A 285,046-nucleotide genomic window follows, 5' to 3' on the forward strand; every position below is an offset into this window, starting at 1 on the left:
CTGTGGACCAGCTCTGCTGTGGACTCCAGCCACAAGGTGTGGGGGCATGGCCTCCAGCAAGCCTAGGACACAGGCAGTTTGATTCTACATCAAGGGGACATGGACTTGTGTTGTTGTCCCATCAAAGCCGAAGGATCTAGAGATTTCCACAAAAGACTGACAATGATGGAAGGTGTAGGTCCTACCCTGGATGGACAGTCCCATTAAATGCTCCCTCCTTCTCCATAGCTGAGGACCGGTGAGGGACAGTGGGCTCAGCAAGACTAGTAGACAGTAGGGGGCACTACCAACCAGATTCAAAAGCCTTGGCTTCTCTCATCCCCAAAGAGCCTACCTCATGGTCCCCAAGTCCCATGTGGAAGCTGACCCCTGTCCCCAGCCCTAGGAAGAGACCAGAGGAGGAGAGGCAGGTCCAAAGTCCTGTAGTGCCCCTATGTCTTCTCAGGCAGCCCTGCCTTCCAGCAGCCCAGCTTCCTCTGGAGTCTTCTGGTCTACACACCGCATGGAGAGGGGAAGAAACTAGCAAGGGTTGAAAGTCATGGCTTCAGCAACAGCAAGACCTGGGTTAAAATACCCACCCCCGACACACTGATATCCAGAATCTGGGTCATGTGTGCTCTCCACACCTCGGTCCCCAGGATGAGTGGGGATCACAGACCTACCTTTTAAGGGTTAAATGAGACAATACAAGGAAAGCACCTTAGCTGGTCCTGGCCCCCAATGTAGCAAGGGCTCAGCCATCCAGAATTGTGATTATTCTCTCCCTGCCATCCAGCCCACCCAGACCCCGTCTCCAGCCGGGAGTGGGAGGAAGGGGACAGGGCCAAAAGAAGGGTTCTGTCAGGGTCTGCTCTGGGCCTTGCCCCTTGGAGGCACCATCTGTCCCCAAGGACCCCAGGCTCCCAATGTCTCTCACAATTGTCCCTGCCTGATGCCCAGTCCCACATGGGGCGTCCAGGATGCAGCAGCTGTTGAGCCCCAGGGCTGGGCTTGTTCTGGGCAGAGGGACTCCTACTTCCCGTCACCAGCCTGGTCTGCACTCTTGTGTGCAGGGTCGGGGCCCAGCAGGGCAGCCAGGATGCCATCAGGTTGAGGGCCTCCTCGCTTCATCTTGAGATTGGCTCTCAGGGCCGCATCCTGCCCAGAGCCTCCTTCAGGGGAGGCCAGGGGATCTGGAAGGAGAGCAGAAGGGTTGCTCAAGACAGCCTCAGTGTACCCAATGGCCTCTACTACCAGAGCCCAGGCATGTCCAGTGAGAGGAGGCAAGTAGGCTCTGCCCCTCATTCATTCACTAAAACTAATGCACTCACTTCTTTGTTCATTCAGCCGCACACACATCCATTCACCTATTAATTTGCTCACCCATTCACACGTTCATGTCCCCGTTCAGTTTTCCCCATTCATTCATCTTCTTTTCCATTTATTCCCCCACATAGTCATGCCAAGATTCACTCACTCATTTCCCCCTCTTTGATTTGTTCATCCACTAGTGCATTCTTTCATCCACCTACTCATTCCCCTATCCATTCATCCCCTTATTCACCCATTCATCTACTTACTCATTATCCCATTCATTCATTCACATAGCCACCCCCACCCGTTTGTTCGCTCCTCCATTCACTACGTATACATGCACCTGCTCATTCCTTCTTAAACCATTATCAGGTGGCCTGAGCTCCAGACCCTGCAGAAGCACCAGCTACCCCCAGCTTATATACGGAGGAGTCCCCAGTGTGTTAGGAGTCCCTCCACGATGACAAGGAAGATAAGGACGGCTTCACCAAGGAGCACATTCTGATGCGGGTAGGAGTCCCCAGGTGAAGGAACTGGTCTGAGCAAGACAGAGGCGGGAGGCAGCCTGGCTTGTCTGGGTGTGGCTGGTCACCCCTGTGCTGCTGGGGAGTGGGGCTTTGACACTGAATGTCCTTGAGCAGACGAGGGGCAGAATCAGAGGGTTTAGTGTGGGCCATCTGACAACATGGTGCAGAGTCCCTGAAGCAGGGGACCACTCGGCTTTAGCAGCCCCCACGAGACCAAGAGGTCATGGGAAAGTGGGAGGCTTAGTCACTACTCACCGTGGACCCCAATCATGTGTTCCAGGATGAGGACCCTCTCTGCCAGGATCTTCAGGGCCTCTCGAAGCTGCTGCACACCCTCACCCTGGCGTGGATGAAAAACCAGTTCAGGGTCTCCATCAGGCTGGGGTGGGACAGGCGCATAGGCTGTGCAGACACAGAGGACATTCCCCACAGCCCCGCCTCTTCTGCAATGTCCACACCACTACAGACATCAGAGCCGAGCACTGGCGGTGTGCCCGGCCATGTTCCAAACAGGATTCACCAATGGGCAACTCAAAGCCCAGTCAGTCAGCATGCCCACAGTTAAAGCACGACTGTGCTGACCGGGGCTTCAACTCTAGACCTGATGGGCTCAAGCCTAAGTGTTTCTCCTACTACGGTCTTCCAAGGGCTCCTTCCCAGCATGCCCTAGGATGGTTTTTTGTTTGTTTGTCACTTTGACACAAAACAGAATTATCTGGAAAGAGTAACCTCAGGTGAGACAATGCCTCCATCAGACTGGCTTGTCGGCCAGTCCCTGGGACATTTTCTGGATTGATGACTGATATGGAAGGGCAGAGAGTCCCCTGAGGGCAGGGCTGTCCCCGGGCAGGGGGTCCTGGATTGTATCAGAAAGCCAGCTGAGCAATCCATGGGCAGCAAGCCAGTAAACAGCCTTCCTCCATGATTTCTGCCTGAGTCTCTCTCTGCCTTGACTTGCCCTGACAATGGACTGTACGCTGGAATAACCCTTTCCTCTCCATGTGGCTTTTGGTAGCAGTGTTTATCGAAGCAATAGAAAGCAAATGGAGACGAGCAGCCTGTATTAACCTCTGAACCGTCTCTCCAGCCCCGATTCCACATATATTCTTGAGAGACACGGCTCAAGCTCCAACAGACCCCTACTTCCCACCACACGGAATATTACCTCAGAAAGGTCATGCACCTAAATGTAAGAGCCAAAATCATCAAGCCTTTGGAAGGAAATGTAGGTGTCAGTAATTGTAATCCTGGATTAGGTGATGGTTTCTTTGATGTAGCATTTACGATTCAAGTAAAGACTGAGAACAAAGTAGACAAATCAGGGGCATCAAATGAGACTTTTTTTCACAATGAAGGGTGCTATTAGAATGAAAACTCACTCATAAAATGGGAGAAAACATTTGCAAGTATCGGACACACTATTTAACACAGGATATCCGAAGAAATCTTACAAGCTTTGGCTTCCCCGATGATGGACTCTAACCTGAACCCCAAACAAACCCTTTCCTCCCCCAAGCTACTCTGGCCACAGTGTTAATCAAAGCAATAGAACTCTGACTAGGACGCCCACCTTCCAGAAGATATCAAGAGGCCAGAGTACTCAACCCAGGGCCTGCGGGTAGATAAAGCAATCTGCACCTGCCTGAACTATCCACCAGAGGGCACCGGCCAATCATCTGTGTGGAGTTGGCTGAGCCAAGCCCGAAAAAGATTAGAGACAGCCAAGGTTCCCCAGAGTGCTAGTAGGGGCTAGCGCCAGGTACATTGCCAGAACCTTCATTCCACGTGTCTTCATGTGTGGAGGCACCTGACTGCACCAAGGTAAGCTGCTGACCTTTGAGAAGACGGACAGCAGGCAAAGGCAAACCAGGTGGCCTAGGGGAAAGGCTGCCAGCCCTGAGCTGGAGTCAGGACGGATGTGCGTCACTGCCTGTGGAACATGACGGATCTGCTGTTCCCCTCAGAGTCACAGGGGAGTCAGAGAGTTTGCTAATGATAAGAGTGAAGTCCCCATAGGAGACAGAAGGCAGCTGTGTGCAGAGTTCATGCCTCCCAGCTGGGAAAGGGCTCTGGGTGCAGAGCAGGGTCTTCAGGGTCTCTCTATCAGAGACACAGACAAGCTGTCCTCCCCTTCCCCTCTCTCCTCTCCTCCCTCCCTCCCTTCCCCTCTCTTCCCTCCCCTTCCTTTTCTCTCCATCCTGCTGCTCACCTCTCCCCCGGCCTCTCCCCCTCCTCCTCCTATCTTCCTGCCTTTTCCTCTCTCATCTGATTTCCTTTTCCCTTCCCTTCTTCATGTGTTTTGTTGTTGTTGTTGTTTTAGACAGAGTCTCATTATGTAGCCCAGGCTAGCCTTGAACCTGTGCTTTTCCCGTCTCAGCCACCCAACACCAGGATCTCCCTTTCCTTAAGTACAGCAAGATTTTCCCAAATCTCCTACCTGGCTATGCCCTGACTCAGCCTCACCTCTGCGGCCCAGGACTCCTTCCACACTGCTCCAAAACTCCCAGCTCACTCTTCCCACACATACAGGAAGCCCTTAGCAGGCACTTCTGTTCCCAGACTATTTTTGTTGTTGTCCTATGTTTGTTTTTTGATCTCCACCCCACCCCACTTTACCCCAACCTCCCAAGCTCTCAGGTCCCCCTTGCTGGGCTGAGGACAACCTTGAATTTCATGCATTGCTGGGCAAGTATTCTACCAACTGAGCCACACTCCCGGCTCTGCTTCCACAGCTTCCCCTGAGAGCCCCAACACCCTGGTTCCTGTTCCTCCACCTCCAAGCTCTTGTCCCAGCTTTCACTCACTCACCACAGTCTTTTCCTGTTCCCATCCTCCCGCACTGGGATTTGAACTTGAAGCCCCTTCCTCCCCCTGTTGTGCCTCGTATCCACCAGCCCATGTTTACCATGGCAGCTAGCTGCCGTGGGAGAGCCAGACTGAGAGAACGCAGGGGTGAAGAAGGGTGGAGTCGTGACGAGACATGGTGAGAGGAAAGATGAACATGCCATGCTGAAACACGGTACTGCCACATGGTAGAGTGTACATAAGAAACATGGATTAAGTTAAGCTGCAAGAGCAAGTTAGTAACAAGCCTGAGCTATCAGCCGAGCATTTAAAATTAGTAAGTCTCTGTGTGGTTATTTGGGAGTTGGCTGGTAGGACAGAAACGTCTGCTTTCATCAGGCGTAGTTACCTCTGCAGTGGTGGCTTTGTCTTCTTCGCCTCCCCTCACAGCAGGCTCACCCTAGGAAGCAAGTCTCATGGTCAAGATGCTGGGTGGGTGCAAGGGCACCTCTCCACCCACGGGGTCATGCAGAGACAGAACACAGACGGCTGGGGTGAGACAAGGGATGGAGGGCATACACCAAGACTTTGCTTGTGCAGTCCATCATAGAGAGGTGTACAGGTCACCCGAAGAGCTGCTGCCTCTGAAATGGGGGACTTGGGCTTGGGCTGTGATTTTAAGAGGGTGGTTTAACCTCTCTGTGCCTCCATTACTCATCTCTAAAAGGTGATTAACAATAATACCTACCTTGCTGCTATGAAGGAGATGGAGTAGATTAATACTGAGCAGGAGCTTAAACTAGCCTGGGTATTATCAAAACTGTTGGTGCCATTTTTTTTTTTACTAGGCACAGGAGGAGTCAAGCTTTGGAGGTTGACACTCCTGAGTTCAAAATTCCAGCTCTACTATTGTGTAGCTGTGTGATTTGGGGGAAATTATTTAATCTCTCTGAGGCTTGGCTGCCAGTTCCTATAAATCAGCATAATAAACATAGTCTGGCTAGGAGAAAGTGAGGCTTAAATACATGATGAAGACTTCCCACACTATATCAGCACACAGTAGGTATTCAGCAGAGATCCATCACCCCTCCTCCCCCATCCCGACCCTGATATCAGTCTTGATCATGACACATTGTCTTCTTTGGTCTTGGAGATTGGAGCCAAGACCCATAATTCTTGTGTAAAAGAAGGGTCATGGAGGCCAGATGTCTGAGCCTTTAGGAGATTCAAAGAACCAAAGAGACATTCCTGGTCATACAGATTATGAATATATGACCCTAGGCTACACAATATTAATAGAAATATCTAGACAACTTGGTATGTTAACCAAGGTAAGCTGTGACTAGCCTTCCCAGGACAAGCCCCAACTTGAGGTTATTTCCAATCTTGCCACACTCATTGGCAGGGACCCCAGGTGACCTCCAGGTCACCCCTTTTCTGTTGGGTCATCTCAGGCTGTACCCAATCTTTCTCTTAGTTGGGATAAACGAGCCTATGTTTGAGGACACTATGGGGCTGAGCACAGGCGTAGCTCCCAATTTCCCAGTGCCCAGCCCATTGGCTGAGCCCATACTTACAGAAGGCCTTGCCACAACCGGCTCATCCACCAGTCCCTGGAAAGAAAAAGGCCAGTGGGGCTCTCCTGCCTTTGATGCTTTCTGCCTCTGGTCCCACCTATGCCGGGGCCCAGCAGAAGAAGAAGCTGGAAGTTCAAACTTGGGACCTGACTGGGTCTGCAACTCCACCCACAGCAGAGGTCTGATGCTGAGCCTTGGACAAGACTTTGGTCTAATCTCTTGTCCAGTGAAGCAATGCCAAACCCGGGTGTCTTGCAGAGGAGGGGAAACAGGCGACTCAGCACTTGGGCAGAAAAACTGCAAGTGACTGAGGCAGGAGATAGATAGCCGTATATGTGCTGATCCAGGGTTTATATGCTCTAAGCCCAGGGCTTACATATGTAGCAGCTGTCTCCTGATGCCCTTTGCTTGCAAATCACTCCTCAAACCTTTCACCAAAGTGGGACCCTAGCTCCTGCCCTCACACATTGAGCCGGAGGGACCTTCTAGATCCCATAGATTCGACCCAGACAGCTCACCTAGCCTCACACCCCACTTTTCTTTCACAACCAGCCTTGTCCCTGGATCAAGGAACCAGTCCCTGCATGCCTGTCTCTGCAAGCTGATGGACCACACTGCTGGACAGGCAGAGCAATCCTAGAGCTTTGAACTTCCCAGTCAGGCTTAAGAGCTTGCTTCCTCTCCAACAGGTGATCCCCAGGGGAGAAACAGGGGTTCAGGTATCACTGGGTGACCCGTTGAGAATGTTTATGTGGCTTTCAGCAAAATCTAAGCTTTCTGTGACTCAGCTCATCAAAACACTTGCAGTGGTACCACACTGGGACAACTGACACCACAAACTACCCCTCCCTACACTACACTAGAAATGGCCAAGTCCTTACCTGGGATCCAGGTGCTCCTGGAGGTCCTGGAGGACCATGTGGTCCTGGGGGACCTGTGGGTAGAGTCATTGATGAACAATCAAGGCCAGAAAAGCTCACTACTCCCCCATCAGATCTGAGCAGGGACACTCCCAGCATCCCCCACTGGTAGCAAATGAAAGTTTGATGAATGAATATCAGAGAAGACTCAGATTCTCCAGGCCCTCCCACCCTCAGATCTCAGAGGCCCACCTCCACCCACCCATCTCCTCCCATTCCTAATCCACATGGTCACCCCAACCCTGAGACATGGAGACTGAGCAGGGAGCTAGTCCACAATGTCCCAGCCCAGCCCATTTGGAAACCTAGAACCAGGCCCTCTGATATCCCCCATCCATTTGCCTTGGTTACCATGAGCCCCTACTGTGTCCATTCAAATCACACATTTGAAACATTCTATTAGGGTCTCTGAAGGCCCCCCATTCAGGATAGACTTAATTGTTAACTTGACAGTCTAGAGTCATCTGAGAGGAGATGCCCCAGTTGAGTGACTGCCCAGGTTAGAATGATGTATGGTCATGCTTAGGAGATTGTCTCCATTGGTAATTGATGCAGGAGAGCCAAGCCCACCATGGGCAGCATCACCCCCTAGGTAGGTGGTCCTGGCTGTATAAGCCTGAACCTGTGAGTGAGCCAACAAGTAGCAATCCTCCATGGTTGCAGCCTCAGGTTCCGGCCCTGGCTTCCCTCAATGGCAGACTGTGACCTATAGGCTGAAATAAACCTTGTCCTCCCCTAAGGTGCTTTTGGCCAAGGTGTTTGTCATAGCAGCATTGCCAAGTCCCCAGTCAGACCCTCTTCATCCTCTCCCCACAGATACCTACCTCTGGAAAGTTCCACTGCTGCTGTTTCTTCCCATCAATTGATGAGCAAACCCCTATTATTCCCTCCTGGCTCTCTTAGGCAGCACTGGCCCATATATCTTTACGTGGACCAGTCCCCTGCTCATGGCCATCGTGTTCCATACCTGGTCCCCCCACCCCATCCAAGCTCAGCCCAGGGGATGGTCCAGAGGAGCAGGCTTTCAATCCACTTCCCTGCACAGACTTGCACTTCCCAAGCCTCATGGAGCCCTTACCAGAGTGTGCCAGCATGGCCACTCATCCCAGGCCACAGTCTAGTTATAAAACAAGCACCATCTCTGTATCCCAAGCATGCCAGGGATGTCCTTAACACCCCACGAATCAGCCACCTCGCGTCTCTCAAATGCAACCTTCTGTGTGAACCCCACTTAACTCCTTTCCAGATCTGTCTCTCATCATTGCTTTCCCTCCATTCCACAGAAGAGTGGGGAGGGAGCGTAGATCCTTGGGCATGCTAAGCAGTGACTACCACTGAGCCATAGCCCCTGCCCCCTGAACAGAGATGAAGAGTGAGCCAGTGGCCACCTGCATGGCTTGTCTGCTCACTTTTGGAATCCTTGGGGCATGACATATGGGCCCTGTGTACACAGAGGGTCTGTGAAGGATGGGAAATACCCAGTCTCTCTCTTCCCACAGGGATCTTGTTTTTGCTGCCTATTGTATATCTGTGCCATAGCCCTCTCGAAGATCCTCAGTTCCCTCTGCTGCCCTATCTGCCCCTGGTCTGGGCTTGCATGGGCCCTGATGTGCCCCCAAAGACAGCCTGCGGGCACTTCATTCAGATATCTGTCTTGTTTTTAGACTTTTTCAGGGCTGATGTGTCCAGTTGTCTGGGGGGTGGGGCACATCCAACTGGAGACCGTAGACTGCCCAGCTGGCCTCCTTTCCCTGAGACGAGACCTAGGTAAAGTCCTGGCATTGTATAAACCAGGTGTCGTGGTACTGCAATTCTGAGACTTGGGAGCTGGAGGCAGGAGGATCAGAAGTCAAAGGTTATCCTGGGCCATCCTGGGCTACACACTATCCTGCTGAAAGAGGGAGGGAGGGAGGAAAATAGGCCTTGGTGCTCAGGACAAGCCAAAGAAGAAATCTTCAATCCACTCACCGGGGGGACCAGGGGGACCCCGGGGACCTGGGACACCAGTTAGTACTGTGTCGACCACAGCAGGGTTCAGCTGGGTATCCCCATCTGCAAAGAGAGTCACACGATCAGTAATCAGGTGGGATGGAGGCGGCCAGTCTGGAGGCTGAGTCTGAGGGAGGGACCAGTGGGCTCCTCAGAGCCCAGCCCAGCCCCACCCTGTGTGGGATGCACACACTGCATTTACTGTTCAGAAGTAGTCAGGGTAAGGGGTGGTGAGGTGGATCAGTGGTTAGAGCACTTGTTACACAAACATGAAGACCTGAGTTTGAATCCCCAGCATCCTCATAAGAGTTGGGCGTGGTAGCCCCTGCCTGAAATTCCAACACTGGAGCCTGGAAACACCAGGTTTGCTGGCTACCCAATCAGCATGCTCCAGGTTCAGTGGGAGACCCTGTCTCAAATACTGAGGTGGAGAGCAACTGTGGAAGACACACAGGTCAACTGTGACCTTTACATACACAGGTACACACCTGCACAAACACATACATCACACACACACATACACACACACGCACATGCTTGTGTACAAACACATTCATACACACACATCACATACACACACACATACATCACACACGCACACACACACACACACACACACTTATGCTTGTGCCCAAACATGCTCACACACACACACGCACACGCACAGGCACACGCTTGTGCACAAACATGCTCATACATACACACACGTGTACACCAGGGTGGATCCTCTGTCAGGCTCCTCATGGCTTAGGGGCCTATTTCAGTGGACATTAAGGTCATTGCCCACTCCTCAGCACCATCTGCCTTCTCCCTAACTAGGGACATTTCTTCAAGGAAGCCCAGGCTACAGATGAAGTCAGAACTGGCCTCTGCCCCACCCAGAACCTTCTAAAGGCACCTAGACTCCCCAGCATTCAGGGATGGTGTGTTTCAGTTTCCAGAGTAGTTCCTCACAGAATATGGCCACATACCTGGCTTTACAACTGCAGGAACTGAGGCCTGGATTCAGGGACAGTAATCAGTGCCCAGGTGAGGTGTGTGCTATATGTATGTGTGTGTGTTGGTGGGGGGCATTGAACAGGGTTTTCCCTGACTCCATTCCTATAACTGCTAACAAGACCTCCATACCCATACTGTCAGTCACATCACCTGCCCATCCTCTTCTTCAAATTTCCATTCTGGGGGCTGGCAAGCTGGCTCAGAGGGTAAAGGCACTTGCCACCAAGCCTGGTGACCAGAGTTTGATCCCCAGAACCCACATGGTAGAAGGAGAAAACTGACTTCCACAAATTGTCCTCTGACCTCTACACATGAACTATGGTATGCCCCGACTGATAAATAAATAAATGAATATAATAAATTTATTTTAGTTTACTCCTCTTCTTTTGATGCAACTGTTTATTTATTTATGTGGTATTGGAGATTGAACCCCAAGCCTCATGCATACTACATAGGAGCGCTAGCACTGAGCCACGCCCCATCCCCTCACTGGGGGAATCTAGGCAGGTGCTCTACCACTGAGCCACACCCCAGCCCCTCACTGGGGGATTCTAGGCAGGGGCTCCACCACTGAGCCACACCCCCAGCCCCTCACTGGGGGATTCTAGGCAGGGGCTCTACCACTGAGCCACACCCCAGCCCCTCACTGGGGGATTCTAGGCAGGGGCTCTACCACTGAGCCACACCCCAGCCCCTCACTGGGGGATTCTAGGCAGGGGCTCTACCACTGAGCCACACCCCAGCCCCTCACTGGGGGATTCTAGGCAGGTGCTCTACCACTGAGCCACAGCCCAGCCCCTCACTGGGGGATTCTAGGCAGGTGCTCCACCACTGAGCCACGCCCCAGCCCCTCACTGGGGGATTCTAGGCAGGTGCTCTACCACTGAGCCACACCCCAGCCCCTCACTGGGGGATTCTAGGCAGGTGCTCTACCTCTGAGCCACACCCTAGCCCCTCACTGGGGGATTCTAGTCAGGAGCTCTACCTCTGAGCCACACCCCAGCCCCTCACTGGGGGATTCTAGGCAGGTGCTCTATCACTGAGCCATGTGCCCCAGCCTAATTATTTTAAAACACACTTTGATTTTGTTTTCTTTTGAGATATCTGTGAGCTCAGACAGGCCTTGAGTTTGCTATGTATCCAAGATTGACTTAAAGCTATCATTGATTCTCCTGCCTCGGCTTCCTGAGAGCTTGGGTTTAGGGTTGTGATACCAACCAGCTCTTCCAAGTTTTAAAAATAACCCCGGGGTTAGGGTTAGGGGTTAAAGGTTAGGGTTAGGCCTAAGTTAGATTTAGGGCACTTAGCCAAAATTGCCCCTCCTTTCAGAGTGTCAGGCTCTTTCTCCCTTAGACCCAGAATCTTTGACCCCTTGACCTGTGGTTCTCAGCCACACTGTGGTCCCTGAGTGACCAAGCAGGACTCTTTTGTCGCTTTTTGTGTTCAGAAAACACCTGTTGAATGTCTTACAGTGAGGAGACATCTGGAAGGAAGTGTGACAAGGTGACTTTGGTGACGTTGCCTTGCCAGCGAATAGAGCTGACTGCCTGTGGAGGTAGGCTGTGTCAGGCACGGCAAGCTGAGCCTCGAGGCCAAGAGCAGGCTTGGAGACCATTGCCGTTGTCTCTGGGGCCACTCCTTCAGGCCAAGCCTCGTTTCCTGGCCGATTCCTACCACCGGTGGGATCCCTAGGAGGAAGCTAGTCCACCCCCTCCAGACAGCGTGGCACCCCCGGGCCCTCCCATCCCAGGGCCCAGCACTCACTCTCCTTGTCTGTGGGTGGCTGCAGGGAATAGAGGACACCTTGGGGACTGTTTGGCAAGAGGCTGGGACTGCCTGCTGGTCCAGGAGGGCCTGGGGGACCAGGGCGCCCCATTTCTCCGGGAAGCCCTCGTGGCCCTGGTGGCCCCAAGAGACCTGCAATGGAGAGCAAAGGACTTAGTGAGACAGACAGCAGGGATCAGACGGGGAAGCTGAGGCCTGGAAGGGGAGAGGACTGGCCAGTGTCGTTTGGGCACTCGGTGATAGGCGTCTGGAGCCACGGAGGGTTTAGTGAGAGGGCTTAGTAATTAAACCTGGCAGGCTAGGTGAGAAGGCTTGCCATGCCTGGTGTAATACAGAGAGGGCTCGGGGACACAGAGGATGGACAAGATAGTAGCGTTAGAAGACGTGGAATCAGGACCAGGAGTTGAGCGCTGGAGCAAGGACTGAGGGTGGGCCGGTCCTGAGTGGGGCCTGATGCTCTGCAGCACAAAGGGGATCGTGGGATTCCTGAATGGTGTTTCAGGAGGTTGGAACAAACCCCTGGGCCTTAACAGCCCCACCCCACCCCTGCAGCACCCCTGAGATTGGGAAGGGGAGGAAGTCGAGAAGAAAGGGGCTAACAAGCAAGGTTGGGGTACATGGAATGTCACCCATGCTCAGGTACAAAGCAAACCACAGTCTCGTTAATCCAGAGGACAGAGGTTCCTTACCTGGAGGTCCCACTGGGCCCTTTTCTCCTGTCTGGCCCCGGTCACCTTTGGAACCTGGGGGCCCGGCAGGCCCTGGTGGTCCCATCTGTCCTGGAGGTCCTAGAGGAGAGAATAATGTGAGAACATTGTGGAATCGGACACCATGGAGGCTCCAATTCTGGTCATATAGACTGTGTGCTCAGACGAGTTGTTGGCAGGGGCTCTACCACTATCCACACCCCAGCCCCTCCCTGGGGGATTCTAGTCAGGAGCTCTACCACTGAGTCACACCCCAGCCCCTCACTGGGGGATTCTAGGCGGATGCTCTATCACTGAGCCACACCCCAGCCCCTCACTGGGGGATTCTAGGCGGATGCTCTATCACTGAGCCACACCCCAGCCCCTCACTGGGGGATTCTAGGCGGGTGCTCTGTCACCGAGCCACACCCCAGCCACCAGGTGTACCAGTCATTAGAGCTGACAAGCTATCGTTCCCTTCTGTGATCCCAATAACTGCGTTTGTTCTCCCCTTTTACGAACACGTGTGTAAACTGAGCAGCAGGGAGCATGGACTCCTGCCCCTGGCCACAGAGCCAGGCTGTAGCTTGTTCTCACTTCAAATCCATCCTTCCTGCTGTCTTCTTGCTTAAGGTCCAGTTCCTGTGGCAGCTGAGCCCAAGCTCAGGTCTGCAGGGGCAGTTCAGTTCAAGGATAGTCTGGTGACAAACTGGGACTTTGTCTCACAGTCACGTCAACTGAGGGCTGCGCTTGAAGCTCGGCATTTAAGTTGCAGATGAGGAAGAGTTGGACTTGGGGGTGGGGTGGGCGTGGGGGTGGGGGTGGGTATCCTGAAAAGTGCCTCTTGCTGGAGAATCCCCAGGTCAGGGAGGCAGGAAACCCAGGAGTCACCATTAGTGGTGTGTGCCTGCCACCTGCTGGCCATTGATGGAACTTCACTTTCTCCGATAAAGTTCCAGCCAAGAGCACCAATGATTTTTAGACAACCCAAGAAGTAGGTTGGAGCCTGTGTCCTTGGGGAGATGGGAAAAGGGCAGGTGTGGGCTCAGAGAAGAATCCTGGGTTTCTCTTGGAGAGGAGAAAGGGGGGCAAATTATGTCCCCAGGCTCTTGCAGGGCTATGGATCACCAGCAAGCTGGGTGACTCTGGGGCAGTCACCTAACTTCTCTGTAACTCTGCTGCTCACACACTTTGATAAAAAGGTTGGAAATGGCACTTGTCCAGGCATGGCCGTGTGCTGCCATGACCCCAGCACTATTGGAGTGGGGTGGCAAAGACCAGAGGATTGTGGGGGCTTGTGGGCCTCCAGCCTAGATCCAGGTTCAGTGAGAGAGCCTGTCTCAAGGGAATAAGGTGGAGAATGGCAGAGAAGGACACCTGACATCCTTCTCGGACCTTGTGTGGGTACTGGGGCACGCGCATATGCATGCACGCACGCGCGCACACACACACACACACACACACACACACACAAATATCTAGTGACTAATACAGTGGAGGCAAGGACCCTGCCAACCCTCTAGTTAATCAACCCCCCCCCCCCACACACACACACATCACCACCACCACAGTAAACAGCCTGCAGCCAGCATGAGCAGGTGTCCTAGTTAACCTTAATTGTCAACTTGACACAGCCTTGAGTCAACTGACAAGCCAGTTAAGATCGGCCTGGGGCGTGTCTGAGGGGGAGGCAGGGTTGTCTTGATGGTTAATTGTTGCAGAGGGCCCAGTGCACCACGAGGTAGCGCCATCCCAAGGTCCTGGTCTGTTTATGAAAGCTAGGTAAGCCGAGGCAGGGAGTGAGCCAGGAGTGAGCCGGCAAGCAAAAGTTCCTGCGTGGTTTTGCTTCTCCTTCCTTCCCTGACTTCCCTCAATGATGGACGGGTCTATAAGCGGAAGCAAACCCCTACATTTCCTAAGCTGCTTTCACTTCAAAGCAGTTCATCAAGCAGCAGGAATAACACTACAACAAGCAGGCGCTGACAACTGCACCACGGTGGCTACAAATGACAGTACTGTTTGGCAGTCCGGCTGCAAAGCCTGGGCCTCCAGGGAGAGGCTATAGAAAGGCCATTTTATTTTTGTTCTTGACAGGAAGCCAGGGATGGTGACCTACAATCCCAGCACACAATTCCAGACGGCTGAAGCAGGAGGATTAGGAGTTGGACAACAGAGCTTAGAATGGATCTATGGGGCTCTGTGTGTCTTTGGAGCATCTGAACGCTTGCAGATCTTCCTTCTTTCTTTTAATTTATTGCCATCCTGGGGGATGAACTCAGGACCTCACATATCGTGAGTAGGTGCTCTACCACTGAGCCACACCCCAGCCCCTCACTGGGGGATTCTAGGCAGGGGCTCCACCACTGAGCCACACCCTAGCCCCTCACTGGGGGATTCTAGGCAGGTGCTCCACCACTGAGCCACACCCCAGCCCCTCACTGGGGGATTCTAGGCAGGTGCTCTACCACTGAGCCACACCCCAGCTCCTCACTGGGGGATTCTAGGCAGGGGCTCTACCACTGAGCCACACTCCAGCCCCTCACTGGGGGATTATAGGCAGGGGCTCTACCACTGAGCCACACCCCAGCTCCTCACTGGGGGATTCTAGGCAGGGGCTCTACCACTGAGCCACACTCCAGCCCTTTCTGAGATGGGGCAGTGTTTTGCTAAGTTGCCCAGACTGGTCTTAAATTCACTCCATGGCTCAGGCAGACCTTAAACTTATAATCCTCCTGTTTTAGCCTCCCAGGTACCCAGGATCAAAGATCTATGTCCCTAGTCCTGGCCAGATCTTTCACTGTTCTAAAGAAGAATGTGAAATACTGTTGTTATGCTTAAGCCACCTTTTTTTTTTTTTTTTTAGTAATCAGTTCAAGTTTCAACGCACCACATGAGCAAATTAGACCCAGGAGGCCAGGGTGTGGCCTGTGTGAAGGTCCTAGGCACCCACTCTGACCTCCTTCCCTGGCCAGATCCCTCCCCTGTGGGCCCTGCTCACCAGCTGGACCTGAGGGCCTTCTCCTTCGGGGCCCTGGATGAGCAATGGGAATGGCATCTGGCAGGAAGTCCTCATTCCAGACTGGTGGGGTGCTCTGCGGGGGTGGCAGGTCATTGTCTGGACCTGAAGGCTGCTCAGCTGCTTCCAGCAAGAGGACCTAGCCAGAGAAGAGAGGAAGGTCAGGCCCTGGCCAGCAAGGACAGGGATAGAAACAAGCAGGAAGAATGGGGTCTAGATACACAATGGAGTATTATTTAGCCATCAAAAAGAGTGCCATTTGCAGAGAGATAATAAGGCTAAGCAAAGTAAAACAGACTCAGAAAGACAAATACTGTATATTTTCTCTCATACTCATGATCTCTCTCTCTCTCTCTCTCTCTCTCTCTCTCTCTCTCTCTCTCTGTGTGTGTGTGTGTATTTCTGTTTTTCTCTTTCTCTGAGTTGAATATAATTAAAAATACATGAAAAATATAGTACACACTTTTAGACAACTTGGTAAAAAGCAACGGGCTGGCAAGATGGCTCAGCAAGTCAGCAAGTGAATGTACTTGCCACTAAATCTGATGACCAGCATTCCATCCCTGGGACCCACATGGTGGAAGGAGAGAGCTGACTCCTGCTTGTCCTCTGGCCTTCTAATATGTACTGTGGCGTGTGCATGCCCATAACCACACATCCACAAAAATAAATAAAACGAAAAACTTAACAAAAATGAAAAGAAGACTGGGCATGGTGGGCACATCCATTTCCTCAGTATTTGGGAGGTGGTGACAGGAAGATCAAGAGTTCAAGGCCAGCCTGGGGTACATAGGAGTTGTTGGCTAACATGGGCTACATGAGCCGTGTGTGTGTGTGTGTGTGTGTGTGTTGTTGTTGTTGTTGTTGCTGCTATTGTTGTTAAAGCAGAACAGCAGGGACATGGGTGTGCAAGGACACATGACCACTAATGGTCCCTGAGACCCAGCTGTCCCTTGCTCATGGTGGGTTATGCATCTCAGCAGGAGCACCACCCTTTGGTACATACATCCCTGTCCTTCCTCTCTCCTTCCATATCAGAAGCTTTATAACTCTCAGGCAGCACTTTCTGGACCCTCTAGTTCATTCTATAGCCATTTGTCACCGTGACTAAGTGACAGCCAAGCTCCCCCTTGTGACATAGAGGGACTGTGAGCTGTATACTCTGTCCCCTCTCTTCGTGGCTTGGTGCTCAAGTCCCTTTACTGGGGAATAATTGTGGATGGATGAATGGACAGATAGGTGGGAGGATGGGTGGTTGGATAGATGAGTGGATGGATGAGAGGATGGATGAGTGGATGGGTGACGATGAGTGGATGGATGAGGAGATGGATGATGGATGATGATGGATGAGTGGATGGATAGATGAGTGGATAGATAAATGGATGGATAGATGATGGATGGATGAAGGGATGGATGGATGATGGATGGATGAGTAGATGGATGATGATAGATGAATGGATGGATAGATGATGGATGGATGAGGGGATGGATGGATGATGGATGGATGAGGGGATGGATGGATGATGGATGGATGAGGGGATGGATGCATAGATGGGGAGATGGATAAGGAAGTGGAAAGGCGGGTGAGTACATGGGAAGGTAGATGGATGGGTGAGTGGGTGGGTGGATAAATAAGAAAGTTTTGGTCTGTGGTCTTGGTACCCATCTAGGAAAACTAAAAGGAGACATTGGCTCCTCAGTACTCCCCCACCCTTCCCTCTTCCCTCAGTGGAGGCAGGGGTCAAAGATCGCAAAGACTGGGAGGTGTGCCTGGAACTTTTCCCCTTAATTCAACTTTTTCAAGTAATGTATGAAAATGCTGTAACAAAACACGTAACCTTATGCGCTGACTTTTAATTTGTTTTTATTTTATGTATGTAAGTATTTTGCCTGTGCGTATGTCTGTGCACCATATGTGTGTCTGGTGCCCACGGAGGTCACAACAGGGTATCAGATCCCCAAGAACTGGAATTATAGAAGTTATGTGAGTCATCACATGGGTGCTGGAATCCAAACCTGGGTCCTCAGAAAGAGCATCAAGTGCCCTTAACTGCTGAGCTATTTCTCCAGCCCTTTTGTGTGTATGTGCTGATTAAAATTAATAATAATAATAATAATAATAATAATAATAATAATAATAATAAATGTCCAAAACCCAGTGACTCCTAGCTGTTCCTGATATGTCCAGCAGAGGGCACTGTGTGCCTGAGCTGGACACAGGGTAACCACTGCTCTGGGCATCTAGTCTGGCGGGGGCCCTAGGGCAGAGTCTACACCTGGGAACCCTTTTACTCCCACTGATGCTGGCAATCAAAAGGACAAACAGCTCACTGGGGCCTCGGCTAGCCTGAGGTGTCATGGGAGGTGTGTCTTTCCTGTTCAGCTGCCTGGAACCCCTCTCCACCTGGTACCAGGGCCACTCTAATCTGCTCTCTTTGATCCTTGAGCCAGGAAGAGTCTGCATCCTCCTCACATGTGAACTGGAAACAGAGGCTCAGAGTCTGTGTTTAACTCTTTTGAGGTCACCCAGCAAGCAAGAGGTCAGACCAAGGCCTTGGATCTCCCCTCACTGCCCCGCCCCTCCCCCCTGTCACCCCCACCCCTCGACACAATCCCCACAACAAAGGGAAGGTTCTGAATCCTGCTCCAGCCTGTGGGCATCCCAGGACTCTGGCTACTGTAGGGGGCGCTGCAGAGGTAGAGGGGGGCAGTAATGGAAGGAATGTGTTGAGGGTGGCTTGCATGCGTGAGAGGTGTGGTTCAGAGCAGTGGAAGAGAACACGGTGTGACGGGACCCTCTAACCCTGAAGCCCCTGTGGGGGTGGTGAAAGGAGGCTGTTCCCCACTCCTGCCTGGCTGCCGAGAACATAAAGCTGTCCACTAAACAAAGGCGGGCTTGGGTGCAGTTGACAAGTAGTCGGGGTGCACTATATCCCAGCATCCCCCAGGGCCCCAGAGATGAGCAAGGGACAGTCCCAGGCACATGGAACCGCAGTAGGGCCATGAGAGAGGACAAGGATGTGTGAGGGACGGAGAGATATAAAACTGATGGGGCCTGAAAAGTTCCTGCACCCCGATAAGCCTCGCCGCCGACACAGCAACCCAAATCAGGCCAAATCAAACCGAATTAGAAAAAGGCCGTGTTTAATGGATACAACGCTCCCAGATGGCCTTCCAGCCCCCCCCCCCCCGAGAGGAAATGGGGAAAGGAGGCCGTTCTCTGGCGGACAGTGAGAGTGGCCTTGAGCATCTCTGGGGGACGGGTCATCATTTGATGGGCTTTGTGAGATGCAGCGGGGTTTGGAGGGAGATGGGGGAGGGGCTTGGGGTGGGACCTCCACCATAGCATCCCAGACTCTGAGTACATGGATGGATGCCAGGGGCTGGGGTGAAACTTCCACTAAAACAGAGAACAGGACATACCGCAAGGCAGAGGGATCCAGGAAAAAGTGTCCACTCTTTGTCACTGAGGATTGACCCTGATACTCTTTCCTGCTAAATTCTGGGCTTCTTCAACGGGATCTATCACCAGTTCTCTGCATTGGCACAGAGTGCTTGGCTGACTCCTGGATACTTCCACATGGCCACCAAGGCCCACAGAGCCGGTGAACAGAGGTGTCCTGGCCTCGGTCAAATTTGAGTCTGCCCCGGCCTGTGTCCCTGCACTCCTGGCTTGGCATGGCTGACCTCCCAAGGGGAAAAAATTCCATCTGTGCTCCGACTGGGCTTAACAGGGCTGATATGGAACACAGTCCAAGAAAGCCAGACTATGGGCTGGTGTGATGGCTCAGGGGGTAAAGGTGCTTGCTGCCAAGCCTGCAGAGTTGATGTGATCCCCAAAGTCCACACGGTGGAAGCAGAGAAGCGACTTCTGCAAGTTTTGCTCTGCTGCAGACACACAAGTCATGCGTACCTGCACTCAGGAGCATGCGCATGCGTACCCGCACTCACGAGCATGCGCATGAACATGTGTACGCCCAGCCCATCAAGGAAAAGATAATTTTAGAGAGAGAGAAAAAGAAAGAAAACCAGACTACAGATCTTCTGAGAAGTGGCCCAATGGCGTCATCACAGCCAGGTCCCCACTGTCCCCACCAGGGAACTGAATGTGTAACTTTCATTTCTTGGGTTCCCTCCCAGTCCTGTCGGCTGTGAAGTGGGAATTGAAAAGGGGGGGCAGAATACGGAAGGAGTCAGGTCCCTGCTGGTCTCTTGCCTGCCATCCTGCCCAGGACAAGAGGAAGCACACCCTAAAGGCCACCAGCCCAACTTCCCCTTCATACCTTGCTCTAGAACTTCCTATTGTGTTGTGTCTGTGTGTGTGCCCCAGAGAGGGGAAACACAATTAACTGTCCATTATAACATGAGGCATCGCACAGGAGCTCAGAAAACAGACTCACTGGGGAGGCAGAGGGGAAGGGTCAATGACAGACCACCAGTTCCTGGACTTTCATTTGAACAGACATACTTAGGGCGTGCGTTGGCTCATTCCTGTTGGCTGGGTCTGTCCCTTACAACTCGATGCACCACAGTGGTTTTATCTGAGGCAATAAAAGCCCCTGTCTCTAGGCCTCTGCATTGCCTCTTTTAGGCAGGCTGCTTCGTTTGACCTTTTTCTTTCCCTTTTGCTGTACCAGGGATTGAACCCCAGCCAGGAGACACATGGGCATAGAACAGGCAGCTGGAAAATGACACTGGATATGAGCCAGGAGACCTCAGCCCTTATCTAAGCACTCTGGGGTCCGTTTGAAGCAACCTGGGCCGAGCAGCTGGGCTTTGCCCCAGGGTGGGCTCCACGGTCCCCAGATTCAAGCTACCTTCCCGGAGTCCCACTCCTGAGCTGGATGCTCCACCCCATCTTGAAGCTGGCTCTTTCATGATGCCTGGAGTTCCCTCTGCCAGCCTGAAGGACGGAGGACAAGCCTTTAGCGGTGGCTGTTTACACTGCTGAGACCCTATATGTCAGGGGGTGTCAGGAGATGGGAGACAGGAGAAATCGCTCCCAGCCAGAGGGCATGCATGAGGCCAGGTGTAAGGGGAACAGCTGGCCCCCAAAAGCTGTGACTTTTAACACCCAGAATAGTGAACCAGAGCCAGGCCAAGCTGTCAGTTTTTTCTCTGTGCCAAACCCTACCACGGCTCTGGAAAATGCCCATCAGGCCGGCTCTCCTCTTCTGCTCTCAAGCCTCAGGGGCAGAAGTTTGTCCCAGCCTGGTCCTCAACATCCTGCCCACCCTTTTCAAGGTTGACCCGACCCTGGCCAGGGAAGCCTTCTACCCCCTCCCCCCAAGATCCTGACTCCAGAAGGAACACAGGGTCTCTGAGCGCTGACAGTGCACTGGGCCTTGGTTGGGAGGCCCTGCCTGCTCTCTAGGGTTTGATCACAGGAGGCTGTGCGTGTCCTGGGGCCTGGAATATCCTAGGTCCTGCATAATATCCCTCACAGTCTGGTGTACCTGTGGGCAGAGGACAACTTGCCAGAGTTGGGTCTTTCCCTTTGCCACGTGAATGCTGGGCATTGCACTCAGGTCGTGAGGTTTGGCAGTAATCACCCTTACCCACTGACGCAGCTCACTGGCTCCACCCCCTCCCCTTCTCTTCCCTCTCTCCTCCTCTTTAAAAAAAAAAAGTACAGTCTTGTAATGTAGCTCAGGCTAGCCTCAGATCTACAATCCTCCTGCCCCAGCCTCCTGAGTTCTGGGATGACAGGGTTAGGGCCAGGATCTTCTTCCATACTCTTGTTCCCCAAGTATGTGAAACATTTACTACTTGTGTGCACACATGTATGTGGGTGCATGTGGGGGTACACATGCATGAGTGTGCACGTTTGTGTGGAGGTCAGAGGATGATATCAGATGTTCCTCAGGCCCTGCACACCTTGCGTTTTGAGACCAGCTCTCTCACTGGGCCCTGGGATTCACCAAGTAGGCTAGGCTAGCTGGCCAGCCAGCCCCAAGGAGCTTCCTGTCTCCACCTCCCAGTACTGGGGTTATAAGTATATAACACTATGCCTAGCTTTTTCACCTGGGTGCTGGGAATTGAACCCTGCTCTCCGTGTTTGCAAGGCAAACACTTTAGTGGCCCAGCCCACACTGTGTGAATTGGACTCCTTGGCAAATTATGCAAATGGAAACTCGTGGCTGGCTCCAAACACCTATGTTCTCTGCTGGCTCTCTCTCTCTCTCTCTCTCTCTCTCTCTCTCTCTCTCTCTCTCTCTCTCTCTGTGGTGAGTCCTGCCTAACCCTGCTGGCTCTGTCTAGACAGCTAGGCCACTACTGAAGTTCCTGTGCCTTCAAAGGGCCCAGTGGCCTCAGCAGGTCGCCCCTCCCCCACTCCTCTTGCTCACGGATGTGGTGGGAACCGAGCATGGCCCTACAAGGGGCATGCCGTGGGCACCTTTAATCCTGCCCACTGCTTTCTGGCCAGGGAGGCTCTGTAATTCAGGATGAAAGCCAGGCAGCCATGGGAAAACAGGATTGACTCTGAGGAAGCCTCACCCAGTGGAGAACTAGAGAGGGTGCTGGACAGGTAAGCTCCCAGGCAGGTAGACTTAACATTTGTTCCATGGCGCCCCCTAGAGGAACCATAAGGTAGAATCTTATCGCCTAGAAAGGGCACTCCCCAGTGGGTTGAGCTGCCTGCAGGCTGTGGGGTGTACTTCAGGCTCCCAGCTTCGTGAACTGACACCCATGCTGGGTGGGCTTTGGTGATGCAGCTGTCTTTGAGTCATTTCTGTTAATGACTCCTCACCCATATTCCTGTGAGTAACCCCAATAAAACCCATTGGCTCATCAAGTTGGTCATGGTGGTAGTCGTTCTGGGCTCTGTATCTAGAGTGAGTAGGTAGGTGTGTTGTGTCTCCCCAGGAAAAGCTTTGTCATACAACACACTCCCCAGTGGGAACCACAATGTGGAGCCCCAAAGTCTGTGTAGGCACCCAGACAGTAAACACGCACGTTCCCTGCGCCTTTGCCCTCTCCTGGCACAGGGTGGGCCTGGAGTCTGTCCGGGACACCCACTGAGGACTTGCCTCTGCCCCATGTCTTTCCCCATAGATCTCCCCTGTGCCCAGTCCCACGCGGGCCCTTAGCTGGGAGGAGCACTGGGAACTGGAGACGGCACCTTGGGAGGGACAGGGACTGGCTTTTGACTTGGCCAGCCTCCTAGCATGACTTGGGAACACAGGGCCCCAGACCGGTCGCTCCCTGAGACCTTAAAGTCCTTCCTATCTTAGGGGACTGCCCCAGCCAAGGTTACCCAGAGCCAACAAGCCTCAATGGTTCTCAATGCCTGAGATCAGTCTGCCCAGGCTAGCCGGGCTCCTAGGAAAGAGGCATTCACTAGCCACATCCAGCATGTGTCTCAAGTCCCTCCATCCCCACTCACTGTCAGCTCCCCAGGCCACCCAGACCAGCTAACCTTGGCCTCCAGCGTGGTCAGGCGCTCACTCATGTCGTTAAGCCGGGTACAATTCATACATTCTGAAAAAAAAGAGGACGGAGAATCAAGGTTAGGTACAGTATAACCCTCCCCCCGCCACCCGGAAAGGGAAGCCTGGCAGGGGGATAGCTGGGTAAGAACTTTCTAATGATTTTTGCTTGAAAAACTCCTATCCATCCATCAGAGCCTTATCCTTGAGGACCATCCTCCTTGCATCCTGCTGTATCTGAGTCAGCCTGGCTAGGGGACAGTGGAAGAGGACAAGCTGGAGATGTGGCATCTAATGGGAGGTCTAAAGGCTACATGGTGGTTGATATATGCAGAGACCCAAACAGAAGCAAAAAGCAGGAAGCAGCATCTGTATGCAGCCAGTCCATCTGGGGACTGGGGGATGGGCGGGGGAAGGGTGGCATTGTGGCCAGGAGTGGGTCCTCACACCATGGGGTCTGGGAGATGGATTTGGCAGTGTCCTGGCAGGAGAGCTTCAAGAAGGTGGTCTGCAGGCTATAAGGCTCCTTCTGAGGACCAGGATAGAGCTCCCCCAAATCATTCTGGTTGGTGCACAGTGACTCATACCGATGATTCCAGTATGTGAGAGGCTGGGCAGGAGAGTCACCAAGAATTCCAGGCTAGCCTGGGCTAGAGAGTAACTTCCACCACACACTCTCTTTCTCTCTTACACACTCATATACATACAGACCCTCCCTCTTACACAGACACTTTCTCTTACACACATACACTCTCTCTCTTACACATACACCCTCTCTTTTTCTTACACACACACTCTCTTACACACACTTTGTTTCTCCCTTACAAGCTCTTTCTTTTGCAACACACACTCACACACCCTCTTACACTCTTTCTCTCTTAAACATACACTCATATATACACACTCTCACACACTCTTTTACACACATACTCTCTCTTACACACTCTCTTATGCACACATACTCTCTCACATAATATACTCATACACATAGACATACTACACAATTCTTTTCCTTTCCTCCCTTCCCACTGCCCCCCTCACACACACACACACACACACACACACACACACAGTCACAAAACTCCCCTAGGCCCTCACCGTTCTAGGCTTTAATTGTCTGTTTACGTCTAACTCTCCAGACAAACTCTTTAATGTGGAAATAGACAGTTCAAAGCCACTCTGGAGAGCTTTGATTGCTTTAGACCCCCAAGGCTCATCTCTCTTTTCCTCGCCCAGTTCAAAGCCCACATTTGTAGGAACCTCCTTCTGGAGACACATGTCCAGAGACTTGGGGGCTTTGCTGGTTGACTCACTAGCTGTTCCCATGAGGGTGCCAGGGCCTTGAACCCAGGCTACTGAGAGGGCAAGTGGCCTTGCTAACTCCCTGCTTCCTCCAGGTGGAGTGTGGGCAGTCCTGGTGTAATACACTAGTTCTCTGAGTGTGCATGGGCTAAGCTGGGCTCCTGCCTGGTGTCCACTCAAAGAGTGAATAAACTAGGTATAGTAATGCACACTTATAATCCCAGCCCTTGAGTAGGAGCATCAAAAATTCAAGGCCAACCTGGGATACGTAAGCCTCTATCTCAAAAAAGTAAAGGCTGGGGAAGCGGTTTGGTGGTTAAGACACGCACTGTGCAAGCATGAGGATCTGAGTTCAAATCCACAGAACTCTTGTGGGGAGCACAGGCAGGAAGATGGCTGGGGCTTGCTGGCTGCCAGCCCAGGCAGGAAAACAGTGAGGGTCCTGATCTCAAGAGAGTAAAGTGAACAGTGCCAGAACATTTGATGTCTTCCACTGGCCTCTGCAAGCACATGCACGAGTGCACGTGTCACACACGTGTGCATGTGTCACACTCACACACATGCACTGAAATAATAAAATAAAACAAGAATAGCAAAATAAAATGTAAAAAGAAGGCTAGTGGTAATGAAAAGCAGAGAGGGGATTTGGCCGGTTCACACTGGGAAAGGCAGCCGATAAAGGGCTGTGTGACCCCTAAGGCCATCTCTGGTACCCACGAGCTCTTCTTGGCTTAAAATGAGGGGTTAAGGCAGGGAGGGAGAGCCATGTATAATTAAGCAGTCCTGGTCAAGGCGATGTCTGGTTCTGCGAAACGGTCCAAGGAAGCCCTTGTCACTTGAGGGGACAGGTCAATTCTCAGAAGTGAGCTATTTCAGCTTCAAGCTGCAGCTCCTCTTTGAGGATAACTGTTCATCTGGACTTTGGCAGGGGCTTTGTCCTGCTCTTTGTAGAATTCAAGGTGATTGTAAGTTTAGTTTTTTAAAGATTTATTTTATTTTCAATTATGCGTGTGTGTGTGTGTGTGTGTGTGTGTGTGTGTGCGCGCGCGCGCACGCATGCGCGCGCACGGGTGCCAACAGAGGCCAGCTGCAGTTATAGAGCTGGAGTTATAGGAGATGGTGCACACGTTCTTGGAACTGAACTCTGTCTCCTAGCCACTGAGCTATCTCTCCAGCCACATGACTACAGGTCCACAATGACTGGAGCCACTGTGGGTTCTGGAACAGGAGGGTGTAGAGACTGACAGTAAGGTATCTCTGTGACTCTAACCTCACTCTTCATAAACTAGATAAGGAATCACCAAGTTTTAGATGGATGCTCCTGAGGGATTAATGAACCTACAAGCAGAGGTGGCAGCTGACCCAAGTAAAGGATGAGAGAAGGCAGAGATAACAGGCTTTCAGCCTGCTTTTACTTAGTTACCTTATGGGCCCAGGTGAGGAGTCTGTGCTTTCAGCAAATGAAGTTTAGGGTGTCTAATTACTTTGTTTTGTTTTGAGATACTGGGGATTGAACTATAGTAAGTACTCTACTCCTGAGCCACACACCCAGACCCTCACTGGTGGATCTAGGTGGGTGCTCTACCCCTGAGCCACACCCCCAGCCCCTCCCTGGGGGATTCTGAGCAGGTACTCTACCACTGAACTACATTCCTGGTTCCTTATTACAGGGTGGGGGAGGGCTCTAGGCAAATGCTCTACCACTCAGCTCCATCCCCAGCTCTCTTTTTACTTTGTATTTTGAAACAAGATCTCACTAAATTGCTCAGGCTGGTCTTGAACTCATTCTATAGTCCAGCCTGAGCTACAACTTTCCATCCCTTTGCCTCAGGCTCTGGAATAGCCGGGATAACAGGTATGTGACACCTGGCTCAGCTTTAAGTGTCTGTTACAGTAGGATCAGGAGAACAGGTGATTTGAGCATTGTCATCCACCCCCACTTCTGTCCCCAGGCTCAAACTGGAAATCATTTAGCAAGAATGACGACACCCAGCCCACTTCCAGCTCCCCACTTGACATATTGGACGGAATCATATGACTTGCATGGAGCCTTCTCTGCACCACATACACACACACACACACACACACACACACAATCCCTCCTTCCTACCCCAGGGTGTTCCACATCACTGGCTTATAAACAGGTTTTAAGAACAAGGACTCTCTTTCTCCTCTCCATAAAACCCTGTCACCCCGACACATAAAACAGATTAAAGATGGAGTGATAAACACTGAATATTAACACAAGCAGAAGAATGAGGATGTATACAGTATCCGAGGCTGAGACCAGACAGCACTTTACAAAGGGAAAGCAAGAGAGGGAGGTGGTTCTCTGGTTTAACTTGGTAGATTGAATGCACATGTTCCCTTAGAGCGGAACCGGAGGTAAAGGGGGAGAAATATGGCAGAGTGAAAAGTCTGAGGCTATCTCGGCAAATGCCTGCCGCCAGTAACATCTTGTGAGATGGAATGTAGTCTGGTTCATCCTTTGCAAACCAATGAGAGCCAGGTCACAGCCATTAGGCTCAGTTGAGGTTGGAGCAGAGAGGGATGGGTCCTCTCAGGGACTGAACCAGCAAAAGCAAAGGACCATGGACACTGGAGTTTAGGGAGGCCACTGATGAAACACTGGGTCCCAAGAGACCTGAGGGTTTGTGCGTGTGTTTGTGTGTGCATGTGCGTGTGCATGTGTGCGTGTGTGTGTGCTTGCATGTGTGTGTAAATCAGGGTCTGAAGCATGAGTAGGGACCCCTAGAGGATTCCTGGTGTCTCTTCCCTCTCTCAGAGCCAAGGATTCCTGGGCCCTTTAAAGGAATCCCATAACAGGATGGGCAAGAACCAAAAGGCGCACAGAACCATCTGTCTAGTGTCTAGTCCTCTTTACCCATCTGTCGTTCATCTCCCATGCACCTTCATCCATCCCGCAGTGAAGTCCCTATCCATGCCCACACATGCCCCACCTCACCGTCTACCCATCCCCTACTTACTCCCTACCAACCTCCTATGCATCTCCCACCCATCCATCATCTGTCCCCTCACCCCCCACACCTTATCCCCTACCCATCCCATCCCCTATTCACCCCTGCCTACCCCCTACTTTCCCCTCATCTACCCCCACTATTCTTCCCCATCATCTTCTACCTATCCCTTCACCCATCTCCACCCATCCCTATCCTCCTCCCCCCCTCTTTGGCCCACACCCACCCTCCTTATCCCCCACTGTCTTGCAACTCACACCCACCCTAACCTCCCAATCATGTCCTTACAAGATGCCTATAGATCCCAACCCACCTGGAGGCTCAGCAAAATCCCGGTGGAACTGCTTTGTGGAGTTTGTCAACTCTAATGGCTGAGTAGCAGGATGGAATATATGTGTAGGGGCTCTTTAGTTTCCCAGCAGCCACGACCTTGGGCAGTTGGGACAACTTTGTACTTTTTCACTTGGGATGCATTTTTATGTAGTCCAGGCTGCCCTTGACTTCCCTGTGTAGCCAAGGATGACTTTGAACCCCTGATCCTTCTGCTCCACCTCCTAAGTGCTGGAACTAAAAGCATACACCACCACACCCTACTTGGACGTGGTTGCAGAAGTGATTTTCACCTCGAGCCTTGGCACCCTCTGCCCAGACTGAGCGGTCCCCACCCCACCCCAGGGGGGCACCTCAAAGAGCCAGAAGGCCACAGTGGACCTGGGTTGTGGTAAGTTAGTGCCTTGCTCCCTTCCAGGTCTCTGGGCGGGCGCACATTCCTGAGACCTCTAAAGACATCTAAGGGCTGTTTCCAGGGTCCAGAGCAACAAATAAGACCCTTTGCAGGGGCCGGGGCAGCCGAGGGAGGAACCTTAGGGTCTGCGGGGACCTGTTTCTGGAAATGTGTGGGGCCCAACCCAGTCTGCTCTGGCTTGGGCTGCTTTGGCAGGTGTACAGTGGCTTGGCCCTTGGAAGACACAGGGTGGGGGAGGCATGTCCCACGTTCTAGCCTCAGGAGGTGTCCGGCCAGCTTGGACACCCCATGCCACCAGCCTGAGCAGGCCTTCCACATCTGGTTGGTTTATGGCTCCCCTGGAATATGTCACCCACAGGCAGTTAAAGCCTGTTTGTTTAACTTGTTCTAATTATTAAGCAGCGTAGGTGGGGGGGCTGGTCCTGTCCCCTGGCTCTGGGACCAAGATTTATCTGCCTTGCTCTGGGCCCCAGTGGCCCTCCATGAGAGCAGGCTTTAATCTGGGGGACTCTGAAGGTTTGAGCCCATCCTGATTACTGTCACAAAATGCTCAGGCCAGGAGAAGCCGGGACCATGGACATTCCCAGCGTCTAGAACATAATCCAGGGGAGCCATCTGCTGATCCCTGTGAACTGTAAACACCCCTGTGGTTGGGGAGACACTGTATTAAAGTGCCTTACAAGCCTGAGGGCCTGAGTTTGATCCCCAGAAGCCACACAAAAAAAGGCAAGTGTGTCGGTGGTGCCCATCTGTGGGCCCCTGGGGACGACTGGTCACCTTGCCTACCATACTTCCTAAGTTCCAGGCCAATGAGAAACCTTGTCTCGTGCCAGCAGGAGATGGAGAGGTGGAGGCGGGAGTTTACAGAGACACTAGAGTCTCACTAGGGGAATCTAAGAGGGGAGTGATCTTGTTCCCCCAACGTCAGCTTCCTCTGTTAGAGGCCCCAGAGTGGATGCCAGTGGGCAGCGGCAGGGTGCTCTCACCAACTTCTTCCAGGAGGTTCTTAGATTGGGAGACTGTCGCTCCCAGTCAAGACTCCTTGGCTTTGTTGGGAGAAGAAAGATCCAAGGCCACAGGGAAAGATGATGCCAGGACAGGACAGGGTGTAGCAAAGCGGGCGCAGGAACAAGACAGCCTAGGGTGGGCTCAGGGTCCCCAGTGTGATGGCTCATATATATCAGGCTTTGTCCACCTTGCTGCACATGTACCCAAGAGATCCAGTGACTTCCTCCTCCTCCACCGATTGGTCACACTTGCTGGGCAGCCCCCATGGCTCTCAGGAAAAAGCCCATGTGATGGCCAGACTTGCTGCTCCTGCTACTCTCACAACCCCCCAGTCACCCCAAGGAAGCCATGATGCCTGGACTATGCCCTCCCACTGGACCACACTCCCTACAGCTGGGACTTATCACCATTTGGGTGATGCTCCTCACTGGGGCATTCCTCCTCTTACAGGTGAGTCACAACCCCTAAAGCTAATGCCACATCCCCTACTACTTGGACATCCCCTCTTTATCAGGGCCCAGACCTCCCCCTCCCCCAGACTGGGCTACACCCCGTGGCTATGCCACACCCTGTCTCTAGCACATGCCTCCTCCACACTTGGCCAAGCCTAGCTGGATGCCTTCTCCTAGGATATACCCCTATGGCTAGGCCACACCTTCTTCCATTAGGCCACAGCCCCTGCAGCCGCCCTCCCCTTGTAGTTATGCTGCACCCCTTCCCCCAGACATGCTCTCTTACAGTTAGGTCACACGCCCCATCCAGTAGAGACATAGGCCATCCTACTACTCCACACCCTTCAGTTTTGCCACAGTCTCTCTCTGTGGATCATACCCTATCCATCCAGGTCTCTCTCCCTTCCACCCAGCTCATAGCTCTTCCTCAGGCGGCATCACACAGCCTATTGACTCCTAGCTTCGCAGTCTTGGCTCCAGACAGTCCTGTTTCCTGCCTCTTCCCTTGGCTCACAGTTCATCTTCATTCTTAGAAACTGCAGCTCTGGCCCAAGAGGAGAGCGACACAGCCATCCGTGGGGCAGTTGTCTGGATGCAGAGGAGCTTCATTCACCCCTCAGCAAAGCGTTTGGGAGAGGAAGCTGTAGGGCAAACACTAGGGGGTGCTGTGCGCACACGGACCCCGAGCGTTGGAGGAAGGGCGCTAGAATCCTCACTTGAATAAATGAGCACTCCAGGTGGCCCCCCAGGAAACACAGCAGGGGCTCTGCCATGATAAGATTTCCTCTCTGGGGAAAGTCAGCAGCCCAAGAAAGCCGACCTAGAGGGGTCATGACCTTGGTCACAGCAGGGTCTTAGCGTGCTCAGAGGGCAAGCCTGCCATGGCCAATGACCAACCCCAACCGTTTGACACATAAATGTGGCCTCTGAAGTGGGAACAAAGGACCATTAATTAATCGAGGTCCAAGAGGGAAGAACATAAATACAGAACAGACTATGAGGAAACAGAAGAAAACTTAAAAAAGAAAAAAATAATAAATAAACCAAACAAATCCTCCAAAACCCCCAAAAGCAAAAATCACAATGTTACTTGTTTTATTCAGTATCCTCAGAGAAATATGAGAATATACTGTATCCCTGCTGTGATTATCTTTTGCAATTATTTACTTTGTGTGTGCATATGGGTATATGGGCACATGTGCCCAATGCCTGGGCAAGTCATGCAAAGGCGCTCAGGAGTCGGCTCTCTCCTTCCATCTAAGGCCCAGGGATTGGATCAGGTCCTCAGGCTTGATGGCTAGTGCCTTTATCCACTGAGCCAATTTGCAGGCCCTGGTGATGGTAGTGTTAATGGTCAGCTTGGCAGAACCCACAGTCACGTGGGAGATGGACATTGGTATATGCCTGTGTGGGGTTGGCATGGTGAAGCTAATTGATGCGAAAAAACCCACAATTGACTGTTGGTGGGATTTCCCTGGGCAGGAATCCAGGACTGTATGAAACAGAGACAGTGAACTGAGCTCTGTAGGGTTCATGGGTGTTTTCTGACAACTGGGGGGCCGTGAACAGCTTCTTCAAGTCCCTGATATTTTGACTTCTCTCCCATGATGGTTGCACCTTCAAGTGTGAGCCAGGAAAACAAACAAACAAACAATCTTGCTCTTGTCAGGGTGCTGGAATCACAAGTGTGTATCACCAGGTATGGTTTGTGCAAGGCTGGGCATAACACCCAGGGCTTCAAGGATGCTAGCTAGGTGCTTTACCAATTGAGCTACAACCCCGTTTTGAGAAAACAAAACAACAAACAAAACAAAAATTGAAGCCTTGAAGAACTGACCCCCTTTGCCCCCCCATATGATATAATTTGAAAATGATTATTTTTGGTGTTGGCATTCGAACCCAGAGCCTTGTGCAGGCTTTGCATACAGCCTCCCACTAAGCTACACACCAGCCCAACGATGCAGTTACTTTTTTGTTTGTTTTTTGAGACAGGGTTTCTCTGTGTTGCCCTGGCTATCCTGGAACTAGTCTGTAGACCAGGCTGGCCCCTGCCTCCTGAGTGCTGGGATTAAAGGTGGGCACCACCACTGCCCAGCTCAAACACATTTTTTAATGGGAAAAAAAATCAATACTATATATAGAGGAAAAGATGTACAAAATTAGGTTTGTATTCTGTTTATAATTATAGGAAAGATGGATGGCCAGGGATGGAAGATGTGGAAAAACAAAAATAGTTGCATCAAAGTGGGCAAGCTCCCCCTGGTTTTTATAACTACTGAGTGATGTCACATCTTGGCTCAGTTTGCTGATGAAAAAATAGAGTTGGCCATCTCTGCCTCATTAGAGCTGTGTGGGGTGGGAAGAATTCAAGGGAGAAGGAGGATCTATGTCTTCCCATTCCTCCCCTTCTCTCCCCTCCCCAGGCTGGCCTGAAGTTCACTGCATAGACCAGGCTGGCCTTGATCTCAGAGAGATTTCCCTGCCTCCGCTCTCCCTCCCTCCCTCCCTCCCTCCCTGTCTTTTTTAAGATTATATGTATACATGTGGGTCTGTCTGTGGGTTTATCATTAAGAGACAGTTCCTGCAGGGACTAGAGAGAGGGTATGAGACTCCCCTGGAACTGGAGTTACAGGCAGGTGTGAGCCACCTGATGTAGGTGTTTGGAACTGAACTCAGGTGCCCTGGAAGAACAGTGTCCTGGTTTTATTTATTTATTTGTTTGTTTGTTTATGTCAACATAGCACAAGCACATTGTCTGGAGAGAAGGAACCTCAGTTGAGAAACACCTCCATCAGATTGGCCTGTAGACAAGCCTGTGGGACCTGTTTTTTTAAACTAGCGATTGATGTGGAGGGCTCAGTCCACTCTGGGTGGCGCCAGCCCTGGGTAGGTGGTGAGGGTGGTATGAGGAAAGGCATCAGAACATAAGCCTGTGAACAAGCCAGGAAGCATCGTTGTTCATGGCTCCTGCCTCCAGGTCCTGTTGAGCTCCCTCTTCCCTTCTCAAGTTGCTTCTGGTCATGGTGTTTATCTCTCCCCTCCCTCTTTCTCTCCAGCTCCTCCCATTTGATTTTGAGACAAAGTCTTTTTTGCTGTCTTGTTTTGGGAGATAGGGTTTCTCTGTGTAGCTCTGGTTGGCTGTCTTGGAACTCTGTAGACCAGGCTAGCCTCGAACTCATGAAGATCCACCTGCCTCTGCCTCCCAAGTGTTGGGGTTAAAGGCATGAGCCGCCACCACCCAGGTCGACCTTGAGTTCACTATGTGGTTGCGAATGGCCTTGAACTTCTGATCCCCTTCTCTCCACCTCCTGAGTGGGATTAAAAGGCATGTACTACCAAGTCTGGTTCATGTAGTCCTGGGGATGGGAGCCAGAGTCTCCTGCATCTAAGACGAGCATTCTACCCACTCACAGTTTTTATGACACATCCCTTGGAGTGATCCCAAATACCCAGATTTAGTTCCAACTCTGTGTAGTGATTTGGTGACTCCCCACTGTGGGTTCACTGAGGACACCTCCCTGCTCAAGCAGGTCTGATGGCTTCTGATTGATATGTTGCAATAAACAAAGCCCTAAAAAGGAACATGATAGGCTTTTAATGGACAGCCATGGTGTCTTAGGGTTTCTACTGCTATGATGAAACTGCATGGCCAAAAGGAAGTTGAGGAGGAAAGGGTTTATTTGGCTTACACTTCCACATCGTAGTTTATCATTGAAGGAAGTCAGGACAGGAACTCAAGCTGGGCAGGAACCTGGAGACAGGAGCTGATGCAGAGGCCATGAGGGATGCTGCTTACTGGCTTGTTTCCCGATGGCTTGCTCATCCTGCCTTCTTATAGAACCCAGGACCACCAGCCCAGGGATGGCCACACCCACAGTGGGATGGGCCCTCCCATCAATTACTAATTAAGAAAATGTCCTACAGCTGGGTCCTATGGAGACATTTTCCCTATTGAGGCTCCCTCCTTTCAGATGACTCTAGCTGTGTGGAGTTGACACATGTCCAGCCAGGATGCATAGAGGGCTGTGACTATAGCTCAGCAAGTAGAGTGCTCAACTGGTTTCATGCCCACCACCACATAAAACAGGTGTAGTGGAATATGCTTGTGATTCCAGGAGCTGGAGACAGGAGGATTAGAAGTTCAAGGTTATTGGCTACTAGGTTTTGGGCTACATTAGGCCCTGTCTCAAACAAAACAGCAAAAATAGAGGCTGGGGAGATGGCTCTACTGGTAAAGTCCTTGCTGTCCAAATGTGAGGAATTTGATGTACAACACCTGTGCAAAAAAGCCACACATTGGTGACTTTAATTCCAGCACTGGGAATGCAAAGAGAAGAGGTTCCTGGAGCTCAATGCCCAGCCAGGCTAGCCTCCCTGGCAGGTCCCAGGCTAGTGAGAGGCCTATCTCAAAAAAACACACATAGACAGCATCTGAGAAATAACAGCGATTGAGATTTAAAGAAGAATAAACAAAGGGGCTGGAGAATTGGCACAGTGGTTTATTAGAGTCCTTGCTACTCTTTCAGAGAACCTGGGTTCTATCCCCAAGACCCACAAGGTGGCTCATAACTGCTCCCAACTTCAGTTCCAGGGGATCTGACACCCTCTTCTAGTCCCCTCGGGCACCACATGCATACATGGTACACATACATAGTGCAAAGACTCACACACATAAAAATAAATAAAAAAAATCGAGGTGGACAGCACAGAGAAACAACAGCTGATGCTGACCTCTGGCCTCCACAGTGCACACACACCAACATGTGAACACACTAACATGCACTTACACACCAACTTGAGCATGCACACCAATATGCACACATAGCAACAAGCACCAACATGCACACACACCAACAGACAGACAGAATAAATCTTTAGTTCCTTAAGCTGTCTATGCCAGGTATTAGGGCCATAGTGGTGAAACATTAACTAATACATTTGAATAGATTATCTTCAAACACTCAGTTGCCCTATGAGAAGGTTCAAGTTCCCTATCCTTAATGAGAAATGCAAATGAGACCACACCCACCAAAGCTATTCATATTAGATAGATGCATTCGACAAGCCAGTGGAGGGCGGAGCACCTGGGATGCTCACACTTCACTGGCAGTGTGTAGTCACTTTTGAATTCATTTGTTACTTTATATACTTATTATTTGTGTGGGGGGAATGTGTCTGTCATAGCATAGAAGCCGGAGGACAGATTACAGGAGCCAGTTCTCTCCTTCTGTCCAGTGTCTGGGGATTGAAGTCAGGTTGTCGGGCTTGGTAGCCAACACCCTTACCACTAAGCCATCCTACCAGCCCATGGTGCAACCACTGTTAAAGAACATCTGTCCGTTTCAATAAGTCTAACTACGAGCTAACTTGACTAACATACAAAATGAATATATAATTCACCGAGAGGCATGCATCAGAATGTGTGTAGCAGTCTTGCTCATGGCAGCCCAAGTTACAAATAACCCTGGTGTCCGGGCTAAGCGAGATGGCCCGGCGGGTAAAGTGCTTGCCTCACAAGTGTGAGCACTATCTTTGATCCCAGCTCTCCTACAGTGAGATTGGAGGCAGGAGAACCCACAAAACCTCTCAGGCCAGCTGGTGTGGCACACACAGATCAAAGACAGCAAAGGGCCTGCCCCAAACAAGGTGGAAGGTAGAACCCATTCCTGAGGTTGTCCTTTGACTTCCACACATGTGCTCCATGGCAGACAGGTGCTCACACAGAGTGAGCGAGCAAGCGAGAGAGACAGACAGAGTCCAGAAACAAAAAGATTGATTCCCAAATCAGAAGCCCAGCAAGGCGGTGCAGGTCTTAACTTCAGATACTTGGAAGGCTAACGCAGGAGGATGGCTAGTGAGAGGCTGGGATGTGGCTCAGTGGTAGAGCCCTTGCCTAGAATCCCCCAGTGAGGGGCTGGGGGTGTGGCTCATCAGTAAAGCACTTTCTTAGTTATTTAGGAGGTGCTGGATTCAATTGTCACCAAACAAATAATAAGTAACAATAATAACAAACATTCCTGATTATAAACACAAGTAAGAGGAGGCGAAAGTGTAGAATGCTGAGCAGAAGTGGGTAGAGACCGGACTCCCTACCTTGCTTACAAATTTTCCAGCCAGATCTGCCCTCCCTCACCCCACCCAGGAGACCCTCAGGCCGACCAAAAGGGCAGCTTGCTTCTCTGTGGCTGTCTGTCTGACCCAGTGCATCCTGGTAGCTTTCCACTGCACCTTTCCACTGCAGGAAGTGCCTCCTGCACAGCTGCCCTGCCCCCAACAGCTGTTCCCCATTTCCTGAAGGGCTCGGGTTGCAGGCACAGGGATTAAAGACTCAGATAAAGATCTTTGATAAAGATGGCTGGTGTTCCTACATCCTGGTTTATGTCATGAGGAGAGCGGATGGGAAGGGAGGGGACACTTCCTCCCAATTGCCTGAGAGGGTCCAGAGGCCTCTCTACAGAGAGGACAGGGGTTAGAGTAAAGGAATTTCACTGGGCATTCTCAAGTGCCAAACCTATGCTAGTGCCCCATTTTCAATGTGAATTTATCTAATCCCAATAACCACCACTGAGGTCAGAGTCTGAATCAGGCAGCCATGATGCTTAAGATTTCGGATTGCCTAGGTTTCAATCAGGTTGTGTGACGTTGGATCAGTTAACTAACCTCTCTGGGCTTAGTTTCACCATTTCCATTTTCTTTAAAACATGGTTCTGATGGGAGATGCCATTATGTATATATGTTTCTCATACTGGTTAATAAATAAAGCACTGTTGGCCAATAGGAAAGGAAGATAGGAGGGACTAGGAGACAAGGAGGAAATAGGAAGTAGGGAGGAGGAGTCAAGATGGAGAGTCTGGAGAAAGCTGGACGTCAGCCGCCTCCCCGGTAAGAGAAGGCCATGTGAAAATACATAGATCAGCGGAAATGGGTTAATACTTAAGACAGAGCTAGCCAATAAGAAACTAGTACCTGGCCAACAGTATAATATCAAATACAGAGTCTCAGTGCATTATTTGGGGCTGACGGCGTGGCGGCAGGACAAGACCAGGCGGCGGGCGGAAAAACCCGTACTCGTTACATGGTTCTTGTAGGCAGGATGGTTCTGTGGGCAAGGGAACTTGCTGCCAGCCTGAAGACATGAGTTCAATTTTGTCCTCTGACCTCCACATGCAGGCTGTCATATATGCATGCATGTGTACACTACATACAATCATGAGGTGAAGGACCTGGAGAGATTTCTCAGCCATTAAGATCACTTACTACTCAGATCACCTGAGTTTGGTTCTTAGCACCCCCTCCCACTGCCCCCATCCCCACCAGTGGCTCTCAATCCCCTGTAACTCCAGATCCAGATAATGCAGCGCCCTCTCTGGCCTCTGTGGGCACCACACACAGGCACAAGAGCTTGCATGCAGACACCCACACACACATACACATAATTAAAAATAATTAAAGACTCAAAACTAAGGCAGAAAGCAATGAAGAAAGATGTCTGATGTCAACCTCCAGTCCCCACCTGCATGCATTTACACACACACACACACACACACACACACACACAAAATCATGATGACTCAAATAGCACAAATAGCACTGCTGTCCTGGCTGTTGCCCATTTCCCCTGTGATGGGGGATGTCCTTCTGTATATATGTTTCTCTTATTGGTTGATGAGTAAAACACTGATTGGCCAGTAGAGGTGGGAAGATTGGTGGGGCTAGGAGATGAGCAGAATGCTCTGGAGAGAGGCCTGGAAGAGACGCCATGTAGAGACCGAAAGGATGGGAGGTGCCAGGCATTCTCCAGTGAGATAAGGCCATGTAGAAATACATAGATTATTAGTTAGGGGTTAATAATTAAGAGAGAGCTAGCCAGTAAGAAGCCCTAGCCATCGGCCAACAATTTAATAATAAATACATCTCTGTGTGCTTATTTGGGGCTGAGGGGCATTGGAGCCTGGCGGGACAGAAACTTTTGTCTTCACCCTTGCCTGCTAGGTCAGCCCTGGCAGAGTCCTAAGCAAGGAGTCATGATGAACCTGTACAAACGGGGACTACTGCCTGCCCTGCCTCGTCATGTCCTGGAGCTCAGCGGCACCTGCCTTGGGGTTCATCATCACTGCCAACCTGGTGAGTGTTAGGTAGCATCTTAGTGTGGCTTGAATTTGTATTTTCTTTTTACATGCCTGTAATCTCACCCCTGAGGAGACTAAGTTGGGAAGATCACAATTTTGAAGCCAGGCAGGGTTACATAGTAAAATCTTGTCTCAAAACAAAATCAGCAAGAAAACCCCACAACTAAACAGAGATTAGTGGTTTTGTTTTTAAATTGTGTGTCACATGAGCACAAGAGCACAGGTTTCCACAAAGGCCAGAAGGCATCACACTTACTGGAGCTGGAGTTACAGGCAGGAGGGAGCCACCTGCAGTGAATGCTGGGAAACAAACCTGGGTCCTCTGGAAAAGCAGCCAGTGCTCTTAACCGCCACTGAGCCATCTCTCCAGCCTCCTGAATTTGTATTCCCCATGCTGCCAAAGAGGCTTGCTATCTTCTCACAATGTGTGAGCCATTTCTGTTCCCTCCTCTGTGTACATTTGTGACCTTGAATCATTTCTCTATTGGATTCTTCTAGTACCCCTCATATTGGCTCACAGGTGTTTGCTTTTGTTTTGAGACAGAATCTTATGCAGCCCAGTGTGACTGCAAACTTACTGTGTCACTGAGTCTGATCTTGAACTCCACCATGCTGGGATTATAGGTATGTGTCATTGTTATTTTTTATGGTTTTAAATTTTCACTTATTAATCCCTTATTGTCTCTATCTCTCACTGTGGTGTGTGTGTGTGTCTGTGTGGGGAGGTGCATGTGTGGAGGTCGCCTTGGGTGTCAGTCTTTAGATGCTCTCCATCTTGTGTTTGAGGCAGGGTCTCTCCTTAGCCTGGAACTTCACCATGCAGGTCAGCTAGCCTGCCAGTTAGTTCACAGAAATCTACCCGTGTGCCTCTCCAGCACTGGAATTACAAGTGCAGGCCCCTGTTGTATGGTTATGGACTCCAAGCTGAAACGCTCCATCCCTGAGAGAGGCTCTAATGAAGTAAACAACTCACAAGTCTCTGGAAATCCCTGAAACTGAACAGACTCTCTAGGCCCTCCCCGTGGTCATAGAAACAGCGAGTCCACTGAGGAGAGATTGATGCACCGAGCTGCCTGTGAGTTGTGCCATGAAGCAGCTTTTGTGACCTGGCACGCGGACTGGGGTGACCTTTCAGCAATGCCAATGTCTATGCTTCTGTAAGGGACATTCATTGGTTCACCAAGTGGATGGAATGAATCATGTCTTTAGTTTCTCATTGGTAATCTGTCTGGGGGGGGGGGGCAGGCAGCGTATATCTTGGAAGCAGCCAGCACCATACCTGATTCTTTTTGTGGGTTCTGGGAATCCAAACTTGGGTCATTCATGTGTGAAGTGAGCACTTAACCCACTGAGCTTTGTTTGTTTTTGTCTTTTTGCTTTTATTGTTGTTGTTGTATTTTTGTTTTATTTTGTTTTGAGACTGTATCATATTAGGTAGCTCAGCCTGGCTGCAAAATTATGATCATCCTGCCTCAGCCTCCCGAGTCTGGGGTTACAGACCTATGTCACTGTGCCTGCCTCAAGGCGACCTCCTCTTCCTCTTCCTCCTCCTCTTCCTCTTCCTCCTCCTCTTCCTCTTCCTCTTCCTCCTCCTCTTCCTCTTCCTCCTCCTCTTCCTCTTCCTCTTCCTCTTCCTCTTCCTCTTCCTCCTCCTCTTCCTCTTCCTCCTCCTCTTCCTCTTCCTCTTCCTCTTCCTCTTCCTCCTCCTCTTCCTCTTCCTCTTCCTCTTCTTCTCCTCCTTCTTCATCCTTATCACTAGCTTATTGAAAGAGAGTCCACATGGCCCAAGCAGACCTCAGATTCATCATGTAGCCAAGAATGATTTTGAACTCCTGATCCTCCAGCCCCTACTTCCCGAGTGCTGGGATTGTAGCTGTGCACCTCCATGCCTGATCTACATTGTGCTGGGCATCAAACCCAGGGCTTTGTGCACACGAGGCCAACACTGCAAAACTGAGCTGCGTCTCCAGCTACAGCACAATTTCTACGAAGGCTAAACTCCCACTAGGGGACAGAGCCCAGGGACAGTGCATTGGATCAAAGATGCAAGAGGGGGCTCCATGTGCCCTTTACTCCTTGTGACAAGGAAGAATAACCCTGATTTAAGATAAGGACTAGGAATCAGGGAGGAGAGGTAGGTTGGTCAAGATGACACAGCTGGTCCATGGTCCTATCCAGGCTTCAAGCCCCGCTGGCTGATGACTCTCTCCACCTGCCTGCCTCCTTTTCTTCCTTCCTTCTCTTTACTTCTTTCCTTATTTCTCTGCATGCACATTCATGTGTGCAAGTGCGTGTATGTGTGTAGACGCATGTGTGTGCATATGAGTGGAGGCCAGAGATCGACCCCAGGTGTGTGTGTGCGCACCGTAGCACATGTGTGGCTCTCTCCTTCCGCCACGTGGCTCCTGGAGATTGAATTTGGACGTCAGGCTCGCCTGCAGTCACCGTCTTCACTGCTCTGCTTCGCTGACCATCTTGTTTTTAGAGACAGCATCTCTCACTGGCCTGTCACCCGCTGATTCAGCTGGGCTGGCTGGCTGCAGGGAACCGTAAGAACCCTCCTGTCTCCTCTTTCCCAGCACTGGGATTACAAGCATACACCACCGTGTTCAGCTGTTGTTGTTTTTTTCTTCTCCGGCATAGGTTCCAGAGGATTTGAACTCAGATCCTCAAGCTTACAAAGCAAGAGCCAGTGTGCCACCTCCACAGCCCTACAGCGGGTTTCCAGCACACGGCTTGCTGATGAGTGAAGACTGCCCCCTGCCTTTAAAGGACTTCCCAGTGCAGGGTGACACAGAGGAGCAAGCTCCTGGGTCCTCTTAGCCCTAGTGCTGTTGTCCGCGATGATCACGGTGTCTCCCAGCCCACCTCACTTGGTGGGACGGACAGCTGCAGAGAGCTGCTGACAAAGCCCAGTTTAGAAAGACCAATGACAAGGACAATTCAGTCTGGCATCATCTGGCTTCAGTTCCCAGAGACTAAAATTAGGCAGGAGAAATTTAGGATATACTTCAGATGTCCAAAGAAAATAGGGGTGAGGGCCAGAAAATGGATCAGGAAAGAATTTGGGTGACTCAGCCCCAGCTGCAGAGAACAGGCACGAGCTCTGCTTATAGGAAGGAGCAAAGGATGTCCTTCTTCCTTCACAGCCAAAGGAGACCGAAGTTCCCCTGGATCAATACATCCTCTCAACGAGGGAAATAAAGCTGGGCTTTATTTCAAGTTGTCCTGTTTCTTTTCCTCATAGGGAAGTACAGGGGAGTATTCTTATTTTTAAATTATTATTGTGTGTGTGCCAGGCACAGGCATGGAGGTGACAGGACAACTTCGGAGACTCATTGCTCTCCTTCCACTTCCCCGGGTTCCAGAGATCAAACTCAGTCACCACGCCAGCATGCAAGCGCCTTTGCTCACTGAACGGTCTCAGTGACCCACGTCTGGGGTCTCGGATGAACTGCTGCTCCACTTGGACTAAGTGTATCTGTTTCCAAAGTCCAGCTGAGAAAGGGCCGGATCACTCTTGTGGGTGGGTTTCTCGGTTCATATCTGTTGTTGTGATCAAATATCTTGACCAAAAAGCAACTTAGGGAAGAAAGGGGGTTTGTTTGGCTTATACTTCCAGGTCATAGCCCATAATAGCATGGAGGTCAAGGCAGAGTGTTGAAGCAGACCATGTATATCCACAGCCAAGAACAGAAAGAAATGAATGCTCCATGCTGCTGTTCTGTTCACATAGCTGTCTTTAGATCAAGGCCTAGGGAATGGCGCTGCCCACAGGGGCCTGGGTCTTCCTACATCGATAAGCAATCAGGACACCCTCCTATAGGCCTATCGACAAGACAGTTTGGTTTGGGCCATCCCTCAAATGAGAGTCCCTTCTCAGGTAACTCTAGGACTTGGCAAGTCGACACTTAAAAGTAACTGACAGCAGTGAAGTACCTGGGAGTTTGGAAAGCAACCCCAGGTGGGTGCACAGCTGTAACCCCAGCGCTCAGGAGGCAGGAGGATCACAGAGAGTTTAGGTCAGTCCAGGATACACGAGACCCTGTATCCACAAAACCCAAGCAAGAGAAACAAAGGAAGAAGGGGGAGGGAGACCAGAACCTAAGCAACACCTACCCCACAAGAAGTGAGCCCTGGTGAGGGCTAGGCTCTCTCTTCACTCTGCCATCTTATCTGGAAGACCTAGGATCTAGATTTAGTGAGAGATCACAGACCCTTCCAGGACCCCAATAAGCAAGATTCTCTGTATGGAGTCTGTCTTAATAAATAAGGCAGAAGGCTTTGTCTAATTCTCAGGGGAATGGGGTACATGACCCCTAAAGTCTAAGATCATGACCTTGTTTATTTAATTACATTGCTCTTTTTGTAATTTTTGTCTGTGTGTGAATATATGTTGGGGCCAGAAATCAACTCCAAGTGTCTTCCTCAGACAATCCCCACATACAGTTTTTTAAAAAGATTCATTTTATTTGAGTACATCCACGACAGCCAGAGGCTCCAGAGCCCTTGGAGCTGGAATTATTCAGGAGTCCTTGAGGCTCCTGACATGGGTGCTGGGAACCGAACCTGGTCCTCTACAAGAGCAGGGCACACTCTCAACTACTAAACCACCTCTAAAGCGTTCCCATATCTATTGCTATCATTTGCTTATTACCTATGTATCTATCTACTATGCATGTATCTTGTTTATGTCTCTTTATACATATTACATCAATATAAAATATATTTAACAATTATCATTTGAATTGTGTTAATATTAATAAATAGAATAGTATATCTGTGTATTAGTACCTCTCTCTCTCTCACACACACACACACCCCACAATGTAGTGGATAAAACCCAGGGCTGGGTGAAGACCATTAGTTAAGTGAGCTCCCCCTGAGTTATACCCTAAACTCTCAGGGCCTATTTTAAACACCTCACAAATATTCACTCAGATAAACCTCACCACATCCCAAAGCAAGGCACTACCAGTACGCCCATTTATAGGTGACGAAACTGTTCACAGAAGGAATCCAGCATGGTGGACCTGAGGTTCGGTTTTGGGTTTTTGCTGGTGTTTTAGACAGTGTCTTACAGTTAGTTCAAACTGGCCTCGAATCCCCATGTGGTCAAGGGTCCCTTTAATCTTTGGAGTGTGAGAATTAAGGGTGTGCATCATCAGATCCAGTTTATGTGGTGCCGGACAGAACCCAGGCCCTCCTGGTGATAGGTAAGCTCTCCATCAGCTGCATCACAGCCCCATCTCTGAAGCTGGGGTTCCATCTCTAAAGTATTCCACACGTTTTTACACCATGTTCTTACGCCCTTGGCAAACCAGCAACAGATCCAGGTCATTGGAAGAGAAGATATGAGTGGGTCAATTCAGGGACTGGGCCTGCACAATCCTCACCAGGTGTAAGTGTCTGTGGTCATTACCATAGCCCTCCAGCAGATGGCAGTTATGCACCTCTGAGTGGGTGGGTGGGCGTGTCTTGCTTTGCACAAAGACATCTGTGTCCTAACATAGTTGCTGCTTGGCTTGTAGCCAGGCGGAGTGGACCTCCACTGCAGGGTCTCTGGTGAAAGATTGGGATGGCTGGCTTTCCGGTTTAGACGGCTTACTCTTGATGGGGTGACGCTGGTATGGCTGAGGTGGTTCAAAAGGGCCCCGCACACAGCAGGATAGCTAGCAACTGAGAGAAAGAACCAGGGCTTTGCGATTTCAGATTCAGTAGCAATGGGTTAGATTGGATGTTGCGTGCCACCAAGCAAGAATTAAACATGGTTCCAGGGAACAAGGAGGAGTAACTTGTTTGTTTTGTTGTGTTGGGACAGGGTCTCATGTAGCCCAGGCTGGCCTTGAACTCACTACATTCTGAGGATAACCTTGAACTCCTGACCCTCCCACATGCTGGGATTATAGGTGTGTGCCAACATGCCCAGTTTTACATGGTGCTCAGGATGAAACTCAGAGCATGCACATGTGCACACACAGAATAAGATCTTGGGCCAGGAAACAGACAGTGATTCAGAGTTCCACTGTAGTAGGTGGGAATAGCTGAGTCTGGATTTGTGCTATGGAATTTGCAACAGACCTCTGAAGAATCTCAGTCAGACAGCTAATGGCCCCAGTGCACTAAGATTCATACCTTTGCGTCCTGACCTCCTCCAAGCATCCCTCTGGGGTATCCAGCATCCTTCCTGTGTGGTCCATAGTCCCATCATCTCCCATACTTGCATGCATGTATGTGCATGTGTGTTTGTGTGTGTGTGCATAGGCATGTGGAAGCTAGAGGACAAGCTCAGCTGTCATGTTTCAGACACCTTTGCCTTGCCTTTGAAACAGGGTCTCATACTGTGCTGGAACTCACGAGTAGATTATGCTTTCTGGCCAGTGAGTCCATGGCATCTGCCTGTCTCTGTCTCCCTAGTGCTGGAATTACAAGCACACACTGCCATCCCTGCCTGTGTAGTGGAGTGAGTACATACATGGGTGTGGTGCATGCACACAGAGACCAGAGGAGTGTTTAGCATCTTCCTGTATGACTCTCTGCTTTGCTGATTGAGTCACAGTCTGTCCCTGAACCCTGATACTTGGGTTTTTTTTTTTTTTTAAGCCTAGCATCCTGAAAGCACCAGAGATCCTCCATGGTGCTGAAGTTAAAGGTGTGCATGGGACCACTTGCACACCTGACTTGTTATGTGGGAGCTGCGCCCAGGCCCTCATGCTTTCAAGCAAGCGCTTTTACCCACTGAGCCATCTGCCCAGCCCCCTGGGACAAGGCCTTTAAATACATTCTCTCCATGGAGCCCTAGTGCCTCCTGACTAAAAAAGGGTTTGCATTTCCAGAAGTAAAAGGAGTCTCATCCCTACTCCCTACCCCCATCCACCCTCTGCCACCCCAGGAATCCCATCTGCAGTAAAGGACATGGACTGGACAGCAGAGGAAAGGGATCCAGTGTCCTGTAGCTTGAACAGAGAACCCAGGCTGACACTGAAAACTCCAGCTGATAGACCAGCCACAGTCTGGGGGAGCCTCTCTCTCAAGTGCTTCAAGCCAGAGCCACTGTCCCAAGAGACAGGCAAGGGTGATTTGGTTTCTGCTTAGAGTCTCCCACCACCTCTTTGATTAGCAGCCAAGATGAGTTTCTCTCCAGGTCCGAACGAAAATAAAATAAAGCATGTTACAGAGTGACTCCCTCTCCTCGGTTCATTTTTAATGTGGTTCTCAGCACTGGCTTCCTGTGAATAGGCCTGTGTGTATAAGCACATGTGCTCGCAATATGCCCGTGACAGAGGCCGGCAGCCGCTAGCAGCCGGAATCGACAGGAAGGAAGTTAGAGGCACAGCTTTGAGGATCAGGTCATTGAGGGCTGAGGTGTGTGTCCGAAAGGCTGTGGCTGTGTGCTTTCATCTAAAGACTTCGACCTCCAAGGGGACCCACGATGTTCTCCAGCCTGATAGGACAAAAAAGGATGGACAGATGGGCCATCAAGAGCTGTGGCCTCCAGGGTAGGAGACAGCTCAAGAGTATGGCTTCTGTTTGCTTGCCTCACACGCACATGGACCCGAGTTTGAATTCGTAGAACCCATGAAAAATCTGGGCCCAGGGAGGCAGAGTCAAGGAACCTAGGAGGTTTCAGGCTAGCCTGGCAGCTCAGACTATGTTTCTAACAAGATAGAAGGCGAGGAATTATCTTCTGACTTCCATGTAAGTTTTACTGCACACACACACACACACACACACACACACACACACACACACACAAGCACATGCATACACACATGCATGCACACACATATAGGTGCACACATGCATACACACATTCATAGGCTTCTTAGAGGCATGAGAATCAGAGTGGGGTGGGGAGGAAGCTCTCACAGTGGTGACTTGGACCCTGGCATGTCATAACACTGGGTCATCTCAGGCAAGTGCCTATCCATCCCTTAGTTATTTGACCTCAATCTCTTCATTCTTTCAAGTCACTATTAATGAGATGGTTCAATCGGCAAAGGCAGTTGTTTCCCAGCCTGACAGCCCGAGTTTGATCCCAGGGCCCCTGTGATGAAATGAGAGCATTGACTCCTACAAGTTGTCCTCTGACCTCCACACATGTGCCAAGGTACTTGAGGGCCCACACACAGACACACACAAACACACAAAACAAATAAATGAATAATTCGATTTTAAAGAGGTGTTTGGCTTAGATTTTTTTTCACTTTAATTTTTCTCTTCTTTTTTTTTTTTAATTAACTTTTTATGTGTATGAGTGTTTTGCCTGCATGAACATATGCACGCCACATGCATTCAGTATGTAAGGCAACCAGAAGAGGGCATCAGATCCCTGGAGTTAGAGGTACAGAGGGCACTGAGCCACCTTGTAGCTGCTGGGAACAGATCCCAGGTCCTCAGCAAGAGCAGCAAGTGCTCTTACCTGCTGAGCCATGTTTCCAGTCCCTTCTTTGTGTGTGTGTGTGTGTGTGTGTGTGCTAGAGGACAACCACATCCACTTCCTTTGAAATAGGTCTTTCATTGGCCCACAACTCCCCAGTTAGATTAGGTTGGTCGGCCACTGAATCCAGGTGTTCCTCCTGCCTCTGCCTCCCTGGCCTGCACACCACCATGCCCAGCTTTTCACATGGTGCTGGGACTGAACTAGGCCTTTGTCTTTGCAAAGCAAATGTTCATTGAGTGAACCATTCCCTCCAACCCCTGTCTCTTCTGTTTCTCACTTTTGCTGCTTTTGCAAGCAAATGGGGACATAAGGGTGAGCTGGTGGCATATCCCAGTCTATTAGAATTTGTGATTTCTCTGCTATTCTGTACCACTGAAGGCTGCCTTAGATATCACCAACTCCCTCCCCATGTGATTTTTAGCACTTTGCTTCAGTTTCTCCCTCCCACTAATTTGTTCTTGGTGTCTCTCTGGAACCCAAAGTTCTTGCCTCTCTGGGCCCTGGGCAGGACTTCTCTTAGCCCCTGTGACAAACAGCAGGTTCCTCTTGAGAAGATGGTGGAATGTGCTTCTGGGTCATTACTCCTTTTTTGTGGATGGATGTGTGGGTGGGTGGATGGATGGGTGTGTGTGTGGGTGGGTGGATGGATGGGTATGTGGGTAATTAGATGGATAGGTGGATGGGTGGGTGGGTGGATGGGTAGGGGGTGGGTGGATGGATGGGTGTGTGGGTGGATGGATGGATGGGTGTGTGGGTGGGTGGGTGGATGGGTGTGTGGGTGGGTGGATGGGTGTGTGGGTGGGTGGATGGATGGGTAGGGGGTGGGTGGGTGGATGAATAGGTGTATAGGTGGGTGGATGGATGGATGGGTGTGTGGGTGGGTGGGTGTGTGGGTGGGTGGATGGGTGTGTGGGTGGGTGGATGGATGGATGGATGTGTGGATGGATGGATGGATGTGTGGATGGATGGATGGATGTGTGGATGGATGGGTGTGTGGGTGGATGGATGGGTGTGTGGGTGGATGGATGGATGGGTGTGTGGGTATGTGGGTGGATGGATGGATGGGTGTGTGGGTGGGTGGATGGATGGATGGGTGTGTGGGTGGGTGGATGGATGGATGGGTGTGTGGGTGGGTGGATGGGTGTGTGGTTGGTGGGTGGGTGGGTGGATGGATGGATGGGTGTGGGGTGGGTAGATGGATGGATGGGTGTGTGGGTAATTAGATGGATAGGTGTATAGGTGGGTGGATGGGTGTGGGGGTGGATGGATGGACGGATGGGTGTGTGGGTATGTGGGTGGATGGACAGATGGGTGTGTTGGTATGTGGGTGGATGGATGGATGGGTGTGTTTGTATGTGGGTGGATGGGTGTGATGGGTGTGTGGTTGGTGGATGGATATGTGGGTGGATGAGATGGGTGGGTAGGAAAGTGGGTGGGTGGATGGATTCTGTGGTATGGGACTGAACTTAGGACTTCATGCATGCTAGGCAAGTACTCTACCACTGAGTCTGTCCTGTTGGTGCAAGTTTGGGCTAAGAATATTTAAAGCTAGCCTGGGGAACTTAGTGAGATTCTGTCTCAAAATTAAAAAAAAAAAAAAAAAAAAAAAAAAAAAAAGAGCCGGGATAGTTTGACAGTGTTAGAGCACTTGCCTGGAATGCCCATTAGGGGCTGGGGCAAGGCTCGGTGGTACAGTGCTTGCCCAGAACACATGAGGCCCCAGATGCAATCCCCACCACCACAAAATAAATAACTAGCTAAAGAATCAGTTCAAGCTCAGAACTTCATAGGCACTGTGAGTGATTCATTGAATTCCTCCGAGCTCAGTGGCCTCATGTTTGAAACGAATAAGTAAAAACATCATAAAATTCCTCCCTGCCTGTTGGGCCTCATGAGGCTCTACAGAGGGATGAAGGAGATGACAGGAGGGGTGTGTTTTATGCATCCCAGACCCCATCGTCATGTCCCTCAGCTACAGCTTCAACATCTTCCCCACATATGGAAACATTGACAACTCAGACTTGGAGTAGGGCAAGGTGTGAAGCTCCAGCTCAGAAACTCCTCAGGTGAGAGGTAGCAAGGGCCAGCGGGATGCCTCCAAGGCTAAAGGTGCTTGCTGCCAAGCTTGATGATCTGAGTTTGATCCCCAGGGACCCACATGATGGAAGGAAAAAAAAAAAAAACCATGATTCCCAGAAGTTGTTTCTGACCTCCACACGTGCGCCACAGCACACACACCAATCCCCACCCCGACACACATACAAAAAAACAAAATAAAAATGTAATAGAGAGGATCTTTGTCCCTAGTTCCAGAGACAAAGCTGAGCTTTGGTAAAGAAGGTGTGTGCTGGCTTACATAGGGCAGAAAACCCACAGTGACACAGGAGTCTGTGGTCTAGAGGAGAAAGATCTGTTTGGCTCCAAGTTCCCTGAATCCTCAGCTCTCCAGCAGCAGAAAGGGCTTTTCTTAGACCCCTCCCTAATCCCCAAATATTAACACAACTGGAGATGGGCCGATGTAGGTACACCCACTGTGCCCACAAGGTCTCTTCAACACTACCAGACGGTATAGTTTGGTATAGTTAAGGCAATGGCCTCTGCAAGGACAAAGATGGGCACTACCCACCCACAGCCTTTGCCAGGGACCACCTCTCTCCAATATGCCCCCGTGCTTTCCCACAGCAAGAGGGCCAGAGCCAGCGAAGAGGTACTATGTTGATACCTGTTCTGTGTTCAGTGTGGTCCAGACCAGTGGAGTGTGCCAGAAGCTTGCCAAAAATGCAGGTCCCTGCTGGGTGTGGTGGCGTAGTCTCTAATCCCAGCCCTCCCTCGGGAGGTGGGACCCAGTTCACAAATGTCAAAGGCCAGCACTAGGTGAGGTGGCTTAGCAGATAAAATGCTTGCTGCACACTTTGCCTGACCCGAGCATGATCCCCAAGGAAAAGGACAGCCGGTTCTCCAGAGTCATGCCCCAAATTCTGCACATTCATGTGTCCCCATCATACACAGGTGACAATGATAAAGAAAATATAGGTTGGAGCTGGGCACGGCAATACCTGTCTGCAATCTGGTTGCTTCGAAGGTGGCAATGGGAGGCTCAAGGCCAGTCTCAGCTTATAGCAGGTCTGAGGCCAAGGGGCTATGTGAAACCTGTTTCATAAGAAAGCAAAACAAAGAACCCATAACAACAAAACCAAACAAACCAAGAGAGAATGGAAGTGCTTGCTTTGTAAGTATGTGGACCTGAGTTCACTCCCAGGATACATGCAAAAATAAAGAAACAAACAAAGCCAGGTGTGGTAGTGCATGCCTATAATCCCAGTGTGGGGAGTTGAAGGCAGGGGGATCCCTGGGGCTTACAGGCCAGCTAGTCTTGCCTACTTGGTGAGTTCCAGGCTGCTGAGAGACCCTGCCTCAAAACATGAATGGAATCTGAGGGACAAGAGCTGAGGTTGACCTCTGGCCTAAACACACACACACACACACACACACACACACACACACACACGAGACATGCACAACGCACATACCTCCACCACCACCAACAACAAATGCAGGCTCCTAGGCCTTGCCCCAGCCCTACCCGCTCTGAATTTTTGGGTTAATGGGACCCAGAGGTGACTTCTGTGCAAAGACAGTTTGAAAGGCACTGCCAAGGTATGCCAAACCAGGAGCATGTGAGAGACACTATGCTGTTTCAGGAAGAAATGGGGTGTGGAGTCCCCAGAAACCTTACAGCCCAGGCCAGGTTCTGGAAGGAAGTCTTAACACTGTTAAGAAAGAGAAAGAAAACAAAGCCAGGAAAAGGTTTGTGATGGAAGAGACCGCTGCACACTCCATCCGGGGCCCCGTCTTTTTACGATGGTGAGCACACAGACAAGGTTGTAGGGTAGCAGGCAATCTGGGAGCCACAGAGGAACTGAGCAGCTGTCTCAGAGGAGGAGGGGAGGGAGGAAGAGGAAGAAAGGACAAGGAGGAGATGAGAGATGGGGAAGGGGGAGAAGAAAAATGAGAGGACGAGGGGCGGGAGGAGAAAGAGGGAGGGGGAGGAAAGAAAGGGTACAGGGCAAGGGGGAGGCAGAAGGGGAGAGAAGGGAGGGGGAGGGGGAGGAAGAGACGAGCAAACAGATGGGCCTCACTCTGGAGATCCAATCTCCCTGGGACGACTTCACACAGCCCAGGCCCTAACTCCTCAGAGAATGAGCCACAGGTCCACCGGATGCTCAGAAGGGATTGAGTACTCTCACCTCTAGAACTGCCCACAAAGAGGTTAGGTAGACATTTGGGGGCTTGCTTGAAAGGAGGGTTACTCCCCCAGTATCTCAAAAGTGGAGCCCCTGCCCGCCAGAAGGCCAGTGGCCCAGCTGTGAGAGAAGTGATGGATACAGTATAAAACAGAGATAAATCTGTTTTGTTTGTTTGACAGAGAGCTTTACTAGGTGGCCCAGGCTGGCCCCGAACACCAGATCCCCCTGCCTCAGCCTCCCTGGGGCTGGGATTACAGGTGTGCTCCACCCACCTGGCCTACATTTGGTTTAGTGTTGATATAATAAGGAGGACTTATGGGGAGTTCTGAGTGGACTCTGTGCAGGAACACGGAAGGGCTCTCCTGGGTTACAGTTTCCACAAGAACTGCGGGTCTTACTTCCAGGAATCTCCAGGTCCCACAGGGTCCCACGGGAAGTGTCCTCTGTGCTTCCCAATGGCAAACAGCAAGGGAAATCTTGAAACAAACTTGTACCCAGCAAGTTCAAGGTCAGGGACTGTCTTAGTTACTTCTCCTGTAGCCCTGACAAAAGCAACATTTTGACTCAGTCTGTCACAGTGGGAAAAACTGGTCACATGGCATCCACAGTCAGGAAGCAGAGAGAGAGAGATGGATGCTGGGGCTCAGCTCACCATCTCCTTTTTATTCTGTCTGGCCCCAGCCCCTGAGATGGTGCAACCCACATTTAGGCTGTATCTAACCCATCTAGAAATGTCTTCAAAGACCTGTCAGAAGTGACTCCAGATCAGTTAAGTTGCCAATCAGTGTTCGCGAACATAGCCGACACTGGATCTGCTAGGCTCCCTGGCCAGACCTTGGGGGCATCCCTACCCTGTCTTGTGGCCTTGCAGGGGCTCTGATTCCAGTGTGATCACTGATTCCCTAAGCTGTGGTCATTGACAGATGACCCTTGTTTCCTGAGCCTCAGTTTCCCCATCTGTAATTTGGAGTGCTCATCTCAAACAAGGTGGAAGGTGATGATTGACACTGGGGTTGTCCTCTGACCTCTACAAGTGTTCTTAGGCATGCACACACATCCATACTCACACACATACACATACAAGTCCCGGGTTTATTCCCACTCAGTCTGGGGTTCTGATTCTAGAAGGTTCTGCTACTACCTGTCTTTGCCCAACTCTAAACAGTCTCTCTGTCTCTCTGTCTCTCTGTTTGTGTCTGTAGTCATCTCTGTCTCTATTTCTGCCTCTATGTGACTGTCTCTCTGCCTTTGTGTCTGTCTCTTTATCTTCCTGTCCCCATCTGTGTGTCTCTGTCTGTCTGTCTCTCTCATTCCTGTGTTTGTGTTTGTGCCTCTCTGTGTGTATATGTATGTGTGAGTGCAGTGATCCTTAAGGCCAGAAGATGGCATCAAGTGCCTGGAACTGGAATTACAGGTGGTTATAAGTTTCATAATGTGGGTTCTGGGAACAGAGCTTGGGTCCCTTGCAAGAACAGCAAGCACTCTTAGGCACTGAGCCATCTCTCCAACCCCCTAAATAATATAAAGTTTTTGTTTGTTTATTCAGTGCTGGGGATTGAATCCAGGGGTCTCACTCTATGTTATATCTGGTGTTCTAGTTAGCTTCAGCTGTCAACTTGACACAGCCTGGTCTCATCTGAGAGAGTCCAATTGTGGGACTGCCCAGACCAGACCAGACTGGGATGTGGTCATACTTATGAGGAACTGTCTTGATGGTTGATTGGTGTCCAAACCACTGTGGGTGGTGTCATCCCTAGGTCAGGGAGTCTGGGCTGTTTAAGAAACCTCTATGGTTTCTATATCCCTGCCTTGATTTCCTTCTGCCCTGACTTCCCTCAGTGGTGGCTGGTACCTGTGGGGGTGTAAGTTGAAACAAAACCTTTCCTCCCGTAAGTGGTCTTGGTGTTTATCTCTATAACAGAGATCAAGTATTCTGCCTACACCCTCAACCTGAATAGGACCTTAATGCTAAAGGTTGTGGGGGATGAAAGCTACAGAAGGACCATCTGTGGTGACCACTGTCCTGCATCTACCCAAGGAGTAAACGAGGTCCGGGAGTCCCCGCACCCAGCAGCCTCTTTCCCTCGGCCTCCCTTGCTCAGCCCATCCTCCTTGAGAAAGGCACATGCTCCCCCAATCTGGAAAGCATTGTGGGCGAATGGTTCCATCTCAGGCGCAATCATTACAAACCCCCCTGGGGAATGTGAGCTCCAAAATGAAATCTCCCTGTCAAAACTTTCGTGAATGCTCTGTCTTTGCACTGGGATTGGCCTGCGCTCACATTCTGCCAGTGAGCATTTGATGGGGTCCAGATTCTCAGGGTGCAGCATGGAAGTAAGCAATCCCCGAACCTCCTCCCTTTGCAAACCCTGGGGAAAATCTGTGCTCAACCTGGGTCTCCAACGGACAGCAGCTTTGGTGGTGGGGATACGTCTCAAGAAGTAATATCACATTCAGAGTTCAGAATGCATGGCTACTTTCTTCAGATAATTTCTCAAAAAAAAAAAATGGTGTGTGTGTGTGTGTGTGTGTGTGTGTGTGTGTGTGTGTTCCTGCATGTGAGTGAGAGGGTGTGTGTGTGCCGTACCACACATACACCGTCAACCTCATTGAGAGACAGGATCCCAGGTTGTTTGACACTGTGTAACCAGGCTAGATGTCCTGTGAGCTCCTAGGGATCTCCTATGGAGGTGCCCATCCCACCCTGGAAACACTGAGTGTACAGACTTTATATGTGACTTTATATGGGTTATGGGGATTTGGACTCGGATTCTCAGGAAGATTTTTCACCCACGGAGCCATCTTCCTAGCCTTCTGATGTAAGCCTTCCTGGAGGTAACTAATGAAATAGTCACATACCGGGGTGTGTGTCCAGGGTGTGCATTGTGGCCAGGGTCCCACAATGATGTCACCTCAGAGTCAATTTCTTAGGTTAGAAAGGAAGGCCCAGAGGCCTCTGCTACTCAATAAGTCTTAGGGACATGCAGAGCTACCACGAGAACCTGGGGACCCAGGCTAGAAGTTTATCATCTACTAGAGCTCATGCTGCAGACACATCCTGCCTGCAGTCTCTGGGAGTGTGTGACACCACAGTTCACACTCCTATGTTTAGGACAATATGTCGTCCCCTTACCTGAGATGTGAGGTAGCATGAAAAACCCACTTTGCAGTTGGAGAAACTGAGGCATGGGGGTTCAGGCTAGAGATGAGTTCTATGGGGTTCCCTGGTCTGCTGGCCACACCTAGGTCTCTGCTCTCAGTCACCCCTGATATACTTGGATGGTCCACAGGGGTAGAGGGTAGAGGTGCTGTATAGCTATATTCTCTGGATTGAAACATTTCCTCATGGAAGGAGACTCATTGAGACTCAGGAAGTAGGAACTGGAGAGATGGCTCAGTGGTTAAAAAGCACTAGCTGCTCTTCCAGAGGACCCAAGTTCAAATCCCAGCACCCACATGGTGGCTCACAGTCATCTGTAACTCCAGTTACAGGGGACTTAACACCCTGTTCTGCCCTTTGTAGGCACCTGGCTTGCATGTGGCGAACAGACATACGTGCAGGCAAAATACCCCATACATGTAAAATAAAATAAAAATGTCTGTGGAGATTTAGGAAGAAAATAAAACTCAGAAGGCTCAAACACAAGAGTGACCAGATGTGGTGACAGTATTTGTCAGATAACCCACAGTGACTGGCTGTTTCCTTGCAGCAAATTCTACCTCCACAGAAAAAAATCCATAGAGCTAAATGGTTTCTCTTCATCGTAAAGGAAAAAACAAGGGGCTGAGGGAGGACAGCCCAGTGGGTAACGTGCCTGCTGCACAAGTGTGGGGACCAGAGTTCTGGTCTCCAGTATCCACTAAAAACAAAACAAAACAAAACAAAAAAAAAAAAAAAAAAAAAAAAAAAAACAGGCATGATCACACATGACTAGAAAATCCCAGGACCACGGGGCAGGTGTAAGCAGAGACAGGACATGCCCTAGAGTTCACTGGCCAGACAGTAGAGCCTAATTGCTGAGCTCAGGCCAGGGAAAGACCCTTATCAGAGGACGCCCGATGTTCATCTCTGGCCTCTGCACACACAAGTGGGACCTCCCCCCCCTCCCCTTGCCCTCTGCTCCAAACAGAAAGGAGAAACCAAGTCAGCAGCCCCTGATGGGCCTGATATCTGGGCTATGTCATGGCAGATAACCTTATAGCCCTCCATACTCAGCGATTACAGCCGAGGGTTAACAGTTCCTCTTCTCCAAGTCTCTCTGATAGTCCAACCTTCTCAGTTTACAGAGTAGCACCTCTTTAAGACAGTAACGTTCCAGGTCTCTCCCCGGAACTCCACCCACCCCCACTGAGTCAGAGTAGCGTCTGATCAAGGGCTTTCTTAAGCTACAGCACTTTCTTGTCCTGCCCTTCCCAGAAGGGGACTCTGAAGCATCAGGGGCAACCCAGGCATGAGGAAGCCAGGCTTTTTTTTGCAGAGGGGATGGGGTCACAGCCATTTGCGGGGCAGCATTGGGTCTGGCTTGCAACCTGTAGAGGGGCTGCTTATCACCCACCTGGGGTGAAGCCAAGTCACGTCTATCCTACTAAATAAATGCAGCTGGAAGAGCTAGGTCTGGCCCCCTGCCATACCTTCCTGGACTCAATTCTCTCGCTCGCTCGCCCGCCTGTTCAGCAAACCCAGGAGAGTCAGCCTGTCTGCAGAGCACAAACCGCGCGCGTTATTTGAGACACTGAAAATACAGACAAAAGCCTTGAGGGACCCTGCCTCCGGAACTCAGGTTCATAGCAGGGGTTCAAGGGGGGAAGAATCAGGGGCTGGTCGAGACATAGCTCAGTCCATAAAGTGCTTGCTTGCAAGCATGAGAACCTGACTTCTGTCCCTGGTACCCAGGGACAATGCCAGGCATGGTGGCATGCACCTGCAATCCCAGCACTCAGGAGGCAGGAATGGGCAGACCCCTGGGGCTAGAAGTCAAGCCAGTTTAGCCCAGTTAGTGAGTTCCAGGCCAATGAGGGTCTCTGTCTGGAAAGAGGAGGATGGCATTCCTATGGATGACACCAGAGGGATGTCTTTGGCATCCACATACATGTACATATTTGTTCATGAATACTGCACACATAGACATAGACACACACACACACAAACGCACAGAATAAATAAATAAATCAGGGGCTGTTGAACTTGAGAATTAACACTATGGGTCAGAATGGTGGAGCACTCACAAGACTGGGGAGGGAGGACTACATGCTTGAGGTCAGCCTGGGCTACAGAGGAAGTAACAGGTCAGCCTGGGCTATATAATAAAACCTGGGAGCCTGCTAGGAGTGTAGGAGGACCCACTTTGTACAAGACCTAGGTGAGGCTTGATTTCAGGATAAATGCAAGATGGCCTGCCTGCTCAGAGGCAGCTATGAGAGGAAACTGAGCTGGCAAATCTCCAGCCCCTCCTCCCTATAGTTTAAAAAAAAAAAAAAATACGTTTCCAACTAAATGAACCAGACAACAGAAGTCATTATTTACATTTCTCTAGCAAATGCTTTCTGTTGTTAAGTTTTTAAAAATTCTTCTTCTCTTTTAATAACTCCATTTCTCTTGAACCAAACAAAAGCCCCTTTCTTGGAGGGTTTGCTCCATGTGCCCCAAAATATCTGCTACACTGAGGATGCTTGCATCTCCCAACCTCTTTGCTCCCCAGATCACTAGGGGGACGAGGAAGGCCGTGGCCACCTGCCTGTGACCTCAGATGGGCCTTTTCCTCTTTCATCTCTTCTCTTTCTTTTTTTATTTAAGGGTAGGGAAGAGAGAGGGAGAGACAGAGAGACTAGAACATGCACATTTACAGGTGCCTGGGGAGGTTAAAAAAAGGGGGGGGCACAGGATCTCCTGGAGGTAGAGTTACAGGCAGCTGTGAGATGCCTGACAGTTTGAGAACAGAATTCAGGTTTCTTCAAGAGCAGCAAATACTCTTAACCACTGAGCCATTTCTCCAGCCCCTGAGGCTGGTTTTCTGACCTTTCTGAGACTCTGTATAACATTCGACTCTAGATGGAGGCAGTGTTCATATCCACCCATAAGTCTCGGGTCTGTCCTAAGGGTCAGTAAGGGTGGATGTCAGTGTGGCCACAGACATGAAAGACATGCTCCAGGCTTGCCCAGGAGTACAGTGAAACAAGTTGGTGAGATGGTCCCAGAGTCTCCTTCCTCTCTCCCTCTGTCTTTGTGCACACATGTGAATGCTTTTCCTGATGTAAGTACACACAAAGGAGCACTGTGTATGTACGAGAGAGGCCAGAGGCCAACTTGGCTGTCATCCCTCAGGTGATATCCACCTTGCTTTTTGAGACAGGGTCTCTCATTGGCTTGGAACTTACTGATTCCGCCAGGTTGGCTGGCCAATGAAACCAGGGATGCGCCTGCTTCTGCCCCCTCAGCCCTGGGATTGCAGGAACATGCCACACCTGGATTTTTTTCATGTCGGTTCTGAGGATCTGATCAAACTCAGGTCCCATCCTGGTAAGGCAGCTGACCCTGCAATTCTGTTATGAGTCCCTACAGTGACAGAAGTAGGACTATTATCTGGCACCTTTCTTTCTAGCACACTGTGACAACTGAGAAGCCTCCATGCCTTGTCCTTCCCACAATGGAGGAGGTCTGGGCTCTGGCCCAGCTGCCTAACTTCCTCACCTGCCAAATAAAAGCAAAGCCTGCCTGTTGAGACTGGAGCCAAGGGAGGGGGGTGCAGGCCATTCCGATCCCCAGCTGCCTCGCTACATGATTGGTCCTACAGCTAGAGACTTCTCCAGTTTGGAGACTATAGTGCTGGCCCTCCGCTGGGTGAGATGGTGCATGTCTATAATCCCATCACTTGGGAGGTAGAGGCAGGAAGATGAAAAGTTGAAGGCCAGCCTCTTTAACACAGAGAATTTGAGGCCAGACTGGGCTGTACGGGACTCTGTATAGCAAAATCAAAATAGGGCTGGAGGCAATTGCTTGCCTTGCAAGCGTAAGACCCTGAGTGCATAAGCATGAAGAGCAGAGCTCAGATCCTGGAAAGCCACACAAATGGTAAGTGGTCGTGAAGGATGATCTCAGAAGATGGTGACAGGGAATCCCAAGGTCAAGTTGGCTAGTGAGACTGGCCATCCCAGTGAGCTCACAGTTTGATTGGCAGACCCTACCTTGAGGAATGAGCTAGAAGAGCTATAGATGATGGTTCCTGACGTCTACCTCAGGTCATCATGGGCCCTTGCACACATGTGTGCATCTCCCTACACATATGTAAAACCATGCAAACACACAGATATGCATAACACATGTGCATGTTCAAGCATGCATGTGTACATTCATAAACATGTGTGCGTGCGTGCGTGCGCGTGCACGCGCACACACACACACACACAGTCCTTATGAGAGCAAGACACATAGCTCTCCCATCCAAAATGAACAAACACCAAATCTTTGACCCAGTTCCTTAATTAAAAGTGGGGCAGAGCCTGAGAGATGTCAAGGCATAGAACTACGGGATCTTGGACGCTACAGGAATGACAAGATGAGTAGATGAATAGATGCAAAACAGGCACATCTCCCCCAGGGCACAACCAAGAACATTCCACAAGATGTAGTTAACTGACGTGCATTCGGGCAGGGGTCGTGCACAGCGATTCTGACATTTGTACAACTTCACAGGGTTATAAAATTGCTAAAAGACCATAAAAGGAGGAGATAACCCAAGAGAGTGTGCTGGAAAGAGAACATCTGGTAATCTCCCCCCTTTAAAAGTTTAATCAGGGTGGTGGGAACATTCTGGAGGCAGCCAGTGGTGACAGTGTATCCACAAGGCAAACGCACTTGATAGTACTGAATCACACACTTAAAACTAGCTACATTAATTCACAGAGTGGGAGGGAGGCTGAGGGGCTAGGAGTCAGAAGACTTGAGTTCTGCTGTCTGTCCCCATGTTGGGCAGCTCAAAAACAACTGTACCTGAAGTTCCAGGGGATCCAACAGAATCTGCTGGTCTGAGTCATCTGCACTCCAGGGTACACACCCACATGCAAATACACACACGTCCGTGTAATGTAAAATAGTTAAGTCTGAAAACCAGTTAAAATGATCGATTTCATCTGTTTTCTCTCTGTGTGTGCTGGTGCCTATGTGTGCAGGTGCACACGCTTCCAGGAACCAGAAGCCAGTCTCAGATGTCAACCTTTAGTCATTATCCATGTATTTTTTAAAGTGTAATTCACTGACCTGGAACTCAGCAAGTACCCTAACATGGCTGGCCAGAGAGTCTCAAGGCTTGTCCTGTCTCTGAGACCCTAGCATTGGAGTTACAAAGACATGTCACCATGCCAGACTGTTTTGTTTTGTTTTTAACCTTAGTTCTGGAAACTGTTCACCAACTGAGCTGGTTACTTAAGCTGGTATGGCTATAGACAATTTCACCTTACATATTACTATTAAAGAGAGACTGGGAATTGGCTCAGTGGGCAAAGTGCTTGCCACGCAAGGGTTGATGGTTCAGTGGTTAAGAGCCCTGGCTGTTCTTCCAGAGGACCTGGGTTCAAATACCAGCAACTACATGGAAGCTCATAACTGTCTGTAACTCCAAAATCTGATACCATCACATAGATATACATGCAGGCAAAACACCAATGCACATAAAATAAAAATAAACAATAATAATAAAAAAAGAACCTAAGGTGGGTGTTGGTGGCATGTGCCTTTAATCTCAGCACTTGGGCGGCAGAGGCAGGCAGATCTCTGTGAATTTGAGGCCAGCCTGGTCTACAGAGCAAGTTCCAGGACAGGCTCCAAACCCTGTCTTGAAAAACCAAAACAACAACAACAACAGGAACAAAATGAATCTGAGTTTGGGTCTTTTAGACCCCTAAAAAACCCAGACACAGTGGTATGCATTAGTAATCTCAGCACTCCTATAAAGAGATGTGAGACAAAGACCAGGAAAGCCCCCAGAAGCCTGTAGGCCAGCTATCCTGGAGTACTCATCAACAAATGAGAGACCCGGTCTCAAACAAGGTGGGCCTCTGACATCTGTAAGTACACTATGCCACATGCACTCACAAACACACTATTTAAAAAAAGAAGCAGCCAGAGTTCCATTCCCAGTGCCCACACTGAGTGGCTCACCCACTGTAGGTCATCCTCATCATTAATTTAAAAACTGATTGGCCAATAGCAGGGCAAGAAGAGATTGGGCCAGACAGCCTGAAAAATGATGGGAGGAGGAAAAGCAGAGTCAGGAGCCTTGAGAGACACCAGTCAGCCGGTGAGCCAAGCAGGACATGTAGAAAGTGAGGTAACAAGCCATGAGCCATGTGGCAAAGAACAAATAGAAATATGGGTTCATTTAAATGTAAGAGTTCACGAGAAACGAGCGTGAGCGATTGGCTGAGCATTTATAATCCATATTCAGCCTTGGGACCGGGTAGATGGGACAAGGAAAACTCCACCCCCGTTCACACTCACCATCCATGAAAATCTAGTTGCAGAGGATCCCAAGCTTCTGGCCTCTGTGGGAACCTGAACTCCTCCGTGTGCATGCCCCCATACAGACACATACACATTAAATAGTAATATGAGACAGGACACACTGCCCCTAAGCTGCCTGGCGGCATTGTGGAATGACAGGCCCAATAAAGCCCTCCTCTCAGTTTTTCTTAGGGTTACCATTATTAGATTTCTGGGACTTGACCTCAAGGTCTCATGCATGCTAGGCAAGCAGTCTACCTGTGGGCTCCATCTTTGCCCTAATGCCTCTAATTTTCTTTGTGATTAGAATCAGCTGGAAACACACGGAACAATGACAACGAAAATCTGAAGTGTAAAGACACTCAGTAACCCAACAGTGACAAGTAGGTTTGCTTTGTGACCTGCCCTGAAAGCTATCTTCTATCCAAAATCTCGCCAGACCTCCGTGGCAACAATGATCTTTCCTTAGATGGAGAATGACCAACCAGAGGGCTGGTGTACAGAGGGCTGGGGACTCTGGGGCCTACGGTCTCTGGTCTTCATGTGAACATGATACATCTTTCCAGGACTCCTCCCTCCGCATGGCCCAAAAGCATTCCCCCAAGTGGTGAGTCTCCTTTAGAGTCCCACCTTCCACAATAGCCCCCTTGGGTGTGTCTGAGGAGTCCAGGGTGGCTAGAGAGAGCCCCGGATGCCACAGCATAAGAACAAAGGTTGAAACGTGGAGAAGGGGGAATCCCTTTCCCACAGGGTCACATCAGTCAGTGGTTCCTGAGATCCGTTTAGTATCTGTGGTCTGGATCAGGGAAAGATGGACCTTTGCGCCTCCCACATCTTCAAGGCCTGCTCAGAGAGAATTCTGGAGGATGCATACTTCTCCTGAGTGTGGATGGGCTGCCTACTATCTAGGTTTCAGCCTCTCCCCCACACCCTCTCTCTCTTGCCTCATTACCCCACTGTCAGCTACAACTCCGGAATGTGATATACATTAATCCCTGTTGGGCTGGGAAGAGGGCTCAATTAGTAGAGCATCTGCCTTGAACGCATGAGAACCTGTGTTTAATCCCCAGAGCCAATATTGAAAAGCCAAGAATGGTGGTACAGGCTTGTAATTCCAGTGCTAGGGAGAAGGAGACAGGGGGATCCTGGTACTTCGTGGCCAGCCAGTCTAGCCAGAACAGCCAGCTCCATGTTCAGTGAGAGGTCCTGTTTCTATCTCATCTCAAAAAGAAGGTGGTTAAGGGATGGAGGAAGATATTTCATCTTTAAACCTCTGCCCTCCACATGTATACACACACACACACACACACACACACACACACACACACACCACACAATGAAAAAGAAAAACAGGTATAGGGGCCACTATGACTGGGAACACACTAGACAATGCATTGCAAACCATTCCATCTTCAAGAATTTTTAGTGCCTTTCCAGAAATCAATCAATCAATAAACCAATTTCTCCCCTTCCCTTCCCCTTCCCTTCCCCTCCCTTTCCCCTTCTCTCTCTCTCTCTCTCTCTCTCTCTCTCTGTGTATGTGTGCACTCATGTGTGTGGTATATGCGTGCATGCATGTGCACTTGCTCACAATGGCCCATAGGTTGCCATTGGTGTCCCCTTCACTCACTCCCCACTTTATTTTTTTGAGACAGCATCTCTCCCTGAGCCTGGAGATGGCTGTATTGGCAAATGATGGGCTGGCCAGTGAGCCTCAGGGTTCAGCCTGCCTCTGCCTTCCCCAGCATTGGGGCTACATATGTGTGCCACCAAGGCCATATTTTATGTGGGTGCTGGGGACACAGCTGTGTCCACGTGTGTGTGCAACCAGACTGAGCCACTGAGCAGTCTCTTCAGCCCATCCGGTGGCATTGGGAGCCATGTCCCACTTCAGCTGTATCTTGCCACCTCCTCCTTGCTCAGCACCTGTATTCCAAAGGCTCCTCGTCCATCATCCAGCACCTCCTGGCCTCTGCCATGTCTGCCTGGAATTCCCTTAAAACTTGGAGTCGTGGATGTGGGTTTCCTTCCTCTCCCCCACCCCACCTCAGGGACTGTGTCCAGGTTTCTGATACCACTGTGACAACCAGGGGGTGAACACGAGCTGGATATTTTCCCAGAGACTTCAGAATGAATTGCCGCAGAGTCTGATTCCAAAATAGCATACATTAACAACCTGGAATCCATTCCATCCAGATCCCGTTAGGCAGGAGGAAACGTGGTCTACAGCCAAATAAAAGGCATCCTGGAACCCTTATGGCCTCCTCCGTGGAAGACAAAGGCAGAGCGAGGACATTATGGGATGGACGTGCCTAATAAACGACGTGTTGGCATCTCCCTTCCACTGGGACGTGGATTAACAGCAGATGTTCTACACGCATGTCGACTTGTATGCTAATCGAAAACAACTGTGAGGTTTTTGCAGACAGGAATTCCATAAATGCAGACCGGGTCCTGTTCCTGCAGCTGCCGGTGGGATGGTGGTGGAGGCAGGCTGATGTGGGGGGTGGGGGAGGCTCCAGCCCTCTCTTGCATAGCTGCCTGTTGGGGTTGGGGGACCCCGAGCTCACTCATTGATCCAGTTCCCTCTCTGTTCCGGGACCATGCTGAGGCTGTCTTGCAGGACACTGAGAGCCTTGGGTTCCAGAGAATGTCAACTTGGTTCCTCTATGGTGGTGGTTCTCAACCTGTGGGTCATGACTCCTTTGAGGGGGGTTGAATGACCCTTTCACAGGGGTCAAATATCTGATATCCTGCATATCAGATATTTATATCATGATTCAACAAAGTGACAGTTATGAAGTCACAAGAATAATAATGGTATGGGTGGTGGTCACCACAGATGAAGAGCTGTATTAAAGGGTCATTGATGGGAGATGTCATTCTGTAAATATGTTTCTCTTATTGGTTAATTAATAAAGCAATGTTGGCAAATAGAAAGGCAAGATAGGTGGGACTAGAAGACAAAGAAGATTCTGGGAGAAGTAGTAGTAGATTCAAGATGTAAAGACTTCAGAGAAAGAAGTCTGGACCATCTCTCCAGTAAGACAAGGTCATGTGGAAACAGAGCTAGCCATTAAGAAACGCTAGTAACAGGCCAACAACTTTATATCTAATACAGCATCTCTGTGTGTTATTTGGGGCTGATGTGGCTGTGGGACCAGGCTGGCGGGAAAACTGCTCGTAGCAGGTCATAGCAATAGGAAGGTTAAGAATCACTGCTCTATAGGATGAATTGGAGAAGACATTTTGGCATAAACCTCTGTCCTTCACACGTGTACAGACAAGTGAGCACACACACACACTGTGTGTGCACACACATCACATACACATGCACACACAAAAGAAAACAGTCACCCTTTGCTTCCTACACAGTGCCATCTGAGATAAGCATTGGAAGTCAGGGAGAAGATACAATCATCCTAGGCCACATGGATGCAGCATTGAGACAGAGACCCACTCCAGGTGCCCCTTACCTGCTGCCTCATGCAGCTTCCTCCAGCCAGAGCCCCCCCCACTCCCCTTCCCCTCCCACCCCACCACCCAGTCCAGACACTGCTGTTAGACCAGTGCGATTTGTCTCAACAGACAGATTTTGCTGTGGTCTTGTGATGACTGATCTTAATTGGTAGTGTGCAGGGAATCTCCATGGAAACAGACCCCTGCATTTGTCCGTGAAGGATTATCTAGATTAGGTTAATCAAGGGCAGGTGAGATCGTTCACTGGGTCAAGGCACTTGCTGCCAAGCCTGGATGACTTGAGTTCATTCCCCAGGACCCACATGATAGAGGGAGAAGTGATTCCCACAAGTTGTTCTCTGACCTCCGCAGGTGCACATGTGTGCCCACACACACATACGCATAAATAAAAATAAATGTAATTTTTCTAAACAAAGTTAAATAGGTTAGGTAGTTAAAGTGGGAAGACCCACCCTAAATGTGGACTGGGGTTCTGAGCTGCACAAAAAGGAGGAAGTGAGCTGAGCACCAGCATCCATCCATCCTCCTCTGCTTCCTGACTGTGGATGCTGTGTGACAGCCTTTATTTATTGTGTGTATGATGGTGTGTGTGCGTGTGTGTGTGTGTGTGTGTGTGTGTGTGTGTGTGTGTGCGTGCGCGCAGGCCAGAGGACAGTCTAAGTCAGTTCTCTCAATCCACTGTGCATTCTGGGGGATGAAACTCGGATCATCAATAGCAAATACTTTTACCCACTGAGCCACCCCCCCCCAGACCATTTCCTTCCTTCCTTAAGTTTTTCAGACAATTTAATACAAGAATGAGAAAACTAAGTGTGCTGGCTGGTCTTGTGTCAACTTGACACACAAGATAGAGTTATCTGATGGGAAGGGGGCTTCAATTGAGAAAAAGCCTCCATACGATCCAGCTGTAAGGCATTTTTTAAATTAGTGATTGGTGGGAAGGCCCGGCACATTGTGGCTGGTGACATGGATAGGCTGGTGGTCCTGGGTTCTATAAGAAAGCAGGCTGAGCAAGCCATGAAGAGCAAACCAGTAAGCAGCATCCCTCCATGGCCTCTGCCTCAGCTCCTGCCTCCAAGTTCCAGCCCTGCTTGAGTTCCTGTGCTGATTTCTTTCGGTGATATGGAAGCGTAAGCCATTCCTCCCCAGCTTGCTTTTTTGGTCATCGTGTTTTGTCACAGCAATAGTAACCCTAACTAGGACACTAAACAGGTCTTTTCCGGGCACAGACGAATGAAACAAAGTCAGCACGGCAGTTACTAGACACTAGTGACCACAGGGAAGGAGGATGAAAATAATGACAGGCTGGGACAAAGAAAGATAAGCAGTGGGACCAGAGCCTTCTATTAGCTCTCAACCCCATGTCCTTGGAGAAGTTTGGTGTCTCCTGCAGCCCCACTCACACAGGTATGCTTGTGTGTGTGGGGGGGGGGGAGGTGGGTGAATTGTCTGTGACCACACCCAGATTTTTGAAATGTGGGTTCTGAGGATGAAGCTCAGGTCACCATGTTGAGCTATTTTCCAAGCCCCAAACTCACCTCAAATTGATGCCTGACTTTGGAAAGTGGTTACAGACATGTATTTGGTCTTGTAAGACAACCGTTGAGTGCATAATCAATTGAAAAACCGCGTGTCCTGGACAGGGAAGATGGCTCTGTGCACACAGCGCTCACAGCACAAGTGTCAGGACTAGAGTCCAGATTCCAAAAGCCAGAGGAATAGCAGCCTGCTTGTAATTCCTCACTCAGGAAGGTCCTCCAGGGAGGTCCTGGAGCAAGCTGGCAAACTACACCATCCAAATTGATAAGCTCTGGTCCAGTACAAGACCCCGCCTCTATCCATGCAGTGAACAGTGACTGAGAAATATACCAGGTACTGACCTACAGCCTTCATGCACATGCCCATACACACACTCACCACATACACATGAAAATAATTGTACCTTGGTACAATCCATGGTTGGGATTAATGGTGCATAACTGTGCTCCCAGCATGCCAGAGGCTGAGACAGCAGGATCATGAGTTTTAGAGCAAAACCCTGTCTCAGATAAACACATGCTGAGCTATATATAGTTCAATGGTACAGCAGTTTTCCAGCATGCTCAAGGCACTGGGTTTGATGCCAGCACCATAACATACACAATCCAAAGATTATTACATTTAGTGTGTGTGTGTGTGTGTGTGTGTGTGTGTGTGTGTGTGTGTGTGTTCTTTCCTTCTACCATGTGGGTTCTGGGGATGGAACCCAAGTCATGCTTAGAGGCAAGCACCTTTAGTCAGTAAACCATCTTTCTGGCATGAAATTCAAAGATTGCCATGGGGTCCAAACAGATAAGAACATGGACTGATACACACACAAATCATTGGGACTCTACAGAACACCAAAGACAAAGTCTGACAAGTTAGCAAATAAAGAAAGAGTTGCCTCCAAAGATGTTTGATTATGCCTCTGAAAAGAAACACTACAGAGAACAGAAGACAATGGCACACTGTCTCCCAAAGGACAGAGATAAATATCTGTAGACCAAGAGGGTGCTCTTTTATTATTTTATTTTCTGTGTATAAGTGTTCTGCCTGAATGTGTGTGTGTGTGTGTGTGTGTGTGTGTGTGTGTGTGTGTGTGTGTGTATCATGTGCATAGTGGGTATACACAGAGGTCAGAAGAGAGTGTAAGAACCCCTGGAACTAGAGTTACAGATCACTATGTGGGTACTGGGAACCAAACCCGGATCCTCTACAAGAGCAGCCATTGCTTATAACTGCTGAGTCATCTCTCTAGCTTCTGACCACAAGTTTTATACACTGCTAAACTATCACTCAAGAATAATGGCACAATTCAATAATTTGGAGACAAACAAGGCTAAAAGGAGACAAAATTTATGTATTAGGGAAATGCAAATTTCAAAATGAGTTACTATCTCTCATTTGTAAGTTTGCAAAACTTTGTAAGTTTGGGCTCAGTCACCAAGCCTAGCCTAAGGACCTGAGTTCAATCCCCAGTAACTACATGGTGGAAGGAGAGAACAGACTCCCACCTGTTCTCTGACTCTCACAGGTGTACACTGACAGTACTCCCACACACATCTGCATGCACACAACACACAAATGAATAAATAAAATTTAATTTGAAAGCAATTAGGAAGACCAGGCCATGGTGGCACACACCTTTAACTCTAGCACTCAAGAGGCAGAGGCAGGCAGATCTCTCAGAGATCTGATCTACAGAAAGAGTTCCAGGACAGCCTTGGCTACACAGAGAAACGCTGTCATGAAAAGAAAAAGAAGAAGAAGGGAAGGAAGGAAGGAAGGAAGGAAGGAAGGAAGGAAGGAAGGAAGGAAAGAAGGAAGGAAGGGAAGAAGCCTAACAACAGCAATCACCAATTATTGGCCAGGCTATGGCGTGATGGAGAACTTTTGCTCACTGCTGGTAGAGTGGAAGTTGGAACAGCTTGGAGAACAGCAGACAATATCTATCAGAGTTAAAGACAGAGGCTGGCAAGATGGCTCAGTGTATAAAGTGTCTGCCATGCAAGCATGACACCTGTGTTCACAGCCTTGGTATCCATGTCAAAGACAGCTGTGGAAGTGCATACTGTGACCCCAGCGTTTGGGGAGAGGAGAGAGGTAGATCTCTGGTACTTCCAGGCCAGACAGTCTAGCCAATCAGTGAACTCAGGTTCAATGAGAAACCCTGTCTCAAAAATTAAGGTGAAGAGAGATCAAAAAAGATAACCTCATATCAACCTCTGACTTTTCCATGTACAGACATGCACACACACACGCACATGCACGCACACACAATGTGATGAGCACAAAGTCCTTGGGAGCAGAGGCAAATGGATGTCTACAAGTTTGAGGCCAGCCCGGTCTACATACTGAGTCCCAGAACAGGCAGGGTTACATAGAGAGACCCTGTCTCAAAACAAAAAACATCAACAACAACAAAAACAAAACAAAACTAAACTAAATAAATAAATAAAAGGAAAATCCCTAAAGTTGTTCCCTGCAATTCTACTCACAGCTGTAAGAAAACAATTGCCTTTAAGTATCAGATAAACAAATCATAGTGTGCACATGTTGGGAAATATTACAAAGCAGGTAAAAATCAACCAGAGGAGAAAAAATCTATGTGGATGGACCTCACAAACACCTTATGTGAAAAAGCACAGATGACTTCAGCAAAACAGGGTCCCTCATAGCTCAGGCTTGAACTCCCTCCCAACCCTTCTGCATTCATCTCCATGGTGCTTACTGGGATTACACATATGCAACACCATGCTTGGTTCAATTATACAAATTTATATATGACACAAAAGCGCAAAACGTAGCCTGAAGAAGACACCCACTAACCACAAGTTAGTGCTATATTTAAGAGAGAAGAGAGGAGAGGGGCCAGCGAGATGGCTCAGCAGGTAAAGGAGCTTGTCTTGCTGACAAGATGGAGGGCATGAGTTCAACCCCTGGGACCCACATGTTGAAAAGAAAGAATCAGTTCCCAAAATTGTCCTCTGACTTCCATAGGGGTGTTGTACACACACACACACACACACACACACACACACACACACACACACACACACATACACACACACACACAAGATAGGGCTCAGTGGTTAAAAGCCATATCTCATATCTCTTGTTCCTCTTGCCAAAGACCTAGGTTCAATTCCCAGCATCTACAAGGCAGCTCATAGCTGCCTGGAACTCCAGTTCCAGAGGATCTGATACCCTCTTCTGGCCTCTGAGAGCACTGCATGTATGGCGTGCACAAACATACATGCACATAAAATAAAAATTAATAAATCTTTTTTTAATAAACATAAAAATCAAAAGAAAGGAAAAGGCATACAGAATACAGTTATAACTATGCAGCCTGGTTGACATAGTAAGACCCTGTCTCAAAAAGAAAAATACATTGCCCTGGACGTTTTCAAAATAAAAGTCAAGGAAACACTGAAGCAAATATGACATAATGCTAACAGCTATTTAATCTCAGCGGTTGGTATATGAGTATTTTATGGGGTGTTTTATGTGCTTCTTAGCTCAGAAATATTTCTTACATAAGGTTTAAAAATTAAGAGTTTAATATTACCATCAGGATGTCAGGAGGCTGGCTAAAGCTGGCTGTGCCCATCTGCCCTCTATGGTGACCTGCCTCTGCAAGGGGACACTCCATGGTTTTCTTCTTGGCTATCTTTGGCACAGACAGCAGATACTACCACATTTTCCTGAAACCCAACTGAAGTGACATCAGGGATTAAGTTTAAAGATAGAAATTGACAAAGATAAAGAATTCCAACATGGAAACAATGGAAAAATGGCTGCAGAGTATGCCCAATCTGGGAAGGTCAAAGCGGCTTCAGGGTGCACAGTAGCAATCCCATCACCCAGAAGCTCAGACAGCATGGAGTGCTTGAGGGCAGCCTGATCTAAAAAGTGAATCAAGGGTACATACATACATACATCATACATACATACATACATACGTACGTACGTACGTACATACTGCCAGCTGCTAACCCTGATGGCCTGAGTTCAATCCTCAGGACCCACATGGTGGAGAATTTACACACGTACACACACAACTCAGGAAATAATACTTAATAACACCTGCTTCTCTCAGAGGAAAAAGGAGGATGAGAAAGAGTGAGGGGGAGGAGGGAAAAGACAAAGAATGAGAAAGGGGAGGAAGAGGACAGAAGGAGGAAGGGAGGGAGACATTACTTAGTTGAGCCCTGGTTCAGCCGTAGGAAGGGCTGATAAATTCTGGACCCTGCAGAGACCCCTCTCCAGTAGCACGTGGCATGTACTTGAACTTGAAGGGAGAGACCAGAGATGCTGAGTGCAAACTGAGTACTGTCCTCTCCTCGGGCAGAAAACTGGACCCTGCAGAGGCAGAAAGCAAATTGTTCCCTACAGAAAGACGCCAGCCGTGGTGAAGGATGAAGAGCACAATGAGACCAGGGAATGAGGTGTGAATGGATACACTGACTTGTCGATGGTTCCCACCCTTTATTCTCCTGGCTCAGCTTCCAGATGGCCAGCACCCAGACACACCAGCAGGTACAGTTAGACACATTTTCTATGAGGAATCTGATCATGTCAAGAGGAGGTCATCAACAGCTTGCTATGTGTACACTACAGAGTGTACACCCTCAACACTCACACACAAACACATGCACAGTCACCACATACATGATGCATTCGCCCTAAATGCACAGCTCGTATGTCCCACCCAGACACACATGCCAATATACAGCCAATGCTCCTCAACTTACTGAGAGTTTACATCTCAATAAATCCATCATAAGTTGCAAATACTATAAGTCCAAGGGCATTAAATATGGCTAGGGTGTAGCTCAGTAGTAAAGTGCTTGCCTGGAATCTCCAAGTCAGAGGCTGAGGGTGTGGCTCAGTGGTAGAACATTTGTTTGCATGAATGAGATCCTGGGTTCAACCCTCAGCACTGTGGGGAGGAGGGGAGAGAATGTCCCAATAACAATTAAACAGCAAAAAAAAAAAAAAAAAAAAAAAAAAAAAAATCAGAGAAAGAGCCAATTGTCTCAGAGATCGATCATCTGGGAAGACAAACACATAGGCAATTAAGAAGGCGTTAAGAAAACTGCAAAGCCGTAAAGGGAGTGCTGAACAAGAGGCCCAGGCAATAAACAATAGAATTATAAAAGGCAGAGTGCAGCATGAAATTCTGGAACATTCCAAACCCACGTTGGGGAATGCAGGCAATATCTGGCCATAAAGAACATTCAGGGGATTCTTGTGTGAGCTAGGAACCAAGAGCCAAACACATTCCCTGGGACACAGAGCTAGGAGACTCTTCTAGAAGCTGGAAGGTATGAGGGTTTACGCCATGGATTCTAGGGTTTAAGGGCTCCTAAGAGCTTGTGGGCACACTTCATACAATGGATTGAACAGTGGAACAGTCGGTTGAGTGAAGGCTGTCCTCGTTTCCGCTGTACCATGCCCTCTTGGAGGGTACATGAGGGACAATTACTTCAGACTCAAGATTCATGTGAACCAGACTCACATAGTCCCATTACTGGCCACACCCACTCACATGAGACCACTTTAAGATCCCAACCACCAGGTTCAGCTCTCTCCCTGTCATTCAGTCACATGGATCACCTGAGGGATCAAAGCTCACAGTCTGATGACAGGAGAAAAACTCCTATGTGACACCTCATCAGAGGCCAGAACCACAGATGTCACTGTTAGACACAAGGGCTTCCCTGATCCTTTGAATGAGAGCTAATGCTCACACAGGAATCTTAAAATTGGGCTTGTGGCTTTTTAAAGTTTTTTATTTTTATGTGCATGTGCGTGCCTACATGAGTTTTATGTGTACTAGGTGTGTGCAGATGCCTGGAGAGGCCAGAAGAGGGTGTCAGATCTCTTGGAAATAGAGTTACAGACAGTTGGGAGCCACCATATGGATGCTAGGAGCCAAACCCAGGTCCTCTGCAAGAGCAGTAGTACTCTTAAAGGCTGAGCCTTCTCTTTCGCCCATTTATTTATTTATTTATTTATTTATTTATTTATTTATGTATTTACTGTGCTTGGAGAGGCAGAGAATGTATGTGTCAGGGTACATATGTAGAGGTCAGAGAACAACTTGGAGGGATTCTGCCCTTCTAATACGAGGTTTCAAGGATATGGCCATCAGGCTTGATAGCAGGCACCTTTACCTACTGAGTCATCCTGTTCACCATATTTATTACATATATACACATATACAGTATATATTGTGTGTGTTCATATACACATGTATGTGTATGCATGTAGAGGCTAGAAATCTGCACTGAGTATCTCCCTCAATCACTCTCCACTGTCTCCTCATCCTACTCAATCGTGCCTGTTGTTTGTTTGTTTGCTTGTTTGTTTTTTGGTTTTGTTTTTGCATGGGTTCTGAGTATTGAACTTGGGCCATTGTGCTTGCATGGCAGGTGCCTTACCTATTGAGCAATTTCTTTAGCCCAGTATTGTTTTTTGTTCATTTCTTTTTAAATTAAGCAACATCTTTTCTAAAGATTTTATTTTTATTTTATGTGTATGAGAGCTTTGCATGCCTATATTTAAGTGCACCACATGCACAAGGTACCCAAAGGAGTCAGAAAAGCGGATCCTGAATCCCCTGGAACTTGTGTTACAGATGGTGGTGAGCCACCCCGGAGGTGCTGGAAACTGAACCCAGGTCCTCTGCAAGAACCGCAAGTGCTGTTATCCACTGAGCCGACTTGCAATCCCCCAACCTAACATTTTCTATTTTCCATGGCTTAGTAGCTCTGTTGTCTTGGGGAACAGTGGAGACAGAATTGGAGACAGACTGCCTCCAGGACTAGCTAACTACTAAGGATAGAAACAACTCTGAGAAGGACCCAGCTCCTGGACAAATCATCACCCTCTTCACTCTCACACAGCAAGTCAACATTTCTCCCATCCCAGCACCAGGTACCAGGCTTCTAGAGTCCCAACCACTGGCAACAACACACAGAACTGGCAGCCCGACTCTATACCCTGCTCTGTCTTGTGTTTCCTGCAAAAGTCCACGAACAACTCCAGTCCAGGCTTTCTCTTCAGCCTCACTACAAAGAACCAGCGTTTCCTGCATGGCTGTCTAAGAATAGCATGATGGTGTCCCTCTTCTCAGGAGCTGTGAGTAGTAAAATTCTTCTAAAGGAATTCAATTCTCTGTGTTGTCACTCAGTCACTCCCAGAAACTAAAATCCTAATGATATACCTGGGACAGAAGATAAGGCAGAGGCTGGCCGCATGGGTTGGAGAAGATTCGGGAGGGTCAGCGCCTGAGTCAGGGAAGGTAGGACACGCTCACAAAAAGCAGAGAGCCAAAGATGAGGCAGGGCAAAAGGGCAATGGGGAGTCCACCTGCTTTTTGTAATTTGAGTTTAAGGCACTGGGGATAAAGCTCAAGGCCTGACTATGCCCCTCACTGGGGGATTCTAGGCAGGCGCTCTACCACTGAGCCATACCCCAGCTCTGAAGATTCCTCTCTTGATGGCTTAAAAGCACTAACAGTGAGAAACTAGAGGGAAAGAAATATGGATTTTTTTTTGTTTGGTTGGTTTGGTTTTTTGAGACAGGGTTTCTCTGTGTAGCTTTGGAGGCTGTCCTGGAACTCATTCTGTAAACTAGGCTGGTCTCGAACTCAGAGATCCACCTGCCTCTGCCTCCCGAGTGCTGGAACTAAAGGCGTGAGCCACCACGTGCGCCACCACTGACCAGCTGAGATATGGACTTTAAAAAAGAAGTATGACAATATCCAGAAATAGGGTCCTGTGAAAATAAGTAGAAGCCAGAGGGCCAAGCCTGGAGTTTCGAGAACCCCCACCCACCAATCCCTTGTGGCTCCCACAGCGTTTCAAACACACATTCGGTAAAGTTCTTTCCCAGCACTGGATCCTCCACTAAAGTTTCCCAAGTGAATCTTGCAACCCTGCGTCTGGGAGTGCCCAAGCTTTCCCTTTCATCATTGTGACACATGTGTCCAACACAGTGCTGGAACCCCCTCCGTCTGCCATTCATTTTAATAAATAGCCACACTTGCTAAAGCCCTGCTTTAATGGCAGCCGGGGAAGACAAGTCGTAAAGACCTTCTCAGATTCACTGGGAATCGGTTCCCTAAAACCCTGAGCTCTGCAGATTGGCCAGGAGTGGCCTCAGCCCCTCCCAGGAGAATTCTTTCTGGCTTTGAACCCTCTGCCATTCAAAATATAAACAGGCTCATACACAGAGTGTATACGAGTGGTGAAAGGGCAGCCTCATTTGGACCCAAATCAATCAGCTCATGCTTGAATGCGCTAGCTGAACCCCTCTGCCCCAGGCTTTGCTTGCCCCTAACGGGACCCTGGGGATTCATTTCCTCCCCATCCTAGATTTATTTCCAGCTGGAAACAAAGAGAGGAAAAAGAGAACAATTCTCTTCACTTGTCACAAATCCCTCAGATACTCTATTAGTTACTTTTCTGGTTGCCGTGACCAAATAGCTGACAAGAAGCTCTTTAGGACAGGAGGGGTCTATTTGGCTGGCAGTTTCAAGAGATAGAGTCCATAGGTAAAGGAGGAGAGGGAGGCATAGTGGTTGGTGGCAGGAGACAGCGGGGTAGTAGGAATGCGCTGGGAATCCCTGCCTCCTCCCATCTTAGAGGAACAGGAAGTGGAGAGCAGACAGGAAGTGGGCTGTAAACTGTTTGCATGGTGCTATCTCCGAGCCAAACAACTACCATCTTCACATGACCGGTGCTTGCTTGCAAATGGTCATCACAGCTGGGACCATGGACAGCTGACCTTACACGGAGAACAATATGGTGGGGAGGGCCATTGGGCCCTCATCTGGGTATCCAGACACTTACCCCAGGCATTTGTTTCCAATTCTACTCTAATTTCCTGTGGCCATGGAGGCTCTCAGGAAGGGACCATGGCATATAGACTGGGAAACCACCATCCATGCTGGGCACAGACCTTCCAGTAAAATTGCTTTAGGGTTAGTCATGGTCCAACCTCTGACCTCTCTCTCATCCATGATCTGAAAGAAAACTCAACAAACTCATTGATTCCCCAGGATGAACTTTGGTGACATGGAACTTTGCTTTGTTATTGGGACCTTATAAGGTTGTGTGTGTGTGTGTGTGTGTGTGTGTGTGTGTGTGTGTGTGTGTGTGTGTAGATCTTGCTTAGTCTCCTCATTAAGGAGAAAATTTTACACCAAACCTGTTAGTCCACCTCCCCCAATCCCGGCACCCCGTCCCCAGTGATTCACTTTCTTCATCAAGCCTCTACCTCCTAAAGGTCCCACAGTCTTAAAACACAATACCACTAGCTGGGGGCCATGTGTTAATACACACGAGCCTGTGGGGGACACTTCAAACTTCAACAAGCGCCTAAAATGAGATGGATCTGGCTTCGGAGTTGCTAGAAGCAGTGCGGAAAGATGATGACTTCGGATGAGTTTTCCCTGGACCTTCAAAATTCCAGGAAGCAAAAACAGCTGGGTTCCAGCTTTGTACTGGATAAACAGCCGGGTTCCAGCTCTGTATTGGATACTCATTAGCTAGGTGACTTGACTAACTTACTTTCTGCCTCAGAGCTTCAGTCTCCACATTCCTGCAATGGCAGTATGTAGCGCTAGGTTGAAGTCCTTTCTAAACTGTATCATAGTCAAGGTGAGCAACAGGTGACTAACTGGAGGGACATCTGTAGATAGGACATGGGATTCAATTTATTTATATGTATACATATATGTATGTTATATACATATATGTAAATGTGTGTATATTACTATAAATATACATATACTTAAAGATATGTATATGTACATATACATGCTTCTATGTATGGAGGTATGTATGTTTGTATGAGTGCTCAAAGAGGCCAGAAGGCATCAGATGTCCTGGAGCTGAGTTATGGGCAGTTGAGAGCCACCCAATATGGGTACTGGGAACATAACCCCAGTCCTCTGCAAGAATAGCAATAGAGCCATCCCTCTAGCCTTTATGAAATCACTCTTAAATCAGACCTAGATGAGAAAGACAAGAACCATATTCGTGTTCAATGCTGCCTCCTGCCCTTGGCTTTGGCAGAAATCAATATCCAGGTCCAGCAAGAGTCAGAAACTTTAAAAATGTCTTTTAGGGCTGGGGATATGGCTCGGTCTGTAAAATGCTTGCTGTGTACACATGAGGACCCACGTTAAATCCCCAGCACCCATGTAAATGTGCCAGAAAGCCCATCACTGAAGAGCAAAGACGGGGCTTGCTGGGGCTCGCTGGAGGGCTCGCTGGGGCTCGCTGGAGGGCTCGCTGGAGCTCGCTGGGCAGTAAGTAATAGAATCAATGAGTTCCAGTTTGTTTTTGCTCAACATGAAGTTCGGCGCCCCAATCATTTCCCAAAAACTGACACGATTTCATTAGCCTTCGTGGCTCGATGAAACTCCCTATGCATGCCTGCGCATCTTCTCCATCCATTCATCTACTGTGGGCATCTAGGCAGATTCCAGAACAAAGCCAATATTGTTTCAATTTAGAATCAGCTCTGTTACCCCCTCCAAGGCTCACGAACACTGCCTAGGAGGGGACAGAAAGAGAGTAAAAGCTGGAGGGAGGTAAGAAGTGGTCCAGAAATCGGTCTTGTGGGCGTGGCATGGCACTGGGACTCTTGGATTCTCAGCAGCAATCAGGTGTGATTCCTGAAGAGACCTACTCTAGTGAGCCCATCAAGACCCCATCCTAGAGGAGGGAAGGACTCGGGAGGCTCCGCTCTCCCTAAAGATATGTAGGCATCTTCCTCAGCGTTATAGCCTCTGGTGAGTCCGTGCTCCTGTAAATATCACCTACCATGCTCTGTAAACAAACGTATATGAAACTCATTGGTTTCCCAAACAAAGGGAATGAGACAGAAAGATGTCTGGGGTGTGTAGGCTTCTGGTCAAACTAAGAACACATGAGATGAACTTCAGATTCAGGGAGAGACCCTGCTTCAAAAAAGCAAATGGAGAGGGCTAGAGAGATGGCTCAGCAGGTAAGAGCACTGACTGCTCTTGCAGAGGACCCAAGTTCAATTCCCAGCACCTACATGTCAGCTCACAAGCGTCAGCTCACAAGCGTCTAGAACTCCAGTTCCAGAGGATCTGATGCCCTTTACTTGGCCTCTGTGGGCACAAGTATGCCTGCAATCAATGCACAGACATACATTCAAGCAATATGCCCATACACATAAAATAAAAATCTTTTAAAAAAATGTTTTAAGGTAGAGAGTGGTAGGAGGGTGCTCAGTGCTCTCTTTTGACTTGGACACTCAAACACAAGCAATGCACTCCAATACATATGTATACAGAAGTGGGGGAGGATAACATGCACTTAAGTGTATGGAAAATTTCTTTCTTTCTTTTTTTTTTTTTTTTTTAAAGATGTTTACAGGAATGCTATGCAAAGATTGAAAATGACTCAAATGTCTTATAATAGGAGTTTAATTATAAATGAAGCACATTCCTAGATCCCATAACCACCAAAAATAGTGTAAGAAGGCCATCTGCCCACAAGAAGGCATGTCCTTGAAAGTCACTGAACGACTGGTGCATAAGCACAAGAGAAGCTTTAGGTTTTGTTGTCCTTGACACTTTTTCATTCTGTTTTGATTTTTTTGCCAAAGGGAGACTCAAGGCTACTTCGGGAGATGTCATTCTAGGAATTTCTACACTTCAACACTGAGCATAAATAGGTGCTTTCTGACTTACAACAGGACAGTGCCCAAATATACTCATTATAAATTTAAAACGTCAAAAATGCATTTGTTGGGGCTGGAGGGGTCACATGGCAAAGCCTCGACCTGGGTACCACTAAATTGGGTGTGCTCGCTGCACTGGTAATCTCCACATTGGAGAGCTAGAGACAGGGGAATTCCTGTCTCACTGTCCAAGCAACCAGACCACCTTAATCAGTGAGCCCCACACCCCAATGAGAAACCTTGTCTCAAAATGAGGTAGATGGCTCCAGTGTTGACCTCTGACCTTCACATATGCACACAGCCATGTGTACCTACACAGATACATGCATATGTATTTTTGTGTATGATATATAGATAATACTTATTATAGATAACATAACATGTATATTCTTTTGTGTATATCATATATATTTCTAGCCCCATGTGTTGTGGGATATTTGTACACTGTGAAAATGTACTGCTGTCATTGGTGTAATAAAAGGCTGAATGGCCAATAGCTAGATGGGAGGTATGGGCAGGACTTCTGGGCAGAGAGAACTCTGGGAAGAAGGAGGCGGAGTCACCAGCCAGAAGCAGAGGAAGCATAACAAGCAGTATGGAGAGATGAGGTAATGAGCCATGCCACAGAATAGTAAAATGGGTTAATTTAAGTTATAAGAGCTAGTGGAACAAGCCTAAGCTAAGAACGAGCTTTCACAATTAATAAGTCTCTGTGTTGTTATTTGGGAGCCGGTGGTATAAAGAAAGAGTCGTTACACCCATGAACACCAAAGCTAGGCTGTGCTAGGGCCCCAGAGCATTGGGAAGGAAGGGCTGGGCCTGGCCCAGCTATCCATCCTTCCTCTGACATGGAGGGAAGCCAGGCACAACTTGGCACCCTGGCGTCTGCCTGACTGTGCCCCAATTAAACTTTACCTGTATTTGTTTGGCCACAAACAGCTAGTAGTACTTGCCCCAGTTCTGAATGTGCCAAACAGAAGGAGAAGGAATGGGCTGTAGCGCATGAGGCTCCCGCATTCCCCATCCAACCAAGGTCAACAGGAACCCGAGTCAGGGCCCACAAACATGGCGGACTGCTTCACCCAGAGCACTGGGCTAAGGGATTGTTAGGAAAATAAAGAACCACATTCTCAAAGTCCATAGAAAGGGGCCAGTTGGCACAAAGCAGTTGGGGGTGAGGACAGAAACACCCATGGCCCCTACAGCCTAGATGACTAGGGCCTCATCCCCTACTTACCCTCATCACAGTTGCTCCCAGTAAATCCCGGGCAACACTTCCACTCCAGTGCGGTTACCGTACGGTAGGAAACCCGGTAGGTCGGTCTGATGAGAGTCCTGTAACTAACACAAGGACGAGGTCAGTGGGGCATGCACTCTTGCCCATCCACCTCAGACTGGCTGCTGGAGGTACTATGCCTACTTAGAGTTTGGGAGGCCACCAGGACAACAGACCTGTCACCTCAGTTTTATGCTCACTAGCCCTGGAAATCCAGACAGTGATCAGAGACTCTTCCAGATTGCTCTGGTTTCTCAAACCCCTCACTAAAGGATGTCAAGCAGGCGTCCTAACACTGAGACATGCCCTGCACCACATCAGCTCCTCACTGGAGGATTCTAGGCAGGTGCTCTACCACTGAGCCACACCCCAACCCCTCACTGGAGGATTCTAGGTGGGTGCTCTACCACTGAGCCACACTCTTAACCTCCCACTGGGGGATTCTAGGCAGGTACTCTACCACTAAGACATGCCCTCCAGCACTGGAGGATTCTAGGCAGGAATTCTCCATTAAACACCCTCAGCCCTGTCTTTAAGACAGGGTCTTACTAAGTTGCCTAGGATGGCCTTGAACATATTCCGTATCTTCCCAGGTAGGCCTTGAAAATGCACTCTCCTGGCCTCTGCCCCTGAGTATCTGGTTTGTTCACTGTACTGGCTGATTTTGTGTCAACTTGACACAAGCTAGAGTCATCAGAGGAAGAAGCCTCAGTTGAGAAAATGCCTTGATGAGATCCAGCTATAAGGCATTTTCTGATTTAGGGATCAATGGGGAAGGGCCCAGTCTATTGTAGGTAGTGTCATCCCTGGGCTGTTGGACATGGGTTCTACAAGAAAGCAGGTTGAACCATCTATGGGAAACAAGCCAGTAAGCAGCATCCCTCTATGGCCTCTACATCAGCTCCTGCCTCTCAGTTCCAGCCCTGCCTGAGTTCCTGTTCTGACTTCCTCCAATGATGGACTATGATGTGGAAGTGTAAGCCAACTAAACCCCTTTCTCCCCAACTTGCTTTGGATCATGGTGTTTTGTTCAGCAATAGAAACCCTAACTAAGACACTTCATACAGGCATTGCCACAAAACCCGCTCATCCCTTCCTTTCTCCAAACGCATCCAGCTGTCGTGGGGAAATGTCTTACATTCTTGAGTTAGTAATATTGGAGTTGTACTGTGGTAGGAACAGGTGCTCAGCAAACACATTTCAATTAAAACTGGGACAGCCACAGTAGACAGTTAAAACTACTAGACACATCAAGGTTAAAAGCAGAGATGAGGAGACAACTTAGTAAAGTGCTCGCCTTGCACGTACAAGGCATGAGTTTGAACAGCAGAGCTTCCATTAAAAAGCCAGGTGTGGCAATGTGCACTCATGATCCCAGTGGAGTCAGGAGAATCCCTGAGACTTGCTGGCCAACCAGTCTACCCAAGCTGGTGAGCTCCAGACTGGGTCTCGGAAAGTAAGGTTGAGGGGTAATAGGTAAATAGGAATTTTCTGCCAAGGCAGATGACCTGAATTTAATCCCCTAGACTCACATTGGAAGAAGAGAACCAACTCTTAGTCTTTGCTGCTACATGCACATACACACACACACACAGAGAGAGAGGGGGGGGGGTGTTAAAAATGAAATCCAGCCCAGTGTTTTGGTGCACACCTGTGATCCCAGCACCTGAGGAGGCTGAGGCTGGAGGATCTCTTGTCTGAGGCCAGCCTAGGTTATTCATAGTGGGACCCTGCCTCAAAAAACCACAAACGAACAAACCTGTATGATCAAACGTCACAAGTTCAGCTTCATGTGCGTCACTTGACTTTCTACCCAAACATGTCTGTACCAATCCCCCTCTCATGGAAGACTGCATGACTTCACAAACATTTAAATCCACTGACATGGGGATGACTCAGTTGGCAAATGGAGAAATGACGAATTAATTGGTAGCAGCATCTGGAGCTACCCTGTTGACAGGAAAACACACAAATCACAGCCGTTTCTAAAATTGGATTTCAGAAATAGAGCCCTGCTTGTGGGAATTCTTGAATGTCCCCTCCAAGTCGTGTTTCAAAAGCACTCAGTGTTCAGCTACAAGCCCCTGTTTTTCTCAGGGTGGGACAGCTCCCTCTATACAGTGTCACACACTGTCCCTCCCTCTCCCAGCCTCCGAGTCCCTCAGAGGTACTCCAGTCCACATCTTCAGTGATGATGCTGGTCAGAATCCTAGTACAGGGCTGGAGAGACGGCTTAGCAGATAATGTGCTGGCTGTCCAAGCTTTAGGACTTGAGTTCAAATCCCCAGCACTCATGTAAAAGTGTGGTGGTATGCATTTGTAATCCCAGAAAGGCAGAGGTGGAGACAGGGAGACCCTGAGGTTACTGACCAGCCAGTCTAACCTACTTTCAAGTTCCAAGCCAGTGAGAGGCCCTGTCTCAAAATAGGGCAGCCAGGGGACTGGAGAGATGGTTCAGTGATTAAGAGCCCTATTGCTGTTCAGGGGTCCCAGGTTCAGTTCCCAGCACCTGGCTCACAACCATAACTCCAGTTCCACAGACCCACACCTGAACTCTGAGGTGACATGCATGGTGCACATATACACATGCAAGCAAAACACTTATATACACATAAACTAAATAAGCAAGCAAAATAATCATATACACATAAAATAAATAAGCAAGCAAAACACTCATATACACATAAAATAAATAAATCTTTTAAAATTCTTTTGAGGTGCTGGAGAATGCCCCAGTGATTAAAATATGTTCTGCTCTTCCAGAAAGGAGACCCCAGTTTGATTCCCATCACCCACATTGGGCAGCTCACAACTGCCTGTAACTCCAGCTCAGGGGACCTAATGCTTCAGGCCTCCTCGAGCACCTACACTCCTGTCCACATACCCATACTCCATACTTGGAGACACAACATATACTTAATTGAAAACAATTTTTAAAATCTTTGTTTCTAAAAATAAAATAAAATAATTTAAAATTTTAAAAGTTCTTTAAAATTTTTCTTTTTTTCTTTCTTTCTCTCTCTCTCTCTCTCTCTCTCTCTCTCTCTCTCTCTCTCTCTCTCTCTCTCTCTCTCTTGAGACAGGCTTTCTCTATAGCTTATCAAGCCTGTCCAAGTACTCACTCTTTAGATCAAACTGACCTTGAACTCATAGAGATCCACCTGCTTCTGCCTCCTGAGTACTGGGGTTAAAAGTGTACACCATCGCCACCTGGCTTCTTTAATTGTTTTTTAAAGTGGACAGCTTCCAAATGCATTTGCACATGCACAAAATACAGAACATTTAAAAATACTTTATTATTATTGTTCGGAGAGGACTGTGCATTTGCCACAGTGTATATGTAGTGATCACAACTGTCAGGGGTCGGCTTTCCCCTTCCACGGTGAGGATCCCGAGAATCAAACTCAGGTTCTCAGGCCTGGCAGCAAGCGCCTTTACCCTCTGAGCCATCTCACTGGCCCTAATACAGTAAATTGAGACTCAGTAACAGCCAGTGGAATATTGTGGCAGATGGAATACTGTGGAACAAGGCAAGATGTAGCGACCATTATCATTCTAAGTTTGCATGTGAGGAAACTGAGGCAGGAAGATGTTAAATTTTCACGGCAGCGATGCTACGAGTCCGTGGCACTGTGAACTAAGCCGGAGGAATCCTTCCAGGACCCACTTATTCTATCCAGGCTACTGGTGCCAGGGAACACTTTTCCTTTCAGAAGCTGCCTGAGGCTTCTGCTTTCAGGGCCCCCGGAATGCAGGGGGAGAGCTTGTCCTTCCAGTACAGCCCCACTCTGGGCCTTATTTTCAGGGCCACTCTGCTGGCTGGTGTCACTCAGGCATCCAGAACTCTGTAAAGCTCCTAGCGGACCGCAATGGCAGCCAAACATTCCACCAGTTGGTGGCGCTGTTTCACCAGCCTGGCCGGCCAAGTCTTGGTTTGACGGACAACTTTGTCTCCTGGATATCCAGAAGGCTTCATGAATTTGTGAGCCACTTGCTTATGTAGGCAGAATCTGAGTGTGCTCCATCCCGCTGGGTCAAACCTCCTACTCCTGGCCTTGCACATCTTCTATGAAGCGCCTCTGTCCCCCGGGCAGAGTTGACAAGCTCCCCTCTCTTCACCACCTACACATCCTGTGAGAGACTTGGTTATACATCAGTCCTACACTCAGAAAACAATTGCCAACAGCCTGCTTTGTGCAAATCGATTGGAATATACTAGTGAACAAGGTACCAGGCATGGTGGTGCACACCTTTAACCTCAGCACTCAGGAGGCAGAGAAGCAAGTAGATCTCTGTGAGTTCAAGGCCAGTCTGGTCTACATAGTAAGTTGTAGGTCAATTGGGACTAGATAGTAAGACTCTGGCTGTCCTGGTTAGGGTTTCTATTGCTGTGATGAAACACCATGACAAAAAGCAAGTTGAGGAGGAAAGGGTTTGTTTGGCTTACACTTCCACATCCTAGTGCATGATGGAAGAAAGTCAGGAGAGGAACTCAAGCAGGGCAGGAACCTGGAGGCGGGAGCTGATGCAGAGGCCATTGAGGACTGGTGCTTAGGGCTTGCTGTCCATGGATTTCTCAGACTGCTTCCCTATAGAACCCAGGACCACCAGCCCAGGAATGGCATCACCCACCACAGACTGTGCCTTCCCCCATCAATCACTAAGAAAATGCTCTACATGGGCTGAAGAGATGGCTCAGTGGTTAGGAGCACTGGTTGCTCTTCCAGAGGTCCTGAGTTCAATTCCCAGCAACCATATGGTGGCTCACAACCATCTGTAATGAGATCTGGTACCCACTTCTGGCCTGCAGGCATACATGCAGGCAGAACATTGTAAATAATAAATAAATAAACAAACAAACATTTTATTTTCTGTCTGTAGACCAGGCTGGCCTTGAACTCACAGAGATCCACCTGCCTCTGCCTCCTGAGTGCTGGGATTAAAGGTGTGGGCCACCAGCACCCGGCTAGGAGGCATTTTCTTAATTGAGGTTCTCTCCTTTTAGTTGACTTTGGCTTGTGTCAAGCTGGCATAAAAGCATCCAGCACACTGGCCAAAGACAGTACACAAGGCAGACGCAGAAGAGTGAGAAGCCAGCATATGGTGTGATGAAGGAAAATGCCGGCTTTTCTCCAGCTTTGTTTGCAATAGGTGTGTTCATACCTCTCTCTCTCTCTCTCTCTCTCTCTCTCTCTCTCTCTCTCTGTGTGTGTGTGTGTGTGTGTGTGTGTGTGTGTGTGAAGACAACTTGTGGGAGTCAGTTCTCTCCTTCTACCATGACCAGAGAGCAAACTCAGGCCTCAGCTTAGCAGCAAGTGCCTCTCCCTGTGATGTGCTTTCTGAGAGACCTCCACCGGAGGCCAGACAGGATGGGAAGAGAGGCAAGGAAATGAGGCAGGAGCTGCTAGCTGAGAGCCAGGGACCCAGCAAGGACAGAGAAGAAAAGTGAATGACAACCAGAGGAGGATGAGGTCAGACTCCAAGTAACATAGGCTTGACAGACCCAAGCCCCCAGTGGGACCAGCCAGTGTGCTCGTTTCTGCTGAGCAATGTATACAGCTCTTTGCTGGAGTCTTGGGAGGTGGCTCTGTAAGTAAGAGTGCTTTCTGTGCAAGCCTGAGGACCTGAGTTCAAATCCCAAGCACCCAAGTGTAGTACATGTACCAATAACCTCAGAGCTGTGACAAGCTAAGACGGGAACTGTTGGGGCCGGGCGCTGTCAGCATAGTTCAGGGTCAGTTAGAGATCCTGTCTCAAGGGAAGAAGGCAGGAAGCCATAGGAGAGAACACTTAACATTCTGCTCTCACCTCCACGCTGGACCTGGACCCCCGAGCAGTCAGAGAGACCTTGCCCTCTGCAGCAGCCCCTCTGTGGTAGTTACTGTTGATCGTCAAATTTATAGGGTCTAGATTCACCATGGAGACGAACTTCTGGGCATGTCCATCCTAGAGTTTTTAGATTTGGTTAATTGAGATGCAATGACCCACCTGGTCCATGGGCTGGGGTCCCGGACCAAATTAAAAGGAGAAAGTGAACTGAGCACCAGCATCCATCTCTCTCTGCTTCCTGAATGCAGATGCAGTGTGAGCAGCCGCCACACATCCCTGTTGCCGTGTCCTCCACCATGATGGACTGACTGTACCCTCTAACCATGAGTCAAAAATCAAACTTCCTCCCACAAGTTGCTTTTATGGAGTACTTTGTCATAGCAATGAAGAAAGTAAATAATTGCACTATTGAGTTTTATGTCAACTTCACACAGCCTAAAGCCATTTTGGAAGAAAGGACCTCAGTTGAGAGAATGCCCCCACTGGATTAGCATTTAGGTAAGACTATGGTGCATCTTCTTCTGGTTTTTGTTGCTGTTGTTGTTTTGTTTTTTGAGACAGGGTTTCTCTGTGGCTTTGGAGCCTGTCCTGGAACTCACTATGTAGACCAGACTGGCCTTGAACTCACAGAGATCGGCCTACCTCTGCCTACCCACTGCTGGGATTAAAGGCGTGTTCCACTCTGCCCATCTTAGTACATCTTTATTGATGATTGATTGGTGTAGGAGGCTCAAACTTACTGTGAGTAGTGCCAGCTCTGAGCTGTTCGTTTGTCCTGGGTGCTGTAAGAAAGCAGGCTGAACAAGCCATGGTGAGACAGCCAGTAAGCATCACTCAGCCATGGTCTCTACATCAGTTCCTGCCTCCAGGTTCCTGCCTCAAGGTCCTGCATTGACTAACATGGATAATGCATTACAAGTAGTAAGATGAAACAAGTCCTTTCTTCCCTAAGTTGACTTTTGTCATGGTGTTTTCTCACAGCAAAAGAAACCCTAACTAAGATACTAACACACCCTTCAAGGATACACAGATCCTCCAAAGGAATGGTCAGAATCACAAGAATGTGGCATGAAGGGAACTCTGGGGGGAAGGAGAGTCTTGCTACAGACCCACAGCTAGCTATGCAGTAACTATCCTGGAAGGCTGCAGATGTGCCCAAAGCATCCCCAAAAGCAGGTTGCATAAAAAAGAGATTAGAAGATGGCTCAGCCAATAAAGGTGCCTGCTGCCAAGCTTGACAACCTGAGTTCAATCCCTAGGACATGCCTAATGGAAGGAGAGACCTGATTCTTGAAAATTGTCCTCTGACGTCCACGTGTGTTATGGCATGCGCGCGCGCACACACACACACACACACACACATTTTTAAAGGGAGATTTGAAGAAGGTATTCCCATCAGAGATAAGACACCCAATCTCTTGAAATAGATGAGCAAAAGCCATAACCCTCTGGGACCTCCCTATAGTAACATGAGGATCCTGGGTACTATCATGATCCAGAAGACATCGGCTCAACCCTAATTCCTTATCCAGAAGAGTCTGACATTCCTCACTCCCTGGGCAGGTTATCCCTCCAGACTCCCTGGCTTGCCTAGTCCTCTACTTCTTGACAATGAGGAGAAATAGGCTGGGAGGTAGCCTAAGACTCAATGACAGAAACCGGGAGGCAATGCCGTGAGGGGGGGAGATTATTTATCTCCCGGCTAACAGCAGAGGACCAGCAGGGAAGGAGGGATGGCCCCACCGCAATTCTGAGACTGGAGGGAATGTCTCTGGCCTGGAGCATTTCCCAGTGTCAGCTGGAAGGGGCAGCCAGCCAGCCGCGGTGGCTCAGCGCTTGGGATTCTGTTATCTCAGCTCTTGAGAAATGGAGGCAAGAGCATTGTGAGTTTGAGAGCATCCTGGGCTACCTAGTGAGCAAGCAGGTAGGTAGGTTTCATCTCAAGCAACGGTGAAATCAGGTGGAGACAGACAGAGAGCTCAGCGGGTAAAGCACTCAGAAGGGTTAGTATCAGAACCTGATAATGCTGGTCATGGGCCGGTAAGATGGCTCAATGAATGAAGGGCTTGCCACACAAGCCTGGAGACCTGAGTTCAATTCCTGGAGCCCATGTAAGTGTGGAAGGAAACAGCTAGCTCCATAAAGTTTCTCGTCTGACCTGCACACACACACACACACCACCAACACCAAGAAAAACAGGGAAAATACAGCAGACCCTGCAGACAGCCTCTTCCATTGTAGCTCAGGTCCAACAGAGGTGGGAGACATCGCCCAGACATGGGGCCTCTTTGCTTTCACTCAGCAGTCAGTGTGAGGAAGAGGAAGAGAAAGGGGAGGAGAGGGGCAAGAAGGAGGAGGAAGAATGGGAATGGGATGGGGGAGAAGAGGAGGGACAGGAAGGAAAGACCACATCTTAAAGTATTTAAGTCAGAACTCCATTTAGCCTGGCAGGCGTCTGCCCCCTGAGCAGCAGGCAACCCCACCAGAGCAGGGGGCCAGCCAGCAGGGGATCGTCTGGCAGAGGAAGAATGAGGAGGCAGATGATGCCCTAGAGAGTTCCTACAAAGCCCTCCACTCTGCACATCTGGAAAAGGTTGGCTGGAATGCCATCAAAGACCTGAGAGGGGCTAAGGAGTCTGCCAAGGGCAGAGAAGGCCTGGTGCAGCAAAGTTACCCACCCCTCAGTCCCTATGAGACTCCTTCCTCCAGGCCTGCCAGGCCTCCCGAACCCAGCCCACCACTGCCAGTGGTAGTAGACTGAGGGACTGGCCCCGGGGCACCCAATGGTGGCCTCCATACCTAACCCTACACTCACTGCGAAGGACAGACATGAGCCTATTCTCCACTGCAGAGCAAGAAAAGAGAGTAGGGTTTGTCTCCGTGTCCCAACTGGGAAACTGAGGCACTGAGCAAAGGAAGCCCAGATGGTCCTTCCTGCCTCCAGGTCCTTTGTTAGTGCTGTGGCAAAACACCTGACCTGGGCTCACAGTTCACCGCAGTCGCGAGATGCGGTGAAAGCTGGTGTTCATCTCACTTATTTGTCTCAAACTTTTACTTAACCTTATTGATTCATCTCTCTCTTTCTTCTCTCCTTCTTTCTCTCTTTGTCTGTCTCTGTCTGTCTGCCTCTCTCTCTCTCTCTCTCTCTCTGGAGCCGGCTATAGATTATCTAGCCAGTGCACCTCAGGAATGCACCCGTCCACCCTTTCCCAGAGCTGGGGTTACAAGTGGACACCACCACACCCTGTTTTCAGCCTGGCTTGAACTCAGGTCCTTTAGCTTTTGAGGCCAGTTATGCCCTACTCTAGCTCCATTCACAGCAACATCCCAAATTCTTACCTCCTCACCTCCAAGATTCTCCCAGCTCAATGCCATCCTCATACTTACCACTGCCCCCAAAATGTACCCACCACTGTCCCCAGTAACTCACAGTGCTGTATCCTCTGGTGGTATCCCCCTGGATGGCCAGAGAGCCACCTTCCTCTGTCTCCCCAGCGCTGGAGTTACAAACATGTACCACTGTGCCTAGCTTTTTCACATGGGTTCCAGGGATGGGGCTCAGTCTCTTGGTTTGTACAGCAAGCTCTTTACCATCTGAGCCATCTCAAGCACAGATAAATTATCTTGATGTAGCCCTGGCTGGCCTGAAGTCTCATCTTCTTGCCTTGGCCTCTTGAGTGATGGGACTATATAAACACCCAAACAACCCCCCCTCTCTCTCTTCTCTCTCTCTCTCTCTCTCTCTCTCTCTCTCTCTCTCTCTGGAGACAGGGTCTTATGTAGCCAAGGCTGGCCTTGCTATGTAGCAGAGGATAGATAACCTTGAACTTCTGATGCCCCCGCCTCCACTTCTGAATACTGGGATTCTAAGCGTGCTGGCCACCATGCGAACTTTATGCATGCGAGGTGAGCGCTCTGCTGCCTGAGCCACATGCACAGCCCCTTACTGTCTAGGGCCAAACCAGGCTCTAGAGATTGAAGTGATGCTACTGCCATGGAGAAAGCAGATACCAAGAGCCGTTTGCAGCTGATCTCAAGCTTAGTGAAGGGCGTTTTGTATGTATCCTGTTTTCCCCACCACGGTTCTATGCCAACACCAATCAAGGCATCCAGGAATGCTTCAAAGGATGGGAGAACCAAAATTGGGCCCCACACAGCTTCAGAAAAATGGGGAGGAGAAACAGACAAGAAATACGGAAACCTGAACGCTGCTATGTAAATGCTGCGGTTGAAACGTGGCCAGACACACTGAGCAATTGGGATTCTAAGGGAAGGAATAGGCCCGAATCAGCTCGGGGTGGGGTGAGGGGGTCTCACTAGCATTTGCTTCCCTAACCTCAGAACGAGGAATGCAGGAACACAGCATGCCCAGGCCTGGACCGCACCACGAGCTGCCTGGGGGCTGACTGAGTGCCTAGAGTTGGCCTCTAAGCTCTCCCCACACATCAAAAGCCTCCGCCTCAGTGTTGATTAGAAGCTGACAGGATTCCCATCATGGAACCTCATCTCCTCCAGCAATATCTTGAGGCAGTATTCTCTTCCCTCCATTTTAAAGTAGGGGAACTGAGGCTTGCAAAATGAATCCTAGACAATGAGACATCCAGGGGAATCTCTAAAAGGAGGATGGCTGGGAGTGGGTGTACTTGAGGGGATGGGGCCAGGGTGGGTGCGGCTTTAAGGGGCGTGGTTGTTGGAGGGCGTGGCTGTGGCTATGAGTGCAGAACCACAGGAGCGCATGGCTGTGGGAGGCAATGGCTGTGGGAAGGATTGGCTGTGAGAGCGTGGTTGTTGGAGGGTGTGGCTATGAGAGGACTGGCTATGGAAGCCTCAGGAGGAAGGTTTTAAGGGGCATCTCTAAAAACTGGGTTTCCAAGCTTTTAGATAAATTTAGTTTATTTACTGTCTTCATTAACCCCACCTGTCACCACTTCTGACCCCTCCCCCAAGCATCTACAACAGTCCTGGACGATGACACTGTGTCAGGTAGGAGCATGTCCCTCTCATGGTGGCATGTATACTTCGCTCCCTGTACCCAGAACCTGGGCTCCATTCTCCTTTCCAAGCATCAGTCCAGCCAACCCCAGAACTGTACTTGGGTCATACCACGCAAGGGAACAGAAAGGCAAGGCAGAGCAGGGCACCCTGGGCGCCTTTACCTCACAAGGTTGGCACAGGGCCCAGGCCACCGGCAGCTCTGGTAGACTCGCTGGACCACTGTCTCGGAGCCGTTCTGCACCTGGCAGGACACTGTTCTTGTCACCGTGTGATGGCACCAGTGCCTGTGGGAACATCAACAGTCACATTAGCCTTGGCCATTCCCAGAGCGCCCGACAGCAGTTTAGATCATGCCGTGGGGAAGGGAGGACTGTCAAAATAAAATACCCAACAAAAGCAACGTAAGGGAGAAAGGGCTGATTTGCGCTCAGAGTCCCAGGGTGCATTGTGGCCAGTCAAGCATGGCAACAAGAATGTGAGGCGGCTGGTCACATGACAACCCCAGGCAGGAAGCAAAGAGCTCAGCTCGCTTTCCCCTTATTCAGCCCAGAACCCCAGCCTGGGGAACGACACTGCCCATTCGGAGTGGCTCTTAAATTAACCCAATCCAGAAACATACTCAGAGCTAGGGCTCCTGCGTGATTCTGGATTCTGTCAACTTGGCAATCAATATTAACTGTCATCATCAGATCTGCCTGTCCAGAAAAAGGAAATCCAATACCAATGAGAATGGAAGAGAGGAGATGTTACTAGTGTATAGAAAGCGCGGCTTAGAGTAAGCATTGGAGAAACCAAGATTGTCCATCACACCGACCTGTTGACCTCAAAGAAAAATGAATGACGCCTGGTCACCTGGAATGCTGTGGAAGTGGTCAAGCAACCTGAAGATCCTTTGCTAGTCTATTAGAGCGAGCCTCCACTCAATCCCCCCACCCCACCCCACCGAGCCACCCTGTATTCGGAGCATTGTTCAGGCTCTAATCCTCAGCTTCGTCCCCCAGAGAATAGAACCCATGTTTATGAAAGAGGTCCCATGCACTATGCATCCTCCACCAATAGAATCCATCGTAACACTTGCCACAAATCCTTCTTCTCTAGGCCCTATAGCTGAGCTCATTTACCAGCCAATAGAACTCATTCTTATTGTAATGGTCACAGGCACTTTGCTACTTTGCTAGAGAGTTTCTATGTAGCTGTGCCTAAAGCTTTTTGACTCTGGAAGTTTTGATCCAGTGCCTGCAAAGATGGTACTGACTCGAGTTTCATTCTTTGTCTCCCTGGCAGCCGTGAGGCTTATGGAGTCCCCAACATCAGCGGACCAAAGCCAAGACAGCTCCTGAAAGGCTTCCATCCCTGGTCCAGTTTGTATTCTTATCTTATACTCTAACACCACAAGGTGGGGCAGGCAGGTGAGACTTTACAGAAGCACAGGTGGCTTCTGTAGGTTGTGAAGGGCAACGATCCATTGTATTAGCTATTTCTCCCAGTCATTCTGTTCCAGGTAGCAAGTGAAGCTGTGTTTGGCAACTAGGCAGTACAAGCAGTGCTTAAAGTAAGCCACTAAATAAGTAAATCAATATCTAATCATTGGTCTTTTCTACTTTATTCTACTTCATTGTCTTTTCTTCAAATCCTTTGTTTATTCCCGTCCCCACTCTCCACAGCAAGACAGTCTTACTGTGTAGCCCTAGCTGGCCTGGGACTTGCTATGTCGAGCACGCTGGCCCCCAATTCACATATCTCCACTGTCACCACTTCCCCGAGCTGAAATGAAGGGCGTGTGCACTAGCCCAGATGAATGCCAGTTTACATTGTATCTGTCCTGTGGTGGTTAATCTTTAGAATCATCTAGAAAACACACCCCGGGCCATAACTGTAAGGCCTTATCAGAGAGGTGTGATTGAGGTGGGAAGGTCCACTCTGAATACGGGCAGCACCATCCAGCGGTCTGGGGTCAGGGACAGAAAAGGCAAGCTGACTGCTGGCATCCACCTCTTACTGCTTCCTGACCATGAAGACGGTGTGACCAACTGCCTCAAGGTCCTGCCCACACTCACACCTGGACGAACCCAGTCTGGAAACTGATGTGTCCATAGTTTTGTTTCTATGGTGATTCTAGACTCTGTCGAGTTAGCAATATTCCCCCCATTCCCTGATACAGCGACGGAGGGGAAGGGAGAGCACCTTGGGCTCTAAGCCCTAGGGTCATCTCAGTCGTTGACCGGTAGATTTCATGAAGGAGACTCAACCCCACCTTGCTGCAAAAGGCCTCTCTAGTGGATATGACAGAGAAGGACATGGTCACAGCACCAGAACACGGGGAAAGGCGTCCAAACACCTGGTGAGCGCAAGGAGCTACAGGAACAGAGCAGGGTCAATTCTAGGAAAGACTACCAGCTAAGCATTGGAAGATCAATCCATTAACAGCAGTTATGTCAGCCATCAAGGGACAGCATCAGTACAGATGGATAAACGTGGGCCAGCAGGGATAAAAGACCCAAGCATGTCAGAAATCCCTGTACAATTAGAAGTGACCAAGATGGCACAGGTCTGTCATATAAACTACTCTGGAGGTTGGGGCCACTCAGTAGCAGAGTACTTGGCTAGAATCCCCCAGTGAGGGGCTGGGGTGTGGCTCAGTGGTAGAGCACCTGCCTTCAATTCTCTAGTGAGGGGCTGGGGGTGTGTCTCAGTGGTAGAGCATGCACCTAGAATCCCCCATCAAGGGGCTGGGGGTGTAACTCAGTGGTAGAGCACCTGCCTAGAATCCCCCAGTGAGGGGCTGGGGTGTGGCTCAGTGGTAGAGCACCTGCCTAGAATCCCCCAGTGAGGGGCTGGGATGTGGCTCAGCTGGACAATGACTGGCTAAAGGAGGTAAGAGGGAAGGAGACCTGAGCAGGGACAGCAGAGGTGGAGAAGGGGGACAGAACATATAATATGAAGATTGGGCTAAGATGTCTGGCAGGAACATGCTCCCATCCCTTCCACCTACCACCATATCCTAGAAATTTCAAAGCTAAAAATAAGTCCTGAGCCACATTAGAAAATGAGAAGCAGTGGGCTAGACGCTTTGAGGCTTCCAGGAGAGACAGAAAGCAGATGGGAATAATTTGGAGGAGGAGAGCACTCCGGAAATATGCAGCCAACGGGACCAGCACTAATGATGGGGGCAGTTTAGGAACAACACATGTGGCCAATGTGGATGGGAATCACCCCAGGTGACTGTCATTAGAGGGTAAGGCAGGGACCACAGTGTCAGGGTAAGGCAGGGACCACAGTGTCAGGGTAAGGCAGGGACCACAGTGTCAGGGTAAGGCAGGGACCACAGTGTCAGGGTAAGGCAGAGCCTTAGTAGAAGTGGTAGAAGAACCTTGCCTCTATCCCTCTGGTATCAAGAATCAGGCATCTAGCTGAGAGGGGTGGTACACACCTACAGTCAGTATTCAGGAGGCTGAGGCAGGAGGTTTGCAAGTCTGGAGCTATCTTGGGCTACACAGTGAGTTCAAGGCCAGCCTGAACTATCTAACTAGCACCTCAGACTCATCAACTGGTGACCTTCAGAAGTCAAGGTGTCCTTGGGCAGTGTTGGTGCACGCCTTTAATCCCAGCACTCAGGAGGCAGAAGCTCTGTGAGTTTGAGGCCAGCCTGGTCTACCAAGTGAGTTCCAGAACAGCCAGGATTACACAGAGAAACCCTGTCTTCAAAAAAACAAGAAAACAAACAAAAAAGTCAAGGTATCGATAAACAGAAGTAAACTCATAGAAATAAACAAATACCAAGACTTATATTATTTGAAGAGAAAAATAAGACAAAGGCACCAACTCAATAGTTAATACATCAAAAGATAAAACAACAAAGGAACCAACCAAATAAATATATTTTTTGGGGGGAGTTTGGTTAGTTGGTTTTGTTTTTGTTTTTGAGACAGGATCTCGTGTAGCCCAGGCTGGCCCCAGTCTCACGATAAGTCTAAGGATGACCTGTAGCATCTGATCCTCCTGCCTCTGCCTCTCAAGTGCTGCAATTACAAACTTACTCCACCATGTCCAGTTTGTGTGAGGCTGGGGATCAAACCCAGGGCTTTTTGGATGTTAAGCAAGTATTCTACCAACTGGGCCACATTCCCCAGCATGGAGAGAGCTTCTGAAAATGAAATTAATACCCTCAAAGAGATAAGTCGATATACTGCTTATAAAACTATGGTGTGAAAACGTTTGCTCTCTTAGAAATGAAGTGAGCCAGGCATGGTGGCACATATCTGGGTTGCAAGCACTGGGGAATGGGCAGGAGGATCAGAACTTCCAGGCAAGCCAGGGCTTGTTTCGGAGCACGGTCCTTTCCCAACAAAATGTAAAGATGGCCTAGAGGCTGAGCGTGCTTGATGCTTTTCCAGAGGGTCCTAGCTTGGTTCTAGCAGCCACATCAGGTAACTCACAACTATCTGCAACTCCAGCTCCAGGGAACTTGATGCCCTCTTCCTGTTGCCACCACATACATGGGACACACACAGAGATACACACAAGCAAAAATATATCCTTTAAAAAAATAACAAAACCGAAAACAAAACAAAACAACAAAAAAGAAATGCAAGACTTCAGGGTGAGCTTCAAAACACAAAAGAAGGAGGTAGGGATGCTCCAGTGAGCTGGGAGCCTGAACTGTGGGCTATCCCATGAGGTCTGCAAAACCATCAAAGAGGGGAACTGTGAGAGAAGAGGTAACAGGCCTGGTGGCTCAGGCCGCCCTAACCCCAGCACCTGGGAGATCACTGAATTCGAGGCCAGCCTGGTCTACAGAGAAAGTTCCAGAACAGCCTGGGCTACACAGAGAAACCCTGTCATGAAAAAGAAAGGAAGGAAGGAAGGGGAAGAGGAAGAGGAAAAGGAAAAGGGAAAAGGAAAAGGAAAAAGGAAAAGGAAAAAGGAAAAGGAAAACACAAAGAAACAAGGTTTGATGGCACATGCCTGTAATCTTAGCACTTGGGGAAGTAGAGGCAGGAGGATCAGGAGTTCAAAGTCATCCTCAGCTACATAGTGAGTTTGCATTCACCCCGGGCTACATGAGACCCTAACAGAAAGAAGCAGGCAGAGAGAGGGGAAGAGAAGGGATGAAATGGAAAATGAAAGAGGAGGAGAGGCAGAGACAGAGAATACAGTAAGAAAAATTCTCCAGAAGCCAGATGGCGCTGGTGCACACCTGTTTAATCTCAGCACTTGGGAGGCACAGGCAGGTGGATCTCCAAGTCTACAGAGTGAGTTCCAGGACAGCTAGGGTTACACAGAGAAACCCTGTCTAGAACCACCCCCGCCCCTTTCTCCAGAACAAACACATGACTTCCTAACCTGAAAGTCTCTGCTAAGTGATGCTGTAGTGAAATTTCAGAACAATTCAGGTGTGAAAACATCAAATGCCGTAGAAAGAGGGTGGGGTGGGAGCTGAACCTCCAGCTCCAGAAGATCTGGTGCCCCCTACTGGCCTCCAAGGGCACCATCACTCACGTGCACATACATAAAGATACACAAATACAATTAATTCAAAAATTAAAATAGAAATATTTTTTAAATGAGCAAATATTAGGTACCCTTTTTACACGCTAAAATTTCAAAATCTTGGTCTTGTGCTGTTTTGAAAGTCTGTGGCAACTTCAGGATAAAGGACCTAACTAAAGGAAGTAGGTCACGGAGGATGGGACTCCGGAGTTATTATCACTGGTCACTTCTGTCAGTCTCTCCTTCCTGGTTGGCCATGATGTCAAGAGAATTTCTATGCCATGTGGTTCCACGGTGATGAACTGAATCTGCTGATATGATACACTTGTACAAGTCAAGCAGCAATTTGATGTGGGTCCCAGGGATTGAACTGGGATCTCTGGCCTTGTGCCACAAGCTCCTTTACCAGCTGAGCCATCTTGTCAGCCCCTTTCCTTTCATTATCATATAGCTTGGGTTCTGAACCACCACTCCATGTGTTGTCAAACGGGCACAGAGCTGTGATGCTTTTCTAAATGACCTACTGCCAATCTGAGGACAGTGCCCAACCTTGAAACACATCCTGTGGACACCAGAACAGACAACACGTCCAGCCACCTCTGGATCACACCAGGTTGTTTCCACAGGGAAATGAACTGCACATTAGGAAACATTTTCCAATGGTTTGAATCATCCTTTGCCGACATCTGATATTTTCATGGGCTGTCAATGGCTTCCAGCAACCAAAACCTGGCCCAGAACAAGGAAGACAGCAAAACAGAGACACAGAAAGAGGGCCCTGAGCCTGCCCAGAGAGACCTGAAAGCCCCGCCCAGCTCATCAGCACCGGGGAGATGGCTCAGGCAGTGAAATGATTGCTACACAAACACGAGAACCTGAGTTTGCGAGCGCAGCACCCACGTGAAAACTGCCAGGAGTGGGCGGGGCACACCTGGAAGCCCAGCATCGGGGTTCACTGCCAACCCTGGCGACATGAGTTTCAACCCCAGGATCCACAAGGGAGAAGGGGAACCGACTCCCTTTAAGAGTGTCCTGACTTCCACGTGTGCGCCATGATAGTTGCACGCATTCTCACACATGCAAACACACGAAATGAATAAGTAAACAAAGAGCTAGATGTTTTACATTGTTTATGTGTATGGGCGTTTTGCCTGAATGCAAATAAATGTGACGTGTGTATGCCTGGTACCCAAGGAGGCCAAAAGAGTGTAGCAAATCCCCTGGAACTGGAGTTACAGATGGTTTTGAACCATGCAGCCAGTGCTCTTTTTCTTTCTTTCCTTTTTTCTTTTTCTTTACTTTTTTTTTATTAATTTATTTTTTACATTCCAATCCCAATTCCCCCTCCCTCCTCTCCTCCCGCTCCTCCCACTTCCCTCAACCCCACCTCCTCTCCTCCCGCTCCTCCCACTTCCCTCAACCCCACCTCCTCTCCTCCCGCTCCTCCCACTTCCCTCAACCCCACCTCCCATCTACTCCTTGGAGAGGGTAAGGCCTCCCCTAGCAAGTCTACTAAGTCTGTCACACCATCTTGTTGAGGCAGGGCCAACAGCCAGTGCTCTTAACTGATGAGCCATCCCTGCAGTCCATAAATAAATAAAACTTTTAGGTCTTATATGGAGGATAAACCATGCTTCCTTCCACACACTCCACCCATGAATGCTGGGTGCTGGGATATACCACTCAGATGCCCTGTGCGTTGACATGATAAAATTCCTGACAAAAGCAAGTTAAAGGAAGAAAGGACTAATTTATTTTACTTGTGTGTAGGGGAGGGATGGGAAGGACTCGTATGCTATGGAGGGCACGTGGAAGGCAGAGGATAACGTGTGGGAGTTACTTCTTCCACCTTGTGGGTACCGAGGCTCAGACTCCATGTTCTGGAATGTCAATTTAAGATGTGCTACGTTTGTTTATGTTGTGGGACATTTCTTTAATGATGCAAAGATGTGCTCTTTTGTGAAGCATTTGTTTAATTCTGTGAAGCTGTGTCACTTTGCCTGTCTAAAACACCTGATTGGTCTAATAAAGAGCTGAATGGCCAATAGCGAGGCAGGAAAGGATAGGTGGGGGTAGCAGGCAGAGAGGATAAACGAAAGGAGGGGGAATGTGGGAGGAGGAGGAATGAAAAGGAGAAGGAGAGGAGGATGTTAGGGGCCAGCCACCCGGCCACACGGCCACACAGCCAGCCACTGAGTAAGAGTGAAAGTAAGATATACAGAAGTAAGAAAAGGAAAAGCCCAGAGGCAAAAGGTAGATGGGGTAATTTAAGAAAATCTGGGTAGAAATAAGCCATGCTAAGGCCAGTCATTTATAAGTAATAACAAGTCTCTTGTATATTTATTTGGGAGCTGGGTGGGTGCCCCCCCCAAAGAGCCAAAAGAGCAAAGCAAAACAAAGAAAATCAACAACACACTCAGGTCCTCAGGCTTGCACAGCAAGTGCCTTACCCGCTGATTCACCCAACCACCTGGAAGGGTTGTTAATGGCTCGCAGCTCGGGGATACAGTCCACTGTGGGAGGAAGTCATGGCAGGAGGAGGGTGGGGCGGCTGTCACATCACATCCTTAATCAGGAAGAGAGACAGACGGATGCTGGTGCACAGCTCACTTTCTCCTCTTCATCCAGCCTAGGACCCCAGCCCATGGCATGGTGCCCAGCCTCTCCAGTGTGCAAGTGTGGTTACAAGACACTTCATTCCTCAGATGCCATCCACACTGAGTTTGTTGTTGTTCGAGGCAAGGTCTCAAGGTCTCACTACACTGAACCAGGCTGGCCTCAAACCCACAGAGCTCTACCTGCCTCTGCCTACCAAGCAGTGGGGTCAACGTTGTGTGCCAACACGCCTGGCCAAATGGCAGGTGGAGCTGGCCGACAGTAGAACCCTGAACCTTCTGATACAGTCAGACATGCTATCCATTGTGCACTAGCCCCCTCCCCTTGATGTTTAAAGACAGAATCTCTCACTGGCCTGGGGCTCGTCAAGTAGGGGAGGAGAGCTGGCCACTGCCCAAGTCTCCTGGCAAAACAAGAAGGCAATGCCGTGGTACCTAGATTCTGGGACCCGCCACTGAGGCTTGAGGAATGAAGAACACGTGTGGGTTGTGACCCAGAGGGGTCGGTCACTCCCTTGCAGTGACCCTGAAGAGAGAGCAAGGCATGCACCTTCCTCGTATCGCTTCATTATCCCATGCATCCATTCACCAGAAACTTCCATGGTGAGAATTCCAGAGCCTACTCCATGTGAGCAATCTTCAAGGACCATCAGCTCATTTTTAATGAGCTGGAAAGACGGTTAGGGCCATTTAAAAATCAGATTTCCTATCTGACATGGCCACAGGGGTTGTAAGATTAGAACAGACCTACAGCCATTCACAGGCATGTCAGAGAGGATGCGCTGAGAGAAAAGCGTGCCAGATGCTCTCTTTGGGATCAGCAGCCCTTTGATACATTCAGGACACTGAGGAACAGGTCCTGGCTGGGTCTTGGCAGAGCTCATAGGACTAAAGCTGAGTGGCTGTTTCTTGTTTTTAAATTCCAGACCTATAACCCAGTGCTCTACCATCGAGCCACGCCCATAGCCCCTCATTGGAGGATTCCAGGCTTGTTCTATGACTGAGGCCCACTAGTCACGCCCCCTTCCTACAAAAAAGTGGGTGGGAGATTAGGTGAGAAGAGGAAGGGGCTCAGAGGGAGTGTGGAGGGTAATGAGAGATGAATTTTGTCACAATATACTATACAGGGTTGAGACGATGGCTCGGTGCACAAAGGCCATGCAAATGTGAATATCCGAGTTCAAACCCTCAGAACATATATAAAAAGCCCAGACACACAGGGTGAGATTCGGTAATCCTAGATCTCCCACAGGAAGATGGGAAGTGGAGACAGAGAGGCCCAAGAGCTCACAGACCAGCCTGGACCATGCAGTGTAAAGACAAGACCTGTCTCATGCAAGAGGGAAGCAGAGGCTGACAGCTGAGGTTGGCATCTTACCTCCACACCTGAACCACCATGGCAGGCACACACCTCTTATGTACAGTTAACATATGCTAATGAGAAACATTAGAATTTTAGAGCTGGGCATGATGACTGACACCTATAATCCCAGCATTTGGGAGGCTGGATGACGTAAGAGGTGATGAACCAGACTACCTCCATCTTGGGCTTGAAAGCCATCTTATGGTGAAGACAAACTCGATTCCTTCCTGTTTATGATTAAATCTGTTTCTCAAGGACTGGGCTGTGCCCCACCTGGAACATAACTACAAATGGTTCTGTACTGCCTGATCCAGGAAATGGCAACCACACCATTGTTATGGTCACCTGTCGTCAGGACTACCTTGTTTAACGGCCTTGTAACCATGTCTTTATTTTAGGAGATTATTGTTTAACCACCTTGTAACCCTGTCTGTTTTAGGGGATTATTATGGCCAATTTGTTATGCTTACGCTCTGCTTCCATAACCCCACCTATTTGCCTGCCAACCCCCCCAATTTGGAAAGTCCCTACCCTTGAGCTATAAAAACCCTTATCTTCCTCATGTCCAGCGCTGACCTTTTGAACCTCACCATAGGAGACGGCAGCCTGTGTACACAAGTAAAAAGCTTGCTTTAATTAATTTGGCCATGATGATTTGGGTCGGTGGTCTTTCTCCTCGCCTCTTTGGGATTAACAGTGAGTTTAAGGCCAGCCTGAACTACACAGTGAGACTCTTGTCACCAAACAAAAACATCCAGCAAGATCAAGATGGATCAGTGTGTAAAGCTGGTGCCAGTCCAGACCGCCTGAACACACTTGGTAGGAGATAACCGACACTCTAATTTGTTCTCTGACTTTCAAATGAGCACTGTGGTACAGGTATGCTCTCTCTCTCTCTCTCTCTCTCTCTCTCTCACACACACACACACACACACACACACACACCATGTTTTAATTAGTGTGCCCAGCAAGTGTTCAAGTAACTGTAAATCATAAAGGATCCTTAGCAGTCCCTGCCATACCAGTAAGTGGACATTTACAGTCAGCAGCCATGCGCCCAACTGCTGAACTGGGAGGTACAAAAGCTCTAGAATGTTCTGAGTGTCTGGTGCTTTGGAACTAAGTATTCCAATCTCCGTCATAACAGTTCTTCTGAGAGCCAGATGTCCATAGATCTGGGGTGATTGGTGGTCTCCCATCCTCTGATGAAAAGATAAGAACGTGTTGCTGTGGGATAATCCTTCAGTACGCTGTGAATATGTACTATAGCAAGGCAGGATAGAGTTAGGTGGGACAATCAAACTGAGGACTGGGATGAAGAAGGGAGGAGTCCAGAGAGACCCTGGCCAGACATCTGGGAAGCAAGATGCTAGAGGACAGATAAAGCCACGAGCCAGATGGTATTACATAGATGAATAGAAATAGGCTAATTTAAATAGAAGAGCTAGTTAATAATAAGCCTGAGCTATCGGCTGAGCATTTGTAATTAATATAAGCCTCTAAGTGGTTATTTGGGAACTGGCAGGTGGGATAGAAACATCCATTTACAATGTGTCTCATTGTTTTGTTTTCCGGAAGCTTTGTCTTGTGGACTTGGGTGGATACAGGTAAAGGCTTTATAATGTGGCTGACAGCGGCCTCAGTGGCGGCGGTGGTGGTGGGGGTAGGACTATTGAGATACCTCAGTGGGTAAGAACACATTCTGCATAAGCAGCAAGACCTGAACTCAAATTCTCAGCACCCATGTAAAAAACTGAGCTTTGCTGGGTGCTGCCTAGTTTTACATCAACTTGACACAAGCTGGAGTCATCAGAGGAAGGAGATTCATCTGAGGAAATGCCTCCATGACAGCCAGCTGTAAGGCATTTTCTCAATTAGTGGTCAATAGTGGAGGGCCCAGCCCACAGTGGGTGGGGCCATCTCTGGGCTGGTGGTCCTGGGTCCTGTAAGAAAGCAGGCTGAGTAAGCGACGGAAAGCAAGCCTGTAAGCAGCTACCTCCATGACCTCTACATCAGTTCCTGCATCCAGGATCCTGCCCTGATTAAGTTCCTGTCCTGACTTCCTTCACTAATGAGCAGCAATGTGAAAGTCTAAGCCAAATAAACCCTTTGCTCCCCAACTTGCTTTTTGGACATGGTACTTTGTCACATCCATGGACACCCTGTAATCCCAGGACTGAAAGGGGCAGACACAGGAGGACCATTGGGGCTCACTGGCCAAGAACCTGTCTCAAGTGATTAAAGGTGGAAAGTGAATATAGCAGGACACCACACACACACACACACACACACACACCACACACACACCCCACACACACACCCCACACACATACACACCCACCCCCCCACACACACCCCACACACACCCACACACATACACACACCCACACACACACACACCCCCCACACACACACCCACACACACACCCCACACACACACACACCCCACACACACATACACACCCACCCACACACACACACCCCACACACACACACACACCCACACACATACACACACCCCACACACACACCCCACACACACCCACACCCACACACCCACACACACACCCCACACACACACACCCCACCCACACCCCACACACACACCCACACACACACCCACACACACACCACACACTCACCCCCCCACACACACCCACATACCCACACACACACACACCCCACACACACCCACACACACACCCACATACCCACACACACACCCCACACACACACACCCCACACACCCACCCACATACACACCCACACACACACCCCACACACACACACACACCCCACATACACACACACCCACACACATATACACACACACATACCCACACCCCACACACCCACATACACACCCACATACACACACACCCACATACACACACACACACCCCACACACATACACACACATACCCACACCCACACACCCCACACACACCCACACACACACACACACACCCACACACCCCACACACACCCACACACCCACGCATACACACACCCCACACACACACCCACATACACACCCACACTCACACACACCCACACACATACACCCACACACATACCCACACCCACACACACACACACCCACACAGGAGTGTGCACGTGCTAACACATCATTAAAGAAAAGGGTTCTCTTGCCTCACTCCCTCTGTCCTTCCTTCCTTTCCCTTGTTTTAGAACAAAGACTCAGTATGTAGCCCTTGGCTGGTCTTAAATGCACAATCATCCTTTTTCCACCCCCGGTTGTGCTGAAATTACAACCTCCAGCAGGTGAGAAAATTAAGACCCTGAAAAGGAAATGGCTGCCTATAGTGACCCAGCCCAGCAAGCTATAGGCAGAGTTGGCAAAGGCCAGAACTGCTGTGTTTCATTTTCTCCCATCCCCTTGTGATCAGCAGGGGGACTGGTTCCAGCATTAACTAGAGAGGAAAAAAAAAAAAGATAAGAATCCGTGGAATGCAAGTGAGTACTGCAGGGGAATGACCACAGAATTTGGCATCTGATACCCTGGACTGCTGAGGCTGCAGGGAAGGTTATAAGGAATGGCAACCAGGGTATCTCACCATGCCTCTTCTGATCCTGAATCCAAAAGAACTGCTCTGAGGGCTGCCAAGATGGTTTGGTTGGTAAAGTGCTCTGAGGACCTGAGTTCAGTCCCCACGTGTGCAAAAGCCAGGCATGGTGGTGCATGCCTACAATCCCAGTACATGGTGGTGCATGCCTACAATCCCAGTACATGGTGGTGCATGCCTACAATCCCAGTACATGGTGGTGCATGCCTACAATCCCAGTACATGGTGGTGCATGCCTACAATCCCAGTACATGGTGGTGCATGCCTACAATCCCAGTACATGGTGGTGCATGCCTACAATCCCAGTACATGGTGGTGCATGCCTACAATCCCAGTACTGGGGAGGCAGAGGCAAGAGGAGCCAGTCCAAACAAACCAATGATATCCAGGTCCAAGATGAGATACTTGTTTGGCTGGAACCTCCAGCTCACCCCTGCCTGACCCAGAAGCCCCATTTCTCTTTCTCCAAACCCCACCCTCTCAGAAAATCTCCAGCAAAGCAAAGGTGTCAAAAAAACAAAAAAACAAACAAAAAAAACAGTTCTGCATTCTTGGCCACTACTGCTGTTCCTCTCCTGAAGTTGCAGTGGCTCAAGTCCCCGCCTAAAAGCATACCATACTTGGGCACAACCCAGCTTATGGAGGGCACATTATTACTCCTAGCCTGCAGGGTATTTAAACTCCCTGCTTTAGTTTGGGCATGTGACTTCTCCTGCCCCCATCTCTGGGGGCTGGAGGACTCACCCAGGAGTTGCTTTGCTCAAAATAAAGCTGTTCTTTTACTTTTTCAATTTGACTTGATCTGGCTCACTGCATGGGTGGAGAAACCTACTATCAAGGTACAGAAAACCTATCAATACTGTTTGGGAAAAAAAAAATAAGGTGGAGTTGGAGAAATGGCTCACTGGTTAAAGTGTGGGGGCTCGTGTAGATGAAAGAATGAGCAAATTCCAAACCGACCCTGCTGTTTCTGAGGCTAGCCTTTTATATCTCCCCAAGCCTGGCTTCTCTCCCCTGCCTCTTTGAGGTCGTCATGGCTGGTGGTTCCTGAAGTTTCCACAGCTAAAGATAAGGGAGCTGATTCCAAAGCCTTGCGTTAGGATCACACTGTGAAATCTGCTTTGTGACCTCATGGGGGGCTATCACTCTCCGGGATCCTTCTCATCTTCCTGCAGCCCACGGGGCAGGAAGAATAATCTTGAAGCTGGGAGAGGCTTCAGAGCCCATCATACTGATGTGTGGATAAGACGGTGGAGCATTGTGCCCTGTCTACCGGAAGCTGCGCTGGTGAAAACCAAAGTGACCAAGCAAATAGTTTCTGCAGGCAGGTTTCCACAGACCACAGGGTTCGTCATACCGGGATATCTGACAAGATGGGGTCATCTCTAGGTCCACAGGGACTTTGTGATAACTTCCAGCCAAGTGGTGTCAACTAGAAGGGCACATGTGCTGGTGTTTCTGCGTCCCTTCCTTCCAATTGTCACTTCTGGCTGGCAGATCCCAGAGTTCTGGTCCCCAGCTCTACCCCTGAGCCACACCCCCAGCCCCACACCGAGAGGTTATAGGAGAATGCTTTTCTACTGAGCCACACCCTAGACCCTTAACTAGGGCTTCTAGGCAGAGCACTTAGAATTCACAGGCCTTGAGTTCCATCCTTGGTACTGCAAGATAGACAGATGCATGTCCACCGATGCAGGTCACATTTTTTTTTTCTGAGGGCGGGATCAGGAAAGAGCCAATCAGAGAAAGCCACTGGGCCTGGGACTGGAACCCAGGTCTGAGGCTGTAGGAAGCCATGTAAAGGCATTTAGGTAAGGCCTGGACCTGAACTGAGGCCGGCATCAGAACATTCTCTCCAGCCCCCTCCACAGACACAGTGGCCGGGGCAGCTGAGACTCCTGCCCCCACTGCTGCAGACTGCTGAGAAATCTGAGCTGCCCTCAGTCCGTTACAGTCAATTAATTGCCCCCCTTTGTTCTTCTCTGCATCGATCAAAGGCAGATGTCCTTCTGGTGGAAGGTGCAAGGAGCCCACCTCTGCTCTCTCTCCCATCTCCCCAGGCACGGTGGGGGCCCACCACCGCTGTACCACAAGAAAGACACAGAATCACCCAGAGGACCTGCAGCTGTTTTAAGTTGTTGATTTGTCCCTGCAGAGCCATCCTCCCACCCTTCCATGCCACACACCCTGCAGTCTCACTGATTAAAGGGTTTTCCTTCCAGGAACCCCTGCAGGCCCTGCGAGGGAGATTCCCACCAGGCCAGAGAAGCCCAGGCTTCCGCACCTAGACCCGGGAGCCACCACCGCGCTTGCTTGTGGGTTCCTCTGTGGGATCAAACAGAAAATTAAATCCATGGCAGGCTGCAGAATGCACCGAATTAGGCTCATCCGTGAAAAATCTGAACGCTAATGACTTGCAGTTGCCTTACCAGAAAGGGTTCCTTTAATCAACCCTGGGCTGGGTTTGCCAGGCTTTGGGCTAGAATTCCTGGGATGAGTTTCTTTCCCTGTAGAGGGGAACCTCACAATGAGACATTTGAAACAGTGAAGTCTAAAAAGTGCGTTTGTTTTGCTCCCCGTCCTCCCATTCTCCTCCTCCTCCTTTTCTCCCTCCCCTCCCTCCCCTCCTTTCCCTTCCCCTCCTCCTCTTGGCCTCTAGCTTTAGTGAGTAGTCACCGGTGCTGGGGTGGGCTTTCACTGATGGGGAGACCTTTGAGTTACCCCGTACTCCCGTAAGGAACCCCGATAAACTCACTAGTTCACAGTTTGGACTGTGGTGGTGTCCTTACTCTGTGGTCTAACAATGGTCCATCTATGGCAAATGGGTATTTAAATGTGTCATATCTCCCCAGGAACAGTGTCACACAACAGTATCTGAGGCTCATGCCAGTAAAGTAGGGTCCCTGCTACCCCCAATAACTACACTCATGGTCACTATTCTTTTATTACAACTTTACTTATTTTATTTATGTGTGTGGGCACACAGGTGGAGGTCAGAGGGCAACATGAAAGATTCTCCTCTCTTCTTCCACCATGTGGGTCCCAGGAATTGCACTCAGACCCATCAACGGGTATCTTTACCCTCGGAGCCATCTCTCCATCCCCTGCTTACTTCTTCATACATTCAGCATGGGCTCTCACGGACTCATGAATGTTAACTAGAGGGTTCTAGCTTCTGCAGCCTTAATGCATTAACATATGTCCTGCACACATACATAATGACATGCTTTGTTCTAGACAATCCAGTAATGCACAGTTATGACTTGAATCTGCAAAATCCCACCCAGGTTCATGTGTTAAATATTTGTCCCCAGTCCGAGACCAAGTTCAATTCCCAGCACCCATTCAGACAACTCACAGCAGCCTGCAACTCCAGCTCCAAGGGATCTAATGCTCTCCTAGCTTTCGGGGGTCCCTATGTTCACACACACACAAGTAAAAATCAGTCTTTTTTTTTTTTTTTAAAGAAACTGCAATAAACACCCTCACCCAGATTGTGCTCATGTCCCTTGGCTCCTACCTGACCCCAGGCCTTACCTCGGTGTGGCCTATGTCACACCCCTTTCTCTTAGGAGCTGTGAGTAATAAATTCCTTTCCAATGACATGGTCTCTGGATATGTAAATGTTACTATACCTCATTTTTTTTTCTATCTATAACTGTAGTGTGTGTGTGTGTGTGTGTGTGTGTGTGTGTGTGTGTGGTGTTTCAGAAACAGAGTTTCTGTGTAGCCTTGGCTGTCCTGGAACTCACTCATCTAGACCAAGCTGGCTTTGAACTCAGAGATCTGCTTGTCTCTACCTCCTGAGTACTGGGGCTGGGATTAAAGGCATACCGCACCACCTCCCTGGTCTCCACATTTTTGTAAGAGTCTCTCGTTAAGTCTGAAGTTTATCTGTTTGGCTAGACTGTCTGGCCAGTTACTTCGCTGATGTGCCTGTGTCTGCACCCCACATTGTGGGATAATCTTTTTGTTCACTGTGAAGATGTATGTCTCTCTGCCTAAGGCGCCTTCTGATTGGTTTAATAAAGAGCTGACTGACCAATAGCTAGGCAGGAGAGAATAGGTGGGACTTCTGGGAGAGAGAGGAACTTGGGATGTGCTTATGGCCATGTCAGAGGAGCAGCAGGTGGCAATTGGAGTTCAGGTGTCAGCTCACCAGGAGGGAAACCCCTGATTGCTGAATCTTGGGTAGACAAGTCCCCCCTCCCCTAGACCACAGACTGCAGAATGTCTTTTACTTCCCCTGTGCCTTAACACGTTTGCCACAGCTATTTCTCTGGAATCTGGTATGCTGTGAGTGGTAATGGGAAGATCCCCACAGCCTGTAATTCAGTGTGTTTATCTCATGGAAACATCTGTTTTATTGGGCATTCTTACCTGTAAGAATGGTTGTGAAGATGGTTACTTACTAGCTATACTGTCTAATTGATAATAATGATGATGTTAGCTTGTACAGAGTTTTTAATGAATAAAAATAAATATAAGGAAAATGTCCACTAGGCAGCCATAGGGATAAATCTGAGGAGCTTAGGAATTTGACAACAGGACACACGGAGCTCGGGCACACAGCATGGAGGAGAGGCAACTAGTGTGAGGATATTCTGCATGTTAGGACAGCCTGCCACTCCATCCATCCAAATGCAGGCTCCAAGATGCAAAGAGGCAGAAGGTATAGGAGATGAAGCCAGAAAACCTAGGCTCTGAGCGCAGTTGGTGGAGCTTAGCATTCATGACACCCTGGGTTCCATTCTTCAGCATCACATAAACCAGAAGTTGGGTGATTGCCTGCATTCCCACACTTGAGAAGTGGAGGCAGGAGGTTCAGATGTTCAAGGTCGCCCTTGACTATCTAGCCAGCCTGGGGGACACGAAACCTGCATCTCAGAAAGAGAAAAAGAAAAAAATAAAATAAAAAACCAGTCTCCTGCTTTGCCTGGCTCAGTCATTCTCTAGCTTTAAGACTTAGGATGGTTGCTGCCGAGCTTGATGACCTGAGTTCGATCCCTGGAACCCACACAGTGGAGGAGAGACTTAGTCCTGAAAGTTGTTCTCTGTCCTCCACGGTGTGTTCTGGCACAAATGCCCACACAAATGCTCACTCACTAAATAAATGGATTTTTTTAAATATTAAAAACTATAGCAGTGAACTTTGGCTTGTAGAACTTAATAGGCCTTGAAAATGTGTAAATATCAATCGAGTCTGAATGCAAAACCTGCCCACTTCTCAAGTCTCAGAGAAGATCTATAAGGACTGGACTGGGGAAGGTGTGGCTTGGCTTTGCTCTGGGAATTTCCTGGGCCCAGCCATCACTCAACAGGACCTCTGCTGATGCTGCCCAGGATCCTCTGGGCCTCAGGGTGGGTCATGGCCCCTGCCCTGGAAAAACTGACAGCAACAAAACCAGATCCTGGAGAATATAAACAAGGAGACTCTCCATCAGAGTCCAGAACACAGACAACGGAGAGAAGTGGCCTCCGGCTCTCTGCGTTCACAGCCCTATGTGAGTAAATTCACAGCCAGAAATACTCCGGCCTCGCACTGGGTCAGGATGCCCCAGAGAGGCAAACAGATCCTTGTTTTTCTTTGCCATCTGCTCTAGCTCTCAGAGGGCAGAGGCCCTGACCCATTCCCCCTTCCTTCCTGCTGCTCTGTCACCAGCCTGTGAGGGTCCAGTTACCACAGCCAGGCAGTGCACTGAGCTCAGGACAAAAGGCTTTGGTGAGCAGGTCAGGCTAGAGAGACGATCCCTGCAGCTCAGTGGCCATAGCCAAAAGGTGAGCAGATTCGGTGAGAGACCTTGTCTCAAAAATAATAATAAATAAATAATGGAGAGAAAGGCACTGCAGTTAGAGCACTTAATGCTCTTAGAGAAGACCGAGGTTGAGTTCCCAGTACCCACATCGGGTGGCTCACAACAGCCTAGTTCTAGTGAACATGCAAACATACATACATACCTTTAATCCCAGTATTTGGGAGGCAGAGGCAGGCGATGACTGTGAATTCAAGGGCAGCCTGGTCTACATTAGCAAGCTCCAGGCTAGTCATGGCTACATACTAAGACTCTATTTCAAAAAAAGAAAGAATGCATGTACATACTTATACACCACACACACATTAAACTATGCATATTATTTACTGCATGACTAAGTTGGCAAGGAAGGAGATAAGGGCTGGCAAGATGGCTCAGTGGGTAAGGGTGTTGGCCACCAAACCTGGCAACCTGCATTCTAGGGGAAAAAACCTATTCTTGCAAGTTGTCCCATGACTACCACACAAATGCCATGGTATGGATGCACACACACGCCACACACACAAATAAATAAACATAATTAAATACAAAAGAAATAAATTCCTACAAGGCAAAAGCCAATAGATGTGAATTCACAGGAACATGCTAGCCCTTAACTCAGCTGTGCCCCAAACAGAATTACTTTCTCAGAAAGCTACTAAAGGAGTCAGGCGTTGGTGGCGCACACCTTTAATCCCAGCACTTGGGAGGCAGACGGATCTCTGTGAGTTCAAGACCAGCCTGGTCCTGATCTACAAGAGCTTGTTCCAAGGCAGGCTCCAAAGCAATACAGAGAAACCAAAAAAAAAAAAAAAAAACTACTAAAGGATGTGTTTCATCTCAATGATGAAGTAAACAAAAATGTCAGCAGCTATGAAATATGAAATGCTGGAGAGAAGCATAGGGTGAGACTTAGTGCGCAGATAGTCCTGGGATAACAGTGAAGGCCAGTTCCAAAACTGTCAGTCTAGCTTCAGTCCCTGAAGTTCAAGGGCAACTGATCCATAACCACAAATATCTAATGCACCATCAGGAGGAAGGCAGCACAAGTAAGGGGAGTTTGGAGATGCTTTAGAACAACCCAACAGAGAGCCAAGCGGTCAGAAACCAGGAAGCAAAGACGCCGAGAAGGGCTGACAGAGCCCCTGCCTAGAATCCCCCAGTGAGGGGCTGAGTGTAGCTCAGTGGTAGAGCACCTGCCTAGAATCCCCCAGTGAGGGGCTGGGGTGTGGCTCAGTGGTAGAGCACCTGCCTAGAATCCCCCAGTGAGGGGCTGGGGTGTGGCTCAGTGGTAGAAATCTAACAGGCACAAAAACCTGGGTTCCATCCCTAACACTACATAAAACCAGACATAGTAGGCAATCAGAGTCAGGAGAATCAGAAGTTCAAGGTCATCTCTGGCTACTTAGTGAATTGGACAATAGCCCAAGGTGCATGAGACTGTGCCAATAAAATACAAAATTAAAAAAACCTAAATTAAAATTAAGATAAGAAGTCAAGGTAAGATATGACTCAGTGGTGTAACATCATGGGGTTTAAAGACAGCTCCGTTTATCCTTCACCTTCAACTTCAACACAGAAATGATGTATTGCAACTGTCACTTCCTGCTTTCTGTGGGTCCAGATGTAGAACTGCCAGCCCCTTCTGCACTAGCATGTCTGCCTGCACACACCATGCTTCCCACCATGACCATGATAATGAGCTAAACCCCTAAATATAAGTCAGCCCGGATTAAATGCTTTTTATAGGGGAAAAAAAATAAATGATGTCTTGCTCTTCCATTTCCCCATATCCCCTTGTGCCCCTTAGATCTTCTTCTCCGTGACAAAGTTCCTGAGGTAGTAATAATAATCTTGAAAGAAGAAAAGGTTTGTGACTGGAGAGATGACTCAGTCAGAAAAGTGCTTGCTGTGCAAGCATGGAGACCTGAGTTCAAAGCCCCGTAGAAAAAACTAGGTACAGCCAGGCAGTGGTGGCACAGGACTTTAATCCCAGCACTCGGGAGGCAGAGGCGGGCAGATCTCTGAGTTCAAGGCCAGCCTGGCCTACAGAGAGAGCTCCAGCACAGCCAGGGCTACACAGAAAAACCCTGTCCTAACAAAACAAAAAAGCTAGGCCTGGTGGCACCTGCTTGGTTGCAGTCTCAGTGCTGGGGAGGTGCAGATAAAAGGATCCCGGGGCTCCTTGGCCACTCTAGCCAAATCAGTGAGTTCCAGATGAAGTGATAACTCTTGTCTGAAAAGATAAGATGCAAAGGCTAGAGAGATGAGCAGCCCATGAGACACCTAGCCAGCAAGCCTGATCACGTAAATTCAGATGCCCCCAGCACCCACAGGAAAAGCCGGGTGGGGGGGGTGACCACTTCTAATCCCAGTGATGGCTGGATGGGAGGCAGAGACAGGCCAATCCCTGAAGCTGGCTGGCCAGTTAGTCTAGCCTAAGTGGCAAAGCTCCAGGCCAAAGAGAGACCCTGTCTCAAACAAACAAAAAGTGGAAAATGCCTGAGGAATGACAACCAAGGTTGCCCTCCAACCTACACACACACACACACACACACTTGCAGACACATGCACATAGGCACACAAGCATGCGTGCACGAACACACATGTATGCACAAGATCCAGCCTTCACTCCCTCTTTGTGATTTCCAGACTTCAGATGGCAATTGCTTGCTTCACTCTCCTCCACTGGACTTCACATCTAGGAGTCTCAGCCTAAGTCATTCTATGCAAAAGATACAACTCCCAGGGAACCATGGATCTCCTTACAGTGAATGAGGACCCCTTGTTGAGGGCCCCAGGGCAAAGATGCTGAATGGAAAACTCAGGTCCCAAAACAAAGCACACTGACTCCTTCCTCAGCAGCCACTGGGTGCTCTCAGCTGTGCAAAAGTCGTGAATGGACAAGTGGGAGGAAAGAGCAAAACAGAGCGTGGCCATGTGCCTACAGGAGTTGCTTCTTCAAATGTGGAATTGTAGAGTACAGACTGTCTTCTTGATGCATGGCCAAAGAATGAAGTTGGGTCTTCACTCCCCATCTTATGTCAAAAGTCACTCAGGGAAGACAGCAAGACAGCGCAGCCCGTGAAGGTGCTTGCCACCAAGCCTGACTACCTGAGCTCATTGCCCAGAAACCACATGGTAGATAGAGATTTGACCTGAAAATTGTCCTCTGACCTCCACACACACACATAAATACATATATGTAAAAATAATTTTTTTTAATCCAGAGGCTCAGGAGATGGCTCAATTGGCAAAGTACTTGCCTTGCAAGCTAAGAACCTCACTTCGATTTCCAAGGCTCACGTCAGAAACAGAAGCCAGGCATGACAGCACGTGACTGTTATCCCAACTTCGGGGTGAAGACAGATGGTTTCTTGGGCTCACTGGTCAGCCAGTGCAGCTTTTTAGCCAGTTCCATGCCTGTTGAAGAGTCTTCCTCAAAAATGCAAAGTAGGGCTAGAGAGATGGCGCAGTGGGTATTGTGGTGCTGAAATGCAACACCCTGGGAAGGTATTAAAGTTCAAGTGTGATGACCTGACATTGGCAAGGACCCACAAGGTAGAGAGGGGACTCACCCCTGCAAGCTGTCTTCTGACCTCCACATTCGTGCTGTAGCATGTGTGCCCCGCCCCTAGGAATTACAGTAGTTATCAATAGAAATTTCATTTAAAAAATTAAAAATAGCCAGGCGGGCAATGATGGCGCATGTCTTTGATCCCAGCACTCAGGAGGCAGAGGTAGGAGGATCTCTGTGCATTTGAGGCCAGCCTGGTCTATAGAGTGACTTCCAGGACAGCCAGAGAAACCCTGTCTTGAAGAAGCAAAAACAAAGTGGACAGTAGCTGAGAAATGACACCTGGGGTAGATCTCTGGCCTGCACACCCAACCACACACAAACATGTTCACACCCTACACATACAAACACGTACACACCCATAAATATGTACACACACATACATACCCAAACACACACACACACACATACATACCCAAACACACACACACACACATACATACCCAAACACACACACACGTACACACCCTACACATACAAACACGTACACACCCATAAATATGTACACACACATACATACCCAAACACACACACACATGTACACACCCTACACATACAAACACGTACACACCCATAAATATGTACACACACATACATACCCAAACACACATACACACACACACACACACACACACACACACACACCAGAAAAGTATGACCACGCTCATTTATTTACTTACTTACTTATTCATTTATTTATTTGTAGATGGGGTTGGTTCCTCTGTGTAGCTCTGGCTGTCGTGAAACTTGCTTTTGTAGACCAGGCTGCTTCAAACTCCCAGAGATCTGCTTGGCTCTGCCTCCTGAGTGCTAGGATTAAAGGGATAGCCCAGCCCAAGCTCGCTCTTACTCCCAGCATTTGGGAAGCTATAAGAGAGTCCTGGTTTTAAAAATCAGCCTCAACTACACACAGAATGCATGGCCAGCTTGGGCTACCAACACCCTATCTTTAAAAAGCAAAAAAGTAATTCCAAATAAACTAAATGTCTTAATGCAAGACCCCAAATATTATAACTCTTAGAAGAAAATGCAGGGGAGAAGCTTCATGACATGGGATTGGGCAAGAGTTTCTTGGCTATGACACTAAAAACACAAACAACAAAAGAAAAAGCAGATAAATTTGATTATGTTAAAATAGAAAACATGTGAGGTCTGGGGAGACAGCTCAGTCAGTGAAGGACTTGTTGCAACTTGAGCATGAAGCACCCATGTGTAAAAGCCAGGCATGGTGGTGCATGCTTGCATGCTCGTAACCCCAGTATTTGGGGCATGAAGACCTGAGGCTCTCCAGAGCTTGCACACCAGCCTTATCTAATCAATCACTGATCTCCAGATTTAGTTAGAGCTCTTATCTTTAAAAAAGAAAAATAAGGAAGGTGGAGAGTGATAGAGGAAGACACTCAACATCAGCCTTTAGCCTACACACACACACACACACACACACACACACACACACACACACACACACGGCACTCACACACACACACGGCACTCACACACACACACACACACACACGGCACTCACACACACACACACACACGGCACACACACACAAACACACGGCACTCACACACACACACACACGGCACTCACACACACACACACACACGGCACTCACACACACACACACGGCACTCACACACACACACGGCACTCACACACACACACACGGCACTCACACACACACACACACGGCACTCACACACACACACACGGCACTCACACACACACACACACACGGCACTCACACACACACACGGCACTCACACACTCACACGGCACTCACACAGTACGCACACACACGGCACTCACACACACACACACACACACACGGCACTCACACACACACACACACACACACACGGCACTCACACACACACACACACGGCACTCACACACACACACACACACACACACGGCACTCACACACACGTGCATCTACTTCATGTTTTAATTTGTATTTATTTGTTTATGCCACACTCACATGTACACATGTACTTCATGTGCACTGCATACACAGTAATTTTTAAAATTTGTATTTGTTTATGTGTTGGTGTTTTGCCTGTATGTATGTCTGCCTGCCACTGCATACCTGGTGTCTTCTGAAGCCAGAGGAAGATATTAGGTCTCCTGGAACTGGAGTTACAGTTGTGAGCCACCATGTGGGTGCTTGGAATGGTACCTGGGCCCTCTACGAGAGTAGCAAGAGCTCTTAACCATTGAGCCATCTCTCCAGCCCCATAACTTGTTTTTGTTTTTTTTTTTGTTTTTTTTTTTTTGTTTTGTTTTGTTTTGTTTTGTTTTAAGTAGATAGTTTGGGCTGGGCATGATGATGCATACCTGTGATCTTAGCATTCAAGAAACTGAGGCGGGAGGATTATGAGTTCAAGGCTCACCTGGACTAAAAAGTAAGATCTTATCTCAACCAAAAAGACAGAAACAACTGACAAATAACTCTTCACTGTTTAATAGGTATGGAATACATCACCGCCAATGTGAAATGGGTCCTTGCCTCTGAACACGCACCCAAAAGAGCTGAAGGCAGGGATGAGAAATGAGGTTTACCCAACTGCTATCTTAGCAGCAATGTTATGACAGTCAGAAGCACATAGCAAGATCATGTTTTACATAATACACACACACACACACACACGTTTGAGTATGAACACATACACATACACACACATGAACACAGGCATGCACAATGCACTTGTGTGCACACATGCACACACACACACACACACACGTTATGCACACACTCATGCACACCCAAGGCCACAGGTTTGGAAGTTACCTCAGTGAGTAAGCAAGCAGGAAGGACCTTAGTTTGAACTCCAGAACCAACATAAAAAAGTTAAGAGGAGTGGCGTGCACCCAGAACCCCAGTGCTGGGAAGGCAGAGATGAGTGAACTCCTGAGATTTCCTGACCAAACAGACTAGTTTATTCATTGAGTTCCACGCTAGCAAGAGACTCTGTCTCAAATTAAACAAACAAATAAATAAGCCAATAAATAAAGTGAGGGGGGAGCTAGAGAGGTGGCTCAATAATTAAGAGGACACTGCTCTGGCAGGGGACTGGAGTTCAGTTCCCAGCACCCACACCCAGTGGCTTGCAACCACCTGTAACTCCAGCTCTGGGAGATCCAACTCCCTTCTGCAAGCACCTGCACGCAGATAATGCACATACAAGCAAGTAGGCATGCTCACAAACACATCAAACACATGCATGCACAAGCGTGCTTGCGCACACGCACATATAATAAATATTTTATTTTTAAGCATAAGGTGTAGAGTCGAGGAGTAACAACACCCACAATTGACTTCTGGTCTCCACACCGGTGTGCTCACACATGTGCAGTGTGCCGGCACTTTTAAAAATAGACGAGCAAGCCATCACAGCTGCCCAGCCTGCTGAGCCACAACACCCACCAGTTTCCTCTACCTGACACCAACATTTGGCTTCCATTTCTGGCTCCTCACATAATTCTTAGAGACCAGCTTTTGCAGGGTTTCAGGTCCAGCGGAAACAGGAGGCTCCTGGGAGAGTCAGTTTGCATCTCAAGGGGTGGGAGGTGGATTTGACTGGGCCAGCCAGTGAGCTGTCTTGCCCAGCCACCCCCTGGCGCCTCAAGATCCCATCCATCCTGCAGGCTCCCCACCTCCCCACCCGCTGTCAGCAGGGCAGGCACACTTCCTGGTGCAAGGTAATCCTAGCCGGCTCTGCTCCCCATGGGCTTGGCTGAGCTCTGTTATTAATCTCCGGCAGATCCTGTGTCCCGAAGCTGAGACAGCTGTCCCCATGCACAGCTGTTCTAGGACCAAAAGCAGCAGGCAGACAACTTCCAATGTTATCGCTTTTACAGAAAGAGAGGAAAAATGCAAAAAGTAGGTATGAGCCTCCTGCAGCAGCCTAGGTAGGCTCTTACACTGTCAGGGTGCAGGGGCTTCTGGTTCCATCTGCTTAGAATTAATTTCCAGCCTCAAGAGTTCATGGGTGTGATGCTCGTCTCAGCCGGAAAAGTGAACACAGCAGAGTTCCACTGAAATTGAATTAATAAAGGATTGCTGGGGCTAGGATGTGACTCAGGGATAGAGAACTTTCTTGGAATCCCCTAGTGAGAGGCTACGGGCATGACTCAGTGGTAGAGCACATGCCTAGAATCCCCCAGTGAGGGGCTGGGGTGTGGCTCAGTGGTAGAGCACCTGCCAAGAATCCCCTAGTGAGAAGCTCAATGGTTACCTAACACACATAAGACACCTGGGTTTCATCTCTAGCACCACAAATGACAAACCAGAACAGGGCTTTGCTTTAGTCCACACCCAGGTGAGTCCTAAATTACCTGCTATGGCAGGAGGCTCAGTGGGTAGAGTGCTGGCCCAGCATGCATGAAGTCCTAGGTTAGAATCCTAGCATCACATTAAACTGGGAGCTGGGGCTAGAGAGATACCTCAGTGGTCAAGAGTGCCTGCTGCTTCTCCAGAAGCCCTGAGTTCAATTCCCAGCACCCACATCAGGCAGCTCTCAAATGTCTATAACTCCAGCTCTAGGCGATCCAACACCCTCTCCAGCATCTTCATTCACATGCAGACACACTCACACACACATATTTAAGAATAAGATAAATTTGGCTGAACACAGTGGTGGTACACGCCTCTAATCCCAGCACTGGGGAGGCAGAGGCAGATGAGTCTCCGAGTTCCAGGCTAGCCTGGTCTGCATAATGGGTTCTGGGCTAGCCTGGTTTACATAAACATGTCTTCTCAAAACTGAGAATAATGAATTAACTAATTTTTAAAAAAAGGAAAGGTAAAACTGGGATGCCCACATGTCTCTGTGAGCCCGGAACTCAGGCAGTGGAGGCAGGAGGGCTACAAGTTCAACTTAATTGCCGAGTAAAGAGCAATTTTCTTGGGCCAGATGGTGCATTAACACCAGCCCTGGGTCAAACAAGGTCTCGACACACATGCACACATTTGGGAGATTATAGGATTTTTCTCAGAAAACCACCGGTTAACCATGAAATAATTAAAACAATTTCTCAAAAATAGTCTGACTGTGGTGGCATTGCCTTTAATTCCAGCACTCAGCAGGCAGAGACAGGAGGATCTCTGTGACTCGGAGGCCAGCCAGAGCTATATAGTGAGACCCTGCAGGATAAAAAGACCAACTTTTTATTATTACTCTATGTCGGCGTGCACATGCATACATGCGTATGTATGTGTGTGTGCTTGTGGGAGGTGGGGGGCTTCGTGCTTTGTGGTGCATGTGTGTGTGATGGGGTGGGGGGGGCTGTGTGCTTTGTGGTGCATGTGTGCATTGTGTGTGATAGGGTAGGGACAGCATGCTTCCTTGTGCTTGTGTAGAGGTCAGAGGACAACTCTGGAGTAGGTCCTCTCCTCCCACCTTTATGTGAGTTATGGGACGGGAAAGCAGGTTGCCAGGCTTTCGAGGCATAAGGAGTTTCATGATTTGGAAATGAGGAGATGGCTTAGTGAGCAGCGCACTTGCTGTGCAAGCATGAGGATCTGGATTCAGCTACTCAGCCCCTTTGTGGAAAGCCAGGCATGGCCATGCCCACCGGTACCCCCAGTAGTGGTGGGACAGGAGGGTCACTGGGGCTTGCTGGCTGCCTCCCTAGCTCCGGGTTCAGTGAGAGACCATCTCGAGAGAGTACAGTGGAGTGTGATACAGGGGGACACTTGAGGTCCTCTTCTGGCCTCTGCACAGGCACACACACCACACACACATGCACACAACCAAGAAGCTCTCGGGATCTGAGTGAATTGTCATCAACAGCTGCAGAACAAAAGAGAGGATGAGGTTGACACATTCCCCAGCAGACCAGGATCACATCACCCCAGGACTGGGCACCCAGGCAAGCCAAGACCTTTTGGAGACTAGGACCAGCCGTATGGCCGAGTCAATCACAGCAACCCCAGGGGATAACTACAGACAGGGCCTGCCTGGGGAGCAGGAAAGACAAACATATCAGGAGCCAGAGGTGACAAGTCAGGAAGAAACTGCCACACTCAAGCATTGGGATGCCCACAAAACATGAATGAACTGTCAGCACATCCAGACCCCTTCACTGGGCATTCACGGAATATTCTAGGGACAAGGAAAGCCTGAATCATCCACATGGCTCCAGGGAGGGAGATGACTCGGTGGGTAAAGCACTTGCCATGGAATCATGAGAACCTGAGTTCAAATCCCCAGAACCCACATAAAGCCAGACAGACACCCCAGGATGGAGGTGTCTGTAATCCTGGTGTTCCTATGGTGAGATGGAGACAGAAGAACCCCAGAATCTCCAAGGTCATCACCTAACACACACACACACACACACACACACACACACACACACACACACACACTTTTTAACAGGTTAGATTTAACCAGGACACTAATCAGCCCACACTTGCCTACAGCCTGTCTGTGAATCTGTAACAGGCATCGATGCCTCCCTTTCACTAAGCCCCCCAGCCCCATGCCCACACCTGATAGGAGAGAATCGTTAAGTCCCAGACTAGACACTGCTCAGGTTGTAGCCATCTGTTTCACACCTTGTCTCCATCCTCACCTCATAGGTGATTCAGTTGCCCCTGCTGCTATCCAGAGAGGCAGGCATCCCACCCAGAAACTCTCAGTGAGTTTATTTACAAATGACACTCACTATTCTCACTTCTACCAAGGAAGCTGCAGGACCTTAGGTTGCCAGCCCTAAAGCATATCCTGGGGGTCAGGACCTTATAGAACGCCGTCTAGAGCTGGGATCTAGGCTCAGTATCCTCTTCGCACCCGCTCTCTCTGAGAAGAAAATCCCACAGCTTTGAAAAGAGTACTTCTGTGGAACCATCCATCCCAGCTCCAGCAGCGCACAGGGTCTTAGATGACCTTCATGGAGGTTCCTCTAAAAGCAACTGGCTTGATGGTATGACCACCCTGGAGACACCTGTGCCCTTTCCTTTGGCTATCAGGCTATTGAGGCAATGGTGCCCAAGAAATTAGAATCTCCCCCAGGAATCTCACCCTGGGAGAAAGAAAGAGCTGAAGTCTGCTGCCGGTCAGAGGTGGGAGCTATCTAACTATATGAAGAGGTTTCATACAGTTCTGACAACATATCAGACCATCTTGCAGGAGAGACTGGAGCCAGGACAATGGTGGGGCAGTGGTGTGCAGGACCACATCAAGTTAGGATGCCAAAGAGAGACTTTGGGATGGAGGGGGGTCACTGGACCTCTGTGCTCCTCTTCCCAATGTGACCAGTTAAATAAATCTCTTTTTGCATTGTGTGTGTGTGTGTGTGTGTGTGTGTGTGTATTCCACAGCACATGTGTGAAGATCAAAACACAATTTACAAGAGTCAATATTTCTTTCTACTATGTGGGTCCCAGGGACTGAACTCAGGTTGTCAGCCTTGGCAGCAAGCACCCTTGTCCACTGAGCCATATCACCAGCCCTGAATTAATCTTTTTCTGTTTTCACTATTGAATTGTCTTTTTAATTGACAGATTGAAGACCGGCATCTGCGCATAGCTTATTAGGAACTACCAGAGCCTAGGTTTTGACCCTGACAACTCAAGTAATAGTGTCAGACAAGGAGACACGGGAAGCCATAGGACTCACTTCTGTCCTAGATTATGACTGAATATTGCTTATTTAACCTAGACTGAATATTGCTTATTCCAAAGGGAGAGGCAGCTAGAAGGGTGGGACCCCCCAGAAGATTCAGAGAACAGTATATGATGTGCTGGTTTTGCCATGAGATTTCAGACTGGTTCCCCCAGGCACTTTGTGCGAACATTCCTGAAAATCCTCTAACAGTTCGTTATGGAGACAGGTCACCGCCCCAGGGGCAGCTGGTCTGCATCCAGATCACACATTCTCTGAACACCAATGAAGTGTGGGGCAGAGCAGAGCCAAGAGAAGCTAGCGGGGATTTCTACTGCCACAGCACTGCTTTCCCTGGGAATCAATTTTTAAAATAACAGACAAGCTGTGAGGATAGAGGGATGAGATGGAAGAGCAGTCAGAGAACCCTGGGGCTTTGCGGGAAGGTCCCCCCACCCTCCTGCACTCAGATACATCTATGAAGACCATTCTGTGTGATCCCTTGCTAGAGGAAACGGCTTAGTTAGTAAAGTGCTTGCTGCACAAATGTGGGGATCCAAGTAAAAGGCCAAGTGCAGTGGTTTCTCTAATGCCAGCATGGGGGACGCAGAGGTAGGAGAGCCCTTGGGGCTCACTAGCCAAACTAGCTGAATTGGTGAACTCCAGACTCAATAAGAGACAATGTCTCAAAAGCTAGGGTGGCAGGCCCACAAGATGACTCAGTGCATGGAGGTGACTACCACCAAGCCTGATGGCCTAAGTTTGATACTCAGAACCCACATGGTAAAAGGAAAGAATCAACTTCCACAAGCATGACAGCATACAAGCTCACATGCATGCACATAAATGCACACATACATAGAATTAAAAGTGTGTGTGCGTGTGCATGTGTTCATATGTGTATGGACAACTGAAGGAGCCAGAGGAGGGTGCCAGATCCACAAGGATGATGGGAATGGAACTCCAGTTCTACGAAAGAGTACCCAAAGCTCTAAACCACTGAGCCATCTCCCCAGCCCCAATAAATGTAATTTAAAAAGGAATTAGGTTTCCGGTCCTAGATGAGAGATGTGTGCACCCAGGGCCCCAATCTACTGACTGGGGTTATGTTCCCTCCTGACAAGAGCCCCAGGCGCACTATGGGAAACTGCATGCAGAGAAGTCCTGCCAGGTGTCTCAGGATCTTCAAGCTACCAACAATAGCACGGTTACTCTGGAATGCAAGGGATAGGCTGAATGACACACCTTCTAGCAAGTGTTCTCTGAGTGTGCCCAGACACTACCAGCTTGGGGCAGGGACCACAGCCAGGATGCCTTGAGTCAGGGGGCCCCTTTTCTTGTCTCCCTGAACCACACATCTGGACCCCAGCCAGATGCAGGGGCAATGTCCTTCAGTGGGAAGTGGAGAGAAGACACCAAGGTGAGCTCGAGGGGCTCCAAGATGGAGAGACTAGAAACCTATCTCTCGGGTAGCAATTTCCTTCAACTTCAATACTCCATCCTTCAGTGAAGCTCTTTAAAACTCAGTCAGTTCTAAGGAGAGGCTCCTTAAAACTCAGGAAGTAAACAACACACAAGTCTTAGGAAGTCTCTGAAACTTAACAAATTCACAAAGCCCTGCCCCACTGAAGGTTGTATAAGCGACAAAGACCACAGAGGAGAGAGGACTCTCCAGCCTCTGCTCTCCCTGCAAGTTATGCAGAGAGTTACATCTTTTGTGAGCCATCACCCATGCTCCCAGAAATGCAGCTGCTTTGAGCCATCCGTGTTCCTGTAATTAACCCCTCACCCACACTCCTCTGAGCAACAATGAACTCATTAGTTCACCAAGTTGGACTTTGACGGTGTTGTTGCTTCAGTGTCTGCTGGTTCCATACCTTGGGTGTATAGGTGTATGTTTACAACCCCCCAGAAACAGTGTGGCACAAAGCCATCCTAGAGAGGCCAGGAGGCTACAAGAAGCAGCATATCTCCTCAGCTGATATTCAGGCCATCAGAGGGTATTCCACATCCCATCCATCAGCTGTCACTTACAAAGTTAAAGATAAGAATACTGAGTGGCTGGGGAGATAGTTCAGCCAAGAAAGTGCTTGCCTTAAAAGCCTAAGGACTTGAGTTTGATCCCCAGAACCCAGTTTTTAAAAGCTAGCGGTTGGTGAAATGGCTCAGTCAGTAAAGGCACTTGCCACTAAGACTGAGGATCTAAGTTCGGTACTTGGGACCCACATGATGGAAGGAGAGAACCAACTAGACCAAGCTGATCTCCGCCTTCTGAGAGTGGGACCCTGGCTAGGAGATATGGGACTGTCCATGGGAAATGTCCTTGGTGCTGGTCCTTTCTGCGAAGACATAAAGGGTAGAGATGGAGAGGGAGATAGAAAGAGCAGGAAGGAGGGAAAGTAAGGAAGGGGGAGAGGAAAGGGAAGGCAAGAGAGGAGGGGAGAAAGAGTAGGGACATAGCCCTGTCATCACATCGAGGCCCAGAACCTTTCCCAAACAGATCTGCCAGACAGTTTCCCAGTGGGCCACAAAACGGTTTCAGATTCTGCATTCGCTCCATCCATCTGTACAGAGGACGGTCAGGAAATGGGCAAGGACTTTGCACACTGAGCCAAGATGTAATTGAGTTTATTTTTGAGAGAAAGGAAGTGTATGTGTGTATACGCACATGTGAGGTGGGACTCTGCACCGGGGAGCCTATTGTCCCCACCCCACACGGTGCCAGGCTCGCATGACCACACTCAGCTTTTTATTCAGATGCTGGAGATTTGAACTCAGGTCTAAAGGCTTGTTCGATGAACACTGTAACTCACTAAACCATCCTTCCTACAACTGAAATTCTACAGGAACAAAAACAAATGCCCCGAGGAACCCTGAGGTCTTCCCTGTGGCTCCTCACCATTTCCAAATGGTAAATGTGGGACTTAAGCCTCCCTAACTCTTAACCGGGAGTGCTGGACATAGAAACCCTAACACCTGCAACAGTCAGCGCCACTGCAGCATGACTTAGAGGAGCATAGCACCTGTGTGGCCACCTTCCCACAGGTGGGCTGGTCAGCATGCAGAGACAGCGACAATGGACAGTAGCAGGAGGCAGAGGAGGTTCTCAGATAGAGACGAGCTGGGCACAGGACTAAGTTCTCCTTATTGCAGCTGGAAACAAAGACAAACAAGGGGGCTGGAGGTGTAGTTCAGGTTTTAGAGCACTTGCTGGGCATGTTCAGCCCTGGGCTGGGAGGTTCAGCCTCCATCAATGCATAAACCAGGTGTAGTGGTACACATTTGAGATCCCAGGAGGATCTGGTACAGTGCCATCCTTGGTGACATATTTTAAAGCCAGCCTGGACTATATAGGCCCTGTCTCAAAAAGGAGAGAGAGATCTGAGTGATTCCTCAGTCAGTAAAGTGTTGGCATTCAAGAACAAGAACCCAAGTCAGCTCCTCGGAGCCCATGAGGGTGGGGGCAGGTGTGGTGGTACATGTTTGCAATTTCAATGCCAAGGAGACAGACAAATTAGCACTCAGGCTCGCTGGATAGCCAGCCTAGCCTACTTAGTGAGATCCAGGACAGTAAGAAACCCTTTCTCAAAAAGTAAGATACATGATGTGTCAGTAAGGATACACCAAGTAGTCCTCTATCCTGCACACGTGTGTATGCACATGGGTGCATTTGCACACATATGAACTTCCATACATGTCAACATGTGAGTGCTCACTCCACCCCACACACATGTAAAGGAATAATAAGGAACCTGTAAAAATGAATGAGATTAGACAGGTATTTTTGCAAACCCCCAAATCCTCCAATCCCTTTTCTACTCTCAGCAGCTCATGCCTATTCTGATCTCTATGGGATCCTCATCATATGAACCAGATCCTGGTCTCTATGGGATCCTCATCATATGAACCAGATCCTGGTCTCTATGGGATCCTCATCATATGAACCAGATCCTGGTCTCTATGGGATCCTCATCATATGAACCAGATCCTGGTCTCTATGGGATCCTCATCATATGAACCAGATCCTGGTCTCTATGGGATCCTCATCATATGAACCAGATCCTGGTCTCTATGGGATCCTCATCATATGAACCAGATCCTGGTCTCTATGGGACCCTCATCTATGGACCAGATCCTGGTCTCTATGGGATCCTCATCATATGGACCAGATCCTGGTCTCTATGGGATCCTCATCATATGAACCAGATCCTGGTCTCTATGGGATCCTCATCATATGAACCAGATCCTGGTCTCTATGGGATCCTCATCATATGAACCAGATCCTGGTCTCTATGGGATCCTCATCATATGAACCAGATCCTGGTCTCTATGGGATCCTCATCATATGGACCAGATCCTGGTCTCTATGGGATCCTCATCTATGGACCAGAAAACGGGCTCTGGGAGAGTAAACATCTTGTAAAGGACTGCTATCAGGACCAGACCAGCTGGCAGGGATCTTGGGTGACCTATCCACAGACCACTAAGATTGTAATTGAAATGGCTCTCAAAAAAATTAGGAGACTTCACTGTCAAAGCATCTTCAACACTGGGTCTCTGCTGGGCTTCTAACAGAGGTGATCAAAGAGAGCCAGCAACATTCACGTGACTGGATCATGAAGGCTTCAATGTCATCAATGGATACATTACAGCTTCATGTTTGAAGGTTGTGTTTGGAGGTGAGAGAGACCAGGGGTGAAATGAGATTTCCCCTACACAGACCCAGGTGTCCTGTCCTGGAGGCAACAGGGCTGGAGAGGTTAGACACTACCCTCACACACGTGAGGACTGGCATTCAGATCCCCAGAATCCACATAATGTCTAGGTGGCATGGTGACCAGCCTGCAATTGGAAGACAGAGGATCCTCAAACCAAGCTGGGTGGCCAGACTGACCACATCAGCAAGCTCTGGATTTGACTGAGACACCCTGTGTCAGTGAATAAGGTGAAAGACCAACTATAGGAGATTCCTGCTCCAAACTAGGCTCTCTGCACTCACATCCAAGCAAACCACACACACACACACACACACACACACACACACACACACACACACACACACAGGTCCAAGAGTGCACTCGAGCTACTTCTGCTGCTGCTTCAATCAAAGTTGGTTGAATCCACAGATGCAAATCCGTACATTCATGGGAGAGGTTTGTGTGACTCTCTGTACATTTAAACATTTAAAGAGTGCCACACAAACACACACACAATTTTTCAAGCCAGGCACAACAGGATATGCCTGTAATCCCAACCTTGGAAGGCTGAGGTGGGAGGGCCACAGGACTGAGGCCAGCCTGTGCTACACAGCAAGTCCATGACAAGCCCAAGCACCTTAGTGAGAATCTATTCCAGAAAGAAGCTTTAAAAGGAGCTGGAGAGATGGAAAGAGCTCTGTGGTTAAGGGGACTTGCTGCACAAGCCTGAGGACCTGAGTTCGAATCCCCAGTGCCCACAAACAAAACCAGACACAGGGGACACACCTTGAAGCTCAGCCCAGGGGAGAGCAGGAGGCACACCAACAGGGACAGGAATGTGTCTGAGCATTACTGCCTGCCAGCCTTGTTCCAGTTTCAGTGAGAGGCCATCTCGTGGGGAATAAGGCAGAGAGTGACAGAAGGGGACAGTACAGATGTAGAGCATTCTCCTCTGGCCATCATATGTGCATGCAAAGGTATGCACACCCAAACGCATGTGCATACATACCACACATACATATGCCATACTCTCACACACACACACACATACACACTAGCTAATGGTTTTTTAATAAAAAATAATTTAAAGGGCAGTAGTAGAGTGTTGTCTAATGTATACAAGGGAGTGGATTTGTTCCCTGGATTACATGGTTACAGGGGGTGAGGGGTATGCTGTGTAAAATCATTGTGTTCCATAAATGACATCACACTACACAGACTATTCTACAGCTTAAAAAGCTATCTTCAGATACGGACATGTGCAGGGTCCACACTTCTGTGAGTGTTTGGAAATCTTGCCCAATAGAAATCTCTAGAAAGCATTTTCAAACAAAACAAAAGTGATGAAAGTCACAGGCAAACTTTTGTGTGTATTTGGAGAATCCTTCTAAAAGAAGCTTCTAAAAACTATTTCTGAACAAAATGAAGGCAGTCGGTTTCCATGTAAAGTTGGGTTTGTGTGTGTGTACACATTCCTCTGTGTGTGTGTGTGTGTGTGTGCCTGCACGTATATCAGGCAGAGGTCAATGTCAATGCCAGGTGTACTTATCACTCAACTTTACTGTTTGTTTGTTTGCTTGCTTGTTTGAGACAGTGCTTCCCTGTGTAGCCCTGGCTGTCCTGAAACTCGCTCTGTAGACCAGGCTGGCCTTGAATTCACAGAGATGCCTCTGCCTCTCAAGTGCTGGTACTAAAGGCATGTGCCAACACCGCCTGGCTTCAACTTTATTTTTCTGAAGCTGGGTCTCTCACTAAAACTGGAGCTCAATGAGTCAGCTAGCCTTGCTAACCAGCAAGTCCCAGGTATCCTCCTGCCTCAGCCTCCCAAGCACTGGCATTGTAGGCATACACTGAAGCCCCATCTGATTTACCTCTCCTGCCCAGCAAGCAAATTTTGACAGAGGAAAAGGCTCCGTTATCCATGAAGCATCTGCGACTCCCAGGACAAACTGTTCCGGTGTCCTTGCTGTAAAATGCTGATAAAATTCCTGGTCATGGTCATTGGGTCTAGTATCTATTCATCCAAAATTGGCTGAATCCAGAGATGCAAATCTATGGACTAGGGGAGGTGTGTGTGTGTGTGTGTGTGTGTGTGTGTATGGCTCCAGTCTGCTGGTTTAGTCCCAGGACTCTCTGTAAAACAGTTAACTGCTCAAAAACAGTAACACACACACACACACACTCCTACTTCCTAAGCCAGGCACAATTCACATTCCTGCAATCTTAGCTACTTTAGAGGTTGAGGCAGGGGGATCACAAGACTAAGACCAGCCTATGCTACACAAGTTCAAGACCAGCCCAGTCACTTTAGTAAGACCCAATCTCAAATTTTAAACCTTTTAAAGGGAGCTGGAGAGAGGGCTCAGGGATGAAGAAATATTGCTGTACAAGCCCAAGGACCTGAGTCTGAATCCCCAGCACCCATGTTCAGTTGCATTCCAAGATGAGATCACAGCTCACACTATACAGAATGTTCTAGAACTTACAAAGCATGTTTATTGCCATCTTCACATATGGAAGTGTGCAGAGTCTACACTTCTGTGGGTGTTTGGAGATCTCTCCCAATAGAAGCTTCTAGAAAACATTTTCCAACAAAATAAAAGCAATAAAATCACAGACAAATTGGCAATAGGACCTGAGATCTAATTCTTGGCTTCTATAACGGGGCGGGGAAAGGACAGGGGAGGGCAATAGAACACGTTTTAAGAAAGGTGGGAGTCACCCCTGCGTGCTGCCAATGAAGTTGAAGAGTGAGGGCTTCCGTTAAGAGACAGTGAATGTGAATGCAGTTTCCTCGGAGGCCAGAGGAGGGCCTCAGATGCCCTGGAGCTGGAGATGGAGGAGGTTGTGAGCCCCATGCCCTGGGTGCTGGGACCACAACTCTAGTCTTTTGCAAGAGCAGTAAGTAGTGGGTACCTGCCTCCTGCTACTGCTCTTGGAATAAAGATCAAAGCGCATGTCGTGGCGCCAGTACAGGTGTGAAGATTGGAGATACGGTTAAATGGGAACGCTAAGCCCAGTAAGATGAGCGAATAAGGTGGTCAGTAACATTTATTTGGGTGCTTTGCTTTTTCTTGAGAATTCAAAGCCTGCAAGAGTTAGCACTAAGCCACCGGGGGAGGCCAGTGCGCCACCTGGCGGTAGATGGAAGCAGCAGGCGAGTCCAGGCACTGAGGGTTGAGTGACCCGTTGCCTCCTTTATCCTCACACCTGAGCTCTGGGATCCAGGTGGGTACCGCGTCCCGGAGTGAATGGGAAGCTGCACCAAAGGTGGCTTCGGGCCCCACAGACCAGATGAAATGACCTCTCCAGTGTCGCCAACCGCCCAAAAGGATTCACGGCCTTGGTAACTCTGAAAACTATGGAAAACAAAGCTAAGGCCGCTCAGGTGAGCCCGGCAACTTCGTGGAGTCTGAACCCCGAGTCTTGTGAGTTCAAGGAATTACCTCTACGACTCCTGAATGCAAGTCGGTGCCATCTCCATTTAAAACCCTGGGCTGAGGGGCAAAGGACCAAAAAACAAAAAACAAAAAACAAAAAAAAAAAAAAAAAAAAAAAAAAAAAACAGGATGGGAAGAGACGGAGTGGGCGCAACCGGAGACCACCAAAGCCAGGGTGCCGCGTTCCCAGCACCCCTCTAACACAAGCTGGCGCCCCGGCCTCCTTAGGCCCGGGGTACCTGCACATGATCGCAGAACTCGCTCCCACCCCCTGACCCCGACCACAAGTCTTCTATTCTACACTCTTGCGTTCTAGCCATCCCGAGTGCCACAGTGCCTCAGAGGCCACCCCACTGCCCCCCTATCTCGTTTTCAGTCTCCACGCCCCCAGGTCCCGTGCTACAAACCCGATGTCCCTCCTTCCCAATCACTGGGCCACTACACCTCATATTCTCCGTAGTGCATCCCCAAGCCTGGAGCATTCAGCGTGGGTCACGGAGCCTTGAAATGAGCACTAGCTCTAATTCTCACATCCACCACCCCCACCCCGCCCCCCTGTGTCCTGAGTTCCCAAACACCGGACGACCATGCCTCAGAGCCCTCACTGTCCCTGGACCCAGCTCCTGCACCCCCAGCACCCAGACACAGCGCCTTAGAGTCCCCACTGCAGAGCCCCAAGCCCCAACAGGCCACCGCTCCTCAGACCCTCTGTTGTCCCTCTATCCAGCCTCAAGCCTTGGTGCCTCTGTGCTCCCAACCCTCGACCACAGTTTCTCTGTGAGCCTTAGTCTCTCGATCCAGTCCTTGATCCACTATCCCGAACCCCACCCCACCCCACCCCAGCCAATACTCCTCACAGCCCCCAATGTCCCTGAAGACAGCCCCCCGACATACACCAATCCGGCGCCCCTGGCCCAGTCTTGCCTCCCTAGTACCCGGCCACGGCTCTTCCGAGCCTCCGCTGTCGCTGGATCTAGCCATCGCTACCCCAGGCCCGGTGCCCGGCGTTACTCACCGTCGACTCGAGTAGCCGTTGCCAGGAGAGCCGGCGCCCTGCTCCGGGTAACCGTGCTGCTGCAGGGCTGCTGCCGGAAAGGGGTAGAGGAAGCCGGTGGCCAGCGCCGACCCGCACAAGCAGCAGCAAGCCCATGGTAACAGCAAAACGAGCTTCATTTTGCCCGGCTAGCCCGCGAGGACCCGGAGTCCCGGGAGCTGGGGACAATCAGAAGTGCCCCCAGATGGCTGGACCGATCCTGCAGCCCTGGGCTGGAGCGCAGGGAGCCAGCCGGTGATGGTGTGAAGTCAGGGTCTGAGGTGGAAGTCTTATGGAGGGCGCCCACGCCTCTTCAGGGCCGCCTTTTCAAATTCAGCGAGGTGGGCTCTGCGCAGTCAAAGGGGGCGTGGGTCTTTCTTTTTAACCCTCAGAGGTCCAAGCCTGAGGAGGTGTCTAACAAACTGGGCATGCCCCAGGAGACATTTGCTCCTGAACAGCAAATCTTACATCCTGGGTCCTTAATACACATTTTGAACTTTCCATAACCAGGTGAGAGAGATTTCAGTCAGCACCCAGTCTTTACTGGAACTGCATGATCAAAGATCATTATCATCTCCATTTTTCAGAAATGAAACCTGAGGCCCAAGGAAAGTTAAGCTAGGTTGATGGCTCCGTGGGTAAGAATGTGTACTACAGAAACCTGAGGACTTGAGTTCGAGTCCCCAACACCCATGTAAAAAGCCAGGTGTGGCCTCTAACCACATCCAACAGCCCCCAGCCCGGAGGAGTGGGGGGCAGGAAATACCCTGGGGTTTCAGGGTTTCCGTCCTAGCTCCAGGTTCAGTGAGAGGAACCCTGTCTGAAGGAGTAGAGTAAGGCACCCTGTGTTGTCCCCTGACATCCACACACCTGTGCACACACGTACACCTTCAACCAAGCCAGTGCGGTGATGCACTCCTATAATCCCGCCTCCACGGGCTGACTGTGAATTTGGGGCCAGCCTAAGCTGCATAGTGAGCCCCTGCATCCAACAACAACCAGAAAAAAAAAATGGAGTTCCCTTTCTTATTGTAGCACCCCCAGCACAGGCTAATGGACAGCAGCATGGAATTTTCCTGTCTTCTTCATTATCCTAGGAGCCAAGGGAAGGTTCGAAGACAGTAACACTCAAAACCAGGGAGGAGGGGGTCTGTGACCTATTTATTGGACTTAGCCAGTGCCCATGAAACACATTTCCAATTCCTTTGGGAGGAGTGACTGGTCCCCCCTCCCCATAATGCAGGTTCTCCAAATCCTCAGGCCTTGGGGGGGGGGGTTGATGGGTGGAGAGTGTAAGAAAAGACCCTAGATCTAAGTCAGGCATCTCATGAAGGGGCTCTCCTTTCTGTGATGACTCACCTGGCCTCCAAGACTCAAGAGAACTTGGGAAGGGTGGACATTTCTCAAAATAAAACAGAGCTGGGCTGAGCATGGTGGCACATGCCTGTGATCCCAGCTCCTAGGAGGTCCAAGCAGGAGGACTGGCCAGCCCAGGCAGTAGCAACATGTGGTAACAAACAAACAAAACAACCAAGCTGGGATTTGAGGGAACTCAGGGGACAGGTTGGGCAATTTAGGATAGAAGGGGAAGAGAGCTGAGTGTGATATATTTGGGTACCCACACAAGAAGGTACATATGGGTTACGTCTCTATGGGGCAATACTGGACCAGATAGCAAGTCATCTGAGTGGGGCTGCCCCCACATTTTCTTAACAACAATCCTACAGCCAGATGGTGAGGTAGATGGTAATTCCAGCCCCAGGCAATGGGGATGAGACTTTGAGTCCAGCCTGAGCAGTCTCAAAGTGGGGAGGGAGCTGAAAATGTTGCTCCTGTACAGAATCCCTGCATCAAGTTGCTAGGGTGTGATAGAGCTCCCGCCTAGACTCCCCTAGTGATGGGTTGGGGGTATGGCTCAGTGGTAGAGCATCTGCCTAGAGTCCCCCAATAAGGGGCTGTGATTCAGTGATAGACTGCCTATCTAGCATATGCAAGAATGTGGATATCTCTTTCTCTCTCTCTCTCTCATACACACACACAATAATCCTTTTACAAAATCTACTGTAATTCCTTAAGCATGGGCATGTTCTACAGCTTCTCTGTCATAGACATCTTACAGATTGGAGGTTACATTGACAGGATCAAATCATCTCAGAACTTGCTCAACCCTCAGGATGCTACCAGGAGAGCCAGTAAAGGATCCCAGCCTGTGGAAACAGCACAGGCCAGGTTTCCTGTTCCATCTGGTGTCATACACTGTACAGCCCAATAAAAATCAGCTCAGGGCCATGCTAGTTTTGGGCTCAGCATGAGACATGGTGCTCAGTGTCTTCAACTATAAAACATGGGATTGGGGAAGGTAAGATAGCCGGCTCAGGGATAAAGGCGTTTGCTGCCAAGTATGACAACTTGAATTTGATCTTCAGGTCTCACATGGTGGATGGAGAGAGGCAACTCCAGCAAGTTGTCCTTTGTTTCGACTTGTGGACCATAGTATGCACACATACACACACACACACACACACACACACACACACACACACAAAATGCAATTAAAAGTAAGATGTAACGCAATAGAGGATGACACCTACCATCAACCTCTGGCCTTCACACACACACACACACACACACACACACGAACACATCCACAGGAGCACATACATACACCACACACACACAGACGCAAGGACAAGCTTTTTGGGTACTTTCATATAACTCAATAGTGCAGTTCTCCAGCACGAACGTAGTAGGTGACCACGTCATGTTTCCATGTGAACAGTCTCCTGTCTCCAAGACAGCTGTGGATAGATGCATGCAATGATTTGAAGTTGCTCTCCCCTCCCACCTTCAAGACAAAGAGTTTCTCTGTGTAGCCCTAGCTGTCCTGGAACTTGCTCTGTAAACCAGGCTGGCCTGGAACTCAGAGATGTGCCTGCCTCTGCCTCCTGAGTGCTGGGATTAAAGGTGTGCGCCACCACCACCCAGGTCCAAAGTTGTTCCTCTTGAAAGGAGACTTTTTTTTTCTTTTCAATGCAGCACCACCCAGTAGTGGGGGATGGAAGAGTGGAGAAGACATCTGTGGTATCTGCTCTCCCTTAACCAAAGAGAACAGCTGCTGCTGCATCCCATTCCGCAGCACCAGCTGTGTGACTTTAGAGAAGTCACTCAACCTCTCTGAACAGTCTCATCCAAAAGAAAGGAAAAAAAAAAAAAAAAAAACCTCAGTACCTTGTGTGCAAATGTCATAATGAAATCCATGATCTTGTTTGCCAACTAATAGAAAGTAATTTAGATGATAACAACAACACTGGGCTGGGCTGTATAGCTCAGTCACTGATGACTTACCTAGCATGCACATAATCTTGGGTTGTGGTCTCCACACTGCATGAACTAAGCAAAGACACATGCAAGAAAAGAAGACAAGGTGGGTAGGGCACACCTTTAATCCTGGCACCAGACAACGTACTTAGAACCACTTACCTGAAATACTCTAACCACCAGTAAATACTACCGAGTATTATTAATCAATTGAAGGACACCCAGCATCTCAAATCCACATGGGTGGGAACAGAGAATAGACCCAAATGCAGAACACAGGCTTTCTCAGAGGACCAAACTTAATACATCTTTTGTGTGTTTGTGGTGCTGGGAATTGAACACAGGACCTCCTTCGTGCAAGACAAACACTCTACCAGTTGAGCTATATCCCCAGCCCCTGGTGCATCTTTGTTGTTGTTGTTCTATGGAGAATGATTTAAAATAAAATTTTGTTCTGAAGAAAATACAAGCCAGGCACGGTGGTACATATCCATTGTAATCTTAGCATTTGGGAGACAGAGGGTAAACAAAAAGACAGAAAATCCTACTGAGGAGAAGGTGCGATTATTTTGACTTCTTACATTGTTTTTCTTTTCACCTTGTAGCTCCCAGGGGTTAAGTGGAGGTGGTCCGGCTTGATGGCAAGCACCTTTATCTGCTGCGCTACCTCTCAGGTCAGAATTCTATTAAAAAATAAAGCACAGCAGGGTATGGTGGTACAGTCTTGTAATCCCAGCATTTGGAGGTTGAGAGAGGACGATCAGGAATTCAGAGTCATCCTCAGCTACATAGTGAGTTCAAGGCCAGCCTGAGCTATGTAGGACTCTGTCTTGGAAAAAATAAATAAATAAATAAATAAATAAATAAATAAGTTAAAAATTAAGGATAAGCTCTCTGAATGGTAGGCAGAAATTTAGGGACATTCCAGCAGCCTTGGAGTCCAGCACTCCTTAGGGAAGCCAGCAGAAGACAAATGCATTCTCTAAGAATGTTCACAACTGCTGTTGCTACAGCTGCTGTCTCCACCCCCGCAGTGCTGCCCCAGGGGCCTCTGATCAGTTCTCCACACGGGCATTTGTCTGTGTTTCAAAACTGTGTTCCCAGCATTCCTGAAATACATGGGGAAACTTCTGGAGAGGCAGAAGCCATTGTTCATTTTCCAAGCCCAGGAAATCTAACAGCCCAAGTCTGGAGTGGAGAAGGGATCCTGGTGCTGGTTTTGTCCCTGGGAACCCTCCATAGTCGGGATTTCACCATGGATGAAGGGAGAAAGCTCCACTGGTAAAGCGCATGAGGATTTGAGTTAAGCTACCCTACCACCCTCCCAGAAAAATAACTGCATGAGATGGCTCAGTGGGTAAAGGTGCTGGTAGCCAAGCCTGACCTTCTGAGTTCCATCCCCAGAATACATAGCGTGGAAGGAGAGAATTGACTACCCTGGTTGTCCTCTGATCTCCACATGAACACCAGGGTTCATGTACACATACACACTTTTGATAAATACAATGTGATTAAAATAAATAAGATCAGGGCATGGCAGTGCACACTTGCAATCCCAGCATTGGGCAGGAGGATGCAATCCCAGCATTGGGCAGGAGGATCGATGAGATAGCCGGGAAGCCAACCCAGCCCCAGGTCCCAGTGAAAGATTCTCTCTCTCTCTCTCTCTCTCTCTCTCTCTCTCTCTCTCTCTCTCTCTCACACACACACACACACACACACACACACACACTACCACCAGAGGGGGGGGAGGGAGAGGACCCAAATTAGGCAGAGTGTGAGGAATTCCACACAGTCATCTAGCCTTCAACACAGACACACACCCATGTGTGTGTACACCTGTACACACACAGATATGGATACATATCTGGACAAAGGTTTCCCTCTCTGTTAGATCCTCATTCTCTCACAACATGATTCTCTGTGGGCAGATCAGAGCTTTCAGTGTCCCTATCTGACAGATGGGAGTGACTTGTCCAAAATCTACTGCTCCTCCTCTTCCATGATGGAGAGCCAGCTGCTTGTGCAAAGCAGGGTTGGTGCTGGGGATCACGACCAGGGTCCTGAACATGCTGGACAAGTGCTCTCTTTGAAGCCTGCTTTGCCGGTTTCTGATCCTAGCTGGGCATATGGCTCCAGGGTAGTGGTTTTTGCTAGCATACACATACACAAGGGAACTGCCTGGGTTCGGTGCCCAGAACCACAAGAAAAAAATAGCAACGTAATAGTTTTTGAACTAGATATGGTGGTGCAGACCTGTCATTCGGGCAGTCAGGAGCCTGAAGCAGGGGGATTGTGAGTTGTAGAATAGAAAAGAGAGTACAGGGGGGGGGGAAGGCTGAAGAAGGAAGGAAGGAAGGAAGGAAGGAAGAAAGGAAGAAAGAAAGGGAAAAGCAAGCTATTACATACAGAGAACGCAGTTTTTCTAATTTCTAGCTTGCCAGCTCTTCTGATAAGAAAATCTCCTCAGCATCCTCTTCAGCCCACAGAAAGAAACCCTTCGCTTCTGCTGAAGTCAGCAGAGCTGCTGAGCAGAGAAGTAAAGAGCCAGCAAGCCGAGGCCAAGGTAAATACTGACCTCTTGGCATGATAAATCTTCCTGTTAATCTAAAACAGGAATCTCTCCCCCCCACCACCACCGGCCCCAGATTGCCCCATAACAGGGTTCCACAGGTCTCAGGAAGGCAGAGGGAGGAGGCTGACACTCTCTCCCAGCTGTTTCAGGTCCCACAGTGATCTGAAGAGTGATCTGGAGCACTTTCCGGGGAAGAGCAAAGCCATAGGTAAAGGACAGCTTGCTTCTGCACTGAGTACACTGTGCTTGACTGTGGAAAAACGCAAACTGACTGTGGGTATCACAGGAGAATCCAACTTGAGTTTTCATCTTTACTTATAATTCCCCCAAATTCCACCCAGCCCCTCTGAAAGCAATGGTTCCTTTGCTGAGCACGGCTGTGAGTGGAAATCTGTTGCCCTGGCACTGTCAAGAGGCAACTAGAGGCTTAGAAAACAGCTCATGAGGGGTTGGGGTGAGCCCCAGATGGTAGAGGATGTGCCTAGCATGCACGAAGCCTGGGGCTCCATCCCGTAGCACCACAGTCCCCAGGCGTGGTGGCACACATCTGTAATCCCAACACTCAGGAGGTGGATGCAGGAGGATCAAGTCAGGGTCATCCTTGGCAAAAACAGCAAGGTCCAGGTCATCCTGGATTACATGAGACTCCGCCCCCCAAAGAAACAAAATGAAATAAATATAAAACTTAAAACGGTCTGGACTCAGTCTCAAAAAGAATTACAAAGAAACAAAAAGGCAGTGAACTAGTTGGCCATTGTGATGGTTACTTTTGTCAAGTTGACACAATGTAGGGTCCCCGGGAAAGAGTTTCAATGAGTCAGTGAGGCAGTGAGGATTTTTTTTTTTTTTTCTTTTTTGATCAGGGTGGACTGTGGGCATGTCTGTGAGGCATTGTCTTGAAATCAGTGCCGCAACACCACTCCCTGGACAGAGATCCTGGATTGTATCCGAATAGAGGAAGCTGACATCAAAATGCATACATTCATTCACTCTAAGCTCTTGACTGTGGTGTCAGATGACTCTTCTCCCAAGCCCCTGCTGTGTCTGCCATGCTAGACTATGATCTGAAATTTTGAGCCAGATAAGCCCTTTCTCTCTTAAATTGCTTTGGTCGGGGTATTTGATCCCAGCAGCAGGTAATTAATACAGCTATCCTAGGTTACCTAGCAAGACTTTATAAAGTAAAATAAGGAATATGTCTATGTTAGTCTCTCTCTCCGATTTGATTTTATTTTTTTTGATCTTTCTTTTGTGATTCCAAGTCTTTTTTAACATATTTTAATCTAATGACATAAAATAATAATCTAGTTTGAAACATGCCTATGAATAAGTACCTGACATCAATTTCTCTATAGATTTATGCTCTAGATATTTCTTTGTGAATTTGTGTTGTTGTTGTATATCTGTGGTATATCTTCTAGTTATTAATCAAAGTTAATTCAGAGTTGAGTTTCTTCAGTTAGAGGAAGGTTCTACCCTTACATTAGTTCAGACTTTTTACGTGTTTTTGAGACAGGGTCTTATATAGCTTAGGCTGGGCTCATATTTACTATGTAGCCAAGGCTGTCTTTAAGAACCTTCATACCAGACATAATCTCTTTTTCAAAACAGTTTATTCTTATTATTCTCCACTCGTGTGTGTGTGTGTGTGTGTGTGTGTGTGTGTGCGCGTGCGTGCGTGTGTGTGTGTGTGTGTGTGTGCACATGCTCGCACACTGGGGTACCCATGTGAGAAAGTACATTTGGGTTGTGTACCTGTGGGGTTACATTGGATCAGATAGCAGATCTCCAAAGCAGGGCTGTCCCACTATCTGTCTCTTCCTAACAGCATTCATTCCCACAGTCACACGATTCTAGCCCTCTGGAGACCCAAGCCACAGGAACCAGACTTTGAATCCTACCTTTAAAATCTAGAAGAGGGCATTCAATCCTCTGGAGCTGGAGTTTCCGGCTGTTGTGAGCCTTCAAACCTGGTGTTGGGAACTGAACTCAGGGCCTCTGAGAGAGAGGGTGGTCCCCTTAACCACTGACTCATCTCCCAGCCCCAGTCACAATCTCTTAATTTTGACAAAGATACCATCTGTAAGATTCTAGTATCAGGGAACTACTGGGTGTGGGGTAGATGAGAATGTTCTGCACCTGCTTCATGACTTTTCTGTAGAGCTAAAAATTATTGCAAAGTAAATAATATAGCATCCAAGGTTTGGGGGGATTGCTCAGTGGGTAAAGTGCCCACCCAAGTAAGCATGAAGATCCAAATCAAGATCCTTGGAACCCATGCAAAGCTGGATGCTTGGTACACATGTGCAATCCCGGCACTCCTGTGGACAGATGGGAGGAGGAGACAGGAGGATCCCTGGAAACCCAGGGCCATCTGGGGGATACAGTGATGAACAAGAGACATGGTCTCAAACAAGGTCAAAGGTGAGTACTGGCACCTGAGGCTGTCCTCTGACTTTCACACATGCATCAGGGCACTCGAGTGCCCACAGGCACACACTCACGTATGTGCATGCATGCACACACAGATGTGTGCATATGTATATGTGTACATATCCAAACACAACCTGCCACCTTTGTTCAAATCCTAGTTTTGAGCAAATAAATGGAAAACATCTTGATGGCAGAGAAATTTGAGGACAGATTTGATATTGAATAACATTAAGACATCATTAGCCATTTTATTAAGTGTGATAATAGCATTGTGCCTGCATGTTTGAAGCATCTTTCTGGTAAGCACATGCATCTAGCAGTGAAATGACATGATGTGTGGGATTTGCCAGAGATGAATATGGGAGTGGTGCACTTGGGAGATGGAGGCATGAAGACCTGATGTTCAAGGTGAAGCTCCACTACACGGATAGCTCAAGATCCACCTGGCTATTCGAGACCCTGTCTTAAACAAAAACAAGTAACAACAAGAAGAAATAAGCACCAGAAAAACAGAGAAAGTAATGGTAGATAAATAAAATGAGGCTGGAAGTGGCTGATCATTGATGAAATAGTTGATGGTACACATTTTTAACACTGGGTCACTGATATGGCTCAGTTGGTAAAGGTGCTTGCCACCAAGCCTGATGACCTGAGTTCAAGTCCCCAAAACTACTAATTCCCAAAAGGTGTCCTCTGACCTACACAGAGAGAGAGAGAAACAGAAACACAGAGATTGAGAGAGATTGAAAGAGATAGAGATAGAGAGAGAGAGAGAGAGAGAGAGAGAGAGAGAGAGAGAGAGCGAGAGAAGAATGTGGAAGGCTGGAGAAACAGTCCAGTGGTTAAGAGCTTATGCTGGTCTTCCAGAGGACCCAAGTTCAATTCCCTGCACCCAATCAGGGAACTAATAACCAGCTATAACTCCAGTTCCAGAAGATCTAATGCCCTTTTCTGGCATCTCCATGGGCACCAGCACTCACACGAACATACATATATACACACAAGTGAACTTAAGTGTGGAAACAAACTTAAAAGTAAAAGGAGAGAACCGGACTCCACAAAAACGTCCTCTGGTCTCAACAGGAGGGTTGTAGCATGTACATGCATTTGCTCAATACACACATCATTATTAAATAAATTTTTTAAGTTAAACCAGACATGATGGTACATGTCTCCCTAATCCCAGTACTTGGGAGGAAGTAAGTAGATCTCCTATGAATCCCAGGCCAGCCATATATATATATACACACACACACACACATATATATATATAGAAACTCTGTTTCAAGAGAGAGAGAGAGAGAGAGAATTTAAAAAAGAAAAGCAAGGTTGGGGCAGGCAAGATAGTTCAGTGGGTAAAGGTACTTGTTACCAAGTCTGATTCCTGATTCCTGACTAACTGTTAATCCCTGGAGCCCATATAGTGGAGGAGAGAACCAACTCCGTTGTAATGTGTGCAGAGACACACAAATACATCAATATTTTTAATTCTTTTTTCCAATACAGTTTCTCTGTAGACTTGGCTGTCCTGGAATTCACTCTGTAGTCAGTCTGGCCTTGAACTCAGTGATCTGACTGCTTCTGCCTCCTGAGTAGTGGGATTAAAGTGCCAATAGGCCTGGCTATTTTTTAAAATTTCAAGTGAGCTGATATGTGCAAAGTGAAGGTACGGATGCAAAAATTCCCACAACTCTCATGGCCATTGCACAGATACTTTTTCTTTGCACAAAGGTTTAGCTGCCCCAGCCTGTACACTCTGATGACCAGGGAGCGCTTACATCTCCGCCTCTCCTTGGATCAATAACGCATCCCATATGAACGTTAAGAGTCGCCCGCAGCCATCTGGCCAGAACTGTGCCTCTTTGTCTATCCCATGCTCCTCATGTTCAAATTAATGTCTCTTATTTTCACGGTCATTGTCAAAAGCAATTTGATGAATCCTTTTCATGGCCTCGAAAGATTTCGCTGAGGGATCACTCTTGCAAAGAGCACTCCACCAAACCTCGTACCTTAGAATCGACTGACTGCAGATACACTGGGACGTAGATTTCCAGTGCTTCATTTCACAGGGGGCGAAGGGGTCTGTCTGTCCATGCATCCTTCATGCTAGGTGGACAGTCGCAATGTCCATATAAAAGAGAACATGCCTTGAATTACACTCTGTCTGCCATCCTGGAGCTCTGCATCCTGTCTACCCTTACAGCTGGACCACGGGAAGAATGGGGGATGTTCAAAGAAATTCTCTCCTAACATATGAAACCTCCCCGGAGCACACCAGCTCTTTGCAGCATATTTAGTTAATTGGTTTATGTTTGATTGTTCTACACAGCACAATCAAGCCACTTCCTGGCTCTCCTAAGCTTCTAATTTGCAGTGATCCAGCATGCTTTTCTTTGGGCTTTTTCTATTCTTCAGAAAGACTGGCCCAGGAATACAAACACATGTTATTGGACTTGGGCCAAAGTTTCACATTTATAAAAATCTAATGTGGAGTGGCTAGAAAGATGACGGTTCAGTGGTTAAGAGTGCATATGACTTTGCAGAGGACAGGGGTGAGATCAGTTCTCAGGACCATGTCAGAGGGCTCACAACCTCCTATAACTCCAAATTGAAGGGGGGCATGTCTGACACCCTCTTCTGGCCTGTTTGTGTACCTGCACTCATGTGCACATACATAGACACACATGTACACAAAAAATTAAAACTAAAATATTTTTTAATCTAAAGCAGGGTTGGAGAGATGGCTCAGCAGTTAAGAGCACTGGCTGTTCTTCCAGAGGACCTGAGTTTGGTTCCCAGCAACTGCATGATGGCTCACAACCATCCACAATAAGATCTGGTGCCCTTTACTGGTGTGCAGGAATACATGCAGAAAGAACACTGTATATGTAATAAAAAAAATAAACCTTTTTTAAAAATCTAAAGCATGGAAGAGTGGCTGGTTAAGAGAGCTTTCTAAGCAGTCACAAGGTGTTCAGATTCTAACACCCATATAACAAGCCAGGTGTCCTGCCCAAGCCTGGAACCCCAGCTCTGAGGCAGGTGGAAACAGTTGAGGCTTGATGGCTCTCAACTTAGGAGAAAAAACAACAGCTCCAGGTTCAGTGAGGGACCCTACCTTAAAGGAACGGGTGTAGAATCATAACAGAGGAAGATATGCCACATCATCTTCTGGCCTCTGAGTGCAAACAGATGTGCTCATTTCCCACACATGTGTATAACCAGAAATACATGAGTGAATCAATAAACTTTTAAAAAAGAAATAAAAGGGCTTGGTTCCATGCATGGGCTAAAAGGTCAAGATATATCGTGGGCTGATGAGATGGCTCAAAATGCTTGTAACATGAAATAATAAAGACCCAGAGACAGATATTGGGGTTCAAGCTGAAGATCAGGGAAGCAAAGTAGCCAGTCGGTCACTAGCACTCACCTCTAGCTCAGGCTGAAAGTGCTGATCCAAGCACGTTCTCTTCACCAAGTCTCAAACTGCTGCCTCTCCTCAGTGTGGCTGGAGAATGAATGCATCTCTGAGACCTTGCTTCTGTCTTATATACTCCCCTAATGTTGGGATTAAAGATGTGAGCTATAAATCTCTTTTAGACTGATTTACTCTAGTGTAGATCTGGGTGGCCTTGAACTCACAGAGATCCAGCTATCTTTTAACCCTGAATTTTAGGATTACAGGTGTGTACCACCACCTTCTAGCTGCTGGCTGCTGGGATTAAAGGTGTGAATCACCACTGCAAGATGGATACAACTTGAGGCTGACTTTATTCTCTGAATCTTCAGTCAAGTTTTAATCAATCATGAATAATATATCACTACAATTCCCCTTTTTTGTCTAATACAAAAAGAAGGCCACAACTAACATAAGAAAACCTATATACAAAAAGTACAGTAAGTATATACATTATATACAGGCAATAAGTTCATCAACAATGTCTAGTCCATTTGCATTTTGACAAGTTCAGAGAAAACATCTAGTTCATTTGCATTTGACAAATCAGAAAAACTACTTCATTGTCTATCCTAAATTGGTGAGTTCAAAGTCTTGTAGCTAACTTATTTTCTATTCTAATTTGCTTTATCAAATTATCTTTTTTATGTCTCTCAACTTTATATACTTTGCATTTCTTTAGTGAGTTTCTTTTCTGAGTTTGATAAACAATGAAAACTGTAACTATACTACCTAGTCTTCAATTCCCTCAGAGATCTGAGAAGGAAATAATATTAGCTGAGTACAACCAAGTGACTTCCAAAATATGTGAGAAATTACAAAAACAGCTGGCTGCCTGGACAGTCACCCAAGCTTCCTCTGCAACATTGGGGCATCCATCTTCTGTGTCTAAAGTTTGCAGCCACTCTATTCTGCATCCTGCATGTCCAGTTTGGACAGCATACTGTCAGCAGTCAAGGTAAGAACATTTTCTTGCCCAGTGGATACTTTTGCCACAAGGAAACTAAAACTCCACGTGAGTTTCTTAGATTCCCATCATCTTTTCTTAAGTGAATTGGTGCTGCCAGGAGGAGACATGTTTCATTGTCATAAAAAAAATATGCTATTAAAAGATTTTAAATGCCATATTCTGTAGATCTCTGAAGTGTTTGAAGACAACCTGTCTTTCTAAAATATATCTGTTTGTCTTTAAAAACATACCTAATAAGATTGCAATTTTGATTGTAAGGTGACTAATTACTCACCTGCATTTCCTTATTGTCTTATATAGTTGGTAATAATAACTTTCAAGGACTAGAAATTTGCATTACCTTGATAAATGTGCTGTATAAGTACAATACCTTGAACGATATTAGAAATTATTATACATTATGTCTTAACAAATTAATCTCAAATTTGTATCAACATACAATATGCAGAAGTCAATCCAATGTAAAATATTCAAAATTAGTAGTTGCTTTTTAAAACTAGATTCCATAATCTACTTTTTAATCCCACATTATTTTTTTCTAGAAATAGATTCAATAATCTATCTACCTTTTTATTTCACCATATCTACATCTTCTTTCTTTTTAATACAAAACCCTTAGTCTTCTTTAATCAACTTTCTTCTTGACCATAACTAGCTGCTGTTGTTTGATAGGCTGCTTATTTTTTCTTTCTAGGTGCATTCATGCCTGGCTATGTATGGAGCACCTTTATACACACCAATACTTTACATTTTTTTTATTTGTACCTGTAAACTGCTGAAGGTAAAGATGGATGCCTTTGGCTCACAGATTAGAGGCTTGACTGAGCCTTGAGCTTCCACTAAGTGCTTCAGAGATGTTGGGAAGGGTACAGAAGAGTAGGGGACCTTTCTCAGGAGCCAGCAATGGAGCAAAGCTACAGGCCTGGGAATGGGCCTTTGGCTCCATATTACTTTACCATGTATCTCAGGCACAAGGAAACTGTCTCCCATCCAAAACCCCTTGTGAGTGTTGACTAGATAGCAGGGCAAAGGCTTTGAACATAGGAATTGGGAAAGCAGGAAGCACAGTGTGTTTGGGTTGGTTCCCAGATATTATACTGATGAATTGGTCTGCTCAGGTGGTTGGATGCTTTGTGTAGGAAAGGAGTCCTTTCCCAGAGTCTCTCCTCCAGGTACTGATGATGATGACCCACCCAGTGCTGCTCCTCAGCAAGTGATGATGATGATGATGATGATGATGATGATGATGATGACCCACCCAGTGTGGCTCCTCAGCAAGTGCTGCTCCCACCCAAGTATGTCTTCTGTAGTAACCTGTCTTTATGGGGCTTCAGTCAGATTCAGCCAACTTACCTGGTTCATTCCTGAGAAGGGGAGTGTGGCTAGAGAAACAGCAGGTAAAGATACTAAGGAAAAGACAGAGATGCAGAATAGTCAGAAGGGCACTCTAGTGAATACTGAACACCCCAAGTTTATTCTGCAACATTCTTACATACCCCCAACCAAAAGGGGGAAGACTTCTTTATCATGACACAAGAAAGAAACAGACCTTCCTCCTTAATTCTCCAAACATTTCATAAATCTCTCGTTATCTGGCCTTGAAGGTTAAGAGTAACCATACCTCAGACCAAGCCTCTTATTTAGTTAAGACAGCCACACCTAAGTCTAAACATCCTACAGTAGTCACACCTTACACATTTAGGTCTTACAACTTTAACCTTGGAAGAGTAAGGATAGTTTTAACTCTGCCAAGATGAAGCAGGGCCATTTTTATGGACCCCTGACAGTCTTCCTTCAGCCTGGCTGGTTCATAAGGAACAGGAAACTTCTTCAAGTGACTTCATTTATGCACTGCCCTGGTCCATGAAGTGCTGATGCCTATGCAGTTTTCAATGTGTGACTTTGGGTGAGGTAGTGGCACATACCTTTAATCACAACACCTGTTTTGTTTTGCTTTGCTTCGCTTTGCTTTGCTTTGCTTTGCTTTGTTTTGCTTTGCTTTGCTTTGTTTTGTTTTGTTTGAGACAGGGTTTCTCTGTCTCCCAAGTGCTGAGATTAAAGGCGTGTGCTACCACTGCCAGACTTATTTTCACCTTTTCCTTTCACATTATAGCCCTAGCTGGCCTGGAACTTGCCTCAAACTCATAGAGATCCACCTGCCTTTGCTTCCCAAGTGTTGTGATTAAAGGAAAACCCAGATCAAGGAAGATACTTTGTAACAAGTAGAAGATAATTAAAAGGAACAGACACAGAAAACATCATCAAATCAAGACTTAACAATATCCAGCCAAGAGACAACTAGAATGAGGAAACACGGGGCCAGGGAGATGGCTCAACTGGTAAAGGCACTTGCCACAGCTTGAAAACTTCACCTCTATTCCCAGGACACACAAGGGAGCCAATTCCCACAAGTTTCCCTCTGACCACACAAGTACCATAGTGTGCACAGCCACACATACACAAATAAATCAATGTAATTTAAAAATAGCTGTACAAGTTCCATATTTAATATAGTTGATTTTATTTCTATGTATTATACGAGTATGGAGATGCACATGCCTATGTGTGGAGATCAGAGAACATCCTTTAGGAATCAGTTCTCTCTTACCATCTGAGACTTGGGGATTGAACTTGTGGTGCCTTTTTTTCTGATCAGCCATCTTGCCCAGCCAATCAGTATCTATATGAGGGAGAAGGGACGAAAGGACACTTTGATCTGGGCCTGGTGCTATAGCCCTGTCATTTCAGTTATTCAGAAAGCTGAAGGAAAAGGATAAGCCAGCCTGAGCTACAGGGTGAGGTCAAAGCCAGTTGGGAAACTTACAGAGATCCTGTCTGGAAATGAAAAGTGAAAAGCCAGATATGGTGGCACAAGGAAGCAGGTGTATCTCCCTGGGTTCAAGGCTAGCCTTGGCTACATAGTTCCAAACACCCAAAGTTACATAGTTACAAAGTTACATGATTATGTAGTTACAAAGTTATATAGATCTTGTCTCAAAATAGATTAATTAATTAATTTAATTAAAAGCAAAAAGAAGGCTAGGAGTGTAACAGTGGTAGAGCACTTTCCTAAAATCTTGCAGGGAGGAGCTGGGGCTCAGTGACAGAGCATCTACCTAGAATCTTCCATTGTCTTACTCCCAAATGATGACAGAGTTTCTGTACTGCCTTAACCTCTTAGTCCCAAATAAACTTTCAGAGGCTTATTTAGTTATAAACTGTTTGGCCAATGGCTAGGCTTCTTACTGGCTAGCTCTCTTAATTTTATTAACCCATTTCTATTAAACTATGTATTGCCACTAGGCTATGGCTTATCCATAATGCTACAGCATGTTACTCCCTTGGAGGCTACATGGCGTCCCCCTATCGAGTCACTCTCTGTCTTCCTCTTCCCAGAATTCTCCTCATCTGGTAGTCCCACTATGCTTCCTGCCTGGCTAGTAGCCCCAGTCAATGTTTATTCATCAACCAATAAGAGAAACATATATTCACAGCATACAGAAGGGCATCCCCCATCCCTCAAAACAATTGTCTTTCCAACATGTACTTCTGCCTCCCAGTAGTGCCAGATTGCAGGGTCCAAAGTCCCAGAGAAGCTTTTTCATCATTCTGTTGGGAAATATTTTTCATGTGAAAGCTTTCTTATATTTTTGGTTGTGAGCCTAGCCTTTAATGGCTGAGCCATCTCTCCAGCCCTATGTGAAAGCTTTCTAATGAAAATTGATGAAAGGTTTTTTTATTTTATTAGTTTTTAATTCAAATCGTGTATTTCTGGACCTGGTTCCTGACCAGAACCTCTTTTGCATTTTGGTCATGCTGGAGATGGGGGCCTTTTAGAGAGATTCTAGGCCAGTATTTTACTGATAAGCCATGAACCCTAACACTGAGTCACATCTCCCAGCCCCTCACTGGGGAATTTTAGGCAGGTGCTCTCCCACTGAACCATGCCTGTGTCGATTTGAATATAAATGGCATCTATAGGTCCATAGGGAGTGGCAGTATTAGGAGGTATGGCCTTGTTGGAGTAGAGGTGGCTTTGTTGAAGGTAATGCATCACTAGGGGGTGGGCTTTGAGGTCTCAGAAGCTCAAGTCAGGCCCAATGGTTCACATTCTCTTCCTGCTGTCTGCTGATCCAGAAATAGACCTCTCAGTTCCTTCTCCAGCACCATGTCTGCCTATGTGCCATCATATTTCCTGCCCTAATGATAATGGAGTAACCTGTTAAGCCAGCCCCAATTAAATGTTTTCACTTACAAGAGTCGCCGTGTTCAAAGCAACAGAAACCCTAAGACAAAAGCCCCAGCCACTGCCACTTCCCTTTTATTTATAAAGGACAGCAAATGTTTTACAGAGGATGGAACAGATCCAGGTAACAAACAGTTACATGACCATTCTTTGAGAGCTGAAATGGATAGGTTGAAAACCTCTGTGTTATACAAAGAAATTCTCATGAATCACAGGAAATTCACATTTTTCCCCCTTTGATCATAAAAGCAGCATGTGGAGTCATTGGGATCATGGAGTGTCAGCTCCAATGGTAGAATTCTATCACTGGTGGATATATTAAACCTTTTCAACAATTCATAGAAAGGATTAAAAGAAAGGATTTAAAATATGGCAAACTTACTTCTTTCCTTCTCTTTTGTCAAGTGAGGGGTTTTATTGCTTTGCTCACCGAGCCAGGGGGAAATGAGTTTTAGTTCTTCTAGCCCTTACTCCTACCAGCATCTCTCTGCCCCCACACTGCCCCAAGTCTTAAACTATATGAAGTCAACCTCATCTGATTAAAATGGAAGCCTTAAAGTATTTCAATAATTTATGATGATAACAATAATCCCAAATTGAAATAGTGTATACAACCAAGACAAACAAAACACTTAATGTTTTTAATTATCACTCCTGAAAACAAAGAACCAAAATGCTTTGGCAAGACTTAAGTAACATTGGTTAGCTTAAATATTTAAACAAAGCACAAGTGAATGTGTAGGGTTGGAGAGATGGTTGAGCAGGTTAGAGTGCTTGCTGCTCTCCCAGAGGACATGAGTTCAAGTCCTACCACCCACATCAGGCAGCTCACAACTGCCTATAACTTCAGAAGTTCTGACACCTTCTTTGGCCTCCACAGGAACCCTCACTCACATACACAAGCATACATGTACACACCTAGACATAATTAAAAACAAATCTGGGCAGTAGCAATGCTCTCCTCTAATCCCAGCACTTGGGAGGCAGAGACAGGTAGATCTCTGAGTTAGAGGTCAGCCTGGTCTATAGACAGCCAGAGTTGTACAAAGAAACCCTGTCTCAAAAACAAAACAACAAAATCACCAACAAAAAAGTCTTTAGAATCAATGAATGTGTATGAGGGGGGTTGTGGCAGGGATGTTGAAAGAGACAAAGAAAGAATTTTGTACCTATTATGTAACAATCACAAATGAAACCCTTCAAAGTACTTCTGGGATTCCCCCCCCCCTACTTTTGGTTTAGGTTTTGTTTGTTTGTTTGGGGTGTGTGTGGGGTACCTATGTGTGTGCAGGTATAGGTGTGGTGATCATACCTGCATACTCCTGTGTCTTACTCTATCCCTGACCACCTTATTTCTTCCTTTCTCTCTTTTAATTTTATTTTATGTGCGTTGGGTTTCCTTTGCATGTATGTCTGTGTAAGGGTTTCAGATTCTCTGGAACTAGAGTTACAGACAAGTGTGAGCTGTTATGTGGGTGCTGGGAACTGAACCCAGGATCTCTAGAAAAGCAGTCAGTGCTTTTAATCGTTGAGCCATCATCTCTCCAGCCCCATCTTATTTCTTCTTAAAGGGAATCTACTTGGCAGGGGGAAGCACACTCTGTAGTTTGTCTCTCATCTGAAGGAAGCTCAAGGTAGGAAAAGAGCTAAGGGGTTCCAACTCTGAACCCAGCATTGCCCAATGACCTGGCACCAACTTCTCCTAAAGCCCAGGCCAGTGACCTGAGTGTGTTTCATGCCAAAAGTCAGAGTCGGCAGCATAAAGTTCCCTCCAATTTTCCCAAGTTGTGTAAAGGAATAAATAACTTTCCCTGAGGGTCCCTGCTGCTCTTTTGAAACTTTTAATTTTTTTAAATGCATGCAAAAGAATGTGTATTAATATGTGGCCGCTAGGAAGCAAGAGCAATAAAATCAACCACCTGGGACTAATATAATTGTGCCAAAAAGTATGAAAGAGGGGGCTGGAGAGATGGCTCAGTGGTTAAAAAGCACTTACTGTTCTTATAGAGGACCTGAGTTAGGCTTCCAGCATCCATTTGGGTAGCTCAGCCTCTATAACTCTAGCCACAGGGCGTTCCCTTTTTGCACACACACACACACACACACACACACACGAATATATGAAAATGCTCAGAGAATGACAGAAATGTCAAAGGAACACAGACACTGGCTTGAAGACACTCCTGTTGGCCAAGGTCAGTCTCAGCATCAAGATAAACAATGACAGGGCTGGCAAGTGGCTCAGCAGACAGATTCTGAAATGGGTATGGTGGAAGGAGAGAACTTACTCCTATGGGTTGTCCTCTGATCCCCACATGTGTCATGGTAGGAGAGAGAGGCAAGGAGGGAGCAGAGGTCAGGTCAAGAGTAGTGGCCAATCCCTTTAATGCTGGCACTTGAGAGGCAGAGGCAGTTTATCTCTATGAGTTCGAGGTCAGCCTGCTCTACATAGGGAGTTGGACTGGAGATGTCGCTCAACGGCAGAGTGCTTGCCTAGGATTTATTAATACCTGAGTTCAATGTTCAGCACCCACCCACGGAAAACAACACTGAACTTTTAAAATCTGCAGAAGTTGGGCTGTAGGTGTAGCACAGGCTAACACCTATATGAATGGGACTCGGGGTTTCAATTCTCAGTACGAGGAATAAAGGGGGGAGGATCACAGTTCTGGTTTCCAGCGCAGCTTAGCAGCTCCCTGACTTCCTGGAACGTTCACGGTGACCGTGAGAAATAAAGCAGATTAGAGCTTGATCATTCCTCCCCTACCAGAGTGCTCAGAATGCACTCAGCCGACCCAGCTTTGCGTTTCCCCTTTTGGTCCTCCTCAGCTTCCATTGTAGACCCACCGGTTCAGAGTCCGGAACTAGCGGAGTTTCCTGGGCTTCTGCGCAGCTGTTCCCGGTCGCCGTGGAAACCGATCAGCCAATCAGAGTGTGTGGCCCTACTGGCTGACGCGGCGGGGGATCTCAGCACGCTTTGGCGGTGGGCTTCCGCTGGTTCTCTGTAACAGACAGCGATGTTGAAGGCCAAGATTCTCTTCGTGGGGCCCTGCGAGGTGAGGCTGGGTTCGGGGGCCTCCCAAAACTGGGGTTGTTCCCGGGAGGTGCAACTTGGGACCAGCATCCCCACTGGGGGCAGCAGCTGGCCTTGACCTGCGGAGCTGCCAGGCCTTGATCCAGTTCATCCCACCCAGGTAGCGGAGGAGAATCTTGAGGTACCCAGATCTGAAGGCTAAGGGGGAGAAGCGTCTCATGACTCTCCCTCCGAGCCTTCCTGGCAAAAGGAATTTGTCTACAGAATGAGAAAACTAGATTTTTGAATATAGGGTCCTGGAGCAAATGGCTGTTAATTATGAGGGAATTACTACATACTATACACCAAATTAAAGTTCAGATGGGCCAAAACTGAACATGCAAATAAATTAACTGTAGAAGGAAGCTGGGTGTAGTGGCACAAGCCTGTAATACCAGGACTCGATGCAGAGGGAGGAGGGTCATCACAAGTTCAAGAACAGCCTGGGCTACATACTGAGTTCTGGGATAGCCTGGACTACAATGTAAGATGCTATCTCAAATAATAAAATTAGATAGATAGAGAGACAGACAGATAGAAGTTCATGCTCAAATTTCTGTGTCCCAGCTCAGAAAGTTTATGTTAAGTTTTGTTATTTGGTGATAATGTCTGGCTATGTCGGTCAGGCTGGCCTTGAACTCAGGATCCCCCTGCTTCAGCTCTCTGAGTACTGGGACTATAGATCTGTGTCACCATGCCCTGAATATCTTAGTTATGGTTTCTGGGTAGGTCTGGGAAGAATGCAGGAATTCATATTTTGTACATTGGTCTATGGACCAAGCATGAGAAATAAAGCAGATTAGAGCTTGATCATTCCTCCCCTACCAGAGTGCTCAGAATGCACTCAGCTGACCCAGCTTTGCGTTTCCCCTTTTGGTCCTCCTCAGCTTCCATTGTAGACCCATCAGTTCAGAGTCCGGAACTAGCGAATAGGTGAATATAATGCAAAGATTTCCTTACCAAGGTACAAAGAACAAACAAGAATAATTACCTCTCATACCCAAAACGGCTGGTTGCCACACCCTAAACCAAATATCCTGTTGTCAAGGTGAGCCATCTATTAGCTACACTTTAGGCCAGATACCCTGCTGTCAAGGCAAGACACACAATAGCCATCCCTTAGGCCAAACATACTGTGGACTTAACCTTGAAGGAGCGATAATAAGCTTGGACTCTCTGACCTTCTGTGAAGGTGGAATAGAGCCACTTCTTTGGAAACCCACACTGGGACCAATCCAAGCTCTGCTGCGTTAGGACAAGGCAGCATCCTTCCAGACATCACGAGCTCTCTGTCCTAGAGATCTCAAGGAATCCTGGCCAGTACTTCACCACACCTAGTCCCAGACTAGCTGCAGGGTCTCGCTATGTAGCCCAGGCTAGCTTGGAACCACATTCTTGCTGCCTCAGCCACCTGAGTGCTGAGGTTAGAGGTGTGTGTTGCCATACGTGGTTGCTGAGGGCTCCTGTGTAGTTCATTACTCTGCTCTTACTTTCAGAGTGGCAAAACAGTGCTGGCCAACTTTCTGACTGAATCTTCGGACATCACCGAATACAACCCAACACAAGGTGTGAGGTGAGCCTGTCCGCTCTACATACCTAGAGCAGCTATGAAATACTGTTCATTCCCTACTTTAGGTGCTGTGCATATTCCAAAACTGCTTCCTAATAAAGGTCCTGCTTTGGTGTTTGTATTTTTTAGGATCCTAGAGTTTGAGAACCCCCATGTCACCAGCAACAACAAAGGCACAGGCTGTGAATTCGAGCTCTGGGACTGTGGTGGCGACTCTAAGTAGGTTTTCTTTAACACAGCTCTGCTTTGACAGATGACTTTGACAGATGGGGTTGAGTGGCTCAGTGATAGAGCCCCTGTCTAGAATCCCCCAGTGAGGGACTGGGGTATGGCTCAGTGGTAGAGCAATTGCATAGCATGTGTGAATTCCCCGGTGCTACAATAATAATAATAAAAAAATAATAATAATAATAATAATAATAATAGCAACATTGAGAAGCAAGGATGTCCTACAGCTTTCTCTTGACTTCCTTTCCACCTGGCAGGTTTGAGTCCTGCTGGCCAGCCCTGATGAAGGACGCTCATGGAGTAGTGATTGTCTTCAATGCTGACATCCCAAGCCACCTAAAGGAAATCGAAATGTGGTATTCCTGCTTTGTCCAGCAACAGTTCCTCCAAGACAGTCACTGCATGCTTGTGGCCCACCACAAACCAGGCTCTGGAGGGGACAAGGGCAGCCTGGCTTTGTGTAAGCACCCTAGACTTTCTTTTCCCTCTTGTCTCCACTGTTTCAAGCATCCATCTCTCTCTCTCTCTCTCTCTCTCTCTCTCTCTCTCTCTCTCTCTCTCTCTCTCTCTGTGTGTGTGTGTGTGTGTGTGTGTACATGCAGGGCAGGCCTGCATGAAAACCCAGGCCTACATGTATTTGGAGACTATAGATCAATCTTAGATGTCATTCTCAGGAAAGCCATCCACAATGAGGCTTTATTTTATTTATTTTATTTTTTGTACTTCCTTACGTCTGTGTGTCTGCCTGTGTATACATATGCATCTCATTCACATTAGATGTTCACAGGGGTGTGTATTAGCAGTGAGGTGCTTGCCTAGACTCCCCCAGTGAGGGGCTGGGGTGGGGCTCAGTGGAAGGGCACCTACCTGCCTAGAATCCCCCAGTGATGTGGCAGGGTGCAGCTCTGTTCCAGAGCACCTGCACAAGGTGCTCGGTTCCTTCTGCAGCACAACACAAAAGAAAAAAAACAAGGACCTTCCAGTACCTACTTTGGTGTCTTTCCTATTGCCACCAAGGGGCAGTTTCAGTTTTATGTTTTGTTTGTTTGTTTTTCAAGACAGGGTTCCTCTGTGTAATGGCCCTGGCTGTCCTGGAACTAGCTTTGTACACCAGGCTGGCCTCAAACTCACAGAAATCTGCCTGCATCTGCCTCCCCAGTTCTGGGATTAAAAGTGTACACCACCACCAATGCCATTCCTGGTGTGTCAAGCAGGTTAAACGTTTTAAGAGTTCAGCATGTTCCTGGGTGTGCTGGCGCATTTGTGTATTCTCAGCACTGGCACGACTGAGCCAGAGGACCAAGAGTTCTAAGCCTGCCTAGGGTACACTGCAAGATCTTCCAGGGAGGGAGGGGAGGAGGGAGGAAGAGATCAAAAGGAGAAAGGTGGTATTCCCGTAGCCTACATTGTTACATGCTAGAAAGAGCTCCTTGTTCAACCTTGAAGTCTTAATTAATTAGTCTTGTTTCCCCTGTGGAGCTCCCCCCTTGAACAAGCTGAAACTGGTGCACTCGAACCTGGAGGAAGATCCGGAGGAGGTCCGGGCAGAATTCATCAAGTATTTAAAAAGCATCATCAACTCCATGTCGGAGAGCAGAGACCGAGAGGAGATGCTCATCATCACCTAGTGTCCCTGTGCCGCCGCCTCCCAAGTGCCGCTGACATCCCACCTAGCTGCTGACACGCCCTCTCCTTGTGGCTATCCAAGTGTTCCTTATCTGCTAGAAGGTGCCAGGAAGAGTCAGGCATGGTGGCATGCGCCTGTGATCCTAGCCCTTGGGAGGCTGAGGTAGGAGGACTGATTGTTCAAGGCCAGCCTGGGCTACAGAGGGAGCCCTTATCTCAACCCCCTCAAGAAGCAACAAGGTGCCTGCTTTTCCGTCTCCGCTGTCACACCATGAACACATCCTTCCAGCAGCCTTCTTGGCACTGTGTTTCAGGTTGAGCTGTTTATTGGTGATTACTGGAATGAAGTGGCCCAGAGTGGAGAGATGATGGGACCTCTGATGTCCTTGAGTGTAGAGAGGTTATCGTGTTTATTACAGAGAACACGTACTAGAGCTGCTGCTTCTGGGCTTAACTACAGTGCTATTCGCCATAAAAGAATAAACTACAGGGGCCAGTGAGATGGCTCAGTGGGTAAGAGCACTTGCTGCCAAGCCTTACAGTTCAATCCCCAGATCCCACTTAAAGGTGGAAGGAGAGATATGCCTCCTCCAAACCCCCCACAACACAAACGCAGGATAGAATTTTAAAAAGAAATCAGGCTGGAGAGATGGGTTGGTGATTAGGAGCACTTGTTGCTCTTGAGAGAGACCTGAGTTCAGATCCCTGCATTCACATTTGGAAGCTGTGCCTGTAACTCTAGCTCCAGGAGATTCCGTCTTCTGATCCCTAAAGGCACACACACACACACACACACACACACACACACACAGACTGTATTAGCTACTTTTCTGTTGCTGTGACAACACACCATGACCAAGGCAGCTCAAAGAAGAGTTTATTTGGGCTCATGGTTCCATAGTTATAGTAGTCCATCAGGACAGGGAGACATGGCAGCAAGTGGCAGGCATGAAAGCAGGTGCAGGAAACTTGGGCTCATATCAAACTGCAGACACACATCAGAGAAAGCAAACAAAGAGTGGCACTGAAGCCCGCCTCTGTAGGCATAGTTCCTCAAGCAAGGCCACAGTGCCTAGAACTCTTACAGTGCCATCAATCAGGAGACAAGTATTCAGAACATCACACAAACACAGATATACACAAATAAGTCCATTTTAAGGGGGGTCGAGGGTCAACAAATAAGTGGGCCAGTTTTGTGTGGTTCCACAGGAGAGCATGTGCTTAGAATCCCCCAAGGAGGGATTGGGGGGAGGGTGTTGAGAAATAGATCGCTAGCTTAGGAGACCTTCAGTTCCATTTCTAGAACTGAAAAGACAGAAAAATCAACAGTGCAAAGTGTCTTTTTAAAGGAATACAGGCCGTTGGGGAGATGGCTCAGTTGGGAGAGCACTTGACTTGGAAGGATGAGGACCCAAGTTCAGTCCCCCAAACCAATGTAAAAATGCTGAGCATTGAGGCATGTTCTTGTCAAATCCCAGCCCTGGGGAGCCAGAGACAGGCAGACCCTTTGGCTTGCTGGCCAGCTAGCCTATTCTGTTTTGTGAGCTTTGAGGCATGAGAGATCCTGTCTCAGGAACAAAGGTGTGGGCTGGTAAAGTGGCTCAGTGATCAATCGACTCGCCACACAAGCAGATAGATAGTGAGGACTGGATTCAGAGTCTCCGAACTCATAAAAGTCAGGCAAGTGTGGCAGCCACCTGTATTCCCAGTACAGGAGAAGCAGAGGCAGGGCTCCCAGGGCAAACTGGCTGGCTGGACAAGCTGGAATCCGCCAACTCTGGGTTCAGCTAGAGACCTTGACTTAATAGGTAAAGTGTGATCAAGGAAGATACCTATCACCACCTTTGGGCCTCTGAAGGCACTCATACACACACATACTTAGGCACATGCATGGAAAAACAGATGTGGTACCTGAGGACCATTACCAAGGCTGTTCTCTGGACTTCACACCAATGTGCACACACATGCACTCACGTACAAAGGGAGCTTGTCTTGGCACATGCTTATAATCACAGCTGTCAGGGAGCAGAAGCAGGAGAGTCAGGGCTTCAAGTCAGCCTCAACTATGTAACAATGTCAAGGCTAGCCTGGGCTACATGAGACCCTGGATCGTTTCTAAACAAGAAAAAACCATAACGTAAAATCGCTGGTGGAAATGTTGGGACAGGTTAGCAGGACCGAGTCCCAGCATCCACTGCAGTCACTCGGTAACCTGATGGAACATTCCTAATGCTAACAAGAAAAGGCTGGTGAGATGGCTCAGCAGGTGATGGCGTGTGCTACCAAGCCTGATGACCCGAATTTGATGACAACTCACGTGGTGGCAGAAAAGAGCCAACTCCTGCAAACTGCCCTCTGTCCTCCACACGCACACCCCACAGCACGCTTGAAAGTGTACTCTGGCACACACACGGTCACAGAAAATAAAAATGAAATAAGCAAGAATCTTGTCTCTTCTCATTTTGAGGTTCCACTCTCGATACTGGACATTAGGAGTCCAAAACTGACACCTAGTGGGTTCAAATCAAGACACACACACTTATACCCAGGGACATAATCACACTAAATCATCCATGAGAGTTAGTTTTTTGTTGCTGTTCGGAAGGGCAGTTGATTTTGAGACATCTCGATGTGCATCCCTGGGTGGTCTGGAACTCACTTTTTTTGACCAGGCTAGCCATGAACCTACAGATTATCTGCTTGCCTTTGCCTCCCCAGGGTTGCCATCAAAGGTGCGTGCCATCATAGGGCTGTTTCTTGCTACTGCTGGCCTCTGGTGGCTGCCTGCATTCCTCTGTGACCCAGCAAGAGGGACAGGGATAGGACTGTATCCCAGACCTCTGCTCTTCATACCGCTCTATAATCCAGTGAGCATGGATTGTAGTAAGTGTCACCTCAGAGCCCAGAACTGGAGAAGCAGCAGTCACCACAATGCTGTAGTTTGAACTACATCAGGCATTTTCTTCTGGGCCACCAACCAGCTCCCAAATCAAGGCATGGAGACTTATTAGTTATGAATGTTCCGCCTTACCTTAGCTCTTATTTCTTGCTATCTCTTACTTAAAACTTAACCTGTTTGTATTCATCTACCTCTTGCCTTGGGGCTTTTCTCCTTTTCTTTCCATCTGAGTGTCTTTCACTGCCTGTGGCTGGCTGGCTGGCCGATGCCTGGCTTCTGGCCCTGAGAGTGTCCCTTTCTCTCTTCCTTTGAGCCTAGATTCCTCCTACTTAACCTCTCTGCCCATCCCTCTCCTGCCTAGCTATCGGTCTTTCAGCTTTTTATTATCCCAATTAGATGCCTTAGGCCAGCCAGGTAAAACAAATGCAACACAAACAAGTGTAACACATCCTCACATCATTAACAAGTACAGAATAGACAAATGCAACTCACCTTCACACAGTCAAAGTAGTAGTCTGCAGCCTAGTTAAAATAATATTCCACAACATGGAAACTTAACTGGCCCAAAGGCCCAGCATTAAAAGCTTGATCCTCGGTCTGGTGATACTGGGAGGTGGACACCTTTGAGAGGTCGGTCCTAGCTACAGGCATGCACTGCCATGCCCAGTTTATATGACGCCACAGATGGAGCCCAGGGCTTCGTGTTAGGCAACCTCACTGCCTACAAAGGCCCAGGTCTCTATCCAGCTCTTTCTACAGATTTGGAAGCACACCCCATTTCTAAAGGCTCAGTGCAGACCTCTTCAGTTCAGGTCTACTTAGAGAGTCTAGATACTCAAACCTATGGGAGTCAAAAATGAGCCTCATGTCCTACATTTGTAGTCTTTCCAAAGTGTTGTGCTAAGTTACTACTCATAGGAACCTGTTTCAGGGGGGCTGGAGAAATGGCTCAGTGGTGAAGAGCACTGACTGCTGGGTTCAAGTCCCAGCACCTACATTGCAGCTTACAACTGTCTGCAACTCCATTTCCAGGGAATTTGATACCCCCTCAACAATGCACATGAAGTTAGAAAGGAAAGAAACCTGTTTCAACTACACATCAAGAGTATATCTCAGCCATAGTGGTGCATGTCTTTAATCCCAACACTTTGGAGGCAGAGGCAGATGGATCTCTGTTTGAGGCCAGCCTGATCTACAGCAGGATAGTTAGAGCTGTTACATAGAGAAATCCTGTCTTGAAAAACAGAAAAAAAACAAAGAATAATCTCTTTGAGGGTTGAAGAGATGTCCTGGTCAGCACAGCATCTGCTTTGAGAGCATAAGGACCTGAGTTCAGATCAGTAAGCTCCATGAACAACAACCTGGCATAATGGTGATTCCTGCAATTTCAGAGATGGACACTGCTGACAGCCAATTAGCCAAACTGATGAGTTACACATACACATGCACGCGCGCACACGCACGCACGCACGCACGCACGCACGCGCGCGCGCGCATATCAGAGGCACTGGAGCAAGAGCTTAGTGATAAAATTTTGAGGAACAGAGTTCAGATTCCCAGCACTCACAAAAAAGCCAGGTGTTCCTGAGGAAGGGGGATGGGGTGGGGCTGTGAGGGGGGACAGAAGTGGGTGACGATGCCGAGACAGCCAGTTTCCGGTAAGCTGAAGATTCAGTGAGAGACTCCATCTTCAAAAATAAGATGTTAGAGTGATTGAGAAAGACGTGGCATGGACCTTTGGACTGCAGGCACACACATAAACATGTACACCTGCACACACATAGGCCGGAGTAGGGCCTCTGAGCCCATGGACTAGCCAGCAGATTATATAAGGGAGGGGAAGCAACGGCCACCAGTCATCCAAACTTTAGTCTTGCCGCTCTTGTCAGGTGGTGGGCATTGTCTCCTGAGATTCCACTCTCCTTAATTACTGTCTCTCAGTGTGTAGCACGGGGAAGATTCACATACCAAGGCCTTGCATTCTTCTTGTGCCTGTCCTATTAGTAACTCAGAAAAAACACACCATTAGCAGTCTCTAAGATTTCTTCCTACAGAATTGTTCGCAATATAGGCTATGAAGTGTGTCTATCAGTTCCACTAGCCGCGGGTTACTTTGATCTACTTTTGTGTACAACAAACCTGAGAAGGCCGAAGACAGCTAGCCAGGTACAAGCTCTACTTAGGAAATGTAGTGTCTGGAACACAGCCCTGAGGGTTGATATTTAGAAGGGACTAATGTGACTATTAATTGCTCTAAGTATTTGAGGCAGATTCTGTGTTTGAAAGGTCATGATGCAAGAGGATGAATTTTATCCCCTTAAATGTTTGGCTTATGATTAATAAACTACATTTCCCATAGCTCCTGAGGCAGTTTCGCTTGCACTTCCCAGAGGGCTGTTCGCCTTTTGCTCTGGCCCTGAGCATCCGTGTAGATAAAAAGGGACGCTGTATTCGTAAGCATTGCTTCAGTAAAATATCTTCTTCCTTCCTCGTTCCTCTAACATGGATTCACTCGCCGGCTTCCGGAGCCCAAATAATACGGGAATGGCCTTTGCGGTAACAACGCCGGTCACCGGTGCTGCTCCTCAAAGCCGAAAGCTATGCGTGCCGAAGCATTCTGGGAGATGTGGTTCTGATTCCCTTACAAGCTGCAACTTGTCTTGCTCCGCCTCGTCTGGTGACGGCGAGTGCGTGAACAGACTGGTGGAAGCTGTGAGGGTTAGTGACAGATCAATCAATTTCCGATCGCGAGCCCGGCCCGGTAACCGGCTTGCCGCTAAGAACTCTGGGAAATGTAGTTAGGCACGAGCAGCTGCCGTTAGCTGCGGGTCTGCGGCAGGCACCGCGGCTCCGTAGCTGCTTGCGGCCCGGATCGACTTCCCACGGTGAGGATTTTCAGCCCGGAAAGCAGGACCAGACCTGGGGTTGAATGCACAGGAAACTGGGCCCTGAGCCGGGTGTTGTGCTTACCACCCACCACTCCAGTCTTGAAACCCCCGGGGATGCGCCTCGGGTTCACCGTTCAGGTTCCTTCATTTTGTCCGGAATAGCAAAATGAGTCCCGGTGATCAGAGCGAACCCATAGAAAGGGCCAGGGTGGAGCATTTAGATGTGGTCCATTGGCTGGGGAAGTGTCTGGGGTAAGAGCTTTTATTGTGCATCCATGGGTTCGAATCCCCAGCACCCACATTACAAACAAAACAACAACAAACAAAACAAAAAAACTTGGGCATGGACACATCCACCTATGACGCTGCCGCTGTGGGCTCAGAGACCAGAGGGTCGCTGTGGCTTGTGGGGCACCAGCCTAGTTCAGAGAAGGACCCTGACTCTAGGAAATAGTGATAGCCTCCTCTGGCCCCTGCGGGTGCACACATACTAAAGCATATGCCACACACACAATTATAAATAATGATGGGTACCGTCCCAGCCACAGTCCTCTATTACAGAAGAGGGAACTGAGGTCAGAGAAAATCAATAATGTTCCCCAAATCCATAGTCCAGCTGGGGCTGACAGACTGCATGTCCGTGGTGCATAGCAGTACTTCAAGTGCAATTTCCTTCTAAAAATCAAAATCAAACAGGCAACATTCCAACAATAAATGACAAGTTTGTGGGTTGTGGGTTCCCTTTCCTTTCTCCTCCTCCTTCTGTATTCTGTATTTGGGAGGAGGGCATTTAGTGATCAGATAAAACGTGTTGGGTTCCGGAATTGATTCTTTGGCGATGTGGATCTTGGGACTTGCACTCCAGCGGTCAAGCTTTACAGGGGTCACATTTACCCGCTGAGCTATCTAACCTCACCAGCTATCTTGGGGTTTTGTTTGTTTGTTTGAAATATGGTCTGTATATGTAAGCCTAGGCTGGCTTGGAACTTGTACTGATCTTCCTGCCTCAGCTTCCCCTAGTCCTGGGATTACAGGCTTTAAGGGCCATTCATTAAAGAAACAAAGTGCCAGGCTGGTTGCACATGCCTGTGATTCCAGTGTTCAGGAGGCAGAGAGACAAGCATGAAGGCTAATTTAAGACTAGCCTGATCTACATAGCAAGATCCAGACCAGGCAGGACTACATAATGAAGCCTTACCCCATCCTCACCAAAACAAAAAAACAAGGAGTGGGGGCAGGGAGATGCCTGCGGGGTGAAAGTCCTTGCCACCAAGCATGGCGTCCTGATTTCAGTCGCCGGGACCCACATAAGAAAGCCAGGCATAACGGGGCACGTTTGTAATCCCAATGCCATGCTGGAGAAGCAAAGACAGGCAGCTCCCAAGATCCCCAGCCACGTCAGGGATCATCAGGCTGTCAGGAGACCATGGCTCAAAAACAAGGACAGTCACAGAGGAAGGACGCCTCCACACGTACATACATGTACAAACACCAGCGTCAGCATTATATGTGGGTTCTGGAGTTCCAACTCAGCCGTTTGACTGAACCATCCCAACACCCCCACACACTCCATCGCCAGTCCAAATGTACTTCCTTACATATATGCAAATTACATTTCCTTTAAAGCTTTCTGGGTTTTCAAGCCATATTAAAATTTGAATGATTGTAATTTAGATTATCTCTGAGATAAGGTTATGAAGGGCATTTCCTTTATACTTTTTTCCCAGTGTTGGTGAATCCAGGGACTTTCACATACTAAGCAAGGGTTCTAGTAAGGCTACAGGAGCCCTGTCTTTGAACGTTTCTATAAATAACACTGTAAGTTGTTATTATGACTTAGTAGTAGGTATTTGTAGTAAATAAACATTGCTTTCCCAGCCATAAAAATACTGGGGGCAGAGCGATGGCTCAGCAGTTAGGAATGCATGTGCTCTAGCAGAGACCTGAGTTGGGATCCCAGCACCCACACTGGGTGTGGCTCACAAGCACCTGTAACAACCAACTAGGGCATCTGATGCCCTCTCTGAACTCCACGGGTACCACACAGATATGCTCACACAAACATGCACAGAGACATAAACAAAAATGATAAAAAAGAAAGTCATTAATAAAGAAAACACACTGGGTGGGAAGAGTCAAGGGGTGGGGCACACCCTATCTTCCAGAAGCAGGGGTGGGAAGTTGCCCCAAGTTCAAGACCAGCCTAACAATGATAGTGAAAAGTTATGTGTAAAGACCCTGTCAAAAAGGACTAAAAACAAGCGGAGCAGCGGTGGCTCACACCTTTAATCCCAGCACTCGGGAGACAGAGGCTGGCAGTCTCTGAGAGTTGGACTCCAGTCTGGTGTATGTTTGTGAATGGTGCAGTCAATGCTCGCCTAGCGCACACAAAGCTCTGTGTCCCCATCCGCAGCACGGTGCCTGCCTGTAATCCCAACGCTTGGAAAGTGGAGGCAGGAGAATCAGGAGTTCCAGGCTAGCCTGGACTATGTAGTGAGTGTGAGGCCAGCCTGTGCTGTATAGGACAAACAACCTTCAGTGTCAGATGCCTGCAATTCAAGGACTTACCTAGTAAATCATGAAAGAGAGGCAGAGGGAGGAGAGAGAGGAAGGGAAGGGGGGAGGGGAAACACGGGCCACACGCCCTCCCTGATGACCCTTATTTCTTTTAGAGTTCCTGATGTTCTACTATGCTTCCGGGTCCACTGTTTGGAACACACAACACGTCTGCAGTGGAAGCATGATCCACATCATCAGCTTCAGATGTGTTCTTGGAGCCCTGGTAAGAGCAGGGCCCACAGGCTCTGGCAAGGGGCAGGAAAGCCGTTGAACCCCTCCCCCTCAGCTTTGAGGTCTATTTGGAGCCTTGTGTGGTCCTCACACTACCTTATGACCCCACTTTGGGCTAGAAATCTGGGAGGGTCCTGAGGTGATCATGGTTGCGTGGAGTCCCTCCTGTCTGTCTGTCTGTCTGTCATTCTTGTGCAGCTGTGTCCTCCATCCCCTGAAGAGTTGCTTTAGGACCTCTATTAGGCTCTTCCCCGTTGTCATCTAATGGCTTTCTAGGCAACCCACGTGGGAAATGTGACTCCGGAGCAGGTCTGTGGACAGTGGTATCTCTCCTTTGCTTCACAGAGACTACATTTAGTATCCAGAGTATTCAGTCCCTGTGGGCTATCGGTTTCTTTCTCAGAAATACTTGGGAGAGCCTGTCCCAGGGAAAGAGAGGTTGCAGATGAAAACAATAGACCCAAAAGTGGGTGTAGGCTTCACACTTCTGATCCCAGTACCTTAGGAGGCAGAGGCATGGGTCTTGGTGGGAGTTTGAGGTCAGTTTGAGCTATGTAATGCATCTCTTAGACAAAACTAGCAGAGAGCCACTTTAACCACACCCTCTTGGGACCAACCCGTGGGTCAGCATCTAATGGTGGTCAGGACCCTTCTCCCGTACTGGAGCAGCCTTTGTGGAAATCTACAGATTCTCAATGATTTTAGTGTCATTGACTAGAGCCATTCTCCACCTGCCCAGCCCAATGATACACAGCCACCAGAACTAACTAGAGTAAGGCTCTGGCTCCCTGTGTGCAGCTGTACAGGCTAGAGCAAGTCCTTTAACTTCTCAGAGCCTCTGTGTGTCTTCCTATATGAATATCAGATAAAATAACAGACAGGGACCCAAGATGTGCCTCATTGGTTACCTGCCTAGAATCCCCCAGTGAGGGGCTGAAGTGTGGCTCAGTGGTAGAGCACCTGCCTAGAATCCCCCAGTAAGGGGCTGGCTAGGGATGTGGCTCAGTAGTAGAGCACCTGCCTAACACACGTGACTTGGGTTTGATCTTGATGCCTAGATGATGCATCAAATAATAGGTTTTGGAGGGCTTTATAAATTACGCTATGCGAACGCATGGAAGTTCTTTTTACTACTGTTTACTTGTGTTGTTGTTGTTTTTAAATTGTGGTCCTCCTGCCTGAGCTCCTGAGTGAGTCACACAGCCAGCTCATTCCTATTTATTATTGGTATTCATTCGCTCTTTGCCCAGCAGCAGTCTCAAGTGCAGCTTCCCTCCCTCCCTCCCTCCCTCCCTCCTGCCCCTGCCTTTATCTTCCTACAGTTGCCCTGGTCTCTCCCCACAGCCACCACCAAAGTCCTCCTAAGCTTTGGGCGGCCTCCCTGTCTCAGGGCAGCAGCAGTCTCCTGCCTGGCCACCAGGACTCTGTCCTAGGAGGTTAATCAGCACCCCTTCACGCCAGTCACACCCTCCCAAGCACCTGTCAGCCACACACACCCTCCACTCCAGCTGAGCTGAAGTTAGTGTTAGCGAACCCCCCATACTGAACTCCGAACTCTGTCCTCCCTCACCTCAGAGCCCTCCTCCTGCTTCCTCACCTCACCCCAGGGGTGTGAAACAGCAGTTGGCAAGTTTTCCCGTGGGCTTAAAAGAAACCAAATGAGCCTAGAAAAGAAAATGGAAGTAAGTCACAATCTCACTGATAGTGTCATCATTTATAGCCATGTTTGACCCTCAGCCAGGTGTGGTGAAACTGAGGCAGGAGGATCACGGGTTGGGAGAAAAAAAAAAAAGAGGGCCCAGAAAGATAACTCAGTGGTTCAGAGTTATAAGAGTTCTTATTTTATTACTCAGTCATGATGACCAGAGTTCAGATCCCAGAACGAGTGTCACACTCGTGCCTGCAGCCCCAGCCCCAAGGGGTCAGGCACAGGAGGACTAATAGGACTTGTTGGCTCCCAGCCTAGCTGAGAGATCATTAGCCCCAGGGTCAGGGGAGGTCCTGCTTCCCCTGGCCTCTACACAGACACACACACACACACACACACACACACACACACACACACACACACGTATGCAAGTAAGACATTTTTTTTAAAAAAGGCATGATAGGTTGTACCTTCAGTCCCAGTACTCAGAGGCAGAGACAGGCAGAGCTCTGTGAGTTCAAAGCCAGTCTGGTCTACCTAGAGAAGTCTAAGTCAGCCAAGGCTACATAGTAAAAATGCATCCATCTCTTGCTGTAGCTGTGGCGTAATATGGATGGATCATTAAATAACTAAGGGCTGGGCCTATAGCTCAGTTGCTGGAGTGCCTACCTAGCATTTACAGACCCCAGCCTCCATTCCCCCCCCCCTCGCCCGCAGAACATACATACCTGCAATCCTAGTGTTTGGGAGTTAGAAGCAGGAGGATTGTAGGCTCACGAGCATCCTTGGTGCCGAGTGGTGGTGGTGCACACCTTTAACCCAGGACTCGGGAGGCAGGGGCAGGCGGATTTTAAGGCCAGCCTGGTCTACATAGTGAATTTTGTTTTGTTTTGTAGAGACAGGATTTCTTTGTGTAGCCCTGGCTGTTCTGGAACTCATTCTGTAGACCAGACTAGCCTCGAACTCACAAAGATCTGTCTGCCTCTGCCTCCTGAATGCTGGCATTAAAGGCATGAGCCACCACTGCCTGGCTCACAGTGAATTCTAAGACAACCAGGACTAACCAGAGAAACCCTGACTTTCAATAAGTAAATAATAAATGAATAAATGAAAGGAGCATTCTTGGCTATAAGGAGGGCTACAGGAGACCTTGTCTCAAACAAACAAAAACTCTGATCCCTTAAGATTAAACCATTTATGGTGGTGGTGGCGCACGCCTTTAATCCCAGCACTCGGGAGGCAGAGTCAGGTGGAGCTCAGTGAGTTCAAGGCCAACCTGGTCTACAGAGTGAGTTCCAGGACAGCCAGGGTTACACAAAGAAACCTGTCTCAAAGAACCAAAACTAAAATAAAAACATAAATAAACAAAAAGAATTATACCAACTTGCATCTCATTTTTGTACTGTACTTTATAGTTACTCAGTGGGTCCAGAGGGGAAAGGACTTATTCATGGACCTTGAGGTAATTTGAATGTTCTATGTTTTTAAGACCAAAGAGTTCACCTCGAATCGGGTACTTTGTGAAAGTTAATCCTGTGAGGGACATCAAGCAGAGCCGCTGGAGAAGCCTTGGGGCCCCCATGCCAAATAACATCACAGCACGTTCAGGTACTCTCCATTGGCTTCAAGATCTCCTGGAGGGAAAACTAGGCCGTGTCATTCCTTGGAGAGGCTCTGCAAGCAGACCAGAAGAAGGAAAAGCCATCCAGGTAAGTCCCCTGTTCCAGTCAGACACATGTAAGCAGAAGACCCATTGATGCGACTGCATGTGCCTGGGGCAGAGTAGCATTAGAGGGTCTTTGGGAAAGTGTCTGTGTATGCAGGAGGCTCTGATGGACAGGTTGGCTGCCACTGGGCAGAGGAAGCCAACCCTGTCTTCCAAGGGTGCTGCCCTCCATTGCCTGGGAGAGAAAGCAGAGAGTGTGAATTACTTTTTTTTATCCCTTGACCAAAACACCTGATAGGGCTGGAGAGACAGCCCAGTTAAAAGCACTTGCTGCTCTTGTGGAGGACCCCCACTGATTGACTTATAAACTACCTGTCACTCCAGCTCCACAGGACTTGACACCCTTCTGGCCTTTGAGGTGACCAGAACACACAACACCACACATGAACACACAACACCACACACACACACACACACACCACCTAACAGAAAACAGCTAAAGAAAAACAGGGTTTATTTAGGTTCATGGTATAGGTTCATGGTGAGTGGTTCTCAACCTGTGAGCTGCGACCCCTTTGGGGGTCATGACCCTTTTATAGGGAGTCACATATCAGATATCCTACATATCAGATAGCTACATGGTAATTCATAACAGTAGCAAAGTCACAGTTATGAAGTAGCAAAGAAATACTGTTACAGTCAGGGGTCCCCACAGCTTGAGGAACTGTATTAAATAAAGGGTCCCAGCGTCAGGAAGGGTGAGAAGCCCTGCTTTAGAGGATTCAGTGCATCGTGACAGGGAAGGCAAGGCAGATCTCAGGGCAGAGCTCAGGGCAGCAGGAGCGTGTAGCAGAGACTTCTCTTGTGGTGGACACGCAAGGTAGGCTGGGGCCAGGAGCGGGTACGGTCCTCAGAGACCTGTCCAGTGACCTACTCCCACCAGCCAGGTCCACCACCTAAAAACACCACAGCCTTCAAGATAGCACCACACAAGCCTGGAGAGATGGCTCAGCGGTTACGAGCACTCCTTGCTCTTTGGGTTTTTTTTTTTGGGGGGGGGTGTTGTTTTGGGTTTTTTTGGTTTTGTTTTGGTTTGGTTTGTTTTGGTTTGGTTTGGTTTTTCAAGACAGGGTTTCTCTTGGGCTTTGGAGGAGGCTGTAGAACTAGCTCTTATAGACCAGCCCCTGGCTCCCGGGTGCTGGGATTAAAGGCAGGGGCGTGGGCCACCACCACAGGCAGAGGACTGGAATTGGTTCTCAGCACCCACCTGGGGCAGCTCCCAGCCACCCTGACGCCCTCTTCTGGCTTTCTCAGACACTGGCTTTCTCAGACACTGGCACTCATGTGTCCTGCCCATCCACACACACGTACATATAAAAACAAATAAAAGCACAGCAGCACAGGCCAGGGACGGAGCATTGGGAACCTGAGCCTTCGGAAGACGTCTCAGATTCAAACAGTGATTCCACAAACTGTGGGAGGCCTGCCTTCTCCCCTACGGCCATCTGAAAACCACACTTGGCAGTGACCCACGGGTGTGGTGTACATGGAGACTGTGTTGGTGTCCATCCCTGGAAACACCTCATTGGGAGTCTGCGGGCAATTCCATTGGCTTGACTCGTAGCTGCACCCACTTGGTAGGGAGCGTTCAGAGAGATGCTATAAAATGACCAAAGCCCGGGCCTACTTGCTGAGAGTTGGGTGTGGTGGCCCACCTGCCATCTCAGCACCAGGAAGGCAGAGGCAGGTAGATCTCTGCGAGTTCAAGGCCAGTCTGATCTTCATAATAAGTTCTGGGCCAGCCAGAGTGACATAGTGAGACCCTGTGTCCAAAAGAAGGGGAAGAGGACATCGAGGAGGAGAAGGAAAAGGAGAAGGAAGGGAGGGAGGGAGAGAGGGAGGGAGGGAGGAGGGAGGAAGAAAAGAAAAATTGCTGGGAGCCAGGCATGATGATGCACACTGTAATCATGGAACTCAGGAGGCTGAAGTAGGAGGGGCACAAGTTCAAGGTCTGTGTGGGCCACATAATGAGAACGAAGACAAGAAGTCAAGGGTCCCTTTACTGGCCCAGCTCCATGGGAGATGCCACAGACCAGAGACCTCCCAAGCTCTGTCACCCTGTTCTAGATGACAGGACTCCAAGCATCAGAAGTCAGTGTCCTGTCCTTTTACTGTATCTGGCCCTGTGCCACAGCAGGGCCACTCTGATGGAAGGTTGGCCCGAGCCCTCTGATCCAAGATGCCCTCTGAACGACCACTGATATGCTGATAGGGACTGGACTGACAAGGGTTGGCCATGGAAGCCTGGCCTTGGTCCCTGCTGTGATTGGGCTCTGACTCACCTTCGCTGCCTAGACTCGAGTCTCAATGTCTGGCTGAACTTGAGCAAGCTCACTTCGATTTAGCTCATTTTTAAGTGTGTGTGTGTGTGTGTGTGTGTGTGTGTGTGTGTATCACTGTGTGTATCTGCATGTGTGTGTCTCTGTATGTGTATCTCTATATGTGTATCTGTGTATTTGTGTGTGTTTCTGTGTGTATGTGTATCTGCGTGTATGTGTGAGTGTCTGTGTATCTGTGTGTGTGTGAGAGAGACAAAGAAGGCACACATACTTTGTAGCACATGTGGAAGTCAGAAGGCAACTTTTAGGGGCTGGCTCTTCCCCCTTGTTGAGGAGGGTGTCTTTTGTTTTGCTTTTCCCATGCTTGTGGGCCCACGCTAAATGGCCCCAAGCTCTTCCTGTCTTCTGCTTCTCCTCTCCTTTCTGGAATTTATAGATGTGTGCACACCACCTCATTGGGCTTTTTTACTTAGGTGTCAGGGATCAAACTCAAATCATCAGGGTTGTGTAACAAGCACTTGTCCCTCACTGACCCCCACCACATCCACATAGTCATCTATTCCCCTGCACACACACACACACACACACACACACACACACACACACACACACACACCTCCCCCCACACACATTTTTGCAATAGCACTTTTTTTTTTTTCTTAAGGAAACAGGGTTTCTCTGTGAACAGTCCTGGCTTCCTGGAACTCGCTCTGTAGACCAGGCTGGCCTCAGACTCCCAGAGATCCACCTGCCTCTGCCTCCCAAGTGCTGGAACTAAAAGCGCGTGTCATCATCTCCTGGCTGCAACAGCACAATTTTACAGTTCTATAATCTTGTAACTTTGTAGGAGAGATATTTTACAGGTGAAGCTTTGGAGACCCAGGGAAGTTCAGGACCACATAGTAAAGGCAGCCTCTCCCCTTGGCAGGTGTGTGAGCTGAAGGAACCCGAGGAACACAGAGAGGTCTGGAAGGCAGCCATTCATCTGGAATCCCAGCCCCAGGTGCTGTGATTGGAAGGCAGCACAGGCCAGCATCTGGTCACTTCTCAGCAGCCTGGCTTCCATTTATGTACTCCCTTGGGCCGTGTTCTATTGCTTCTGACCTTTGTGTGTTTGGGCTGGTGATATTGTGTGTGTGAGTGTGTGTGTATGAGAGAGAGATAGAGAGAGAGAGAGAGAGAGAGAGAGAGAGAGAGAGGTTTGCTATCATGAAGAGTCATAGGTGACATTTGAATGCATTTGGAACACTTGCAAACTACATGAATATGCATGACTATGTTTATACATTTTCCTCACTGATCAACCATAAAGGAGGAATCTCAGGTCACTAGCTCCATGCAGCCCTGGCTTGGATGTCACTAAAAACGCTGGGCCTGTGTTTATCAGTTGGCCGCCTTGCTCTTCGGGGCTATACTGCTCTCAGCCACAAGAGGGCGATATTTGTTCATGAATGTTCCCCCACAAAGCCTGCTGCAAACAGCAGCCTGGGAACCTGATCTTCATGCCCTTCAAAGCTTTCTCCAGGGACAGAAAGGAAGACACCCTGAGCCACTCCCGGCTCATTCTGCTCCCTGTACCTCTTGGGGGTTGGACATTAGAGCTCACACAGTGGCATAGGCAGGTGGATCTCTGAATTTGAGCTCTAGGACAGTAGTGAGGTCCTGTTGACATGTGTGGGGGTGGGGCTGTCTTGTTGACTGGGTAGCTCCACTGGTAAAGTGCATTGGATCCCGGAAACCACATAAAGCCTGGTGGCCTCATGCTTGTAATGCCAACAGTGGAGAGGGGGGCAGGAGGATCCTGGGGCTTGCTGACCAGCCAGCCCCGCCTACTGGTCGACCACTATAGGCCCCTGCAAGGTTGGGGGGCCCGGGTGATGGTGCACACCTTTGATCCCAGCTGGCCTCGGAACTCACAGGCAGTTCTCTGTGAGTTCCTAGGCCAGCCTGGTCTACAGAGTGAGTTCCAGAACAGGCTCCAAAGCTATAGGAAAACAAACAAACATAAAAAACAAAACAAACAAAAAAAGAAAGAAAGAAAAGAAAAAACAAACAGACAAGGTTGGAGCTGAAGAGGTGGCACAGGGGCTGCACTTCCAGAGGACCCAGGTTCAATTCCCAGCACCCACACAGCAGCTCATCACCATCTGTAATGTAACTCTAGTCCCAGGGGATCTGACACCCTCACACATACACACATGCAGGCAAAACACCAATACACATAAAAGAGGTAAATAATCGAGAGAGAGAGAGAGAGAGAGAGCGCATGGTGTCTGAGAAACAATACCCAAGCTTGTACACACACACCCACAGAGGGGGGTTGAGAGGAGAGAGAGAGAGAGAAACCTTGGCTCCAGAGGAAGAACTCACTGGTTCACTGATTGCCTACATTTGACAGCTCTTCCTTCATTTTGCAGCCCTGGGCTTTAAAGGGGAAAAAAATAACAGAGCTAGGACAGATACTCAGGCTGTTCCTCTCAACCTAACACTGCCCACTGCCAACCTGCTCATTCCAAGGACCTTACCAAGGTCACTGAGCCATGCAGACCCCGGTCCCTCCTCATCTCCCTCCACCTGTTTTCTTTCTTTGCCCTTTGGGTCTGTTTGCTGCTGCTGCTGCTGCTGTTGGTTTTGTGTTTGTTTAAGACAGGGTCTTACTACAAGGCTCTGGCTGGCTGGAACTTGCTATATAGCCCAGGATGGCCTCAAGCTCACAGTTTAGCCTTCGACCTCTGCAGTTTGGGGTTCCAGACTTGCATCACCATACCCATCTCCCTCTATTTCCTGACACCCTTAGGCGTCCTTCAGCCACCTCCACACTTGTTGGTCAATATCAGATCACGACAGGCACTTCCTGGAAGGTTCTTCCCTGCATTTCACCAGACATCACCTTCCCAGAAAGTCTCTGATGTAATTCTCCCCTGAGCTCCTCTGGGGCCTAGTACATCTGCTTTCAAAACACTTAGCAAACTGGACTGCCTGCCTCCCTTCTAGAACGGGAGTCCCTGGAGAGCCTGGGATCAGGCCTGTCTGTTGGTTTCCTCAGTGCCATGGCTCCCCTGTGAGGCTCAGGAGAGGTGTGCTAAGTAGGCAAATGCCCGCTTCACCCTTGATCTCCTCATTCGCATGGCCTCCCAGCGCCCTGGGGGTCACTAGAAATGCATCCCCAGTAGTGGAGTCACCTTGTCCCTTTTGGTGATACAAGACCATGAGGTTTGGTCTAAGATAGATCTAGCTTCAGTAACTTCCAGTGTGGGCCCCTCCACTTACAGGTTATGCATCCATCTTCCTTCCTTCCTTCCTTTCTTCTTTTGTTTGGTTTCTGTGTCTCTGTTTTTGTTTTTGTCCTGTTTCTGTTGTTGTGTTTTTGAAACACATAACCCATGCTAGCCTCAAACTCGCCACATAGCTGATGCTGGCCTCCAACCCCTGCGCCTCCTCCACTACTCTCCTACACACTAGGATCACAGACTTGCGCCATCACACTTGACTGTGTAGCTCAGGCTGGCCTGGAGATCCTCCTGCCTCAGCCTCCCCTAAGTGCTGGGATTACAGGTCTGCATGGCCACACCCAGATTTGTTTCTGACATGCGCACAGTCCATGGCTGGGCTTTCCCGGCTGCTATGAGAAACAAGCTCAGCCTGGCACAGATGACAGCCACCAGGCCACAGTTCCCACCCATGCCTGCCCCCACCCCCGCCCCCGCCCCCACCCCCGCCCCCGCCCCCACCCCCACTCTACCCCCACGGCGCTCTCTTCTAAACTCCTTTCTGCCACCTCTGGACACAGGTACCCCCAGATCGCGAAGACCACCCCTCCATTTACAGCTCACACCGCCTTCTTGTCTCCTTTCTGCCAATCCTAGGCAGGACAGGCGCCCTGAAGATATTTGTCACTAGCGAGCCAGCCTCAGAAGCAGCTTCTGGAACGCATGGGTGGCCAGGCCTTCCTGCCTGTTGCAGGCAGGTGGAGTGTCTGGAGTTTTGGGTGTTAGGGGCCCTGGGAAAGGGCCCAGGTTTTACTGAGGAATGAAGAGGAGAGAGGGACTGTGAAGGAAACATAGCCCAGAGGCAGAAGGAAGCTTCTGAAACCACAGAGCCTGGATTCTTCTCTTCTGTACAGGGTTGAGGACACTTAGTGGACCCAAGGGTCATTTGTGCAGGACTGTGTGTCTGTCATCTGGAGATCTCTGACCCAAAGACATCAGTACTCCTTCAAACCTAGCCTTTGTGTTTCTGCTCCAACTCCCTCCTTCCCTCCTGCCTGCCTGGATCTCATGGTACCCAGGCTGTCCTCACTCTATATAGAGTCACAGATGACCTTGAACTCCCAATCTTCCTGCCTCTACCTCCCAAATGCTGAGATCAAAGAACTGCATCCTTCCACTGGGTATATGTGATGCTGAGGATGGGACCTGGGGCCCTTGCGTGCTAGACGAGCTCTACTAACTCAACTCCCTTCTTAATTCTGAGGCAGAGTCTCTGTATAGCTCAGACTTGACCCAGACTCTGTTGAAATTTATTTATTTATGTACTAATTTTTTATTACAGTTAATTATTTGGGGGTGGGTGGGGCACATCCCACTGCATGGGTATGGAGGTCAGAAGACTTCTTGTTGAAGTCAGTTCTCTCCTTCCTCTTGGTAGGACCCAGGGATTGAACTCAGGCCATCAGCTTTGGTGGCAAGCACCTTTACTTACTGAGCCACATCTCAAACTCCGAGTGCTGGGATTGCCTCCACCGCCACACCTGGCCCTGTCTCATCTGCTGCTAAAAGCACGAGGCCCATCAAGACCACTTTCTAAATCTGTCTCCTCCGTCATGTTTTTGTCCTGTGTGAGCACTTTGGGTCCTAAGTGCTCCAGTGCTCCATCCCTGTCCTCATCCTTGTCTTGTGAGATGGGAGCGCCCCCGAGTTTCTTTCGTCACTGATGACAAGCATCCACCCTCTCGCTTCCCAGCCAGAACCTTCAGCTGATGAATAAGACTTGATTGGCCCCCTGAACCATCACCACCCCCGATTCATTCCTTTCAAAGGCTTTCACTCCAAATGGCTCATCTGACGCCTGCCGCAGCCCCCTCGGGGCTCACGTGGAGGATGTGTGCTGTCTCCTGTGATGCTCACCCAGTGATGAGCTCTTACGTGGGTTCGAGCCTTTTCGGGTGCTGTACCCGCCCTGTGATTTTCTCCTCTCTATGGCTGCTCGCCTCCATCTGAGGAGCTTCCTCCCTCCCTGTATTCATCGGAGTCTCTCCAGTATGAATTATGGATTGGATGACAATTTTTCTTTATTCATAGCATTCAAAGATTCTCTCTGCCATGCAAATGTGTTCGGTAGCTACTGAATCCCATCCAAATGTCTGGGCACAGCATGGCCCAGGGTGAGGGCCAGGCTTTGTCTTAGTTTCTGTTCTGTGGCTGTCGTAAATACCACAACCAACAGCAACTTGGGGAGAAGAGAGTTCATTGACTTGTCCTCCAGGTTCAGTCCATCCTGAAGGGCAGGAGCTCAGAGAAGGAGCCTGAAGGCTGGAGCTGAAGCGGAGAGAGGGTGGAGGAATGGGGCTCTCTTCTCAGAAGCCCTCCAGGGATTCTGTGAACCCTACACGCTGAGACGTGTCTATGAGAATTTGATGCCTACAAATGCTCTCTTCATCGACGACCTATTTATACCTTATTTTTTCCTTCTCTGACAGATTTAACATTTGAAGGTGAGGCACATCTTGTCCTTTGCATTCTCCATGGAGTCTTCAAGTGCCCAAACACTGAGGAAGGTGCTGTGGCGTGGTAACTGTGTGTCACTGTGGACACTGTGGCATAAGGAGATGGCCCTGGCCATTTATTTGCCTTTGAAGATGAAGCTCACCTTTCCAGACGGTTTTGTCTTTCCCTTCAAGGTCTCCCAGGGAGGAAGGGGATTTCTTAGTGCTTCCTCTTCCTCCCTACTCTGCCCACCAGGCAGCCTGGCCACGTTAGCTGTGAAGCCCCATGAGGTGACAGGAGCCCCACATTGCTTCCCCTCTTCCAAGGAGATGTTACTAGTTAGTTGGCGTTGTGCTTGGACGTAGGAATGGCCTTGGGAAAGGACACTTGATGACTAAGCAAGAATGGGCACTGGTGTGTCTCTTCACCACATCCAGGCTGTTGGGGGAGGCTGGCTCAGGGATCGCCCCCCCCATGTGAACCTGAGCTCTAAGGGCTGTATCTGCTGAGGAAACAGTTTCTTCCAGACTTAGTAGACAGGCAGTTTATGGAGGTAACATGCAGAATAGAGGTGAAGGAGTACACTGAGCTGCCCTGCGACCCCCCATCCCCATGTGAAGGTCACATCCCTTCCTTTCAACATATGGCTGAGTTCTGGGTCCCACAAGGCTAGATTTCCCCTTCCTTGTTGGTTATAAAAATCTCTTATGTCATGTGTAAAAGGGGGGTTGGCAAATGTCTCGAACCCAACTCCTCATATGGTCACAGTCCCCTTCTAACCCTTTAAAGGGAGTGCATTAAGGGATGGGGATGTAGTTCAATTGGTAGGATGCTTGCTTAGTATGCACAAGGCCCTGGGTTCCATTTGTAGTGCTCCATAAACCAGGTGTGGTGAAGCATGCTTGTAATCCCAGCACTTGGGAACATGTGGACAGCTCACCGAGTACCAAGGCGCAAAGGGGAGGGAGGGCCTGGTAGAGGCCACATATAAGTCTGTTTGTCTTCAGGTTTCCACACTCCTGTCTTGGAAATATATTGCTATGATGTGATTTGTACTAAGTCTCTAGAACATTCCCTCCAGTTGCACCAATAATGACTGTCCCAAGGCCACATTCAATAAAAAGTGGTATAAATGGAGAGAGGAGACAGAAGCAGAGGAAATGCAGGCTGTGGAAGAAACAAAGGCCTAAGGTGAGAAGTCACTCTACCCCAGGCACCCCAGGGAGCTGCCGAAGTCTACCCTAGAGGGGGCCTCTAGCAATCTGCTCAAGAAGGCAGCCTAGAAAGCTGTGAAGATGCCCCTTACTAGTCTTGGTAGCACATACCAGGAGGCTCAGCACTCAGGAGATGGAGGCAAAGGCATTCTCAAGAGTCTGGGCAACATACTTGAAATCCTTTCTCAAAAAAACCAAAAAGACAAAAGCACCCTGTTTCTCATCCCCCTGCTTCCTGTTCCCAGGCTCCCAGCAGGTTTCCCGGTCATTCTTTTGGGCAGTTGTGCCTTCATTGGTGTTCCTGCCCCCTACTCCTCTTTTTGTTTTGCTTTGTTTTCCAAGGGTGTCTCTTTGTAGCTCTGGCTGCCCTGGCACTCACTCTGTAGACCAGGCTGGCTTCAAACTCACAGAGATCCACCTGCCTCTGTCTCCCGAGTGTGTGAGACACCCTTCACAGTACCTAATGTGTTAGTGCTCACAGTGACCTGGGAGCCCCCATATAGCATCTCATTTAATCTTCTCAACAAGCCTTTGGAATAAGCCTTTGGGCCATGTTACAACTGAAGGAAATAAGCGTGGAGAGTATTACTCATCTCTCAAAGCCATGCAACTCCTGGGTAGAGGAACCAGGACTCCAGGTCACACCTCCCCAATAACTGTGCCTGTAAAAGTCCCAGTGTTAGTAGCAGGAGTTGAGTTCCATTTGCTGGGATAAGCAGCCCGCTTTTTGGACTCATGGCCTTTTGAAAACAGCACTATTTCCCCAATCTCATCTTCAGCCTGCCTGAACCTGTCCAATACTTTACAGGAGCATACACTCCCTGTGAGAGACATCAGCTTCCTACCAGCAGACACTAGCATATCTGCTGTGGGAATTGAGGGCATTCTTAAGTTGGGGCAGATTCAAGAGCGTATGGTTATGCCATCGACTCTGCAAGTCAGGCATCATGTTTTATTTCTGCTCCGCTAAGTCTGGAATCTCCACTTGTTTGGCTGGAGATATGGGACATGGTCCAAGTAGGCCTCTGCATCTGGAGCCTTGGCTCTGCCTGCCAGTTGGGTTCCTCCTCTCCCTGTGACATAATCTGGGGCTAAGACTCCTGAAGAGGCTGTGGCAGGTCCCTAGTGCCTCTCTCTACCTTCTTTTATGTATCCACTCTCTTCTGAAGTCGCTTCATCTTATGCTCTCTGGGCTATCAGAGCCCATACTATCAATATCTCTCTCTACTGCACTCCACTTTACCTATCGTACCTCTAGCCGGTGCCATCTAGGTGACGTATCGTATACTACAAGATTCTGCCTCTGTGCATGCATTCTGTTCTTTGGTCCAGAATGGAATACAGGCTGGCCAGCAACTTTTGAAGTCATTCGACTCATAAATGGAAGGAAATCCAGTCCAGCCAGTTAGATTTCCCCTTTTTTAGAAATCTGAACCTGAAATCAGACTGATTGACAGTTTGTAACTAGGTGTTAGGATGGTAAGAAGGGCTTTGATGGTCTAATGGTCTGTCCAAAATCACAATGGAGAAAGTTAGTGAGGAAACAGGAAACAAGTCTATGATATGGAGGAAACCCACTTACTGTGGAAGAGGAAATAACCCTTTCTTTGGAACACAGGAAAAGGATAGAATGCTCAGAATAGGCCATGCCTAGTCGGCTGCCTAACCACTCTGGGTCTCCCTGTATGTGTCACTGTAGCAAGCTTGTCTCTTTTGCTTTTGCTATTGACTTAGAAGTGGTCATGTGATTCAGTTCTGCTAATACACTTATGGGGAAATTGTTGGGACTGTCTTGAATCTACAAAGCAACAAGACTAAGGGGAGACACCAGATGAGGATGGCAGGAGAGATGAGCAAAAGGAGCCTGAGGTCACTGATGACACCGTTGAGCCACAATACCTGTCCTGGAAACATCTCCTTCCAGCCTGACTACTAGGCAAGCCTGCTGTCCCCTGAGCCGTCCTGCCCTTGTGGCCTGAGACAATTCCTAAGCTCTTCACCAAAATGCCCTGCCTCTCTGTCTGTCCCTTGCTGCTGCTCTATAGGTCTTTCCATGGTTCTCAATGGGGAGAAGGAAAAAAAAAAAAAAAAAAAAAAAAACCAACCCAAGCTGCTCTGCTGCTCTTCTTCCTGAGTGTTGGTGTCAGAAATTGGGCTTGGAAAAACGGAGGGCAAGACCTACCACAGCCTGCAGATCAATCCCAGTGATTGGCATGGGGGGGAGGGGTAGTGCCCGCAATCCAGAGCCCTAAGAGTGAGAAGTCAGGATAGGCCAGGTGCGTACATTTTGAAGACGGTGGCCAGTATCTACAGCTGGTTATTGTGAGCAGTGCATAGGAGCTTGGGAGCAGTTTGTGGCATCTGGAGCCAGCAGGCACAAAGGCCGTACTCAGGAGACAGCCTGTGTTGTTTTGTCACGGTCCCCTTGGGAGGAAGGCAATGCTCGCTGTCCTCTTCATGCTCGGGCATGGGCCATCTTCATTCCTTACTTCTCTCTCTCTCTCTCCCTTTTTTTCTTCTACCTTTTGTTCAAGTGAAGCAAGCTTGACCCGCCAGTACACACAACTAACCTGAGTTCCGTAAGCACTGGGAGAGGGAGGCTGGGGGTGTGGCTCAGTTGGCAGAGTGCTTGCCTAGCAGGCACCACATAAACTAGGCATGGTGGTACACGCTTGTAACCCCACCCCTTGGGAGGGGGAGGCAGGAGGACCACTGGAAGATCAGTGGAGAAGCTGAACTCAAGGCCTGGCCCTTCCTCTCTGAAACACTAAATTAAAAAGCCAGGCTTCTCCTGGTGCCTTATTACTCCCTTCAGAAGCAGACTCTAGCAAAAGCCGTCCTCCCTGTGAGGCGTCTGAGAATAAGCACAGGGGCCCAGTCCCGGATGTGTGAAGTCCATGAGAAGCTGTGATGGGGACTCTACGCCAGCCCACAGGACATGGCTTTGTGTGCACCACATAGTATATGGAGCTGGACCCCAAATGCCAAGGCAAGCAGCTCACATTTGTCTATTGTAGATTTCATGCGCTCAATGGAAATAGACTAAAACCAGCAAAGTGAATCTCAGCTTGTAAAAGGGACAAGGAAGATGAGTCACGGGGGGGGGGGGGGAGGTGCCTCCTGTGAAGTAGAAAAGAATGAAAAGCTTGGGTTGGGGGTGAAGAGGTAAAAAAGAAAGTTTGAATGTATACCTTATGACAGAATTATGGCCTCCCCTCCCTCCCCTGTACTTTTTTGTATGTACAGTACTGAAGATTAAACCTCAGACTGCAAACATTCTGGAACGTGCTCTTTCATTGAGCCACACCCCAGCCCCTCACTGGGGGATTCTAGGCAGGTGCTCTACCACTGAGCCACACCCCAGCCCCTCACTGGGGGATTCTAGGCAGGGGCTCCACCACTGAGCCACACCCCAGCCCTGTTTTAACTCTTGCTTTTGAGACAAGGTCTTACTGAGTTGCCTAGGCTGGCCTGAATCTCTGTAGCCCAGGCTGGCCTTGAACTCACATCCTTCCTCCTGCTTAGCCCCCTAAGTCACTGGAATATACACTTGCCTCAAGTCTTAACAGACTTGCCAAGCTATTGCAGACACTTTTAACCCTCACCTACCTTCAGAAAGCCTCCATGTAGGGATCATAGCTTGGTACTCTCTTAAGTCCAATAAAGGAGAACAGCTTTCCCCGTTCCTCCACGTGAGGGCTTTACGACAAGCAGCTATGGGGTGATGTGTTCAAACCTCTCCTACAACCTTTAAGGGTGCCCTTCCTTTCCAGCGGGGTTTCAGATGAGAACCCTCTGGCCATCTCTGTGTGCCAGTATGTCGCGTAGCTTCCCCTCCAAGCAAACAGCCACACTCAGCACACTCCCAACCACTTCTAAGTGCATTGTCATGTCCCTTACTTGTGACCAACTGACTCAGCTGATGCAGTCTATAGGTTAGGTCCCTGACCAAAGGTTCTTCACCACCCATTATCTTCCCAGGGGCCCTGTCTGCTGTAAATCCCAGCTGCCTAATTAGTTCTAAGGCGTTGCTGAAAGGACTGAATTGTTAACATACCTTCGAGGAATAGGGCTTCTCTCCAGTGTGAATTCTCTGACGTTGAATGAGTTTCCTGATCTTGAAAGCCCATAGGCAGTCCCTGCTGTGGGTTTCTGTTACATGGAAAGTAGTCAGTGTGTGTGTGGGGGGGGTGGGGTGGGGGGGTGGGGAGTGCTAGCCGATGCCTCCCACATCCCCAGGATTCTCTCCAGGGTGGATGTTGTGACAATGTTCAGAAAGATGGGAGTCCCCAGGAAAACTGCTTTGTATTCACAACAGGCCCAACTGTTCCTGCCAGTGCCAGCACTGTAATTCTCAAATTCTGAATAAACTTTATCCGGACATCTTATTTCTTTTCTTTTTTTCTTTTTTCTTTTTTGAGACAAGGTTTCTCTGTGTAGCTTTATAGACCAGGCTGGGCTCCAGCTGCCTGCCAAGGGCTGGGATTAAAAGCGTGCACTACCAACACCCAGCTTGCCCAGGGTTTTTAATGAGGGTTCTTAGTATCAAACCCAGGTCCTTGTGCTTGCACAAGCACTTTACTGAGCATCATGGCTACCCTTGATCCTGATCCTCGTGCCTCAACCTCCTTTGTGCTGAGATAGCAGGTGTGTGTCACCATGCCTAGCCTTCCCTGTGCTTGTTCACATGCCCCCCCCCATGCTCTAATTTAAAATGTTTTTAACTTTATTAAACAACCTGCCTAGAATCTCCCAGTGAGGGGCTGGGGTGTGGCTCAGTGGCAGAGCACCTGCCTAGAATCCCCCAGTGAGGGGCTGGGGGTGTGGCTCAGTGGTAGAACACAAGCCTAGTATATATAAGGCCCTGGCTTGGGTCCAAGTAGAATAAGTGCCAACTTCCCCCACTCTCCCATGATTATTCAATTGTTTCAACAATGTCTAATGATTACCTCTCTTCCCAACTGTTTTGAGATTTCTGCCTTTATTGTTAAATTCTGTTCAAGTTGGCTATTAACCTTGAATCTGTTTGAACCTTCTCCAGTACCTAATTATCTCACTGTATAATTTGCTTTAATATCTGATACAATTGGTCCCCCTTTTACTCTTTCAAAATTCACGCAGCTAAGTTGGAGCTGATGAGAGTCACTCTGAGGTTGGCAAAAATTCTTAGCCAACTGTTATCTGTGGCTCGTTGTCCATGGGGACAATATACATAAGACAAAAAAGGGTGAAACATACTACTATAATTGGGGAAAAAATGTTTTCACCATGTCCAGAACTGCACAAGATGCCCCAATATAGACAACAGTTTGACAGTGTCTCATTTTAAGCAGTGAGTGATTCCTTTCTCCACACTGTATTCCTGAAAGCATTTTGTTTTTTTGTCTTTTTAAATCATATTGTCAATAATGACTCTTGATGAGAAACTTAGTTTCAAACTTAGTTTCAAACGAGATTTTGGTAATCCACCAGACAGCAGTGGCATTGGGTCACGTGACAGAGCTGTGTCCCAGGACTGGAGGCTTCACAGACCTTGGTACACTGTGCCACGATGCCCAGACTGTCCTGTCGTTCTGTCCCTTCTAGAAATAGCCCTGTGACAGAAGCCAAGCGTAGCATTAGCTATCAGCGGAACTGTGAGAAAATTATATATCAGCTGCCCATCTCTTTAAGTCTCTCATAGAAAACAAAAAATGGACCTTTGCCTGCCATCTGAGGAAGTTCCCTGAAGCCAGCAGGAGCCTTCAGAATCATCCCATTTGAGGAGTATCCTAGTCTTCATAGGGACAACGGGGTTAGTGGGGGTTTTTTGTTTTTGTTTTGTTTGTTTTTGAGAGAGATTACTTTTTTTGTATGTATGAATGTTTTGCCTGCATGTATGTATGTATGTATGTATGTATGTATGTATGTATGTATGTATGAGCACTGCCTGGTGCCTGTGGGAGGCCAAACAAGTTCACGGATCCCGTCCAGATGTACTTTTGAATGGTTGTCAGTTGCCATGCAGGTGTTGGGCACTGAGCCTTGGTCCTCGGCAAGAGCAACTAGAGCTCTTAATGGCTTAGCCATCTCTTCTGCCCCAGACAATAGTTTTGAGTACATCAAGCAATTGAATGTGTGTGTGTGTGTGTGTGTGTCTGTCTGTCTGTCTGTCTGTCTGTCTCTGTATCTGTGTGCATCTCTATGTGTCTGTGTATGTGTATCTATGTTTGTCGGTGTGCATAGGTTAACACACATGAATGTCTGCGTGTGTGCATTTGCTCCTTTCCCCTCCCCTTCCCTCCCCTCCCCCCATCATTCTGCTTCCCCCCTTGTTCTGCTTCAGCTGGCCCCACATAGCTCACGTGAAAGTATTTTCACAGTTAAGATTTATTTCAGCAGATACATTCAATTCAGGCGCAGCAGGAAAGAGATATAAATAGCTGGAGGGTGGCAGGGTCAAGCACACACTGTCTTGCTTCAGAAGCAAACTGCAGGGGCTGAGTTTGGGATGTCCTTGTCCTGGAAATCTCACATGAGTCCTAGGAGTCAAAATTCCCCACATGAGTTGGTCACATACCTGTTACATGACCATCACGGTCCCATATAAAGCACCAGGTGAGTTATCCTGAATCTGCATACCTCCTTTAAACAGGCTGTCAGGCTGGAGAGGTGGTTGAGAGGGTAAGAGTGCCTGCTGCACAAACAGGATGTCCTGAGTTCAAATCCCCAGACCCCACATCAAACAGTCAAGGCCAGCTGGGCAGTGCCAGCAATAGAGCAGGACTCTCTGCCTTTGAAAATGTAGGTACATACATACACATAACAGAGGACTAGTGAGAAGCATCAGTAAGTAAAGACATCTGTCACCAAGCCTGGTGGCCTGAGTTTCATCCCTGGGACCACAGTATAGAAGGAGAGAGATCTGGCTCCTGCAAGTTGTCCCCTGACCTCCTCACATAGTCATACACAATCACACATTCACACAAATAATTAATCACAATTTTTAAAAACTAAATCTGCTGCTGGGCAGTGGTGGCACACACCTTTAATCCTAGCACTCAGGAGATAAGAGGCAGGCAGATCTCTGTGAGTTTGAGGCCACCCTAGTCTACATAGTGAGTTCCAGGACAGCCAGAACTACATGGAGAAACCCTGCTGTCTCAAAAAACTAACACAGAAAAAACTAAATAATCGTCGTTATTCTGACAAAATACCCAAGGTAACCAACCAGAAGAGGAAAAGTTTATTGGAGCTCTGGGTTCAGTGCAGTCTCCTGACTTTTTCTTCTCTGACAAGGTGGGAGCCATGCCTGGAAGCAGCTGGGAGGACAGGGCTGCTCACTGCATGGTGTCTGGAATGCAGAGAGGAAGAGGTTGCGATGCTATAGGTCGTTCTAGGTCCTGCAGTGCTGAATCCCTCCACCAGACCCCACCTCCCAGAGTTGCCAGCACATCCCAGGCTCGCCATCATATGGGTACCAAGTCTTCAACACCTGAGCCTTTGAGGCCCCAAACCAGAGCTACCACGACAGCCAAGTTCACTGTGGTGTTAAATTTTCCATAGATGTATTTGTTGCGTGTGGTTACGGGCGTGCAGTTGCATGTACCCATGAGAAGGACAAAAGATATCCCTCCATATTGCCTTGAGACAGGGTCTCTCACACTGCATTTGGAGCTAGTCTCTCACACTGCATTTGGAGCTAGACTTTTGGCCAGCAAGCCCCTGCAAATCCTGTCTCTGTCTTCCACTGCCCTGGGGTTACAGGCATGCAAACCATCATGCTCAAGCTTTTTTATATGATGCTGGGGGTTCGAACTCAGGTCCCCATGCTTTCACAGCAAGCACTCTTGCCCACTGAACCACCCCTCAGGCCCTTTGTTCATCTTTTTCTGATATAGGGTTACGTGTAGCCCAGGCTGACCTCATACTATGTAGGCCAAATGAGCTCTTCATCCTCCTGCCTCCACCTCCCAAGGGTTAAGCTTGAGGGTGTGCTCCTCTGTGCTGGTTTACCGCCTGCTTTGTCTTGATTCTATTTTGGGCACAGAGAATAACTCCTTCCCGATAGCTCTGTGATGATTCTCGTTCGGTTTTCAGAATGTGACCAAGGGTCATTGCCATGGCTACAGAGATACGTGAAACTGTGCAGCGAAAGAGACATGCTGTGTTAACTCTATCCTCACAATTATACAAAAGAAATCTCCAGGCCAGAGACTTTCACTGAGGAATTCTGCTCATATCTGAAGAAATATTAAGGACAAAACGCGGTTGTGCGAAACCATGATTCCAGGTCTCTAAAGACAGGAGAACCAAGAGTTCGAGGCCAGGGTTTTGTTGTTTTTTGTCTTGTTTCTTTTTAGACTTTTTAGACAGGCTCTTATTGTGTATCCCTGGATGTCCTGGATGTAAACCAGGGTGGCCTCGAACTCACAGAGTTCTACCTGCATGGAGCTGGGATTAAAAGCGTGTGCCACCATGATAGGCTTGTCAGGTATCTATCACAGCGACAGAAACTATGCCAGGCAATCCCACCGGTAATTGGCACCACACTCAGCATGTGCAAAGTTCCTGGGCCCAGTCCCAAGAAAAGGAGAAGGAAGAAAAAATAGAACAGAGAGTAATGAGGGGAAGAAGAGAGGGTGCATAACATTAATACGATTGGCCATTAGGAAAGAGGTGAAGTAAAGTCACAATAAAGTAATACTTAACCCTCTATTAGGATGACTAAGACTGACTGGTGGTGGCGCAAGCCTTTAATCCCAGCACTCGGGAGGCAGAGGCAGGTGGGTCTCTGTGAATTCAAGGCCAGCCTGGTCTACAGAGCGAGTTTCAGGACAGTCAGGGATACACAGAGAAACTCCTGTCTCAGAACAAAACAAAACAAAAACCAAAACATGACTAAGGCAATAACACTGATATTATCAAGTCCTGGCAAGAATGCAGAGAAAGTGCAGTTCTCATGTGCTTCTAGTGATAATAAAATGGCCCAGGGTTGGTGTTGTGATTCAACAGAAGAGCACCTTCCTAGAATCCCCCAGTGAGGGGCTGGGGTGTGGCTCAGTGGTAGAGCCCCTGCCTAGAATCCCCCAGTGAGGGGTATTGCATCTGCCTAGTCTAGCCTGATTGGTGAGCTCAGGTTCACATGGGGGATGTGACCTTCACATGGGGATGGGGGTCGCAGGGCAGCTCAGTGTACTCCTTCACCTCTATTCTGCGTGTTACCTCCATAAACTGCCTATCTACTAAGTCTGGAAGAAACTGTTTCCTCAGCAGATATAGCCCTAGGTGTCATCCAGCAGAGCTCCAGTCCATAGAGAGACTTTGTCTCAAATGAGGTAGATGGTGTTCCTAAGGATGACACCTAAGGTTGTTCTCTGGGCTCTCACATACACAAGGAGCTTACCAGTATACACATATGTAACACACACACACACACACACACACACACACACACACACACACACACACAGGGCCTGGAGAGATGTCACAGTGGTTAAGAACACTCTGCTCTTGCCGAGGACCTGAGTTCAGTTCCCAGCACCCACACTGCGCAGCTCACAACCACCTGTAACTCCACCTCCAGGGTGAAACAACACCCTCTTGTGATCTTTGTGAGCACCTGCATTCATGGGCACACACATGCATATAATTATTTTTCTTAAGAGATCGGTAGCTTAGATGAAGCCAGTTAGCTGGAGATAGGGCACCTGCAATGGGGGAGGCTGGGGTCTCAGGATGAGGGGAAATGACTAACACTGGAAACTGTAGCAAAAGGACTGTGAATTCCAGGCCAGCCTAGGTTTCCCAGCAAGAGCCCACATCAAGAATCAAGAGAGCCTGGAGATGGCTCATCAGGTAAAGGTGCCAGCCACAAAGCCTGATGACCTCGGTTTGATCCCTGGCACTCACTTGGTGAAAGGAGAGAGAAGCCTCCTACAAATTGTTCTCTGACCTCCATACCTATGCGAAGGCACGATCTCTCCCCAACCACCCACACACAATAAAACAAAGGATAAAGAAAGGATAGAGGAAGAGAGGAAGGGGGAGGGGAGGTGGAAAGAAGCCCTAAATATAGACTGCTATCAGGAAGCACAGGTAGGACTTTGCTCCATGACTTTGGGGATGGAAGTTGGGGCGCCATTCTGCCCGTAACACACAAAGCTCGCGGTTTTGTTCCATATTGAACAAAAACCTTCTAAATATATAGTGTGGGGGGGGAAGCCTCATCTAATGAGAGATTTCTTAGCAATTTTGCACTGCCTTCATCCCATCTTCAGCTGGTTAAGTCAATAAAAGTCTCCGCGGTTTAAAAATACTTGGACAACTTTGACACTGAAGAACACTCCGTACCTAAGCGAGTTCTCAGACTCACTCAGCTTGATGGGATCTGCCTTTCCAGAGGAAGCAGCCTCCACTTAGCTCTTAGTCATAGCTGGCCTTCTAGAACATCCTTCCTTAGCTCCTGTACGTTTCCCAGTAGTTGGGGGTGGCTGGGGCATCTGGGGTAACTTCATGATAATGAGGTTCCCGAGTTTTCTTAGAAAAAAAAGACACAAAAAAACCCCAAACCAAACCAAACAAAATAGAAACAGTTGAGCTTGCATAGCAACAACTTTTGTTTTTCTAAGATTTATTTTATTTTATGGGGGTGAGGGGGGGTACATATGAATGCAATACCTGAATAGGCCAGAAGAGGGAGGCAAAACTCCTAGAGCTGCAGGTAACTGGTGTGAGCCACTCATATACATGGTATACAGACATACGTGCAGGCAAAGCACTCATAGGGATAAAAAGGTTAAAAGGAAGGAGGAGGAAGAAAGAAGAAACAGAAGAAATGGGATGGGGTCAGGGATGTGGCTCAGAGGGTGAAGGAGCTTGCCATCAAGCAGATCCCACATAGTAGACAGGGAAAGAGGTGACTCGTATGGGTTCTCCTCTGACCTTCATATGCACCCAGTGGCATGCATGTGCTTGCAAAAACAAAGAAAATGGAAAAAAAAAAGATTATTGCACTAAAGTGTGAATCTAAGCACAAATGATGAGACATTGCCCACCTGGTGTGGAATTATCACCCAGGGAGTGACCAAGTGTATAGGGCTTAAATCATGAACTTAAAAATTAGCAACCACAAGTCTGTTATGAGACTTCCTTTGCCTTAATTTGTCTTGTGTTTCTGTGACAATATACACGAGACTGGCATTTTGACGGAGAGCACAGCACAGGTCCTTTGGTAAAAGAAGAGGAAGACATTAGAGATGGGCCATGCTCACTTTTTTTTTTTTTTATTATTTATTCAATGTGTCTTTCACATCCTGCATCTCAATCCATTCATTTCCCCAACCCTTCACATCTGCCCTCGGCCCCTGCAACCCCCCCCCACACAAATAAAACTTTAAGAGAAAAAAGGAACATTTAAATCTCATCATGGGAATGGCGGTGTGATGCAATGAGTCGTGCAGTAAAGCCCTTATGTCTTCACTTGCAAGTGTTCACTGCAAAGAGTCATTGCTGTGCTTCGAGGCCTCTGGTTTCTACTACACTATTGATGCTGGGTCCTCACTGGAACTCTTCTTGGACATCCTGTTGTTGCTTTGGAGCTGCAGGCTTGACCCCTTCTCCTGCTCCAGCGAATTATAGATGAGGTGGATGTCGGGGTCAGCCAAGTCACATAATCCTGGTTCTGGGCCTGGGCAGTTGCAGGGTTGGGTCAGCCTGCCAAGTCACACACACACACACACACACACACACACCACCCCTCTGCCCCCCACACACACACTACCAGACCACCAGCGTCAGCTCTCTATCACTCCCCTGGCTAAATCACCCTTGCCACGATGAGCAAGGGGCAGGGCCAGTTCTCCTGCTTTCAGGCTCTCAGGGTCGGCTCTCCCACACCTAAGCCATTTAGGTCAGCTCTACTGTGTTGCTCCCAACATTGGGGCTGGGTCACCTGCACTCCAACAACAGGGCCAGCACTGCCATGCTGCCTAGGTGAGGAACATGGCCCGTTTTCCTGAGTGTTGCAGCTGGCAAGGAAGAAACTCACCTCAATCATCTGTTGCAGGTTGTAAGGAGCAGGGTGGGGCTGGTGGTAAAGGGAGGCCTCTCTCCTCCACCCCAAGCCCCACACCCACACTGCCATATGACCAATAAGCAGTGGGGACAGCTCTCCCACATTTAAAATTCCAAGGCTGGCTTACCCACACCTCTGCCAACAGAGTTGGCTCTATTGTGTTGCTCAGGTGAGGATCTCTGAATTTGAGACCAGGCCAGCCTGGTCTACACAGATTCAGACCAACCAGGGCAAAAAGAAAAAAGAAAAAAAAAAAAAAAAAGAAAGAAAGAAAGAAAAGAAAGGGAGGGAGGATTTCCAAGTCAGGTAACCTAATCAGGACAACCCCTTCTTCCAGATGATTCTGCGGGAATGACAATTAACCAATTATCACACTGGACAGGAAGCAAAGAGCAAGGGCTGTGTATTTTTTTCAAAGGTCCATCCTTAGTGACCTACTTCCTCCAGCTATCCCCCACTTCCCAAAGCATCCAGAGCCTTCCAAAACAGCGCCTCCAACCGGGAGTGTTTTGACAAAGGTTGGATCCTATTGACCTCCATGTGGCACTCCCAGGTAGTTTGGCACAGCATAAAGCAAACAAAAAACATTCAGGCGCAGGGTCTGAGGAAGCCTCAAATAATGCATGCTGGGAAAGGAGTAGGTGTGTGTGTGTGTGTGTGTGTGTGTGTGTGTGTGTGTGTGTGTGGTGTGGTGTGTTTACTGTGGAAGCAGAGCAGTCAGCTGAGGCTAAAGAAAGAAATCTGTTTTCTGAAAAAGGAGGATGCAAACCGAGTGGTGGTGGCATACGCCTTTAATCCCAGCACTCAGAAGGCAGAGGCAGAGGCTGTCGGATCTCTGTGAGTTCAAGGCCAGCCTGGTCTACAGAACTAGTTCAGGACTGGCTCCAGAGCCATACAGAAAAAAGCCAATAAAGAAATAAGTAAAATAAAAAGGGGCATGGCACTAGTGCTGGAGAGGTGGCCAGCAGTAAAGAACACGTGCTGCTCTTCCACAGGACCTGAGTTCTGTTCCTGTACATTTTTGTTTTTGTTTTTAATACAGTGAGATTTAGTCTTACTTATGAATGCCGAACCTTAGCTTGGCTTGTTTCTAGCCAGCTTTTCTAACTTAAATTATCCTGGTTCTCTTTTATACATTTTGCCTCTGGGCCTTTTACCTTTCTTTATTCTGTATTTGTTCTTTCCTTCTTGCTCCGTGGCTGGCTGGCTGGCTGGGTGGCTGCCCCCTGGTATCCGCCTCTCCTCCTTTTCTCTTTCCTCCCTTCTCTGTCATTTCTTCCCATTCTTCTCCTTTATCCAGCTGTGTCTCTCTCCTGCCTCGCTATTGGCCATTCAGCTCTTTATTAGACCAACCCAGTGTTTTAAACAGGCAAAGTCACACCGCTTCACAGAGTTAAACAAAAGCAACACAAAAGAATGCAAGCACATCTTTATGTCATTAAACAAATGTTTCACAGCACACATGAATGCAACACATCTCTTTATTTATTTACACTCCAATCCCAGTTCCCCCTCCCTCCTTCCCTCCCACTCCCTCCACTCCCCCCTCCTGCCATTTGTTCCTTGGAGAGGGTAAGGCCTCCCCCAGGAAGTCTACTAAGTCTGCCCCATCATTTAGTTGAGGCAGGACCAAGGTACCTCTCCATCCCCACACCTCTGTGTCTAGGCTGGGCATGGTATCTCTCCATATAGAATGGGCTCTGCTAAGTCAGTTTGTGCATGAGTGTTAGATATTGGTTCCACTGCCAGTGGCCTCATATGTTGTCCCAGTCACACCACTGTCACAGATATATTAAGGGAGTCTAGTTGGGTCTTATGCAGGTTCCCCATTTGTCAGACCTGAGTCAGTGATCTCTCACTAGCTCAGGTCAGCTGACTCTGTGGGTTTCCCCATCATGGTCTTGGCTCCTTAGTTCTTATTTTCACTCCTCCCTCATTTCGATTGATGTAACACATCTTAAGCTAATATTCCACAACAGGTTCCTGGTACCCACACCTGGCCCCTGACAACTGCCTGCAACTCCAGTTTCAGAGATCCCAATGCCCTCTTCTGGCCTTGCACACATGTGGTGTATATACATACACTCAGGCACACATACATACACATTAAATAACAAATCTTTAAAAAAAAAAAAAAAAACAAAAACACAGGCCCCAGTCACTGGGGGAGCTTTGGTGATCTGTTATGCCTTAAGAGCCAAGGTATTGAAAGACCTGCAGAGCATGAACCTTCACACTCCCACTCAGGAAGAGTGACACCCTAAATCACTCACAAGAAGCCGTCTTGATGCAAATAGCATGAGGAGTTTTTATTCCAAGTGCACTGGGGTCCACAGTGTACGCCATGCTGGGGTAGAGGACTGAGGACCTCGAGGGCAGAATTGAGATAGCTTTTATAGGATTTACATCAAAGCTAACAAGGCCAATTTGAAAGCTAGCCTGTTATTTTCACTAGGCCTAAAAGCAAGGTCATGGGATAGTTCAAAATTTGGATGGTTAATAATGTTTCCTAGGTTACAGAGTACCTAGGAAAAGAGTACAGTTTTTACAAGGCGGGATTGTTTAGCGCACCTGCAAGGTTAGGGGGTTTTCTTTCTCGACGACCAGCGGGCTCAGTGGCCTTGTCCTTGAGCGGCTGGGAGAATGTACTCTCCAGTCAGGGAGTTATCTATATCTATTGGCAGACACACTTGTTCTTTCTAGTTTTCCCTTCTTGCCATGAGTCCCGTCTCTTTTAGTCATTAATTTTATTTGTAGACAGGATGACCCATAACAATTCCCAGACTGTTATTGTGGATAACAACATTCTTCAGAAACTAGGTGGTTATGAATAATAATAATAATTTCCAGAAACTGGTCATTGTGACCAAGGTATTTCATGTGTTTTTCTTTTTTCCTGAGCATTGCATGCAGGTAGGGTGATTTTTAAATCCATGCTGATGGGCATTTTTTTATTTTCTAACTTTTAGTGGCCATTAGAGAGTTAGGCTGTATTTTCATCCTTTCAGTTTCAGAGTCTCCAGGCCAGAGAACTGGTGACATCAGAGCAAGGGGACTGAGATGGGTTGTTAGAGGAAAGGCATTGACTAGAACAAGTACTAATTCCAGGGACAGACAGCAACATGGCACACCAGCATGGTGCGGGCTCTGAAGAAAGGGAGGAGGCCCAAGTGCAGCGGCTCTGCTGGTTAGAGCCCAGAATAGCCCCAGACTAAGCTAACAGCCAAAGTCACTGGCTTGTAAAATCTGGAGCCACAGGCCCCTGATTTTCACTGCTTAGAGCTCTGGGTCTATCGACATCAAAAGAACTTCTCCTTGCCTGACCACCATTCCTGTTGACTGGTAGAGCAAAAGGGCCCCAGCCAGAAAGCAAGTGATGACAGCTTGAAGTAATTTACAGTAAAAAAGACAAAATCCTCTAAAAGTAGCCCCAGGTCTCTTAGTTACTGTAGGAAACTGCCTGTTAGCTCTCATTGCAAAGACCTGTGTGACATTATCTCCATGTATAATCCGTTATTTTTTTTTGTTTTGTTTTTGTTTGTTTGTTTTTTTGTTTTTGTGGGCTAGGGAAATGGCTTCTGTTGGTAAAGAACTTGTCACTCAGCATGAGGAACTGAGTTTGGATGCCCAGAGTCTACATAAAGAGCCGTGCATAGTGTGGCAGGTATTTGTAACCTCAGTGCTGGAGGCAGAGATGAGGATTCCTGAGGCTCCCCAGTCAGGCAGACTGTTAGGTGAACCCCAGGTTAGAGGGCTCCATCCTGTAGAACCCCAAGGGCCCCGTGCCTATCACAAAATCCCACTTCCAAGGAGAGACTGTGTTCAGCTGCTCTGGTCAAAGAACACGTTGGCTTCTGGAGATGCCTGTCACATCGATCAAACGCAGACACAGGCTCAGTGAGAGAACCTGTCTCAAAAAACCAAGGTGGAGATCCAGGTGTGGTGATGCACACCCTTAATCCCAACGCTGGGGAAGCAGAGGCAGGCAGATCTCTGTGACTTGGGGGCTTGCCTGTTGTACATATGGCATCCCTAGCCAGACAGAACTTCATAGTGGAACCATCTCAAAATTAAAGAGAGTAATTGACGAAGAAACCCCAGGCTGGCCTCTAGCTTCCACGGGCACTCACAGACATATGCACCACACACACAGAGACTTAAAATAAGTAATTTATATTACATTTTATTTAGTGTGTGTGTGTGTGTGTGTGTGTGTATGCGCGCGCGCACCACAAGGTACATGTATGGAGGCCAAAACAACTCGCAATAAGTCAGCTCTCCCCTGACCACATGGCCCCGGGGATCGAACTCATGACTTCAGGCTTGGCCCTGTACCTGTACCGGTTGAGCCATCTTCGGGTCTGTAAAAATAACCTTTAAAACATCCAGTAGATGGAGAGACTCTATTTCCAGCGCCCGGCCGTGCCCCGCCCTCCTCGCGTCGCCACGCCCTCTGGTGAAGCAGCCTCAGCTCACTGGCCAGTGTTGTCCTCTCGCTCCGCCCTTGATTCCGCTCGGTCCCGCCTCCCTGCGGAGGGCAGCACTGCGCAGACTCTATGCCTTCCCTTTCCCAATGAAGCAGCTTCCCGGTCCTCCAGACCACCGAGACACTTCCTAGAGCAACCCCAGCCGAGGCGCCACCCGGAAGTTCAGGCTCCCAGAGAGGTCTCAAGCGTGCTTTCCATAACTCCCGGTTTACTCCTTCTACCCTGAGGCTGCCCTCAGGGGTTTGTCCTTTGACAGAGAAGATGAACGAGGCACAGTGGCTGTGGCATGAAGGTTTGCAGGGCTGCTGCGTGGTCAGGGATAGCCCCCCAAGGTGCCTGTATAGGACAGCCTTGGGCCTAGCCCTGGCTGCGGTGCGGGATGGAGGACTATGGATAAACCAAAGGAGGCTGTCATGAGACCATCCTCGGGTGCAGGGTGCGTGGATGCCCAGAGATGGAGCTGCAAGGGTAAGTGGGGTCGATCCTGAGGGTAGAGACATTCAAACACTATCTTGAGTAGCTTTTTTTTTTTTCTTTTTTTCTGAGACAGGTCTTGCCATGTAGCCCTGGCCAGCCTGGAACTCAGGAATCTCCCTGCCTCGGCCTCCCAAGCGCTAGGGTCATAGACATGCACCCACCACACTCGGCTCTAGATGGTGTTTAATAAGGACATCAGCGCCCCTGTTTTGACCATGAAATGTAGTGCCAGGCCGGTGCGAGGCCTGCTTGGACTGAGTTGACCGGCTTGAAGCAGGAACTGCCTGATTATATAATATGTCTTCGTTAGCTCTCCGGTCTCTTACACTACAGTGTAACTTCTATGGATTCTATCCTACTTAGCATGAGAAGAATGCCTGCATGTAGTAGCTGCTTAATAAATAGTGCGAGTGGCTTTACTCTTGATACGATATCTTAACTTACTGCCCAGCGGTGCACCTGAGAAGTAGAGGAAAGGTAACAGAAAGATGGAAGAGCACCAAGCTGGAGTCCTGGTAGGAATTTTTTTTTCGTCTGATGGGCTCAAGGGAGGGACCCAGAGCCCAGGATAGAGACCACAGCTAGATTTAGTCTCACCAACCTTCGATGTTTCTGCCCTTTCATGCCAAAGTTGGAGAGCGTTTTGTCTTTCTTTGAATATTCCCATTTACAGGTCCGAAACCAATATGCCTGTGTTGTCTAAGACCCCTGTAGTATCATTTAATAGAACCATTCCCTTTGGTTTCCCTCTCAGAAGATGCAAGACGAGTATCTTCATGCCTGCCTTTTCCCTTTCGTCCCCCTTCATTGAACATTTCCCCAGTGAGCATATTCCTTAGCCAAATTATATTGTGTCTAACTGTGTATTATCTTACTTACTGTACATTAACTTTCTAGAAAGTCCCATGGAGATGGGCGTGCCTGTAGTCCCAAATTGGGAAGTGGAGGCAATAGAAAAAGGGCTTCACAGCTAACCTGGGCTGCTATTGGGACCCTGCCTCGTGTGTGTGTGTGTGTGTGTGTGTGTGTGTGTGTGTGTGTGTGTGTGTATACATACATACATACATACATACATACATACATACTTGTACATATACAAAGGAGACAGGTGAAATGTCTCTGCCATAAAGGCAATTGCTGCCAAGCCTGATGACCTGAGTTTAGATCCATCACACCCACATTAAAGCTAGATTTGATTGTGCATACCTATAACCCTAATGGTAGGGGGAGGAGAAGAGGTAGATGGATTCAGGGCAAACTAGCCAGTCTAGTGGGTACACTCTGGGTTCAGTGACAGAGACCAGTTTTGTAAGATAAGGTTGGGGCACAATAGTGGAAGAGATTGGATGTCAGCTTCTGGCCTCCATATGCGCATCCGCGCGCGCGCGTACACACACACACACACACACAATGAAGGGATAGAGAGTTGGCTTGTAGTTTAAGAGCACTTGCTGCTCTTGCAGAAGATCCAAGTTCAATTCCCAGCACCCACATGGTGATTTACAACCATCTATTAACTATAGTTCCAAGGGGTCCAACACTCTTTTCTGAGCTCTGAGGGCACCAGGCCTGTATGTGGGACACATACATACACACAGGCAAAACACCCATGCAAACAAAATGAAAAATAATTGTCTTTAAAGTTGGTAATGACAGCAGTCTGTTCCCTCAACAATCATGGCTTGTCTACTAATGTTACGCACTGAGCTGGGCTCGGTAAGAGCAGACTGGCATAGATCCTGCCCTCATGTACCTCCCAAGCTGAGGCAGGAGGCCAGAATCGATCCCATCATCAGCACAAGTGGCTGATTTCACACTGAAAAATAGCACAGACCAAGCAGAGCCACTAGTGATGAGGATGAAATCAGATTTTCAGTTTCAGGAGAACTGGGGGTGATGGTGTTGGAGAGTAATTTTAGTAGTGAACCACCTTAAAAAACAACAACAACAGTCCCCACAGACTTGCTTCGCCTGTTTGGAGTTTTCCCTTAACCTGCATTGTGGTGAAGCCTCTATAGTTAGTGGCAGTGAAGGAGTAATTACAAACTTAGGGACTAGTAAAATGGCGCAGTGGTGTGCTGGCTAGTTCTTTGTCTCATGACACAAGCAAGGGTCACCTGGGAAGAAGGAACTGCAGTTGAGAAAATGGCTCCGTCAGTTTGGCGTGTGGGCAAGTCTATGGGGCATTTCCTTGACTTTTGATGTGGAAGTGCCCAGCCCATTGTGTGTGGTGCCATGCCTGGACTGGTGGTCCTGGTGCTATAAGAAAGCAGGCTGAGCAAGCCATGGGGAGCAAGCCAGTGAGCAGCTCCCCTCCACAGCCTCTGCATCAGCTCCTGCCTCCTCCAGGTTCCTGCCCTACTTTCCCCCAGTAATGGACAATGTTTAGGATGTATAAACCAAGTAAACCCTTCTTGGGTTATAGTCTATTACAGCAATAAAATCTAACTAGAACAAGCAGGTAAAAGTGCGTGCTACCTAGCCTGACAACTTGAGTTTGATCCCCAAGACCACGTGGTGGATGGAGAGAACTGAGCCCTGCAGGTTTTCCTCTAACCTCCGTATGTACAAATGGCACACACATGCATGCGCGCGCGCACGCGCGCACACACACACACACACAGAGTCTCACTAAAGTTCTCTGGGCCTCGGATTCACTCTTATAACTCTGGTGTGCTTTGTACTTGTGAGCTTCTTGCCTGTTCCCACAGTAACTAGGATTTGGGGCTCACAACATCCAGGTCCAGTATGCTCTTGCCCTTGCCGGCCTGGAACACCCTCCCATTTGCCTGTGTTGCTCATCCCTTCCTGTGGTTGTGCCAGGGCTCTGCTCCCTCCAGAGCATCACTGAGCTTCTTCAGCAGCCTGCTTTTCCTTGGTACCTTCCCTGTAGCATTTCATTGTTCTTTCAGCTCCCTACATTACAGTGTGGGTTTTGTTTTCATTTGGTGGTGGTGTTTTCATTTATTTAGGAGGATTCATACGTGTTACCGTCTGAATGTGGGGGTGAGAGGACAACTTGGTAAAAGTTGGTTCTTTCTACCGTATGGGTCCCAGGAACCAAACTCAAGTCATCAGCCTTAGCAGCAAGCGCCTTTGCTGACTGAGCCATCTTTCTGGGCTAAGGCCCAAGCCCCAGGCTCGTGCTTGCTGGGAAACACCCTGCACACTGAGCTACAGCCCAAGCCCCCGTTTAAAGGAGAAAGCGATGTCTCTCCTCTCAACATCTCACACAAACTTGGGTTCTGTTCTTACTCCTCCAGATCCCCTGTGGTTCTCCACTTTGTGGACCCTGTTTTGGGGTCTGTCTGCAAGTCAGTGCTGATGCTGTCTCTCTTGTGCTAGCACCTGAAGCCACAAATTAGAGCTCAGTCCTTGAAGATTCCGCCCGCTTCAGATGGCCCCACTGGTCCCTCGTTGCCGCCTGCCCTCCTGAGTGGCTAGTTTTCAGATTGAGAGCTCCTGGGTGGATAAAGAGCTGAAACAGCTGAGAGGCTGGGGGAAGCACCCGCCGTCTCTGGCTTCTTAGGAGAGGTGCATGGGCTGAGCGTAGGGAGAGAGGGTACTTCATGCACGGCCTTCATGATATTTCCACGTGATTACCAACCCAGAGGCTCTAAGCTGCCTTTAGAGCCTTTTATGGTGGCTTCACACCCCGAATGAACGAACGAGGCGTGGGTAAGACACAGAGTTCCAAGTTTTTCATCAGGACTGTGTTCTGTGAGCAGCCCTGTCCTGAAGCTCCACAGGAGAATGAGACTTGTCCTCATCTTCCAGAAGATTCCAAAGGATTCAGGACTGGGATGTTCCCATGACCCCCATCATGGATCTTATCTGGGTGTGGTAGCACATGCCTTTAATCCCAGCACCTAGGAGACAGAGGTGGTCGATTTCTGTGAGTTTAAGGTTATTCTGGGCTACCTTAGGCCATTCCAGGCCAGCCAAGGCTACATAATGAAAAACCCTGCCTCAAAAAAATCAAGAACCACTCTTGAGTTCAAGGTCAGCCTGGTCTACAGAGTGAGTTCCTGGACAGCCAGGCCTGTTACACAGAGAAACCCTGTCTTGAGAAACAAAAAACAGGGATCTTAAGAGTCTTGTGTCAAAGACACACACACACACACACACACACACACACACACACATATCTCACTTTGTCACAATGTCTTGAGTTTTGTTTGCTTTTCATTTTTAAAAAGATTTATTTTAATTATGTGGATATATGTACCATCTGACTTGAGACCTGGGAACTGAACTCAGGTCTTCTGGAAGGGCAGGCTGTTTTCTTTTTATTTATTTATTTTGGTGTTTTGAGACAGGATCTCTCTACATGGCCCTAGCTGTCCTGAAACTCACTCTGTAAACCAGGCTGGCCTCAAACTCAAAGATCCACCTGCCTCTGCCTCCCAAGTGCTGGGATTAGAGGCCTGCACTGTCACACCTGGCCAGAGTGTTTTCATAACTAGTAAGCCATCTCTAGCTAGTTTCCTTCCTTTTTTTTTTTTTTTTTTTTTTTTTTTTTTTTTTGAGACAGAGTTTCTCTTTGTAGCTCTGGCTGTGTAGTCCAGGCTGGCCTAGAACTCACAGAGATTCACCTGCCTCTGCCTCCCGAGTGCTGGGAGTAAAGGCATCAGTTTTTAGTTTTTTTAAAAACAGTGTCCTAACCTGAACCCACAGAAATGAAGGTGTTAAGGGGCAAGACTGGGGGTGAGAAATAAAGACACCAGATAGCTGGGACCAGGAGGTCTTGCTTAACTTGATGACTTATGCTAAACAAGTTTATTAAGAAATACAGCATCTTACACGGTATTTGTAAGGGGAGAATGGGCCAGAGTAGCAGAGAGCTAAATCATATGATGCTGGCAAAGAGAATACAGAAACCCTCATAGATCTGCTCAAGGACTGGCAGACACAGCCTAAGGGAAATTATAGAATGCCAATAAACTGCAGTCTTCATTCCTTCAAGGCACAGGCGCTGGCCTCAGACCTTGCCAAGTCTACTCCTGGACCATAACAGAGAACTAACATCCCCTTTGTCCTTTTAGCCAGGCCACTGAGAAAGCCTTGGATTGTCAGGCTTCCAACAAAGTCCACTTCAGGCTGGATTCGAACTTGCTATGTAGCCAAGGATGATCTTCTTAAACTTACTGATCCTCCTGCCTCCACCTCCCAAGAGCTAGGATTATAGGCACACACCACCATTCCCAACTCTGCTTTTATTTATTTTATGTCCCCCAATGTAAGATGCTTGAGGACAGGAGTTGAATTTCTGTCAACGCCAATCCTGTACTTAAATAGCAGCACATAGGAAATACTTAATCGTGAATCAGTTAATCAGCCAAAAAGCAAGGGGCAGGGTTAGACAGAGTACAGGGGCTGCACTTGCAAAGGACCTGTGATCACTGGGGGTTTCAGAATCATAGGGCAGGGGACAGTGGGTGTGCTGACTAATCTGTCAACTTGACACACAAGCTAGCATCATCTGAAAGGAGGGACCCTCAATTGAGAAAATGCTTCCATAAGGTCCAGCTGTGAGGCGTTTTCTTTATTAGTGATTGATGGGGGGGGGGCAGTGCATTATGAGTGATTCCATTCCTGGGCTGGTGGTCTTGGGTTCTATTAGAAGACAAGTTGAGCAAGCCAGTAAGCAGCATCCTCTATGCCCTCAGCTTCTGCCTCCCAAGTTCCTACCCTGCTAGAGTTCCTGTCCTGACTTCCTTTGGTGATGAACTGTGAATGCTATCCAGGGTTGCCTGGGGGGCCTTCACATGCGTGCATACAGGAACATGTACACACGGAAGGGAGGGAGGAAGTAAAAGTGGTGCAGCCACAAAAAGGGTTTTGGTAATAGCTTTCTTCATATTTCATTCAACAAAAATGCATTGGGCTGTTGGGTATGGCAGTATACAACTTTGATCCCAGCACTTGGAAGGCAGAGGCAGGTGGATCTCAGAGTTCAAGGCAAGGCAGGGTAATACAGTAAGACCCCATCTCAAAAATCATACCAACAGAAAAGCATGCTGAGTCCAGATGAACGTAATACTAAAATACCAGAGGTTAGCATTTGCCTTTTGCTCCTCCTCAGACTAAAGGCCTTGGGTATAATCCTCAGGTACACCAAGAAGATGGTTTGGCTAAATTATATTGGAAAGGTCTGACCCCGCAAGGGATTAACTTTTTACGTTTTATTTTTAAGTGTGTGTATGCCTATGTGTCTGCATGACGGTATATGCACAGGAGTGCAGCTGCCAGGGAGCATTGCATCCCCTGGAGCTGGAATCTCAGGCAGTTGGGAGCCAGTGTGGATGCTGGAAACTGAACTTGGCTCCTCTACAAGAGGATTATGGACCTTTAACCCCTGAACTGTGGCTCTTGCCCTATCAGCTTTTCTTCATATTCCTGTGAGTGTCCACTGTGATCATGTGCCCCAAGTCTGCGGGGGGGGGGGGGGGGGGGGGCTGAGGGGGTGGTGGTGGTTACCAAATCCTCTTGCAGCCTGTAAGCCAAGGCCCTCGGTATCCATTCGGAGTTTGTTGCAGATATTAATGATAAATGCCCTCCAGGATTCTACATACCTGGCACAGTGAGGGATTGTTAGACTGGTCCCCAGGATAATGTGGTCCTCGAAGTACATAGGGTCTATCTAGGGTATCAGGTGAGTCCAAAAAAAAAAAGAAAAAGAAAACACCACATGATCCCAACTTCAGCGCTAGCACCTCCTCCGACCCCCGGCACAGAGGGAAGGGGCGGGGCCTCCACAGGTCGGTGCCGGAAGTGCCTCTCCGCCCCTGCTGCTGGACCATGGAGACCGTGGCCCAGTAGAGACCTTAGTGTGAGACTTACAGGGGCGGTGGCCATGGAGGCCGTGCTAAACGAGCTGGTGTCTGTGGAGGATCTGAAGGTGAGGCCTGGGCAAGAGGAAGGAGGATGGCAGAATTGGAAATGGCAGTTCCTAAGGAGAACTGACCGAGGCCGAACACTGCTGGTTTCGGCTTGCCGGGGAAACCGAACTACTACTCCCAGCAGCCACTGCGGTGTCCTGCTTCTTGTAGGAACCTGCGCTGTATCCCTGGGCCTGATGGGATTTGTAGTTTCCAGCATTTCGGCAACTCAGACCTGAGGCCTGGCGTGTTAGGGGGTTAAGTATGATGCAGAGTTGGAATTTGGGGTACTTGTGCAAGCGATGAGGTCGCATAATCACCTGCGTAAGCTTTTGCTATTATGAGTCCAGCATGGTTCACTGCATGCTAGCCCTCATCCTTGTAGCGGTGTTTTCTTTCCTCTTCTAGAATTAAGGTAAGACAGACCCAGCCCTCCTCCACAGCCCCCCCCCCCCCAAAGTAGGGTGGGACGGAACCAGCGACCTTAAGCGAAGGCCGAGGGGAAGGTCATTTAGCTGCTGTGACAATATGTTTACTGTTCACCTACTTGGGGTCAGCTGGTCCCAGAGCAGTGCCCGCAGCTGCCACCAGGTGTCATCTCCACTTGGTACCACTAGGGGCCCGGTGCAGGGACTTTCTGAGGGGAAGATACAGAGCCTGGGTACCAAGCTCTACAAAAGGAAGGTGGTAGACAGGAGGAAAGTGTGGCCTAACTGGCACTTAGAAACCAAGTTCAGCTGGAGAACGCTGGACGCCCTTTGTTTCTAAATGATTCCCTTTCTCTCTAATGACAGAATTTTGAAAGGAAATTTCAGTCTGAGCAGGCAGCTGGCTCTGTATCCAAAAGCACACAGTTTGAGTATGCCTGGTGCCTGGTGCGAAGTAAATACAATGACGACATCCGTAGAGGAATCATGCTCCTGGAGGGTAAGGCGCTGCTGGATCCCCTTGAACTCACCCCTCTAGGATCCTTTTCAACATGGAACCCTCACCTCATAGCCACCAGTAACCATCAGTAAATTCACAGCAGCAAAAGACTAGGTCGATGCTCTGTATCCCCAATTTCAACATCTGAACATTCATTCAGATGGAAAATGCTGTGAAAAAAATACATAGTCTCAGGCTGGGGAGATGACTCCTGTGCAGGTACGAAGACCTAAATTTGAATCCCCAGGACCCATGGGAAAAGCTGAGTGTGGCCACAAGTACCTGTATAGAGAATAGCAATGAAGTATTGCCGGGGGCTTGCTTGCTATGATCTTAGTCCCGGGTTCTTGGAAAACCCTTTCTCAAGGGAATGGAGTAGATGTACATCTATCTGCACACAGCGATTCCTACATACCACACACGCAATGTCCACAAAAAATGTCTTCTTCAATTATTAGTGGCTGTTAATATAGCATTTACATTGTATTGTACAACAGCAATTTTAAAAGTTTTAGAGATTTAAAATATCTGGGGGGGGGGGCTAGTGATATTGAGGATATATGATCCCAGAACTCCACAGGTAGAGGCATGAGGGCATACCTCAGTAGTAGAACATTGACTGCAGAGATGAAGGCAGGAGCTCAAGGCCAGAGTCAGCTCTATACTGATAATATTCGAGGTCAGCCTGAGCTACCTGAGTTCCCTGTCTCAAAAAAACATCTTTGGGGAATACAACTGGGTTCTGTGCAAATGATGCTTAATTTCATATAAGGGCCTTTGCATTTGTAGATTTTGGAATCTAAAGGGACACGTTGGGGATAATTCCTAAGGCTATTAGGACAGCACTGTACTAAGAAGAGATGCCTATGTCATTTAGTTTATATATATACACACACACACACACACACGGTCTTTATATAACTCAGGGAGATTTAACTTCTAAATCCTGCTTCAGCCACTTAAGTGCTTGGAATTGAGCTGCTCCATGAGCTCTGGGGTCTTTGTAAAAGCAAATACTGCCCCCCTACTTTGATCAGTTCTGATTTTTCAGATTTCTTGATAAATAGGACACAACAGCAAAAGTGGTCTCATTTAAGTCTCATTGGGTACACAGTACAGATACTGAGACGGTCTCAACATTGCAAAACTACTTAGTGGCAAAGTATGGTTGCACACACCTATAACTCTAGTGCACAGGAGGCTCAGACGTCAGCTTGGGATACATAGTGAGTCCCTATCTTTTTTTTTTTTTCAAGACAGGATTTCTCTAAATATCCTTGGTTGTCCTGAAACTCGATCTGTAGACCAGGCTGGCTTCAAATTCAGAGAGATCCACCTGCCTCTGCCTCCCAAGTGCTGGGATTAAAGGCGTGCACTACCACCTCTGGCTTGAGTCCCTATCTTAACCCCTAGCCTGCATACATACACACACACACACACACACACACACACACACAGAGAGAGAGAGAGAGAGAGAGAGAGAGAAATAGTCAGGTGAGGGTCACTCAGGGAAGTTGAGTTAAAAGGGAATGTGTTGTGGTTGTGGTGGTACATGTCTTTAATCCCAGCACTTCAGAGACAGAGGCAGGTGGATCTCTTGAGTTTCAGACCAGCCTGGTGTACAGAGTGAGTTCCAGGACAGCCAGGGCTGTTACACAGGGAAAGGAAAAAAACAAGCTCAGTCAGTAGAGTGCCTGAGACACTGGTTCAGTTCCACTCCCAGCACCACATAAACCAGGTGTGGTCCTGTACCAACCACTCAGGAGGTGGCAGCAGCAGGATTAGAAGCTCTGGCCATCCTCAACTGGATGACACAAAAAGGGGGTGCAAATGTCAGACAGGAGGTAGCCTTGCAGTGAGACCCCCTAGCTGGCCAATAGGGATGGCATCTATTAGTGCAGGCTGGATCACCCATTCCCTGCATCCGCCACAGGTGTCTGGCAGGCTCAGTGTGCTCCCGGCTGTGACTTGAAAGCTGAGGGTGATAGAAACTGATAATGGAGGCCTAGGACAGTGACCTTCCCAGGATCCTAGTGTGAGTCAGCATGGCAGGACCTGTGCACACAGTGTTAAGAGAATCCAGGGACTGGAGAGATGGCTCAGCAGTTAAGAGCACTGGCTGCTCCTCCAGAGGACCTGGGTTCAATTCCCGGCACCCACATAACAGTTCACAATTGTCTGTAACTCTGGTTCCGGAGGATCCCAGTACCTCGCACAGACAAACATGCAGACAAAACACCAGTGCACCTAAAATAAAATACAAATTTAAAGAGAGAAATTCCATCTTCCCCCTGCCCCCCTCCAGAGCTGTTGCCCAAAGGGAGCAAAGAGGAACAGCGGGATTATGTCTTCTACCTGGCAGTGGGCAACTACCGTCTCAAGGTGAGGCTGCAGAGCCCTTCTTCCCAATGCACATTCCACTTGAGTCCCCCCCAGGCAGCAAAGGGCAGTGGGCTGGGGCTACACGGTAAGTGCATGGATATAGAGTGATTCCAAGATGGACTCTTAAGGGAAGATGAGAGAGTTTCGGGGTGTGGGGACCATGGTGACATCAGGGTTGAGGTGCAGCCCCATGCCTGTAGCTGTTATCTCCCCCAGCTTATCACCCCCCCACAGCTGGGCTGCTTGTGGACTCTACTCTGTGGGGCGGGGCCGTAGCGAGCGTGGAGGAGGAAGGATGAGCCAGGGCCAGAGGAGGGCGGCCTGGGTGGGGGCCGGCAAGAGCGGCGTCATGAAGAGCATGCGATGTGGGGTGCGCTTTTCCTCTGCTGCAGGAGTATGAAAAGGCTTTGAAGTATGTACGAGGACTGCTGCAGACTGAGCCCCAGAACAACCAGGCCAAGGAGCTGGAGCGCCTCATTGACAAGGCCATGAAGAAAGGTGACAGACCTCTGGACATCTCCTCCCTTGTGCCCGGGGCCCTGGGGAACACCCCCACACAGTCCTTTGTCAAACCTACCCCCGCAGAGGTCTCTGGAGTCCTAACCCCCAGACTCCGGGCACAGGAACTCCTCTCCTGTGGAGGGGAGTGTGGTCAGGGGACCTGGGGCAGGACTGATCTGCTCACAGGCTCCCTCTTTCCTTTTTCAGATGGACTAGTAGGCATGGCCATTGTTGGTGGCATGGCCTTGGGTGTGGCCGGGCTGGCTGGACTCATTGGACTAGCTGTCTCCAAGTCCAAATCCTGAAGACAGCCTCACCTGCTCTCTGCCCTGGCGCACCTGGGAGCCTGGGGGACACTGGAAGAGGGTCCTGTCCATCCTCACCAATGCCTTTCCTTTTCTTCCCCAACCAACCCTGTCGTCCACCTCTACAGTCTCTGTGACCTTCAACCTCCCATCCCCTGGCACCTGTTGTCTAACCCTAAGTCATGCTTCGCAATGAGTGTAAATAAAATTGGGCTGTGGCTTGGGAACCTCTGTGTCGGAGATTCTGTTGAGGGAGGAGCAGGTTCACTGGGTGCACTGTGGTCCCCACTACCCCCCTCCAGGTTCCTCTGCCAGCATCCCAGCCCACACCCTTCCTTCCTCCCCAATCCTGAATCCACAACGCAGGAACAGGGAACAGCTAGGAGGACATGGCTTTTCCATCGCCCCAGAATCCTGGGAGAGAACATCGGACAGCAGAGGGAACAGCAGGCCTGGGATTTATGACTGTGGTCTCCTCTGACCCACTAAGCTGCCTGGGAGTTTTCCACTGCAGGGGGCCCCCACTGGGCTTCCTCCAAAAACCTCCACCCTTCCCTTCCTTTGTCTTCCTACCCCCTCCCTTTCCTCTACCCAGTCCTTCTCCTTAAGGGGACATGGATGTGAGAGAGGAAGCTCTGTGAAGATGGCAGGGGCCCTGGGGGTTATTGCAGACAGGATACCCCAATCCCAGCCTATGGGATGGGAGGCAGGGATCTCACTCCACGCCTGTTGTGCCAGGCTCTGCGTGGGCCTGTTTGGCTTCCCTGCATACTTGTCATTCCACAGCCCCTGCCAGGCTTGCTAGGAAGCGGGAGGAGGTACCTGAGGGGAACAGGGAGGAGCCTGATACTGGAAAAGGGGGGTTGGGGGCCACAGAGGGTATAGCTATGTCTCACGTAATCTTGACAGTGAATCCTGATGCCAGCTTGCCAAGCGAGGAGTGACCAAGAAGGAAATCTATGCTCAGCCAGGGTTGAAGTGGAGGGCCATTTATCAGAATTAATTAATAGAGCTGGTGATAGTTCCCAGTGAGTGGATAGGTAGAGAGATTAACCAGAATCATGCCCTAGGCCTGTGATCCATCCTCCAACTCTGGGCCCCTGGGCCCTTGGCAGCAAGATCAAACTCAATACCAAAGAGTCAAAGGTCAGCTCTGGGAGGGACAATTCAAGTTCAGGAAGTTTGGAGGAAGGTAGCATTCAGTGGCCTCACCTCAGCCCTGCGGCATTCAGATCCAGGGCAATTACCAACCGTTGGGGCAATGGGAGTGTGCCGGGAGCTGTGATCTGTGGTCCCAACTCCCATTACAACCTAAGAAGTCAATAATGTTGTGTCAACAAGGCTGGGAGCCAAAAATTCAAGCCCAGGGCCCTTTGATAATGCTGGAGTCTAGTGGGAACCCCAATGGCCTAATTCCAGAGCTCCTGTCACCCCATAATCAACCTTCACGGTCCGTGAAGACTTCAGTATCCCAACCCCGGGGTCTTCAGTGTTTAGGTTGTTCTCAGGATCTCTTAATCCATCATGGAAGCCTGTGGTGGGCCTACTGAAAGTTGTCTTCTCTCAACATTCTGGTCTCTCAGTTACCTAAAACCCTTTGTCCCTCTAATTTCTTTCCCTGACCCTGGTGACAGCTGAGTCAGAGACAGGCCACTTCCCCTGGATTCTTGATGGATCCCTGGGGGCTGCTCCTTGGCTGTATCCCTGAGTCTCCTATTAAGTCCAGCCTCCCCCCCCTCCTAGGGCGGGGAGTCCCGGGCTAGGCCGGGGGAGGGGGTGGACTTTTGGCCCGTTTATTCCCTCCATCACAGTCAACAGCTGCTGAGCGGAGCGGGCTTGGCTCATTCCACTGACCTGCCAGGAAGCAGAGTCCCAGAGACTGGACTGAGACAATCAGACCTAAGCTCCAGAAGGAAGACAGACGGGGATAGCAGCTGGATGGGCTGTCGGTTACTCTTCTCCCTCCTCGGACTCTCTTAACATCTCTTTTGAGCCACAGCCCCCAGAATTCACCTGAAGGTGCCACCTCTATCCCAATCCCTGGGGCTTAAGCCCCCTTGGGGGACCTGCATCCCAGCATGTCTATAGCTGTGGAGACCTTCGGCTTCTTCATGTCTGCCCTGGGACTGCTGATGCTGGGGATAACCCTATCAAACAGCTATTGGAGAGTGTCTACAGTCCACGGGAACGTCATCACCACCAACACCATCTTTGAGAACCTATGGTATAGCTGTGCCACAGACTCCCTGGGAGTCTCCAACTGCTGGGAGTTCCCTTCCATGCTGGCCCTCTCTGGTATGGGGTGAGAGGGGTGCCTCTAGGGGACAGAGGGAGGTTGGGTGGCCGGCTGGAGAATCCTAGAGAAGAGGGTGGAGGTGGTTGCCTTTGGCCGGGCCTTGGGCACCATAATGATAAAAATCCAGATGAAGCCCCCATTTCTGGCAGCTGCAGCAAAGAGCTCTGCATGACCCAGAATGGAACGGGAGAGTGTCACACATGGTTCCTTGCCCTAATATATGTGATCCTCTATCAGCTAAGTCAAGCTTCCATGTGCAATTCAGGTCTTTGCTAGCTCCAGGCCTCAGGCGAATGATGGAATGAATTTGATCTTGGCCATCTGCAAGCTAGGGGTAATCATGGTGCCCGTGCACAGGTGCTTATCAGGCCTCTCTGGGCAACAAAATGTGCAGGCGTGAACGGGATGTTGACTGCATATTTTCGCGTTTTATTCTGGGGAGGGCTTGCTCGGTTGGCAGGAGTGACACCAAGACTCCATCTTGCTTGATTGGCTGCCAGCCTCAGTAGCTCTACTGGACATCCATAGACTGTGGTCCACGTACCCTGCTGAACTCAAGGGCCCTGGACACAGCTCGGTTAATCTACAGGGGAGTTTCCTAGAAAGCCTGAGTGGATGCTGGAGAGGTGGTTGTGTGGACACGGGTGTGCGGGTGTGCGTTTGGGGCTCAGAGTGTGGTTTTTGTTGTTTAGTCTGAGGATCTTAACGTGGTTACCACCTGCGGCTCCAACTTGGGATCTGGTACTTGTTTGCTACCTGCATTGCCTGCCGCTTGCTCACCTGCACAACAACCCTTCCTCCCTCCCCCTGCCATCATTTCTCCAAGGAGTCCACTTGGATTTCCTACTCTCACCCATGCTACAGAGACTGAGTCCATGACCATGAACCCTCCCTGGTTGTTCCTGCCGTTAGGCTGTGGTCTTGATTTTCTAGAAATCCAGCTTCAGGCAATGAGTGAGTGGGAGACTGAGGCCAGGCCAGGGTGGGAAAGAGAACGCTGTGAAATAGCTCCATGAATCTGGAAGATGCCCTGAGCAGTGATGGGTGTCTGAGTGGATCTCTGGCATCTCCCTCTCCCCAAATCTCCTGAGGTACCTAGTGGCAAGGGTTTCATGCTCCAGGGTCTCTGATTGTGCTCCACCCCAAACCTTTAGAACAGCGGAGTCTGTTCTGGACCACAGACTCAGCAGTAAGTGCCCAGAAGGGACCATAGATGTGGGCAAGCCTGCTGTATCCCCGCTGGACAGACGGTATTTTGCTGAGAGCCAGGACACCTGAGAGGGCTTACACAGTGTCGATGCTCTTTGCCCGCAAGAGAACATGAGTTTGGAGGAAAATCTCATGGGAGTTTGCTTGGAGTGATGGAGGACAGAAGGCCTTGAGGTCTCCAGGGCTCCTGTCGCTTCTCTTTTGTGGTTTTTGGTTTGGGTTGGTTTGTGTGTGTAGTGGGAGGGGGGTTGTTTGTTTGTTTTGTTTTGTTTCAAGGCAGGGTTTCTCTGTACCTTTGAAGCCTGTCCTAGAACTTGCTCAGTAGACCAGGCTGGCTATGAACTCACAGACATTCCCCTGCCTCCGGAGTGCTGGGTAGTGCACCACTACCTGGCTGTGTGTGTCGTTTTGAGACATGGCGCTGCTACGTTCTCAGATCCCTGACCTCAGCTATGTCGTCCGAGGCTGGTCCTAACTCCTAAAGATCCTCTTGCATCAGCCTCCTAAAATGCTGGGATTACAGGTGTGCACCACCATATCCAGCTTTTTCTTTTATATGGATATTACCCTTCCCCCTATGCACGTCTATGTTTTTCAGAAATATTTACATCATTAACCTCATTTCGTCAAAGCCGGGCCACTCTGCAGAGTTAAGCAACCCGCCTAGAGGCAGAGGAAGTGGAGAGGAAGCTGTGATTCTAATCCACTGTGTCTGGGCTGCTGACCAGTTTATTCCTCTGCGTCTGCTGAGTCCCACGGGGATCCTATCTGTCTTTGCACCAAGTACTAGAGATTAAACTAAGGACCATATGCATGCTAGACAAGCACTTTACCATTGAACTATCTGTTCCTCTCTGGAGGATTCTAGGCTGGTTGGTGTTCTACCACTAAGAGCCAGCCCCCTCAGCCCCTCACTGGTTAATTACAAGCAAATGTTCTACCTCTGAGCTACATTGACAGCTCTCTTTTTATTTTCCATTTTGAGATAATCTTGCTGAGATGCCCAGGCTGGCCCTGAACCTGCATCTCTCTTGCCTCAACCTCTTGAGTGTTGTAGTGATTTCAGGCATAGCTCACCAAGCCAGTCCTAACTATCAATTAATGACTTCACACCTATGCCACCTCAACACTGTTCAACCACTGGACCCACATACTGTAAGTCCTTTAGTCATCTTTCTCTGAACATTAAGAATTGGTGGAGATGGGACTGGAGAGATGGCTTAGAGGTTAAGACTCCAAGATCTGACACCTTCACAAGCAAAGTAATGTATATAAAATAAGAATAAATAAATTTAAAAAAGAAAGCTGGGAGGTGGTGGTGCACCCCTTTAATCCCAGGACCAAGGGAGGCAGAGGCAGTCGGACTCTGTGAGTTCAAGACCAGTCTGCTCTACAGAGCAAGTTTCAGGACAGGCTCAAAAGGTACACAGAGAAACCCTGTCTGGAAAAACAAAACAAAAGAATTGGTGGGGAGCCGGGCAGTTGTGATGCATGCCCTTAATACCAGCACTCGGGCGGCATAGACAGGAGGTAGAAGCAGGTGGATCTCTGTGATTTCTAGGCCAGCCTGGTCTATACAGTGTGTTCCAGGACAGCCAGGACTTTCACAGAGAAAACCCTATCTCAGGGGAAATAAAAATAAGAATTGTGGGGAACTCTTTGGAAGGTGTGGCTGGGAGTCATAATGTCCTCTCAGAGAACTTTGTCCCTCCTCCATACCTCTAACTCCAAGCTAGTTCATCTCTTCCTGGCAGACACCCAAGACTTTTGCCTTCAACTCCATGCTATGGGCCCCACCCGGGAAAGGGATCCAAGGTCCCTGAGAGTGCTTGGCAGCCATCAAAAAAACAGGAGGAGCCAGCAGCTTCCCTCATCTTTGAAAAAAAGGGAAACTGAGACCCCAAAGGGTTATGAGCGGAACCAACTGGGATGGGTTCCTAGGCCCAGGTTTCCCATCTCCCCAGCCCTCAACCACCCACCCTAGACCGTCTGCCCCGAGTCATCACCGCCCCCTGCTGGTGACTCCAGAAGAAACTCAGCTCCAACCCAGTGTGTTCATGGTGTCCAGTATGGTGGCACATGCTTGTAATCCCAGCAAATCAGAGGCTGAGGCAGGAGGATCAAGAGTTACCTCAAGCCAGGTGGTGGTGGTGCACACCTTTGACCTCAGAGCTTGGGAGGCAGAGGCTGACAGATCTCAGTGAGTTTGAGGTCAGCCTGGTCTACAAAATGAGTTCCAGGACAGCCAGAGATGCTACACAAAGAAACCCTGTCTCAGAAAACAAAAACAAAACAAACAAACAAACAAAAAACCAAAACAAAAAGAAAGAAAGAAAGAAAACAAAACAAAAACAGGCAGGCAGGGGGGTAGCTCAGCTGGTAGAGCACTTGCCGAGCATTCCTAAAGCTCTGATGAGATCAATATCCCTGCTTGCTAGAGTCCATCAGAGGCTGGCTTGTGGACTGCTGACATTCTCTCAGAAAAGGAGGGGATGGGAAGAGTCATTGAACCTAACCTCCCAGTCCCCCCTCCCAACCATTTGTTTGAGATTCGGCATGTGGCCTGGGAGATCATCTCCCATGCTCTCTGTGATGATTACATTCCCCCAGGGAAGGAATTTTGGCAACACCTGGGTTGCCTCCCCAGCACCATATAAATCACGCTTGGTCATGCCAGCCTGCAGAGGTGGAGACAGAAGGGTCAGGAACTTAAGGTCATTCCCAGCTATTTAACAAGTATGAGGTCAACCTGGGCTACATGAGGCCTGGTCTTACCTTTCAACAGTGGCACCCCAACAGGGAAAGAGGGGTTGCAGGGTGAGGGAGCCAAGGTTGAGCAAATGGATAAGAGGGGAGTTACTAGGAGATTTAGGTGCAAGAGACCAGTAGGAAAGCATGCCTGCTGAGGGGTTGTATGGACACAAAAGACTGACATGCACTCCCCTGCACTCCCTAGGGTATGTCCAGGGCTGCCGAGCCCTCATGATCACCGCCATCCTCCTGGGCTTCCTGGGCCTCTTTCTAGGCATGGTAGGGCTGCGCTGCACCAACGTGGGGAACATCGATCTCTCCAGGAAGGCCAAGATGCTGGCCATTGCAGGGGCCCTCCACATACTTGCTGGTAATGGGGGACAAAGGGGATGCGTAGATTGGGGAGGCCCTCACCACAGCTCCTGGCTTCTCTGTCCTCATGCCCTGCTCTCTGGACTTGCCTCACCTTCTTCCAGTTGACCCCTGCCCTCTCTTGCTCATCTCTCCCCTTTCCCTACCCTGTCTGCAAATCTCTAGACCACAACTCAGTGTCCAAGAGTAGGGTTGCCCCTGCTCCCAGATGAGTTAAATCTTAGCCAGGCCTGAGAGGCTATTTTCTTCCAAAACTTAGGACTGGTTGGAGATCAGAGTAAGGGCAAGTGTGTACATGTATACACACACACACACACACACACACACACACACATACACACACACACAGAGTTAACAATGCTATAGATGGCCTATTACTGTCCATCTTATTATATTTCTGCACACATTCCTTTACAATAAACCTTGCAGAGCTGGTGAGTCAAGGCAGTTTGTGTTGACCCAAGATTGATCCAGGGATCCCAGGTTGGATGGGAAAAACCAGCTTCTGAAAGTTGTCCTTGGACCTCTACATGAGTACCTGCACTCATCCACACACCACACACAAATAATAAAATAATAAGTAGTAGTAATAATCGTAATTTTAAAACATCCAGACAGGATGGGTATTTCCTGTTTTCTAAATCTGAAGGTTTGGAAAGGTCTCTTAGCCAGTGTGACAAGTGATGAAGGGTGATAACCCACAGGGAGGTTGGCGGCAGGAAAGACTTTTTGGACAGCTGGGCATTCAAGTTGGGTATTGTTACCATCTAGGGGTCGTGATCAGGTTCATTTTCTCTGCCAGTTAAGGAATTAAAAGGCAGGGAACACCTCAAGTAGGACAGGTAGCGGGTGAGAAGTCATGAACACAGCAGACGAATCAGCAGTTGAAGAGAGGCATTTATTGGGAATGAGAAAACGCATGCATGCAGCAGACACAGAGAAAAACTCTCCACAAAGCAGAGGGGTAAGCCAAAGAGAAGCCCAAAGTTCCAGTATCTTTCTGAAGGCAGATCTTTTAAATCTGAAGAGCTTTTCGTAGTTAGAGTTGGTCAGTCTGAAGAAAGACAGGATGGCTGATGGACCCTCAACTGTTGTGTAACATGTCCTGACCCAGCATTCAAATGTTGAGCCAGTTCATCTGTGGACAACAGCTGGCAGGAGAAAAATAAAGTCCACAAGGCCTGTGTTTTAAGCTGCCGGGATTTTGTCTCAAGTCCAGAAGGTAGGGATTTTGTCTCAAGTCCAGAATGGAGGGAAAGCCATCCATCCTGGAAATTCACCATCTTTATTACCTAGGCATAGCCACTCTCCTTGTCTCCCAGGGAATCTTGTCTACATCCTGGTCCCTCAGTATATTTGAGGGTTAGTGTGCACAGAGCCCTGGGTCCCATCCCCAGTACTGAGTAAACTCTGTGTGGTGGCTCATGACTATAATCTCAAGAGGTAACAGGATCACTGCCATGCTGGGCTATGTGGTGAGTTCAAGGCCAGCCTAGACTTTATAAGATCATCTTTAAAAATGTAAGATATCCAGCACTTTTGGGGCAGAGGCAGGCAGAGATCAGTGAGTTCAAGGCCAGCCCAGACTACAAAGGGAGTTCTAGGACAGCCAGGGCTATTACACAGAGAAACCGTCTTGGTTGGGGGAGGGAGTAAGATATCCTAGGACTCAAGTGGCCTGAAGGCTGCACTTTGAACATGTCTGGGTCACAGGCTGGAACAGAAGAAAGGAACTGTTACTCTTGGACACGATGCCCCATCCCTCAAACCCCTCCTAGCTCGCTTGCTTTGAGAGGTTGTGACTGTAAGACGGGCCCCGCGGAAAATCCTCTACTCTCTTCTCCAGGGGCTTGCGGGATGGTGGCTATCTCCTGGTATGCTATCAACATCACTACTGACTTCTTCAACCCGTTGTATGTTGGAACCAAGTAAGTAAGGAACCCTGCCCTTGGGGACAGTGGGTAGGTCTTGGCCCAGCCTCTCTGGGCTGGTGCGTACCTCTTCCACTCCTACAGGTATGAGCTGGGTCCTGCCCTCTACTTGGGCTGGAGTGCCTCCCTGCTCTCCATTCTGGGCGGCATCTGTCTGTTCTCCACCTGCTGCTGCGCCTCCAAGGAAGACCCAGCCACCAGGTGAGGGGACAAGTAGGAGGAGAACTGGATCGGGGACTATAACATGCTATGGCCTCCTGTGACCCCGCCTTCCTCTTCATTCCACAGGGCTGCGCTTCCCTATAAGCCTTCTACAGTCGTGATACCCAGAGCCACCTCGGATGAAAGCAACATCAGCTTTGGTAAATATGGCAAAAACGCCTACGTGTAGGAGCTCTGGCCTGGTGGGCACCATTTCTTGTCCCACTGTCCCCAACGGAAAAGTGTCCCCAGGACCCTCGGACCAGTCTCCAGTCAATAACCTCAGGGCAGACCATTTCCAGGCTCCATAACCTGCTCTGGGTACACCTTATCTGGCACTCCAGCCTCTCCCAGAAACAGAAGCTTCGGGGGGACTCGCATGGCCTCCTACAGCTGGACCCAAGGGAACAGAGGCGTCTGCAGCTTGTGACACCATATAAATACATGCATAAATAAATGTATATTGTGATTGTTGGGGTGGGCTTCAGGGGTCATGAAGTTGCAGCCAAATAAGGGGTTCATTTTCATACCATAGACTGTCAAGACTGCCCACTTTTGACCTGTCTCATCCAGTGAAATAGTGTGCCAAGACAGGGGAGATAGCTCAGTGAGTAAGCGTGTTTGCTACACAAGTATGAAGACCTGAGTTCAAATCCCCAGAACCCATGTAAAAAGCAGGGCCTGACCACACTCCTGTAACCCCAGTGCTGTTTGGGGGGGGGCTCTCTGAGGTTTACTGGCTTGCAGTGTAGCTCCAGGTTCAATGTGAAACCCTATGTTGAAGGAATAAGGTGGAGAATGGTAGAGCAGGCCACTAGAAGCCCTCCTCTGACCTGTGCAGGCACAAACAACACATGCATGCACTGTTGTTGTTTTGTTTTTCGAGACAGGGTTTCTCTGTGTAGCTTTGAAGCCTGTCCTGGAGCTAGCTCTGTTGACCAGGCTGGCCTTGAACTCACACAAAGATCTGCCTGCCTCTGCTTCCTGAGTGCTGGGATTAAAGGAGTGTGCCACCAATGCCCAGGTGCATGCACATGTTCTTAACAAAAGATGTTGCAGGTACCCACCTCAGGGAATTATTACTAGCTGGGATGCTGCTGGCCAGCTGAAATTCTCTCTTTTGACTCTTAACCTGTTTTCTTACAGCTTCACAAAGAAGCAGTTGATTCAGAACAGGCATTTGTGTGTGGGTTTGAACTAGATTTGGGGTTTAATAAAGATATTTTAAAAGATGCCTTCATGTGTTTCTGTACACCATATGCCTGCACATGCCTAAAGTTACCAAAAGAGGGCACCAGATCCCCTGGAACTGGAATTACAGGTGGTTGTGAACTGACCTCTGTGGGTGTTGGGACTGGAACCTTGATCCTCTGTCAGAGCTGCAACTGCTCTTATCTGCTGAGATATCTCTTCAGTCCCTTAATAAAGATATTTTTAATATAGATGGAAGTTTGAGGGTTAAGAGAAAGGACCTCATAATGAAATGATACCCAGGAGTGTGGATGTGGTTTTTTGTTTTGTTTGTTGTTGTTTGAGACAGGTTTGTCTATGTAGCTTTGACTGTCCTGGAACTCACTCTGTAGATCAGGCTGGCCTTGAATTTACAGAGATCCACCTGCCTCTGCCTCCCGAGTGCTGGAATTAAAGGCATGTGCCACCACTGCCCAGCAGATGTTGGCATTTTAGAAATCTTAGAAATAAGACACCAAAATATGGTATTGTGTGGCATGGTATGGTATCCTACAAAGGGATTCCCAGGGTCTTGTCTGTCTCAACTGAGCCTGAGTGTGCTCAGCAAGGCTGGGCTGGGCCTGGTATACACATGTTTCTGTGGGAAAGCTTCAGTATCTTCCATAAAAAAGCTCATGTATAGCCATGGCTGGCTGGTGGGGATGGTGTGTTATGAGCAGCTTGGCATGGGCCTACTGGGGACCAAGTCGGTAATGAGGCTGGGTGGAGTGGTATACTCCTGTAATCCCAGCACTTGGGAGGCAGAGGCAGGCAGATGAGGAGTTCAAGGTCATCCTTAGCTACCAGGTGAGTTTGGAGCCAGCCTGGAAAACATGAGACCGTGTCTTTAAAAAAAAAAAAAAAGCAGGGGAAGGCTAGAGAGATGGCTCAGCCACTAAAGGGCAGGCTCAAAAACAAAAACAAAGCAGGGATCTCAGTTGGTAAAGTGATTTCAAGTGTGAGGACCTGAGTTTTCTTCAAAAAAAAAAAAAAAAAAAGGCTAGGTATGGTGGCATGGGGCTCACTGGCCTACCAGCCTAGTGAGTCTGGTGACCTACAGGTAAAGACCTCAACAAATGAGGTGGAAAGTGACTGAGGAGGAGCTGTGATAAACACCACGACCAAAAGCAACTTAGGGAGAAGGGGTTTACTTTACCTTTTCATTCCCAGCTCACATCCATCAATGAGGGAAGACAAGGCAGGGGCTCCAGCAGAAACCACAGGATGCAGCTTGCTTGCCCTCTCCGGTAGCATCGGTAGAGTTGAAGCCCACCTGCCTAGGGATGGAAACTCCCACAGTGGGCCCGGCCCTCCCCAATCAATCAGCGGTTTTGGAAATATCCCACAGGTGTCCCACAGGTGTGCCAATCCTGATCCAGCCAGTCCCCCAGCTGAGACTCCTTCAGATAACTTTGGGCTGGGTCAGGTTAACAGCAGAAGCTAACTAGAACACCCACAGTTGATCTGCACCCACCATGTATACATACACAACACACACAAATCAAAGAAAAAAAAATAAAAGGAAGCCACTAGACAGAACCCTCTAATCCAGTGGGAGGAGAGGAGAGGATGGGGCTGCAGTTGACCAGGTGTCTCCTGCTGCACTCGGTGGTGACCAGGGTCTGCCTCTGGGGCTGCCAAGCAGCCCTTTCTTTTTTCTATAATGCATCCATTCAACTACATCATCCCCGCCCAGCCTGCTTCTTCTCCCCTTCTCCTTTCAGAAAACCTGAGCCGAGTTGCACAACGGAACACTTAACTCTATTGAGCATGATTGCTGGGTTGGATTTCCATTTCTTCAGACACTATGTGGTCACGTAACTATAAGAGACCAATGGAAACTTTAAAAAACAAAGCAAAATAAAACACCCCTCCCCCCTTTTTTTTCTGAGACAGGGTCTGTGTAGCCCTGGCTGTCTTGGAACTGGCTCTGTAGACCAGGCTAGCCTCAAACTCAGAAATCCGCCTGCCTCTGACTCCTGAGAGCTGGGATTAAAGGTGTGTACCACACTGTGTGTGTGCGCGCGCGCATGTATGCACATGTGCCATAGCATACACGTGGAAGTCAAAGGGCAATTTGTGGGAGTCAGTCCCAGGGATCAAACTTGGATCCTCAGACTCAGCCACAAGTGACTTTACCCACTAAACCATCTCGCCAACCCAAAATTTTAGTGAGAACTTGTCTCAAACAAACAAACAAACAAACAAAGCAAAAATACAAAACTTTTCTGACTCTCATTAGAAGCTTATTTAAGGTCGGTCATTTGTTCAACAAATACTTAGGACATGCCTGCTGTGCGTTTAGCAGGGTAATTTTAAGGATGACATGATTACAGCTTGCACTCCATTTAGACAAGCAGTGAGTCTGTGATCCGCAAATGCTCAGCAGAAAGCACCATCAGCAACAGGAGCCTCTGAGACTCCCCTATGCTTCCCAGGACCATCTTGGTCACGTGCTGGTAATAATCTCACACACACTCTACTTCTGACATCCTAAGGACAACTGTTCCTGCACACTAGAAGCATCACGGACAAGTGTCAGCATGACCGGTTCCATCCAGTGAAGTATCAGGTAGAATTGATTCCCTCTCATATAATTTTGCAACATTCCTCAGCCTCACCCCACTGGCCCAGTTACCCAGCCCTTGAAACTATCTCGAAACTGAAAATACTTAAGTGGGTTGGTGATAGTGCCATCTGTAACCACAGCTACTGGGGAGGCAGAGTTGTGACCAGTACCAGTTCAAGTAGAAGAGCACAAGCCAAGTGGGGCCTTGGTAGTGCATGCCTTTAATCCCAGCACTTGGGAGGCAGAGGCAGGCAGATCTCTGAGTTCGAGGCCAGCTTGGTCTACAGAGTGAGTTCTAGGACAGTCAGGATTGTTACTGTTACACAGGGAAACCTTGTCTAGAAAAACAACAACCACCAAAAAAAAAAAAAAAAAAAAAAAAAAAGAGAGAAAAAGAAAGAAAAAAGAAAAACAAAAACAAACTAAAGCAGCAGCTATAAAGGCAGAGTACCTGGATGGAGATGGGACACAAACCTCCCACGACACAGTGGGCAACAACGGGAGGCTGGAAGAGGGAAGAGAGCATATGCAGGATTGGATTGACAGTCAACCCTGATCTTCACCTACAAACACCTCAGAACAAGCAGGCAGGGTCCTTTCACTGGGCAATTTATTATACAGCACTCTTTGGGCTGGAACAACCCTACAACAGTCCCTGGGGTCTGTGGTTGCCAGGACACAACTTTGCTGGGTGAATGAACAGTTCCTTTCTCTGTCCTTTGAGGGTGATCTGGGGTAAGGGTTGGAGGGACTTCCTCTCCTTGATGCCAGGTTTACACAGTCCATTTCAGACACCTGCAGAGAAAGAAACGAAGCCCATTGGAGGCCAAGGGAGGTCCTGGGACGTTGTGTGGAATGAGACTACGTGTGTGTGTGTGTCTGTGTGTCTGTGTGTCTGTGTGTGTGTGTCTGTGTGTGTGTGGTTTAGGTTCAGGCTCACCTGGTCTCCTGGTGGGTGCCCAGGCAGCGCACCGTGCAGTACCGGGCACCACAGCTTACACAGGTATATGGGGATGGGAAGCCACATACAGCACAGAAGGGGCGCTGGGGTCTGGATGGGGGACCAGCACAGGCTGTCAAGTAGTTGGGGCCCTCAGATGCACTCAGGTTCTGCAGGGACACGAAGGGACAGGCATCTTGAGTTCGCTACTCTGCCATGCGGCTCACATCCACCAAGGATCCTGATGAGCATGGGCTCACCCCTTTGTTTTGGGGACTCCCTCCCCAGGCTAAGAACTCTCTCACCTGCTCCTCCAGCAGAGCCTGGAAGTTTTTCCGGAAACGAAGTTTGAAATGGTCACCTCGAGTTTTCTTCTTTTTCTTTCCTGGGGGAATCAAGGACAATGAGTTGCTAGACAGTGACTGTGACACTTGGGGTCTGTCCCTCCCTGCCTACATCTGCCCTATGCCCTGACAGTCAGCTCCTAAAGTTTAGTCTACTCCATCTTTTTATTTGGGGGACAGGAACTCATGTAGCTCAGGCTGGCCATGAACTCACTGTGTAGACAAGGATGACCCGGATTAGTCCTGCCTCCACCTCTCATGGGCTGCAACTACAGGCCTTTTGTTTTTCTTGCTTTGACACAAGGTCTCATTATACACCCCATGCTGACTTCAAACTCACTATGTAGACCAGGTTGACCTTAGATTCCTGGCAATTCTCTTGCCTCAGCTTTCTGTGGGCTGGGTCTATAGGCATGCACCATCATACTTTATTGCTCCATCTTTTTTATTCCACACATGTGAAGAAACACAGGTGTAGAGAGGGGAAGACAGGTGCTCCCAGTATAGGAGCTAGTCATTGGCAAAACCGGAAACAGTTCCAAGTCGCCTCAATGCTGGGACCTTTCCCACACGGTCCTCCTCAGTCCCGACGTCTTTCCTTTCCTCCCACAGTGACAGGGATAGTATTTTTGTTTGTTTTTGAGACAGGGTTTCTCTGTGTAACAGCCCTGGCTGTCCTGGAACTGCCTCTGTAGACCAGGCTGGCCTCCAACTCACAGAGCTCTACCTGCCTCTGCCTCCTGAGTGCTGGGATTAAAGGTGTGCACCAACACCGCCCAGTTGACAGGGATACTTTTACATTCTGTTTTATAAAGACACACTTGAGTCAGTAAGATGGTTCGAGTGGGTAACAGCACTTGCTGCTAAGCCTGACAGCCTGAGTTTATCCCTAGGACTCACATTACAAAAGAGAGAACCAACTCCTGAAAGTGGCCCTCTAACACCCACCCACATGCCATGGCACTCACACACACACACACACACACACACACACACACACACACACACACACACACGTGTGTGTGGTGAGAGTTCTTCCAGAGCTCTGCAGCTGGTTTAATTCTGGAGTATTAGCGCCTGGCTTTGATCTGCATTTTGTGACTACCTTTTGTTGTAAATATGTAAATCTTACCTGAGAGTTTCTTAAAGGTTAAAAGCCCATACAAAACTTGGTTTACAGGAGGAATCAGCAAACTGAGATGTCCTGTGGCTAGGAATTGCTTTACCATTTGTCTCTTTGGGGGTGGGGGACGTGCTTTGGTTTGCAGAAATTGATTTGCTAAAAGGTGTAAATTGTATAACAATAAAGGATTCCTTGGCTAAACTAGAGTCAGCCAGCTGTGGTTGCAAAGGCTAAAATTCATCCTAGAATGCCCCCAATTCTTCCACAGAAACCAACATCCCATAAAACACATATTACAAATCAAACAAGAGAAATTGCTTACATTTTTAAAAATCTCACTGGGCATGGTGGCACCCACCTTTAATCCCAGCACCTGTGAAGCAGAGGCAGGTGGATCTCTGTGAGTTCAAGGCCAATCTGGTCTACATAAAGAGACCCTCTCTCAAACAGACAGACCAAACCCTCCCTACAATACAGAGAAAGAATAGGCATGCATATTTATCTGGCCCAGTGTTACAGCTGCTAATGGTTGTTTTGTTGAGTTAATCCCTCCCTTCCAGTCCAGGTTTCTTTGGTGTACAAAGGTGAAACCAGTGGACACTAACTTGACTCAGTGGTTCAAAGTGTCTGAGCCCAGCCCAGACATCCACAGGATGAGGGACAAGTACAAGGGATGATAATGAAAGGCAAAGCCACCACAAGTCTCAGAAATGTGGCTGACACCAGACACAGAGGGGAAAGACTGAATGCCAAACAATCCAGAGTGACTGACAAACTTTTGTCTGTCTAAACTTGTTGATTGAAGATAGTTCTTCAGAATAGTAATGCATTGTTTTTTCAGATTGTCAGGCTCTGAATAAATCAAAGTTTTAACGAACTAGGGGTTGCTAAGATTGCCCAGTAGGTAAGGGCACCTGCTACCAAACCCAGCAACCTGAATGACCAGAGTTCAAACTCTGGGAGCTATATGGTGGAAGAAAAGAGCCAACTCCTACAAAGTTTTTTTTTTTTTTCTGACCTCCACATGCAAGCATGTGCAGAAAAGCACAAACACACATATGCATGAACACACACACACACACACACACACACACACACACACACACACACACACTAAAGAAATTAAAAATACAATAAAGATTCAATCCCATCTCTGCTCCTGGACATCTACAGTAACAGGCTATAAGGAGCTTCTTGACACTGTCTCATTCTCTCTCCCACAACCCCCTCCTCACCTGTGTCTGCAGCATCATCAAACTGAGGCAGCCTCTTGCCCAGCTGGGGGAGGCCTGCGTGAGGGTCATCCTGAAAGTTGTCATTTTCTAAAGCTTCGAGCTGTCGATTGATCCTTCGCTGTCGGGCTGCCCGGTCCAGCACCCGCCGCTGTCCAGGGTCCTGGGAGCGAACTAGATGGGATCAAGAAAACAGGAAAGCTGGGCTGACAGTCTCCTGGCTTCATCCCTGTCACTATGTTGTGGGAAGCTCCCAGCTCTTAACCCTGCTTCTTTCCAGCTTAGAAAACTAGTTTCTGCCCTTCATGCTGACTCTTGGTCCTCAAGTCCTGGCAATAACTAGACACAATAAATTGCAGCTGGAGAGGTGGCTGTCTGCCCTTGCAGAGTGCTAGAGTTCAGTTTCCAGCACACAGGACCATCAGTCCCTAGGGTGGTTCACAATTGCCTGTAACTCCAGCTCCAGGAGTTCCGACTCCCTCTTCAGTCGTCTGTGGGCATTTACGCTCATCTGCACACAGCAACACATGGACACATACTTATGATTTTTAAAAAATAAGTGCATTTAGAGGACTGACACTATGTTTATCTCTGGCTTCCACATTCAACACACCTGTGACTTTGTAGGGCCAAAACCAGTGTATGCTTCTAGAATGTCCCTTCAGCCTGAGATGCATTTGTATGCCCTGTGACTGCGCTAAATACTTTCCTTGCACTTAAACAGTGTCTGCTCCCTGCCATGACTCCCAGCTTCCTCCTGTCCTCTCTTGGTGGGTATGCTTCCCAGTCCCACGTCTTGGCTCCTCCCTTGGTCTTTAGGACTACTCTACCTGTTCTCCTTCTTTTATTGAACAACCTTCAGTAGGGTCTCAGGAGGCCCAGGCTGGCCTGCAACTTACTATGTAGCTGGGAGTGACTTTGAAAGACCTCCTGTGCACTCCCACACCTGTGGTTTATGTGGTGCTGGGGATGAAACAAGAGCTTTGTAAACGCCAGGCAAGCACTCTACCAGCTGGTCCAAAACCCTAGCCTCTTTTTCTAGCATATCTTTCAAGAGGTTCATTTATTCTATGTGTTTCTGTACACATATGGGTACTGCAGTACATGTGTGAAGGTCAGAGGACAATCTGTGGAAGTCTTTTTTTCTCTCCTATCATGTGGGTTCTGGGAACTGACTCAGCACGGTTTCCTTACTGCCCAGTCTTGCCAGCCTTTCCTGGTGCTGCTAATCAAAGCACAGAGCTGTGTTTTCCAGAACATGCTAGTCTCAAGCCTGAACCCCCTCCAACCATGGACTTGGCTACAAGACATGGAGAGTCTGAGGCAGGACCAGCCTAATTATATAGGCAGCCTAAGCTACAAAGTGAAACCTATCCCATTAAAAAAAAGAAGAAATAAAGAAATAATAGGGTGGGTTCCTAAGCGTCTCTGTCCCTTCCATCCAGTAGCTGGGATGTGTACAAATGCTCATTGCACCTAGGCTTTGGAATGACAAGGCTCTCCATCCCCCCCCCCCCCCCCCCCCCCCGGCTTCTAGCTTGCATGAATGAATGGTTGCGGGGCTGCCCCCACGCCGAGCAAGAGGAACGCCTAAGGGATTTGACTTGAATAACTGGGAAGGAAAATGTTAAGGGGGATTCGAACTCGAGATGCAGAAAGGGGCGAACCTCTAAAGGCTCACATACCCGAGGGTTTCTTCTCCACCATTTGCGTAACAGTTGCCTGAAGAGCCTACTGCGCACGCGTGTTAACCCCAATTCCCCCCACCCCCGTCCAAACGCATTCCTTCCGGTGGCGTGCACTAGTACGCGTGCGCAGTCATTCCTCTCCTACTTGAAGGCATTACGTGATGTTCCCTTGGAGACCAGGAAGCTTTCCGCCATCTTTGATAGGGGCAAACCCACTTCCGGTCTCGTTGTGGTTGTTTGAAAAAAACAAAAAAGAAAACCTAAGCGTTCGCCTCCCCACGTACCCCGCAAAGGGTCATTTCTAAAACATGTTGCGGGTGGCCTTTAGGGACGCGCTCTTGCCCTGGTGCCCTTTGCAGCCCCGGAGCGTGTCCCCGGGCAGCGGGGGGAAGGGAGGGCTCGCGGCTTTGTTGAACCCCCGCCCGCGGCGATGTCCGCGCGATTCCGGCTCGTGCTGCTCGGCCTCTCCGGGCCCGTCGTGCCCGCCTCGCGCCCTGCCCAGGGCTCGCTGCCCGGCCCTCCTCCGGGTCAGGGCCCGCCCCCGCGTCCCCTGGACCCTCCTCAGAAGGTCACTTCCCCTCCCTGGGGATTCGGTTCCTTACGTGAGACCCGGGCTGCGCCGGGGACTGGACCCCGGGCTCCTCCCCACCCCCCAGCCCGCGCCCACGGGACAATCCTTGCCTTGTCTCGCCGTCTGCATCTCGGGTTTTCGGTGGCCTCGGGTTACGCCTTTTTTTCCAGGGCGGAGTCGCAAGCACAGCTCCTCCTCACAGCGGGCTCGGCTTCCCTTTTCCCAGAATCTTCTCCGGGAGTTGGAATCTGGGCGCTAAGCTCAGCCCCGTTGTGGGCCCTAGTGTCGCCTGAGTGTGCTGCTAGCCATGGCTGCGTCAGGCCTGGAACCCCGGCTTCTGCTCCTGCTGCTGCTGCTGCTGCCGCCGCTGCCCCCGGTGACTTCTGCCTCCGATCGACCCCGGGACTCCAACCCTGTCAACCCAGGTAAGAACCCGGGAGGCCAGTGGGCAGAGTCGACACGTCTGCCAGCCTGGGAGGGAGTGTCCAGTTTCTCCCGGGACCCAGCGCATCGCCCTCTCCCCACGCTGAACTAGGGGGTTCCAGTCTCCCCAGAGGGACAGGAACACCCCAGCCCCCATTCCTGTATGTTACTCCACTCGACTCTTCTGGAGACCAAATGCCCCTGGGAACTGGGAAAACACTTTAGTGAAATAACTGGGAGGTGGAGATACACAGGGATAAACACATGGGACCCGGAGCAGTGGGTCCTAAGTGCCAGTTCCATGGCTGTGACAGACAAATTGCTGGTGATCACTGTGGCTACATCAGAGACAGAGGGATACAGGCGTTTCCTGCAGTCTGCGGAGTTCTTTAACTACACTGTACGGGTGAGTGGGGGGCTCCTGGAGAAGTTCCATCAGGAGTGTGCTGGGGGCTGGTCCTGTGTCCTCACTTTGGCCAGCTGACCTCTTCCATGGCATGGGGCTGGGCTCTTTCCTGCAGACCCTGGGCCTGGGACACGAGTGGCGAGGGGGTGATGTTGCCCGAACAGTTGGTGGAGGCCAGAAGGTCAGGTGGCTGAAGAAGGAAATGGAGAAATATGCAAATAGGGAAGACATGATCATCATGTTTGTAGACAGGTAAAGAGGGTCTGGGGTTGACAGAGCGGGACAGTGAATATGAACAGAGGAAAAAGAGACCCTTTTCCTTGTCCAGCTACGATGTGGTTCTGGCCAGCAGCCCAGCAGAACTCCTGAAGAAGTTTGTTCAGAGCGGTAGTCATCTACTGTTCTCCGCTGAGGGCTTCTGCTGGCCTGAGTGGGGGCTAGCGGAGCAGTACCCTGAGGTGGGCACCGGGAAGCGCTTCCTCAACTCTGGTGGTGAGTGGCAAAGAACCCAAGAAAGAGCCCCCCCCCAGTGGTGGGGGCATTGGATGCTCCAGGTTCCTGAGGGTTGGAGGGAGACTGGGATCCTGGGATTCTTGGGGATCTACCTCCTCTTCTGTTCCCCAGGATTCATCGGCTTCGCTCCCACCATCCATCAAATTGTCCGCCAGTGGAAATACAAAGATGATGACGACGATCAATTGTTCTACACTCGCCTGTACTTGGACCCAGGACTGCGGGTAGGGAGCATCCCCAGTTGAATGGGAGAGAAGGCATGAGGGGAGTTGGAGAACGATAAGGTGCCACCTGTCCCCTCTCAGTTCACTGCTCCATCTCATGCCATCTAGGAAAAACTCAAACTTAATCTGGACCATAAATCCCGGATCTTCCAGAACCTCAATGGAGCCTTAGGTGAGGAAGAAGAGGGTTAGAATTGGGTGATGAAGAACGGGTTTCTGCCAGAACTGGGCTGGCCTGCAGATGACCACGGGCTTACCCAACATCTAAGCATGTTATATTGTGTTAGCAATAGTGAGTCTGGTAGAGCAGGCCAGCAGCAAAATGCTAAGGATTTGCCAGAGGGGCTGGGGTGTGGCTCAGTGGTAGAGCACCTGCCTAGAATCCCCCAATGAGGGGCTGGGGCTGAATAACTAAGTAATAGAAGGTGTGCCTAGCATACAGAAACCCTAGGTTCACGCATTTACCAGGCACATGGTAAGGTTTTCAGTCAGGGGCTCTACTACTGTGATTTCATTGACACAGAGCTTCTGCAAAGGGACTGTTTCCTGACTCCCCACCTTGGAAGACCCTTTGGCAGGTGGCAAAATTGGCTCCCTTAGGGACTAGTGAGTCACCCCAGGTCACTCAGGTAGAGTGGTTGAACTCTCTAAGGCAGCAACAGCCTGGTCAGGCTTGCAAAAGCCAAGGATGGTGTTATATCCCTGATCTCAGGTCTCAGAGACAGGAGGACCTCGAGTTGCTGGCCATCCTGGGCTACATAGCAAGACCCTATCAAAGGAAAGAAAGGACTCACAGAAAAGTACCAAAAAATACTTTTTTTCCTCTCATGTATTTGTTTTGGAGGGGAGGGAAGTCAGATGGACAGTGCTTGAGACACTGTTCTTTCCTTCTACCAAGTAGTTTCTGGGTATCAGGCTTGGTGGCAAGTGCCTTTGTCCACTGAGCCATCTCCCTAGCCCCAGTCAAACACAGTATATGATAACTTAAAAAAAAAAAAAAAAAAACAATGTTTCTATAACAAAATTTCAGCTCACAACGGCAACAGAAGCGAAGAGCACTGGCCTGACTGAGCCATAGCTTGGGCACCTTTGGGCCTACACACTGCTCAGTCCACAAGAGGAATTGGGACTGAACCTATTGTTTTGTGGTTCCCAATTAAAGGGACTATTGAAAGACTTCCTTTTTCTCCCCCAGATGAAGTGGTCTTAAAGTTCGACCAGAACCGTGTGCGCATCCGAAATGTGGCCTATGACACTCTTCCTGTTGTGGTCCATGGAAACGGTCCCACCAAGGTGCCCCTGGTGCCCTCTGCCCTTGCTCGTCTCAAGCCCTGAGTGCCCCATCCCTCCTGGACCATTTGGTCTGCTCCAGTCCCAGTAGAAGAGGTGCTGATGACATAATACGGGGAGAGCAGCCTCTTCACCTTCTCCCTGTACTGAGCCCAGATTGCCTCCCATGTGTCCCCAGACGCCTTTACTTTAGCTACACACCCCCTGTCCCAACAGCTCCAGCTCAACTACCTGGGGAACTATGTCCCCAATGGCTGGACTCCACAGGGAGGCTGTGGATTCTGCAACCAGAACCAGAGGACACTCCCAGAGGGGCAGGTGAGAAGAGCTATGATGCTGGGCAGTCTGGGTTGCTGAGCTCCTGGGCATCCTAACCCTGGAGTGGGCAGTGGCTCAGAGAGAGGCCTGGGCTTCTGTGACCCTTGTCCTGTGGTGTCCGCAGCCTCTCCCCCGGGTGCTTCTGGCAGTGTTTGTGGAGCAGCCTACCCCCTTCCTGCCTCGATTCCTGCAGCGCCTGCTATTCCTGGATTACCCCCCGGACAGGATCTCTCTTTTCCTTCATAACAATGTGAGATGTGGGGACACCCACCTCCTGCCTCTGCCACATCCTATACCTCTTCCTATCTGTCCTCCCTGGACTGTGTCCCTCGGGTACCACCTCTCTGCCTATCCCATCCCCAGGAGGTGTACCATGAGCCTCACATCGCAGATGCCTGGCCACGGCTCCAGGACCACTTCTCAGCTGCAAAGCTAGTAGGGCCAGAGGAAGTCCTGAGCCCAGGGGAGGCCAGGGACATGGCCATGTGAGTGGATCTCCCTCGGCCTTTACATCCCACTCCCCTCCCTCCTCCTCCTCGTCGACAGTGGAGCCCCTGGGGAAGGAGATGCTGACTCTTGTCCTCTTCTCAGAGCTGGGAGTGCCCCATTTGTCCTGCTGTCCCTATTCCCTGCCTCCATTCCCCGTTTGGGCTCATCTTTCCATTTGTGGGTCTTCTCTTCCAGGGATAGCTGTCGGCAGGACCCCGAGTGTGAGTTCTACTTCAGCCTGGATGCTGATGCTGTCCTGACCAACCCGGAGACCTTGCGCATCTTGATTGAACAAAACAGGTGATCAACCCCACACATCCATGGAGCCCAGGATGGCATAGGAACTCCATACCTTCCCTGTGTGGGACATAGTCCGGTCTCCTCTTGTTCAATTCCCTCTGCCGTTTTATCCACAGGAAGGTAATAGCCCCCATGCTTTCCCGCCATGGCAAGCTCTGGTCCAACTTTTGGGGCGCCCTGAGCCCCGATGAGTACTATGCCCGCTCTGAAGACTACGTGGAATTGGTCCAGCGGAAGCGAGTGTGAGTCCCACCCATGTGTACCATGCAGGCTCCAGCCAGAGCCTTCCCTGGGTCCCCACTCCATAGCATCCTATGTGGTCATTAGGTCACAGCTATGGGAAGGGAGGGGCTGGTAATGGATTGGGTGGTTATGTTACATCAGTGATGTGATGGCTTCAGGCTCGTGATTCTGGGGTACCCTGAGGGAAGGAGCTTCTACAACGAACAAATCATAATCTGACGGGTTGTCCATCTGGCTGATCATACCTGATAACTGCAGGGGAGTGTGGAATGTGCCCTACATATCCCAGGCGTATGTGATCCGTGGGGAGACCCTGAGGACGGAGCTGCCCCAGAAGGAGGTATTCTCTGGCAGTGACACTGACCCAGATATGGCTTTCTGTAAGAGCCTACGGGACAAGGTGAGTGGGGTGGTTGGCATGGGTTGCCAAGCCTGGGGACTTGATGCTGTGTTGACAGCTTCCTATTGTCCTCCTCACACATGCCCACCCTTTACCCCACTCCAGGGCATCTTCCTCCACCTCAGCAACCAGCATGAGTTTGGCCGGCTGCTGGCTACTTCTCGCTATGACACTGACCACTTACACCCAGACCTCTGGCAGATCTTTGACAACCCTGTGGTAAGAAGGACCCTTTGACCTGCTGGGACTCCCCTCCATTGTCCACGATGGTGGTGGTGTAACCCAATGGGGGAGTAAAGAAGGCTCCACTCAAATGCTGCAACTCCTCCTGCAGGACTGGAAAGAACAGTACATCCATGAGAACTACAGCAGAGCCCTGGATGGGGAAGGATTAGTGGAGCAGGTAAGCTGTGTGAAGCACCCACTGCTGGGATTGGTGGGGTTCAAACTGAGCTCCCAGGGACTGAGGGTTTGATGTCTGAGCAAGAGTGAGGCTGACAGCCACACTAAGTGTTACAAGCCTGTAATCCTAGAGGTCTGGAAGCTTATGTACAAGGACGGAGAGTTCCAGGCTAGCCTGGGCTACATAGTGAGTGCCATATCAGCCACGGTCAGGTGGCAAGACCAAGTCTCAAAAACCCAAATCGGGCAGAGGAGATGACTCCATAGTTAAGTACTTAACACATAAGCATGAGGACCTAGTTCAGATCTCCAGAGCCCATGTAAATGCTAGCATGTGTGGTGGCCTGCCTGTAATCCCAGCCTTAGAAGGCCGATACCAAGGATCCTCAGCAAGCTGGCTAGCCAGATTGGCTGCATCAGTAAGCTCTGGGTTTGATTAAGAGATCCTGCCTCAGTGGAGAAGGAGCAAGAAAAATCTAGCAGTTCCTGATGTCAAACTCAGACCTTCTCACACACACACACACACACACACACACACACATTTCAGCACACACACCCTTACACAGGTATGCGCACACTCACATGAAAACAAGTAGAGGCATGGTGCGTGCCTTTACTCCCAGAATTCAAGTAGTGGAGGCAAGAAGATAGGAGGGTTAGTAGTTGAAGGCCAGCCTCAGACACACAGCAAGTTCAAGACCATCCTGGATTACATAGTAAGACCTTGTCTAAAACTAAATAAATGGGCTTGAGATGTAGCTCACTTAGTGGAACACTTGCCTACCATTCACAAAGCCCTAGCCTCAATCTCCAGCACTGTATAAACTGAGCATGGTGCTGCATGCCTGTCATCTCAGCACTTGGGAGGTGGAGGTAGGAGGATCAGAAGTTCAAGGCCAGCCTCAGCCACATAGTGAATTTGAGGCCAGCCTGGGCTACATAAGACCCTGTCTCCAAAAAAATAAAATAAAAGACAGAACAGGATCATTGCTGTAGATACTGGGGCTCCAGGCACCCTATTTCTGCCCTTTTCTGCACAGGCCTTTCCACTGACCACCCCTCCCCAGGCAGCTGCCTAGGGAGCTCAGATTGCCTTTTCATAGGTCCTCTCCTGTATTCTCTCCTCCCTGTCCCTTTGCCTGTCCCACCCCTTGCCCCTCTTCCCTGAGTTCACCTTGCCTTGTCCCGTGTTGCCTAACCCTGTCCCTAGCCATGCCCAGATGTGTACTGGTTCCCACTGCTGACAGAGCAAATGTGCGATGAGCTGGTGGAGGAGATGGAGCACTATGGCCAGTGGTCTGGAGGCCGGCATGAGGTGAGGGGCAGGGTGAGCCTGACGGAGGGACAGAGGGATAGGGGTATGGAGGGGAATCCCAGGGATGGGGCTCGTTCTGGGTATGTTAGTTATTTGTCTTGATGCTGTGACAAAATATTTGACAAAAGCAACTTGAAGGAAGGGTTTATTACAGCTCACAGTCTGTGGGTACATCCCATCATGGCAAGGAGGCGTGGCAGCAGGAGAGGGAGGGGGCAGGAGAGGGAGGGGGCAGGAGAGGGAGGCAGCTGGTCCCGTGGTATCTGTAGTCGGGAAGCAGAAAGAGATGAATGCTGGTGCTCATCTCGTTTTCTCTATCATTCAGGCCAGGACCCTGGCACATGGGATGACTCTGCCCACAGTGGTCAGTTTCTCTGTTAACCTAACCCAGACAATCCCTCCTGACATGCCCAGAGGCTTGTCTTCTAGGTGATTCTAGGGCCCATCAGGTTGACAGTCAAGGTTAGGTTTTACACAGAGGGTGCTAGATAGCATGGCCAGATAGCGTGGGGAGGTCAGAGTGATTGGTCGGAGAGTGGCCAGCAGGTCCAGCAATAGTGATCTTGCTGTCAAGGAGAAAAGAACGCTGCTTTTAGGTGGCAGGGGCAGAGGCGTTAAGACTCAGGCTGGGCGGTGCTGGCGCACGCCTTTAGTCCTAGCACTTGGGAGACAGAGGAAGACAGAGGAAGACAGATCTCTGAGTTTCATGCCAGCCTGGTCTACAGAGCAAGTTCCAGGACAGCCAGAGAGAGCTACACGGAGAAAAACAAACAAAAAGACCGGAACCAACAAGAAGAAGCTGATATTGTCCCTGAGGAAGAATGGGCTAGCCCAGGGATGTGAGTGACTCAGTGTCTACTGTCCATAGGATTCCAGATTGGCTGGAGGATACGAGAATGTTCCCACCGTGGACATCCACATGAAGCAGGTGGGGTACGAAGACCAGTGGCTTCAGCTGCTGAGGACATATGTGGGGCCCATGACTGAGTACCTGTTCCCTGGCTACCACACCAAGGTAGGATAGATATCACAACCACTGATGTCTCCCTCTTCCTGTACCCCAGTCTCAGAATTTCAACTCCATATGGTCCTTCCTGTCCCCAGCCCTGTAACAACTAAGGCTCCATAGACTTGGGGCTTGGGATCAAGATGGGTTTGGGAAGAAGTTAGGTCTTCTACTTAGGCTGCTGTATCATCAGAAGAATCACTGGACGGGCATGCTGCACCTGTAACCTCAGCACTTGGTAAACTGAGGCACGAAGATCAAGAGTCTTAAAACAGGAAGGAAGGGCTGGAGATGTGGGTCAGTTAGATGCTTGCCCAGCATGCACAAAGCCCTGGCTTCCATCAACAGCCCTGTGCAAACTGGAGGTCTGTAGTCCCAGCACTTGGGAGGAAGAAGCAGGAGAATCAGAAGTTCAGGGTCATCTGTAGCTATAGAGTGAGCTTGAGGCCAGTCTGGGCTACATGACACCTTGTCTCAAAAAATGGGGAGATGGCTTGTCAGTGAAGTGTTTGTCATGTAAGTATGATGGCCTGAGTTCATGTCATCAGCACCCATGTAAAAGCTGGACATGTCGTTACACGTCTGTACGCCCAGTGCTGGGGAAGAACCTAGGGTGGAGGACAAGCAGACCCAGGTGTGGTGGCGCATGCCTATGATCCTATCATGGAAGAGGCAGAGGCAGACGCAGGAAGACCTCTGTGAGTTTGAGGCCAGCCTGGCCTATATAGCAAGTTCTAGGCCAGATGGAGTTACATAGAGAGACCCTATCTCAAAAAAAATATAGACAAAGTAGCCAGGTGTGATGGCACACGCCTTTAATCCCAGCACTGGGGAGGCAGAGGAAGACAGATCTCTTGAGTTTGAGGCCAGCCTGGTCTACATAGTGAGTGAGTTCCAGGACAGCCAGGGCTACTTAGTGAGACCTTGTCTCAAAAAACTGAATTCCCCTGTCCGCTTCCCAAAAAGACAGTGTGAGAAAAGGAAGAGCTGTGTCTTTCCTTGCCCTTCCTATAGTTTCCACTTCATGTCGCCACAGACTCGGGCAGTGATGAACTTCGTGGTCCGCTACCGGCCAGATGAGCAACCCTCACTTCGGCCACACCATGACTCGTCCACCTTCACCCTCAATGTCGCCCTCAATCACAAGGGCGTGGATTATGAGGTGAGGCTGGGTCCCTCCTGTCTCAGCTCCTTTCCTAGCCTCTGCGGGGCCTCGCGTCTCTCAGCGGTTTTGTGTCACGTCTTGGCTCGACTGCTCACAGCCCATCATGGAGGGAAGCCAAGGCAGTTACTCAAGGGAGGCAGGGGCTGATGCAGAGGCCATAGAGGGGTGCTTCGACCTGGCTTGTTCTTCATGGCTTGCTCAGCCTGCCTTGTCATAGAACCCAGGACCAGTAGCCCAGAGATGGCTGCATCCACAGTGCACTGCGCCCTCCCCCTTTAATCATCAGTCAAGATTGCCTACAGGCCAGTCTGAGGAAGGCGTCTCCTTCCTTGAGACGCTCCCTCAGCCCTGATCAAGCCAGCTTGTATCAAACTGACATAAACCCCACCAGCACAGCTGCTTCCCTAGTCTTCCAGTTTCCCGTGTCTGTATCGGTTACTTTTCTGTTACTGTGGCGACATTCCGTTTCTCAGCAAAAGCAATGGAAGGAAGGGTCTGTTTGGGCTCACATTCTGGGATTACAGTCCATCCTGGTGGGGAAGGCATGGCGGCACCGGCAGGAGGGGTGGCCGCGAGTTGTGTTGTATTCACAGTCAGGAAGCAAAGAGGCGAAGCCTGGTGCCCAGCTCCATTTCTCCTTTTTTTTTTTTTTTTTTTTTTTTTTTTTTTGCCTGCAAGTATGTCTGTACGAGGATGCTAGATCTAGATCCCCTGAACTGGAGTTACAGACAGCTGTGAACTGCTGTATGGGTGCTGGGAATTGAGCATCCCCCTCCCCCCCCAAGTCTTCTGAAAAAGCAAGCAGTATTCTTAACTGCTGAGCCCTCCTTACACTCTGCTTTTTGTCAGTCCTAGATGGCAGCCAATGAGATGGCGCCATCCTTACCAGGGTGGGTCTCCCTCATCCCTCTTTAACCTGTTCTAGAAACTCCCCCTCATATATTCCCAGAAGTTTGTCTATGATGGCTCTAAATTCCATCAAGTTGGCCATCCAGATTAAGTACCTCTTGCCTGTCTCAGCAGCCCGTTTGATTGGCGCCTCTCCCTGGCCTGCTTTCCTCCTCCCCTGTATCCCCATGTCTGCTAGCCTTACTTTTATTATGTTCTCTCTCATCTCTCCAGGGAGGTGGCTGCCGCTTCCTTCGTTACGACTGCAGAATCTCATCCCCGAGGAAGGGCTGGGCTCTCCTGCACCCTGGTCGCCTCACACACTACCATGAGGGGCTGCCTACCACCCGGGGCACTCGGTACATCATGGTGTCCTTTGTTGACCCCTGACACTCAACCAGTCTGCCAAACCTTCTCTGCCATTGTGCCTTGTTGGGCGACTGGGGACACCATTCTCAGAGAGAGAGCATCGGGCTCTTCTTGTTTCCTGAGTGTGCCTCGCGCTGAATGTTCTGTCCCCATCATCGCTCTCAGGAGGTCCCTGGGGTATGCCACCTTCTCACTGACCCCATGGACTCGGGGACTGGACACTTTCCCCCCCAGAGACAGGGTTTTTCTGTGTAGCCCTGACTATCCTGGAACTTGCTTTGTAGACCAGGCTGGCCTCAAACTCACAGAGACCCGCCTGCCTCTGCCTCCCAAGTGCTGGGATTAAAGGCGTGCACCACTGCTGCCTGGCAGGAGTGGACTTCTGAGGGTTCCCTGCCTGATAAATTATTGAGCTTCCTCAGCCTCACTTACAATAAAAGGGTGTTTGTAACTGTTGAGTTCATGAGTCATATATATATAAAGTCAGGGTCTTGTGTAGCCCAGGCTGGCCTCTTACTCACTCCACTATAGGGAATGATACAGTTGTGCACCACCATGTCCAGTTAATGCAGTGCTGGGGATCAGACCCACAGTCCTACATGGTGGCAAGTATTCTACCAACTGAGCTACATCCCCTCTCCTTTCTCCTTATTTTTTTAATAAATTAAGTGTGTGTGAGTCTGGGTATATATACATGAGCAGAGGTGTCCACAGGGGCCAGAAGATGGTCTCATATCCCCCTGGAACTGGAGTCACAGGATTGAGAGCCATTTGACTTGAGGGCTGGGAACCACACCCTGGTCCAGCAAGTACTCTCATCCCCTGAACCATCTCTCCAGTCCCAGCCACAAACTAGAGATATGTGAAAGGGAGGAAATGTCTCCATTAGATCCAGCTATAAGGCGTTTTCCTAATTAGTGATTGATCAGGGAGGGCCCAGCCCATTGTGGGTAGTACCATCTCTGAGCTGGTGGTCCTGGGTTCTATTAGAAAGCAGGCTGAGTAAGCCATGTTGTGCAAGCCAGTAAGCAGCACCCCTCCATGGCCTCTGTATTGGCTCCTCCCTCCAGGTTCCTGCCCAGTTTGAGTTCCTGTCCTGACTTCCTTCAGTGATGAACAGCAATGTGAAAGTAAACAATTTGCTGCTGTCAAATCTGAGTTCAGTCCCTCCAACCCACATGGGGGGAGAAGGGAAGAAACATCCCCAAGTAATCCTTTGACCTCCATAGTACACCAGGGTGTGTGTGCTCTTCCACAATGCCACCCAAAAACTGGGTGGGCGTTGGTGGCACTCACCTTTAATCCCAGCATTTGGGAGGCAGAGGCAAGTGGATCTCTGTGAGTTCGATGCCAGCCTGGTCTACAGAGCTAGTTCCAGGACAGTCAAGGCTACACAGAGAAATCCTGTCTAAGAAAAAAAAGAGGAGGAGGAGAAGAGGAGGCCACATATGGAGGTTACAGCCCTGCCTGTCCTGGAACTCACTTTGTAGACCAGGCTGGTCTTGAACTCAGAGATGTCTGCCTCTGCCTCCCATGTGCTGGGATTAAAGGTGTGAGCTACCATGCCGAGCCAAGGAAAATGTGGCTTATATTTCCAGAGGTCCAATCCTTTATCATCCTGGTGGGACATGGTGTCATGCAGGCAGGCATGGTGCTGGAGAAGTGGCTGAAGAATCCTATGTCTTCAGTCAGCAGGAAGTGGCTTGAGTAGCGTATGAGACCTCAAAGCCCGCCTCCACAGTGACACAATTCCTCTAACAAGGCCACCGATCCTAATAGTACCACTCCCTTTGGGGGGCATTTTCTTTTTTGTTTTGTTTTGTTTTGCTTTTTGAGAGGGAGGGTCCCTGGCTGTCCTGGAACTCCCTCTGTGGACCAGGCTGGCCTTGCATTGCTTGCCTCTGCCTCCCTGGTTCTGGGATTTAGGGAATTTGCCATGATACTTGGCTGTCATTTAATTTCAAACCACCACACACAGCATTTTTGGAGTCTGGGGTTCTATGCCCAGCGCAGCACTAAACCACAAGTCGGGGACACCTGTAATCCCAAGCAGGAGGTCAAGGTCATTCTTGACTACATGGTTCCGTGTCAGCCTGGACTTTGTGAGATGGCGTCTCAAAAAGGGGGAGGAGGGTCCTGGAGGAAAGGGGCAACAAAAGACAAAAGAAATTATTCCATCCAAGTCTGGTTTAGTGAGCCAGTGACCCATGAAAGCTGTGTGACTGAAGTGTCCGCTGAGTTAATCTTCCACCTCCCAGGCACACTGTGTTACCGCTCTCAAGACTACATGGAGCTGGGACAGGAACTGAGCCAGGGGAGGCAGAGTGAGAGGCCAGAAAAGCAGGAGAGAGTCTGATGGTGACTCCTTTCCGCGTTTCTAGGTGGTGTGGGGGTGGAGGCCAGAGGTCAACTTTAGTTGTCATTTGGAGTTACCGTCCACCTTTTTTGACACAGGGTGTCTCTCTTTGGCCTGGAACTCAGCCCTGGGCCACTTGTCTCCACCTCCCTAGTGATGGGATACAGTAAGCTTCCATGCCCAGCTTTGTGTGTGTGTGCGTGCATGTGCGTGTGTGTGTATGTGTGTGTGTGTCTTTGTGTGTGTCTTTGTGTAGCCTTGGCTGTCCTAGCTCTGTAGACCAGGCTGGCCTCGAACTCACAGAGATCTGCCTACCTCTGCCTCCAGGGTGCTGAGATTTAAAGGTTTGTGCCACCACCATCTGGCTCATGCCTAGTTTCTTGTCTTGAGTGAGTTCTGGGGGTGGGGGTGGGCAAACTCAGGAAGGCAAGGACTTTGCTGACTGAGTTATCTCCCTAACCCTCCACCAACTCCTTTTTTCTAGATTTATTTAAAGATTGGAGGGATGGCTTAGCCATTACGATTACATATTGCTTTCCCAGAGAACCTGAGTTTGGGTTAAACAGCTCACAACTGTTTCTTTGGAAGCACCCCTCCTCCCTCTCCAAACTTTGCCCCTCAGAAATCCTGACAAGTGGAGGCTCCTCCTCCCCTGGAGCTGCTCAAGAATGGTCCTACAGGGTATTTAAGTTCCTGTCCATAGACCTGCCATGTGATTTCTCTCCTCCTCACTGGGGAGTGCTTTGCTCAGATTCAACTCGGTTTTATTAATTTGGCTTGATCAGGTTTACTGCGTCGGCAGAGAAACCTACTGCCTGGGATCCAACAATGCTTATCAACAACCACCTGTGACTTCACCTCCAGAGAATCTGGTGCCTCTGGCCTATAAGGGCACCTGCATTCATCCTTTCTCCCCCAAACACATGATTAAATATTTCTTAAAAAAATTAAAAATCTTTATTTTGTCTGTGTATTTGTGTATGCATACACACATGTCCAAGGGAATGCAGGTGCCTGTGGAGGCCAGGAGAGGGCATCAGATCTCCTGGAGCTGGAGTTACAGATAGTAGTGAGACAGCTAACATGGACGTGGGAACCAAACGTAGGTCCTCTGCAAGAGTATTAAGTGCTCTTTTTTTTTTTTTGTTTTTCCTTTAATTTTATTTTTCAAAACAGGGTTTCTCTGTATAACAGCTCTGGCTGCTCTGGCACTCACTCTATAGACCAGGCTGTCCTCGAACTCACAGTGATCCGCCTGCCTCTGCCTCCCAGCTGCTGAGATTAAAGTGAGCTTCCCTAGCCCAGTTCAGTAAGTGCTCTTACTGCCCAGCCAGCTCTCCAGATGCTGTCTACCCACCCACTTTCTCTAAATGATAGTTATTAAGCCAGGTTGTGTGTAGGTCCTATGTGCAGTGTCCCAACTGTTCTGACTTGCCCTAGGCCACACCCTGAGTTATTCCCACTTCATGCTATTGGTCAGCTCCTGCAAGCTCAGTAGGAGAGAGCTTTGCCTTGCCCCTGTTCACAGTTCACTGTACACGTGACTCAATGTGTAGGTCAGAGCAGGGGGGCAGAAGTGGGGGTGGGCTCAGGCCCAGGGGTCAAAGTCAGAGGACTGAGCTATAGAGGATGTGTGTACATAAGCTGTGGGTTGCCCCTGTGCATTTCCCCTCTCAGACATGGAGGTCTCGTCCAGTCCCCTGCACCGGAGTCTTCAAGTGTTTGCTGTGTTTCAGTGGGTCTTTTCATTCTTGGGACTTGGTGAGTCCCCAAAGGCCCTGGAGTCAGACAAACCTGGCTGGTGGTAACTCTCTTTGTCCATGAGCCCAAGAAGACAGAGTAGGAATTTCTGGGGTCCTAGAAGGAGTCTGGGGCTTGAATACCCCAGGACTGGGAGAGTGGGTCAGAGGGGAGGAAAGGGTTTAAATATCCGGGTTCTTTTTAAAAATAATTTTATTATTTATTTGTGAGGTGGCATGTAATCGTGTCTGTCATTTCATTATATAGGAAGGGGGATTGAACTCAGATCATCAAGCTTGGCAGCAATACCTTTACTATCTCAGCCATCTTGCCAGCTCTAACACCTTGGTTCTTAGCATGCCTCTCTGTCTTGACCTTCAGCCTTGCTCTGCCTGGTAGTATTGGTCCTAGCCTCCTTAGGCCGGGCCTGGACTCTCGTCGTCCTCTACCTGGCCTGGCTCTACAGAGACAGACACACACCCAGGATGGGGGGTCGCCGTTCTGCCTGGGTCCGGAACTGGGCAGTCTGGAGGTATTTCCGAGACTACTTCCCCATCACGGTGAGGGTCCCAGAAAGTGGGCTTTGTTGATGGGTGGGTGGGGTTTCTCAAAATAGACACATGTGGCTTCCCCTCTCCTACCTCCAAAGCTGTTCCTCGCTGGGAAATGTGACATTCACAACCTTTGTTCTCCAGCTGGTTAAAACAGCCGAGCTGGATCCATCTCAAAACTACCTTTTTGGTTTCCACCCTCACGGGGTCCTGGTTGTTGGGGCTTTCAGTAACTTCTGTACGGAAGCCACGGGCTTCTCTCGCCTCTTTCCGGGCCTCAAGTCACATCTACTCATGCTGCCATGCTGGTTCCAAGTGCCTCTCTTCCGAGATTACATCATGACCAGTGGTAAGGAAGCCCCTTCTCAAGATCCCCTGGTGCTGGAAACCTTTCTGATCCTGGAGTGGGGGTGGGGGCGCCTGTGTTCGCCTCTCTCTTGATGGCATGCTTATATCCCAGCCTTTGTCCTCCCCGCGCAGGTTTAGTCTCTTCTGACAAGGCTAGCGCTTCCTATCTCTTGTCCCACCCCGAGGGTGGCCAGGTGGCTGTCCTAGCTGTGGGAGGCCCCCTGGAGGCTTTGGAGGCAAAGCCTGGAACAGTGAGTTTGCGCCTCCGGAATCAGAAAGGATTCATTAAATTGTCACTGGAACACGGGTGAGGAATGGGCAGGTGGCGGCAGGGGTAGATTCACCTGAGCTGCCCTGCAAGAGTGTGGAGCCCCGTACCCTCAGGCTCCAGTCAGCTTAATGCAGTCTCTTCCGGCCCCTCCAGGGTTTCTCTTGTGCCTGTCTTCTCTTTTGGAGAGAATGAACTCTTCCATCAGTATCCCAACCCGCCAGGCTCCTGGGTGCGCAGGGTGCAGGAAGCTCTTCAGGGGATGCTGAGTGTGGCCCTTCCTCTGTTTCACGGTCGCCTGGGTCTCCTGATACCCTTCCGTGTGCCCATCCACACTGTGGGTGAGTCATGCATCTCTCCCATGCTCTGACGCCCTAGCTCTGAGGTCCACGAGTCCGGCACTCATCCTCCAAGCTGTCCACCCTGATCCCCTGTTAGTGGGAGATTTAGGGACATCTTAACACTCAGTCCTCCCCTCCTTTTCCTTCCACAGTGGGTGCCCCAATTCCAGTCCAGCGAAGCCCGATGCCCACCCGGGAACAGGTGGATCAGTTGCACAAACTGTATGTAGAGCGGCTCATACAGCTGTTTGAGGAACACAAGACACGATATGGTGTCCCTGCTGATCAACACCTTATTCTCACCTAGGCGTGTCCGTGTCCCTGTGTCCTGGCCTTCCTGACTGCAGGGGGTGGGCTGGGGGATGAAATTAAATGCGGGAATGGACAAGAAGCATTTGTGAGTTTTGTACCATTCAGGGGAGGGAGAGATAAACCATAGGGCAGAGGGGACCCCATTGTCCCCACTGATCCTGGTAGCCTTGGCCACTCCCAGGGACCTGCAAACAGACTGCATTGCCAGTGCCTGCCGGCCAGCATGTCTGGGTCCTCCTGCCCTGCCTGGCCTGTACGCTGGACATCAGAGTCTCGGGTCTCCACCCATTGTCTGTGGGTCACTGGGTGGGTTGGCCAGCTGCTTCTTGCCTACTCCCTACTTTAATGCCTCGGTCACCAGGGAGGCAAGTGCTGTCCTTTTTCTGCACTCTGAGCTCCTCCCAGTAACCTCCACAGACTCACTGACAAAGGAGGTCAAAGATCAGATCAAGAATGAGCCTAGAAAGTTCTGGGGCTCCAGGTCCAACATCTGATCATCCCAGAGGTGAACTGCTCCCTGTGAGATCACACCCCCAAACCTTTACCCTGTTTCCTGGGTCCTGGAGCCCGGTGACACCAAAGCTGGTGTCACATAGCCCCTCTCTCCTCTTCCACCATGAAAACACCTCAGAAGCAACGGCTTGAAGTGAGAGGCGCTTACCAGTATGTGCTTGCTTTTCTCTTCATGGGTAAGAGTGACTGGAGGGTTTTAGGGAGTGGAGCAGAGACAAGCAAGCTAGGAAAAGGGGATTGGAGGCCATCTGGCTGGGCAATTACCCTTGCGGGCTCCAGGTACCAGGAAAGGGCCAGAGGAGACCACTGGGCCACTCAGCAGGGGAGGGGGGGAGGGAACAGATTGGCTGACTGCATGACCAAAGCTGAGTCATCTTTCCCTGTCACCTTTTCTGCACCCTTCTGGTTTTCTTCTTCCTTTTCACCAGGCTCTCCTTCTCTCTCTATTTGGTGTGGATCACACCCATCCGAGGTATGTCTCGGACATCGGTCTCCAGTCATGGGTTTGTTTTTTTTTTTTTTTCTGTTGTCTGTGTGTATGCACACATATGTGGGTTTTTTTGTTTTTTCTTTTTAAATGTGTGTGGGTTCACGTGCTGTCTGCAGAGACCCGGAGGTTGATTCCATCACTCTTCCACCTTGTTCACTGAAGCAGGGTCTCTCAATCAAACCCAGAGCACACCGATATGGCTGCTTTTGCTAGCCAGCATGCTCTGGGATTCCTGTTTCTACCTTCTGAAGCTGGAATTACAGTGGCTGCTAGGCCCACCTGGCAGTTACTTGAGTTCTGGGGATCGGAACTCTGGACATTTTGCTTGCCTGGCAAGTGCTTAACCATTGAGCCATCTGCCCTGGTCCAGAAGATGTAGTTTTCCCAAGGAATCGTTTTATCCCTGTGTGCAGGTGGAAGGCACGCCAGGTGGGTGAGAAAGTGGACAGTTTGGGAACACCAAAGAGATTATTTCCCCGTCAAGGTGCAAGTCGGTCTCCTTCCTCTCTGCCAACTACTCACCTTCCTCCATGCTGGAGCCAGCTCTGGATGTCTGGGGTGATTCCTGAGAGTGACCCCCTGTGCCTTTAGCCCCATCTTAGGACCTTGAACTTTGAACTCTGGTGGGATAAAGGGCCATTCTTCCCAGCAATTGTCTTGTATTTTTCTTTTATTTTTATTTGCTTTTTTAAAAAATCCTTTTATTTGCTTTCTAAATTTACTTTTTTTAGAGTTTGCATTTTACTTATTTGGAGGGTGAGGGAGGGGTTTGTGCATGTCTCCACATGCCTGTAGCAGTCAGAGTCGGGTTTTCTTCCATCATGTAGGTCCCAGGGATTGAACTCAGCTTGTCAGGCTTGGTAGTGGTCTCCTTTACAGGCAGGAACAGTCCCCCCCCCCCACATCTCCCCACACACCTCAAAGCTACTAAAACCTGCAGAGCTGCCGGCTGACCGGAACTACGTGCTGGGTGCCTACCCGCATGGGATCATGGGCACAGGAATCTTTTGACTTCTCCACTGACAGCAATGCCTTCTCCCAGCTCTTTCCCAGGCTTAGGCCTTGGATAGCCACGCTGGCAGGACTCTTCTCTCTTCCTATCTATCGAGAACACCTCACGTTCAGTGGTGAGGCTTTTCCTAGCCTGTGTCAGCTTGACACAGCCTAGAGCCATTTGAGAAGAGAGTCTCATTGAGGGATTTCCCAGATCAGGTCAGCCTGTGGATACATCTGTGAGAGACCCGTCTCAATCATGTAGGAAGGCCCAGCCCACAGTGGGCAGCACCATCCCCTGGGCCTGTATGAGAGAGTCAGCGAGGCATGAGTCTGCAAATGAGTCTGTAAGGAGAATTCCTCCATGGTTTTTGCTTCAAGTTCTTGCCCTGACTTCCCACAACGATGGACTGCAATCTATAAGCTGAAACAAACCCTTTCCTCTCCTACGTCACTTTTGGTCAGAGTAAACACAGTAACAGCCAAAGGTGGAAGTGCCCGTGGATTACAGGGCATCCCCTCCATAACTAACAAGATCCTTACACGGCAGCCCCTCCTTGGGTAGAAGAACTGGCTTGGGTGTTGGTCCTACTCAGATGGGGACCCCAAGTGTGTTGTACAGGGTTCAGGGAACCAAAGGGTCAGGACACCAGGCTTGCTTTCTGCACAGAAGAGTGGAGGTGGGAGGGCTAGGGAGCTGGCGAGAGAGAGGCTGGTGACAGTGGCCCGCTTTTGTCCACAGGGCCAGGCAGTGACCATCCTGATTGGGGGTGCCCAGGAATCCTTGCATGCAGCACCAGGTGAGCAACCCCTCACATTGAGAACACACAAAGGCTTTGTGTGCCTGGCACTAAGGCACCGATGAGTAGGGCTACAGAATCTTCACAGGTTGCTTTGTATCAGGGTCTCAGGTAGCCCAGGAGATCCTTCAGCTCACTGTGAAGCCAAGAATGACTTGGAACTTCTGACCCCCCTGCCTCCACCTCTTGAGTAGTGGGATTAGTGTGTGTACCATCGTGTCAGGGTTATGTGTGCTGGGAAGGGAACCCATTCTTCATGCCTGCTAGTTGAGTATTCTACCTGAGAGATAGAGAAATATCTATCACACACACACACACACACACACACACACACACACACACACACACGAGGCCATGAGAAAGCATCACATTCCCTGTAGAGTTATAGGCAGCTACCTGTGAGTTGCTCAACACGGTGAGAACTCAGGTCCTCTGTAAAAGCAGCTCATCCTCTTAACTTCTGAGCCATCTTTCAAAAATGTCTTTAATTTTATGTGCATGTGTGTTTGCCTGTCTGTATGTCTGTCCATGTGCTATGTGCGTGTAGTGTCCCGGGAGACCAGAAAAGGGCATTGGATCTCCTGCAATTGTAGTTAGAGACAGTTGTAAGATACCATGTGGGTGCTGAGACTGGAATCCCGGTCTCTCCAGCTCCATCCCTTACATCCGGTTTTTAAAACATAGATCCTGGGAACCAAACTCACCCGAAGCAAGCGCTTCACTGTCTGGGCAGTTATATCATCACACCCTCAGCCCTATCTCAAGACGATGCCTGGGAGCCAGGTGTGGTGATACAGAGACAGAGCTGATGTCCCAGTAGCCTGGGAGACAAGCAAGGCTTTCTTCTCTCCCGCCACCCTTCCCAGGGCCTCCCTCGTGCCTGTGTGTTCCTTTGGGGAGAATGATAGCTACAGAATCAAGTCTTTTGACCCAAACTCCTGGCAGTATCAGTGCCAAGTTGCCTTCAAGAGACTCACGGGATTTTCCTCCTGCATCGTCTGGGACCGTAGTCTCTTCTCAGCCAACTCCTGGGATCTGGTACCATTTGCCCGGCCCATCACTACTGTGGGTGAGTGGAGGTCTCTGGGGAGGGGAGCTCCTGTGAGTTCTATTTGCAGGAAGAGAGCCCTCTCACCCACATCAACCCTCTCTGCAGTGGGCCGCCCCATCCATGTGCCCAGTGCCTTACACCCACTGAAGACCAAGTGGGTTATTATCACCAACTCGACATGAAGGCTCTGGAACAACTGCTCAAAGACCACCATGGCATCCCTGCTTCCACCCACCTCACCTTCTACTAAGCCTGAAACCCTGAACCCTGAGCCTGGAGACTTCCACCATGTCATGCTCCACTCCTTCTTAAATGCTAATTCTGCAGGCGAACATGTCCAGACATGGCCATCCCCATCCCAAGGTGCTCCAGAATGCCCTTCTTCCCCCAGTCTAGGTCTCTGCCCTGACCCTGGATCTCTTCCCAGTGAGTCTTGGCTGTTTTTTGTTTGTTTGTTTTGTTTTGTTTTTTTACCTCAGTTAAGTAAGTCACTACTCTATTTGCTCAAGTTTTTACTAGCATATGTTAATTATACATAATAGTGGGTCTCATGGATTTGGGAGAGATGGCTCAGTGGTTAAGAGCACTTGTTGCCCTTGCAAAGGACCCAGGTTGGAATCCCAACACCCACATGGAGGCTCACAACCACCCATACTTCTAATTCCAAGGAATCCATTGTCCTCTTCTGACCTCCACAGGCACCACGCAAGCACATGGTATACACATGCAGGCAAACACACACATTCATGCAGGCAAACACTCATTCACATAAAACAAATGAATCTAAAACTCTCAACTATGGGTTTTTTTGTTTGGTTGGTTAATTTTTTTTTTTTTTTTGTTTTTGTTTTTTGTTTTTTTTGAGACAGGGTTTTTCTGTGTAGCTCTGGCTGTCCTAGAACTCACTCTGTAGACCATCCTGACCTCAGAAATCTGCCTGCTTCCTGGGTGCTGGGATTAAAGGCGAGTACCACCACACCCAGCATCTATCAGGTTTTAGTATGACATTTTCATGCATGTATACAATGCATTTGATCATACTCACACCCATGGCCCTCTCTTGTCTCTTCCTCTTCCAGACTGATCTGTCTTCTGCTTTCATGACTTTTTATTCGTTTGTTTGTTTGCATTGTTTTGGGGATCCAGTGAGTTTCATTAGAACTATTTAACCTCACCAGCGGCTGGCCACACTGCTGAAGAGAATGTCTCACCCTCCCATAGCAAGCATTAAGCTCCACCCCACCCCCAAGGTTGAGCCTACCACTATCACATTGCCAACTGTACACACTATCTTACTGTCCTCTAAGTTTGTGCATCTCCATACCCATAGATTAGCGCAGCTCCTAGACCTTATCAGAAAAGCGCCTTTGTGTGGTGGACAATGGTTCAGGTAGGAATTTAACTAATCAAAGGGCAGAGAACAAAGTCAACTGAGTGCTCAGCCCCAGCGGGTACACCAACTAGATGCAGGGACCATCTGGGAAAAGGAGAGCAGAAAGACTAAGAGTCAGAGGTCAGGGCAGCCTGCAGTAAAACAGTGACTTCTGGACACAACAGGAGGCTGCACTCATGAACTCACACCAACTGTGTTTGCTTGCTTAAGGTCAAGCCAGCACTGAAGGTGGAAGAGCTGAGGAGCCGTTGCTAGCCGAAGGCTTCTGGAGAAGGGAGAGGCAGTTTTCTTTAAGGGTGTCGTGTCGACCCTGGCAGGCAGACCTACTCCAGTAGAGCCGTCCATACTCATAACTATATGGGCACCACAAGTTGGAATCGCTGAGTTATGAGAGAAAGAGAGACAGGGTGAAGTTCAGAGGGGATGAGGTGGGAGATGGGCGGAGAGGACTGAGAAGTCTATATAATTGAAATACATTGTATATGTGTATCAGATTCCCCTCCAAATTAGAAGATGTGAGGTCTTAAAATGGGGATGAAGAGGAGATTAGTGGGAGTTCACGGACATCATAATGGGCATGACACGGATAAAATGAGGGGTAGGATCAGATGCCGTAAGAGCCCTCCTGTGGCCACAGCCTCCTTTCACTATAACTCCACCGGTTCCTTCACTGGCTTTGTTTTTGCATCCGGATCTAAAAACAAGAGTGACTTGTCAGCTGGGCATGATGACTCATGCCCGTAATCTCTCGGGATGCTGTGACAGAAGGATTTCTTGAAGTAGAAGAACAGCCTGAGCTGTTCACTCTGTAGAGTGAAATCCTGTCTCCAGTAATAATAATAACACCGATTTGTTTGAATGTGATCAGACTGCAATTGTATTTGTCATCCACTGTTCTATAAAATGTATTCATGGAAGAATTTTTTTGTGTCTCCAGGTGAAAGTTTGGGCAAACCCACAAGTTATATTGGTCCTCTTTAGATACGAAGGGTTTCCTTTTTGTCTTTTTTTTTTTTTTTTTTTTTTTTTAAAGACAGGGTCTGGACAGGCAGTGGTAGGGCACACCTTTAATCCCAGCACTTGAGAGGCAGAGGCAGGCTGATGTCTGTGAGTTCAAGGCCAGCCTGGTCTACAGAGCTAGTTCTAGGACAGCTAGGGTTGCACAGAGAAACCTTGTCTTGAAAAAACAAACCAATCAACCAAACAACAACAAGTAGCCCAGGGTTACCTTTGAACTCACTGTGTAAGGAGAGAATGCCTTTGAATTCCTGATCTTCCTGTCTGTGTTGGGGATGGAATCCAGGGTTATATTGTGTGCTACACAAGCATCTGCCAACTGAGCCATCTCTCCAGCCTTCTTGATACTGTTTTTGTTGTGAAGTGTGTGTGTGTGTGTGTGTGTGTGTGAATATGCATGCAGATGGCAAGGCTAGAAGACACTCTGTGTCCTCTCTTTCTCTCAGCCCTGCTCCCTTCAGATAGGGTAGGACTTCTGGAGAGAGAGAGAATGCTGGGAAGGAAAAAGGGATTTCCACCAGTAGACTCGGAGGAAGTTGAGTGTGCTGTACTGAGAAAAGGTAAAAGCCACATGGCAGAATGTAGATTAATAGAAACAGGTTCATTTAAGTTGTAAGAGCTAGTTGGAAACAAGCCTAAACTAAAGGCCAGGTTTTCCTAATTAATAAGTCTCTGTGTTGTTATTTGTGCGCTGGCAGTCCCGGTGAGAAAGTGCTACTACATCCAGATCTATACCACTCTCTATTCTGCCCTTCTTTTTATAAAGGTGAGGTCTCAATATGTAGCATGAGCTATTCTTGAATTCACAGGCATTCCTGAGTGCTGAGAATACAGGCATGACTCACATTGTTCTGTGTCTCTCCTCCTTTCCCCTTCTTTCCCCTTCTCTCCATTCCTCCCCTCCCCATTCATTTGCATTCCATCCTCTCCCCCCCCCTTCCTTTTCCCTCCTCTTTTCTAGAGTCCTGTATCTCAGAGTTCGAGGCTGTTGTGGACCTCCTCCTCAGCGTGTGGTGAACAGTACACCCCAACAGTGTGTGCTTTGTTCTTGTGGTTTAGAAAGACAAACATGAACACAGTTTTACTCTAGAGGTCCCCCAAGCTCTCTCCATGCCATTTCCAAAGTGGCCACCAGAGGGTGATCTCTTTTCAAAAGGCAAATCTGACTGTCGATCTCCAGTTTAAAATCTCTGCCTGGCCACTCCAGCTCATCAGGAGGGTCCAATGGGCAGTCACGCTTAGTCTCAAACTCACAGAGATCCACCTGTCTCTGCTTCCAGGGTTCTGGGATTAAAGGTGTGCACCTGCACCCCCCAGCCATTTGTTTGGATTTGTTTGGTTTCGGCTTTTAAGACACACTCTCACTTTGGAGCACAGACTAGTCTTGAACTTGTGACTCACCTGCCTCAACTTCCTGAGTGCTGAGATTACAGGCCTGAGCCGCTATACCCCGAAGAGTTCACAGAGCAGGAAGCCTCTGAGCCCTGGGCTTTAGAGACCAGCTGCCTACCTGGAGGGGAGCACCGCAGTGCAATTCACAGTCCATTTCCAGAGGCCTTCCCAGGCCTGCAACCTGCCAGGTGGCTCAGGAACCCCTTCTTAAAGATGTCCCACACCCCACTTACTGTATTAGATTGCAATATGTTAAGCATGGCCCCACCTAAAAGTAATGGCTAGGGCGCGCGTGTGTGCAAGCATATGTACTCAAAGAAGTCTGATGATCTGCACTAAAGAACACGGAGCAACTCATTAACTTGAAAAGGTTATTTTACATTTTTGCATATGTGTGTGGGTGAATACGGGTGCTCACAGAGGCCAGAAGAGAGTGTCCAAATCCCTGGAGCTAGAGTCTTAGGTAGTGTGAGCTGATGCCTGGATGCCGAGAACCAAATTCAGGTCCCCTGTAAGAGCAGCAAGTGCTCTTACATTGAGCCATCGTCCAGTCCTTATTTTGAAAATAAGGGAAACATTTCTTCATTCATCATGTCTTGAGAAGCTATGTCTCATCACATTTATGGTAAAGGAAGACAAATCTTCCATCTGGGATTCCAGACAATCCATGACAGCAGACTGGCGGAATGAAAGTATCACTTGTTTCTTTGTTCTTTGTTGTTTGTTTGGTTTTTTGTTTTGTTTTGTTTGTTTGTTTGCTTGGTGGTGGAGCTGAGGTTTGAACTCAAGCCTTTACAGATGGTAAAGCATAAGGTTTGGTGTGGTGGGGAACAAGTTTAATCCCAGTACTCCCTAAGTCAGAGGCAGGTGAATCTCTGTGAGTTCAAGACTACATGTGAGTTCAAGTCCATGTCTACAAAGCAAGTTCCAGGCCAATCAGGTTACACAATGAGACGCTTTCTCAAAAACTAAAGCCAAGTCAGGCAGTGTTGGTACACACCTTTAATCCCAGCATTCAGGAGGCAGAGGCAGGTAGATCTCTGAGTTTGAGGCCAGCCTAGTTGAGAGCAAGTTCCAGAACAGCCAGGGCTACACAGGGAATCCCTATCTAGAGAAATGAAAACAAAAAGCCAAAGGGGCTGGTGAGATGGCTCAGTGATTGAAGGTAGTAGCTCCTAAGCCTGATGACCTGAGTGATGGGCGATGTTCTTCTGTACATGTGTTTCTCTTATTTGCTGATGAATGAAACATGGATTGACCAGTAGCCAGGCAGGGAGTATAGGAAGGGCTACCAAACAAAGAGAATTCTGGGGAAAGGAAGGCAGAGAAGAGCCACCAGAGAGACACCATGTAGCCACTGAAGGAGTAACAGGTCTGGGCAATCTCTGGTAAGCTAAGACCATGTGACAATACATAGATTAATAGAAATGGGTTAATAATTAAGAGAGAACTAGCCAATAAGAAGCCCGAGTCGTTGGCCAAACAGTTTATAATCAATATAAGTCTCTGTGTGTCAGCGGGACCTGGCAGGAAAGAAACTCTGTCTACATCCAAGTTCAGTCCCCAAGAGCCCACAGGATGGAAGAGAGCTGAGTCTTAGAATTTGTTCTCGGACTCCCACATAGGCACTGTGACAAGTGCTTGTACACATGGGGGTGGTGGTGAAGGGAGAGAGGCGGAGGGAGGGAGGAGGAGAGAGAAGAAAATATTTTTAAAAAAACATTTTTTAAAGGTGAATGTGTACTCTGACCCCTGAGCTAGGACCCCATATAGCTCAGGATAGTCTCAAATTGCTACCTAGCCAAGACTGGCCTTGAAGTCCTGAACCTCCATCTCCCAAATGCTGGGATTACAGGTGTGCATCGCACTATCCTACCCTACTTAAAATTCCATTTTTGTTTTGAAGTTTCTATTACAGTTTATTTATCTGTGTAAGGGGTGGGTGCATTTTGGAGGTCAGAAAACAACTTGTGGGAGTCAGTTCTGTCCTTCCATCATGTGGATCCTGGGGACTGAACTGGAGTCATCCCGTTTGGCGGCAAATGCCCTCCCCAGCTGACCATTTTACCAGCTCAATTTGCCAATTTAAAAAACCTGAATTTGTCTGGGTGTATTGGTGCACACCTTTAATCTGGCACTTGGGAGGCAGAAGCAGGTGGGTCTTTGTGAGTCCAAGTCCAATTTGATCGACATAGTGAGTTCCAGGACATCCAAAGATATATACAGAGGCACTATCTTAACAAATAAAGAAGTGTCCAAATTTGTGCCAAGCATTCTCTCACAGTGATGAGAATGGCCACTACTGAATGAATACACAGAGATACAGGGATGACGATGCCAACACAACCCTGTCCTAAAAGAGTTCATGGTCAAGGCTGATGGTTCTTCTATCTCTCTGACTCATGAAGCTCCCAAGGGTGTTCCTAGAATCAGACACTCCTGCCTACGGACTCAACAAGAGCAGCTTCCGTTATGGCTAAATTGTGATGTACAGGCTGTAATGAAACTCTGCTGGAGAATGGCTGCTCCAATTGGCTAAATAATAATTCCTCCCATTACCTGAGCCTCTGTGCCAGAAACACAGCACCGAGCCCTTTCCATGCATCATCTCATTTAGCCTTACTGGAAGCGAGGCATTAGGTTTTCTTTATAGAAAGGGAGATGTCGTGATTCACCAGCGGGTGTGACATCAGCAATCCATCGCCTTCTGCACCCTCCAGACCATTCCTCTAAGTGCTGCCCTTCTGAGTCAGGCTCTTAGGCAGTCTTTGGCTCTGTGATGAAGGGCCAATTACTTAACTCTTTTGTCTCTGGCCTCCTCCCTTGTCTTAAAAGGGAGCTCATTGTGAAGGTTAGGGAGCACCCGAGAGGTGCTGGGAATGTCCTTCAGCGTATAGGCTGCCTGCATAGAAGGCAGGAGGCCATAGATGTCATCTCCAGCATTGCATAAATCTAACTGGAGCATGCAATCATGGTCCATGCCTGTAATCCCAGGACTAGGGAAGATTGGGTGTTGAAAAGTATCCTTGGATACATAAAGAGCTAGATGCCAACCTGGGATACATGAGACCCTGGTTTTGTTTTAAAGCAATATGGGGCTGTCATGGAGGCTCTGTGGGTAAAGGCATGGGCCACCAAACCCTACAGCCTGGCCTCCATCCCCAGCCCCCACATGATGGAAGAAGAGGATCAACTCCTAAAAGTTGTCCTCTGACCTTCACATGCGTGCTATGGCACACGATGCTCCCCTCATCCATAATTAAGCAAACGTAATTTGTTGTTGCTTTTTGTTTTTATTTTACATGCATTGGTGTTTGGTCTGCATGAGGGTGTCAGATGCTCTGGAACTTGAGTTACAGACAACTGTGAACAGCCATTGGATGCTGGGAATTGAACCCGGGTCCTCTGGAAGAACAGCCAATGCTCCTAACTGATGAGCCATCTCTCCAGCCTGCAAATGTAATTTTTCAAATGATTGGAGTTTTAAAAGTTGTGTGTGTGTGTGTGTTTTCTTTCTTTTTTTCTTTTTCTTTTTCTTTCTTTCTTTCTTTCTTTCTTTCTTTTCTTTCTTTTTTTTTTTTTTTTTTTTTTTTTTTTGAGATGGGGCTTCCTTCTGTGTAGCCCCAACTGTCCTGGTACTCTCTCTGTAGACTAGACTGGCCTCGGAGTTACAGAGATCCATCTGCCTCTGCCCTGCAAGTGCTGGGATTAAAGGTGTGTGTCATCATCACCCGGTGAGACAGGGTTTCTCTGTGTAGCCCTGGCTGTCCTGGAACTCACTCTGTAGACCAGGCTGGCCTTGAACTAAGGCTTCTGCCTCCCCAGTGCCGGGACTAAAGGCGTGAAATTATTTTGTTTTATGTGTATGGGTGTTTTGCCTGTAGTTATAGCTCGGTACCACATACATGCAGTGTCCATGAAGGCCAGAAGAGGGCATCAGATCCCTTAAAACTGAAGTTGCAGATAGTTGGGAGCCACCATGTGGGTGTTAGGAATCAAACCCAGGTCCTGTGGAAAAGCAGTCAGTGCTCTTAACTGCTGAGCCATCTCTCCAGTACCAACACATGTTTTAAAAAATTACACCAGCATGTGAGAGCTGGTGTAATATTGAATGTCTGTACTCCTAACCTTTGGGAGGATACAGCAGGAGGATCACAATCTCAAGGCAAGTCTGTGGCTAATAGCAAGAGCCTGTTTCCATTAAAACAAACAAACAAATGGAAGGCATATTCTCACTCTTAGATTCATAGTGATTTTTAAATTTTATTTATTTATATGTATGGGCATTTGTGTCTCTTTGTGTATACATGCATGCTTGCATGCAGGTATGTGTGTGTGCACTCACAGAGACCAGAAGAGCCTGCCAGGCCCCTTGGAACTAGAGTTACAGGCATTTGCACGATTTCCTGATTATTTTATGGGGGCTGGCTGAACTCTGGCCTTCCAGATTGTGCAGCAAACACTCTTAACCACTGGCATCTCTCTAGTCCCAATTAATTTGCTTTGCATTAAGGTCTCCTGCAGCCCAAGCTGACCTGATGTATCTGAAGATGACCTTGACTTCCTGATTTCCCCACTTTCATCTATGATGGCTCCATCTGAAGTGACTCTCTTGAGCACATGTGTTTTGTTTGTTTGTTTCAAGACAGGGTTTCTCTGTGTAGTTTTGTAGACCAGACTAGCCTCGAACTCACAGAGATCTGCCTGCCTCTGCCTCCCAAGTACTGGGATTAAAGGTGAACACCACCATCACCTAGCTGAGCTCATGTGTTTTAATACTTGGTTACCAGCTTGTGGAGCTGTTTGAGAAATTTTAAAACCGTTAGGAGGTGGAGACTTATTGGAGTAATTGATCAGGTTGATTGGATTTGGAGTCACCTAGGAGACACACCTCTGAGTATGTCCGTGAGGGTTCAGAGGATTTAATGAGGAGAGAGGATGCACCCTAACTGTGAGTAGTGCCATCCCATGGGCTAGGGTCCAGGACTGAATAGAAAGGAGAAAACAGGCAAATTGTCAGTATTTATTCTTCTCTATTTCCTGACCATGGAGGCAATGTGACCAGCTGCTGCCACCACGATGGACTGTACCTTCAAACTGTGAGTCAAAAGAAATCAGTCTTCCCTTCAGTAGACATTTGTCAGCTTATCTTGTCATAGCAACTATGAAAGTAACAGATACCCCATCACAGCAGAGCTCCAAACCTACCCCAAACAGTGCCACCTGCTGGACACCAAGTGTTCATACACATATGCCTGTGGGGACAACGCATACCCTCCCCATAATCACCGGCCTACAGTGTTCTGAGAATAATGCCAAATCTCTTTGAAAACAGTCTAGATGGTGCTGTGACTCATAATGCATCATGGCCTCGAGAGGACCCTGGAACACAGGGCTGCTGAGTCAAAGGCCTTCTTTCTTGCCTCTCAAAAGGTCTAGGCTATTATTAAACTGCTGCTGAGGATGTCTCAGAGGCAGAATGTTTGTCTACCATGTACAAGCTCCTGGGGTGGATTACTAGTCAAAAAGAAGGAGGAGAACATGGAGGAGGAGGAGTCAAAGTGTAGTCCACATCCCAAACTTAATTAGAATCTCAAAAGCCGTTTTTGCTGTCATCAGATTCGGGTGGGTGGGAGGGTGCTCAAGAGAGGATTTCTCTGTATAACAGCCCTGGCTGCCTTGGAACTCACCTGGTCTCAAACTCACAGGGATCTGCCTGCCTCAACCTCCCGAGTGCTGGGATTAAAGGGTGCACCGCCCCTGCCTGGCTTGTCATCTGTTCTTTATGGTGGGGCTTGGATGCACTGGAACTCATGAAGATCCACTTGCCTCTGCTTTCTGAGTGCTACTTGCTGCCCTTTTGAAGGCCCTGGCTCAATTCCTGGTACTCGGGTGGCCGAGGCGCACCATTCTCTGCAACTCCAGTCCGAGGGATCTGACATCCTTCTGGCCTCATCCTGCACTAAGCACACAAGTGGTTCACAGACATACGTGCAACATATGTGCAGGCAAAACACCCATGCACATATACCAAGAAAAGAAAAATATAAAAGGAACCACCAGCCACTCACATCCCTTCCATCCAGTTCCTCAGCCAGGACAAGACCAGAGCTCTGTCCCTGGGACTTCATGTCACCCGCATCCAGGCTCCAGTTGGCCCAGATTCATATGGGGGGTTTCTGCTCTGTGCCCCTGGGGAATACACAGGTTTTTTTGTTTTTGTTTTTGTTTTTGCCCAGAGGCAGGATTTCTCTGTGTAACAACTCAAGCTGTCCTGGAACTCTCGCTGTAGACCAGGCTGGCCTCAAACACAGAGATCTGCCTACCTCTGCCTCCCACGTGCTGGGATTAAAGGCCTGTGCCATCAACACCCAGCAATTTAGCAGTTCTAAGTCATTCTCCAAGCCACCACAGAACGTCACCTGAACTCTGAACCCACTGCTCACCAGGTCCCTCACCTGTAACTCAAGTCCTAGCTAGTATCCAGGAGCGTTCCCAGCCCGCGCCTGCTCATCCGCCTCCCAGGCTCTCCAGACATGGACCTGACACCCCGGCCTTGACACCGTTCTCTGTCTATGCTGGTCTCATCCTCTCCACTTCTCAGCATCCCTGATCCAGCTCCAGAAAAGTAGAGGACTGGGGAACAGAAGCAGCTCTGTATAGGGCACGCAGAAAGTCACCTCTTGAAGGGAGGACAAAATGGCGGTACCCCTCATGGAGACCGCCATGGTGCAGTTCAAACTGGTGTAGTGACTCGGACTACTGGGCCAGCCTGGTGTGTGAGCAGCCCTTACACTTCGTCTTTCTATCTGCCTCTGTCTCCAATCTCCACGTTACTGTCACTTGCCAATAGGGTCCCATGCCCAAGGAGGCCCTTGCTAAATAGACAACGTCCTTCAAAACTGTTTCTTGCCTCACTCCTTCATTCTGAGAAAGCGGCAGAGAGAATTCTCATCCACGAAGACCCTTCCTTCTTGAACGGGACCCTCTAAGGCAGCCCCCTCCTCCATCAGCTTCCTCTTCCCGTACCCACCACTCCTAACCTTACAGCCTGCCCCACATAACCTGTAACCCTTTCCAGTGTCTGCAGGGTGTCTGTTTAGGCTCCTTTCTGTGTCATTCCCTTGGGCCCTTTCCCACAGACACTCCTGTGCAGAAAGCACATATGTCACCATGTTTTTTTTTAAATTTTTGGTCCCCCTGGATAATTTTTTTTTTTTTTTTTTTTTTTTTTTTTTTTGAGACAGGGTCTCACTATGTAGTTGTGGATAACCTGGAACTCACCATGTAGATGGGCTGGTCTGAAACTCACAGAGATCCATCTGCCTCGGTTAAAACATTTTTTAAAGATGTATTTTATATGTGCGAGTGTTTCTCCTGATTGTCTGCATGTGTACCATAGGCTGCTGCCTGTGGAGAACAGAAGGGGGCATTGGGTCCCCTGGAACTGGATTTACAGATGGTGGTAAACCGTCCTGTGGGTGCTGGGAACCAAGCCCAGGTCTTCTGCAAGGGCAACAAGCTCTTAAGCCCTGAGCTGTCTCTCCACCCCCTTAATTTAAACAATCCTTTGCCTCTGCAGGGTGGAGAGTCATGAGGTGTGGTGCTTGAGGGCCTGGGTGGGCACGTCCTATGGCTTATTTCTCCCTGATTGCTCCCAGCCTCCTTTTTGTGTGCTGTTCCTTATTTGTGCTTCTATCTTTGAGTTCTTTGTATGACTGGCTTCTTCATCTTAGCTGGCTTCATCTCTACTCCCTCCCTTCCTTTCTTCTCTTTCCTTCCCTAGTGCGGGGAAGCCACCAGCCTCGGGGACATCAATATTTCAGAAGAATGTGGTGGAACGGGAGTGGGGTCCCGGGGACGCATGGCTCTGCAGCATGCCCAGTGACTCTGTTTATCCCTTTACCTGGAGCCAAATCCCCCACTTTGGAAACAGAAGCAGAGGGAAATGGGCTGGCGAGGTGGCTCAGTGAGTGAAGGGACTTACCGCTAAGCCTGACGACCTGAATTCAGTCCTGGAACCTGAAAAGTGGAAGCTGACTCAAGCAAATGATAATCCGTTCCTTGAGTGCGAGCGCATGCGCGTGCGAGTGTGCGTGCTGCGTGCACTCGCCCCCCCAGCGCACGCGCGCGCGCACACACACACACACACACACACACACACACACACACACACTTAATAAATGTAATAAAAAGTATGTGAACAGTGCTGTGAGATGGCTCTGTGAGTAAAGACACCTGTTCCCCAAGCCTGACCACCTGACTCATTTCCAGCACCCAGGAGATGGAAGGAGAGTATCGTCTTCTGCAAATTGTCCTCTGACCACCACACACAAGCTGTGGCACATCTGCACCCACACATATAAACGAACACACACAGAGGCACAAAAGGAATTCTTTTAAAAGTATAATAACAACTTGAAGTAGAGGGAACGCTGAAGGTAGGGTGAGAGATGAGTTGAAAAACTCTCCCTCCTTTGATACTCTGGGAACGCCCCTCCCTGACTTCTCGTACCTGCACCCCAAACAATCTTATCCGAGAAGCACCCTTTGGACTAGTCTCCCCATCTTAGAAGCAATGAAGGGAAACAAGAGGCTAATGTCTTCGATTAGCCAGTTCCTGGACACTCATGCTTTGCCCCATGGGACACCGGACTATTAATGGCTGCAGTCACCACGGACCTGCCAGCTTGTATTTTCTCAGGGAATAGGGCATGGCTGATTCAGGTTATCTAAACATCTTTTCTCACCGAACGGATCACAGGGATCAAACTCACACTGTCAGACTTGGCAGCAAGAACTCTTATCCACTGAGCCATCTTGTTGATCCTTGAAGTTGCAAATGGGAACCAATAACTAGCTTCATTTTTCTGAATAAAGGGGCCAGGGGACTTCTAGACATGCAAGTCTACGTGTTAGTATGGTATAGGCCTAAGATTCTTTGGCTCCAACCCTATAGTTCTGTCTTCTTTCGTCAGGTTTGATTTAGAGACTCAGGTAAAGCAAAAACAGGCTTCTTCCCATAACCTGGAAGTCAGAGAATTTAACATTTGATTTGGTTCTGCATACAATATCACTTTGAGCCAGTCTCCTGTGGGAGAATTGAACCTTGTAATAGTTAATTTTTATTAATTATTTGGGATAGTCTTACAATGTAGTCCTAGCTGGCCTGGAAGCCACTATATAGACCAGGTTGGCCTTGAACTCACAGGGAACTGGCTGTCTCTGCCTCTTGAGTGGTAAGATTAAAGGCATGTGCTGCTATACTTGGATATTAAAAATTAACTATTAGCATGTATCATTTGTATACAATAATGGTTCATTCATTACACATGTATCTAACTTATCCTGATCATATTTACCGCCCCCCCCATCATTCTTTTATCCCATTGCCTGGTTTGGTTATGTTGCTGTGACAAAAAACTATCTAGGAGAGCAAGAGTTTGCTTCAGCCCACAAATCCAGGTGACAGTCCATTCCAACAGAGACATCAAGGTGTCAGGAACTGCTTACATCCCTCCCTCAGTCAGGAGCACAGAGCAATGAATGCCCACATGTTCAGAGCTCAGCTTGATTTCTCCACTTTTTATACAGTTCAGGAGTCCTGCCTGGAGAATGATGCCGCCCTCAGTGGGCTGGATCTTCCCCCAGCTATGAATCAAGACAATCGCATGCAGACATATCCACAGGCCAACCTGATCTAGATAGTCCTTGAGATTTTTCTTTCCAGGTGACTAACTGTCATACACCCAACCCACTTCCTCTTCCCAATTAGTCTTTCCATTTTCATGGCTGAGTGTGTGTGTGAATGGTGTGTGTGTGTGTGTATAGTGTGTTGTGTATGTGTATAGTGTATGGTGTGTTGTGTATGTGTATAGTGTGTGTGTGTGTGTGTGTGTGTGTGTGTGTGTGTGTGTGTGCCAATGTGCTTCATCAGGACTCATTACAGAAGATAACTGAAAGGTTATTTATAGGAACATGGATAACATGGGGGTGGCTTTATCATTGAAGAAACTGCCCCATCCTCCCCTAGCAACAGTTAACTCCCATCAGTCCTCAGGGGGCAGGGCCTTATGAAACCTTCCCTCCTCCAAGACAGGATGCCCATGGGCTGAGTTTCGTGTTGACTACAGGTCAAGCCCTGTAGACTTTAGTAGCCCCTGAGGCTTCAGACATACTTTAAGCCTAGTCTCTTTGCTTTTCTTAGATGCTGCTGCTTCCTCTCACCCAGGCTGGACTAACTGGAGGCAGCTTACTAAGACTCAGACCTGAAGGGGAGCTGGAACTCTTTTTTAAAATATTTTCAGGGGCTGGAGAGATGGCTTGAGCCCATGGGTCTCAACCTTCCTAAGGCTGCGACCCTTTAATACAGTTCCTCATGTTGTGGTGACCCCTAACCATAACATTATTTTGTTGCTACTTCCTAACTGTAAATTTGCTACTGTTATCAACTGTAATCTAATATGCAGGATGTCTGATACCCAACCCCTGTGTAAGGGTCATCTGACACCCAAAGGGGTCTGGCTCCACAGGTTGAGAACCACTGGCTTAAGCAGTTAAGAGCACTTACTGCTTTTACAGAGGTCCTATTCTGCTTCCAGCACCCACTTCCGGCAGCTCACAACTTTCTGTAACCCCAGTTCCAGGGAATCCAATGCCCTGACTTCCTGGGAAATCCACTGGAAAAAATAAATAAAGGACAGCATTTCCCCCAACACCTCTACACAGCCAGTTCTTCTATAAGCCAGGTAAGCTACTATCAACCCCTGCAGAGCTGGGGTTTGGAGGAAGGGATCTGGAAAGGAGCTGTTAGATGGGAGATGTGAGGAAGAAGGAGAGAAGAGGAAGAGGGGAGGATTGTGGTGGAGGATTTGTTTCCTGGATCAGCAGTGGTCCAGGAAGGAAACAAGGAGGAGGAGGAGGAGCTTGATGTGTGGTGGCACAAAACTTGGATCCTAGCACAAGGAGGCTGATCCCTGAGTTTGAGGCCAGCCTGGTCTAGCTACATAGGGAGTTCTAGGCAGGGCCAAGGAGGAGAAGGAAGAAATGAAAGGAGGGAGGGAGGGAGGGAGGAAGGATTCTAAATGGGAAAGTAGTTTGTAGTTTGACTCCTACAAAAAGGCAGACAAATCTGGAATAGGCAGGAGAGAAGTCTCTAAGGGGACAGAAACAGCCAAAGGAGGGTCAGAAACAAGAGGGAGAAGAAGCATCATGAAGGATCGAATTAGAAACCCTTTAAGTTCTCAGGGCAGAAGCACAAAAAGGGGAGGGGCAAGAGGAGGGAGGCTCCATAGGGGACCAGAACCCTGGGGCAGATTGAACTGTGGCACAGAACCAAGAAACTGAGAGCCAGAACTAAGAGCTCTTAGTTCTCAACCTTTAATACAGTTCCGCATGTTGTAGTGACCCCACCAATCATAAAATTATCTTGATTGCTACTTTATAACTGTAATTTTGCTACTGTTATGAATTGTAATGTAAACATCTGTGTTTTCAGATGATCTCAGGCAAGCCCTATGAAAAGGCTGTTGGAAACACCTAAGGCAGTCGTGACCCACAGATTGAGAAACACTGCTCTAATTTATCCATTTGTTAAATAAGGAAGTAATAATTTATATCTGCGATAACTTAATAGAGGAAGCAAGCCGATAGCAAGCATGTGGGTAAGTCTTGGGGCTAGAGCCAGGAATATGGGATGTGGCTAATGGTCTGCACCTGGATGCTCTCTGAACTAGCAAACAACTCTTCTTCAGCCCTATAGTCCCCCGTCCCCCATCCTGTCCCATCCCCCCCATACCACCCTCCTTGAATCTGGCCTGTCACCTGAGTGGTGTGGTCTGTGGCTTGTGGGCCAGGTGAACCCACAGTGATGGCAGGGGTGGAGGCTGGGAGGGGGTCCCCTATCACCTAGAACCACAGATCATGCTGGAGTCTACAGCGGGAGCCCCTCCCAGCCTGGAGACCCTGCGAGCGGCCGCACCAGGAGGGACCCAGGCTCCTACACTGCTTCTGCCTTCAGCCTGCCAAAGGACAGTCTGTAACGAGTACGGTTTTTCCGCCTGCTGCCCGGTCTTGTCCTGCTACCACGCCACCAGCCCCAAATAACATACAGAGACTCTGTATTTGATACAATACTGTTGGCCCGGTTACTTGTTACTTATCGGCTAGCTCTGCCTTTAATTATTAACCCATTTCTATGTATCTTCACATGGCCTTCTCTTACCGGGGAGGCGGCTGGCGTCCAGCTCTCTCCAGACTCTCCATCTTGACTCCTCCTTACTACTTCCTATTTCCTCCTTGTCTCCTAGTCCCTCCTATCTTCCTTTCCTATTGGCCAACAGTGCTTTATTATTAACCAGTATGAGAAACATATACAGAATGACATCTCCCATCATCTCCTCTTTTCTGTCTAAATAAAAAGAAGGGTTTTAACCTTAGCATAGCAAAATATATTACATAACAGTTATCAAATAAGAATTACAGTTAACAATATTTAGTCCATTAACATTTATCAAGATTAAAAGAAACTATTCTATCATTTATCCTATATTTGTGAGTCCAAAGTCCTATTTGTAACTTATCTGTAAACCTAACTAAGGAAAACTATAACCATAACTATCTGTCTTCAACTCCATCAAAGACCACAGAAGGATAGTATATAAACTCTAGAAATGACAGAGACAACTCACTGCCTGGTCACCCGAAGTTCTTTTGTAATCTTCCATCTTTAGCCCATAGGCCATAGTGTGTCTGGCAGACTCTTCAGCAAAGCAGGAAACTTTAAACTGTCTTTTTGTATTGGCAGTTTGTCAGTCACTTTTTTCTGTGTCCTGCAGACTGTCTGGCAGATTCTTCCATGAAGCAGGAACTCTGTAGCAATGTCCATCTTGTATCAGAAGTCACTTTCTTGTGGGTCCTGCATGTCCAGTTTATACATCACAAAGTCAAACAGTCCAGACAAGAGGAGTATCTTGTCCAAATGGCTAGTCTTGCCATAATGGAAGTAAACTCCATAATGTGTTTCTTTAATGTCCATCTTCCTTTTTGGTGTTACCAGGAGCATTTATGTCTCATTGTCAAGTAAAACCCTAAACCATTTTAAATGCCATATTCTGTAGGTCTTTGAAAGGTTTGAAGAATGCCTATCCATGTCAAATACATCTCTGTGTATTTTGAAAAACCTAACTAATCTCTAAGCTTTGACTATCATAGGTAATTATCTATAATAGGTACTACATTGTACATTACATTTCTAACTGAGCTCAATAAACACGATACCTAAACAAGAGGAGAAATATACATATCACAAAATTGACATTAAATTCTATCAATAAATGAAAATCCATTCCAATACAAAGTATCCATATCTATACCATAATTCCCTTTTTACCTTTAAAAAGAATATTGGTTGTGATCATTAACCATTTATAACCAAGTCCATTTAAATGAAAACAAACATTTATAAACAATATTTGGGAATTTGGGCGTCGTTTTTTCCAAACTACTTCCTGCTGATAGGGGGCGCTGTCATGGGAATCTTGGCTGTAGTCTGTAAGGCTGCTTTGTCCAAGCTGTTTTGAATGTTGGATTGCCAGGAACTCTGTTTCAGGGGGCCTGGCTTGATTAAACCACATTAGTCTGGAAGGAATCCACAGCTTTTTATTTTCTGTGGAAACAAAAATAGAAATCCTTTTCCCCAGTAACTTGTCCTTGAACTTAAATTTTTGAGTCAAAGCATTTTTAAAATATATAAATTGAATTAATTTAGCAGCATTTTTTTTATCAGTTGTTATTTTTTCAGCAGTCAAACAATGTAGAGACAACACTATAGCATACAGTAACCAGATTTTCTCTGAGCTTTTCATCTTTACGTGGCTTTATTATTACTCTGTTTATTTTACTTTTATTTTTTATTTCTTGACATAGGGTTTTACTGTGTAACTCTTATCTGTCCTGGAATTTGTTTTGTATACCAGGTTTACTTTGTAAATCACAGAGATCTGTTTGCCTCTGTCTCCTGAGTGCTGGGATTAAAGGCGTGTGCTACAACACCCAGTTTTTTTTTGTTTATTTAAAACCATTTTATTTTTGTCTCCCAAGCCTATGTATTTTTTTTAAAACACACTGTAAACTTTTAGCACCTTTTCTTAATGTGAATCTGTCTCTACTGTAAATCTTTATCTTTTTATGGCCATGAGTCTTTATCTGTTAAACAACAACATTGTTAAAATGAAAGTCTTTGTTTCTGCCGTGGTTTACCAAAGATGGTGGCGGGTACTTTTACCGCCAGCACTGAGAGCTGTGCTCACCACCTTGGTCTGCGCTGCCACCCAGAAAGCATGGTGCCGGCTTGGAGATGTGGTCACTGCCATTGCCATCTCTCATACACACCAATAAATTGTTAGCAGAGTTTTTTGAAAGCCTTGCGGTTTTTTGTCGCATATGTTGAGTCAGGAATCTTCCCTTAAAGGAGCCACGCGAATAGCAGAGTTTAACTGAGAAAAATGCTGTTACCAAGAAACCTTGCTTGTCTCTGTTTTTTTGTTTGTAAAACCCTTTTTTAAGCTCTTGTTAAATTTTAAGTGTAAGTTTTTATTAGCCACGTTGGGCGCCATCTGTAACGAGTACGGTTTTTCCGCCTGCTGCCCGGTCTTGTCCTGCTACCACGCCACCAGCCCCAAATAACATACAGAGACTCTGTATTTGATACAATACTGTTGGCCCGGTTACTTGTTACTTATCGGCTAGCTCTGCCTTTAATTATTAACCCATTTCTATGTATCTTCACATGGCCTTCTCTTACCGGGGAGGCGGCTGGCGTCCAGCTCTCTCCAGACTCTCCATCTTGACTCCTCCTTACTACTTCCTATTTCCTCCTTGTCTCCTAGTCCCTCCTATCTTCCTTTCCTATTGGCCAACAGTGCTTTATTATTAACCAGTATGAGAAACATATACAGAATGACATCAAGGGCCAAGCTGGTGTGGCTCGACAGAGTAACCATCTGCCTTCCAATCCCAATGGAAGAAATACTTCTTAAGCACCAAGCTGGTGAAGACAAAGGATGCCAGGCTCAGATGGCCTGGCATCCCATCTCCCTGGCCAGACGACCCTGCCAGTTCTTTAAGAACCGAAAATATCCTAATGAGAACCTTCCCATCCCATTTCCCATTTTTCCTCTTTCACTCCATCTTCTGATCTGTCTCCCTTGCTTTCATCCTCCCCTTGGAGATCCAGGGATCCAAATAGCCGTATTGCCAGCTTACTCCAAACTCATCCATCTTCTGTGTGGCTCCAGGTAGTGGGATCCTTCTGATGCTAGTTCAGCCCTGCTACTTTAGGGGACCCTGAGCATCGGTTAATGTAAGAGAGGCTGTGGGAGTGATTGGTGTTGAGAAGAACCAGTCCTGTGGCCTCTGGTGCATGTGCCTTAGTGTTCCCCTTAGGACATCCTTTTAACCCCATTCATTGAGTGGAGGATCCCACTGACCTAGCCCAGCCTACGGTCAACATCGCTGCCCACCGTCTTCATACCAGGGCAAGCTAAGACATGGCCTTCCTGCTGCTGTGTCTCTCTCTCTCTCTGCAGGATGACCACCACCAGTTAGGGCTGTTGGTGTGACCAACTGCGACTGTAGCCTCAGGAGGACAGCCAATGCTGTGCCTGTGCCCCTCCCCCATTCTGCGCAGTGGAGAAGGCCAGATTCGCTTCCTGCAGCTTCTATGCACAAGTGCAGAGCCAGCAGCTGTGGCACCTGCAGCGACTAGCCACTTGCCTAGGCTGCGCCAGCTCTCCTTGGCGTCCTAGCTGCGCTCTTGTTGGTCAAGAGTTACAGTGCATAGTATCTGCTAGAGAGATGGACATTTAAGGCCTCTCCTACAGAGATGAGCAAGAAGCTCTTTAGACCCCGCCCCTCTTGCAGATCCTAAACCAGCCCCACCTCTGCCGTCCCCGAGCCCCACCCCCTCAGAAGTAGGCTTACTCTAAAACAAACCAACCTTTTGTTTTTATGTTTAATTGCTTTGTGTATCTGTGAGAACATCATAATATGAGTATGAAGGTCAGAGGGAAGTTTGGGGGGAGTCTTCCCTTCTGTTATATTGATTCAGAGAATCAAATTTAAAACGTTCTTGGGCGGTGGTGGTGCATGCCTTTAATCCCCAGCACTGGGGAGGCAGAGATGGGTGGGTCTCTGTGAGCTGTAGGCCAGCCTGCTCTACCAGGCAAGTACCAGGACAGCCAAGGCTGTTATACAGAGGAAACCCTGACTCGAAAAACCAAAATAAATAAATAAGCAAAGGAACACTTAAATAAATAAATACATATTCAGGTTCTCAGGCTGACTGGCAAGAGCCTTTGTCCAGTAGTCATTTTGTGGGCCCTAACCTCTAATTCTTCCTTTTTTAGACTTACTTTGTTTCATGTGTCTGCGTGTTTTGTCTGCATATACCATACATGTGCCTGGCACCTGAAGAGGCCAGAAAAAGACATTGGGCCCTTTGAAATTGGAGTTACAGATAGCTGTGATCCTCTGTGTGGGTGCTTGGAACTGAACTTGAGTCCTCTGCAAGAGCAGCAAGTGTTCCTAACTGCTGAGTCATCTCTCCAGTTCCCCTCCTCTTTTAAAAGTTTACTCATAATTTTTTAAAAAAATGTATTTTTATTTTCTGTGCATGGGTGTTTTCTCTGCATGCATGTCCGTATGCAACTTGTGTACGGTGCCTGAGAAGGCCAGGAGAGGGCAATGGATTCTTTGGGACTGGAGTTACAGGTGGCTGTGAGCGACCATGTGGGTGTTAGGAACCAAAACCAGGTCCTCTGGAAGAGCAGCCAGTGCTCTTAACCCCCAAGTAATCTCTTCAGCCTCCCTAGGTTCTGATTTCTACCCCCTAACTTTACCTATCTTGCTAAAAACACCCCAAAATTCCCTTGCCCACATCCTGCCTGATTTGGGGGATCCCCTTTCGTGACCACTACCCACTCTGTGCCCTTCTAAGAGCAGACCCCCTCCAGAGTCCCAAATCGAAGATTTGGCTTCTTTCTCTCTTACACCCCCTGGTGGGAAAGTGTGTGCTACACTCAGGCCCTGGCTACTAGGAGATGCTTCTGTATTTCTCCTCACTCCCTCACTGAAGCCCCAGAGCTGCCCCCCACCCTCTTGAGCTTCTGTTGATCTGTAGGCACTGCCTTTTTCTCTCTGCCCATTTTTCTCCTCCTGCTTGAACTTTATTTACCCTCTAAGATTTAGCTCTCCCTGTGTCCCATTGCTGTAGTGCCTACGAGACTCTGTAAATGAAACATATGTATAATGCTCCCCATTTGGGCTCCTATGTTTATCTCTGCTGAGGTGTTTTCTGAACCTGTCCTCCCAAGGGGGAGGGGTAGGCGTTCCTAAAAATTTGTCCAACTACACACAGTTTTACTTTTCAAGTCTCCACCCAGAATCCTTCCACTCTTCAGTGGTTCTGATTGGAAACCTTAGGGCAGTAGAGGGTTATCCCATGATATTTCTTGATCTGTCTCCCCCCTCTAAATAATGTGTGGGCTCCCCCCCCCAGACAACATCGCATGAATCCCAGGCAAGCCTGAATTTGACATGTAGCTGAGAATGGCTTTGGACTCCTGACTCTTCTGTTTTTACTATCAAGTGCCAGGATTTACAGGCGTGCCTAGTGAGGCCCAGTTTATGCAACAGGAGCTGTGGATGGAAGTCAGGGGATTCGGTTCCAGCATTCTAGGCAAGCACTCTACCAACTGAACTGCACCCCTGCCTCAGCCTCGACTCTTTCTGCTTAAATACGAAACATAACTGTTGTGTTTATAGAGCATGATCTCCACACTAACTAGAGGGAGACAACAGACTCAGAAAGACCCAAGTGGTTTCTAAGTTGCTCTCAGTTGCCAGAAGCCTCATTAGAGTCTATAACCTAAGTGGTCCAAGCCCTGAGCATGCGCAGAACCTCTCTCTGGGTGATGCTATTGGCTTGAACTTCTTGTTGGACATGGGAACAGTTGCTAGGGAAATGTTACCTCCAGTACAGAGTTTGCTGGAGGTGGAATCCAAGGTGTGGGCTGTGCAGGGCTCTAGGAGGTTTCAATGCATGCAAAAGGGGACAGCCATTGCTGTCCAGTTCTTCCCAGTTCAGCCATTGCAGCTACTCTGCTCTGCAATAGCTACTCTGCAGAGCATGAGTACCTGGCCATGACACCTTTCTGGTCATTTCCACTATGGCCATATGGCAACGAAAGATCTTTGGTCCTTCCTCTGTATGCTTCATTTCTTGTCCATGGGGCACCACCACCCCGCCTCCCATCAGCTTAAATTCAAGATCTCCAAGCCTGGTAGCAATTGGGCTAATGACTTCCTGGGGCAGGGGGCAGTGGGCAGGGAGGGAGGCTGTCCATTGCACTCCTCACTTCCACCAAACAGAAGAAAGAGCTCCAGTTGTGTCCGGGCTAGCCCATAACCTCTGACGTGTCCCCCACCCACACCTCCGCCCCCGGACCTAGGAATGATTTGCTACATAAATTCTTGGGATCCTTTCCTAAGTTCACTGTCATCCAAGACGAGTCTTTCTCAACCCCAGGATCCAGGCATCTAACTCCCACCTCTTTGGACTGTGCTTTCCAGACATTCTGCCTTTCCCCATTTCTGGGTGGGCAGCGCGTGACAGAGGAGAGGAGGAGGTGGAAAGAACCTGGGCACCGCCCCCCACCCCACCCCCGCCTCTCTTGCTCCAAGAGCGGCGGAGACTGCGATCCTCAATCCTACCACACGGGGGCGCCAGGACAAGTGCGGTCGCGGGCGAGGCAGCGCAAGGTGGTTCTCGTCCGTGTGAGTGCGCCCATGGGTGTCTTTGTGTGTCTACGTTTCTGTACATATGTGTACGAGCCAAGGGGTGTCTGGGTGGGATGTATTCGGGGCAACAAACCTGATGTATCCTCTGAAACAGGTACTCCAAGTGTCTTTTCTTTTTATGAGGATGCTTAATGTCACTGGTTATGTGTGCATGGGGAGGCAGGCGACTTATATGTATTGTCGCGTGTGCACAGTGCAGGCTGTGAGTTCCCGAAACTGCGTCCAAATTTTTGAAGTCACGTTTCATGAGGGGTTTTTCTTTTTCTTTAATCCTCTCTCCCACCATTCTGAAAAAAGGGACTAAGGGCTGTCAATGTAAATTGCTGCCACTCCGGGGCAAATCTCAGCATTAAGTCTGGGTGACTGTGCTAAGTGAAGTGTGACATTGTGTTTGTTAAGTGGGTGTGTCTGAGAGTCGGAGTATAACTGGGTGAGACCGGGTTGTCTCCTGTGACAGGTGGATTTTGGAGGGGGTTGGAGCAAGATTATGGAAGCATCCAATATCTCGTTAGTTGTGAATACCACCTTCATTGTGTGTGTGTGTGTGTGTGTGAGTGTAAACGTGTGTGTGTTCACACGCACAAATATGTGTGGTGTGTTTCCCTTTCTAGGTCTCTCAAGTAGCAGTCTCTGTGTGTGTGTCTCTCTCCCATCTCTGTCTCTTTTTCTCTTTGCTTGGTGACTCATCTTTGCGGCAATGGCCTCCCCCGGCTTGCTGGGTCTCCCCTCCCCCACTCAGAAGTGGTGGGTGGGGGTCTAACGGAATGGGACCTTGGGATTAAAAATTAGAGCGAGAATCCCCCTTCCCACCAGGTATCATTCAGAACCCTCCGCTGGCCCCCTCCCTGATCCTTTTTCCAAGTTCCTCTCCATACTTTCCCAGCTTTGGTTGGCTTGGGGGGTAAAACATGAATGGTTTTTAAATCGGACCATTTTCAAGGGTCTTTAATACCTTTTTCTTTTTTTTAGTTCAAAGTAGAGACCCTTGTCTCCTAATAAAGTGCCCCTTTCATTGCTTATTTCCTCCCCTCTCCATGGCTGACGAAATGAAGGGCTGCAGAGGTGAGTCACCGGTTGGGGGAGGGGGAGCAGGAAAGGGAGGGTTGAGTGAGCTGCAGGGGTGGGGGTGGGGTGATGAAGACCCTGCTCTTTCTTTCCACCCCTTAATGCCCCCCTCCCCAGCCCTCATCCCTGGATTTCCAAGCAAGCTTTCAACTCCATGATCATGATTCTGCTGAACCTCACCTTTTCCTCCTATCCCTGGAATGCATGAGAAGTATGCATTCCAAGGTAGACAGGTCCATATACACCCAAATATTGGGTGTCCCCTCCCTGTCCTCATCTTAGCCTTTTACAGGTGTCGTCGTCGTCATTGTCTATCTTGCCATCTTCCTCTCCTCCCCCATCCTAGGAACCTGCCCCTTGTCCAGATCTTTTCCTGTGTAGATGCAGCAGTCTTAAGGGGTGATTGATAGGACTCAGCCAGTCAGGAGAGTTCTTGCCCAACATATATGAAGCCCTGAGTTCAATCCCCAACACTGCATAAACGGGGCACTGAGGAACATATCTGTAATCCTAGCACTTATGAGGGGGAGGCAGGATCAGACACTCAAGGTCATCTTCAATTAGTTATATAGTGAGTTGGTGGTCAGCCTGGGCTACTCGAGACCCTGCCTCAGAAGCAACAAAACAAAATAACAACAAATGGAGAAGAAATGAAGAGCATTCATCACCTCTGGAAGGGGAGGCATGCATGATCTGTGAGTGAGCTGAGCTAGGGACCAGTTAGAGAGACATAGAATACCAAGTGCATGAAGGCAGGAGGGGTCTGGACCTATGAAATGAAGCCACCAAACCTGTCTGGTATCTGAGCCTGCCTTGCCCATCTTCACCCTATGACGATTGAGGGTCTTGATATGTGAGTTTATGAGCAGTTATGTGGGATTCCAAATAAGTAAGGATGGTGAATTGAGGATAATAGAGAAATAGGGAATGCCCCTAACAACCTGGGATGAGGACTTGGGGTGGGGGGCTGCAGACAAGTGGCTTCAATTATGAGACTTTATTGCCCTGAGTTTTGTAAGGTGAAGAAAGGAGAGGAATAAGAAAGGTACAGGGAAGTTCCCATAAGCATGAACACACACCAACAGGCAGGAGAGGATCCCCAGGAAGGTACGAAGACATACATGCACTAAGCCAAACACCAAACATTCAAAGACCCCAAACAGTAGCACAGGTATGTGCCGACAGTCCCAAGAGATTTGAATTAACACTGATGCACTGACAGTCACACAGGTGGTAAGAGAATTCCCCCCTCAGCCCCCAACTCATTTAAACTGGAGCCACATCCATCCAGTCTCAACCTGATTCACTTGCTTCTTTCCATTCCTTTTTTCTTCTCTGCCTTGGGTCCCTCTAGTCTCTATCCAGAGAAGCTCACACACACATGTACAGGCACACGAAGGTGCTTGCATTTGCACACAAGCCCACAGCTATGAGGTTTCTCTTGGTGTCTGTCTCCTTTCCTGAGATCTCAAATTTAGATTCTCAATCCCACCAGTCACCCCTCTTTGGCGAGCTCTCTCCCTCTCCCTCCTCTCTCCGAAGGCTTCCTCTCCCCCTCTTCAGGTCAGAACCATCAAGCTTTCTGATTCATCTTCCTTAAGGAAGGTAATGTGACCCCCTCCTCAGCCCACTGCTCCTGGGAACCAGACTGAGCTGAGGGGGGGCGGAAGGGGAAAGGAAAGGAGGGTTCTAGCCGCAGGCTCTAAGATAGTTGTGGGGGGAATGGCAGATGCTGCTGCAGAGGTGGGGTCCTTCTCCCTCCTTTCTTTGGGATGTCTACTGTCACCTTGGCTCTCAAGTTTGCTTGTTTTTTTTTTTTTTTTTTCTCTCCCGTAGCCTGCTCCTTCAACCTGCTTCAGGTCCTTTTCCTTCCTTTCCCCTGCCCCCATCTCCTCTCTTCCTCTCTCACCCCACCTTTTTCTCCGCAGAGCTGATGGCTTTTCTTCTGGTAAAGTCAAGCCATTGATGGAAAGGAGAAGCCACCGCTGGTTATAGAGAGAAAGCACGTGAGTGTGAGCGTGTGTGTGTGTGTGTGTGTGTGTGTGTGTGTGTGTGTGTGTGTTTGTACCCGCACTCGTGCACAAGCTAGGGACTTAGAATGGGGTCAGTATCATGATGGATGAAGGTAGGGCTAACTCCTTCAAGAGACCCTGAGACCACACACACACACACACACACACACACACACACACTGGTCTCCAGCGTGTCGGGGTGTGGGGAGGGGGGCTTTGCGTGTGCCTACAAGCACCCCATATGTCCGCAGTTCTTGTGTGTCTGGTGTGTGTCATTGCCACCCTCCTTTCCCTGCCCACGCCCCCGCACTGCTCTCCGCCTGCACCGCAGCCCCCTCCTGCCTCCCTCCCTCCCTTTCATTCCTGCAGTAGCTGCTCCGGGGGGCCACCTTTCCCTCTCCTCTACCCCCTCCCCATTTCCGTCCTCCCATCTCACCCCCGCCCACGTCTGGTCTCCCTTCACCGGACCCGGCTGGCTGTTAGATTTTCTGCGCAATCTCTGCGTCATCGCCCCCCACTCCCGGAACCTCTAGCTGCCCAAGCCCCCAGCCCCAACCCCTCTGGGCAGGAGATACGGTCGAAGGGTCTGATGGATGGCTGAGAGGGTCCATCTCTGACGTTGCAGTGCACCCCCCTCCGGTCGCGTTCAATCCTCCCTCCCCTTTAAGCAATAGAGAGAAATGGAGTTGAGTCACCCTCTCCACCTGCTCAACCCCCTCCCCACCTGGTCTGGTCTCGTCCTCCAAATGTCCTTGGGTGGGGGCTGTGGGGGAGAGGGAAATGAGCAGACGGGTGTGGGAGAGGTGGACTGAAGGGGGCATACCAGGGACCCCTAACACATACAGCAGAGTCCGCTGGCCGGAAAGGACAGACACACCTTTCCCCCCCACCGTCTCCAGACACGAACGGATCGTGAACAGACACGACCCAGAGGCACATACATCGTCAATCTTTCCCTTTTCTCTTCCGACTAGGACCATTTCCAAGGTGATTACCCAAACCGCATCATCCACCCATCTGCCCTAGCCCCGGGGCGGGCATCCCGCACCGCAGATCCACCCCCTCCTCTCAGGTTCACGTCGTCCTTGGGCGTGCTCCCTATAGACCACGCTGTGGCCAAGTAGGGAGCCCGCCCCCCTCCCCGGCTTTCAAACCCTTACAGTCCCCCCATCCAGTATTGATCTCTTACTGGCGCCCAGTTAGATGCTGGCGGTGCCCTCTTCCTATCCTATTCTGCTCATCAACGAGGGCTCTGCGCCGCAAGTTGCTTTGTAACCCACCCTCCCGCCTTTTGGCTCCTCTGTACCCACCCTTCCATTCATTCTTCCATTCATTCATTCATCCTTTTCTCCTCGTCCCTCCTTCATTCATTCATAGCCCCCTGCCCCGCCCGCATCGACATTTCATTCATTCATTCATTCATTCATTTCCCGGAGCTCGGCTAGCGCACGCCCCTCTAGCCGAGGGCCTTACTGCGCAGGCGCAGGCCGGGAGCGACGATCATCCTCCAATCACTGGACATCCACCATCCACCGGGCACCCACCCGCTTCCCCATGAATGAACACTGACGTCAATGGGGCGGGGCGAGCCCACGTGACCCCGCGCGCTCCCCTTTATAAGGCGGCGGCGCGGGCGCTGTCCAGCGTGCTGAAGCCGGAGCGAGAGCGCTGTTGCTGACCCAGCTAAGCCCAGCTCCTAGAACGCCAGCCCTCGACCATCGCTCACACTCCAGCCACCGAACGGAGCCAAGGCGGACGGGTCCCGACCTTCCCCCTGTCCCGACCCTCCTCTCCATCTTCCGCCGTCGTGACACCGGCTGGTAAATACTTCGATGTCCATTCCCCCAACCCTCTCCAGTCGTGGGCGTGAAAGGAGGGGTTTCTTTCCGAATAGGGTGTTGACAGCACAGCGGGGGCCCCCGAGAAGGGTCTTTGGTAAATTGGGGGGACTCTGCTTTCCTGTCGCTGATGAAGTCGCCCACGCACCATCCGGGGAGTCCTGTGGGGAGGGAACAGATTCCCCCCTCCCGTTTATCCTTGTACGCCGGCGCTGGCTGAGAGGTGACTTAGGGAAGGGGGCGACAGAAGGCACTGGGTACCCAGAACGAGCAATGCGGGCGTTATTTTCCATTTGCATGACTCCAGAGATCGCCACGTCTTTCTTGTTCTCTGCTAAACGTTTCTCTTCGGGTAAGGTTAGAGAAATGAGGGAAACCCCGGATTTCCTGCTTAAAGGTGGGGGAAGGGAATGCAGAAATAGAAAGCGGGGAATTCTTATAGGAATCCTCTATTTCTTTGGTTTCTTCTATTTTTCAGTCTCTGGCAGCCCGTTGGTCATGAAAACCCTCACGTTGCCGGCATCCGTCCTCTTCTGTTTCCTTCTACTAATCCAGGGGTTGGGAGCAGCACCCCCCGGGCGCTCCGATGCCTATCCTCCTCCCCTCGGCTCTGAGCATAAAGAGCAGGTAGCTGAGGACCCAGTGTCCCGACCAAAGGATGACAGCGTCCCAGAGGTCCGATCTGCTCGGAATTCCGAGCCTCAGGACCAGGGAGAGCTCTTCCAGGGCGTGGATCCCCGGGCGCTGGCCGCGGTACTGTTGCAGGCACTGGACCGTCCGGCCTCGCCCCCGGCGGTCCCAGGAGGTTCCCAGCAGGGAACACCCGAAGAAGCAGCAGAAGCACTGTTGACCGAGTCCGTGCGCAGTCAGACCCATAGCCTCCCGGCACCAGAGATCCAAGCGCCCGCTGCGGCCCCCCCTCGCCCTCAGACTCAGGACAACGATCCCGAGGCTGACGACCGCTCAGAAGAGCTGGAGGCGCTAGCATCCTTGCTCCAAGAACTTCGAGATTTCAGTCCGAGCAATGCTAAGCGCCAGCAAGAGACGGCCGCAGCAGAGACGGAAACCCGCACGCACACGCTGACCCGAGTCAATCTGGAAAGCCCAGGGCCAGAGCGCGTATGGCGCGCTTCCTGGGGAGAGTTCCAGGCGCGGGTCCCAGAGCGTGCTCCTCTGGCACCCCCCGTCCCTTCGCAATTCCAGGCTCGAATACCCGAAAGCGCTCCCCTTCCCGAAACCCATCAGTTCGGGGAAGGAGTGGTTTCCCCTAAAACACATCTAGGTGAGACTTTGACACCCTTATCCAAGGCGTACCAAAGCCTAGGTGCCCCCTTCCCCAAGGTGCGCCGGCTCGAGGGTTCACTCTTGGGCGGCTCCGAGGCTGGGGAGCGCCTGCTTCAACAAGGGCTGGCTCAGGTAGAGGCAGGGAGAAGACAAGCGGAGGCCACCCGGCAGGCCGCGGCGCAAGAAGAGCGGCTGGCCGATCTCGCTTCCGACCTGCTGCTCCAGTATCTGCTGCAGGGCGGAGCCCGGCAGCGCGATCTCGGGGGTCGCGGGCTGCAGGAGACGCAGCAAGAGCGGGAGAGCGAGAGGGAGGAGGAGGGGGAGCAGGAGAGACGCGGTGGAGGGGAGGACGAGATGGGGGAAGAGGATGAGGAGGCGGCGGAGGCGGAGGCGGAGGCGGAGGAGGCGGAGAGGGCGCGGCAGAATGCGCTCCTGTTCGCCGAGGAGGAGGACGGGGAAGCCGGAGCCGAGGACAAGCGCTCCCAGGAGGAGGCGCCAGGCCATCGGCGGAAGGATGTTGAGGGGGCAGAGGAGGGCGGGGAAGAAGACGACGACGACGAGGAGATGGATCCGCAGACGATCGACAGTCTCATTGAACTGTCCACCAAACTCCACCTGCCAGCCGACGACGTGGTCAGCATCATCGAAGAGGTGGAGGAGAAACGGAAGCGGAAGAAGAACGCCCCTCCGGAGCCGGTGCCGCCCCCCCGGGCCGCTCCAGCCCCCACTCATGTCCGTTCCCCGCAGCCCCCACCTCCCGCCCCGGCTCGGGATGAGTTGCCGGACTGGAACGAAGTGCTCCCACCCTGGGATAGGGAGGAGGATGAGGTGTTTCCCCCGGGGCCCTATCACCCCTTTCCCAACTACATTCGGCCGCGGACACTGCAGCCACCCGCATCCTCCCGCCGCCGTCACTTCCACCACGCGTTGCCACCTGCGCGCCACCATCCCGACCTGGAGGCCCAGGCCAGGCGCGCGCAGGAGGAGGCGGACGCGGAGGAGCGCCGGATGCAGGAGCAGGAGGAGCTGGAGAATTACATTGAGCACGTGCTGCTGCGCCGCCCGTGACCCGCCCCGGCCCCGCCCCCGCGCGCCCGCCCCAAGCTGGGCGCGCCACCACGCCCCCCCTCCGTGTCGCTCCTCCTCCCCCTCAGTGTTTGCATGCGCCCCGGCTCCGCCCCTAGGCTGCCGCCCGGCCCCGCCCCACGTGACCCCGCCCCGAGCTCTGTCGGGACCGGACCTGTCAGACTTCCCCCAGGTCTGCAGTCCAGAACTCCCAAAACTCACGGGCGATCCCGGGGCCATCCCAGGCGGGTAGGTGTTTTGTGCGAGTTCCCTTACACTCCCACTTCCTCCAGGGGCCTCGTCCCCATTTAGTTCCTCTTGAGACTTCCCGGTCCCAAACGGGAAAATCAGTTCTAATTAATCTTGTGAAGTGTCTGTCTCCCAGCCTTGGGGCCCCAGGAGCCTCCCCCTTCTCCAAATCGCTGTGAACTTACCCACTTCTTGCCCTTCTCTGTTGTAAATACCCCTCACGGAGGAAATAGTTTTGCTAAGAAATAAAAGTGACTATTTTATTAGGACTTTGTTTTCCGTTATTCACCCGTCCCCTTGGGCCTGCTTGGTCCTCTCCAAGGGGCGGTGAGGGAAGCGCCAGTCACCACCTAGTTTCTAACTCTCTGACCAAAGCCAAAACTGGGTGGGAGAAAGGTGTGAAGCTGTTCCTGGGAAGGGAATGTTCTAGAAATACCTTTGAGAGAACCCTACTTTGGGGTTGGTGAGATGGTTCAGTGGGCAAAAGCGTATGTTGCCAAGCGTGACACGAGTGTGACACTAGAGTTCTTTCCACAGGGTGGGAGGGGAAGGGGCGACTACCACATGTCCATTACTGCAACCCACCCAGTCACAAAATGAATAAATGCAAAAACAAAAACTAAAAACAGAACTTCTACTTCCCACTACCATATTGTGCCACAAGTTGAGTCATGATTCCCACCCAGTGTTTGACCCAGGTAAGAGTGGAATCCAACAAGAGCCAGTGGTTTGGTTGGGGGTATGGCTTAGTTGATATGAGTGCCTGCCTACCATATGCACTTGGCCTCTAGGTCTAGTCCCATAAATTGAGTTCAGGGCCAAAAAAAACAAAACAAACAAACAAACAAAAAAGACAAACAGAAAGGAAACAAGAAAAGAGCCAAGTGTCCCGGATGAGCAAATTTCTAGAACTCAAAAGAAAAAAGGTACCACATGACAGATGTTCCTCATTGGGTATCTGGAAGGTTCCTCCCACCCCAAGTCATCCATCCTTCCCTGCATGGCTCCCTAAATTCTCAGAAATTTGGGGAGGAGCTGACCCCCCCCCACACACACACACCTTGCTTTTAACCATTTCTCAATTACCTCCCCAAGCAAAACAAAAAGAGGCTAAAGGAAATCCTCCCTATGGACATCTAAGAACAGAGAATCTATGACTTGTCCTCCCCTGGGTATGTGTAGTCAGAGAGCGTGGGAAATTCTTTGGAACAGGGCTACCAGACAGCACAAAAGGCACTCATTTAAACTTCAATTCCAGATAAGCAGTAGGCCCCCGACACTCTTCCCCATAACCCCTTCGTAGTGCATGGGACACACTAACTTAATCTGTTGGAACTGGGGCTGAATGATAGAGCATTGACCTCAAATGCAAAAGGCCCAGGGTTCCGATCCCTAGTTATCTATGGCTGGGCATGTAGCTAGGCTGGTCCAGAGCTTGCCCAGCGTGTATGAAGCATGTCATAAAATAGGGTGTGCTGTTGAATACATGTAACTCCAGCATCTCTAGAGGTAGAGGCAGGAGGATCAGAAACTTCAGGTTTATCCTCCCATCCATATTGAGTGTGAGTCCAGCATAGACTATGTGAGACCCTGTTTCAAGAAATCTAAAGAAATTTCAAATGCATCTGCTGGGTGGGGATGTGGCTGGCACATCGTAATCTCAGCATCCAGAAGGTACAGGTAGCAGAATCATCCCTGAGATCCAGGTCACTTAGAGCTATGCAGCAAATCCCTGTCTCAAAATACAAGACAAAACAATGGAACGCTAAGAGCTCAGTAGGCCGAGTGTATGTCTAGCATGCACAAGGCAAGGGTTTCATTACCCTAGGACATAGAACAAAAAGAAACAAAACCTGTTGGCTAGCTGACTTCTATTTTTAGCTTTTCTTCCTGACTACGAGGACCCAGGTCCCAGGAAGACACTAGCAGGAAGCTGTCCTTGACCTCAGGGTGGACACCAGTCTGCTTCAACAAAGACAGAGGCAAGCCAAGTCCAGAAACACTTTTTCCTTTTATTTCAGAATAAAGGAAATAAAGGCAGCCGCTTGGCCCACTCCACCACATATCCACAATGCGGAGTGCGGGTGGGGGATAGGGCCAGTGTCCCAGAAAGCAGGCCCTTCCCCCAACTGTCCCTTCCCTCCAGGTGGCAGGGTTAGAAAAACATTAACTGGTGGTTCCTTCCCTGGCTCTGGCCGGACCCTGGAGCCCAGGAGGAAGTGGGGGCAGGAGAGGGAAAATCCCCTCCCAGGCAGAGAAGCTGCCCTGGCTGGCTATGGGGACGGGTGGAGGTAGGTTTGGGGGCAGAGGGGAGAAAAGAGCCCTGGAAACCTTTTCCCTTTAACCTGACATATTTATATATTTACAGCAATAAAGGACAAGGGGAGGATGGAGGGTGGTCGGGGTTAACATTTCTTCCAAGGAGGGGAATGAGACCCACTTAGCACCCCTATCCAGGTCACATTTTACTGCCTTCTAGCTCCTAAAGCGTCCACTGGGAAAGGTAGGAGGTAGAGGGAGGGAATGTTGGAATGAAGGGCCAGAGCCATGGCTCCTTCCAAAGGTGAGGTGGCTGAAGAAAAGCAGCAAGCTCCCACCAAGAGAAGGGGCCTGGGGGAGAGGTGGGAGACAGTCCCCAAGTGCTGTGTCTTGTCCTGGCTTCCCCAGTTCCACAGGGCCCCCCGGCTGGCTGACGGGGCTATGCTAGGCCCATCTCCTCCAGGACACTGCGCGGCGACTCATCCTCCTGAGACAGACAAGGGTGACGCAGAGACACCAGGAAGGGCAGACAGGGTGGGCGAGAAGGGATCAGAGTCAGGGGAAACACAGACACATGGGGGTTGGGGGAAGAGAAGCTGATGTGAGCCCAAGGCTGGAGCGCTGTAAGCCCTCAGTTGAGGGGTGCCCGCAGGCCCCGTGACACCACTCCCAACACCCACAGTGGCAAGGAGAGGTGGGGGCCAAGTTCATCACCAACTGGAAGTTAAAGCTCTGAACAGGGGGAGCAGGTGTGCAGCTTCGGAACCCATGGGCAAGAAGCATGAAGCTGGAGCAGGATGCAGAGGAACCCTAACTTCCAGGGATAGGTAATGTGGATGCTTGGTCCACGCCTTTTAGAGTGGAGAAGACAGTAGGACATTGGTACCAGCCTGCCCAGGGAAGGGAAGGTAGACTTCCGAGTGATGAGTCACTAGGGTCTAGTAATGCGTGTGTGTGTGTGTGTGTGTGTGTGTGTGTGTGTGTGTGTGTGTAAGGGAGTGAAGGGAACCTGATTAGTGGGGTGATCTCAAGTTTCATTCTGCCATTTCTCCCCTTATAGAGTTGACCTCCCTCATCACCCCCATTCCTCCCCCTCCTCAGAGCTAGCTCAAGCCAGCTTTGCTTGTCACTGCCGAGTCCTGATGACTCATCTCCCTGCACCAAGGCTCAGCAGTAGCATAGCGGAGAGGGGAGAAGCAGGGATGTGTGAGAGGGGTGTGGCAGGTAGCCGGGGGAACTATCAGATGCCCTCCAAGCCAGCCCCAGGACCCCACAGCTGTTGGTTCCTGAGCAACAGAGGGGTGTGTGTATGTGTGTCCATGTCGTTAAAAGTGAGGATTAGGCAGAGCTGGGAAGACTGCTCGGTCATTAAGGTATCTGTCATGTAAGCACAAGGACCTGAGTTCAGATCCCCAGCAACCACATAAAAGGCTGGCATGGAGGTGTGGGTCTATAATCCAAATGTTTGTGGGGCAGGAGTTGAGACAGAAAGATCCCTGGAGCTCAGTGGCCAACCAGCCAGGCTGAATGGGTAAACTCCAGGTTCAATGGTTAAACTGTCTGAAAAATAAAGGTAGAGAATGATTGAGGAAGAGACCCAATTTCAACCTTTGGCCTTTACATACGTATGTGTGTACACACACCCCTCACATTACACACAGGAACACATGGGCAGGCAAAGTAGGGACCAGGGTCCCAGGCTCCAAGAGAGAAAGACAGACACACAGAGACAAGGAAGAACAGGCTTCTCTACCATGAACCACTCTCCGATTCTCTGAACAATCCTTACCATCAAGAGAACCACTAAGTCAAAGGAGATTGGGCCAGGACAGGACAGACACCTTGGGTCTTAGGAAGAGGACACAGCTTAGAGTGAAAGAGGGCAAAGCTGGCACAAGTAGCAGACGGGCCCACCCACCTCCTGCTCCAGGGGTTCAGGCCCCGGGGCAGTTAGACAGCAGGGCGTGATGGGGGCCAGACTCCACAGGGAGGGGGGCCCACTCGTCGACGGGCAGGGTGTCCGGGGGAGAGGGAATCCCCTCGGCCACAGTATTCCTCCTCCTCCTCCTCACTGTCCCGGGCTCGTACCTCCTGCAGCAGGTCAGCCTGCTCAATGGCCTTAAGCACACTCTTCTTGGAGGTGTCCTGGACGTCCCCACCCATCAAAAACTCATCCAGGATAAAGTAGGCCTTCTCAAAGTTGAAGATGATGTCCAGCTCACACACCTGGGAGAGGGGGGAGAAGGCAGAGCTGAGCATCAAGGTGTACGCCAGGCTTCTTCCTTCTGCTTTAGGCCCCTAGAGAGTCTCCTGTAGTCCAGGTTATCCCTGAATTCACTAAGTAGCTGGACCTAGCCTAGAAATGGTTCTCCTGCCTCCACCTCCCAAATGCTGAGATCATAAGCATGTGGCTCCACACGTATCATGTGGTGCAGGGCTCTGGGCAAGTAAGGCACGCACTCTACCAGCTGAGCTACATGCCCAGCTCACAGGAAGCTCCTTCAGTGAGTCTTAGATCCTCCTGTCCCCAAATCTCAGTACTTTGGTCTTTTCCTCTGGCTGATCTAGGGATCTTAATCTTCTTTCCTGTCTCTGCTTGAGTGCTCAAATTATCAGTACAGGCTGCCAAACCTCTCCTCATCCTTTTATAGCCTGCCTCCTATGCTGGACCAGGAAATAAAAGTCTGTGGTTGCTGTTGCCTTTCTCTTAAAATCTCCAACATGGTTCTGCCAGACCCCGGGCTAACCTCTACCCTAGACATTCTGGGGCAGAGGAGAACATCATGGTCTTTGCTTTAGAAGACCCAAGGTGATCTCTGCTAGTACAAAATTAACTGTGCACATCATGGAATGTTTATGAGCCTCAGTTTCCCCATCCAAAATGGAGATGGTAATGTTGACTCCTTGGAAAGATGAACAAAGCAGAAAACCTGTGGAGGTGGTGTAGGTCTCTTATCTCAGCTATTCAGGAAGCTGAGGCAGAAGATGGCCTCCTGGGTAATTTAGTGAGACCCTGTCTCAAAATAAAAAAAAGGGAGCCGGGCATTGGTGGCACATGTCTTTAATCTCAGCACTCAGGAGGTAGAGGCAAGTGGATCTCTGTGAGTTTGAGGCCAGCTTGGTCTACAGAGCTAGTTCCAGGACAGGCTCCAAAACAATACAGAGAAACCCTGTCTCGGAAAACAAAACAAAAACAAACAAACAAATAAAAAAGTGGGGGTGGGGGCTGAGGACATAGTTCAGTGATAGAGCACAAAGTAACTTGATGTGTGAGGCCTAGGTGCAATGTCTAGTATCAAAATCAACCAACTCAGCCTGGGAATGTAGTAGCTCAGTTGGGTGAATGCTTGCTGTGGTGGTGTGAATAAGAACGGCCCCCATAGACTCATATATCTGAATGCTTGGTCTCCAGGAACAGCACTATTTGAAAGGATTAGGAGGATTGAGATGTGTGGTCTTTTTGGAGGAAGTGTGTCACTGGAGGTGGGCTCTGAGGTTTCAAAAGCAAATGCCAAACCCAGAGTCTCAGTCTCAGTCTCTCTTTCTCTCAGCTAGCTCTCAGCTACAGACCCAGCACCTGACTGCATGCATGTCACTATGCCCCATGCCCATGATGATAACGGACTAACCCTGTAGAACTGTAAGCCAGCCCTCAGTTAAATGCTTTCTCTTATAAAGATGCCTTGGTCACAGTGTGTTTTCATAGCAATAGAAGTGACTAAGACACTTGCTTGAAATGGGTCAGTTCCCAGAACTATATAAACTGGGTATGGTAGTCATACCTGTGACCTCCAGAACTCGGGAGGTAGAGGCAAGAGAACTGGAAGTTCAAGGTCACCCTCAGCTGCAGAGTGAGATGGAGACCAGCTGAGGATACATAATGCTACTCTGTCTTAAAATCAACAACAAAAGAAGCCAGGTGGCGGCGGCTTACACCTTTAATCCCAGCACTCAGGAGGCAGAGGCTGGTGGATCTCTGAGTTCAAGGCCAGTGTGGTTTACAGAGCGAGTTCCAGGACATCCAGGGCTACACACAAAGACCCTGTCTCAGACCTCCTCTCCCTTAACTACAAAAAAAAAAAAAAAAAAAAAAGAGCTGGCCAGATGGACTAGCAGGTAAAGGTACTTGTCACCTAAGTCTGACAAACAGCAGAGCTCAACCCTCTAGCACTTATGCAAAGGTGGAAGGAGAGAACTTACTCAACAAAGATGTCCTCTTGTTCCACATACATGCCATGGCAAGCATGGCCCCCAGTAATGATTAAGATAAAGGTAATGGGACGGCTCTTTGGGTAGGGACACTTGCTGTCAAGCTGGTGGTCAGTATCCATGACCCACATGGTGGAAGGAGAGAACAGATTCTCAAAAGTTGTCCTTTGGCCTCCACATATCTAGTGTGCTTGACTATCCTCAAGTAAAGAAATGTAATTTAAAAAGAAACAAACAAAAACCCTTAAGATAAAACAAACTAAAAACAACAACAGGGAGAGCACAGAGTAACCTGGCTGAGCACAGAGCAATGGGAGGGGTGCAGTCCTAGGTTCAATCCCTGGCACCACCAAAAGAAATCAACCGAAGCAGAACCCAATTCACACCCCCTCCACCCTAGCAGGGTTCTCTGTGTAGCCCTGGCTGTCCTGGAACCCTGCAGACCCAGCTGGCCTCCAGCTCACAGAGAAACCCTGCCTCGAAAAACCAAACCAAACAAACAAACATGAGATGAATCTTTAATCCTCAAAAAGAAAAAAAGAAAGAAAAGAAACCCTACCAAGGCACATGAGGAACAACACGTGAGTTTGTCTTCTGGCCTCTCCCTCTCTACGCGCACATGCACACACACGCGCACACACACACACACACACACACACCCTCTCTGCACACATGCATGCACTGACACACACACCCTACCTACCTCTCCATGTACACATGCATACACTGATATTCCCTCTCTCTCTCTAGAATATTCCAATGCATGCCAAGGTCAGGAACCCTGTAAAATGAGAACTTGGTCTCTGCTTATACTCAATGCCAGTCTCCATCTACTGCAACCCCCTCCACCTCATGCTGCGAGGCAAGAGCTCTACTGACTGAGGTACACCCCCAAGCTGATTAAGGGCCACAGCAGCAAATAGGCTTAGAGCTTAAAAGGGGAGATTAATTATGGTTCCTGTGCCCCAACACTGCCTTCCCGCTGGGACTTCCTGAGCAGGGCCTGGATGAGTCTTTCTTAAGGCTTGGCAGGAGGATGGAACTGCTTGGCACAGAAACAGGGGTTCGTGGGGAGACTTACGCTGCCAAAGTACTTGTCCAAGAGCTCTACGTATCGATGGATCAGCTCCAGTGTGATCAGCTCATTGTCCTGACCTTCGATGGCACAGCAGAAATAGAGACTGGCATACCTGGGGAGGAAGCCCATGAGATATAGTTAGGAGCTGGCTTCAGGACCCTGGAGCTCCAGGTTCAACCTGCCAGTCAGACTGAGGTCCTCCAACTGTATATAGACATGGTATGGTGGTCCCAGCGGGACAAAGACTAACATTTTACTGTGAGCATGCTTCAGCAGATTCATTTCTTCTCCTTCGTGCCCTCTGACCCGCCTGGCTGGACTCGGCGTAAATCTGAGCCAGTTTATATGCCCAGAGCAGAAAGGACTAGAAAGGAGTACATGTGGGAGTGTGTATTGGGAAAAGTGGGGTGAGGCCTCAGTATGGCCAATGAGACTGGGAGGGACCTGCATGTGGGCGGGAGAGCCTTCAGGGGATGTGCAAGAGGCTGTATCAGAAAACCAAGTAGGAAATAATATAGATGAACTTAGAAAGAGGAAGAGGGCATTCATGACCACCCTGTAGATTCCTCGGCTCCTCGGAACTCTCCCTGACTTCAGAGAGAGTTATTTCTCAGTCATTTTAACCCAGTCTGAACTCCAGAGCAATTCATGTACACTTAAAAAAATAAAAATAAATGGATGGAGTGTCACCTCTTATAGACGACTTTGAGGTCCCTCCACTCCAGGAAGCTGCACATCTTGGGCTTTCGAGCCAGCACGACCTGCATGAGCTCCCGGACCATTTTCTTCCTCTCCTTGTCTGAGGTGGCCAGGTACCATTTTTGCAGCCGAAGTTTCCCCTGCCGGCTGAACAGTAGCATGAATCGCATCTGGAAAGGAGGAAGGACCAGAGCTGAGGGGCAGAGGATGGGTTTGGAGCCTCTTTCCTCGAACAAACACAAAGCCCCATGATCAGCAGTATTCATCCATCATTATCTTCTTCAAAACTGCTGTCCTAGCTGTCAACTCTGGGTAGAGAAAAAGAATGCTCTTCCGGAGGGAAAGTCACAGATTTTTAAGCCTGTTTTTGGGTTTGAATTCTGGCTCTACTAGCTGAGTACAACCTCAGGCAAATTAATTTATATTGGGCCAGCAAGACAGCTAAATTGGTTAAATTGGAGCTTGCTATCAAGCCTGATGATGTGAGTTCAATACCCATGACCCATTACAGAAGAGGACCAACTCCCACGAGTTGTCCTCTGATCTCTACACTCCTGCCATGGCAAACACCCATCCACACACATTTTATTACGTGTGTGTGTGTGTGTGTGTGTGTGTGTGTGTGTGTGTGTGTGTAGTTCAGCTTTTGGGAACTGGATCTCTGCTTCTATAAAGTGAGCTCCAGGAGTCAAATTTAGATACCCAAGCCTTGGCAGCAAGTGAGTTATCTTACTGGCTTTGTAAAATACTGTCTTTAAACATCGGATTTCTTACTTACGAGATAGAAACAATAAAATTACCTCCCTTATATAATTCTTTTAAAATTTTTCTTATTTTTTGAAAAAATTATTTTTCTTTATGTGTATGAAATATTCACATGCATACATGTATGTATGTCATATGCATGCCTGTTGGATCCCCCAGAACCAGGGTTATAGGTGGTTATGAGCCACCATGCAGGTGATGGGGATCAAACCCAGGTCCTCTGCAAGCACAACACATGCTCTTAATCACTGAGCCTTCTCTCTAGCTCTTGTCATTAATTTTAATTATGGGTAAGTGTGTGTTGTGTGTCTATGTGGTGGGTATGTGAGTGAGTTCAGGCCAGAGGCATCAGGTCTGGATCTGGAGCTACAGAAGGCTGTGAGCTGCCTGACATTGGTGTTGGGAACTGAACTGGGTCTTCTGGAGCAGCAGCAAACACTCTCAATGGCTGAGCCATCTTCCCATCCCTCCTGCCTTCAGGGATCCTTAAATGAGTTAATTTATGGGAGTGCCTGCCACACAGTAGGCCCTGTAACGTGCTAGGTGCTGCTATTACTCCTTGACCTCCTGTTTCCTAACCTTGTCTTCCACGAGGAATAAGATGCCTAGAGTCATGATAAGCTGATGTCAACAGACGACAGTTCTACTTATGTTCTTTCTAGACCCCATGTCTCAGAGATAGCGGGTCTCTGCCCCATCCTGCCATTAGCCCTCAGATACCCCTTGACATGGCCCCTCAGTGCCAGACCCACGCTTATTGATCAACTTCTCTGTGTATTGTACATATACCCAGACTGCACTTGGTGCAGAGATACCCAGCTCTTGCCTTCTTTTTCCCTCTGTCATTCACACACTTGGTTCCTAGTCCTGGCTTTCTTTCCAGTTTTTTTTTTTTTTAAATGTTATTTTATAGTGTGTGAGGGGGGGCACTCACTTGCCACTACCCACATGTGCAGGTCAGAGGATATCATTGTGGGGTCAGTTCTCTCCTTCCCCCGTGAGGGTTCCAGGGATTGAACTCAGTCTGTTCACTTTACCAGCTGAGCCATTTCTCTAGCCCTCTTTTCTTTCTTTCTTTTTTTTTTTTTTTTTTTTTTTTTTTGGATAGGGTTTCATGTAGCTCAGGTTGACCTATATTTCCTATGTAGCCAAGGCTGCCCTTGATTTTCTGATCCTCCTGTTTCTACCTCCTGAGTGCTGGGGTTACAGGTGTGCACCAGATCATGCAGTCCCTCATAGAGGGTCCGGTCACCCAGGATGGCTCTCCGAGGGAATGTCTGTGGAATAAGAGCAAGCAGAGTCCTCATTGCTTCCTCTATCTAGTTTCTTTCCAGTTGCAGGGACACCTGATTCCATACTCTGAACTCAATTCCCAGCAAACAGATCTGTGAACATGGCCAGGGTGGGAATCACTGCGTGTGTGAGGCACTTCCAGCTTCCAGGTTATAAATGAAAAGGAACAAAGACCCCCAGGAACTAGGGTCGGTGGTTGGTGGCGGACAGGGAAGGCAAAGTTGTGAGAAAGCCGAGTGCCGCTAAGATAAGGAGGTGACAACTACGGCAGGAAGACGGAAGGCCTGGGTTCCGGAAAAGAAAATGGACTGGGAAGCGTGGAAAGCTGGGAATACCAAAGTCGGGGAGTCTTCCAGAGCCTAGGTTCCCCGACTGCAAACACTGGAGCCCAGCTGAGCTAGAACTCCGAGCGAGCTCAGTCAAGGAACCGAGACAGGAGGTTAAGTCCACACACCCGGAAACCGTCCCTCCCACACCGCGCTCTCGGGCCCGGCCCCAGCGTGGGCCTCACGGGGAGGGGACTCTGCGCCCTGCGACCCTCCGAGCGGTCCCGGCGCCCCGCTCCTCGTGTGGCTTCCCTGCAACAGTGACCGGGCATCTCCAGGACCGAACCCCGTGTCCCGAACGCTTCACCCTGCTCGGGACAGTACCGCCACCCTTCAGCCCAGTCCCCTCTCTCCCAACCGACGAGACTCCTCCCCGCCCCTGTCCCAAGTGCCATTTCCAGCTCCCGAGGTCGGCTCGCCCCAGCCGCTCCGGGAAGTGGATCCTTAGCGGACCACAGGGAAGGCAGGACTCCCACCAAAGGCTGCCCCCTCCGGACCCTCGCAGGTACAGCCCACGCCCCTCGGGTCCCCGTCCCCTCCCTCTCAGCACAGCCTACCATCCTGCAGCCTCCGGCCCGGTACGTCCCTCTCCGGCCACCGTAGAAGCCAGTTCCACTCCCTGTCGGATCCTTTTCTTTTCCCTCCCTCTCCGCTTGAAGCCCCGCCTCCCGGCCTCGCCGGCTCCCTCGCGCGGCCGCATTGCGCAGGCGCCAACGCTGCCGCGCTCCCCCCCTCCCCATCCCACCCAGCGCGCGGGAGGGGCTGAAGGCGGAGAAGCGGAAACCATGGCAACCAGGTCCTTGACTTCAGCTTTGCAGAAGCTCGGTTGTCATGGTAACAAGGCTGTCTTGGAGGGCTGATTGGAGGATGGGAAGGGGGGAGAGTAGGGGACAATGAGGGCCTCGAGCTTTGGAGCATTTGTGGTGGGGGAAAGGCGGGAAAAGGGTGAGAGGTGGATGCACGATCTTTGGAGTGTAGGAAGAAGCTAGGAATGAGTCAGGGAGCTGAGCACGGTGGGAATGGTATGTAGAAAAGGAGGAATGGTGTGGGAAACATCAAAGGGTGGTGTTGGGGCTTCACGAAGGAAATACAGAACAGAGACTAGGGCAATAGAGTTCAGGAACAGCTCAGGACTACATAACAATATCCTGTCCCCAACACTTGGAAGACAGACAGGAGCAACTTGTAGCTCATGCTCAGCTTCAGCTAAGTGGCATCTTCGAGAGAGCCTGTCTTAAGCAAAGTGATGTCCCCCTAAGCAACACAAGATACATACATGGAATGTAACCTTAAAAAAATTAAATACTTGGATAGCTGGGCAGTGGTGGCATGCGCCTTTTATCCCGGTACTCGTGAGGCAGAGGCAGAAAGATCTCTGTGAGTTCGAGGCCATCCTGACTTACAGAGCAAGTTCCAGGACATTCAGGATACACAGAGAAACCCTGATTCGATAAACAAAACAAAACAAAAAAACTAAAACAGTATAGAGCTTTAGTATTGATTGAGAACTTAGTAAATGCAACACTGTCTTTTGTTTTTGTTTATATTTATATAATACGTGTGTGTGTGTGTGTGTGTGTAACTGGATGTGAGGGTATACACCTGTAATACTGTAGTTTGGAAAGCAGAGGTAGACAAATCAGAATTGAGTTCAAAGTTATCCTTGGCTACATAACAAGTTCACATTCTGGGCTGAAATACTGTCAAAACAAACAAACAAACAAAAACAACTCAAAACAAAACCCAAACCAATAAAACACTCAAACAAACAATAAAATTGCACACACACTCCCCACACCCCCACACACAAACCAGATTAGCCTATAATCTGATCCCTGGAGAGCCAGAGACAAGAGGGTTAGTCAAGACAGTTCAAAGCTAGCCTGGGCTAGGTAAAGAGAGAAGGTGTATTAATAATAAGTAAATAAGGAAAAGCAAACAGCAACAACAAGACCACAAAGCAAAACAAAATAAAAAAGCACAGGTCAAAATTAAATTGCAATATATATAAACTACACCTAAATGTGAACTCGGAAAGAATATAGATTATAGCAAGAACTTTTAGCACTTTCTCCGTCTCTGTTTCCCTCGCCCTCCCTCTCTTCACCCCCCCTCTGTGTAGTAAAGAGGTATGGATATAAGGAAAACACTCACATTTGTTTGGATATAAGGAAAACACTCACATTTGTTTAGGCTGAAGGCTTAAAACCGCCATCACCCTTTATCCTCAGGAAATCGCATCCCAAGTCTCCCAGGTGACTCCTGAAGCCTCAGACTGTGTGAAATCATGTACTGAAGTTTACTCATACCTATAAAAAAACTTAATTTATAAATTATGCACAGAATGAACCTAAGGACCAAAACTAATAATAGGAGATTAATGGCCCCTAATGGCTTAGCGGTTAAGAGCAGGTACTGCGCTTGGAGGAGACTAGTTCAATTCCCAGGATCTCCATTGGGTGACTCACAAGTGCCTGTAATTCTAACTCCAGGGATCCAATACCTACTTCTGGCCTTTGGGAGCATCTGCATATCTGCAGGTGTGTGCCCATACATATACACACATGTATAAAAATAAAAAATATATCAAAAAGTCCAAATGATGAACTAGAATGAATATGACATTGTGTTGCAATGCAGTTACTACCATCACTACTTTTGCTTTTTAAAATCATTCAGCAGCTGTCTCCCACAAATAGAGGGGTTCGGTCCCCTGGAGTTTCCACAGCTGTTGGTCTAGAGTTCATGAGTTTCCATGAGCTTGGTTCAGCTGTCTCTATAGATTTCTCCATCATGATCTTGATCTTCCTTACTCATATATTCTCTCCTCCCTCTCTTTGACTGGATTCCCGGAGCTTGGCCTGGTGCTTCGTTGTGGATCTCTGAGTCTGGTTCCATCAATTATTGGATAAAGGCTCTATGATGATAGTTGGGGTATTCATCCATCTGATTACAGGGGTAGGCCAGTTTGGGCATCCTCTCCACTATTGTTAGGAGACAGTTGTGAAGCTTGAACAATCTGAGGGGCCCCTGGCAGTAGGACCATGGTACAAACCTGGTATATGAGCTAGCTTGCTGGAGCCCATTCCAAGTGGTAGGATGACATTTTCAGCCTTAATGTGTGGGAGAGGGTCTTGGCCCTGCCCCAACCTATTGTGCCAGACTTTGTTGACTCCTCATGAGAGCCCTTGCCTATGAGGAGGAGTGGGCTGTGGTGGGGGAGACAAGGAGAGACAGGAAGAGGGGTAGGAGGAAGAACTGTGGTTGGAATGTAAAATGAAATTTAAAAGAAAAAATAAATTATAGAAAAAAATCATTAAGCAAAATATGGGGTATTTGGACACAAGCACTGTACTCAACCTGACAACCAAGGTGGCTGTTAAGTGGTTAATGTGTGATTATGGGGCCGTGTGAGGGGGATTCCACAGGAATGGCATTTGATTTAAAGCTCGTGAATTGGGACTGGGATGTGTCTCAGAGGACAGAGTACTTGCCTAACCCGTGTGAAGCCATGGATTCTGCTCCCAGCACAGCCTCAAATGGGTGTAGAGGTGGTGAACACCTGTAACCCCAGCCTTTAGGTGGTGGAGGCAGGAGAATCAGGGGTTGGAAGGCATTTCCCTCTACACAGCTAGACAAGGCCAGCCTTGGGTACTGCTGTCAAACAAACAAAAAGGTAGCGATCTATTTGCCTGAGCACCTATAACAGTGGCCACGCCTTTTGGGAAAGGATTTTCAGGTCACAGAGAGCATCATGGAGGCAGGGTCTGCATCCTCGGAGCACAGAAACAGTCACTTGTTTTCTATGTAAGTTCTTTTCTCCAAATAAACTCCACTTCATTTATACTAGGTTTGGTGGATCCTGATTTCCATGCCTTCAAAAAGGCTAATGAGATGGCTTAGCAGGTAATGGCATTCGTCCCCAAGCCCTGAGTTTGATTCCTGGGACCCATATAGTGGAAAGAAAAAACTAATGCCCACAACTTGTCTACCATCCATGTCATGGCAAGTCCACACACACAATAAATGCATAAATACATATATAATAAAAACAAATAGGAAGCTTGTGAATTGTTTACTTCTGGGTATTTTCCATTAAATATTTTTGGATTAAAATTGACTTTAGGGAACTGAAACTACAGTGACCATAATTAAATAAGGTAGGGGGCAAGGAACAAATATGTATATGTGTATGTGTATGTGTATGTGTATATGTATATGTATATATGATGCGTGTGTGTATACATATATATAATATATATGTATACACACATTTGTTTTTATTTTTAAATTGTGTGTGTGTATTCATGTGAGTTTGGGTACCTTTAGGGACAAGAAAAGGCTGTGGGATCCCCTGGAGCTGCAGTTAGAGACAGCTGTGAGCTTCCTGGTGTGGTTGCTGGAAACTGAACTTGGATCCTCTGTAAGTACTTTCAACAGCAAAGCCTTCTCTCCAGCCCTGAGTTGTATTATTATCATTCACTTTATTGCAATTTTTAGACAGAATCTTGTAGTGAGATAGTCCTTCTGTGGCACTGACCACGCCCATGGGGGGTGGAGCCATGGGCAGAAGTGACCTGTGGAAGGAGGTCAGAGGAAGAGCCTGGCAGGACTCAGACAGGAGAGCATCTGGTGGAATTTGCTGGTGTTCATCTGTCTAGGTTGTAAGTTATTTTTCCCTGAATAAATATCTATTCGGCCTATTTGTTTATCCTGATCCTTATTTAACAGCAATGTCTGGTGTCAGAAGTGGGATACGAACCCACGCCTCCATACGGAGACCAGAAAACACCTATTTCTGGAATTCATACATTATACACTGATGCAAACAAATCATGTAAGGCAGGATAAAAAATCAGGAAAAATTAGCAAAGTGGTTCAAAGCCCTTACAATTCTGTACAAAAGGCAGAATTGTATGCCATTCTCATGGTACTTATGGATTTTAAAGAACTCCTCAATATAGTTACTGACTCTCAATACGCAGAGAGAGTCGTTTTACACATTGAGACTGCAGAATTTATTCCTGACAATACAGAATTAACTTCATTGTTTATACAGTTACAAGGTACTATCAGAAAGAGGACTCATCCTATATATATAACACACATCAGATCCCATACGGGTCTGCCAGGTCCTCCAACACAAGGCAATGATGAAATTGATCGTTTATTGATAGGAAGTGTGCTAGAAGCCTCAGAGTTTTATAAGAAACACCACGTGAACAGCAAAGGTTTAAAAAAGGATTTTTCTATCACTTGGGAACAAGCCAAGGAAATAGTAAGGAAATGTCCTACTTGCTCATTCTATAGCCAAACTCCTTTACCACCAGGCAGTAACCCTAAAGGTATAAATAGGAATGAAATATGGCAAATGGATGTGTTTCATTTTACAGAATTTGGAAAATTAAAATATGTACATCACACTATAGATACATTTTCAGGGTTTCAATGGGCCACTGCTCTGAGCTCTGAAAAGGCTGATTCTGTTATCACACACCTATTAGAGGTAATGGCCATTATGGGCATACCTGCACAAATAAAAACTGACAATGCTCCAACATATGTCTCCAGCAAATCGAAACAGTTTTTTGAGTATTATAACATAAAGCACATAACTGGTATACCACACAATCCTACAGGACAAGCAGTGGTTGAGAGAGCCAATTGTATTTAAAAAAAAAATGCCCCATAAACAGGCAGGAGGAACCAAAACACCCAAACACAGATTACATAATGCTTTATTAACATTAAACTTTCTTAATGC

The 285,046-nt window shown here is 49.0% G+C and overlaps 10 protein-coding genes across 15 annotated transcripts; 7 read left to right on the top strand and 3 right to left on the bottom strand.

Moving 5' to 3' along the window:
- Positions 1-1,003: 1,003 nt before the first annotated feature.
- Col26a1 (collagen type XXVI alpha 1 chain) lies at positions 1,004-128,242 on the bottom strand. 2 transcript variants are annotated; one of them, XM_051205029.1, is made up of 12 exons: positions 127,832-128,242; positions 88,802-88,924; positions 77,778-77,881; positions 22,997-23,058; positions 15,559-15,715; positions 12,564-12,662; positions 11,854-12,006; positions 9,070-9,153; positions 7,063-7,115; positions 5,014-5,064; positions 2,076-2,160; positions 1,004-1,172 (listed from the first exon to the last, which is right to left on the bottom strand). In XM_051205029.1, the coding sequence occupies exons 1-12, from the start codon at positions 127,987-127,989 to the stop codon at positions 1,012-1,014; spliced, it is 1,290 nt and encodes a 429-aa protein (XP_051060986.1). In that variant the 5' UTR covers positions 127,990-128,242; the 3' UTR covers positions 1,004-1,011. The 2 variants fall into 2 exon arrangements, with proteins under 2 accessions (XP_051060986.1, XP_051060987.1); XM_051205030.1 differs by having other exon boundaries at positions 77,778-77,875; positions 127,832-128,240.
- A 19,495-nt stretch (positions 128,243-147,737) lies between these two features.
- Positions 147,738-151,790, top strand: Ift22 (intraflagellar transport 22). Its single transcript, XM_051205011.1, has 5 exons — positions 147,738-147,904; positions 149,418-149,494; positions 149,621-149,710; positions 149,977-150,179; positions 151,199-151,790. The coding sequence occupies exons 1-5, from the start codon at positions 147,866-147,868 to the stop codon at positions 151,345-151,347; spliced, it is 558 nt and encodes a 185-aa protein (XP_051060968.1). The 5' UTR covers positions 147,738-147,865; the 3' UTR covers positions 151,348-151,790.
- A 37,627-nt stretch (positions 151,791-189,417) lies between these two features.
- Positions 189,418-200,736, top strand: Fis1 (fission, mitochondrial 1). Of its 2 annotated transcripts, none has more exons than XM_051204918.1 (5): positions 189,418-189,504; positions 197,189-197,321; positions 199,627-199,703; positions 200,096-200,201; positions 200,412-200,736. In XM_051204918.1, exons 1-5 carry the CDS (start codon positions 189,481-189,483, stop codon positions 200,507-200,509), a joined length of 438 nt encoding a protein of 145 aa, XP_051060875.1. In that variant the 5' UTR covers positions 189,418-189,480; the 3' UTR covers positions 200,510-200,736. The 2 variants fall into 2 exon arrangements, with proteins under 2 accessions (XP_051060875.1, XP_051060874.1); XM_051204917.1 differs by lacking the exon at positions 189,418-189,504 and adding an exon at positions 196,246-196,414.
- A 1,563-nt stretch (positions 200,737-202,299) lies between these two features.
- Positions 202,300-209,726, top strand: Cldn15 (claudin 15). The gene is made up of 5 exons (XM_051205023.1): positions 202,300-202,804; positions 206,971-207,135; positions 208,984-209,065; positions 209,153-209,269; positions 209,357-209,726. The coding sequence occupies exons 1-5, from the start codon at positions 202,588-202,590 to the stop codon at positions 209,457-209,459; spliced, it is 684 nt and encodes a 227-aa protein (XP_051060980.1). The 5' UTR covers positions 202,300-202,587; the 3' UTR covers positions 209,460-209,726.
- A 3,960-nt stretch (positions 209,727-213,686) lies between these two features.
- On the bottom strand, positions 213,687-218,470 carry Znhit1 (zinc finger HIT-type containing 1). Its single transcript, XM_051204991.1, has 5 exons — positions 218,393-218,470; positions 216,711-216,881; positions 214,314-214,393; positions 214,009-214,178; positions 213,687-213,863 (listed from the first exon to the last, which is right to left on the bottom strand). The coding sequence occupies exons 1-5, from the start codon at positions 218,412-218,414 to the stop codon at positions 213,842-213,844; spliced, it is 465 nt and encodes a 154-aa protein (XP_051060948.1). The 5' UTR covers positions 218,415-218,470; the 3' UTR covers positions 213,687-213,841.
- Positions 218,471-218,948: 478 nt separating this feature from the next.
- On the top strand, positions 218,949-229,168 carry Plod3 (procollagen-lysine,2-oxoglutarate 5-dioxygenase 3). 3 transcript variants are annotated; one of them, XM_051204984.1, is made up of 19 exons: positions 218,949-218,963; positions 219,193-219,391; positions 219,704-219,795; positions 219,911-220,047; positions 220,124-220,287; positions 220,420-220,532; positions 220,641-220,704; positions 221,728-221,825; positions 222,039-222,140; positions 222,265-222,390; positions 222,504-222,625; positions 222,825-222,929; positions 223,046-223,171; positions 223,431-223,791; positions 223,907-223,975; positions 225,185-225,289; positions 226,158-226,304; positions 227,332-227,457; positions 228,583-229,168. In XM_051204984.1, exons 2-19 carry the CDS (start codon positions 219,274-219,276, stop codon positions 228,736-228,738), a joined length of 2,331 nt encoding a protein of 776 aa, XP_051060941.1. In that variant the 5' UTR covers positions 218,949-218,963; positions 219,193-219,273; the 3' UTR covers positions 228,739-229,168. The 3 variants fall into 3 exon arrangements, with proteins under 3 accessions (XP_051060941.1, XP_051060940.1, XP_051060942.1); XM_051204985.1 differs by lacking the exon at positions 218,949-218,963 and having other exon boundaries at positions 218,985-219,391; positions 223,431-223,572; positions 223,678-223,791; XM_051204983.1 differs by lacking the exon at positions 218,949-218,963 and having other exon boundaries at positions 218,982-219,391.
- Positions 229,169-232,728: 3,560 nt separating this feature from the next.
- Positions 232,729-234,628, top strand: Mogat3 (monoacylglycerol O-acyltransferase 3). The gene is made up of 6 exons (XM_051204900.1): positions 232,729-232,834; positions 233,195-233,373; positions 233,509-233,713; positions 233,845-234,019; positions 234,137-234,321; positions 234,474-234,628. The coding sequence occupies exons 1-6, from the start codon at positions 232,753-232,755 to the stop codon at positions 234,626-234,628; spliced, it is 981 nt and encodes a 326-aa protein (XP_051060857.1). The 5' UTR covers positions 232,729-232,752.
- Positions 234,629-234,701: 73 nt separating this feature from the next.
- LOC127236927 (2-acylglycerol O-acyltransferase 3-like) lies at positions 234,702-238,730 on the top strand. Its single transcript, XM_051204901.1, is given in 11 exon segments — positions 234,702-234,718; positions 234,815-234,939; positions 235,230-235,322; positions 235,517-235,618; positions 236,050-236,120; positions 236,561-236,643; positions 236,645-236,755; positions 237,305-237,499; positions 238,296-238,498; positions 238,586-238,621; positions 238,624-238,730. Coding segments are annotated over 11 exon segments (1,143 nt in total).
- Positions 238,731-265,119: 26,389 nt separating this feature from the next.
- Vgf (VGF nerve growth factor inducible) lies at positions 265,120-268,656 on the top strand. 2 transcript variants are annotated; one of them, XM_051204988.1, is made up of 3 exons: positions 265,120-265,204; positions 265,839-266,037; positions 266,534-268,656. In XM_051204988.1, the coding sequence occupies exon 3, from the start codon at positions 266,554-266,556 to the stop codon at positions 268,405-268,407; it is 1,854 nt and encodes a 617-aa protein (XP_051060945.1). In that variant the 5' UTR covers positions 265,120-265,204; positions 265,839-266,037; positions 266,534-266,553; the 3' UTR covers positions 268,408-268,656. The 2 variants fall into 2 exon arrangements, with proteins under 2 accessions (XP_051060945.1, XP_051060944.1); XM_051204987.1 differs by having other exon boundaries at positions 265,133-265,204; positions 265,698-266,037.
- A 1,985-nt stretch (positions 268,657-270,641) lies between these two features.
- Ap1s1 (adaptor related protein complex 1 subunit sigma 1) lies at positions 270,642-279,986 on the bottom strand. Its single transcript, XM_051204990.1, has 5 exons — positions 279,840-279,986; positions 276,890-277,068; positions 276,203-276,311; positions 273,001-273,138; positions 270,642-271,399 (listed from the first exon to the last, which is right to left on the bottom strand). Exons 1-5 carry the CDS (start codon positions 279,840-279,842, stop codon positions 271,352-271,354), a joined length of 477 nt encoding a protein of 158 aa, XP_051060947.1. The 5' UTR covers positions 279,843-279,986; the 3' UTR covers positions 270,642-271,351.
- Positions 279,987-285,046: the final 5,060 nt, after the last annotated feature.

This window comes from Phodopus roborovskii, unplaced genomic scaffold (assembly GCF_943737965.1).
Source record: "Phodopus roborovskii unplaced genomic scaffold, PHOROB, whole genome shotgun sequence".
NCBI lineage: Eukaryota > Metazoa > Chordata > Mammalia > Rodentia > Cricetidae > Phodopus > Phodopus roborovskii.

Excerpts from the sequence above, each read along its gene's own strand:
- Col26a1 (XM_051205029.1), bottom strand. The coding sequence starts at position 127,989 with ATGAAGCTCGTTTTGCTGTTACCATGGGCTTGCTGCTGCTTGTGCGGG. Across the intron at positions 77,882-88,801 it reads CCCTGTGCCAACCTTGTGAG|TTACAGGACTCTCATCAGAC; the intron begins GTAAAGGCGCCC and ends TCCTTGTGTTAG. Across the intron at positions 23,059-77,777 it reads TGGGAGCAACTGTGATGAGG|AATGTATGAATTGTACCCGG; the intron begins GTAAGTAGGGGA and ends CTTTTTTTTCAG.
- Ift22 (XM_051205011.1), top strand. The coding sequence starts at position 147,866 with ATGTTGAAGGCCAAGATTCTCTTCGTGGGGCCCTGCGAG. Across the intron at positions 147,905-149,417 it reads TCTTCGTGGGGCCCTGCGAG|AGTGGCAAAACAGTGCTGGC; the intron begins GTGAGGCTGGGT and ends TCTTACTTTCAG. Across the intron at positions 149,495-149,620 it reads AACCCAACACAAGGTGTGAG|GATCCTAGAGTTTGAGAACC; the intron begins GTGAGCCTGTCC and ends TGTATTTTTTAG.
- Fis1 (XM_051204917.1), top strand. The coding sequence starts at position 196,370 with ATGGAGGCCGTGCTAAACGAGCTGGTGTCTGTGGAGGATCTGAAG. Across the intron at positions 196,415-197,188 it reads TGTCTGTGGAGGATCTGAAG|AATTTTGAAAGGAAATTTCA; the intron begins GTGAGGCCTGGG and ends CTCTAATGACAG. Across the intron at positions 197,322-199,626 it reads AGGAATCATGCTCCTGGAGG|AGCTGTTGCCCAAAGGGAGC; the intron begins GTAAGGCGCTGC and ends GCCCCCCTCCAG.
- Cldn15 (XM_051205023.1), top strand. The coding sequence starts at position 202,588 with ATGTCTATAGCTGTGGAGACCTTCGGCTTCTTCATGTCTGCCCTGGGA. Across the intron at positions 202,805-206,970 it reads TTCCATGCTGGCCCTCTCTG|GGTATGTCCAGGGCTGCCGA; the intron begins GTATGGGGTGAG and ends TGCACTCCCTAG. Across the intron at positions 209,066-209,152 it reads CCGTTGTATGTTGGAACCAA|GTATGAGCTGGGTCCTGCCC; the intron begins GTAAGTAAGGAA and ends CCACTCCTACAG.
- Znhit1 (XM_051204991.1), bottom strand. The coding sequence starts at position 218,414 with ATGGTGGAGAAGAAACCCTCGG. Across the intron at positions 214,394-216,710 it reads TGATGATGCTGCAGACACAG|GAAAGAAAAAGAAGAAAACT; the intron begins GTGAGGAGGGGG and ends TGATTCCCCCAG. Across the intron at positions 213,864-214,008 it reads GGCACCCACCAGGAGACCAG|GTGTCTGAAATGGACTGTGT; the intron begins GTGAGCCTGAAC and ends CTTTCTCTGCAG.
- Plod3 (XM_051204984.1), top strand. The coding sequence starts at position 219,274 with ATGGCTGCGTCAGGCCTGGAACCCCGGCTTCTGCTCCTGCTGCTGCTG. Across the intron at positions 219,796-219,910 it reads TCTTTAACTACACTGTACGG|ACCCTGGGCCTGGGACACGA; the intron begins GTGAGTGGGGGG and ends TCTTTCCTGCAG. Across the intron at positions 222,391-222,503 it reads CTCTTTTCCTTCATAACAAT|GAGGTGTACCATGAGCCTCA; the intron begins GTGAGATGTGGG and ends TCCCATCCCCAG.
- Mogat3 (XM_051204900.1), top strand. The coding sequence starts at position 232,753 with ATGGAGGTCTCGTCCAGTCCCCTGCACCGGAGTCTTCAAGTGTTTGCT. Across the intron at positions 232,835-233,194 it reads CTTTTCATTCTTGGGACTTG|CCTTGCTCTGCCTGGTAGTA; the intron begins GTGAGTCCCCAA and ends CTTGACCTTCAG. Across the intron at positions 233,714-233,844 it reads AGATTACATCATGACCAGTG|GTTTAGTCTCTTCTGACAAG; the intron begins GTAAGGAAGCCC and ends CTCCCCGCGCAG.
- Vgf (XM_051204988.1), top strand. The coding sequence starts at position 266,554 with ATGAAAACCCTCACGTTGCCGGCATCCGTCCTCTTCTGTTTCCTTCTA.
- Ap1s1 (XM_051204990.1), bottom strand. Across the intron at positions 276,312-276,889 it reads CTCAAAGTCGTCTATAAGAG|GTATGCCAGTCTCTATTTCT; the intron begins GTGACACTCCAT and ends CTTCCTCCCCAG. Across the intron at positions 271,400-273,000 it reads AGGCTGACCTGCTGCAGGAG|GAGGATGAGTCGCCGCGCAG; the intron begins GTACGAGCCCGG and ends TGTCTGTCTCAG.